The sequence below is a fragment of the Oncorhynchus tshawytscha genome, linkage group LG25 (assembly GCF_018296145.1).
Source record: "Oncorhynchus tshawytscha isolate Ot180627B linkage group LG25, Otsh_v2.0, whole genome shotgun sequence".
Taxonomy (NCBI): Eukaryota; Metazoa; Chordata; class Actinopteri; order Salmoniformes; family Salmonidae; genus Oncorhynchus; species Oncorhynchus tshawytscha.
The window spans coordinates 10,713,063-11,001,420 of NC_056453.1; the positions used below are offsets into that span (position 1 = coordinate 10,713,063).

Consider the following 288,358-nt stretch of genomic DNA (forward strand, 5'->3'; position numbering starts at 1 on the left):
CAGGTGAACAAACAGCTGACATGCGCATGACTAACATACACACATGCGTACACAGCGCACAAACACACGCACACAGACAGACAGACAGACAGACAGACAGACAGACAGACAGACAGACAGACAGACAGACAGACAGACAGACAGACAGACAGACACGTTTGTTTGACTATCCTTGTGAGGACCGAACAGTTGATTCCCATTCAAAATGCTATTTTCCCTAACCTAACGCTAACGCTAACCTTAACCCCAAACCCCTAATACTAAAGCTAACCCTAACTCTTAACCCTTAATCTAACCCTAACCCTAAAATAGTATTCTTCCATGTGGGTACCGGTGAAATGTTCCCACTCCCAATTTTCCTTGTTTTACTATCCTTGTGAGGACTTCTGGTCTCAACAGGGATAGTAAAATCAAAAACACACATACTCCTTTCCTTTCATCTTAATCACACACACACACACACACACACACACACACACACACAGCTATATTTCTGTGATACATAGGGATGCATTGGGCAGGAGATTTGTATTTGTTTATGTCTATTTGCATCACATAATATTTGCATCATCTAGGGTTAACCCAGGGTTAAAATTAATAGATCCATAGGTCCTACCCTCATCCAGTCATCTGTCGCCTCGCTACCCTCTTTAAGGCCTTATATGTTCTGTTACCTTTCAGTACATGTCAAAAGTTTGGACACACCTACTCATTCAAGGTTTTTTGATTATTCAATGTGAAGACAATAAAACTATGAAATAACACATGTGGAATCATGTAGTAACCACGATTCCAACAAATTAAAATATATTTGAGGTTCTTCAAATAGCCACCCTTTGCCTTGATGACAGCTTTGCACACTCTTGGCATTCTCTCAACCAGCTTCATGAGGTAGTCACCTGGAATACATTTCAATAAACAGGTGTGCCTTGTTAAAAGTTCATTTGTGGAATTTCTTTCCTTAATGCGTTTGAGCCAATCAGTTGTATTGTGACAAGGTAGGGTGGTATACAGAAGATAGCCCTATTTAGTAAAAGACCAAGTCCATATTATGGCAAGAACAGTTCAAATAAGCAAAGAGTAATAACAGTCCATCATTGACTGACCTTCATGTCTTAAAGTAATCTGGAAAATTTCAAGAACTTTGAAGGTTTCTTCAAGTGAAGTTGTAAAAACCATCAAGTGTTATGATGAAACTGGCTCTCATGAGGACCGCCACAGGAAAGGAAGACCCAGAGACACCTCTGCTGCAGAGGATAAGTTCATTAGAGTTAACTGCACCTCAGATTGCAGCCCAAATAAATGCTTCACAGAGTTCAAGTAACAGACACATCACAACATCAATTGTGCAGAGGAGACTGCTTGAATCAGGCCTTCATGGTCGAATTGCTGCAAAGAAACCACTACTAAAGTACACCAATAATAAGAAGAGACTTGCTTGGGCCAAGAAACACGAGCAATGGACATTAGACCGGTGGAAATCTGTCCTTTGTTCTGATGAGTCCAAATTTTAGATATCTGGTTCCAACCGCTGTGTCTTTGTGAGACGCAGAGTAGGTAAACGGATGATCTCCGCATGTGTGGTTCCCACCGTGAAGCATGGAGTAGGAGGTGTGATGGTGTGGGGTGCTTTGCTGGTCACACAGTCTGTGATTTATTTAGAATTAAAGGCACACTTAACCAGCATGACCTCAACCCAATTGAAATGGTTTGGGATTAGTTGGACCCCAGAGTGAAGAAAAAGCAGCCAACAAGTACTCAACACAAGTGGGTACTCCTTCAAGACTGTTGGAAAAGCATTCCTCATGAAGCTGGTTGAGAGAATGCCAAGAGTGTGCAAAGCTGTCAAGGCAAAGGGTGGCTACTTTAAAGAATCTCAAATCTAAAATATATTTTGATTTGTTTAACACTTTTTTTGTTTACTACATGGTTTCATATGTGTTATTTAATCGTTTTGATGTCTTCACTATTATTCTACAATGTAGAAAATAGTAAAATAAAGAAAAACCCTTCAATGAGTAGGCGTGTCCAAACTTTTGACTGGTACTGTGTATCCTTTTGTAGGTGCAGGGAGGGTGGTGGTAAACTAGACTCCCAGTGCTCAATGGCTGTATTGATTCTGCATACAGAGAAAAGGGAGGAGTGGGGGTTGTTATTGATCGATGGTGGTAATGCAAGCGAATAAATCACGATTAACTGGGAAAAAGAGAGATGCCAACCTCTGTCACCAGGGGATGGAGAGAGGGAGGAGAAAACAGGGGGACAGATGAGGAAGGAGAGACATTGGGGGGATTATGGGACTTGAGGGGTGTTGGATGGGATTAGTAGTATGGCATGCATTGATACAGTATATGCGAGTGTGTATGAGATAGATAGATGGGGATACAGTGAACAGAGATTCGTGGGAGGGAGGAGAAAGGAAAATAGAAGTGAAGAGAGAAAATGGAGGGGGAGGAGGGAGAAAGAGAGAATAAGAGAGAGTTGAAGAGCGTGTGTAGTCTGTAATGGATTATACACCGTGCTCTGTACTGCCACTTAATGAAACCACTTCCTGTCTGTAAGAGGTCCAGAAATAGACTGGAAGGACTAGTGCTGTGTCATTGACATGTAAAAGAATGTACAGTACTTTACCATCAGTGAGGTTATTTTTTTTCTTCTTGCATTCTGTTCTATGACTTCCTCTCTCATGGACTCTTTCACCTAAAGCCCCTCTCTCTGTCTCTTCATCCCTCTCTTTCTGTCTCCCTTTCACTCTCCCTTCATACGCTTTGGTATTTCTTGATTACACCAGAGAGTTATTTCAGTTTGTCTGGTGGGTTTCTATCTGCCCAGGGTACAGAGAGGGGTTTCTATGGAAACGCGGGCGAGACAACGGCCAGTTCCTCAGCCGGAAATTCATCCTGTCAGAACGAGAGGGGGCGCTCAAGTATTTCAACAAGCAGGACGTAAGGCTGGAGTCAACACGTAGTCACATCTGCACATGCTCTCACACAGAAATACAAGCATGTTCCTGGTAAACGTAATCTCCAGCTAACTTATGCTACTAGCTTTCAGGTTAATCATCTCTTTCAAGTTCATCATGAATACTTGTATAGCACGCTATGTGTATGTGTCCACAAGGAAACCAAAACAAATACAACAAACTTAATCTCCTTACCTATCTTTTTGTGTTTACTGTAAACATACAGTATGTATTATTCGGTGTAACAATTTATACGTATACTGTATTTATGTACCGTACAGTTTGTGTATCTCCCCCAGGCGCGGGACCCCAAGGCAGTGATGAAGATCGAGACTCTCAATGCCACGTTCCAGCCCGCTAAGATAGGCAACCCCTACGGCCTGCAGATTACTTACCTGAGAGACAACAGCACAAGGAACATCTTTGTCTACCACAGCGATTCTAAGGTGAGGCATTATGGGTGACTGACAAAAAGGCATTGTATCCTGGTCCCAGATCTGTTTATACTGGTATAGCCAACTCCTATTGTAATATGTGTAAATGCACAGAATTCTTAGAGATATGTTGCATGATGAATCATCAATTCAATGGTACATCTAAAATGGCTGCTGTTACTCATATCAAGGAACACTGATTTACAGTGGTTGCTCCACTAAAAGTTTTGCGATTGTGCTGCGGGACTTAGAGGTAATTTGTGGTTTAGTATGGTACTCTGCATAATCACTTCATTGCTCCAGACCAGCGCAAGGGGGAGTTAGAGCACTGATTATGCTTTTGGGTCCTCCTGTGTCTCTAACTGGCAATGAACATAAACCTAAATAGTAACTGATAATTGACTGACGACTTCAGTATTACCTACTAAAACTGTTTATTATTTTATTCTTACTGTAGTACTGTATGCCACTCCCGACCGGTCACGTTGTACAGCGCCTGAGTGGCGCAACGTTCTAAGACACTGCAAGCTGGTTTACAATGGATGCTGGTTCAATACCTGTGCCAGCCTCGGCTGGGAGACCCATTTGTTGATTGTAGGTTTCTCTCCCTCTAAAAACAGAAATAAATCATTCTAAATAACAAACTGGCTTTATTTACAAATTAGTAACAATGTCTCACCCCATGTTCAAGAAAGACCTTTTTCTCTCTCATTTTACTGTAATGAACACGAGGGGAGGCAGAGAGCTGGTTTCAAGCGCAGGGCGCAGCAGGTGTTTATTGCAAAGGACCACAGGAGGAGGCAGGTAGATGGGTCCAGGGGCAGGCAGAAGGTCATACACAGGGGGTCCAAAAGGGCAACAGTACAGGCAGGGAAAAGGCTAGTCCTAGAGATCTTAGTCCTAGAGATCAGGCAATATGTAGATAACAGGAAATCTAATAGGCTAAAGTACAGGCAGGGAATAGGCAAAAGGCACCGTTAGTGAGGCAGGCAGAAACTATCATACACGGGAGGAGTAACTCACCAGAAACCCAGCTCTCTGAAAGACGTGTGTCACAAAACAAACAATACCTCACAGTGATGCGGTGCAAAGAACTGAACTAAATAGTGTGTAATAATGACATACAGGTGTGTGAACAGGTGATCACAATTCAGGTGATTGGGATCTGGAGAGTGAGCTGCGTTCAGGGGATCTAGGTATTTAAGGGTGTGAGTTGAAAGCAGACGTTACATTTACGTTATTTGAAAACAAAATCATCTCCAAAATATTGCGATTATTATTAATTGAGAATTATATAAAAGCCTGTTGGATATTCTCACAGATATATTATTAACCCTGTTATTAGCAGGACTATATATATTGGTCATATTGGTCATGGCTCCTGAGTGGCGCACAATGAGATTGCCTTGCAGTTCTCTAGCTGTATCCACTGAAAGTGTGCAAGGTTCAAGGCACGAGGGTAGGGGGCACGGGATGGGCCGCAGAGCCGCACACAGAAGGCCGACCTAGCCCATGGGGAAGGGAGGAAGAGGGGTGTGGACCCCCACCCCGCCAGACTGGCAACACTAAGGGGCATTGCACTAATAATGGCGCTGACTAGGGAAACATTCCCGCTGTTCTGTTCTTAGTGCCAGTCCGCACGTTCAAACTAAAACAATGTAACTAATAATGGCATCTTTATGCTTTCATTAATAAAATAATGATACAAATACTCTTTCAAAATGCTGATGTTTATTTAGTTATGGATCCATTACTATGGGAATAAATATCACTGAATTACAGCAATATCCTCCAATCCTCTATATTAAATTATTGGCGGAGAGTCACGTCATATTTTTCGATATACTGTAGGCTTACAGTAGGCGACATGACATAGTGTTGAGTAATGTGCTGTTAAAAGTGGTGTAGGTCGTATTTATTTAAATATTGAAGTTAGAAGCAATTGGATTTGAAGCAATAGCCTACAACTATTTTAGCACCATATCGCGCTGCTCTGAGACAAGCATGGGGACTGGTCTTGATAAATCAATGAGATTTTTATTTTCACAGAATCTCTGTTTGGGTATATGTTAGACTTATGCTCTAAGTGTAACCTTTATTTAACTAGGCAAGTCAGTTAAGAACAAATTCTTATTTACAAGGACAGGCTACTCCTTCCTCCCCGTCAGGGAATTGAACCCCAGTCTTGTAAGGTTCTGCTTTACTTTTCTTAGTCAACCTTGTGTTCTGGTTTCTTTGTGTTCTGGAACGTAGCCCTGTCTTTCATTTTTGATCATAGATTTTTTAAAATCTTTTTATTTTACAAGGCAAGTCAGTTAAGAACAAATTCTTATTTTCAATGACAGCCTAGGAACAGTTGGTTAACTGTGTTGTTCAGGGGCAGAACGACAGATTTTTACCTTGTCAGCTCGGGGATTCGAGTCCAACGCTCTAACCACTAGGCTACCTGCCGCCCCAGGTAGCCTATTTCACCTGTGTTCGTTTCTCACTTGGTCTCATCAGCTTCCTATTTAGTTCAGTTCTTTCTGTTTGTATGGTTGTGAGGTATTGTTTGTGTTTGACCATTTCCTGCCTGCCTGTGATCACGATTCCTGCTTTCTGCGAAGGCTTAATAAACATCTGCCACACTGCGTGTGAATCGACACATTTTTCAGGTCTCCCGCGTGCCCGCATTCTTTTGTACAGCTACTATTGAAGGCTATCAAATGCTCCTCTGGTGGTCAAACTAGCACCAATGGTACCATTGGCTCACACTTAGATAACGTGCCATAGAATTCTGAGGCCCCATACTAGCTGCGCCGCAGTATACTGCAACTTTTAAAGGACGAACCACTGTAGTCTGTTCAACTAAGAGTCTCTAGTAGATATGGGCTGTTCTGGATAACCGAGGGAGAGTGGAAATAAACATGTCTAGATATCTATTTCATCAGTAGACGTGTTCTTCACTGTGACAGCAGTACTCGTCCACCTACCGTGTAATCTGGTCAGTGGAGCTGGCTAGAGGAATTTGGAGGGGGTTGCAGTCACACACAGAGTTGCTGGCTGGCAGGCTGTTTTTCTCTGAGGGTTTACTGCTGTGCACACAGGTGACCATCTCTCTCAGTAGCAAGTCACCCTTGTCTGTGGGTTAGGATGAAAGGCACAGCGTGTACAGCCTCCTCAGCTGGTTAACAGACAAGATAGCAAGCTTGAACAGAACAGTAATATTAAAGCTGTTTTGTCGTGATATAATACCTTGATCACGTCTCGTAATGTTCAACACTGTAGCAGGTTTACGGTCTTCTCGTTGCAGGGATGACTCTGAATAAGGCATGTATCTGACTAGCTCTGACTAGGATGCTTTTGTGTCTTTTGTTTTGGTAGGAAATGGTGGACTGGTTCAACGCTATCAGAGCTGCCAGGTTCCATTACCTTCAGGTGGCCTTCCCTGGAGCCAGTGATGAGGAGGTGAGGCCACAACGTATATTTAGCAATGAGTATTACCACAATTTAACACAATTAAACAAACACTTTTCTCTCATGTCTTTGCCTTCAGCTGGTGCCCAAACTGACACGTAGCTTCATGAAAGAGGGCTTCATGGAGAAGACAGGCCCAAAGCACACAGAGGGCTTTAAGAAAAGGTGGTTCACCATGGACGACAGGAGACTCATGTACTTCAAAGATCCTCTGGTGAGGAGACAGAAACACCCTGCCCTAAAACAACTGATCCATTCTGAATGAACCCTACTTGTCATAACTTTCTATTCTGTGGCGTACAGCATATTTTATTCTCTGATATCTCTCTCTGATCTCTCTCACGCTCTCTTTCCCCCCCACCGCCTCTCCCCCCTCCTCTCTCAGGACGCCTATGCAAGGGGAGAGGTGTTCATCGGCAGTAAAGAGAACAGCTACACCGTGCTCCCAGGCCTTCCACCCTCAACACAGGGCTACCACTGGAACCATGGCATCACCATAGTAACGCCAGACAGGAAGTTCCTGTTTGCCTGCGAGACGGAGGCGGAGCAGAGGGACTGGATCGCTGCCTTCCAGAGGGTCATCAACAGACCCATGAGACCTCAAGAGTACGCAGGTAAGTCATGAGGCTGAATTACACCGGCGTGCTCGAGTATGCTCTACATTAAGTGTACTCTTGAGTAGGGCTGTTACATTGACATTGAGTATTACTGCCGCACCGGTGGTCACAAGTCATGATGGCAGTCAAATTCCACATGACTGTTTAGTCACGGTAATTAGGATTCTCCCAGCTCTGATGCTGCTGCTGGTTATTTGTAGCCTACCAAACTTGCTAACTGCCTGGTACTCAGCACTCTATTGTCCCTCTAATCACTCTGACATCAATGCAAATGTAATCGAAAATCTCACGATGAGTGCTCATGTTGCGCAACATTTCTGCAAGAGGTTTGATGGCCAATGTTAAAAAGAGAATCCCATTAGCATTCTATAGGCTAGGCCTACAACACTTTATTTATCAACTTTCCTAATATTACGCACATTGATTCCCTTCAACACAGGAGCATAGCCTATCTGGCTGACATGAAAATGAACCATGGAGCCTCCCGGGTGGCGCAGTGGTTAAGGGCGCTGTACTGCAGCGCCAGCTGTGCCATCAGAGACTCTGGGTTCGCGCCCAGGATCTGTTACCGGCCGCGACCGGGAGGTCCGTGGGGCGACACACAATTGGCCTAGCGTCGTCCGGGTTAGGGAGGGCTTGGCCGGTAGGGATGTCCTTGTCTCATCGCGCACCAGCGACTCCTGTGGCGGGCCGTGCTCGCTAACCAAGGTTGCCAGGTGCACGGTGTTTCCTCCGACACATTGGTTGGATGCGCGCTGTGTTAAGAAGCAGTGCAGCTTGGATGGGTTGTGTATCGGAGGATGCATGACTTTCAACCTTCGTCTCTCCCGAGCCCGTACCGGAGTTGTAGTGATGAGACAAGATAGTAGCTACTAAAACAATTGGATACCACGAAATTGGAGAGAAAAAGGGGTAAGAAAAAAAAGAAAATGAACCATGGGAAATGCGTCCTCCATTCGCTATTGTATAGATGTATTTTTGTTCGCTATTGTATAGATGTATTTTTGTTCGCTATTGTATAGATGTATTTTTGTTCGCTATTGTATAGATGTATTTCGTGTATTTTTTCCCCATGCTCCTGTTTCTGAGAGAGGTGCATGATTACGGTCCATTCTAAATCAAACCTCATTCCACACACATATTATACGTAAAGACAACATTTAAATCAAGAATAGTCTGATGGGTGACAATATTAGACTATCACTTGTGAATGATGCCCAGCTTGTGCATTAAGGCAAGAAGCGCATACCTTTTCAAATCATAGTCCCCTGCATGTATCCTAGACCATAGGTCTATATGTTTTGATAAGGATTGTATTGCAACTGAAGTGGCCAAATAACTTGTTAAAATGAAGCACATGAATCTTCTTTATAACTGGTGTAGAGCCTAACTGGTATGTATACATAAGCAGCGCGTGAGTTTCAAGTTTGGGGGAGATCATTTTCACCATAAAAATGCACCTTTATAATAAAGCATTACACGCATAATCACATTTGCCATCACTTTTGAGAACAGTGTTTTCTTCTAATTGATTGAATAATGGAACATTCGCGCTTATTGCTTTAACCTTCAGCTTCATATGCAAGTGGTTGTATTCATTTGGGATCTACTGCATCCCACAACTGTCTCAGAGTATGTTTGGAATATTTATTTATTGCACAGAAGCACAAGTTGACCAATAAGAATAGGTCAACTTTTGTACAATGGGGGATAGTAGATTGAAATAAGCAATTGCTTTTGCTGTTCGTCAGGCCTACTCATCTTGTTGGCTGATGAAATGTAGGATAAATGTGGACAGTTCTAACATCTTCAATATGCGCCTCGGAATTCAATAAGAGGGAAGCGCGCAGATGCGTCCCAGATGTGTCTGACTCCATTCACTTGAAGCCTACTACTTAGCTGAAATGCCTGTGAAAAGGACACGATCACGGGCTTTAGCTACAGTTGTCTGGAAGTTTATATACACTTAGGTTGGAGTCATTTCAACCACTCCACAAATTTCTTGTTAACAAACTATAGTTTGGGCAAGTCGGTTAGGACATAATAGTAGAAATAATAATAATAATAATAGTACTTTTTCCAACAATTGTTTACATACAGATTATTTCACCTATAATTCACTGTATCACAATTCCAGTGGGTCAGAAGTTTACATACACTAAGTTGACTGTGCCTTTAAATAGCTTGGAAAATTCCATAAAATGATGTCATGGCTTTAGAAGCTTCTGATAGGCTAATTTACATATTTTGAGTCAATTGGAGGTGTACCTGTGGATGTATTTCAAGGCCTACCTTCAAACTTTGTTCCTCTTTGCTTGACATCATGGGAAAATCAAAAGAAATCAGCCAAGACCTCAGACAAAAATTATAGACGTCCACAAGTCTGGTTCATCCTTGGGAGCAATTTCCAAACGCCTGAAGGTACCATGTTCATCTGTACAAACAATAGTACGCAAGTATAAACACCAGCTGTCATACCGCCCAGGAAGGATACGCGTTCTGTCTCCTAGAGATGAACGTACTTTGGTGCGAAAAGTGCAAATCAATCCCATAACAATAGCAAAGGACCTTGTGAAGATGCAGAAGGAAACCGGTACAAAAGTATTTATATCCACAGTAAAATGAGTCCTATATTGACATAGCCTGAAAGACCGCTCAGCAAGGAACGCTCAGCAAACTACGGTTTGCAACTGCACATGGGGACAAAGATCATACTTTTTGGAGAAATGTCCTCTGGTCTGATGAAACAAAAATAGAACTGTTTGGCCATAATGAGCATTGTTATGTTTGAAGGAAAAATGGGGAGGCTTGCAAACCAAAGAACACCATCCCAACCGTGAAGTACGGGGGTGGCAGCATCATGTTGTGGGGGTGCTTTGCTGCAGGAGGGACTGGTGCACTTCACAAAATACAAAATAGGCATCATGAGGCAGGAAAATGATGTGGATATATTGAAGCAACATCTCAAGACATAAGTCAGGAAGTTAAAGCTTGGTCGCAAATTGGTCTTCCAAATGGACAATAACCCCAAGCATACTTCCAAAGTTGTGGCAAAATGGCTTAAGGAGAACAAGTCAAGGTATTGGAGCGGCCATCACAAAGCCCTGACCTCAATCCCATCGAAAATTTGTGGACAGAACTGAAAAAGCGTGTGCGAGCAAGGAGGCCTACAAACCTGACTCAGTTACACCAGCTCTCTCAGGAGGAATGGGCCAAAATTCACCCAATTTATTGTGGAAGGCTACCTGAAACGTTTGACCCAAGTTAAACAATTTACAGGCAATGCTACCAAATACTAATTAAGTGTATGTAATCTTCTGACCCTCTGGGAAAGTGATGTAAGAAATAAAAGCTGAAATCAATCATTCTCTCTACTATTATTCTGACATTTCACATTTTTTAAATAAACTGGTGATCCTGTCTGACCTGACAGGGATTTTTTTTTTTTTTACCCCTTTTTCTCCCCAATTTCATGGTATCTAATTGTTTAGTAGCTACTATTGTCTCATCGCTACAACTCCCGTACGGGCTCAGGAGAGACGAAGGTTGAAAGTCATGCGTCCTCCGATACACAACCCAACCACTGCTTTTTAACACAGCGCCATCCAACCCGGAAGCCAGCCGCACCAATGTGTCGGAGGAAACACCGTGCACCTGGCAACCTTGGTTAGCACGCACTGTGCCCGGCCCGCCACAGGAGTCGCTGGTGCGCGGTGAGACAAGGATGTCCCTACCGGGAAGGAGATGAGACAAGGATTTCCAGTCTCTGGTGGTGCAGCTGGCGCAGCAGTACATCGCCCTTAACCACTGCGCAACCTGGGAGACCAAGACAGGGAATTTTTACTGGGATTAAATGTCAGGAATTGTGAAAAACTGAGTTGAAATGTATTTGGCTAAGGTGTATGTACACTTCTGACTTCGACTGGACATCTGAGAGAGCCAGGTGAGTGAGAGGTGCTTCGGAGCACGCAGCTGGGAGAAGGGAATTATAATTAGCTTATTATATTCAGCCCAAGGGGACAATGGCTACAGATTTTTTAGGGGGCATTACCGCCACACAAGGGGGATGCCACCTGGAAATTCGAGGCCCGGTGAGAATATTATCAATTGCTCGTGAAATTGTGAATGAGAGACTGATGAAATGAGTGAAGCTTGTGGCTTTTTTCAAATCATCACTAGAGTCCCATCATGCAGCCTTAGAATGTATTAAAAATCTTAACATATAGGCCAACGTTTGTATCACAACTAAAGTTGCATAAATAACTAAAGTTGCATAAAAAGCATATAGGACTGGTTTCTTTGTGAACCGCTCAATACAGAATAGCCACATGTACGCACTTCCATTGAAATCGTTTAGAGAAAATATTCTTTCTATTTTATGTTGAATTGTATTCTTCATACTATAAAATAATTTTAAAAATTATGCCACAGTTATTTTCATGACAATCACCGGCTGCCACAGCCTTACTCTTGAGGAGTATGCATGTATGCAGATATTGCATCTTTGCAATAATATTTGCAGGCTATGTACAACCCCCAATTGAACTAGTCAAGGTCTCACAAGCAGTTGCTTGGCTGAAGCCAATGTTTTATGGCAGGGCTAAAACAAAAACCTGCACACCGGGTAACTCCCTAGCACCAGCATTGGTATTAATCACTATAATTATAGATTGATGGTATGTTTTTAGAGGCAGTCCAAAGCAGGGTAATGAGTGATTGCCTGTTTATGTACTGTACTGTGCCTATATGCCTTTCTGTGATTGTATCTCTATGTTGTGGTAACACTTACTGGTTTTCTGCTCTTCACTGTGCAGTGGAGGCCCATTTCAAACACAAGCCCTGAGACTGGAACTAGAGCTGTCACTCTACTGGTCAGCTCAAGTCCCACCAAGAACAGAACAGACAGGATTTCTCTGCAGAGACCCCAGAATAACACAAGTCTCTACTGTACCTGGAGCGAAGGAACGAGATGATAGAGATGGAAGAAATATATCAGAGAGGAGAGAGAAAAACAATAATAGGTCTTACATCTCAACCTCTTCTGAACCTGATGCCTAAACTGGGGGTTAGAGGTCAGGGGTCAGGGGATTTGAGAGTAGAGAAAATAACACTGAAATATCAATTCCCCTGCTGCCGCTCTCCACATAGACTCTTCCACACTGCACCCCCGCTCTTAGTGTTGTGAGTGGTTCCTCCCTTGTTGTATACTAATGAGTCATGTTCACTCTGTTTGTTGAGAGCAGTACTGTAAATGTAATTTATTGATTGGACAGTTTTGATGACAGTGGATTTATGCAATTTCTCTGATTGTTCTAAACGTATGCTTTTAGGCAGGGTTATACACATCTCGTGGCTGTTTATTTTGAAATATAAATGTGAATGTAAATATTTTGTTACTTCATGCAACAGGGTTGTAATTGATTTAATATGAACTGATTCAATCAAATTGTGTTTATCATTGAAAGACACTAGATGGCACTCTAGGCCATTGTAATACATCACCCATGATGTGCATTGTCATTCTATTGGTCTGCCGCTGTAATAAACTCGACAGGGATCCAAGCTGAGAACAATCCCGCTGACCGTGTCTCCTTTACTTCAGATTGTTATTATCAAATAAGTAATGCATTTGGTTTTCATCAACCACTGGGCTCCCTCTCTCTCTCAAGGTTATCTTTACTCTCTCTCTCAAGGTTATCTTTACTCTCTCTCTCTCAAGGTTATCTTTACTCTCTCTCTCTCTCTCTCAAGGTTATCTTTACTCTCTCTCTCTCTCTCTCTCTCTCTCTCTCTCTCTCTCTCTCTCGCGCGCATGGGGTCCCAAAATGGTTCCGCACAAATTGACGCTAGAAAATGAAGGGAACTCCACTTTATACCCTGTGTTCATATTCACTCAATTTAAGGTCCAGCAGGGCTGTCCCAATGCATAATTACATCAAAGTGCATTTTAATAGTGTAAAAGGCCCTTAGTTGACACTCAAATGTTGTATTATACATTATACCCATTTGAAGAGAGAACAATTAATTTGTTTGATCAAATTTGAACCCAGTTTAATTTCAGGGTTCGGAAACCAAGTCTCTTGTCTTCAGATAATGTGTGCGGGTGTGCCTGTGTTTGTTTGTGCGCCCGTGTGTGTTCTCGTAGTATGCATGCGTGCAGAACGGATAGGGGCCACCCTCCGAAGCTGTGTGCTTCTCTGTGCTAACTGATGCGGGGACAGAGACAGACACACAGCTGCCGTTAGAGGTGGCGGTTGGAGAGCTCAGACAGCTGTTGGAATTCCACCCAGGGAGAGTTCTAGTGTTAAGCGTGGGCTGGATGGACACTCTTGGGGCGGGCAGTTGTGAAGTGTGGAGGACCATATCAATATGGGCTGGAGTGTGTTGACCGTATGCACAAACACCCACACGAGGAGCATGTTAATGGCTGTGCAGCTTACACATGCCCACAGACCTGGTATTGTGTGTAATTAAAAGTTCACAACAGTTCAATTATGTAATAAATAGTTATGGTAACATTGTAATGGTGAGATGTGGTAGAGCGTTGATTCTTGTCAATTGATGTGTCTGTGCGGGCATGTGATTATCTCTGTTTATTTGTTTGCGTAACTATAAGGAGATGCTCCCGTTTTGTCTCCATACATACAGTATGTGTCTGTTCTGTGAACTGCGTGCCTTTCCTGTGAACTTCCAGTAAATTGAACCACATTCACATCTCGGTTCCACATGGCGGGAAATCCTTGAGGGATACTCCTTCGTGTGTGTGTCTGTGTGTGTGTTGGGAGGTTAGGATTAAGAGCTTCAGAGGGGGTCAGGCTCATGGCGCTGCAGCCCAATCGTCATAGCAACAGCTGGGACACAGTCGCACATGCTACCTTCACTCTTTCCTTCCCTCTCTCTTTCTGACACCTTTTTCTCCCTCCCTCAGTTTTCTGTAATCTCACTGACTTTAGGGTTCACATCTGCTTCTGCCATCAAGGCGAAGTAAATTAACATCTTTATCTATTGGTAATACAGTATATTTTCTTATTTAAACACTTAGATTTTATTCATGTGAAATAGTATGCTGCAAATGTACATGTACTGAATATATATAAAGCGGGTATAGCATATGAGTGAGTTGGCAGATTTTTTTTGTCAGGCATCGAGACAGGCCATCCCTCTGTCTGCGAGATGGGGACTACATGCTTTTCCCAAGGACTGGCGCCAAAGCAACGTGCTGTGGTTGACCTCGGTCACCGCGGTGGAGTTTCGCGGTTGCTCTGTTTCTGGCATTGTGAACCATCGCAGACCACTCCAGACCACTCCAGACCACTCAAAGGCAAAGTTCTTTCTCTTTTATAGGAATCAGAGTGGTCCAAGCGGCCAACACGACGGGGGATTGAAGAACAGTTGATACACCCAAAAGGGTCAAAGGGCACTATTTTTGGTTGAAATGAGAGGTGTAAAATATCTGTGGCAACATCAATGTCTTGGAACCTCCTTAGTCTTTCTATTGATGAATTTGTAGAAAATAGAAGCCATTACTTAGATTGAACAATAGAAATGGGCCTGCAGTTCGAACAACTGTTATTCATCCCTTTGTCATTGTTGCACTGCACAGGAACAACTTGCCAGTAGCATCCTGTTATTTTGAGACAGAGAATACCACATAGACAAGATCAGGGCGAAACGTGTACCTCATCACTTGCGTCAGTAGAGGTTTTAGGTCTAATTGACTGTTGTAAGTCTATTACATTGCTGCCCCAGTCTGTTTCAAGTTAGAGGTAATAATTTAGTGATGAGTCTAACCCAATCAGCTGGTGTCTCATGTTGGTAAAGCCTAAAGGACGGCTACAGAGAAGGCACAAATCTAATGAAAAGTCCCTGGATAAACCCACACACACAAGGGATCCCTTTCACTGCTTAAAATTGTATGAACCACTTATAAGCTTTAACTTCTAATAGCTGTAATGAAAATGAGAAAGATATCAGTAACTTTATAAACATGTTTCAAAATAATTAAGGAGACTAATTGAACAGAACTTAACGTGAACAGAACTTGACATGGAAGGAAATTAGATAACATACGAAGCTGCTGTCTGAAAGGTGTAACTGGGATTTGTAGGTGATTGAACAGTAACCCAAAATTGGTCGATTTTCCCATGCATAGTCTTAGCAGAATTTCAACTGCCTCTGTGTGTTTTTACCAATCCAAATGAGGTGGAACTGCCTTCCCACCTGTACAGTATATATGACCATTTGTGTGGCGAATCACAGTGCGAGTCAGGTCTCCTGATGTGTCCCTCCACACTCCTCTGCCCCTCCATCCTGGCTCCAGATCCCCGTGGCATCATGGGTAAGTCAATGTTAGTTCTGTCTGGCAGCTTGTTGTCGTTGGCGCCCCGGCAGGCCAGGCTAACTCCAGTAAGACACTAACTCAGTGAAACTCACCAGATATTTTCACCATTCAGGAAGTAATTAAAAGTGGGTGGAACCCCAAATCCTCAGCCATCATTTCTGTAGTGAAGCCCAGGGGCAGAAACATAAGGCATTTAGCATGGCCTGAGAGTAAATATAGCAACCTATGAGCCAGGTACAGTATACAGTGGGGCAAAAAAGTATGTAGTCAGCCACCAATTGTGCAAGTTCTCCCACTTAAAAAGATGAGAGAGGCCTGTAATTTTCATCATAGGTACACTTCAACTATGACAGACAAAATTAGAGAAAAAAAATCCAGAAAATCACATTGTAGGATTTTTAATGAATTTATTTGCAAATTATGGTGGAAAATAAGTATTTGGTCAATAACAAAAGTTTATCTCAAAACTTTGTTATATACCCTTTGTTGGCAATGACAGAGGTCAAATGTTTTCTGTAAGTCTTCACAAGGTTTTCACACACTGTTGCTGGTATTTTGGCCCATTCCTCCATGCAGATCTCCTCTAGAGCGGTAATGTTTTGGGGCTTTCACAGACTTTCAACTCCCTCCAAAGATTTTCTATAGGGTTGAGATCTGGAGACTGGCTAGGCCACTCCAGGACCTTGAAATGCTTCTTACGAAGCCACTCCTTCATTGCCCGGGCGGTGTGTTTGGGATCATTGTCATGCGGAAAGACCCAGCCACGTTTCATCTTCAATGCCCTTGCTGATGGAAGGAGGTTTTCACTCAAAATCTCACGATACATGGCCCCATTCATTCTTTCCTTTACACGGATAAGTCGTCCTGGTCCTTTGCAGAAAAACAGCCCCAAAGCATGATGTTACCACCCCCATGCTTCACAGTAGGTATGGTGTTCTTTGGATGCAACTCAGCATTCTTTGTCCTCCAAACACGACGAGTTGAGTTTTTACCAAAAAGTTCTCTATTTTGGTTTCATCTGACCATATGACATTTGCTCTCCAAATGCTCTCTAGCAAACTTCAGACGGGCCTGGACATGTACTGGCTTAAGCAGGGGAACACGTCTGGCACTGCAGGATTTGAGTCCCTGGCGGCGTAGTGTGTTACTGATGGTAGGCTTTGTTACTTTGGTCCCAGCTCTCTGCAGGTCATTCACTAGGTCCCCCCGTGTGGTTCTGGGATTTTTGCTCACCGTTCTTGTGATCATTTTGACCCCACAGGGTGAGTTCTTGCGTGGAGCCCCAGATCGAGGGAGATTATCAGTGGTCTTGTATGTCTTCCATTTCCTAATAATTTGCTCCCACAGTTGATTTCTTCAAACCAAGCTGCTTACCGATTGCAGATTCAGTCTTACCAGCCTGGTGCAGGTCTACAATTTTGTTTCTGGTGTCCTTTGACAGCTCTTTGGTCTTGGCCATAGTGGAGTTTGGAGTGTGACTGTTCATTGGTTGTGGACAGGTGTCTTTTATACTGATAACAAGTTCAAACAGGTTCCATTAATACAGGTAACGAGTGGAGGACAGAGGAGCCTCTTAAAGAAGAAGTTACAGGTGTGTGAGAGCCAGAAATCTTGCTTGTTTGTAGGTGACCAAATGCTTATTTTCCACCATAATTTCCAAATAAATTCATTAAAAATCCTACAATGTGATTTTCTGGAATTTTTTTCCTTTTCCTCATTTTTTCTGTCATAGTTGAAGTGTACCTATGATGAAAATTACAGGCCTCTCTCATCTTTTTAAGTGGGAGAACTTGCACAATTGGTGGCTGACTAAATACTTTTATGCCCCACTGTATCTGTAAAAAAAAAAAAATAATTAAAGAAGTTTGTTAAATAGTTAATAGCTATGTTGGTCTAGGTATAGTTTCTGTTATTCACTGGATGATCAATCTATTCCAGTTGGACAGGTGATGGTGGTGATTCATGCATAATTTGTATAGTCAAAGTCCTGTTATTATGCAATGCATCCTGATTAATTCTGTCAGTAACTCTTAACACTGTCTCCATTCTCTATCCTCATCCCTATCTCTCTAGTTGAGTTTCTGCTAAAATGTCCTGGCAAACAATAGGCAGGACAGTCTGAGTTACAGTTATACAGTTATACATTGAAATCTGTTCTCACAAAAAAAATGAGCATTCCGCTCACAAGCCACCCACATCCCATCTGTTCTGATCAGCTTCCCTGCGATGAATTCTTCTCATACCCTGTTGCTTGTTGGTGCCTTTGGTAATGATGCAGTTTTTATTTCTCAGTCCAATTAATTTCTCTCTCTTTCCCCAGATGAAGGGAGACAAAGGATCTTTCAACAAAGTAATTGCTCATTAAAATTCAGAGCTTTTTGTCTGTGTCACGCGTTCACACGCAAGCACACGCTCGCAAACCCACACACGCACGCTTCTCACTCATGCATGCACACACTCACACACACACACACACACACTCACACACACACACACACACACACACACACACACACACACACACACACACACACACACACACACACACACACACACACACACAACACACACTGGTAGTATGCCCACTCTCAGTAACTGCATGGCAAGCATCCATCTTGTCTTCAAGAAACTGCCCAACTACTTATAAACATTAAGTTTATATGTCATTTGCAAAAATATTCTTAACAGCAAGAAACAGGTGTGTGGGCCAACGTATTTAACGGCTCTGCATGAGTTCAAACAGTGGGTTTTGACCAGAGGCAGCGCCTCCTCTTGACAACGCTTCGCTCCGCTTGAAATTTGCACGAAGTAGAGAAGAGCTGAACTTTTTCTACCACTCCGCTAACAGGGTTTCGCCGCTCACCTTCCCACAATCCCCCGCAAATTTCTCTGCGTGCCCTTGTTGAAAATGAATGAGGGAGGAACTTCTCCTAACCAAATTCGTTGTTGGTGAAAACACTCTGCAATGCAGTTATTTAATCGTAAAGGTAAATATAAAACAGCATAAATGCGCACTAAATTCATCAAGCATTTACAAGCACCGGTTATAAATGATATTAGCTGGTTTTCATAGAGCCAGCATACAAATAATCTAGTCGACATATCAAGTATAAAGTCCAATAACCAAACCTGGATTGCCCTTTGGGCAGTCTCTCCATGTTTTTTTTTGCAGTTGCCTTTTCAGAAAGACAAGCCATTTTGGCCTTCATCCGCACAGAACTGCTGTGCTGGAATGGACATGTCAACCTTTGAAGAAGACAAGTGCAGCAGATGCTCAGGGCTTAGCGGTCCATGCTATATGACGAGCATGGTGGTTCCTGTCCTCAGTCCAGCTGTCCAGTCAATCACAGCATATGGTATATCATTTTACTCATTTCCTTCAACCCTGAAATCTTGTCATCTCGATTTGTAGGAAACAGAACTGAACACCTGTTGCCTTGAGTGAAAGTCCCGGCGCTTTTTCTGACAAGGAATGGAACTGCACTGGAGTGATGAACAGTAACTAAGAAGTGGAATTACTATTCATTTGGTACATTTGTTAAGCCGGAATGTGCATTCCAATATAAAACATGTTAATATAAAACATAAATACAAACAATAATTATTCAGTCTGAGATAAAGAGTTGAACATCAGAAAGGCACATAAAAAGTTAATCTAGAATTGTATTCATTTGTGATTTCGTGGTCAAAACAGAAGTGTGTTCCACATTTTTCCCACAGAAGATTCATGCATGAATGTGGGTAGAGATTCTCTGTCCATTCTGACAAAACCAGCAGGCAGTTGTTCTTAGATCGTGTCCAACCTTGAGCCTTGTGTCATGTCCTCACTAACACAGCAAAAACAGAAGAAAGCCATATCAGGCACCATAGGCTGTCAATGCTGAGTCTAAGGCCTGGTGAGTGTGGTATAGACCGGCTGCTCCCAATTTGAGGTGGGGCTGTGGGGCGGAGGGATGGCTACGCTGTTGATGAGCGGTTTGCCATAGGGGTGGCGAGAGGAGTGGAAGTAGGGGTACTGATAGAGACCTGCGGGGTAGCTGGAGTAGGCACTGTAGTAGCTGGGGCTCTGGAGGTCTGCATAGTCACACTGGGGGCTGGGCAGGGAGGAGGAGGATGAGGGGGCTGCAGAGGAGGGGCCGCCTCCAGAGCTGAGGGGGGTGTAGTCGGGATGGGGTGGAGAGGAGCTGTGGGAGTGCAGGCTGCTGTAGTGGCTGGGACTCAACTGCTCCGTTTTGATCGGCGTTCTGTGGTGAAGGCCATCGCTGTTACTAGAAGACGAGGAGGAAGAGGGGAGCGCCGCCTCCGCTCCCACCCCTTTTGGACCCCAAGGCAAGGCATTGCTGTGGGAGTGGCCGTAGGAGGAGCTGAGGGACCCAGAGGGGGGGTTGGATCCGTGACCCCCGTGCCCATGGTCCGGAGGTCCCGGGGCGGAGCTGTGCTTGTTGAGTGGCAGGTACTGGTCGAACTCATGGACGTCAAAGGCATCCATGTTGCTGATGACATCGGTGCTCAGCTCAGAGATGTCAAAGTTGCTGAAGTCGATGTTCTGCCGTCCCCCATCCAGGGGGCGACGGCCCTCATGTTTCAGCCCAAGATACAGCTCTGTCTTGGGGGTGGTGGGGGGTGTGGGGGGACCATGTGGATGGCCTTCAGAAAAGACACAACAGATGCCTAAACATTAGCTATGGCGTACTAACAAAAGAATGTGCCGGAACACCTGAACCCAGGAGAGATAAGTGTTCATACAAGATCTCAATCAGTAAAAAAAAGACCTGGTGACTGACAAACTGTGTGTTGCTATTGAGTATGGATTGTTCTACATTCTTGCACAAATGTATCAAATATGCTGGGAGATCCACTCACCTGTCCGCTCTGGATGATTATGCCCATTCCCCACAGAGATCAGTCTGGCCAGACCAGGTTCAGCCTTGTACATCTGGCCTGGGTGGAATTGGGCCAGCTCAGCCCCGGAGTCGGAGTTACACTGACCTGGCTTGGTGCTCTTCCTTCTCCGGGGTTGGTATTTGTAGTCAGGGTAGTCTTTCTTGTGTTGCACCCTCAGTCTCTCTGCCTCCTCCATAAATGGCCTCTTCTCGCTTTCAGAGAGCAGGCTGGAAATTGATGACAGGTTGGGTTGAGTTGTGGACTATTATAAGATGCACAATGCTGGATGTCACAGTGAATATCATTACCATCATCATTCTAAACATGCCATGTAAAATTTGGTTCATCATTATGAAAAGGCAAAGTTGTGCACAAATTTTCATGAAACAATAATAGAAAATAAACTAATAATAAGTATTTTGTAACTTGTCAATCTTCACTGCAGATTTTGGGGTTTGGAGCAAAAAACATTTCCATAGTACATCTGTGCCATGTTCTATGCGGCACATTAGGTACGCAAATGTGTACTATACCCCCCATTAAATATATACAGTCGGTTATCTCTACTGACCGCCAGAGCTTCCCCAAGGTCTTGCTGAGTTCGGCGTTGTGGAGATGCGGGTACTGGTCAGCTAGTTTCCTGCGCGCCGCCTGCGCCCACACCATGAACGCGTTCATCGGCCGCTTCACATGGGGTTTGTTTTTCAGAGACCGGTCTCCTCGTGTAGGCATCGGTACGAGCGACCAGTCGTATCCGTTAAGCACCTGAGACACTGCGTCTCGGATGCACGCGGGAAACCGTTTATCTTCCTCGCTGGTGTCCATTTTTGGGGTTATCCCGTTGCCGGGCGCCTGTCCATCGGAGCCGGTTGGAGAGGACGGGACGTCCGAATCCGAGTCGTCCTGCGACATCGAGCTGGCGGTTCCCGTTGGACTACATGGATGGTCGCTGAATGACTTACTCTTTTCCTCGGTCATGTTCAGTGAAAAATTGCTTTGGTCTATATTAGCTGCCTGTTGATTGTGCCAAATGCGCATTTTACGCACGGAGCCCTGAGTGAGGAACAATTAAAATGTAAAATCCCAAACGCTTGTCGTGATGTTAATTCTTACCTATCACCCTGTTGTAAATTGTCATATTGGTTATAATGTCCAAACTCTGAAATCTCAGTTTGATACTGACACATTTTGTTGTGCTAAGAGAATGTTGTTGGAATCTGGTTGCGTCCTCTCACTCCACCCCTCATATCTTATTGGTTTGTACATACGCTGTGGCTCCACTGATTCCTCCCATTTGTGGGAAATATGAGACAGTGATTTGAAATGTGTGTTATATACATTCTAATAATTAGTTTTGCTGTATAGCCAATGTAAAATTGCTTATATCATTCAGACATTAAAACAGGATACTGGTAGACAAAATTAACATGGTCAGAATTCCAGCTTTATATTCAGATACATTAACTGTGGAAGCATATGTGCAAGGCATGAACTCTATGGACTTGCAACCTCATAGCAGACCCCCACCTGTTCTGAGCCCCACTTTTCTAGCTAAAAAAATAAATATGGGGTGATGCCTGTTTTGCATGTTATTTTGGCATTAATTCGTGTCACATATCAGTTTGAAAACAATGTTAATAAAGCCGCATACAAACGTGGTTTCTTTTTTGCTTTCTTGAGTAATGCAGCTCTAAAATGCAGGTGTTTCAGCCTAGCTCAGTGGTTTTTCTATGGTGGTGGGGCAGCCAGCTGAAAATACGGAGTGTAGGGGTTGGTAATGTTCTCTTGCGTTGTCATTTGCTCTGTGTTCTGTCACTCATGGGGACACTACGTCACCACCAAATCTAAGGTTAGAGCTAAAAAGACCCTTGGGTGCTGCCATAGTTACATTAGAAGTGCCCATCCAAGAAGGCTCAAGGTAAATTGGCCACAGATATAATGACATCTTATCTACAGTAGCTTTGTTGGGATTTTATTTAACCTTTATTTAACTAGGCAAGTCAGTCAAGAACAAATTATTATTACAATCTACTGGCAAATCCTTTTTAATCCTATTCATGTGAAGAGAAATAATGAAAATAAATTATAGATAAAACGTATCGGTGCTCATCGGCCATTGGACATAAACATTACACAACAAGATGGAAATCACAATTTCAACAATGAGTGGTTTGGAAGGAATCAGTGGCTAACTGCAAGCATTGTAATGCAATCACCAGCCTTCTTTTCACTTGAGTGGGTGTGTGGTCCCAAGTCTGGGATTAACGGTCTATTTTTCAAATTGAATAGGATAAACATTCAACATTGGCCATTGTGTCAATCCAGCATGACTTTTGCCGAGCTCAAAACAACTGGAATCTCAGAACTGGGAAATCTGATTTCAGTGAGTTCAAGACAACTGGAAACGAGCTCCAACTGGGAAAATATGTTTTGAACGGTCAGCCAACTCGGAATTGCAAGTCGGGAACTCGGGCCTCTTTCTAGAGCTCCGACCTGAAGATCACTGATGTCATCATGATTCAACCTTGTTTTTTCAGAGTTCCCAGTTGTCTTGAATGCCCCATAAATCCAAAGAATGACAGACTTTGATGACAAAGTTCGATGACAGAATTTGCTCACAAAGGACCGCCGCACCACCTTCCTGTTCAATTGAGCACAACACAACAAGGTGAGTCAAAAATGTCTTGTATGCTGTTGTATAAATTATGTAATATGCTAGGGAGATATGTACTGTAGCTAAGAAAGAAATACTAAGTGTGTGTTGTGTAGTAAGCTGTTATTAGCTCATGTGCCCCACTAATCATTTTGTCTTGTTTCCCCTCCTAATTTTGGTGGTGCACATGTAGCCTATAGCCTGTTTTAGAGAAATGTAATCATCTAATATTGTAAGAGCTTTCATTGTCTGCTTATATCCCCTACGGTTCTGACTTGGGGTACAGGGAGAATAGTGAAAGAATGGCCCATGTTCTGAATTCTGTCGCTGTACATTTCAAAAGTGCTGAACAAATAGTTACAGTATATTGTCCATCCTAGCTCACACATTAATGTCATAATCGAAATTAGATTTTGAAAAAATATCAAGGTGCCTTGCGAGGATCAGGCAACGAGTGGCTAATCTGCCCTTGCCTTCCGTCCTGCTAGCTAATGTTCATTCGCTGGAAAATAAATGGGACGAGCTGAATGCACGTATATCCTACCAACGAGACATTAAAAACTGTAATATCTAATGTTTCACTGAGTCGTGGATCAACGACGAAATTAAGAACATACAGCTGGCGGGTTGTACACTCAATCAGCAAGACTGAACAGCAGCCTCTGGTAAGACACGGGGCGGGGGCCTATGCATATATGTGAAAAACAGCTGGTGCCAAACATCTAAGGAAGTCTCAAGGTTTTGCTCGCCTGAGGAAGAGTACCTCATGATAAGCTGTAGACCACACTATCTACCTAGAAAGTTTTCATCTGTATTTTTTTTGTAGCTGTCTACATACCACCACAGACCGATGCTGGCAATAAAACCGAGCTCAATGAGCTGTATACCGCCATAAGCAAACAGGAAAACGCTCATCCAGAGTCGGCGCTTCTAGTGGACGAGGACTTAATGCAGGGAAACTTAAATCAGTTTTACCTCAATTCTATCAGCATGTTAAATGCTCAACCAGAGGAAAAACATGTCTAGATCACCTTTATTCCACACACAGAGATGCGTACAAAGCTCGCCCTCCATTTGGGAAATCTGACCATAATTCTATCCTCCTGATTCCTGCTTACAAGCAAAAATTAAATCAGGAAGCACCATTGACTCGGTCTATAAAAAAGTGGTCAAATGAAGCAGATGCTAAACTACAGGACTGCTTTGTTAGCACAGACTGGAACATGTTCTGGGATTCTTCCGATGACATTGAGGAGTACACAACATCAGTCACTGGCTTTATCAATAAGTGCATTGAGGAAGTCGTCCCCACAGTGACTGTACGTACATACCCCAACCAGAAGCCATGGATTACAGGCAACATTCGCACTGAGCTAAAGGGTAGAGCTGCCACTTTCAAGGAGCGGGACTCTAACCCAGAAGCTTATAAAAAATCCCGCTATGCCCTCCGACGAACCATTAAACAGGCAAAGCGTCAATACAGGACTAAGATCGAATCGTACTACACCGGCTCTGATGCTCACCGGATGTGGCAGGGCTTGCAAACTATAACAGACTACAAAGGGAAGCACAGCCAAGAGCTGCCAAGTGACACAAGCCTACCAGACGAGCTGAATAACTTCTATGCTCGCTTCAAGGCAAGTAACACTGAAACATGCATGAGAGCATCAGCTGTTCCGGATGACTGTGTGATCACGCTCTCCGCAGTCGCAGGGCCAGACGAATTACCAGGACGTGTACTCTGAGCATGCGCTGACCAACTGGCAAGTGTCTTCACTGACATTTTCAACCTCTCCCTGTGTGAGTCTGTAATACCAACATGTTTCAAGCAGACCACCATAGTCCCTGTGCCCATGAACACTAAGGTAATCCCGTAGCCATGAAATGCTTCGAAAGGCTGGTCATGGCTCACATCAACACCATAATCCCAGAAACCCTAGACCCACCTCACCAACAGATCCACAGATGATGCAATCTCTATTGCACTCCACACTGCCCTTTCACACCTGGACAAAAGGAACACCTATGTGAGAATGCTATTCATTGACTACAGCTCAGCGTTCAACACCATAGTGCCCTCAGGACCCTGGGAATAAACACCTCCATCTGCAACTGGATCCGAGACTTCCTGACGGGCCGCCCTCAGGTGGTAAGGGTAGGCAACAACACATCCGCCACGCTGATCCTCAACATGTGGGCCCCTCAGGGGTGCGTGCTCAGCCCCTCCTGTACTTCCTGTTCACTCATGACTGCATGGCCAGGCACGACTCCAACACCATCATCAAGTTTGCTGATGACACAACAGTGGTAGGCCTGATCACTGACAACAATGAGACAGCCTATAGGGAGACCTGACCGTGTGGTGCAAGGACAACAATCTTTCCCTCAATGTGATCAAGACAAAGGAGATGATTGTGGACTACAGGAAAAGGAGGACCAAGCACCCCCCCATTCTCATCGACGGGACTGTAGTGGAGCAGGTTGAGAGCTTCAAGTTCCTTGGTGTCAGCATCACCAACAAACTAACATGGTCCAAGCACACCAATTAGTCGTGAAGAGGGCACGACAAAACCTATTCCCCCTCAGGAGACTGAAAAGATTTGGCATGGGTCCTCAGATCTTCAAAAGGTTTTACAGCTGAACCATCGACGGCATCCTGACAGGTTGTATCACTGCCTAGTATGGCAACTGCTCGGCCTCCGACCGCAAGGCACTAGAGTGGGTAGTGCTTACAGCCCAATACATCACCGGGGCCAAGACCTCTATACCGGTGTCAGAGGAAGACCCTAAAAATTGTCCAAGACTCCAGCCACCTTAGTCATAGACTGTTCTCTCTGCTACCGCATGGCAAGTGGTACCGGAGCGCCAAGTCTAGGTTCAAGAGGCTCCTAAATAGCTTTTACCCCCAAGCCATAAGACTCCTGAACAGCAAATAAATGGCTACTATTTGCATATAGAACAGTCTATGACTTTAGAGGCTGGAGTCTGACAATTTTAGGGTCTTCCACTAACACAGCCTGGTATAGAGGTTCTAAATGGCAGGAAGCTCGGCCCCAATGATGTACTGGGCCATCCACAGTACCCTCTGTTCCGCCTTGCGGTTCGATGCCAAGCAGTTGCCATACCAAGCGGTGATGCAGCCACTCAAGATGCTCTCAATAGTGCAGATGTGTAACTTTTTGAGAACCTTAGGGCCCATGCCAAATCTTTTCAGCCTCCTGAGGGGGTAGAGGTGTTTACGTGCCCGCTTCATGACTGTGTTGGTGTGTTTGGACTAGGCCTGTGGCGGTCATGAAATTTTCAGCCGGTAGTTGTCAAGCAAATAACTGCCGGTCTCACGGTAATTGACTGTTAATTAACACATTTAGTATCTCCTGGCTTCCACGCACAGCTTACAAGCCACTGATGCATTTCTTTTGATACATAGAAAATGTTGTGTATTTCAGAAGAACAGAATAGCATACTCTGAGTTGTCCTTATGTTAGGCCCAAATCTGGATGTGGGCTACACTATTAATTTAGCAGACAGGATTATTTTAGAACTTCATGGAATTATTTTATAGTATGAAGAATACAATTGAACATAGCTGAATAAAATAGAACGGATATGTTCTCCAAATGATTTGAGGGCGCACATGCGGCTATTCAGTGTTGAGCGGTTAACCAAGAAACGATACTCCTATATGCTTAATTGAGTTGATGTAACTTTAGTTGTGATACTAATGTTGGGCTATACAGTGCATTATGATTAATGGAAACAGGATGCACCTGAGCTCAATTGAATACTTATGTAAATGTGATTTTAATGAAAAAATATATATTTAGTCATTTCAACCTTTTTTTGCTTTGTCATTATGATGTATTGTGTGTAGATTGAGGGGAAAACAATTGAATACATTTTAGAATGAGGCTGTAACGAGTAGTCTACAGACGAGAAAATAAACTGTTGTATTATTCAAAGTGTAATTTTATTTGAATAGTCTATGCTTACTGGCTACTGGTCAATTTTCAGCTGCGGACCAAGAATGTCTCTTTGCCATCCGCAACAAATGGTAAGGCAAGGATGTAATGTGAGTTGAAAAGTAGAATTCTCTTTTGCCAACCCACTCAGACTCTACTTCATTTCTCATAAAGGAAATAGGGCCAAAGACGGTCTTTGTAACCCTGGCACAGTGGACATGCAACTACTGTGTAATGATCAGGCCATAGATGGATTTAGAGTACAGAGGGAATGAAAAAGAGCGATGGCGAGACAGAAATATGGATGGACACAGTCTGTAGTTGAACACAAGTCCTGCAACTGAAGGAGAGGAGGGTACCAATTCATTCTTGGTTATGTTTTCATTTCATGTATCTAATACTGTACAAACCAGGGGAGGCTGCTGAGGGGAAGATGGCTCATAATGTCTGGAATGGAATGGCATCAAATCATGTGTTTGATACCATTCTGCTCCAGCCACTACCACAAACCCATCCTCCCCAATTAAGGTGCCACCAACCTCCTGTGGTACCTACAGCGTTTGATTTCCTCGATAAGCGGGTCTTCTGTATAATGAAAAAGAGAAAAAAAGAGACCACAGAACCTGACCACAGCCATCTTCTGTATAATGAAAAAGAGAAAAAAGAGCATCCTCCCACCTGACCACAGCCATCCAGCATCCAAAGTGTCATTAACCAATCAGAGAAGTCAAATTGACCTGGGCTCTTATCTGAACTAGTGGCCTACATCCAGAACTACTTATCCTCACCCCTGCAGCGATGAGATTTTACACCATAACTGCGTTTGAAAGATTAGATGCCCCACGTACCATAAAACCTCAGTCGGATTGAATTGAGCGAGCTGAGTTTTTGGGATGACAACTGAGGAATCATTTTCAGGCAACAAAGACCAGCTGAATCAGCCACATCTGCTAACCCAGTTTTCCAATGTTCTGGGCCCGTATTCACAAAGCTTCTCAGAGTAGTAGTGCTTATTTATATAGGAACAGCCCCCCCCCCCCTGTTATACAGTATATAATCATATTTATCATGATTTAAAAAGCAAAACGGATCCTATACAAGCTCTTACTCTAAGACACATTTTGAATACAGACCCACCCATGGCTAGATGTTTAAGGGGGGTTTGGGTGGCATGATACACTAACTCTGATCTCTCTGCCAGTAGGCAAATTTGCAAGTACAGACCAGTGAGCGGCATTAAATCATGTCAGCTGAGAAACTTGGCTGGTGTTAACGACCCCTACACCACCAGAGCAATGAGATTATGCATTGACATCAAATGTAATCATCCCAAACCTCTGGCTATGGCCCAGACCCAGATCATATTAACACTGATCTGAATGTGATCACTTCACCTAAGCCTAGGGAATGGGGATAACAAGGGCTCTGTTATAGTTGTGGGAAGGTTCTAAAGACAAGGAGTTTGTGACTAACAAATAGCAGGCTGTTAAGGTCCAGGTGCAGATTGATGCTGTAGTCATACATGTATTTGAAGGTAATTTACCAAACGAATACCTGTAAGGAGAGAAAAAGAATAGACCTGCATAAAAATGTATATTTTGATTTGATTACAGAGTTGGCCTACCCTACATACTGTATTTGTATTCATTAAGAATCCCCATTAGAATCTTCCTGGGGTACAAACAAGATTAAGGCAATTACAGTGGCAGGGTTTGCAATCTATCACAGATTATAAAGGGAAACTCAGCAGTGAGCTGCCCAGTGATGCGAGCCTACCAGATGAGCTAAATGCCTTCTATGCTCGCTTTGAAGCAAGCAACACTAAACCATGTGTGAGAGCACCAGCTGTTCCGGATGACTGTGATCACGCTCTCCGTAGCCAATGTGAGCAAGATCTTTAAACAGGTCAACATTCACAAGGCCGCAGGGCCAGAAAGATTATCAGGACGTGTACTCAAAGCATGTGCTGACCAGCTGGCAAGTGTCTTCACTGACATTTTCAACCTGTCCCTGACCGTCTGTTACACCTACATGTTTCAAGCAGACCACCATAGTCCCTGTGCCCAAGAACACCAAGGTCACCTGCCTAAATGACTACCGACCCGTAGCACTCACGTCTGTAGCCATGAAGTGCTTTGAAAGTCTGGTCATGGCTCACATCAACACCCTTATTCCAGAAACCCTAGACACACTGAACACCTTCCTCTGCAACTGGATCCTGGACTGCTTGATGGGATGCCCCCGGTGGTGAGGGTAGGCAACACAACCGCCACACTGACTCTCAACATGGGGTGGGGCCCTCAGAGGTGCGTGCTTAGTCCCCTCATGTACTTCCCGTTCACCCACGACTGTGGCCGTGCACGACTCCAACACCATCAAGTTTGCAGACGAGACGACGGTAGTAGGCCTGATCACCGATGAGACAGCCTATAGGGAGGAGGTCAGAGAACTCAATGTCAGCAAGACAAAGGAGCTGACTCTGGACTACAGGAAACAGAGGGCTGAGCATGCCCCCATTCACATCAACGGGCTGTAATGGAGAAGGTCGAGACCTTCAAGTTCCTGTGTCCACATCATTAAGGATCTATCATGGTCCGAACTAGCACTGTTACGGTGACTGTATTACCACCATACCAGTGGTCACGAGTCATGATGGCAGTCAAATTCCACGTGACCGTTTAGTCACCTTAATTGGGCTTCTCCAAGCTCAGATGCTGCTTAGGGTCATTAGTAGCCTACCAAAGTTGCTAACTGCCTCGTACTCAGCACTCTATTGTCCCTCTAATTACTCTGACATCAATGCAAATGTATTTGCAAATCAAATCAAAGACTTCATGAGAGCCCACGCGCTCACGTTGTGCATAATTTCTATAGGCTATCCAATTGGGTGAGACAGAGCGATGGCCTCTATTAAAAAGACGAGGATCCCATCAGCTTTCTATAGGCTAGGCTTACTATATTTATTTCTCAACTTTCCTAATATTAAGCACATTGCTTCTCTTTACAACATGAGTATAGCCTACCTGTCTGATATGAAAATGAACCACGGGAAAAGCATCCTCCATTTGCTATTTAAGTGCGTAGATTACATTTTTCACGCTGGCCCAGTTTCTAGACAGGTGCATGAAAATGATCCATTCCAAATCAAAACAAATTTCACACATATTTAGTATATGTAAAGACCAGATTAAATCAAGAATAGTGTGATGGGTGACAATATTATCACTTGACAATGATGCCCTGCATAAGGCAGGAAACGGCATATGCTTTTTTTGCAAGCTTAGGCCCATATGTCTATGTTTTGTATCAAAACTAAAGTGTCCAAATAACTTCTTAAAAAATGAAGCACATTAATCTGCTGTACAATGGGTGTAGAGCCTAACTGGCCTTCATAAGCAGTGCATGAGTTTCAAGTTTGGGGAAGATCATTTTCAACATAAAAACGCACCTTTATAATAAAGCATTACACGCATAATCACATTTACATTTACAATCACACTTTTGATAATGGTGTTTTCCTGCTAATGGAACATTTGTGCTTTAAGCCTACTGCCATGTTCACATTGCTGCACTTATAATGTGAATAAATAGCCTAATAGTTTATCGACATTTTAAGCTAAACGTTCTGATCTTTTGCGTCAGCCTCATTGCGTAACAGTGTTTTGATCCTAGTGGTTGTATTCATTTGGGACCTATCACATCCCACACCTGTCCCAGACTATGTTTGGAATATTTATTTCTCACACAGAATATAATAGGTCAACTTGTGTACTATGGGGGATAGTAGAGGGACATAGGCTAGTGCTTTAGCTGTTTGTTAGGCCTAATCATGTTGTTGGCTGACGAAAGTAAATGTGGACAGTTCTTCCAATATGCACCTCGGAATTGTGTTGTGCACCTCGGAATTGACATGCTCAGTTGCGTCCCTTACGTGTCTGTCTTCACTTGTAGTCTGTGAGAAAGACCCGATCACCTGATGGAGAGCCATGTGAATGGGATGCTTCGGCATGTGCAGCACTCAGGGAGCTGGGCACAACGCAGCACTCCGGGCCAAGGGCACAAAAGGCATGGATTACAGCCACACAAAGGGGATGCCGCCATGAATTCGAGGCATTATCAAAGTGCTTGTCAAATTGTGAATGGGGGACTGCTAGTGTGTACAGCCTTTGCAAAAAAGAAAGCAGAACTCATGCCTTTCAAGATACTTTTTTTTCACATCATCAACCTCGTCATGAAGCCTTACAACGTATTAAATCAGAAAAAATAAAATAACAAAATACAACTTTTACATTACCCTGCAGTTTACCAATAAAATGGGCTGAAGGTGAAGTAGACATACTTGGTATTCATATCACAAAATATATAAATAAGCTCTCCACAATGAATTTCAATAGAAAACTTGTAAAAATAGACAAGATCCTGCAAGAGGTAAATACCTGTCTATTTATGGAAAAATTGCCCTGATTAACTCCATAGTCATATCTCAGTTTACTCACTTACTTATGGAGCTGCCTACTCCTGATGATTCGTTTTTCAAATCATATGAGCAAATAATATTTCACTTTATCTGGGACGCTAAATCAGACAAAATAAAGCGTGATTATCTATATAATGAATATGAATTGGGTGGGTTGAGATTATTAAATATAAAAGCACTAAACCTCTCTCTAAAACCTTCACTTTTTCAAAAGTTTTACTTGAACACTAAATGAGAGACACTTCTCAAGTAGATTACTAAGAAAAGCTCATCCATTTTAAAAATAGTTTTTTTGTCTTTGTGCAGATTGCCATGTCTCAGTTTTCGATTAATTGAAAATTATACTTTTTTCAAAGTATCTCTCAAAGTATCTCTCTTTTTCAAACAAGCATTGCAGAGCTGGCTACAATTAAATTTTCATCCCCCTGAAAAGATACAACAAATATTATGGCTTAACTCAAATGTGCTGGTTGATAAAATACCTGTATTTATGGGAAAGATGTTTGAAAAGGGTATTTTGTTCTTAAATGATATTGTAAATCGGGAAATTTCAGAGTTATGTCTTTCACAACTGGAGTTATCAGAATTGTACAGGAAGGTCTGCTCAATGCAAGAGTACAACCAATTGATTACAGCATTACCCCAAAAATGGAGGAGGCAGGTGGCAGCAGGAGGAGGTAGGGTACTGGTCTGTCTGCCCAATATAAAGGATCAAAACTGGCTGAGGAATAAAAATAGCATAAATAGGAAAGTATACCAGTTTCATTTGAGGAACAGGATGTTGACAACTGTGCCATAGAGATTGCAAAATAGTTGGGCAAAGATTTTTGATGTACCGATTCCATGGTACAGGGTGTATGAGTTGATATATAAAACAACGCAGGTTTCAAGACTTCTTCTTGCTTTTCAATTAAAATTATTACATAAAATTCTTGCCACCAACAAAATGTTGAATATTTGGGGCATAAAATCATCTAAGCTTTGCAGATTTTGTAGTGACAATATAGAATCAATAGACCTTTTATTTTGGTATTGCCCTCTGGTAGCCTGTTTCTGGTCTCAGGTTCAGGAATGGCTGAAAATGCATAACATTGATCTAAAATTTACCCTAGAAATTGTACATTAAACATCGCAGCATAGTTGAAAGATATATGTTGCATCGAAATCCGAAGAGGGTGGCCAGCAGAGATAGGTGGGATGGGCTGAGGGAAGCTGAGGGTTGGGATGTGGAATTGGAGACAAATGGGAGGGGAGTGGCTGGGCGGGGGGGTAGAATGATGGTCAAAGATAAAAGTATTAAAAATAAAGTCAAAATTAAACATAATAAAAAGTAAGTTTGAATGACACTGAGGGGCAGTGTTTTTACAGCTAATGTCGGTTTGGCTGAGGCTGATGCCGTGCAGGTGTTTGTACACATGCATATACACACACTCTCATTCAAATACACACATACATGGACACACACACAAATGTAAATAGTGCCAGACATGTACTCAAACATATAGAGTTGACCTTGCTGTTATAATTTTAGTTGTCCTTGATGTCCTTTGTTTTTTGCATCGTTGTTTTCTGTTTTTCTTTGTCTTTTTCTTTTTTCTCTTCAGTTCTTTTTTTTTTGGTTGTTGGTGCATTGAGGGGGTTCTTGGGGGTGGGGAATGGAATTAATGTATTATTATTCTATTTAAAAAAAAATGTACATCTTGGGGGGGACTGTGGGAGGGGTCTCGGACGGTTGAGGGGCAGCTTTTGGGGAACTGTGGGGGGGATTCTGGGAGGGTTCGGGTCCCCATTTTTGTCCTTGGGGGAGATCTGTAGACATGCCCTTGAGCAGGGCATTGACCCTGGATACATCTCTGTTTCGCTCTTAATGGGAGTTTGTTGGATGACTGGTGTGGTGTAGTTGTTGAGCGGCTTCACTACAAGTATATTGTATGTTTTGGATTCAATTAAAAAAAAAAAATCTGAACATACATTTGTAGAACAACTGAAGTTACATACACTACCATTCAAAAGTTTGGGGTCACTTAGGAATGTCCTTGTTTTTGAAAGAAAAGCAAATTTTTTTGTCCATTAAAATAACATCAAATTGATCAGAAATACAGCGTAGACATTGTTAATGTGGTAAATGACTATTGTAGCAGGAAACGGCTGATTTTTGATGGAATATCTAAATAGGCGTTACAGAGGCCCATTATCAGCAACCATCACACCTGTGTTCCAATGGCACGTTGTGTTAGCTAATCCAAGGTTATAATTTTTAAATGCTAATTGATCATTAGAAAACCGTTTTGCAATTATGTTAGCACAGCTGAAAACTGTTGTCCTGATTAAAGAAGCAATAAAACTGTCATTCTTTAGACTAGTTGAGTATCTGGAGCATCAGCATTTGTGGGTTTGATTACAGGCTTAAAATGGCCGGAAACAAAGTTCTTTCTTTTGAAACTCGTCAGTCTATTCTTGTTCTGAGAAACTCAATTAAGCATGTAGGAAGAGTACCTATTTCTTTGTTAACTGCTCAACACTGAATAGCCGCATGTGCGGACTCTCTCAAATTGTTTGGAGAAAATATTTGTTCTATTTTATTCGCTTTCAATTGTATTCATACTTTAAAATAATGCCACGGAATTTTAAGCAAATCTTGTCTGGCAAATTTAGTCTGCTAAATGAACTAGCGTAGCCCACAGCCCGTTGGATAGCCAGATCAGGGCCTAACATAAGGACAACTCAAAGTATGCTATTCTGTTCTTCTGAAAGACTACATTGTTTCTTTAGACCTGTCTAAAATAAATAATGGATTTATTGTGAAGGTGTAGCATATATAACATGGATTTACTAGACTTTTTAAAATGTAGATGTTCAAAAGGTCTGCATCAGTGGCTTGTAGGCTGTGTGGAAGTCAGGAGATGCTAAATGTGTTTGTCAATTAACGTCAATTACCGTGAGATGACAGTTATTTGCTTGACAATCACCGGCTGACAAAATTTTGTGACTGCCACAGCCCTATATATGATATACATTTGACATGCTTTTGGTGATGGGCTTACATAGTTTAACGTGGCTCAGTGCAGCTACTGCGACAATTTCAGGAATGTAACAGGCTGTTACTCTAATTTCTGGTAAACTCAATATAACGAGTCTCAAACATTAGGAAAATGTCTCAGGAAAATGTCAAAAATTTCAGCTGTTTCAAAAACATTTCTATGCTATTACCCTTTATACTGTAGGAGTGTTGGCTCACGAGACAATTCTGTTTACACTGCCCATCTTCAAGGTGGGCAAGTTTACGTGTGTAACTGAAGATATTTCTACAAAAAGTGTAGTAAGTGTGAAGAGGCTCTTAGTTAGGAGGGGTGAACAGGCTGGATTTAGCTGAAGGGAGAAGGTACATCTTCCACTAGAGCACTCTGCTGCTTTCACATTAGGCCAGTCTGTGGAATTAGACTTTTATACATGTGTGCATCCTCATACGCGGTGTCACATGCGCACCAGTCATATACACTATATATACAAAAGTATCTGGACACCCCTTCAAATTAGTGGATTCGGTTATTTCAGCCACACCTGTTGCTGACAGGTGTATAAAATCGAGCACACAGCCATGCAATCTCCTGAGACAAACATTGGCAGTAGAATGGCCTTACTGAAGAGCTTAATGAGTTTCAACGTGTCACCGTCATAGAATGCCACCTTTCCAACAAGTCAGTTCGTAAAATCTCTGCCCTGCTAGAGCTGGCCCGTCACCTATAAGTGCTGTTATTGTGAAGTGGAAACGTCTAGGAGCAACAACGACTCAGCCGTGAAGTGGTAGGCCACACAGGTTCACAGAACGGGACCGCCGAATGCTGAAGCATAGCGCATAAAAATCATCTCTCCTCAGTTGCAACCCTCACTACAGAGTTCCAAACTGCCTCTGGAAGCAATGTCAGCACAATAACTGTTTTTTTCGGGAGCTTCTTGAAACGGGTTTCCATGGCCGAGCAGCCTCACACAAGCCTAAGCTCAACATGTGCAATGCCAAGTGTCGGCTGGAGTGGTGTAAAGCCCGCCGCCATTGGACTCTGGAGCAGGGGAAACGCGTTCCCTGGAGTGATGAATCACTCTTTACCATTGGCAGTCTGACGGACGAATCTGGATTTGGCGGATGCCAGGAGATCCCTACCAGCCCCAATGCATAAAGCCAACTGTTAAGTTTGGAGGAGGAATAATGGTCTGGGGCTGTTTTTCATGGTTCGGGTCTAGTCCCCGTAGATCCAGTGAAGGGAAATCTTAACGCAACAGCATACAATGGCATTCTAGACGATTCTGCGCTTCCAACTTTTGGGCAAACGTTTGGAAGGCCTCTTCCTGTTTCAGCATGACAATGCCCCGTGCGCAAAGCGAGGTCCATACAGAAATGGTTTGTGATTGGTGTGGAAGAATTTTACTGGCCTGCACAGAGCCCTGACCTCAACCCCATCTAACAACTTTGGGATGAATTGGAATGCCGACGTGTGACTGAATGGAAGTAAGTCCCTGCAGCAATGTTCCAACATCGAGTGGAAAGCCTTCCCAGGAGAGTGGAGGCTGTTATAGCAGCAAAGGAGCGACCAACTCCATATTAATGCCAATGATTTTGGAATGAGATTTTCGAGCAGGTGTCCACATACTTTTGGTCACGTGTGTGTGCGTGTGCGTGTGTGTGTGTGTGTGTACAGTGAATTCGGCTGTCATGCCACTGCCGTTATTCACAACATTGGTGCTTCTACACCTGCATTGCTTGCTGTTTGGGGTTTTAGGCTGGGTTTCTATACAGCGCTTTGAGATATCAGCTGATGTAAGAAGGGCTTTATAAATACACTTGATTTGATTTTGATTTGATGTTGCAATACGAGAGTGCATCCAGTTTCCTATGAAATGACTCCCTTTAAACAAGCAAAACAGATCAGCTCGCTTAAGACATTTTTATTGATTAACAGACATATCGCATTGGCCCAACTCTCTATGTACACTAAGTGTACAAAACATTAGGAACACCTGCTCTTTCCATGACATAGATTGACCTGGTTAAAACTATGATCCCTTATTGAAGTGCCTTTGAACGGGGTATGGTAGTAGGTACCAGGCGCACTGGTTTGAGTGTGTCAAGAACTGCAACACTCTTGGGTTTTTCACACTCTACAGTTTCCCGTGGGTATCAAGAATGGTCCAGCCAAAGGACATCCAGCCAACTTGGCACAACTGTGGGTGGCATTGGAGTCAACATGGGCTAGCATACCCTTGGAACGCTTTTATCACCTTGTAGAGTCCATGCCCCAACAAATGGAGGCTGTTCTGAAGGGGGTACAACTCAATATTAGGAATGTATTCCTAATGTTTTGCACATTCTCTGATGTGCACCACCTCTGAACCTTTTCACTTTACATTTATGAACAAGCCTGCTGTGTATGCCACTCAAGACATACACACACACACACACACACACACACACACACACACACACACACACACACACACGCTTCTTCTACACATAGCCAGAGGAGGTTCTGGGTTCATCACTGCAGAATTAAGCAATAAGTCCCGAGGGGGGTGTGATATTATATGGCCTATATATCACAAACCCCTGAGGTGCCTTATTGCTATTATAAACTGGTTACGAAAGTAAAAGTAAAACTAATTGTTTTGTCATACCTGTGTTATACGGTCTGAAAAACCACAGCTTTCAGCATTCAGGGCTCGAACCACCCAAATTATAATGACTGATAGAGATCGTTCCAGAACAGTGATTTTTTGCATATTCAGCAGGTTAACTAACCCTATGTCACTTCTCCCATTACAGCTGGCCATATTTGGTTATTTAAAGCATCCTCGCCTGCTCTCATTGCTTTAACTGTAAACAAAGCTTCAGAACTGTGAGGTCAGCTCAGACGTCGTTGTTTTTTTTTAATGCAAAAACGTAATTAGCATTTTTTGTTTCCCCTTTTAACTCTCCCCTTTTTCACTACTTCATCACAGACGTCGTAACTGAGTAACTTTCCGAACGTACCAATGCCTTATTTCACTTGCTGAGAAATGTGTTCACATTTTTACCTTTGCCACCTGTCCTTTAGCAATACCATCTGTCCTTTAGCAATACCACCTGTCCTTTAGCAATACCACCTGTCCTTTAGCAATACCATCTGTCCTTTAGCAATACCACCTGTCCTTTAGCAATACCATCTGTCCTTTAGCAATACCATCTGTCCTTTAGCAATACCACCTGTCCTTTAGCAATACCACCTGTCCTTTAGCAATACCATCTGTCCTTTAGCAATACCACCTGTCCTTTAGCAATACCATCTGTCCTTTAGCAATACCATCTGTCCTTTAGCAATACCATCTGTCCTTTAGCAATACCATCTGTCCTTTAGCAATACCATCTGTCCTTTAGCAATACCATCTGTCCTTTAGCAATACCATCTGTCCTTTTCTCTCATATCCCATTTCTTCATCTCTCATACCCCTTAGTCATCTCATCCCATATCTTGGTCAATCACATTCTCCTTCCACACTATATTCCCCCCACATCTGCTTGACCACTAGTCATTCCCCTGTTGTTTTTCTGTAATCCCTCTCTCCTGTACTCTCTCCCTGTTGTTCTTTCTCTGACTGTTCTCTCTCTTCCCTCTCTCCTTCTTTGTCTTCCCTCCCAGGTTGGGAGAGTCAGTTGTTGGAGACACGCTTCCTGGGGATATGCCTGTGTGGTGTCTGTCCCTGCCCCCTCGCTCATCTCCATCTGGACCTTCCGCTGGCTCATCGTCCGCATAATTCTGGGCGCCGGGATTGATACACACACACACACACACACACACACACACACACACACACACACACACACACACACACACACACACACACACACACACACACACACACACACACACACACACACACACACACACACACACACACACACAATCACAGGCAAACAGGAAGACTCACACAGGGACAGACTCATACGCACACATGTACACATCTATTACACTGACACACATATCGCCAGTCCTTCACATTTGTAAGGGCAAAGTGAGGCAAATGGACACTCGCCCGAATTCACCTCAAAGTCTGTGGAAAAACACAGAATTTCTAGTGATTTGTCATTCACTGTGTTTATATTAAAAGTGTACTGGGCTATGGATAAAAACATCACCCCTTAGAAAAAATGACATGGATTGTAAATGCAAATATGGAACCAGTCAGGCAACTTTTGTGACTCTCTTATGGTTTCCATAGTGGAGAGATGGAACACCGAACCCAGACTAACCCAGCACAGTTGTCTGCCAGAGCTTGGGGGTTGAAACTTGCCACAATGCTCAGTGTTTTTTCAATTAGGCCCATAAAGAGGACAGAGCAACGAGGGGACTATATGTTCATTCAGCTAACCTCAGTTTCAAGAGTATGATTGACTTGAAACGCTTACTTGAACTAATTTCCACTAGACACAAAGTTATTACAACACATTTATTAAAAACAAAGCACTTTAGGTCCCCTTAGACACAGCTGAGGCCTAGCCAATAAACAGCCTATTAATTGTGGGATAATCAATTTTATTGTGGTTGGGGTAGGATACAAATGTTTTTTTAAATATAATTGAAACCATATAGGTTTGATCTTTAGATGACAAAGCTTAAACCTTTTTGGAAATGATAGACAAAGTCTGAAGTTCCTTAGATTGACACTGGCAGTGTAAATACAGTGTAGTACAGTTCAAAGCCCATGCTACAGTCACTCAGTGTTGGTTCTGTAAGTGTTGGTTAGACTAGGTCAGGGTAATCTATCCCTTGGTTGACCTCTGTTAGACTGCTGTTGAGAACCCTTAAGTGAAGTGGGTGTAACCAGTAACATTCAAAGGAACCCTAAGTAAGAAACTCGATCCAGAGCGGTTTCATGTTTGGATTTCAAACGTGTCAGATCATAACCCAGTTCATTGATTTGGATTTGTCTTATTTCTCAATGTCTAATATCTTATCTAATATCTTATCCAAACTGCTCCGTATGCTATCAAATTATTTCGAATTGAATAATTGTGCTATTGAGGACATAACAAAAATATATTTGATCATTTCCTTCAGCAGATTCATCTAAACAGATTCTACATTTTTTCATGACTTTAGAAATAAGGCCCTCCCTCACATGCTGAAAATATCCCTCCTGGCAACACACTACTTTCTCTTTCCCTGTTCCTTAATGGTTCCACTTTTGCCTTCTCGTCCTAAGCTAAGTTTGTGCGTGCGTAAGCATCTCCTTCAATTTGCTATCCAGGCTGTTAGCATCAGAGTTTAAGTCCAGGCGGTTAGCTAAGTGGGGTTAATGGGATCAACCGCACAGGGCAGTGTCTGTTTAAGCTGTGAAATATAATCATAGTAATCATGGTTCCAGTGGGCCGGTGTGGGGCCCAATGACTGGGTGTGATATAGTTTGGACCTGGCCAGTTAACTAGCTGTCTCACAGCCACACCATGACGTGTCACATCTCACACTCTTGCAGGAAGAGCGGTAGGAAGAGTGCACCAGGCAATGATGGAGAGCATTTGCACATAAATGATCTTCAGCCAACAGAATTCAGTCTTACATTGTTCCTCTCTGTAGCTTGTTTCTGCATTATATTGTGCATCTCCCCTCAGGCTCATGTTGATTTGAAAAAGTCCAGTAAAGTTCATGTCTGGTTGGACCGTGACATTCTACTTAGGGGTGATTAGAGACAGCAGTGGGGTCAAACTGTGGACCCCAGTTCCTACCTTTGAACATAAAAATGGATTTGATCAAACAAAACTATGCTACATTTTATCTCTTGGGCCCTCAGGATGAGAAATCAGAGCAAGATTACTGAATGTAAGAACATTATTTACCTTGAGGTGAATGTGTCAAACCAGTTGCTGTGATAAAAGTTTTTTGTTAACGTGCACTCTCCTCAAGCAATAGCATGGAATTATTTTCACTGTAATAACTACTGTTAATTGGACACTGCAGTTAGATTAACAATAATTTATGCTGTCTGCCCATATAAGACATGTCTATGTCCCAGAAAGTTGGCTGTTGTATACAGTCATTCTAGTCACATTAGCGCAAGATAGCAACAACCATCCCAGTTTCGGGACACCCATCCCGTAGAGGTTTTAAGTGGAATTAAACACAAAACTCTGTCAAAGTGGAAGAAAAAAGCTAACTTTTTAAAAATGAATGCTAAATAAAATACTAATACTAATATAATACTAATACTAATATATTTTGATTCAACCGCCTGAGTCAATACATGAAAATCACTTTTGGCAGCCATTACAGCTGTGAGTCTTTCTGGGTAACTCTACTAAGAGTTTTGCAAACCTGGATTGTACAATACAGCATTTGCCCATTTTATTATTAAAAACATTCTTCAATCTCTGTCAAGTTGGTGGTTGATCATTGCTAAACAGACATTTTCAAGTCTTGCCACAGATTTTCAAGACAATTTAAGTAAAAACTGTAACTAAGCCACTGGAATATTCAATATCGGTAATCAATATTGGTCCCTGAGCAGTTTCCTTCCTCTCCATCATATAAATTAGGAAGGATGTCTTTATCTTTGTAATGACTGGGTGTATTGATACACCATCCAAAGTGTAATTAATAACTTCACCATGCTCAAAGGGATATTCAATGTCTGCTTTTTATTTTTAACCATCTACCCTTCTTTGCGAGGCATTGGAAAACCTCCCTGGACTTGGTCATTGAATCTGTGCTTGAAATTCACTGCTCGACTGAGGGACCTTACAGATACTGTAAGTGTGGGGTACAGAAGATGGGTAGTTATTTAAAAAATCATGTTAACCACCATAATAGCACAGTGAGTTCATGCAACTTATCTTACTTGTTAAGCATTTTTTTTTTACTCCTTTAGTTATTTAGGCTTTCCGTTTTTATTAATTTGTAAACATTTCTAAAAACATAATTACACTTTGACATTATGGGGTATTGTCACGCCCTGACCTTAGTATTCTTAGTATTCTTTGTTTTCTTTATTATTTTGGTTAGGTCAGGGTGTGACATGGGTGATGTATGTGTTTTTGTACTGTCTAGGGTTTTTGTATGTTTAGGGGGTGGTAACTAGTCTTGGTGTTTTGTATGTCTATGGTTGCCTAGATTGGTTCTCAATTAGAGGCAGCTGTTTATCGTTGCTTCTGATTGGGAACCAATTTTAGGTAGCCCTATTCCTTGGTTAATTCGTGGGTCATTGTATGTATTATGTATGTATTAGTTGCTTGTGTCTGCACTTATATTATATAGCGTCACGTTCGGTTTATTGTTTTGTAAGTTTGTTTAGTGTTTCTTCGTCTTCATTAAATAAGTATGTATTCATCTTACGCTGCGCCTTAGTCTCCTCCATACATCGAACGTGACAGACTAACCCACCATAAAAGGACCAAGCAGTGTGAAAAAGAGGAGTGGACATCGTGGACCTGGGAGGAGGTAATGGCAGGGGACAAGACCCTGCCATGGAAGCAGGTGGAGAGAGCACAGGAGGAACGGCGACGATATATGAAGACACGACTAGCACGGAAGCCCGAATTGCAGCCCCAATATTTTTTGGGGGGGGGGGTGGCACACGAGGAGATTGGCTGAGTCAGGTAGGAGACCTGAGCCAACTCCTCGTGCTTACCGTGGGGAGCGTGTTACTGGTCAGCCACCGTTATGCAGTGGAACGCAAGGTGTCTCCAGTGCACATTTCTAGCCCGGTGCGCTCTATTCCAGCTCCTCGCATTGGCTGGGCTAGAATGGGCATCCAGCCAGGAAGGAGGGTGCCGGCTCAGCGCTCCTGGTCTCCAGTATACCTCCATGGACCAGGATATCCTGCGCCGGCTCTGCGTACTGTGAGTCTGTACAGCCCTGTGCATCCTGTGCCAGCGCCCTGCATTTGCAGGGCAAGTATAACAATCCAGCCAGGACGGGTTGTGTCAGCTTTACACTCCAGACCTCCAGTACGCCTACACAACCCAATACGTCTTGTGCCTGCTCTCCGCACTCGCCCTGAGGTGCGTGTCCCCAGCCCAGTACCACCAGTGCCAACACCACGCACCAGGCTTCCTGTGCGTCTCCAGAGCCCTGTACGCCCTGTTCCTCCTCCCTGCACTCGCCCTGAGGTGCGTGTCCTCAGCCCGGTACCACCAATGCCGATACCACGCACCAGGCCTCCAGTGCGTCTCCAGGGTCCAGGACTCCCTGTTCCTGCTCCTCGCACTCGCCCTGAGGTGCGTGTCCCCAGCCCGGTACCACCAGTCCCGGCACCATGCACCAAGGCTATAGTGCGCCTCGGCAGTCTAGTATGCCCTGTTCCTCCTCCACGCACTTGCCATGAGGTGCGCGTCCCCAGCCCGGTACCACCAGTGCCGGCACCACACACCAGGCCTACAGTGCGTCTCGCCAGTCCAGAGCGTCCAGCGACAGTACCCAGACCAGAGCGTCCGGCGACAGTCTACAGACCGTAACCTCCTACGACGGACCGCAGACCGTAACCTCCTACGACGGGCCGCAGACCGGAGCCCCCTACGACGGGCCGCAGACCGGAACCTCCTACGACGGGCCGCAGACCGGAACCTCCTACGACGGTCCGCAGTCCGGAACCTACCACGACGGGTCGCAGTCCGGAACCTGCCACGACGGGTCGCAGTCCGGAACCTGCCACGACGGGTCGCAGTTCGGATCTGCCAGAGTCTCCCTCCAGTCCGGATCTGCCAGAGTCTCCCTCCAGTCCGGATCCGCCAGAGTCTCCCTCCAGTCCGGATCCGCCAGAGTCTCCCTCCAGTCCGGGATCCGCCAGAGTCTCCGGATCCGCCAGAGTCTCCCTCCAGTCCGGATCCGCCAGAGTCTCCCTCCAGTCCGGATCCGCCAGTCTCCCTCCAGTCCGGATCCGCCAGAGTCTCCCTCCAGTCCGGATCCGCCAGAGTCTCCCTCCAGTCCGGATCTGCCAGAGTCTCCCTCCAGTCCGGATCCGCCAGAGTCTCCCTCCAATCCAGAGGCGTCACTCACTCCAGACTCGACCATCAGTCCAGTGGCGTCCTCGAGTCCGTGGTCGGCGGTGAGGGTTCCAGCTCCAGAGACATTGAGTAAGTGTGACGAGTCAGAAGTGGCGCGGGGTCCACATCCCGAGCCAGAACCGCCACCTCAGAGTTACGCCCAGCCAGACCCTCCCACATAGGCTTAGGTGTGCGGCCGGGAGTCCGCACCTATGTGTTTTTGTACTGTCTAGGGTTTTTTGTATGTTTATGGGGTGGGCAATAGTCTAGGTGTTTTGTATGTCTATGGTTGCCTAGATTGGTTCTCAATTAGAGGCAGCTGTTTATCGTTGTCTCTGATTGGGAACCATATTTAGGCAGCCATATTCCTTGGGTAATTCATGGGTCATTGTCTATGTATTAGTTGCTTGTGTCTGCACTTATATTATATAGCGTCACGTTCGGTTTATTGTTTTGTAAGTTTGTTTAGTGTTTCTTCGTCTTCATTAAAGAAGTATGTATTCATCTTACGCTGCGCCTTGGTCTCCTCCATACATCGAACGTGACAGGTATTGTGTTTAGATCAGTGACACAATCTCAATTTAATCCATTTTAAATTCAAACTGTAACACAACACAATGTGGAAAGTCAAGGTTGTGAATACTTTCTCACTGCACTGTACATGTGAAGTATTGAATTGGCCAAATGTATTGAATACAATTGAAATACATTCCAACGTATATTGCGTAATGTATGTCAAATGTATATCACAATTTACAGTGCAATTGTAAAGTATTCAGACTCCTTGACTTTTTCCACATTTTGTTACATTAAAGCCTTATTCTAAAAATGATAAATGAAAACAATTTCCTCATCAATCTACACACAACACCCCATAATGACATAGCAAAACAGGTTTTAGAAATTTTTGCAAATGTATTAAATATTAAAAAAACATAAATAATATGTTTACATAAGTATTCAGACCCCTTACTCTGTACTTTGTTGAAGCACCTTTGGCAGTGATTACAGATTTGATTCTTCATGGGTATGAATCTACAAGCTTGACACACCTGTATTTGGGGAGTTTCTCCCATTCTTCTCTGCAGATCCCCTCAAGCTGTGTCAGGTTGGATGAGGAGTGACGCTGCACAGTTATTTTAGGTCTCTCGATCGGGTTCAAGTCTGGGCTCTGGCTGGGCCAATCAGAAACTTGTCCCGAAGTCACTGATGCTCTGTCTTAGCTGTGTGCTTAGGGTCAATGTCTTTTTGGAAGGTGAACCGTCGCCCCAGTCTGAGGTCCTGAGTGCTCTGGAGCAGGTTTTCATCAAGAACCTCTCTGTACATTGCTCCATCCATCTGTCCCTCGATCCTGACTAGTCTCCCAGGCCCTGCCGCTGAACAACATCCCCACAGCATGATGCTGCCACCACCATGCTTCACCGTAGGGATGGTGCCAGGTTTCCTCCAGACATGATGCTTGGCATTCAGGCCAAAGAGTTTAATCTTGGTTTCATCAAATCAAATGTTATTTGTCACAAGCCATTAACCAACAATGCAGTTCAATAAATAGAGTTAAGAAAATATTTACTAAATAATCTAAAGTAAAAAATAAAATGAAAAGTAACACGATAAAATAACAATAACGAGGCTATATTAAGGGGGTGCCGGTACCACGTCACTGTGTGGGTGTTTAGGTTAGTCGAGGTCATTTGTACATGTAGGGGTAAAGTCACTATGCATAGATAATAAATAGAGAGTTGTCAATGTAAATAGTCCGGGTGGCCATTTGATTAATTGTTCAGCAGTCGTATGGCTTGGGGGTAGAAGCTGTTAAGGAGTCTTTTGGACCTAGACTTGGCACTCCGGTACTGATTGCCATGCGGTAGCAGAGAACAGTCTATGACTTGGGTGACTGGAGTCCTTGACAATTTTTTTGGGCCTCTTTCTGACACCGCCTAGTATATAGGTCCTGGATGTCAGGAAGCTTGGCCTCCGTGATGTACTGTGCCTTACGTACTACCCTCTGTAGCGCCTTATGGTTGGATGCCGAGTAGTTGATGTACCAGGCAGTGATACAACCGGTCAGGATGCTCTCGATGGTGCAGTCGTAGAACTTTTTGAGGATCTGGGGACCCATGCCAAATCTTTTCAGTATACTGAGGGGGAAAAGGGGTTGTCGTACCCTGTTCACGACTGTCTTAGTGTGTTTGGACCGTGATAGTTTGTTGGTGACATGCACACCAAGGAATTGAAACTCTCAACCCACTCCACTACAGCCTCGTCGATGTTAATGGGGACCTGTTCGGCTCTTCTTTTCCTATAGTCCTCGATCAGCTCCTTTGTCTTGGAGACAGGTTATTGTCCTGGCACCACACTCATCTCATCGTTGTCAGTGATTAGGCCTACCACTGTTGTGTCGTCAGCAAACTTAATGATGGCGTTGGAGTTGTGGGTGAACAGGGAGTACAGGAGGGGACAAAGCATGCCCCCCTGAGGGGCCCCCGTGTTGAGGATCAGCGTAGCAGATGTGCTGTTGCCTACCCTTACAACCTGGGGCCGGTCCGTCAGGAAGTCCAGGATCCAGAGGGAGGTGTTTAGTCCCAGGGTCATTAGCTTAGTGATGAGCTTTGTGGGCACTATGGTGTTGAACACTGAGCTGTAGTCAATGAACAGTGTTCTCACATAGGTGTTCCTTTTGTCCAGGTGGGAAAGGGCGGTGTGGAGTGCGATGGAGATTGAGTCATCATTTAGCTTGTCTGGTAGGCCCGTGTTACTGGGCAGCACGCGGCTGGGTTTCCCTTTTGTAGTCAGACCAGAGAATCTTGTTTATCATTGTACGAGTCCTTTCGGTTCCATTTGGAAAACTCCAAGAAGGTTGTCATGTGCCTTTTACTGATGAGTGGCTTTCGTCTGGCCACTCTATCATAAAGGCCTGATTGGTGGAGTGCGGCAGAGATGGTTGTCCTTCTGGAGGGTTATCCCATCTCCACAGAGGAACTCTGGAGGTCTGTCAGTGACCATCATGTTTTCGGTCACCTCCCTTCACCTCCGATTTCTTGGTACCCTTCCCCAGATCTGTGCCTTGACACAATCCTGTCTCGGAGCTCTACGGACAATTCCTTCGGCCTCGTGACTTGGTTTTTGCAATGATATGCACTGTCAATTGTGGGACCTTATATAGACAGGTGTGTGCCTTTCCAAATCATGTCCAATCACTTTGTAGAAACATTTGAAGGATGATCAATGGGATCAGGTTGCATCCAAGCTTAATTTCGAGTCTCATAGCAAAGAGTATGAAAACTTATGTAATTAAGTTATTTCTGTTTTTTATTTGTAAGAAATTTGCACAAAAAAATATGGGTATTGTGTGTAGCTTGATCAGATTTTTTATTTTTTAATACATTTTAGAATAAGGCTCTAGTAACAAAATGTGGAAAAAGTCAAGGGGTCTGAGTACTTTCCGAATACACTGTATGTTAAAACTGTATACATTACAAATTGTATTTAATGTATTTCGAAATACATTAAAGAATATAGTTTTGAATATATTTTGTGTATTTACCGATATGTTTTGCAAAATATAATTCAACATGCATGTAAATGTATTTTTAACTAATATATTTTTAAATTAAAGAGTAGGTAGCATAAACTTAACAATTGGATTTGCATTACTATATGCATCAAATGTTCCAAAGCAAGGTTAAACCTCACTTCTCAATTTTTCTAGTTATTACATGAAACCAATCAGAAAATGTTTTTGCCGAGTGTGACGTAATATGGATAACTGGGTAAGCCAGTAACTTCAAATGTGTAACTTTAAATTAAACCAATCATTTGTACTAGCTTCAATTGAATTTTCAGCCAACTTACAAGCAAATACTTTATGAATGTATTGTTAAAAATCAGCTTGCAAGGTTCCTAACCAACTAACCTGCTAACCTGCTAATGTTAACAGTAGCGTGCTAGTATAAAGCCAAGGTTGACAAACTCTGGTAGACTACACAAAGAACAAGTCATGCAGCCCCCATGTGTGGGGAATCTGATTGGTTGCTGATTGGTTGTTTACATCACACCTCCTCCTGAATGGTGGATTGTAGCTCACTGATGCCAACACTCGGACTGCATGGCTGGTGGCTAACATTAGTCATCTTGAGCTAGCTAATGCAGAGTTGATTATCCATATGATTTTGAGAAATGGTGCATTGAGTTTGTGGGTAGTTTAGAAGATATCCGGAAAATAAGTTTAAATATGTAAAAGACTCAACATAACTGTTTGTTGTAGGTAACCAGATCGTAGCTACACATAACCCACTGGGCATATAGGTTGAATCAATGTTTCAACTTAATTTGCCAACGTATTGTGATGTGAAATCTAGGGGGATAATATATTGGATTTGAAAAAAGTCAACTGTTTTGAGGGTGACATTTCAACCACAGGATTATTTCATTGTAACCAATTTTCAACAGCCAAACCTTGAAGAAAATATGTTTAATTTGTACCTTTGAAACAACATCATATCTTCAACGTTATAAAAACGTTCACTCAAAAAAACAATAGGCTAGGCAGCAAGTCCTATTGCAGAGTTGCTTTACAGCTATTCATTTGGTCTCCCATCCAGGGTTCTAACCAAGCCCAGCTTTTACATTCGTCACTGACTACTACCAATGTGCTATCATGAGAATGATTATTGAAAGACCTCTTTATAACTAAATATCTTCAATGTTAATAAATGTAACCATAATTTATAAGTCACATATCATCAACAACACTATTTAGGCCTATATAGTATTTGCAAAGTCGTCAACAGCAATTGTTCCAATTCAACCTGGGAACTAAAAATACACAATAAATATAGGCATTTGGTTTCAAGCTTTGTTTGATTTTTTTCGATCTCAACAAAAATCTAAGTTTAAGAATAAGACAAATTGAAGTGCATTTAAAGTTTTGATTGTATTCGATTTAGTGCTATTCATTAACTTTGATTTTTGGGTTAGATGGAGACGTGAATCTCAACATATAAATTATTAATTTGTAGACAAACTGGAACTGGTTGACAATTCAATACCACTTTTAATACAGTAAATGGCCTATTGACTTGTTGACAAGTTAACAAATAATGTTGGATTCACATCGCCAACTAAATCATCTGGCCCTTTTTTTTCAATTTTTGCCTGAAATGACATACCCAAATCTAACTTCCTGTAGCTCAGGCTCTGAAGCAAGGATACCGTATGCATATTCTTGGTAACATTTGAAAGGAAATGTGAAATTAATGTAGGAGAATATAACACAATAGATCTGGTAAAAGATAATACAAACAAAAAAACATCCGTTCTCTTGTATTTTTTTGTACCATCATCTTTGAAATACAAGAGAAAGGCCATCATGTATTATTCCAGCCCAGGTCCAGCAGTGTATGTGCAAAGTTTTAGACTGATCCAATGAACCATTGCATTTCTGTTCTAAAATGTGTATCAAGACTGCCCAAATATGCCAATTATTTTTATTAATTACTTTTTATGTTCAAAATTGTGCACTCTAATCAAACAATAACATGGTATTATTTCACTGTAATAGACACTGTAAATTGTACAGTGCAGTTAGATTAACAAGAATTTAAGCTATGTCCTGGGAAATGTTCTTGTTACTTACAACCTCGCATTAGCCTATGTTAGCTCGACCGTCCCTCAGAAGGGACACCGATCCCGAAGAAGTTTTAAATAGTAACACATCCATGGAAATGTTTTGAGGTTAGCCTACTATGACTATACATGTGTTCTGTAATCATAAAGTATGCATGTTCAAGATAGCATGCAAAGGTTTTGGGTTGTTAGAGCTCTTCATAGTTGCTGTAATCTGCTGGAGTCTAGAACAGCATTGATCACTTACACTATGTACTTTGAATGTAATCTCAAATGCAATCCAGGTCATTTAATTGTGCTATTAGATGAAGCACAGTGCTAACACTAAGTTTTAACTGAAAAATATCTGACATTGTTTGACCTTTGTTGTGCTTTTTTTTTTTGGGGGGTGTTCAACAAACTTCTGGCTGTCTTTCTGAGCTGGTGAATGAAGGTTGCAATCTCATTGGTCAATGTCTAAACCAAGTATTACCTGCATTTCCACATTGAAATGACGGGTTGTGCCCTGTGGGCACACTGTTCTTACTTTGGTGAGTAAAAACTCATGTTTCCTGACCTTTAAAATATTGGCCAAATCATATTGGAAAGAAATGGTGACTGTCTTAACAACGTAACTCTTTGGCATCACATGCACTTATGTCAGTCTCATTAATACTGCAGAACTGGCAGTGTACAAGCTTAACCTATAATCACAGAACAAACCATAACATTAACTGGCATGACAATCTGTGTTATGTGAGCCAAATAAGCACTATGACAAAACCACACCCCCAAGTTATCTAATAGGCTGCCGCTGCTACAGTATGTATTTTTTCAAATGCATTTTTATTGTACTTGACACATAACAAAAGCACACTAAAAACCCTAACATGAATCAAAATGACTGCAAATGTCTTTCATGTGCGTAGGACAAATAAACAGACAAACTTGATGAGAGTCCAAAGGACAGAACTTGTACTAGGTCGTTTCACGAAATGAACGCTTTTTGCACACCATTATTTTTATCCTTTGTGTGTGTACTTTACTGTATGTATACTTGGGATATTGCTTTTCAACAGTAAAAGTTAAACAATTGCTGGTGGACTTTTTTAAGTGGAAATGATGCACCAACGTTGCATTTTAAAATCCTGCTTGAAGTGCCCTTTTAATATATACTACCTGGATAATTCAATAAATCACATTTTCAATATGAATAAGACTTGCTTAAGTGCCAAATTCTGCATTTTATTTAGCACCTTTCTACCAACTGAGGTACTCAAAACGCTTTACATAAACTCAGCAAAAAAATAAACATCCTTTCACTGTCAACTGCATTCATTTTCAGCAAACTTAACATGTGTAAATATTTGTATGAACATAACAAGATTCAACAATTGAGACATAAACTGTACAAGTTCCACAGACATGTTACTAACAGAAATTGAACAATGTGTCACTGACCAAAGGGGGGAGGTCCAAATCAAAAGTAACCGTCAGTATCTGGTGTGGCCACCAGCTGCATTACGTACTACAGTGCATCTCCTCCTCATGGACTGCACCAGATTTTCCAGTTCTTGCTGTGAGATGTTACCCCACTCTTCCACCAAGGCACCTGCAAGTTCCCGGACATTTCTGGGGGGAATAGCCCTAGCCCTCACCCTCCGATCCAACAGGTCCCAAGACGTGATCAATGGGATTGAGATCTGGGCTCTTTGCTGGCCATGGCAGAACACTGACATTCCTGTCATGCAGGAAATCATGCACAGAACGAGCAGTATGGCTGGTAGCATTGTCATGCTCGAGGGTCATGTCAGGATGAGCCTGCAGGAAGGGTACCATGTGATGGAGGAGGATGTCTTCCCTGTAACGCACAGCGTTGAGATTGCCTGCAATGACAACAAGCTCAGTCCGATGATGCTGTGACACACCGCCACAGACCATGATGGACCCTCCACCTCCAAATCGATCCCGCTCCAGAGTACAGGCCTCAGTGTAACGCTCATTCCTTAGACGATAATCGTTCCTACGACGATAAACGTGAATCTGACCGTGTTACGGATACAAGACCGTCACCCCTGGTAAAACAAAACGTCAGTGAAGAGCACTTTTGCCAGTCCTGTCTGGTCCAGCGAAGGTGGGTTTGTGAGGACCTGCCTTACAACAGGCCAACAAGCCCTCAGTCCAGCCTCTCTCAGCCTATTGCGGACAGTCTGAGCACTGATGGAGGGATTGTGCGTTCCTGGTGTAACTCGGGCAGTTGATGTTGCCATCCTGTACCTGTTCCGCAGGTGTGATGTTCAGATGTACCGATCCTGTGCAGGTGTTGTTACACATGGTCTGCCACTTCGAGGACGATCAGCTGTCCGCCCTGACTCCCTGTAGCACTGTCTTAGGCGTCTTACAGGACGGATATTTCAATTTATTGCCCTGGCCACATCTGCAGTCCTCATGCCTCCTTGCAGCATGCCTAAGGCTCATTCCCGCAGATGAGCAGGGACCCTGGGCATCTTTCTTTAGGTGTTTTTCAGAGTCAGTAGAAAGGCCTCTTTAGTGTCCTACGTTTTCATAACTGTGACCTTAATTGCCTACCGTCTGTAAGCTGTTAGCGTCTTCACGGCCGTTTCACAGGTGCATGTTCATTAATTGTTTGTGGGAAACAGTGTTTAAACTCTTTACAAACAAGATCTTTGAAGTTATTTGGATTTTTATGAATTATCTTTGAAAGAAAGTGTCCTGAAAAAGGGACATTTCTTTGGTTGCTGAGTTTAGCAGGGGGAAACTCACCTCTTCCACCTCCAATGTGTAGCACCCACCTGGGTGATACACAGTGACCATTTTTGTGCCAGAACGCTCACCACACATCAGCTGTCATAGGTGATGTATGCCTATTAGGAGTTGGATTCGGTGGCCGTGACACCAGGGTTAACACCTCTACTTTTACGATAAGAGCCATGGGATTTTTAATGACCACAGTCAGGACAACCGTTTTAACCTCCCATCTGAAAGACAGAACCCTATGCAGGGCAATGTGCCCTTCACTGTCCTGGGGATCTCCTTAGACCAGAGGGAAGAGTGCCCTCTACTGGTCCTCTTACACCACTTCCAGCATCATCTGGTCTTCCATCCAGGGACCAACCCTGCTTAGCGTCAGAGGCAAGCCAGCAGTGGAATGCAGGGTGGTATTCTGCTGGCAAAAGAAACAAACAATCCCTTCGTGCACCCTCTGTGACTTCGAGGAAGATTTTAACCCACTAACCCCCCAAAATACTCCCATGTTTTCACCATCATTATAAAGCCCTAGTTATTTTGTTGCTTTGTCAGTTCTTTCTGAAGATCATTATTTAATGCGATTCATTTACGAATCTCCCTCATTTTAAGGTCAACCCTGTTACTTGAACTGAACTCTTGTTTTAATGTTGTGAAACTATTCCTTTTAATAAATGTATTTCAAAATAAATATTGAACGTCTAATAGTCAAATCATGGTTTAAAAGTAGGTGAGCTGGTTCTACATTTTTTTATATTTTTGTGGTGTAACGCGCCAACCCTGTTAACCATAGACAGGCTAGGACTGTTTTTTAATCTTTTGTGAATCTTGAATTCAATTACCCTTCCCTGTTGCACACAAGCTTCCATTCCCCCTGTCACAAGGGTATTCATGGCTGACTTTAAGTAGTAATTACCAGTTGGAGGTCCGTTCAAGTGGATTTTTCCCAGATGTGGTAAATTCTCGCTTTCCACATGGTTATGAACACACCATAATTCCGTGAACCATCCACTGTAGTGCCGTATAATACCACTCATTGGAAGCACAAGACCTAGACCTACACTTTTACATATTGTGGAGCGTTGTACGATGTAAGGTTTCTGTTATAATTCGATAAAAATACATATAAAACCGCCTAGTGCCTGATATCGGGCACAATTTTTCCCCGTTATTTATTTAAGCCGAAGAGGCACTTATATAGTCTTTATTTTCTATATATACGTATTAAATTGTTAAAATTCCATAGGTATGACTGTTCTCAATTGACGCAAGGCCATACGCGAGTCTTTCACAAGACACTGCCACTGGCCATTGTCATATGTGATGGCATATCACTACACATTAAATAAACTGGAATGACACACTCCCTCACAGTTGCACAAACAGAGCTGTGAGCAAACCACTCCCCAAAACATTTGAATGAGCCGCCTCCCCTACATTTTAATTGTCACTAAAAGAAAAGAAAAAAACTTGTGAACTGTAAACAACCATTTTGAAGAGCTCAAAGGGTGATTTGAGTCATTATGAATCCACATAGAACCATCAGCCTTGAGGAACCCTAATTTCTTTTGAGTGTAGATGTCATAGCCATGCATTTCTGGAATTTTGTCAGGCATTACATGTATTTGAAATACATTTTATGTGAGTTATGTTTCGTATGAGTGAAATTGAAACCAAACCCCTATCCCGTTTGTTTTTTCATGTCCTTCTTGTATGTGCAGTGTATTGTGACAGTTATCAGCCATACAGTACATGCATTATGCCATTAGCGTATCACCAGACAGTGTAGCCTGTATGTTTGAATGTAGGCTAGCAGGGAGTGTTTTTACGAGTGTCCCATGTCGACCTGCTTGCTCTGGGTCTGGGTAGTGCTAATGATATCCTCAGGGCCTGCTTCCCTCAGCCTGCCCAGACTCTCTCTCTCTCTCTCGTCCCTGACTTACAGCCATCCAAACCAGCCGTGACACTTTAACCATTCTCTCTCTTTTCCACCATCCCCTACTTTTGTTGGGAGACAGAATAATCTCAGTGCAACACCCAAACAGAAAATGGAGGGACTTGCTCGCTGTCGTTTGCGCATTTGTGAAGGGCTCCAACCAATGTACATCTGGAGGGCAAGAGTTCTGTTGTTCGGTGTGGATGGACGGAGCCCAGCACTGTGGAATAAAACACTCCAAAAGGTGTTTTATTGCGTCGACTCAATTTTGTCATGACCGGGATATTTTTTTTATGGTGACAAATTCGTGGGATAATGGCTGTGGCACCCGCTCTCTCTTTTATGCCTGTTCAAGAAGTATAACTGTTCTCATATTCTCACTTGTGGTGTTAACAATGCAAAGCAGTGCCACAGCGACAACCCCGTCATATTAAAGAAGGAAACGTTTGATGGCTTCAAATAGTTTTGTAATGCTCAACATTTGATAAACCTGTTTACACGTCATTGATTCATTCCTACATTTCTTCAGAATTCCAATATCATTAAAGGCCATTCCGTTAAACAGTTTTTCAAAATGACGTTGCAGTAGAGCCTCCAAGGTTCTCTGGGTAACTGTTTACCTCCATGTTTAGAATATGGCAATTAATTAATACTAAGATCCTCACGACTGAATTGGATGTTGGGCATGTCAACTCCCAATGAGTTATTAACAAAATCCAATGTCCTGATAATTCCAATTTGGCCCCATGATAGGCAGACGTGTCAATGTCGACAGTCTCATGTCCTGGCTGCACCCTCAAAGCGCATCACTGCTTATTTATTTGGCACAATTTTATTTTATTTTTTATTAAGGACAGAAGTTTGCTCGTATCCCTGCTGCTTTTTTCTGGAGTTGCAGTCTCAGTACCTTTCATTGACTGCCCACTGGGCCCACCGGAAGTACATGGCGCAACTGATCAGTGTCGTTTGAGATTCTGCACAGATTATTACAGCAATTGTGAAGATCTCCACAGATCTGCAATGACCTATGCTTGCGATCTTGAACACGCATGCCTCATATTGATTACATAAGGAGACATTTTACAATTTTTTTTACAACAACCTCAAAGTGGCCATGGATGTGTTACTCATTTTAAGGTTTGTTACAGTAGTTTGTAGTTAAAGAATAGGACTAAATCAAATCATACTTTAAATGCACTTCAAATAAAGTTTGATTTGATTTAGTCCTATTCTTTAACGTTGATTTTTGGTTGAGATGGTGTGAATCTGTTTAGTTTTAACGTGGAGATCGCGCAACAGTCATTCTCACGAGAGCTCATTGGTGATAGTCTGAAAGGACAAATATATAGTAACGCTGGGCTTGGTTAAAACCCTGGATGGAAGTCAAAATAGTAGCTGTAGATCAATTCTCCAGCAGTAGGTTGCTGCCTATAAGTTTTTTTTCTGATAGTGGATATCACGTTAAAGATCTGATGTTGTTTCAAAGGTACAAATTCAACATTGTATTCAAGGTTTTTCTATGTTGAAATTTGGTTACCATGATGACATAATCCTGTGCTTGAAATTTCACTCGCAAAACAATGCATTTTCCTTGTAGATTCACGAGACAATATGTTGACAAATTACGTTGAAACAATGTTGATTCAACCAGTTTGTGCCCAGTGGGTGTAGTCTTCTCTGTCGAAATAAGGCTTTAAAGCTCTTGACCTCCAAGGGCTGTCTGCAGTTGTAGTCGATTATGCATTGCCAAGACAGACTAGTGCTTCAAACAGTCGTATGGTATACATTTTGATCCTGGGGTTTTCCCTCCACAACTGTGCCATATGAAGTTTATTTCATATGCCCTTTCATTTCATAGGAACATTTTTGATATAATTTCCTGCAGATATCATAATGTCTTATATCAAACACTGCGGTTTGCCATTCCAAGGCCCTCTTTCAGTCAGTGCCATTCAACCCCTCACTTTGACTAGGACTGCTCTCTCTTCAGGCTTTATTCTGGGGCTTAAATTGCAGTTGTTGCACAACAGTGAGTTATTACCCCATAAGAACTGTTGTTAAGATTTGTCATGGTCCTCCAAGCCTTTCATTCATCTTCTCTTTTGGCTTTGTGTGTAGGAACAGAACACAACAGAACAACACTATTATTGAAGTGCACCATGGCACATTGTTAGCACGGGTCACATCTGCTAACGTTTAAGTAGAACAGTCATGATGGCCCTCTGTTGCTGTAGCTAGAAAACAATCCTGTTTAAAATGGCATTAGGACAGCAGGCAGACGGCAGAAGCAGACAACTAAATGTATCCTCGTTAGGTTTATAGCCCAGCTGAGAGGTGGAGGGGACTAGAAGAGGGGGTTGACAGTCATTTTCAAATTAGTGGAATCAAATTTTTTCTCTGAGAGAAAATACATTGCCGGCTCCTTTATTAAATTATCTGTAATGTCATAGATGCAAGAATGCTCGCTGATGAATAGCAAAGGTAACCCATGAATTAGGCCCCCACCGTCAGTGAGGGGCCGCATTTACCCTGCTAACCCTCTATCCCTGCTCCCCCAGGGGTATATCAGCTTGCAATATGCAGCCTGATTACACTAATCAGCCTCTATTGCATTAGTGGAGAGGGAGAGGGATGCATTTGGGACTGGTCTGTGGTGCATGAGACCATTTGAGGAGAATGTTACTGTGGGGGAGCTAACCTTTGCATGAGCTCTGACTGAGCCATGTGTGTGGCTGAAAGCACTGGTAACTGCATTGGTTCATAGGTTTCTGCAAAGAAGAAAACTCTTTTTGAGTTGAGTTTTTTTTGTTTTTTTTTGAGTTGTGCCTTTTTGAGTTCTCTGAGGAGGAAACACAATTCAGACAACAAGTAAAGACTACTTTATCCCCCTTTACTTTATTCTGAGTCAGTCGTAATGCTCTGGTCTTTTGATGGACCACCGAAGAGAACTAGAACTAGCTTTTTATTTTATTTCCATGTATTTCTTTTCCCTTGCTGTCTTTTTTAGTGCTGCTTTTATGTCCTATAATTGGAGATTAAATCAGAGCCAAATAGCTTAAAGGTTGCACGATATACACTAAATATACAAAACATTAAGAACACCTGCTCTTTTCATGACAGACTGACCAGGTGAATCCAGGTGAACACTATGATCCCTTATTGATGTCACTTGTTAAATCCACTTCAGTGTAAATTAAGGGGAGGAGACAGGTTAAAGAATGATTTTTGAGACATGGATTGTGTATGTGTGCCATTCAGAGGGCGAAAGTGCAAGGCAAAAGATTTAAGTGCGTTTGAATGGGAAATGGTAGTAGAGCCAGGTGCACCAGTTTGTCAAGATCAGTAGACAACAAAGATCTAAGTGCACCGGTCCATGCAAAACGAACTGGCACACTCAGATCTAGCATGGTGTGGGGATCGAATAAGCAAGCTACAACCACTCCATTAACACAAAGTGATAATATTTTATATAATATAATATTTTTTTCTGAGACAGAATAAAGAAATCACAGGATATGGTCAGGTAATAAATGACCTTCATTCAAAGTGACATATTTTTTAGGTCTCTATATGATTTTGGTCTTTACTGTCTTTTGTGGACAGTGGATTCACTCCTGCTGTGTGTCACTCACTCATCTCTTGACGTCACATTTCCGAACGCTTTTCCGGCATGACTTCGATCAAATTCGGAAAAAATATTAATTTCTCCCAAAATGTAAAGTGATACAGTATGTCGTATTGGGACTTTTAGTTAGGAGGATAAAACCAATCAGAATGTTTAACAGCAACCTAATTTTGCAATCTTCCCTTTAATCACACAAGTCAGCTCTTTTTGCTCATTTACCTCACTTGTCCTTCCTTGTTTTTCTCTTAATTTAATTTATTGATTTATTTTAATGTGATTATGCACATTAAATCCAGCTTCATATCTATCAATGCATAGGCAGAAATCCCTCTCTCTCGGCTCATTAAACTGCTTTAGTAATTGAGAAGATGGCTTTAGGACTCGTCACAAAATTGGCTGCACACTCTCTGGACATGCCGTTTGTCAGCTTGTCTCAGGTCTTCCTATCTAAAAGTCCCTTGTTTTGTTAGTGAATATCATGGAGGCCTAACATATAATATATTGTAACATATATTATTCACTTTGATTGACATGCAGGGCCAACTACAGGGTGTGCCTTAATACCAGTCTTAGATCTAAGCAAAAAAATATTATTAACAACTAGAGACCAACAAAGTTTGTAATTAAGGACTTGGTGGACTGTATATTCTTAGGTTTGGTATTGCTTAATGTATTTGCTCCCAGGTGCTGATCCGAACACAGACGAGACAGGTAAATTACAGTTGAGGTGGGTTTAATGAAGATCAGGATTCACACATTATTGGGCACGATGGCATAGGACCGTGTAGGATGTAGCATGGTGTAACGGTATTTGTCGTCTGAAGAAGAGGAATCATCAGAACAAAGCGCAGCATGGTAAGTGTTCATGCTTTCTTTATTAACACTATAACAAAATAACAAAGGGAATAACCCAAACAGCCCTGAAAGGTGCAAAACACTAAACAGAAATTTACTACCCACAAAAACCCTGTGGGGAAAAGCTACATAAGTATGGTTCCCAATCAGAGACAACAATAGACAGCTGTCCCTGATTGAGAACCCATCCGGCCAAAACAAAGAAATACAAAACATAGAAAGAGAACATAGAATGCCCACCTAAATCACACCCTGACCAAACCAAAATAGAGACATAAAAAGCTAGTAGGCACTTCAACGATATGGCTTGATTGACTGCTTGTATTAATTAACCAACTTGTTTGAGTGTAGTTCTGAACGTAAAGGGTACAATAGTGAATGACAAACATTAGCTACAGTGCCTTCAGAAAGTATTCACACCTAGGGCTGTTGTGGTGACCGTATTACCACCACGCCGCCGGTCACGAAGGCAGTCAAATTCCACGTGACTGTTTAGTCACGGTAATTAGGCTTCTCCAAGCTCTGATGCTGCTGATGGTCCTTAGTAGCCTACAAAACTTGCTAACTGCCTGGCACTCAGCACTCTATAGTCCCTCTAATCACTCTGACACTCTGACATCAATGCAAATGTAATCGCAAATCTAATCAAACACTTCATGTAAGCTCATGTTGTGCAACAATTCTTTAGGCTATGCAATTGCGTGAGGAATACCGTAATAGCCTCTATTAGAAAGAGAAGGGTCCCATCAGCTTTCTATAGGCTAGGCCTACAATATTTATTTCTCAACTTTCCTAATATTAAGCACATTGGTTATCTTTACAAAAGGAGTATAGCCTACCTGGCTGGCATGAAAATGATGGTTCATTTTCATGCCAGCCAGGTATATATATAGTTGCGTACAGCAGGTCAGCCACCAGGGGGAGACTCGTCGAGTCCACATCACGAGTGATGGCTCCCTCTGCTGGACGTGTCAGGTCTAGACAGGCTCTCTGGCCAGTACTAATTGGGGCTGATTGTGGTTGGAGAGTAATCAAGGGGCTGATTGCTCACCAGCTGGACGAGGCCCATAAAACTGCCAGAAGGGCGGCACAAAGGAGAGGGGACTGGGGGAAGAGAGGTTACTCGCATATAGTCCTGCTCAGTCCCAGGGATAATGGAGAGATCTTAGTTTTGTTCCCCACAGGAAACAGCAAGACCTGGAGCCCAGAAGACGGTGTCCTGGAGAAGGTTTCCTGGTGGAGACCTATTTTTTATATTTTTGTTTGTTATTTAAATAAACACCCTTGAAACCGAGCTAATCCAACTCTGTCCGTGTCTGATCTATGTAAGTGTCTTGACCAATCTCCCTGGTCTGCCACAAGTGGTGGAGAATGCGGGAATTCTGATAACGTGGTCGGATCAGGGTTGATGTTTACACAGCATCAGCATGGATGAGTTGATACTGTAGCTCAGTTTGTCCAGGCCCAACAAGCACAACTGGCGGTTCAGGAACGAACGCTAGAGGAACAGCGGCTACAAAATGCCCGCCTCGTTGAGGAAATCAGGAAGCTACAAGGAGGAGCGCCTACTGAATCACATCCAAACCAGTTTTTAATCAAGGTAACAGAAGACGACCACATCAAAACATACCTCTGCACATTTGAACGGACTGCACTACGGATGGCCAATGCCAAAGTGGGCAAGTCTGCTGGCCACGTTCCTCTACGGGGACACCCAAAAGGCGTATTGGGACCTTAACGACGAACAGGCGGCTAACTACGACGGACTCAAATGGGAAATACTCTGCCGCTATGGGTACAGCCTGGCCCATCGGGCCCAACTGTTCCACAACTGGAGGTTTGTGACTGACGCATCTCCCCAAGCCCAGATGAGCAATCTACGGCACGTCACCAGGGCATGGCTCCTAATCAACGTATCCACCCTCTCCATTCTAGACAAAGTGTTCCTGGATAGCTTCTTACGGGTGCTGCCCCACGACATGAAGAGGGCAGCGAGTCTATGCACGCCCCAGACATTGGAATGCCTTCTGGAAGCAGTGGAGACGCATTAGAACACTGAGGCCCTGCTGAGAGGGAGCCGGGCCGAGTCGGGGATCCGTTCAAGGGGACGGAAGGACAGCCCCATTGCTGTATACCCCGAACCGACAGTCGGCAGGGCCAGAGTGCTGCAGATCCATGGACAGACTGCTGCGGGAGAGGCGACCAGCCACCGACGACCCCAGGTTGATGGAGACCAAAGGAGGTGTTTTGAGTGTGGCGCCGGGGGAACCTTGCCTGGATTTGCCCGGCTTGAGAGGAGTTGATGCCATCAGCAAGCCCCGGAGGCAAGTTGGGCCACGCAGTGAACTACGTAGCCTCCTGTTAGGCGCAACATGAGCCAATGGCACCCATGGTCCCAGTGAAGGTCGACGGACACGACACAGAAGCTCTATTAGACTCCGGAAGTATAGTTACGCTCGTAACCATGAGCTACCTGAACTAGGGGACCGAACGTGGTAGAGATGTCCATTTCCTGTGTCCACGGTGACACAAAGCGGTATCCAACCGTACAGGCCAATATCGTAACGCCACAAGGATTTTCCGGTACCCCTCCTCGTGGGACGAGATTGTCCACTGTTTGCGGTACTGTGGAGGCATGAGCTGAGGAGAAAGGTACGAGCTGTCCGAAGACGAGAGAGTGGAGGATCCGTCGCCTCTGCAGTCTGGAAGAAAGCGGTTGACAAACCCGTATATACGAGTCTGGAGTCGGAGGGGGAGTCAGAACCCGACCCCCCAGGTGAACTACTGGAGGAGGAGCCCATCCCCTCCCCCCGCGATTTCAAGGGACCAGTAGAGACACCCACTGGGGGCCAACTGAGGGGACAATTTGGGCCTGCCCAGTGAGAGTATTCGAACTTGAAAACTGCCGCAGCCCAAGTGATAGCTGTGGACAGACAGCTACTTCCGAGGGTGAGTGACTGTTGGAGGAACTTATGGTTGAAATGACTAATTATATATACATTCCAATCAGAACTGACTAGTCCAAATGCTATAATGTACTGTACATATATGAATTTTCTCTTTCTTGCTTCCATTCCCAATTGTATATAATGTAGTCAGGAGTTTAGTAACAACGAAGGTCTGTTCCTTAGTTCATTCATTTGTACAATCTCCAGGTGGCAGGAACGGACTATCTCCAGACTGTCTAGAATGCTGATTTATACTGACTGACCTTGACTTAAGGCGTGGAGCGAAAGCTCGAGAAACTATAGGGCCTCTAAGAGATAGAACATTTAGAAAACGCTGACGTCATTTTCAGTTTATAACTTGTGGAAAAATGTGTATGTGGCAGTACTCTCTTGTAATAAACGCTGTTACCTGACTTTTAAGACTGGTCTCGATCTATTTCATGTATAATTAATGAATTTACGACTCATTAATGAAATAGAGAGAGTGCGAATTTGATTTTGGCTATAAAACATATAGGAATTTAGAATTCCTCTAACAGTGACTAACGATACCCCCATTTCCAAATCTAGAATAACCTTTTGTGTCAGGTGTCGTTGAGAGGTACTGTTGCTGCCCCAAAGGTATGTGGGAACCATTCTTCAGCTGGCTCACACCAACCTGTTGGGGGTGCACCTGGGAATGGAGAAGATCCGGATCGCCGCCTGGCTCCACTGGCCCGGAATGAGGAGGGCCGTGAAAGGCTATTGTCGCAGCTGCCCAGAGTGCAAAATCACTGCCCCAAAAGCACACTTCCGAAACCCTGCTGGTCCCCCAAACAATCATCGGGGTGCCCTTTGAACGCATCGCCATGGACATAGTGGGACCCCTGGTAAAAACAGCACGAGGACACCGGTACATCCTGGCAACATGGCACGGGCCGTTCGGGGTGATAGAGAAGCTGGGACTGTCAATTACCGTGTATGGCAGCAGGGGATTTGGAAACCCCAACAGATTTACCATGTGAACCTGTTGAAGAAGTGGACAGGAGGACAGCCTTGGCTGTGTTATGGTCAGGACCCAGGACGTCCCGAGCAATGAGGACCTCGACCCAGCCCAGAAGCAAGCGCTCAGGGAGCTCGTTGATCGGTACAGGGCGGTGTTCTCCGAAAAGCCGGGCCTCACAACCCTCATTGAACACCACGTCTGCACCCTGTCTGGAGTAACAGCACGAAAGAGGCTACATTGGATTCCTGAGGTGCGAAGGTAGGCCGTAAAGCAAGAAGTAGAGGCTATGCTGAGGATGGGGGTTGTCGAAGAATCCCACAGTGCATGGTGCAGCCCCAGCGTGTAGACGCCCAAACCGGGCGGTAGCCTACGCTTCTGTAATGATTTCCAGGGTGTGGACGACATCAGCTTCAGACGACATCAGACGACATCAGCTTATTCGACGCCTACCCCCATGCTGAGGGTAGACGAGCTCATCGACCAATTGTGAAAGGCCAGGTACATCAGCACCCTCGACTTGAACAAAGGATTTTGGCAGATACCTTTGGCAGCCTCCTCCCGGGAGAAGACTGCGTTTTCGACACTGGATGGATTATATCAGTACCGGATGGTCAGTAACAGTCAAACGTTTGGACACCAACCTAAGGTTTCTTTATCTTAACTTTTTTCTACATTGGAGAATAATATATGACATCAAAACTATGAAATAACACATATGGAATCATGTCGTAACCAAAAAAGTGTTAACCAGCCACCCTTTGCCTTGACAGCTTTGCACACTCTTGGCATTCTCTCAACCAGCTTCATGAGGTAGTCACCAGGAATACATTTCAATTAACAGGTGTGCCTTGTTAAGTTAATTTGTGCAATTTCTTTCCTTCTTAGTGCGTTTGAGCCAATTAGTTGTTGTGAGGAGGTATGGGTGGAATACCGAAGATAGCCCTATTTGGTAAAAGACCAAGTCCAGTTCGATTCCCAGGACCATCATTACATAAAATGTCAGTTACATTAAATATTATTATCACCTTATCAAGTCATTCACAGCGCTTTATTAAAAAGTGTAATAGACTGCTGAGATGGTATTAGATAAATAAGTTGTTTCATCTTTCATATCGTGATTAAAAATATTGTAATGTTCAACCTAAACCAGCTATTTTCATGCATTTTGGATACACAAAATTGGGCTCTAGAATGTTCAGATATTTTCTGTTCAATAGATATGAATTTGCCTGACTCTTTACGTGCTCTAATATCATAGGCTAATTTATTTGGGACTAATTCACCACCTGATTAAGTGGAAACTCAAAAAACATTAGCTAGATCGCTAGCTCTAAATATAATACCCACTGCTAGTAGTCACATATTAACCTAACGCTAAATGCAATGTCCCAAAATACGTTGCAGCCTACCGCCCAATGGGGCCTATGCACTCACAATGGCCAATGTGCATTTTGCATGCTCAATATCTCAAAGCCATATCAAATAACTTGTTTGTAAAATAGTTGCTATTGAACTCAAATTGAGAGATTAGAAATAAAAAAGTATACCTACAGAAAGCTGAGAACCTCCTCCCTCCAACTGTGACAACAGGATAGCTCTATTTTCCCCAATTGGATTTTAAAATGTTATAAAATCCAAATAAATATTTGCCCCTGGGAAAGTAGAACGTTAGTGGCTTGCTTGACACAGCAGCAGTCCCCAGCAACGCAGGCACAGAGGTGGCAGGCAGACACTTTCATGAGGATAATGTACTTTACTGTTTGACCAAATCATGGATTTAGCCTCCTAAAAATACATTTTGAGGTAACCATGTAGAACGAGAGCAATACATTTTTAAAAAAGGCCGCTAAAGGTTGCAAAATACGACTAAATGGTTGGATTCTGGAGCCCTGTGATGAACTTCTACTTAACGATATGATAACTAGCAGCTGTTCAAGTGATTTAGACACAGCGCAACAGTTTTCATTCTCAGTAGGGTTACCATAGATGGACTGAACTCATTTCTATAGCCCTTCGTTTTCATCTAGCCAGCCACACACACACACACACACACACAAACTGTGATGACGTGGTGTGATTTGTGTTGTAAAGTGTTGTTGTACCTCAACAGATGGATAGAGGGATAAAAATGAGAGGTAGTGGAAATGACATTTGTGCAGTATAATCTTGCTTTCCTCTCATCTTTTCAATCCAATAAACCTTCTCCTCAAGTACACAGACAATACTGCCATTTATAAAAGGTTTGAAAAGTGATTGTATATTGAAACATGGCAAACTGTTTTTTGTCAGAGCTGTATGCAAATGTTTATTCTGCCAGAAATTACAAGCAGAAATAACCTTTTTGCAACAGGTTGTTTTCCATACCACTGTTCTTCTGACATTGTTTTGAGGGCTTCTGTGTGAATAGCCATGCTCTGACTATCAGCTAGCCATTGACGCTCCAGAGTTAGCTGCTTGCTAGCTGCTACTGATAGCTAGTTACCAGCACAAGTAAGCTGCAGCTTTGTCCAGCATGAGGGAGATTGGTTGAATATGAAGTCCCTCTTGTCTAATAAACACAAACTGTTTAATGCCAGCCCATTGACGTACATCTTGCAATCATTCAGAATTGTTTCCATTTGAAATAGATTTGGGTTGTGATTGACACACCCTTCTGCTGGCAGGGGTTCCTATTGAATGATCACTGAAAACACTAGGCTTGATTATATAGTTTATTGACATGCTAATAGGCCTGAAGTTCTGGTTTCATGGTAATTTATAGGATGATAAATTACACTGACCAAAAATATAAATGTAAATTCTTGGTCTCGTGTATCATGAGCCGAAATAAAAGATCCCAGAAATGTTCCATATGCACAAACATGCGACCTGTCAATCATTGAGTTCAACTGAAGTTGACATTTTAAAGGTGCAGAAAAAAAAAACAGTACTTAAAATGGGACCCTGCGTCCTTATCTGGCCGGTGGTTCTGTCCAGGTGTGTTAGTTTGATGTTTGTGGATAGCATATCATTGGGACATACTGAGCATTTCGCTTTTGCCAAGATAATCCATCCACCTTACAGGTGTGGCATATCCAGAAGCTGTTTAATCAGCATTATCATTACACAGGTGCACCTTGTGCTGGGGACAATAAAAGGCCACTCTAAAATGTGTCATTTTGTCACAACACATTGACACAGATGTCTCAAGTTTTGAGGAAGCATGCAATTGGCATGCTGACTGCAGGAATGTTCACCAGAGCAGTTGCCAGATAATTGGATGTTAATTATTTCTCTACCATAAGTCTCCAATGTCGCTTTGGAGAATTTCTCAGTACGTCCAACCGGTGTCACAACCGCAAACCATGTGTATGGCGATGTGTGGGTGAGTGGTTTGCTGATGTCAACGTTGTGAACAGAGTGCCCCATGGTGTCTTTGGAGTTATGGCATAGGCAGGCATAAGCTACGGACAATAATAGCAATTTCAATGCCCAAAAATAATGCAACGAGATCCTGAGGCTCATTGTGAGGCCCATTTTTTTAATGGTATCTTTGACCAACAGATACATATCTGTATTCCCAGTCATGTGAAATCCATAGATTAGGACCTAATGAATGTACTTCAATTGATTGATTTCTTTATGACCTGTAACTCAGTCAAATCTTTGAAATTGTTGCATGTTGCGTTTTATAGTTTTGTTCAGTGTAGATACTGACCGATCCAATACAGAAAATATACTGATCCTTTACAGACTCTAGATCAATTGGAGCAGGAAATGTTATTACAGTATGTCCCAATGATATGCTACCCACAAACTAACACACCTGGACAGAACCATCGGCCAGGTAAAGATGGTGTCCCATTGTAAGTACTGTTTTTTTCCTGCGCCTTTAAAATGTCACCTTGAGTTGAGCTCAATAATTGACAGGTTTTCCTCTTCTCTGCAGGGGCTAATCAAGATGCTGGAGGGACCTGACGTGCATGGACTACCACTACGAGGTGTGTGCGCGGGATTCTTGAGTCTGTATGCGTGTGTTTGTGTGGGCTCAGTGCAATACAGTTACCGCAATGCTTGTGGGCAGTGCTTGTCGTTGGCGTCAGGGCTTTCCCATGGCCTGTCCTGTGCTGGATCGTCCTGAGAGATCAGGCCAAGGCTGATGATCTTTATCAAAATGCCTGCCATCCCTAACTGGATTAAACAAAACTACCTTATTATCCATCTTCCCTTACCTCCTGTGCCACGCCATTGGATCGACTGCTCTTGTCTGGCTGACTGTGGACAGACCAGTGCTTCCTCAAGCTAGATATTCTCCTTAGACGGGGCTCCCCAGGACAAACAATAAGCTACACACACCTAAACGTTCAATTGAAACCAATTGAGGTCATGGTTTAAGACGTAGCCCTGGCTAAGAAATATTTCTTCTGTTAACTTAGTGGGTGCCAAGACATTTCTTAAAGCACATGATGGGACACAGCTCTGAAGAACCTACTGTATTGGGAACCACAGTCTGCCTCAATGTTTGAATAAATCATCCCTATAGAAGAGGACACCACAATACTGTGTCATCTCCAGACTAACCCACACAGCTTGGAGTATCTCGTCTAATGACAGAGACCAGGAATACACAATGTCTCTCTGGAGACTGAATGGTCTGGCTGACTGTGGCTTTTTATTGCCTTGGAAAAAGTCCCTGAATGGTTGGTCTACTGTAGTTGGGCTTGACAAACTCTACTGATGCATGCATACTTACTGTACTGACATGCTTTTGGTAGAACTTACCCTCATACACAGATCTAGGATCAGCTTCCCCTCACCAAATACTAACCTTAACCATCAAGGGGAGGACACAGTAAGCTGACATTGGATCAGTGCCTAGGGGCTACTTCATCTTACACCACTCTGACAAGCTACAAAGATTTTTCCGAGACTAAATATTGAAACTAGGAACCTCACTACCTTGGACAGTAACTTGTATGGTACAGTACAGTAGGTTCCCTTAACTGGACTATACAGGTTTTGGCATATGACAAACCCATTCTCAGTCTGTTAGCCCTGGCCTTCAGTACTCTGCTTTGGGCTGTTCGCCTGCTGGGTGGATTACCCATTAAATGGGAAACATGTTTATTTTCTTTGGTCAACATGACTTTGAAGACGCTGCTGTAGCAAGTTATAGGCCATAGAGTCATGATATAAGGCACAGACCAGCTGAACCTGCTACAGTTGATTTGAGTTAACTTTGTGGTCAATGGCTTAATTTGCTGTCCTCTAAGGTGGACAGAGTGGGGTCGGTGAAACATTGAACATACATCAAAATGTCATGGCTAAATTTAAGCATGATGACTACCTGGTCTAGTATGGCTCCTAATTTGTGGGATTGATTTTCTGGTTTATGTTCCTATCTGTCGTGTAAAGTTCCCCATTCTTATTTGTGGGTAGTGTTGTTTTTGTGTGTTTGTTCATATGTTTTTTTAAGTGGATAAGTGTGTCCATGTACATTTGTGTTACTGCTCTACCCTATCAGTATTGTCATAATAGTCCATGACCCAGACCCCTAAATTTGGGCCGTCTGGCTCACTTGGAAGGTCTATGTCCCTAGAGTTGGAAAATATGTGATAGCAGTGCATAATTTGAAGCTTTCTCTGGTTATCACCCCCCCGCCACTCAAATATGCCCCCACCCCCATCCCAGCAACCACCCTTACTCCAGGCTGGTTCTCTCATGGGATTCCCTAGGTGTGAGGTGTGGAGGGATGCCTGGCACCTCACAACACCCCCTTTACCACCCCCCTGTCTATGCCCTATTAGCTCAAAGGAACCTCTGTCTGTGGACCCTCACACCTATCTGAAAGTCTGATGTCGGGGACAAACAGGGGTCTATTTCAGGCCCATTGAGCCCCTGGGGCAAGCCCCCTGTTATAGATTCATCAGCCTACATTATATAAACTTTGTCAGGGCTTCACTTGGAGGCTAATGAGTTTCTGGCAATAGTGGTCAGCCAAGTGAAGCTGTATGGATCAGAGACCGTAAATGAACGCCTTGTAGAATTTGACAAAAAGTGTTCAAAAAAGAAAGGAAACATTCCAATAGTATTTGTGTTTAAACTGGATTTCCGTGTGTAACATGGGTTTATGGAAAATCATATATGGGAGCCTGAGGACTCCATGCAGGCAGTCAGACTCATATCCCCATCTAAACATTGACCTGCCAGCTCCAAACCTGTCAACACCCCCAGGGGTAAAGCAGATTTACACACCCCCCCCCTACCGGACTCTGATACACTGCTCCCTTTCAGCCTCCAAACTCCTGGCAGGGCACCGAGCGCAATGCATCCTAGTTAGGAAGACTGCTGAGGCTATAAGAGGCTGGCTGAGTGGGTTGGTGGGTGGTGTGTTTGTTGGTTTGTTTGCTGTGTACACGCTGGGGTTGTTTGGTTATCTGAGGTTGCAGGCTAGGTACACTAGGCTGTCTGGGGGTGTGCTGGAACACACACACACACACACACACACACACACACACACACACACACACACACACACACACACACACACACACACACACACACACACACACACACACACACACACACACACACACAAACTCCAGCCCAGTCTGGCCCTGCACTGAAACAGCCCTCTCAGGACATTTCTATAAGAGGCACCAAATTGACTTAGCTCAGGAAACCACCCTGAAGGTGTGGTATTATAAAAATAAACCGTGTTGTTTCCCCACACCATTCTGTCCCGTGGTTTTATGCCAGAACAATGAGGGAAAAAACACTTTTGAGCTATTTTGCGTTTATGCTCAGATACGTTTCATGTTTGTCACGCAGGTTGGCATTTATTGTCATGAGGTCTGCAGAGTGGTCACTAACTGGCCACAAAATCATTCAATCAGATTTGAACCTTAACCACACTGCTAACCCTAATGCCTAACTTTAAATTTAAGACCAAAAATATCATTTAGGTTTTTATACATTTTTACATATACAGTGGTTCCTCCTTTCAAAGTTGTGAGCTTACACCGCGGGACTTAGAGGTACCCAGCGTCACATCTTCATTACTCCAGACCACCACAAGGGGGAGTTAGAGCAGTCATTACATTTGGGTCCCAAGGTTTTTACATGACCGATCATATCGAGTGGTTCCAATGGCGAATTTGACGCAAGCCACACGTCCCTGGTGACCTTCTTCAGCAAAGATGGCTGACAAAGCATTACGGGGGAAGCAAGTGTAAGTCATTATAACGTCATAACGAGTCAAGCAAAAAATGTACAATTGAGAGGAATATGTTAGTTAGTGTAGAGACAAACCATTGTGCATATTTTTTTTGTCATAGAGTTCATTTAAGAAAATCGATATTTAGCAAGTTTTTTTCAGTCATATCCAACTCCATTCTTTGAATGATGCTGTGTCTGCATGTATATATTACAATTATACACTTCAACAGTGTTTAACCACTCCTGCTCCTGGGACATCAATGATTACACATTGTAACTATGCAATAGACTATAAACATGATTTAAGTAAAGGCTGATTTTGTAATTCATACTGTATATACAGAATAAAAAACACTACATCCTGCCAGCATGCCCACAAGCGTGCTGAATGACGCGTGGAAGAGAGCGAGGAACCAGATGGGGAGTAACAATTTGCTCTGAGACCAGCATAATAATATGATGAAACAAGCAGGGAGCAGGTGTCGAACCCCCTCAACATTCTAGCCTGAAGTCCAGCACGCTATCTACTGTGCCCAAATGTATTAATTGGGATTGTGGCCGATTGTGGCTAAAAACACTTTATCAATTGGAATCTTTAACATGTGGAAAGGGGAAAAGTACTATTATTCATTTTTCACAAGCGTAGCAGGATGGGCTATTAGCTGAACAATAGACTATTCAACCTTTTCTAAAGAATTGTCTAATAGCCCAGCTAGGTGTGAACCCCCCCCCCCCAACTTGCAACAAATTTGTATCTATCTTTCCACATCTAACAACACACGTATCTACCTACAAATGGTTAATGTTCTGATAAAAACAATTTATATATATCACGGTAGGCCTTCATTGAAATAAGAATCTGTTCTTTCCTGACTTGCCTAGTAAAGGTTCAATTTAAAAAACAATCAATGGGAGGTGAACAGTGCCTGGTGCTGAAAATATCGCTAACTTGTTATGCAAGTGTTGCACACCAACAGATGGAGAAAACATACACCAGTCGAACAATAATCTTCATTTTATTTTGACTTTAAAAACAAGAAGAGGGCTTAATTGGAGTCTATTTCTTCCGAGCCTAGACCTATATAAAATAACTTAACTGGCTGAGGTAGGCTCTGAGGCTTAACAGCCTGATAGAAGTTGGATTTTTTTAAAATTAGGCCTACTTACAATTGCATCTGGTCAAAAATGGAGCATCCTACATAAAATAATAATTTAAAGAAAAAAAGTCTGCACGCTCAAACTAAAACAGTGTAACTAATCATTAAAAGTGCACATTTGTAAATCCCAAACTCTAAAAGTAATTGTATAGGTAGATACAAATTATGTGTGACACAATAAAGAATGTTAACAAGATGTAAACAAGATGCTGTCTTTTTATTTACAGTAATGATGGACAAGTGGAGGTATTTTGAAAACAGGGTTTCAAACACTTGTTTTTCATCACTTGTAGCAGGTGTCGCCCATTATGCAAATGTTTCCTATTAGCAGGACAATAGACTTTTTATAACCCGGCTATTGTTGTGAAAATCCTTCAACTTGCAAAGTATTCGATGCTTAAGTACTCTAAAGTGTTACATTTCTAACTCAAACAGCAGTACAGTATTTATTAAACATATTTATGTTGTCGTTAATAAAATGAAATAATGAGAAAAAAGACATTCAAATGTAAATGTTTATATAAACTACATTTTATTTGCACTTCCATCAAGCAACAGGACCACAGGTAAAACCTTGCTGAGATGATCAATGTATTTGTTGCATTGTTGTACCGTCAGTTTCTCTAGCCAAAACATCTTGATGGCCTTGACCAGTTCATCTTTGCTTGTCGGCTTGGCAGAGTTACGGATTAATGTTTTCAGTTGATGCTGAACATGTTTGATCGGGTTTAAATCAGGAGACCAACATGAAGAGATGAAAAAGTATTTTTTCGATATACTGTTATGCCTATCGAAGGTGTTGTAGGTCTTTTATATACTGTATATATATATATATATATATATATATATAAAACATTTCTTACCGAGCCTTTCCATAAGTCCATGCAAGTTTATTCAACTGTCTTCTGACTGCAATTAGAGCGATGTTGATGTCGTGCCGTGATGCCAACAGATTACAGATTGCCTTTGCCAATCACTCATCATCTTCATGAATATAAGCAAGTAATGTCTGCTAAATAATCCATTTAGGTTTCTCCAGAAATAAATCATTCGAAATAACAAACTGGCTTTATTTACAAATTAGTAAGAATGTCTCACCCCATGTTCAAGAATTGCCTTTTTCGCCTCCCAGGTGGCGCAGTGGTCTAGGGCACTGCACAGAAGTGATAGCTGTACCACCAGAGACTCTGGGTTCGCGCCCAGGTTCTGTCGCAGCCGGCCGCGACCGGGAGGTCCATGGGGCGACGCACAATTGGCCTAACGTCGTCCGGGTTAGGGAGGGTTTGGCCAGTAGGGATATCCTTGTCTCATCGAGCACCAGCGACTCCTGTGCACGCTAACCAGGTCGCCAGGTGCACGGTGTTTCCTCCGTCACATTGGTGCGGCTGTCTTCCGGGTTGGATGCCCGCTGTGTTAAGAAGCAGTGCGGCTTGGTTGGGTTGTGTTTTGGAGGACGCATGGCTTTCGACCTTCGTCTCTCCCGAGCCCGTACGGGACCTGTAGCGATGAGACAAGATAGTAACTACTAACAATTGGATACCACGAAATTGGGAAAAGGGGCTAAAAAAATGTAAAATATTGTTTTGCGTTTTTCTCGCTCACTCTAGGGTAAATGAAAACAAAATCTCCAAAATATTGTTACTTTTTAAACAAAGAGATTGTTATTATTATTAATTAATTTAGAAGCCTAAGCCCCTTAGATATTCTCACAGATCCTAACGGAAAATGCCCCTTAGATATTAATTTAGAGTCCTCCAATTCTCTAAATGTAATTATTTAAAGAGCATTTTAAAGTTAGATGCAAAAGCCTGCAACTATTTTACCACCTTTTCGTGCTGCTCTGAAGCAAGCATGGGGGATCAATTATTATATTTTTTATTTTCACTTAATCTCAGTTTGGGTATTGGTTAGACAATGAGAAAATTAGAGTGCAGAAATGTTATGCTCTTAGTGTAACCATTATTTAACTAGGCAAGTCAGTTAAGAACAAATTCTTATTTACAAGGACAGCCTACTCCTTCCTCGTAACCTGCGGGGAATATTTAGTTAACCCTTTCACACGTATCATCACACGGGGGTGATCGTTCTACAGTGGTCCCTGAAGCGTACAATCACACGTGAATAAAATAGTAAATATATCAATAATACCACACAAAAAAAATTCTGATAGTGATTTATTGATATAAATGGCGCGTGCAGGCAATCAATCACGTAACCTCTCACTCCCACTCTGAGCCATTCAGTGCCATTCAGTATGTAGCTAATGAGCTAAGCTGTAGCATTAGCAACGTCTTTCAAAAGGAGACCACTCACAAATGCGGAAATTCTGGCGATGTAAAGAAATTCTGACAATGAGTCTGAGTCTGAAAGTCAGGAATCAGATTTTGACAGTGACAGAGGAACGCTGGTCCACTGACAAAGTCCCAGTTCCCTTTGAAGATGCTGGTGGTGATGGAGGCAGACCGACAGTGGATGAAGTACAGGAGTTCTGTGGTAACTGGAAGGCTGCCAGCCATTTCACCCCTCCTGGCCCTGCTGTTTGCTTCGATGGGTCCCAGTCTGGAGTGCAACGCCCCTTGCCATTTCCATCTGAGGCAGAGTGCTTCAAGTTGTTTCTGACAGAGGAGCTGGTGGGAGACATTGTAGAGACCAATCGCTACAGGAGAAGCTACAGGAGAAGAGAGAGCCAGGAGTGGGGTTGGGGTGGGGGTGGGGGGACAACCACAATTAGTGAAATGTATACATTCCTGGTGACAGTCCTTCTCATGGGGATAGTAAAGAAGAACTCCCTAAGAGAATACTGGAGCAGAAATCCTATGTTTGCAACTCCCATCTTTTCCACCCTCTTTTCCCAAGACTGCTTTCTAGTTCTGCTGCTATGACTGAATTTCATCAACAATGCTACTGCTATCCTAAATGACCCATTATACAAAATAAGAAATGTTAACAGCTGGCAGTAAAGTGCCATGACAAACAAGACGTCCATGTCCTCTCCACTATCCATACAGCAACCATGTCGGGCCACAGGGAAGGTGGACCACCTGACGGAAGAGAGAAACAAACCAGACAGAGAAACATCAAACCAGACTGCGTGCTTGACTATAACCACAAAATGTGATCAGTGGATAAGGCGGACATGATAAACAGCTTTGTGGAATGCACTCAGAAAACGACCAAGTGGTATAATATATTTTTCTATTTTTCCAGGGTAGCTTCAAAATACAACATGTCAATACTTCTGACGCATTTAGCATTGTTTTACAGAGCTAATAGAATAATGTAACTAGCTACATAAGCACGATTGAATATAACACCATAAAGGTTATGAAATGAGTAACATTACTTTGCGTGTCCGCGGTTATAATATACACAAATATATTAGGCTCCATACACACAGTGAGCTACAGTAGAACCGGTAAAACACGACACACAGAAACTATTATAACGTAATAAGGCACTTAATTTGACAGAAACGCAGTCTGGATTTGAAGATGGTGTCTGTAGTGACGCCTCTAGCACTGAGACGCTGTGCCACTTGGGAGTCATAAGGCCAGGGTAGCTTCAAAATACAACACATGCTAATACTTCCCTGACGCAATTAGCATTGTTTTCCAGAGCTAATAGAAGAATGTAGCTAGCTACCTAAGCATTGAGTATAACACCATAAATGTTATGAAATGAGTAACGTTACACCGCGTGTCTGTGGTTATAAGGAATATACACAAAAACATTATGCTACAGTAGAAACGACATTACACGGCATGCAGAAACTATTATAACGTAATAAGGCACTTACTTTGATAGAAACGCACACATTTCCAAAGTTATTATTGGTAACGAAAACAACTTTAATTGCGATGCAGGCAACAGATAGAAAATATGGACACGTGTATGCAGGACGGCAGATGAGCAAATGTCTGCAGACTTGAACTGCACAAACAATTGAGAAGTGTTTGGGGAATTTTGTCCGGGTCAGAAATGTCAAAAAAATGAATTGGTCTGCAAAAGTAAAAATGTCTACTTTTATGTGAATGAATGAGGCGGAACACACCTCAATTCAAACTGTTATTAGAAAATGAAAAACTTGTAGGAAAATAATTTAAAATTGACAAGTTGAAAACAGCCTATAAATAAAAATAGGCTGCGTGCTTTGGTTTGAGGGCAGTGCGGATTAAATGTACTGTCACGTAACAATCACATTCTGGAATGGAGGGAATGTTCTAACATCACGTGCATAAAAAAACTCACCCTGGGGCGACCGTTAAAGATATTTGGAACTCGCATGAAAGGGTTAAATATTTTATTTTTTATTTTATTTCACCTTTATTTAACCAGGTAGGCTAGTTGAGAACAAGTTCTCATTTACAACTGCGACCTGGCCAAGATAAAGCATAGCAGTGTGAGCAGACAACACAGAGTCACACATGGAATAAACAATTAACAAGTCAATAACACAGTAGAAAACAAAGGGGGAGTCTATATACAATGTGTGCAAAAGGCATGAGGAGGTAGACGAATAGTTACAATTTTGCAGATTAACACTGGAGTGATAAATGATCAGATGGTCATGTACAGGTAGAGATATTGGTGTGCAAAAGAGCAGAAAAGTAAATAAATAAAAACAGTATGGGGATGAGGTAGGTGAAAATGGGTGGGCTATTTACCAATAGACTATGTACAGCTGCAGCGATCGGTTAGCTGCTCAGATAGCTGATGTTTGAAGTTGGTGAGGGAGATAAAAGTCTCCAACTTCAGCGATTTTTGCAATTCGTTCCAGTCACAGGCAGCAGAGTACTGGAACGAAAGGCGGCCAAATGAGGTGTTGGCTTTAGGGATGATCAGTGAGATACACCTGCTGGAGCGCGTGCTACGGATGGGTGTTGCCATCGTGACCAGTGAACTGAGATAAGGCGGAGCTTTACCTAGCATGGACTTGTAGATGACATGGAGCCAGTGGGTCTGGCGACGAATATGTAGCGAGGGCCAGCCGACTAGAGCATACAAGTCGCAGTGGTGGGTGGTATAAGGTGCTTTAGTGACAAAACGGATGGCACTGTGATATACTGCATCCAGTTTGCTGAGTAGAGTGTTGGAAGCCATTTTGTAGATGACATCGCCGAAGTCGAGGATTGGTAGGATAGTCAGTTTTACTAGGGTAAGCTTGGCGGCGTGAGTGAAGGAGGCTTTGTTGCGGAATAGAAAGCCGACTCTTGATTTGATTTTCGATTGGAGATGTTTGATATGAGTCTGGAAGGAGAGTTTGCAGTCTAGCCAGACACCTAGGTACTTATAGATGTCCACATATTCAAGGTCGGAACCATCCAGGGTGGTGATGCTAGTCGGGCATGCGGGTGCAGGCAGCGATCGGTTGAAAAGCATGCATTTGGTTTTACTAGCGTTTAAGAGCAGTTGGAGGCCACGGAAGGAGTGTTGTATGGCATTGAAGCTTGTTTGGAGGTTAGATAGCACAGTGTCCAATGACGGGCCGAAAGTATATAGAATGGTGTCGTCTGCGTAGAGGTGGATCAGGGAATCGCCCGCAGCAAGAGCAACATCATTGATATACAGAGAAAAGAGTCGGCCCGAGAATTGAACCCTGTGGCACCCCCATAGAGACTGCCAGAGGACCGGACAGCATGCCCTCCGATTTGACACACTGAACTCTGTCTGCAAAGTAATTGGTGAACCAGGCAAGGCAGTCATCCGAAAAACCGAGGCTACTGAGTCTGCCGATAAGAATATGGTGATTGACAGAGTCGAAAGCCTTGGCAAGGTCGATGAAGACGGCTGCACAGTACTGTCTTTTATCGATGGCGGTTATGATATCGTTTAGTACCTTGAGTGTGGCTGAGGTGCACCCGTGACCGGCTCGGAAGCCAGATTGCACAGCGGAGAAGGTACGGTGGGATTCGAGATGGTCAGTGACCTGTTTGTTGACTTGGCTTTCGAAGACCTTAGATAGGCAGGGCAGGATGGATATAGGTCTGTAACAGTTTGGGTCCAGGGTGTCTCCCCTTTGAAGAGGGGGATGACTGCGGCAGCTTTCCAATCCTTGGGGATCTCAGACGATATGAAAGAGAGGTTGAACAGGCTGGTAATAGGGGTTGCGACAATGGCGGCGGATAGTTTCAGAAATAGGGGTCCAGATTGTCAAGCCCAGCTGATTTGTACGGGTCCAGGTTTTGCAGCTCTTTCAGAACATCTGCTATCTGGATTTGGGTAAAGGAGAACTTGGAGAGGCTTGGGCGAGGAGCTGCCGGGGGAGGAGCTGTTGGCCGAGGTTGGAGTAGCCAGGCGGAAGGCATGGCCAGCCGTTGAGAAATGCTTATTGAAGTTTTCGATAATCATGGATTTATCGGTGGTGACCGTGTTACCTAGCCTCAGTGCAGTGGGCAGCTGGGAGGAGGTGCTCTTGTTCTCCATGGACTTCACAGTGTCCCAGAACTTTTGGAGTTGGAGCTACAGGATGCAAACTTCTGCCTGAAGAAGCTGGCCTTAGCTTTCCTGACTGACTGCGTGTATTGGTTCCGGACTTCCCTGAACAGTTGCATATCACGGGGACTATTCGATGCTATTGCAGTCCGCCACAGGATGTTTTTGTGCTGGTCGAGGGCAGTCAGGTCTGGGGTGAACCAAGGACTGTATCTGTTCTTAGTTCTGCATTTTTTGAACGGAGCATGCTTATCTAAAATGGTGAGGAAGTTACTTTTAAAGAATGACCAGGCATCCTCAACTGACGGGATGAGGTCAATGTCCTTCCAGGATACCCGGGCCAGGTCGATTAGAAAGGCCTGCTCACAGAAGTGTTTTAGGGAGCGTTTGACCGTGATGAGGGGTGGTCGTTTGACTGCGGCTCCGTAGCGGATACAGGCAATGAGGCAGTGATCGCTGAGATCCTGGTTGAAGACAGCGGAGGTGTATTTGGAGGGCCAGTTGGTCAGGATGACGTCTATGAGGGTGCCCTTGTTTACAGAGTTAGGGTTGTACCTGGTGGGTTCCTTGATGATTTGTGTGAGATTGAGGGCATCTAGCTTAGATTGTAGGACTGGCGGGGTGTTAAGCATATCCCAGTTTAGGTCACCTAACAGAACAAACTCTGAGGCTAGATGGGGGCGATCAATTCACAAATGGTGTCCAGGGCACAGCTGGGAGCTGAGGGGGTCGGTAGCAGGCGGCAACAGTGAGAGACTTATTTCTGGAGAGAGTAATTTTCAAAATTAGTAGTTCGAACTGTTTGGGTATGGACCTGGAAAGTATGACATTACTTTGCAGGCTATCTCTGCAGTAGACTGCAACTCCTCCCCTTTGGCAGATCTATCTTGACGGAAGATGTTATAGTTGGGTATGGAAATCTCTGAATTTTTGGTGGCCTTCCTGAGCCAGGATTCAGACACAGCAAGGACATCAGGGTTAGCAGAGTGTGCAAGAGCAGTGAGTAAAACAAACTTAGGGAGGAGGCTTCTGATGTTGACATGCATGAAACCAAGGCTTTTACGATCACAGAAGTCAACAAATGAGGGTGCCTGGGGACATGCAGGGCCTGGGTTTACCTCCACATCACCCGCGGAACAGAGAAGGAGTAGTATGAGGGTGCGGCTAAAGGCTATCAAAACTGGTCGCCTAGAACGTTGGGGACAGAGAATAAGAGGAGCAGGTTTCTGGGCATGGTAGAATATATTCAGGGCATAATGCGCAGACAGGGGTATGGTGGGGTGCGGGTACAGCGGAGGTAAGCCCAGACACTGGGTGATGATGAGAGAGGTTGTATCTCTGGACATGCTGGTTGTAATGGGTGAGGTCACCGCATGTGTGGGAGGTGGGACAAAGGAGGTATCAGGGGTATGAAGAGTAGAACTAGGGGCTCCATTGTGAACTAAAACAATGATAACTAACCTGAGCAACAGTATACAAGGCATATTGACATTTGAGAGAGACATACAGCGAGGCATACAGTAATCACAGGTGTTGAATTGGGAAAGCTAGCTAAAACAGTAGGTGAGACAACAGCTAATCAGCTAGCATAACAACAGCAGGTAAAATGGCGTTGACTAGGCAACGGGGCCGACAGATAAAACATAAACAAGCAGAATGGAGTACCGTGATTAATGGACAGTCCAGCGTGCATCAGCTATGTAGCCAAGAGATCAGTGTCCAGGGGGCAGCGGTGGATGGGGCAGGGGAGCTGGACTGGCGAGTGTTATCCAGGTTGAAAAAAAGTTAACAATGACTAAATAGCTTGTAGCTAGTTAGCTGGTTGGCTTCTGGAGGTTCTTGAGTGTGTTCTAAAAATTAAAAATAATAGCGATTCCGTGTCACATTGGGTGAGGCAGGTTTCCGGAAAGGTATAAACAGATTAAAAATCAAAAAGAGATAGAAAGTGAGTATGGGTCCGGTGCGTGTTTGGGACGCGGCGATTCAGATGGTTAGCAGGCCTGTGCTAACAAGCTAACAGTTCGTAGGCCCGGGCTAAACAAGCTAGCAGTTAGCAGGCCTGTTCTAACAAGCTAACAGTTCGTAGGCCCGGGCTAAACAAGGTAGCAGTTAGCGGACCGGGGCTAGACAAGCTAGCAGTTAGCAGGCCGAGTTTAGCAAGCAGGGAGATAGCGAGGGCTAGAGAGTTGGCCTTTGGGGGACGTCGTGATGGGGTGAGTCTGTTTATTCCTCTTCATGCGGTGACATCGATAGACCGGTCGTGGGCCCGGGTATTGTAGCCCAGGAGTATGCTACGGTGGTAGTACAGGTGCGCTGGCCGGGCTAGCTTCACGCTAAGTGGGTGGAAGCGCTAGCCAGGAGTAATCATCCGGGGTTGCGGTTTAGCTAGATAGCTAGTTGTGAAGATCCAGCTGAAAAATGTTCCGTTTGCGGTGGGAATCCGGGGATGAATCCGGGGATGAAAAATAAATAGGTCCGTTATGCTCTGGTTAGAGTCGCGTTGTTCGAGCTGGCGAGAGCTTTCCGAGCTAAAGGTTAGCTTAGCTGATGACCGGTTAGCTGAAGACCGCTAGCATAGCTGGTGGTTAGCTGGCTAGCTTCAGTTGAGGGGTTCCGGTTCCGAAGTAAATATAAATACTTTAGGAAAAATAGCTACATTGGGTTAGGCGGGTTGCAGGAGAGTATTTGGAAGCTTAGGTTTAGCAAAATGTTTTTGAAGAGATATGCGAAGAAAAATATGTAAAAAACGAAAAAATATACGATATATACAAGGGACACGAGACAGGACGACTTACTGCTACGCCATCTTGGAATGTCAATAGCCTAGTATGGTACTGCCGACCGTCACGTTGTACAGTGCCATATTTTCCATTCCATCCTTATGGAAACCCAGAGGGTTTTTCATTTTTCTTGGAATAGAAAAAACATAATATTAATTAAATTTATTAAGCAAGTATCAGTCAAAAGTTTGGACACACCTACTCATTCCAGGTTTCTTCATTATTTGTACTATTTTCTACATTGTAGAATAATAGTGAAGACATCACAACTATGAAATAACACCGGTCTCCTGCGTGCCCCGCATTCTGTAGTACAGACATGGCCTGCTCTCCCTTATGCAAGGAATCAGGCACTTTCCCATGTTTACTACAGTATGTATTGTAGACTGCACAGTAGCCTAATAAACAAATAAACACATTTCGTTAATAAAATAATTATTTAAAAAATTCTAAATGCAGATGTTGATTTAGTTATGGATCCATAATGAATTCCTAAGGGAATAAATATCACTTATTTACAGAACTATTGGAACAAAGTTGTCTAATGAAGGCAAACAATTTAGAATCCTCCAATCCTGTAGCCTACTCCCGACCGTCACGTTGTACCGCGCCATATTTTCCATTCCATCTTAACGGAAACCCTGAAGGTTTCATTTTTAGATTTTCTCTCAATAGAAACACCATAATATTAAACAAATTAATTAAGCCAAATTTCCTAAAATCAATCCCATATACTATGTTATTACAAAAAAGGTTTTAAATTCTCTGGTAATGCAAATACGGAATACTATCAAATGCTTTTCAAAGAAGCCCTCTGGTGGTCAAACTAGCAATAACTTGCAGTAACAGAAAAAATGCCTGACAATTAAATGGTGTGCCACAGAATGCTGCGGCAGCATGCAAGGTGTGCCGCAATATGATGCAACTTTTAAAGGAGGAACCACTGTAGCCAATTTTTACATTGCAGCTGGCCCATCTAGGGGAAATCACTCAGTTCTACCTCCAGGGCAAGATTCATGACAATAAACGTCAACCTGCATTTGTCACAAGGTGCCATTTGGGCAGTCCATTGTACCCTGTAGAAAAGCTGGTAGTGATAAGTTATACAACATGACTCAGATCTCACTGCCATCCATCACCATGCATCACCATGCAGTCATTGATGTGACACTAGGTAAATCCGTGTAAATATATAGGTAATTCACTGTTATCTGTGATGTTCTGTACTTTCGTCAGCAAAAACACACACCTTAATACTCATATGTATGCTATGGTAATAGCCTCTCTTTCGTTTGCCTCTTTCTATCCCTCTGTAATTGCTCATATTTGAGTATCGATATGGAGGCAAATGGCTTTTTCCTTGAGCTGGATGTACTCATGCTGTAACCTCTGCGGTTGTGCACTCCCGGGGTGTCAATCTGTGGTCATCTTTGGCTTATCCCAGTTCTGTGGTTGAGACTGGAAGGATGTGGTGGGTTACATAGCCCCTCTCTTCAGGCCCCAAAATGAGGAGTGATGTTACTGACTCCCCACTCCCATCTCTGTCATCTCTAGAGATGTTCTGGAGAGTACTGTGTCTAACCACACAGTGCCATTCTGTGGTGTGTGTATGTGTGTGTGTGGGGGGGTATCATTCTGATTCTCTTTCTCCCTCGCTCCCTCCAAACTCAGCTGGTGCCAAACCCCATGTCGTACTATATTCACCAATCTCCATGGTGGTTCCATCTCTTTGAGGTTCTGTCCAATCACTTTGTTGAGCTCGTCATCCTTCTCTTCACCTTCCTGGGGCGATGTATGGTCAACGGAACGCTGCAGATAGTGTTCCAGGTGAGTTGACAGTAAAACTGGTTGAGACTAGGATTTTAAAAGGGTAACTTATCCTAGATCTATGCCCAAGAATGTCTACCTCGAGTGGCTCTGACATCACATTGCCACCTAGTGGATCCATTGGGTCTCTACAGTGGTTTTATGGCAACTGTCGTCTTCAGTTTACAGTTTTTTCCAACTGCTTACACACAAAATCTTTTCATGTCACACGATTTTTGAAACCTCTCACTCAAAGTGCAAAACTACACACCAAATATCCAAAACCATAAGCTTTGACTCAGTTGTCAATTGCATAAAACACTTTTTTCAAAACACTACACACAATTCTCTACCTAAAACACAGAAATCTAACAGGAAGTGACTTGCTTTCCTTTTCCAAACACAACCAATCAAAATGCTACACTTATTCACCAGGTCACACACACACTCCTCACGGGTGCAAACACTAATAGCTTAACTGATCACTAACCAATCACTGCTTTACTGTAGTATAGGCCTATAAATAGGTCAAAGGTCAGATTACCTGTTTTGAACAATGGATGCCAACAATGGACAGAGAGCAAGAGGAGTAGGAGGGAGAGGAAGAGGACTAGGGCAAAGAAGAGAAGGAAGGATAGCCATCCCTGATGAGATTAGGGCAACACTTGTTGATCATGTGATCAACCACGGTTTGACCATGAGAGAGGCTGGACTGAGAGTCCAGCCCAACTTGAGTCGATTTACAGTGGCGTCCATAATTCAAACCTTCAGAAATGAGAACAGGTATGCAACTATCTAATGACTATTTTAGCATTACAGTAATGTACAGCCGTTTCTCCAGGCAATGGCGGACGCATGTGGGGACATAGAGGTTGCCTCTGTCCAAGGTTGGATACGCCATGCTAGGAGATACTTCCCTCGATGTTTGGCAAGAGAAAACATATCTTTTGATGTGGATGAAGTATTGTGGCCAGACCCAGGCCGGAGAAGAGATGAAGCGTAGCTTAGGACTGGTGACTGCCCCCCTACCAATTCCTGGACTGCCCCCGGGACCCCACACACACAATTGTGTTCTTTACTGTATTCTAAAGAATATACTTTTGGTTTACATATGTTTATGGTTTTGTTGTATGCTACTGTATACAACAGTAATGTTTGGCCTAATAAATATTTTCTGTTTCTACATTGCATTGGTGTTTACAGTGTACTTGTTACCCCTCTCAGCAGATTACTTTCACTGTAGAACAATGTATTGAAATGTTGATATACTGTAAGCCTATGAAAGACCAAAGAGCTTTAGATTTAGAACAACAGTGTTTACATGGTGTATCCAAAAATGTACTATTATGAAAGCAGTGTTTACCATTTGATGCAAATGCTTCATTCTGACATATGTTTATGGCATTTTGAATGCAGTGTTACATTTTGAAGGAGATGTGAGGCGTTTTGCATTTTGTAGTTTTGGGAATTGTGTGTAGAGTTTTGAAAAAAGGAGACAGTTTTGAAAAACGTGTGTAAGCAGTTGGAAAAAACTGTAATAAATCAGTCATCAGTTAAATACAGGAAATCAGGACTTTCCCTGCTGCAATGGCCTAATTTATTACAAAGCAGATAGTCCTCATCAATCATCATGCTATTTTTCTGCCAGTACCTTTTTGGAGGAATCTTATCACTCCCGCGTGTCCTTTCTCCCCATCGACCCTCTGTGTCTCCTCCTCGACCCTCTGTCTCACCCCATCTACCCTCTCCCCTAGGTGACTCTGATAGTGAGTGGGAACCTAAGCTTTCTCAACTGGCTGACCATAGTTCCCAGTCTGTTTTGACGATGGATCTCTGGGGTTCCTGTTTGAGGGGCCAAGCAAGCCGTACCGGAACTCCAGGCTGAGGAGGCTGCAGGACAGACCCCCAAACTCACCAGAGGTACCCCCTCAACAGCCATGAAATCTCCTAAATGAGCCTAACCTCTTACCCATCAGTGGTAGAGTCCACACCGTAGAAATATAATAATCTCTTCTATTTATCTAATTCCCTCACAACCCATACCTCTGCCTCAGCCCAGACACATCTTTGCAAAGAAAGAAATCGATATGGACAGGGTTAAGGTATTGTGGGGATTATCCTGGAATTCTGGGTATTTATTTTCATCCTATAAGAATAGCAGGGCTGCTGTAACACTGTCTGGGTGTTTTATGATTGGGACTAATGATGACAGTCAGAGAGAGGGAGAGGACCAGGCTTCCACCTGGCTCCACTGAGTTGGACTGACTAATGTCTCTACCAGCCGTGCTGTGTGTGTCTGCGTGCGTGCATGTTTGTGTGTGTATGGACTCCCCCTTCCCACACGCCTAGCTAAGCTGTGTGTTTGAGTATACAACACCTAAGAGTGGGAAATGAGTGGGTCCACATGGGCACCCTACCCCTCTCCAACCGCTCCACTCCCGAGCCGCTCCACTCCACTCCCCATCTCCAACACCCACACCTGGCTGTATGCACATCTGGAGCAGGCTAGCAGGCTATTGGGCCTTGACAGATGGTAGACACTCAGCACCAGACATTACCAATGTGCCTGACAGTTGGCCCAGAAACATAAAGGAAGAAGTTAACGATTTGGACATGATGGGAGGAGTATGGTTTAGTGCTGGGACAGCTGAGGAGAGGGAGGCGGGAATGGAATGAAAGAGCGAGAGAGAGACAGCTTGAGATGGCGTGGAAGACTGTGATGAATGTACATGTACAGGTAACTGCCAAAATAAAGGAAACACCAACATAAAGTGTCTTAAAATGGCATTAGGCCACCAAACCAGCTTCAATGGCATGCTGTACATTCTACAAGTGTCTGGATCTCTATTGGAGGGATGGGACATCATTCATCCACATTTATACATGACCCTAACACTTCAGCTCCACCATAACGTTGAGTAGCTTTGCCATCAGCGTCGTGTCAATGTGACGTTCTAGTTGAGGCCATATGTGACGTTCTAGTTGAGGCCATATGCAACCAAAATCAACTTTAATTCAATTCACAAGATAGAATGAACGTGTGCGTCAGCCATCGAGAATTGAACCTCTGCGGTTCTTGAGCTTGGACGTTGCCATTGGACGTGATGCAACACGAGCACAACACGAGCAGTATAGCAGCTTTCATTGATTTCAAAGGAAGCATTTCCTCAATGGCTGATTGGAATACTTTGTATCCCTCATTTACTCAAGTGTTTCCTTTATTTTGGCAGTTCCCTGAATATATATATATATTTTTTTACGTCGAAGTGCAGTGAATGCCCATGTTGTGTATAAAAACAGGAATAGGCTCCAGCTAATTGGTCTCCCAAGACTCAAATGTCATTTAAGTGGGCCCAACATTCTGTACGACCTCCAGTAAGGCTGTTTTTTATAAATTTTTAGGCATAAAAGTTAATTCTTTAAGTCAAACAACGGGTATGGTTCTGATGCATGGTTTTAACATGGATGGGTTGACGGGTTGCCATCTCAATCCGAGACAGGTAGTGGGGATTTGAGCTGTCTACTCCTCCAGTTGTCTGTGACTAAATGCCCCATGACCACATAGACTAAGCCCCTCTCTCTGGCTACTGCCAAAGGGATCTTGTGTTCCTAGATACAAACGCACGCACGCATGCACACACACGCGCGCACACACACACACACACACACACACACACACACACACACACACACACACACACACACACACACACACACACACACACACACACACACACACACACACACACACACACACACACACACACATATATTTATATATATAAACTCAGAAACAGAAACGTCCTCTCACTGTCAACTGCGTTAATTTTCAGCAAAGTAACATTTGTATATATTTGTATGAACATAACAAGATTCAACAACTGAGACATAAACTGAACAAGTTCCACAGACATGTGACTAACAGAAATGGTAAAATGTGTCCCTGATCAAAATCAAAAGTAACAGTCGGTATCTGGTGTGGCCACCAACTGCATTAAGTACTGCAGTGCATTTCCTCCTCATGGACTGCACCAGATGTGCCAGTTCTTGTTGTGAGATGTTACCCCACTCTTCCACCAAGGAACCTGCAATATCCCGAACATTTCTGGGGTGAATGGCCCTAGCCCTCACCCTCCGATCCAACAGGTCCCAGACGTGCTCAATGGGATTGAGATCCGGACTCTTCACTGGCCATGGCAGAGCAATGACATTCCTGTCTTGCAGGAAATCCCGCACAGAAGAACAGTATGGCTGGTGGCATTGTCATGCTGGAGGGTCATTTCAGAATGAGCCTGCAGGAAGGGTACCACATGAGAGAGGAGGATGTCTTCCCTGTAATGCACAGCGATGAGATTGCCTGCAATGACAACAAGCTCAGTCTGATGATGCTGTGACACACCGTCCCAGACCATGATGGACCCTGCACCTCCAAATCGATCCCGCTCCAGAGTACAGTCCTCGGTGTAACGCTCATTCCTTAGACAATAAACGCGAATCTGACAAGCACCCTTGGTGAGACAAAACTACAACTCGAAGAGCACTTTTTGCCAGTCCTGTCTGGTCCCGCGATGGTGGTTTGTGCCCATAGGCAACGTTGTTGCCGTTGATGTCTGGTGAGGACCTACCTTACCAACAAGCTCTCAGTTCAGCCTCTGTCAGCCGATTGCGGACAGTCTGAGCACTGATGAAGGGATTGTGCGTTCCTGGTGTAACTCGGGCAGTTGTTGTTGCTGCTACCCTGTACCTGTTCCTCAGGTGTGATGTTTGAATGTACCGATCCTGTGCAGGTGTTGTTACACGTGGTCTGATACTGTGTGCACAATCAGCTGTCCGTCCTGTCTCCCAGTAGCTCTGTCTTAGGCGTCTCACAGTACGGACATCGCAATTTATTGCCCTGGCCACATCTGCAGTCCTCATGCCTCCTTGCAGCATGCCTAAGGCACGTTCACGCAGATGAGCAGGGACCCTGGTCATCTTTCTTTTCTTGTTTTTCAGAGTCAGTAAAAAGGCCTCTTTAGTGTCATAAGTTTTCATAACTGTGACCTTAATTCAAATCAAATGTATTTGTATAGCCCTTACATCAGATGATATCTCAAAGTGCTGTACAGAAACCCAGCCTAAAACCCCAAACAGCAAGCAATGCAGGTGTAGAAGCATGGTGGCTAGCAAAAACTCCCTAGATAGGCCAAAACCTAGAGAGGAACCAGGCTATGACGGGTGGCCAGTCCTCTTCTGGCTGTGCCGGGTGGAGATTATAACAGAACAGGGCCAAGATGTTCAAATGTTCATAAATGACCAGCATGGTCAAATAATAATAATCACAGTAGTTGTCGAGGGTGCAACAAGTCAGCACCTCAGGAGTAAATGTCAGTTGGCTTTTCATAGTCGATCATTAAGAGTATCTCTACTTCTCCTGCTGGGAATTGCCAGGGATCTCATGATACGATATCACGGTACTTAGGTGCCCATACAATATTCATTGCGATTCTTACAATTGTATATGTATTTCTATTCGATACTGTGATTTTGTGTTTCGATGTTCCAAGTATATTGCTCACCATATGTCTTCTGCAGAGGGACAAGAGAGAGCCATGAGAAAACTAGTTTTGATCAGCCATGGAAATAAAATAGTTGTAAAACATATTGGCTCCCTATATAAAATGATGGAGAACAAGCTATGAAGGAAAAATACTGGAGTTTTGCTGCAGGTATGGCCAACTAGCGCAAAAAATATTGCGATATTGACAAAACGATACCATACGATATATCGTCAAAAATAATTTCCCTATATGTAACCCCTATGTCCTTTTAGGTATGCTCATTCGTTGGGTGGTGAATGTGGCTCTGGGCGTTCTGATTGGCTATCTGAGCATTCCTGTGGTACTGAACTTGCTGAGCTCCAGACAGGTGATGAACACGTCCTTCAGCCCACTCCGCATCGTCAACAACCTACTTCATCCTCCTCTTCCTTTCTCTCAACACTCTCCATTTCTCCTCTAGGTAACCCTATATCCCAAATTCTGTTCTAGAATTCTTCTCTGCAACTTTCACTCTCTTTGACCCTCTTTTTTGTCTCCCTCCCTCTGTATGCAGTATCACTAAGGAGCGGACTGAGGTGATTCTGCAAGGTACTTTGAGCACGGACCAGAAGGACCCAGAGGCTGTGTGGGAGGACTACCAGTTCCTGTGGAAGCCAGGGGACCTGATCTGACGGCCCTGCTCTATCTTCCCCTATGGGCCCCACTGGCGCATGTGGCTCGCCACCCTCCAGGTGCAGTCAGTCTGGCACTTGGCAGACCTTTGGACTACACAGCTCTAACTTGACATGCAAGAATCAGGAATTTTGTTTATTTTATTTACTGTTAGTTGTTTTTGTGCATGCCTTGGATTTGTTTTCCCATCCCTGTCCAAAATTCCACCACCCCACTTACAATTATCACAATGGAGAATGTCCATAACCATGGCAGAATTCAGATACAGTATGATGTCATTGTTCTAGCACTGAGTTTGTCAACTACAGCACGCAACATGGACCCAGACCTACCTGCCCTGATTTATTTCCTCTGTCAGGGCTAGCAGCCCACACGATTCTCAACTTCCGCTGTTAAACCTGCTTTCTACACGCAGCTATCTCAGGTGAAGATCTTCCCGGAGACTTGATTGTGTGGCACCCTGTTTTTAATGTTCCCTTCTCAAGGCATAGGGTTTCCTGCTGGTCTACCTCCAATCCTAGAACCAAGATAATCCCAGTCAGACATTTTGGCAAGAGGGGGGAAGGTTGATGTCACACATTGGCTCAATATTCACATAATAGTTGGGTGGAGTAGACTGCTTTGGATTAAGGTATTTGTTTGAAGTGACAGTTGATCTTCCACTCACCTTTTCCACCCCTTGTCTCAATTTTCCTCCCTCTTTCTCTATCTGTCCCTCTGTCCCCCCCCCCCCCCCCTCTCTCTCTCTCTCAACCAGACCTATGTGCAGAGTCAGTGGGAACACAATCCCTTCCAGGGCAGAGACAGTCCCAGTTACACTAACACTGGGCAGTGGAGGGGAGAACCTCTGCCGTTGTCCATGATAAAGAGAAGAGGGTGAAAAGCAGTTTGATACGACGCGTGTTTCTGTAGTATGCACATTTCATTTAAAAATGGCCAGCTGTTGCCGTTAGGCGACAGCTGCGTTGAAGGCCTAACTGATCTCAGCTGTGTGTGTGCGTGTACGAGTGTGTGTGACTGTTATACAGCCTTTTTCTGAATGCTTAAACACTAACAGTGATTCTTGAAGCACTATCTCTGAAACCATTAACACTTGCAGCCAATGCATTTACCAAGTGTGCCAAACTGAATGCACGTGCTCTGCTTTACGCTCAGTTTTGTCATTTTATGACACACTTTTTGCAAAACTGTAAACACAACTCACTGCTTTACACTCAGTTTGCAATTTAATAACACACTTCTGGAAAAACTGTAAACATTGGTCTCTACATTGCTACACAATTTCACCAATTGCCTTTCCACATTGACACATGTGAAAACACTTTTAGATAATGAGTTGACTTACAAATCAGAGCTTGAGCACTATAAATATGCCACAGTTAAACATTTGGTTTGGACAACATTTGGAGGCCAATAGGACGGGGGTAAGACGGGGTTGAAGGAGAGGACGGGACGGGGAAGAGGAAGGGGAGTCAGGAACACAATAACGGATGAAATCAGAATGACTGTGGTTGACCATGTTGTCAACCATGGAATGAGCATGAGGAAGGCTGTGCAACGGGTTCAACCAAATCTGAGCCACTATACTATTGCAGGTATCATCTGGATATTTAGAAATGAGAACCGGTAAGTAAATATAAGTAAATATAAGTAATATGTACTGTACTTTCATAATGAGAAGGATCTATCACTAAAACCATTCAAATGTTTTTACACAACTGCAAGAAAACTGGTGGAAGAGATCGACTGTTCACCCCAGAGCAGGAGACCCACATTGTCAATATGATCATTGCAAATAACTGCATCAGAGAACTGCAGGACCACATAATGGCAGATATCACCACATTCCGAAACGTCAACAGAGTGAGTCTCTGCACTGTCTCGTCTACTGAAACGCAATAGTATTAGGATGAAGCAGCTGTACAGAGTCCCTTTCGAAAGAAACTCAGACCGTGTAAAACAACTGAGATATAAATTCTGGAAGTGTATGGTGCTACATCAAATTGACTGATCCCTGTCTTTTCGTACTGTGCTACATTGTTTTGTCTTGTCTCTTTCAGAGAGTCATGGAGCTAGAAGCAGATTCAGTGCATCATGAGCTAATATACGTGGACGAGGGAGGTTTCAACCTTGCAAAAACAAGGGGCCGCGGCAGAAATATCACCGGACACCGTGCCATCATCAACGTCCCGGGACAACGTGGTGGCAACATAACAATGTGTGACTATTAGACAAAACGCCGTCCTTCACCATCATGCAATCCTAGCACCATACAACACTGCACACATTATCACATTTCTGGACACCCTCCATAACAGACTAATTCCTGATGACCAGGGGCCAGAGCAGCCCAGGTACGTTATAATTTGGGACAATGTTAGTTTTCACCGGGCTGCTGTGGTCTGCAATATGCCCTGCACACAGAAAAAGCAGAAGCCACAAGTGTTTTTCATTTATACTATCAGTGCGTAGTTGGTGCTTCGTGTGCTTATTCAAATGATGGTTTGTGTGTACTGTACTGACGCAAAAACACAATTTTTAGAAAAAGAGTTTGAAGAGTTTTGCAAGAACTGTTTGCTTTGCAAGAGATGTATAATGTTTTGCTGTTTTGGTGTAAGGTATTGTGGTTAGTGTGTAGAGTTTTGCAAAAAATAGCCTATAGTTTCAAAGATGGTGCCTAAGCAATTAGAAAAAACAGTAATAATTGCAAGCCTCACATTCTTTGCAGAAACTCAAATTCCTTGTCCTCTAGCCCCCTCTGGTGGGATGTTTCCTCTAGATATAAAACGTGTCCTTGTATTCTCTCTACCAGTTACACTAATCATTCCGGTCCCTCCTTTTATCCGTCTCCCTGCTTCACCAGGTGGGTCCAGGGAGAGCACAAGTTCAGCCTTCCTGGCAGTGAAATGTATCGGAGCATTCTTCCCCGTTGTGGACCTGGCCACTCTCGGGGGATACTTGGAGTCCTGGAACTGGCCCCATCCTGACCTTTTGACCTACTGTATGACTAATCACACTGACATATTCAATGAGCGATGGGTGCATGAGACACTGAGGTATTGCTCCATGCTTATAATTCTGGATCAAATACACTATGAAAACAAACATGTTGACATAATGTGGTCACCCTGATATTGGGGAATTCATGACACCCTGTAAAAATGACATTTTATTGTATTCATCTGTTTTGCTTGTCTCCAATGTTCCCGTCTACTGTATGCAATAAAGAATGACCAACCCTTCCCATGAATAGCGATATGTCACTGTGCCAAAGATGTAACAATACGAGAGTTGAGGGGATGACACACCGTCCATGTTGGGCTCACATAGCAAGACAGTCAGACTGTACCACCATTGTGTGTCTTTTGATAATAAAAGATAAATTTTAGGACAAAAATAGACATTCCATGTATTATTGCCATTCATTTTGTACGCCTAGCAAGTTGTCCATTAACTAACCTAGTGGTTTAAATCATCCAACGTGAGATGTCCGTCCCATGAAATAATCTTACTAGAGTGACATTGCAGTGTTGTACTACATACAAATTCCCCTAATTGTTGCGTGTCTTTGTGTTACAGGGATCTGATAGGATCCAATGCATAAAAAGGGAGAGCTAATCAGTGGAAGAGGTGTATCTTTCTTCGTGCAGTTGTGTGTGTGAACCACTTACAGAGTAGTGATAGCAGTAACGGATGAGAACCCTGAGGGGACAAATGCTCCCTCCTGTCCTTGCATCCCACAATGCACATTTCCCAGCATGGCCAATTTTAATTGTGTTCACCTCATCACAAATACCTGAGCCACCGGCACTGTTTGTACAGACACACTATATATGATGGAAAACAGGATTGATGCCTACCTAGAGTCATTTTATCTGATTAAATCTGCTGATTTTGCTATTTGTAGGTAAAAAAAAAACATTTGGGTGCAGCGGTAGGATGTGACTGCACCTGTGTGCCAGAAGATGGCACTGACCATTTATGACCACTTCTGTGATAAGTTGCCACTGTGAAAAATGCCCTTGTTTTTCTACGTAGCTGTGAAGGTGAGTGTTTGTCTGTCTGTACAGGTAGAAGTGGGCCATCCAGATGGAGGTAACGCTACATTGATGTGTGAAGGTCCAGACTGTGAGCATCTGCTGCCTCTAATGAGGACTAATAGCCATGCCAGCGGGACCGGACAGCCTCATGCCCCTCACAGTCCAAACAAGAAACACAAGGAAGTTACAAGACATTTTATACTGTCTCAGCATAAGACTATATTAGAACATGATTGTGCTAATGGGCAATTTTCATATAAGAAGAGATTCAAATACAATTTTACAGTTTTTTACAATCACTTTGGCACTAATTTCGAAACCTTGATGTCATTTTTCAAAACTCTAGACACAAAACTCACAACCAATGATCAAAATGCTAATTTTTCAAAACTCTAACATTTTTTCCAATTGCTTGGATACAGTACACATAAAGCTAAGATCATTTGTTCATTGAACTAAAATCACCTGTTCAAAATGACACAACATAACATCAAAGTATTGCCATTGCAAAATGCAATTAACACATTACATCTGAAATGACTGTCTATTCATTTCATTACAATGATCTCACTATCAATTGATACAACTGCTCAAAATGATAAGTAACTGTTGCATTACTCTTAATGCATAGTTTTATGGAAACTGACAAACAATATTCCATGTTTAGATCATGAAAGTTTCAGGATAACGAGATCCATTGACACCAATTACCGTGGAACTTGAACCAATTGGACTACATTATCTATGGATGTAATATTTCATCATCATTCTTTATCAGACACTGCTTCTATGGTCCCATGTACCACTTTTCCAGACCATGTTTTCTGATTTGACATTACTGTACGCTCACTGGCCACTTCATTAGGTACACCTATCTAGTACTGGATAGGACCCCCATTTGCCTCCACAACAGCCAGAATTATTCACGGTGTTGTACGTTAAGAGATGCCCTTCTGCACACCACTGTTTTAAACAGCTGCTATTTGAGCATTTGTGGCCTTTCTGTTAGCTTGAATGAGTCTGGACATTCTCTTCTGACCTCTCTCATTAACAAGGTGGTTTTGCCGACAGAACTGCTGCTCACTGAATGTGTTTTGTTTATCGCACCATTCTCTGTAAACTCAAGAGACTGTACTGTGTAAAAATCCCAGGAAGGCAGCTGTTTCTGAGATGCTGAAATCACCATGTGTTCATCAACAATCATACCACGGTCAAAGTTGCTTAGATTACTCATCTTGCCTGTTCTAATGTTTGGTCGGACAACATCTAAAGCTCTCTACTCTATATACTCTATATATTGAGTTGCAGGCAGCCACATGATTCGCTGTTCGAATGTAACCTTCCTTGATGAGCTAAATTAGGTCTGTAGAGCAGATGGCATGACCTATGTCATTGTGTGGGATAATGTCAGGTTCCACCATGCTCAAATGGTGCAAGCATGGTTTCAGTCCCAACCACGATTTACCACCCTTTACTTACCCCCATACTCTCCTTTCCTCAGTGGTGGGCCGTCAGGGCCAGCAAGGCCTTCTCTGCTGGCCGAAACATCATCAGAATATATATATTTTTTAAATATATTTTCCCACAAATATGTATTAAATTATTCCCCAGAGTAAGAGTTATACTCTTCATTTCATAGCTTTCCTCTTGGTTGCACTGCTTCCAGCCCCAGTTTGAGATTTGGAGGGCTGGTCTTTATGTTAGATCTTTTATCCAATCATATTTGCCATCATGTGTTGCCAGGGTTCTAAAATCTGCCCTCAGGCCTTCAGAATCAACAGTGCGGGCGCTTGTAGCTTAAAGTGAATGGAAATGAAAATTTAGTGTCAACCAATCAGCTTTAGAGTTGGCTATTGTACGCCTGCTGGCTGGCTCCAGTGTTACACAGGAGCCAGCTAGCAGGCGTAGTGCATGCACGTCTTTTGATTGGATTACCAATATTGAGAGGCAGGTCCTATATGGGCAGGTCTTGCAAACCTCAGAACTAGGAAACTGAATTTGATAAACTAATTAATTTGCGTACTACTAAGCTGTTTTTTTTTAACCCACAATGGCGGAAGGAGGAGAAGATATCGATTTGGTCGAGGATATAATCATAACGCCATTCTCAAGACAAACTTTTCAAGAAAAGTTAGACATTGTCAGGAGAGGTCGCCCGACGCCGACGCTACAAAGCCTGTCACAGGCGGGAAAGGGGTTCGTTCGCCACTTTCAAAGTTCCAACTACGAGCGCTATCAATGGCTCACAGGCTCCGAGAAGCACTGCAAACTGTACTGCTGGGAATGCCTATTATTTGCAAGTGATAGATTTGGTGTTTGGAGCCACACTGGCTTTGCAAACTTGAGTTGTCTAACCAAGGCAACAATGAGACACGGCTGGGCACTTACAAGCAATGGTGCTTTTGAAAACTTTTGGGGACACCGGAGTGGATCTACAGCTCAACGAACAAGCGCGCAGGGCAGGGTTTCTGTCTAAATGTATAGTGTCTAGAGCCATGGCATCATAATGATGGTAATAAGAGGTGGATTAATTCGGGCGGGACTGTGTAGGATTCGCCCAAAGATTATTCCCAAGATATTTGGCTAATGAAAACATCCATTGTCATGTGGATGAGATGAGAACCTGTGGCCACAAGACAGTTTTGATGGAAATATAGAAGTACAGTAATCTATCCTTTGTTTTGCTTTTTACAGTAAGCCAGGTGAGGAACAGATGACCTTTACTGTAGTTGTTTTATTTTTTTGTAGCTAATTATTTTTGCTTTGATTCAAAGAAACCTATGTTGTGATTTTATTGCATTTCATCAATACATTTAATATTTTGTGATATATAATATAATGATTACACTGGGTGTCACGTCCTGGTCTTAGTATTTTGTGTTTTCTTTATTATTTTGGTCAGGCCAGGGTGTGACATGGGTTATTTATGTGGTGTGTTTTTGTAGGTTTTTGTAGGTAATAGGATTGTGGTGTAGTATAGTTGTCTAGGTAAGTCTATGGTTGCCTAGAGTGGTTCTCAATCAGAGGCAGGTGTTTATCGTTGTCTCTGATTGGGAACCATATTTAGGCAGCCATATTCTTTGTGTTTCGTGGGTGATTGTTCCTGTCTCTGTTTGCACCAGATAAGGCTGTTTAGGTGTTTCATGTTATGTTTTTGTATTGTCATTATCTTTATTAAAGATGTATGAAGATAACCATGCTGCATTTTGGTCTGATCCCTGCGGAAGAAAACCTTAACACTGTGCCTGTAGTATTCTCTCTACTAGTCCTTTTACATTGATGTATTTATGTGTAGTAGCATAATGAAACATGTATCACATATTTTGTACTGCAATATTTAATGATTGTACAAACAACTACTGTCACGTTCTGACCATCTTTCGTATGTGTTTTCCTTGTTTTAGTGTTGGTCAGGATGTGAGCTGGGTGGGCATTCTATGTTGTGTGTCTGGTTTGTCTATTTCTATGTTTGGCCTGATATGGTTCTCAATCAGAGGCAGGTGTTAGTCATTGTCTCTGATTGGGAACCATATTTAGGTAGCCTGTTTTGTGTTGGGTTTTGTGGGTGATTGTCCTTAGTGTCCTTGTTCCTGTCTCTGTGTTAGTTTACACTAGTATAGGCTGTTTCGGTTTTCGTTACGTTCTTTGTTTTGTAGTGTTGAATATTGATTCGTGTTTTACGTTTGTTCATTAAACATGGATCGCAATCTACACGCCGCATTTTGGTCCGACTCTCCTTCACACCTAGAAAACCGTTACAACTACACAGTGAAACTATCGGGATCTTGTGTGTGTGGGTGATCTAAATGAATGTTCCTATGGTATTTCATGATAAATGAGTTATTTGAACCAATGATTCTGCAAGTGCAAGGTTTCTTTAAAGATATCAATGCACAATGCAATGTTTTGAACATTGGACAGCCTGTACAAGTGATGACCATTTTGAGTTTTTTCTGGTTCTGAAAATAATGGTGATTGTAAAAAACAAATTGTCACATGCTTGGTAAACAACAGGTGTAGACTAACAGTGAAATGCTTACTTACCGGCCCTTCCCAACAATGCATAAACCAATAGAAAATTATTAGAATAATTGAAAAAACATTTGTAACACAAGGAATAAGTACATTCACAATGAGCAATGATAATGTTGCTATATACACGGGGTACCAGTGCCAAGTCGATGTGCAGGGGTACAAAGTAATTGAGGTAGATACAGTGGGGCAAAAAAGTATTTAGTCAGCCTCCAATTGTGCAAGTTGAGAGGCCTGTCATGTTCATCATAGGTACACTTAAACTATAACAGACAAAGAAATCCAGAAAATCACATTGTAGGATTTTTAATGAATTTATTTGTAAATTATGGTGGAAAATAAGTATTTGGTCAATAACAAAAGTTTATCTCAATACTTTGTTATATAACCTTTGTTGGCAATGACAGAGGTCAAACGTTTTCACACACTGTTGCTGGTATTTTGTCCCATTCCTCCATGCAGATCTCCTCTAGAGCAGTGATGTTTTGGGGCTGTTGCTGGGCAACACGAACTTTCAACTCCCTCCAAAGATTTTCTATGGGGTTGAGATCTGGAGACTGGCTAGGCCACTCCAGGACCTTGAAATGCTTCTTACGAAGCCACTCCTTCGTTGCCCATGTTGTGTGTTTGGGATCATTGTCATGCTGAAAGACCCAGCCACGTTTCATCTTCAATGCCCTTGCTGATGGAAGGAGGTTTTCACTTCTCTCGATACATGGCCCCATTCATTCTTTCCCTTACACGGTCGCCCTGGTCCCTTTGCAGAAAAACAGCCCCAAAGCATGATGTTTCCATCCCCATGCTTCACAGTAGGTATGGTGTTCTTTGGATGCAACTCAGCATTCTTTGTCCTCCAAACACGACGAGTTGAGTTTTTACCAAAAAGTTATATTTTGGTTTCATCTGACCATATGACATTCTCCCAATCTTCTTCTGGATCATCCAAATGCTCTCTAGCAAACTTCAGACGGGCCTGGACATGTACTGGCTTAAGCAGGGGGACACATCTGGCACTGCAGGATTTGAGTCCCTGGCGGCATAGTGTGTTACTGATGGTAGGCTTTGTTACTTTGGTCCCAGCTCTCTTTGGTCCCAGCTCTCTTGTGATTATTTTGACCCCCCGGGGCGAGATCTTGCGTGGAGCCCCAGATCAAGGGAGATTATGAGTGGTCTTGTATGTCTTCCATTTCCTAATAATTGCTCCCACAGTTGATTTCTTCAAACCAAGCTGCTTACCTATTGCAGATTCAGTCTTCCCAGCCTGGTGCAGATCTACAATTTTGTTTCTGGTGTCCTTTGACAGCTCTTTGGTCTTGGCCATAGTGGAGTTTGGAGTGTGACTGTTCATTGGTTGTGGACAGGTGTCTTTTATACTGATAACAAGTTCAAACAGGTGCCATTAATACAGGTAACGAGTGGAGGACAGAGGAGCCTCTTAAAGAAGAGGTGTGTGAGAGCCAGAAATCTTGCTTGTTTGTGGGTGACCAAATACTTATTTTCCACCATAATTTCCAAATAAATTAATTAAAAATCCTACAATGTGATTTTCTGGATTTTTTTTCTCTCGTTTTGTCTTTCATAGTTGAAGTGTACCTATGATGAAAATTACAGGCCTCTCTCATCTTTTTAAGTTGGAGAACTTGCACAATTTGCCCCACTGTAAATACTGGATCTGGATGTGTATGGTGCTACATCAAATTGCCTCACTGTATGTACATATAGGTAAAGTGACTAGGCAACAAGGTAGATAATAGACAGTAGCAGAAGCATATGTGGTGAGTGTGGAGGTGTTTAAGTGTGTGTGTGTGTGTGTGTGTGTGTGTGTGTGTGGGTGTGTGGGTGTGTGTGTGCATAGAGTCAAAAAGAATTAGTGCACATGGACTCACGAGTCACATACAAATGAATAGGACAGGTAAATAGTCTATATGAATACGAACAGTGTTGTGACCATAATCCCATAATGTTTCACAGGCATTATGCCATTCATATGATGTTGACATCACCATAGTAGCATTTGTTGTTATGGTAGATTGTGTCCCATCGTACCCAAACCAACAGGACAGGCAATGCCTTTCAACCAGTATTATTGGAATAGAACCTTAAGCTACAGCAGGTTTAAATTAAAAGATGACTGTGGAATACATTCTTATCTGTTAGTCTATGTGAATCACTCAGGAAGTGGATAGGCCACTTGTGGTTATATAAAGTACTTGATATTCATCACCAGGAATAAACGGTAAGGACAGAACATTATACTGTAAATGTAATGTCCACTTGAAATAAAGGGAGCCTAATGAATCATGTTTGACTTTACTGTAAGTGGCGTGGGTTGTGTGCGATTAAACTACTTCATTTCAACTCGCCTGACACAGTAAGGTGTGAGTTCAAGTAGGCAACTGGCTGGGAAATGCAACCATCCAGTTTTTCTTCACCTTCACATAACTGTACAGAAGACGTAGATATACACTTAGTATACAAAACATCAAGAACACCTGCACTTGCCATGACATACACTGACTGAATCCAGGTGAAAGCTATGATCCCTTATTGATGTCACTTGTTAAATCCACTTCAATCAGTGTAGATGAACGGGAGGAGACTGGTTAAAGAAGGATTTTTAAGCCTTGAGACAATTGATTGTGTATGTGTGCCACTGAGAGGGTGAATGGACAAAACAAAATATTCAAGTGAACAGGGTAGGTGCCAGGCGCCCTAGTTTGTGTTATGAACTGCAACACTGCTGAGGGTTTTCCATGCTCAACAGTTTCCCAATGTGTGGTCGAGAATGGTCCAACACCCAAAGGACATCCAGCCAACGTGACACAACTGTGGAAAGCATTGGAGTCAACATGGGCCAGCATCCCTGTGGAACGCTTTGGAGTCAACATGGGCCAGCATCCCTGTGGAACGCTTTGGAGTCAACATGGGCCAGCATCCCTGTGGAAAGCATTGGAGTCAACATGGGCCAGCATCCCTGTGGAACGCTTTGGAGTCCCTGTGGAACATGGGCCAGCATCCCTGTGGAACGCTTTGGAGTCAACATGGGCCAGCATCCCTGTGGAACGCTTTGGAGTCAACATGGGCCAGCATCCCTGTGGAACGCTTTGGAGTCAACATGGGCCAGCATCCCTGTGGAACGCTTTGGAGTCAACATGGGCCAGCATCCCTGTGGAACGCTTTGAACATCTTGTAGTTGTAGATGCCCATATGCCCAGATGAATTGAGGCTGTTCTGAGGGCAAAATGGTGGGGTGCAACTCAATATTTGGAAGGTATTCCAAATGTTTGATAGACTCAGTGTATTGTGATCACCAAACATGTGCATTTTTGCATATGTGAATACTTTTTGCATCACTGACTACTGTACACCACAAAAACAACCCACGGTACCTTAAACGCACAAACGCTCCCACCAGTAGTAGCGATGCTTCCCTGCTCCGCAAGATGCGCGCACTAAACACCATATTGTGCTTAACTTCCGTTATTGGTGTGAACCGTGCGCCATATATGGGAAGGTAGAGCGAGCGAGAGAGAGAGAGAGCTGTCAAGTCTGTTTAGATTTCTGCATAAGCACTGTTTGAACTGGCAGGAGATTCATTCACCAATAGTAATTGCGCTCAACGGACAAGGAAAGCTATACACTCGCATGTGCACTTATCATTTAAAACGACGCGGATATGTCTACAGTCATGATTTTTACGCACCGGTGAAACGTATTTTTTTTCATATCATAGATTATTCAAAAGAACAAAGGATATCGTCAGATCAGTGAACACCATATTTATAGCCTAGTTATTGCACAAGTAATTATATACAACAGGCGGGAATTCCGTTAAAAGTGAAAGATGTCCAGGAAAAAGGCAGTGAAAGGCAAGGGGAGCTCCAAAAGCCCGACTGCATCTCCGAACAAGAGCAAAGACAGCGGGAAAAGTGGTAAAGGGATCGGAGCCGGGGCTCCATCCAACGGATTGATATATCCGAGCCGCCCCTCACTCAGCAACAGTAGGGAGTTTTATGATATCACTTTTAAGGTAAGACTTTTTACGCACACATATTGTCAATATTCTCCCATCTCGTTGGCCATATCAGTCACTCAAATAGGCTACTTCAACGTTGATGTGCCACTCAAAGTACAGTGACAGACAGTGTGACTCGAGCCTTTTGGCGCCCCTAAGCGATATTTGGTTCTTAATATTTGGTATGGTTTTAACATCCCACAAACCAGCTTGTAAAAAATAAAATGAAAGAAAATTAAACACATCAACACGGTCAAAAAGTGGCATGATGTAATTTCGAGTTCCACTCTGATGCACGCTCCAAAACATATATAAAAGCGCGGCATCGCCGATTCATAGTGTTGAATTCGGAAGTTTACATACACTTAGGTTGGAGTCATGAATGAAAACTTGTTTTTCAACCACTCCACAAATTTCTTGATAACAAACTATAGTTTTGGCAAGTTGGTTAGGACATCTACTTTGTGTATGACACAAGTAATGTTTCCAACAATTGTTTACAGACAGATTATTTCACTTATAATTCACTGTATCACAATTCCAGTGGGTCAGAAGTTCACATACACTAAGTTGACTAAGCCTTTAAACAGCTTGGAAAATTCCAGAAAAGGATGTCATGGTTTTAGAAGCTTCTGATAGGCTAATTGACATCATTTGAGTCAATTGGAGGTGTACCTGTGGATGTATTTCAAGGCCTACCTTCAAACTCAGTGCCTCTTTGCTCGACATCATGGGAAAATCAAAAGAAATCAGCCAAGACCTCAGAAAAAAAAATCTGGTTCATCCTTGGGAGCAATTTCCAAATGCCTGAAGGTACCACGTTCATCTGTGCAAACAATAGTACGCACGTATAAACACCGTTGGACCACGCAGGCATCATACCGCTCAAGAAGGACATGCGTTCTGTCTCCTAGAGATGAACGTACTTTGGTGCGAAAAGTGCAAATCAATCCCAGAACAACAGCAAAGGACCTTGTGAAGATGCTGTAGGAAACAGGTCCAAAAGTATCTATATTCACAGTAAAACGAGTCCTATGTCGATATAACCTGAAAGGCTGCTCAGCAAGGAAGAAGCCACTGCTCCAAAACCGCCATATAAAAGCCAGACTACGGTTTGCAACTGCACATGGAGACAAAGATCGTACTTTTTGGAGAAATGTCCTCTGGCCTGATGAAACTAATGACCATCATTATGTTTGGAGGAAAAAGGGGGAGGCTTGCAAGCTGAAGAACACCATCCCAACCGTGAAGCAAGGGGGTGGCAGCATCATGTTGTGGGGGTGCTTTGCTGCAGGAGGGACTAGTGCACTTCACAAAATAGATGGCATCATGAGGGATGAAAATTGTGTGGATATATTGAAGCAACATCTCAAGACATCAGTCAGGAAGTTAAAGCTTGGTCGCAAATGGGTTTTCCAAATGGACAATGACCCCAAACATTCTTCCAAACTTGTGGCATAATGGCTTAAGGAGAACAAGTCAAGGTATTGGAGTGGTCATCACAAAACCCTGACCTCAATCCTATAGAAAACTTGTGGGCAGAACTGAAAAAGCGTGTGAGAGCAAGGAGGCCTACAAACCTGACTCAGTTACACCAGCTCTGTCAAGAGGAATGGGCCAAAATTCACCCAACTTATTAAGTTAAACAATTTAAATGTAATGCTACCAAATACTAATTGAGTGTATGTAAACAGTGTTATCCCACTGTTTGTAGGCTGTCATTGTAAATAAGAGTTTGTTCTTAACTGACTTGGCTAGTCAGTTAAGAACAAAGGTTGAATAAATAAAAAAAATATGTAACTTCAACTGTAAATCCATCAGACATGGACAATTCATCAACTTGTTTGATAAACTGCTACAGAAGGCCGGACAGGCCATTGATAAGGAGGGTGGCCGGCCCCAAGAGAGCCTTGCTGATACCATGGGCTCGTGGGGCCATCCTGGAGAAGAAGAAGAGAAAGAGGAAGAAGAGCTCAGGACCTGTGGATTTTAGGTCCGAGTCCACTGCCGCCTGCACTGGACCCAGCGCGTCTCCAGAGACCTCTGGGATAGGCCTGATTCCAGAGATCTGGCAGATGATTAAGGACCTGCTGAAGCTCACTCCAGAGACCCTCCTAAAGATTGAGACGTCTACGGGCAAATGACCTGCCAGTGATAAAACAGATCTATTAACACCCTTCTTCAAGACAGAGGTTTTATTCAATTACATTCATTTATTTTGATTACATCAGTGTCTCTCAATTATATATATATATTGTATGTATGTATATATATATATATATATATATATATATATATATATATATATATATATATATATATATATATACATACATACAATGTCTTTGGAAAGTATTCAGACCCCTTGACTTTTTCCACATTTTGTTATGTTACAGCCTGAACCTAAAACAGATGTAATAAAAAACATGAATCAGCAATCTACACACAATACCCCATTATGACAAAGCGAAGACAGGTGTTAAGACATTTGTGTTTGCAAATTTATGAAAAATTTGAAACAGAAAGTATTCAGACCGTTTGCTATGAGACTCAAAATTGAGGTCAGGTGCATCCTGTTTCCATTGATCATCCGTGAGATGTTTCTACAACTTGATTGGAGTCCACCTGTGATAATTTCAATTGATTGGACATGATTTGGAAAGGCACACACCTGTCTATGTAAGGTCCCACAGTTGACAGTGCATATCAGAGCACAGACCAAGCCATGATGTCAGAGGAATTGTCTGCCGAGCTCCGTGACAGGATTGTGTCGAGGCATAGATTTGAGGAAGGGTACCAAACATTTCTACAGCATTGAAGGTCCCCAAGAACACAGCGGCCTCCATCATTCTTAAATGTAAGAAGTTTGGAACCACGAAGTCACTTCCTAGAGCTGGCTGCCCAGCCAAACTGAGCAAACGGGGGAGAAGGTCCTTGGTCCGATGGTCACTCTGACAGAGCTCTAGAAGTCCTCTGTGGAGATGGGAGAACCTTCCAGAAGGACACACATCTCTGCAGCACTCCACCAATCAGGCCTTTATGGTAGAGTGGCCAGACGGAAGCCACTCCTCAGTAAAAAGCACATGACAGCCTGCTTGGAGTTTGTAAAAAGGCACCTAAAGACTCTCAGACCATGAGAAACAAGATTCTCTGGCTTGATGAAACCAAGATTAAACTCTTTAGCCTGAATGCCAAGCTTCACGTCTGGAGGAAACGTGGCACAGGACTTGAACTCAATCAAACATCTCTGGAGAGACCTGACAATTGCTGTGCAGCAACTCTCCCCATCCAACCTGATAGAGCTTGAGAGGATCTGCGGTGAAGAATGGGAGAAACTGCCCAAATACAGATGTGCCAAGCTTGTCATGTCATTCCCAAAAAGACTTGAGGCTGTAGTCGCTGCCAAAGATGCTTCAACAAACTACTGAGTAAAGGGCCTGAATACTTATGTAAATGTGATATTTCAGATTGTAAAAAAAAAATGCAAACATTTCTTAAAACCTTTTTATTCATATATTCAGTATATACAGTATATATATATAGATAGCCACTCCTCATATATACTGCTCAAAAAAATAAAGGGAACCCTTAAACAACACAATGTAACTCCAAGTCAATCACACTTCTGTGAAATCAAACTGTCCACTTAGGAAGCAACACTGATTGACAATACATTTCACATGCTGTTGTGCAAATGGAATAGACAACAGGTGGAAATTATAGGCAATTAGCAAGACACCCCCAATAAAGGAGTGGTTCTGCAGGTGGGGACCACAGACCACTTCTCAGTTCCTATGCTTCCTGGCTGATGTTTTGGTCACTTTTGAATGCTGGTGGTGCTTTCACTCTAGTGGTAGCATGAGATGGAGTCTAAAACTCACACAAGTGGCTCAGGTAGTGCAGCTCATCCAGGATGGCACATCAATGCGAGCTGTGGTAAGAAGGTTTGCTGTGTCTGTCAGCGTAGTGTCCAGAGCATGGAGGCGCTACCAGGAGACAGGCCAGTACATCAGGAGACGTGGAGGATGCCGTAGGAGGGCAACAACCCAGCAGCAGGACCGCTACCTCCGCCTTTGTGCAAGGAGGAGCAGGAGGAGCACTGCCAGAGCCCTGCAAAATGACCTCCAGCAGGCCACAAATGTGCATGTGTCTGCTCAAACGGTCAGAAACAGACTCCATGAGGGTGGTATGAGGGCCCGACGTCCACAGGTGGGGGTTGTGCTTACAGCCCAACACCGTGCAGGATGTTTTTCATTTGCCAGAGAACACCAAGATTGGCAAATTCGCCACTGGCGCCCTGTGCTCTTCACAGATGAAAGCAGGTTCACACTGAGCACATGTGACAGTCTGGAGACACCTTGGAGAACGTTCTTCTGCCTGCAACATCCTCCAGCATGACCGGTTTGGCGGTGGGTTAGTCATGGTGTGGGGTGGCATTTCTTTGGGGGGCCGCACAGCCCTCCATGTGCTCGCCAGAGGTAGCCTGACTGCTATTAGGTACTGAGATGAGATCCTCAGACCCCTTGTGAGACCATATGCTGGTGCGGTTGGCCCTGGTTTCCTCCTAATGCAAGACAATGCTAGACCTCATGTGGCTGGAGTGTGTCAGCAGTTCCTGCAAGAGGAAGGCATTGATGCTATGGACTGGCCCGCCCGTTCCCCAGACCTGAATCCAATTGAGAACATCTGGGACATCATGTCTTGCTCCATCCACCAACGCCACGTTGCACCACAGACTGTCCAGGAGTTGGCAGATGCTTTAGTCCAGGTCTGGGAGGAGATCCCTCAGGAGACCATCCATCAGGAGCATGCCCAGGCGTTGTAGGGAGGTCATACAGGTACGTGGAGGCCACACACACTACTGAGCCTCATTTTGACTTGTTTTAAGGACATTACATCAAAGTTGGATCAGCCTGTATTGTGGTTTTCCACTTTAATTTTGAGTGTGACTCCAAATCCAGACCTCCATGGGTTGATAAATTTGAGTGATTTTGTTGTCAGCACATTCAACTATGTAAAGAAAAAAGTATTTAATAAGAATATTTCATTCATTCAAATCTAGGATGTGTTATTTTAGTGTTTCCTTAATTTTTTGAGCAGTATATATATATATATATATATATATATATATGGTTGTTATGGTGTTATCTGAATATAAAAGCAAACATTCTGACCAGCATCAATATCATCAAAGGGTTCAAGTAAAGGCCTCCCGGGTTGCACAGTGGTCTAGGGCACTGCAGCGCTAGCTGTACCACCAGAGACTCTGGGTTCGCGCCCAGGCTCTGTCGCAGCCGGCCTCGACCGGGAGGTCCGTAGGGCGACGCACAATTGGCCTAGCGTTGTCCGGATTAGGGAGGTTTTGGCTGGTAGGGATATCCTTTTAAAAATTTTTTTTAAGGTTAAAATAAATCAAGACATTTTAGAACCAAGGCACATGACATTTGCCTAATGATTGTTATGGATGTTTTGTTACATTACACTGCATAATGAACTGACATTAACAACTGTATTGTCAACTCCTGGGCCACAGCTGTGTCAACAAGGATATGGGAGACAAGTGTGTGCCACTGCCAAAGCAGCACTCAAACATGCACAATGGGACAAGAACAAACACTGACATGCTACGCAGGGCACCACACCATCCCACCCAACACCACATAAGGGATTATTAGCCTGGCATCGGAAAGTGTGTACAACTCATCAATCATTTATACATTCAGATTACTGTAGTAGCTGAACGTGAGTGTTGCCTAGTTGTATCATGCCTGCGTTGTGCTCATGCCATCTGGTTGTGTGTGTGTGTGTGTGTGTGTGGGGAGTGGGGGGGGGGGGGGGTGTATGTGGAAAAGTGTCATTTCCAAGGATGCATAGAATCTAGTGTGCATATCCAGGTCAAACCTTTATTTCTTATTATAAACTGGGTGGTTCGAGCAATGAATGCCAATTGGTTGACAAGCATGATATATTAGTATGCCATGGGTATATGGTCTGATATATTATTTTTACTGCTCTAATTATGTTGGTAAACAGTTTTTAATTGCAATAAGGTACCTCTGGGATTTGTGGTATATGACCAATATACCATGGCTAAGGGGGGCAGCCTAGTGGTTAGAGTGTTGGATTAGTAACCGAAAGGTTGTAAGTTCACATCCCCGAGCTGACAAGGTACAAATCTGTCGTTCTGCCCCTGAACAGGCAGTTAACCCACTGTTCCTAGGCTGTCATTGAAAATAAGAATTTGTTCTTAATTGACTTGCCTAGTTAAATAAAGGTACAAGCTGTGTTGCGTTGTGCATAAGAACAGCCCTTAACTGTGGGATATTGGCCATATACCACACCTCCTTGGGCCTTATTGCTTAAACCTAAACTTACTCTAAAATCAATTCTCAAGTCAAGTTCTATAGCCTCCACAGTTAAACTGCACTGTGATACTACAATGACCAACTTGAGAACACTGGAAAATTAGCCTAGTATTGCCCCATGCCCCCTCTTCAGTTCCGGTGCCCCCTGTTCTTCCCACCTCTTTCCCAGATCGCTCCCATAGGATGCAGACTTCAGTCTTTCTCTTTGATGTGAGAGTGAGTGCTTCGCTCAGATGCCAGCTTGTTTACTCTGTAGCTGTGTATTTTTATGTGAACTGAACCCCTGTGTTTTTGAAGATGTGAATTCATTTGTCCCTCTGAGCTGTTTGAGCACAGTCTGAGCTACACTTCCCACGCATATGCAAACAGGCAGGCACGCACGCACGCACGCACACACACACACACACAACACACACCACACACCACACACACACACACACACTTCCGAGTCTCCCCTTTATCGTTAATCCTCCTATTCTGGTCTCCCCTGGCCTTGACTTACAGTTTAATAGAGTGAGTTTGCCACACTAAGAGGGAAAGAAGTCGGAGGTAGACAGTGATTCGTGTCAGATATGGAGGTCTGAAGGCAGGTTAGGTGATTTCTCAGACAGACACAGACTCATTACCCAGACTTAGACAAATCACCTCACTGTGTGTCGTAAAGCTACATGGTGTGGTGATCATTGACCTTCACTACTGAGCACAATGCCATTGGGATTCAGAGGAGATGGAGGTGCTCAGCAGATGGAGATGTATCCGCCGTTTTTTCGGTCTGTCTTTCTCTTTGTTTCTTTGTCTCTATCCGTCTGTTTCTGTCTCTCTCTCTCTCGTTGTCTCTGTCTCTGTCCGTCTCTCTGTCTCTGTCTGTCTCCATCTCTCTCTCGCTCACGCGCTCTCTCGCTCTCACTCTGGGTGTACAGGCTGTGTACAAGCCCGACAATGTGGGTAATCTTCCAAGGGACCATGAGAACATAAAATGAAGTCATTTGTGTCTCTCTACAGGTGATGCTGGTGGGAGACTCAGGTGTAGGGAAGACTTGCCTGCTGGTTCGCTTCAAGGACGGAGCTTTCTTGGCCGGCAGCTTTATTTCTACTGTGGGCATTGACTTCAGGGTGAGTAGACACCACACTCACACTCACTTGCACACACACGCACACACCACACCACACATACACGGGATTGATTATTTGAAGAATGCGGAATATGTCCATTGAGAAATCCTGCAGGAACCAAGTAAAGTGCAAAGACTTCAAATGTATAAAAGGATATTTTGGAATTGAAAAGTGGGTTTGCCTTTTTTAAGATTTCACGACATCCAATAGCATTTCAGATATAGATTCAAGGCTTCAATATTCTTTAGGTTCAGGCCTCCATTGTCATACGTGTTATAGATATATTTCCTTTTGACCTTTTCTGGTTTACCATTTCATTTACACTAAAATATCTTGGCTCGAAACTGCTGAAAGATGGAAGTGATCGATGAACTGAGAGACAATTAAGGTGTTTATCACTGTCCCTCTGCCATATGAAGACACAGTTTTACCTTTCCACGGCAATAGTATTTAGTCAATTTTGGCTATATTCAAATCAAAGTTGTCCTTTACATGATCCTTCATTATTTCTAGGGTGAAGATGCTAGTCAAGTTCTGTTAACGGGGTTAGCGGTTCCTCAAACGAAAAAAAATGATACTCAAATATTGTACTTGCTCCTGTAATGTCTGGTTGGGTGATAATAAAATAAGCCCTTCGAAGGAATGCGCTTTGATGACACTTTTCTTACGATGATTCCTTTGGTTCAACCTCAGAAAAAAAATCTTGTACACTTTTCCCATTTTCCCATCCAAGGTGTCTTGATCTGTAAATAAAACCATTAATCCTTTCTGCATAAAGGCTCTCAAGCTCATGTTGTCTACTCGGAGGTTCTACTACTGCATATACATTTGTTTATTAAATTCATTCATCTTTAATTTAATACATTTTCCCTCCTAAGATGTTTCTTTTTTTCCACGATGACCACTTGGGGCTGTAACGACGTAGGATGACACCGAGATCCGAACCTTGGTAATGTTTTAATAAAAAAATAAAACATATATAGATTTTGTACACAATAAAGAAACAAAATTATGGGTCAACATCTAAATATTGCTCCCAGCATTGATCAAAGATCAGAATGTTTATATTCTTGATCGGACAGAGCTCCAATCGCACCTGCCTCTTTGCGAATGAGTGGAATTATGAACAGTGGTTTGTTCGTGATGTTCACCTGCGTCCTCAGGATTTTTAGCAGCACATTCACCACTCTCTCAAACAGCTAACTCCGCCCTCTCATGGCACGTGAAACAAACTACCCCAGCTCGAAGTCGACGTCGACTCAAAGTGTTTGTAGATTGACTGAGAGGAAGGAACCTACAGCAGCCAAGGTGATAATGGCTGGAGTCATTTTTGCTTGTCTTTGCTGTTCTCCAAATTGCATTTTAAATGTTTGTAATTGTATAGAAATGCAGTAAATGAGCTTCAACTTTCAAAAAATGTCCCGAGGGACACTTACCCCTTACGGACCTCACTAAAATTCAAAACCTGGTTACAGCCCTGGTGACCATTGCTTATGGACACTATAATACCCTTTTCCATCCAAACTGTACTGCCAGTTCCACCCCTGGGGTTTGTATGTTTTCCCATTTGCTGAAACTACACTGAACAAAAATTTAAACACAAAATGCCACAATTTCAAAGATTTGACTAAATTGCACTTACTACAAGGAAATCAGTCAATTGAAATACATTCATCAATGGATTTCACATGACTGGGAATATAGATAAATATCTGTTGGTCACAGATACCTTAAATAAAAAAGTAGGGGTGTGGCTCAGAAAACCAGTCAGTGTCTGGTGTGACCACCATTTGCCTCATGCAGCGTGACACATCTCCTTCGCATAGGGTTGAGCAGGCTGTTGATTGTGGCCTGTGCAATGTTGTCCCACTCTTCTTCAATGGCTATACAAAGTTGCTGGATATTGGTGGGAACTGGAACAGGCTGCCATACGTCGATCCAGAGCATCCCAAACATGCTCAATGGGTGACATGTCTGGTGAGTATGCAGGAATGGCACAACAATGGGCCTCAGGATCTCGTCACAACTGCCTGGTACAGTTGAAACCTGTGATTCATCCATGAAGAGCACACTTCTCCAGCGTGCCAGTGGCCATCGAAGGTGAGCTTTTGCCCACTGAAGTCAATTACAACGTCAAACTACAGTCAGGTCAAGACCCTGGTATGGGATGACAAGCACGCAGATGAGCTTCCATGAGACGGTTTCTGACAGTTTGTGTATAAATTCTTTGGTTGTGCAAACCCACAGTTTCATCGGCTCCGGGTCTTTGGTCTCAGATGATTCCACAGGTGTAGAAGCTGGATGTGGATGTCCTGGACTGGTGTGGTCTGAGGTTGAGAGGCCGGTTGGAAGTACTGCCAAATTCTCTAAAACAATATTGGAGGCTTATGGTCGATAAACATTCAACAGCTCTGGTGAACATTCCTGCTGTCAGCATGCCAATTTCACACTTCCTCAAAACTTAAGTGGCATTGAGTTCTGTGACAAAATGGCACATTTTAGAGAGAGTGGCCTTTTATTGCCCCCAGCACAAGGTGCACCTGTGTAATGAACATAATCAGCTTCTTGATATGCCACACCTGTCGGGTGGATCGATTTTCTTGGCAAAGGAGAAATGCTCACTAACAGGGATGTAAACAAATTTGTGCACAAAACTTGAGAGAAATAAGCTTTCTGTGCGTATGGAAAATATCTGCAATCTTTTATTTCAGCTCATGAAACATGGGACCTACATGTTGCATTTATATTTTTTGTTCTGTATAGTTAAGACATCCTACCTTACTAAAGCCAACTCGTACAGAAGCAGCACGGAACGGAACCTGTTTAAAGCCCGGACAGTTCAGTTCAGTTCGGTACTTATTACAAGTGGAAAGAGACAGAAGCACAAATCAAATCAAAATCAAATCAAATCAAATTTATTTATATAGCCCTTCGTACATCAGCTGATATCTCAAAGTGCTGTACAGAAACCCAGCCTAAAACCCCAAACAGCAAGCAATGCAGGTGTAGAAGCACGGTGGCTAGGAAAAACTCCATAGAAAGGCCAAAACCTAGGAAGAATCCTAGAGAGGAACCAGGCTATGTGGGGTGGCCAGTCCTCTTCTGGCTGTGCCGGGTGGAGATTATAACAGAACATGGCCAAGATGTTCAAATGTTCATAAATGACCAGCATGGTCGAATAATAATAAGGCAGAACAGTTGAAACTGGAGCAGCAGCACGGCCAGGTGCACTGGGGACAGCAAGGAGTCATCATGTCAGGTAGTCCTGGGGCATGGTCCTAGGGCTCAGGTCCTCCGAGAGAGAGAAAGAAAGGATCAGTGGTGGAAAAAGTACTCAAATATCATACTTGAGTAAAAGTTAAGATAGTAGAAAATGACTCAAAGTGAAAGTCACCCAGTAAAATACTACTCGAGTAAAAGTCTAAAAGTATTTGGTTTTAAATATACTTATAGTATCAAAAGTTCATGTAATTGCAAAAATATACTTCAGTATACAAAAGTAAAAGTGAAAGTATAAATACATTTTATTTACACATAGCCAGGGGCACACTCCAACACAGACACTAATTTATAAACAAAGCGTTTGTGTTTACTGGGTCCGACATGATCAGAGTCAGTAGGGATGACCAGGGATGTTCTCTTGACAAGCGTGTGAACTGGACCATTTTCCTGTCAAAATGTAATGAGTACTTTTGGGTGTCAGGGAAAATGTATGGAGTAAAAAGTACATCATTTTCTTTAGGAATGTGGTGAAGTAAAAGTAAAAGTAGTCAAAAAGATAAATAGTAAAGTACAGATACCCCAAAAAACGACTAAGTCTTTTTACTTAAGTACTTTACACCACTGCAAATGATACACACACAGTGACGGAGAGAACAAAAACACTCAATCTCATGCTCTTCTCCTCAATATATCTGTTTATTAACTTTCTCTCCTCCTCTTCCTCCTTCAGTTGTTTGACTTCTTGATGAAACAATGAGTAAAGTGAATGACTCACAGACAGTTTCAAGTGTGGATGCCCTTGATAACACTCATACACTATATTTATTCTGTGTTTGCGCAGCGAGCACACTGATGCCATTAGGATATGAGGAAGGCGGCATGTGCGGCTGGTTGATTTGATTTATCTCTCCCTTCATTGGCAGAGGGAGTCCTGGGTTTATTTTTCATATCAGTCGTTGTCGGTATGTCTCAGGAGTGTGCTTGCTCATGTGTGGGAGCTATTAAACTGGATCTTACCATTCAGTTTCCTTCCTTCTCCTCTGAGGGAAGGAGAGGGAGAGGGAGAGATCGATGTGTGTTTGTGTTGGGGGCTGAAATGTGTTTCAAACAGTATGTTAGAGAGTGAAGAGAAAGAGGGAATGGGAGAAAGAGGGTGGGAGAATGAAAGATTGGCAGTAAAACGATTAGACAAAGTGCTAAAAGGCAAAACAATGCACTATATTAGGAGATAGAGAGGGAGAGAGAGAGAGAGAGAGAGAGAGAGAGAGAGGCCAATGTAGCTCAGATGTGGGGTTTGGAGTGGCCCTCTTTCAGCTGCCCGTTCTGAGCAGATGGCTTTTCGCTCTCTCTCTCTCTCTCTCTCTCTCTCTCTCTCTCTCTCTCTCTCAGCCTCCTCTCTCTCTCCCAGCCCCCTCTCTCTCTCCCAGCCCCCTAGCCTCTAGTGCTGTATCGCCCAGCTGCAGCAGTACAACAGCTAATCATTAAAGGAGTGGTGCGGTCAGCGAGGAGGCCAGCGGAGCCACAACACCTCTTCCGTGTGTTGTGTAGTGTGACAGGACTCACTGACCAGTGACCACACAGGGACATGGGTAATTGCATTGTGGCAATCTGAGGTGATGTGTGCACAATTAGACCACACTCTTAACTTGCTCTGCTGGGAGGAGAGGTGGAGATGGAGATGGGAAAAGGATTGAAAAGAAATTGCTCATTTTAAAGTGTGTTCTTTTCTCTGAAGAATAGGCTGCTTTTGAATCATTGCAGTCTCAATAAATACGAAATCACACTCCTAATGATACTGTAGAACTGAAAGATTTATTCAAAGATGCATTTAATGATTTATTCATGGTTTTATCATTAAACTCTCCTAGCTTGAAGGTTGGAATACATGGAGAGGTTTTTTTAAGGAAAAATGTGACTTTTATTGAGGCCATAACAGTTCCTCAAACATGTCCTGTCAGCAAAGACTTCAACATATAGGCTGTTATGTACAGAAAAGGATGGTGGTTATTGGTAGTTCAAGGCTGTTGTTTATTTTGTGTTTGCTATTTTCTAACGAAGCCTGTGCTATAATTAAGCAATAAGGCATGAGGAGGTGTGGTATATGGTCAATATACCACAGCTAAGGGCTTCTCTTAGCACAACGCAACGCGGAGTGCCTGGACACAGTCCTTAGCCGTGGTATTAGTCATTGCGTTTACTTGATAGCTACTTACACAAATAACTAGCTAGAACAAAGTGTTAATAAGATAAATTCATTAAAAAGATTAAAAGCAATACAACTAATTTCTCCAGTAGCATTAGAATGACACATTTCCTAGGGCTGACTACTGCCCCCTTTGGAGGAATTGCGTGCCCATAGTAAACAGAAACAAAATCTGTCAAAAATTGCTAATATATGCATATAATAATAATTATTGAATAGAAAACACTCTAAAGCTTCTAAAACCGTTCAAATTATGTCTCTAATGTAAAGCAGAACTCTCAGGGCATCCATTCTCCCAAACTCTCTCTTGACAACAGAAAAGTTGGGCCAACTTTGACGTCGTCGCCCCCACCCTTCCCAACCAGCTACAGATCTGGGAACAGTTCCTATCTCTTCAGCGCGATGTCCCCTTTCAGTGGGGCCTCTCATTGTGAGAATCCCGCGCTCCCTCGAGTTTTGGCGGGCTGAAACCTCCGGGTCACGCGAAAATACATGCACTTTCATGCGCACGTCGGGTCAGGAGCTCCCTTTGTTCCAAGATTCACCAAACGATGTAGGTTTGTCTGTTCACGCTAAGGATTGTTTTCTATGTTAAAAACATGCTAAAGCTCGATTCGGCACTTAGTTTGACCAGTTTAGTCGACATATAATATGTAATTTTGAAGTTTTGTTGCGCATCCACTAGAATTTTGCCTGCATTTCGACCGGAATTTGTCGTGTTTGATAACCTAAAGACACAGACTTGAAAACCAAACGCAGTTTTTGGTAAGTATAACTTCTTCCACGACTTCTGATCAAAGAACATCAAAGGTAAGGGAATATTTATGTGTTAATTATGGGTTTCTGTGGACTCCGAGATAGAGGAGACATAATGCTAATTTCTGAGCGCCGTCTCATATTATTACATAGTGAACGAATTCTGTAAAGTTAAAAATAAATGTAACACAGCGGTTGCATTAAGAAGAAGTGTATCTTTCTAACTATATGTAGAACATGTATATTTAGTCAAAGTTTATGATGTGTATTGCTTGTTATCTGACGTTAGCTCCGGCAGATATCATCATTTCTCTGGACATCTGAGTAGCATTTTTTTGAACATGGCGTCATTGTAAACAGAGATTTATGGATATAAATTGCATATTATTGAAAAAAACATAAATGTACTGTGTAACATGTCCTATTACTGTCATCTGATGAAGATTTTCAAAAGGTTAGTGAATTATTTTTCTTTTAATCCTGCGGTTGTTGATTGCATATTTTGTTCAACGTGGCTAATTCAAATTAGCTGTGTCTTTGGTGGTGGTTTGACATAAATATGTGCTATGTTTTCGCCGTAAAACATTTTAGAAATCTGACTTGCTGGCTAGATGAACAAGGTGTTTATCTTTCATTTGAGCTATTGGACTTGTTAATGTGTGGAGGTTAAATATTTCTAAGAATATTTTTGCGTTCCATGCGCCACGTCCCAGTTTACGTTGGTTCCCAAATGGGTACCTGAATCTGTAACAGGATTATTAATAAGATAAATTCATTAAAAAGATTAAAAGCAATACAACTAATTTCTCCAGTAGCATTAGAATGACACATTTCCTGAACAAATTCAGTGATATCTGCCAACCAGACGTCCTATATCACAAACTCCCGAGGTGGCTTATTTTTTTATTATAAACTGGTTACCAATGTAATTAGAGCAGTAAAAAATAAATATTTTGTCATACCCGTGGTATACGGTCTGATATACCACGGCTTTCAGTCAATCAGCATTCAGAGCTCGAACAACCTAGTTTATAAATGGGTTTAATACATATTGTAAAAGTGCAGCACATTCATACAAGTCTCAGGACATAACAATGTCAGCCAAGAAAATACATGGCTGTAATAAATAGGATATAATACTAATAAGCTAGTTGATGCTGTGTTTGCATGTTGGCATATTCATGCTTGCCTTTCACACACATGAACGTCCAAGCGTACAACCTAGCCTAGTGCATCTAGTTCAGAAAATGGAAATTGTACACACACTATACATGACAAAGTATGTGGACATCCCTTCAAATTAGTGGATTCAGCTATTTCAGCCACACCCGCTACTGACAGGTGTATGAAATCAAGCATAGAGCCATGCAATCTCGATAGACAAACATTGGCAGTAGAATGGCCTTACTGAAGAGGTCAGTGACTTTCAACAACAGCTCAGCCGCGTAGTGGTTGGCCACACAAGCTCACATAATGGGACTGATGAGTGCTGAAGCGCCTAGCGCGTAAAAAATGTCTGTCCTCGTTTGCAACACCCACTACCGAGTTCCAAACTGCCTCTGAAAGCAACATTAGCACAATAACTGTTCGTCGGGAGCTTCATGAAATGGGTTTCAAGGGACGAGCAGCCGCACACAAACCTAAGATCACCATACGCAATGCCAAGCTTTGGCTAGAGTGGTGTAAAGCTCACTGCCATTGGTCTCCTGAGTGGCACAGCGGTCTAAGGCACTGCATCTCAATGCTAGAGGCGTCACTACAGACCCTGGTTCGATTCCAGGCTGTATCACAACCGGCTGTGATTGGGAATCCCATAGGGCGGTGCACAATTGACCCAGCATCGTCCAGGTTAGGGTTTGGCCGGGGTAGGCTGTCATTGTAAATAAGAATGTGCTCTTAACTGACTTGCCTAGTTAAATAAAGGTTAAAAAAAATATATGTAGTGAATATCTATGTCTGGTCGTCACAAAAACAAATGCAAATGATCTGTAACCAATTCTCTAAAACATGCCCAAAGGTGGAGATTTAATCTCACTCTCTTAAAAAAATGTAGATTTCTGTAATCAATTCAGGTCTGATTTACATGAATTTATCCTCCTCAACAAAGAGTCTGTGAATTATAATAGATTCCTGTAGGATGCCATGAAAGTGTTCATTAGAAACAATGAGTGGCAACCCGTCTGTCAGGGAAGGTGGGCCCCACAGTTCGCCTGTTTTGCATGTTATTATGGCATTAATACATGTCACATATCAATTTGCAAACAATGTAAAACAATTTTTATCAAATCATTGAGTTAATAAAGCCGCATAATACGAATATGGTCTTTTTTTGCTTTCTTGAGTAAGGCAGCTCCAAAATGCAAGTTTTTCAGCCTAGCTCAGTGCTTTCTGTGGTGGTGGGGCAGCCAGCAGAAAATACAGAGTCTAGGGGTTGGTAATCATCTATAGTTGCGCTGTGATTGGGTAATGTTCTCTAGTTGCGCCGGGATTGGCTAGGTGTTCTGTCACACATGGGGACACTACGTCATCGCCAATTCTAAGGGTAGAGCTCAAAAATTCAAGCCCCTTGGGAGCTGCCATATAGTTACATTAGAAGTGCCAATCCAAGAAGGCTCAAGTTCATTGGCCACAGATAAAATGACATCAAATAACATTATCTATAGTAGCTTTGATTGGACTGATCATGTCAACATTATACTTTCAAAATCTTAGCTAGCAAGCTAGCAGTCATCATCATGAATCAAGCCGACAATCTATTGGCAAATTATTTTTAGCCCTTGTCATATGAAGAGAAATAATGAATATAATTTTTCGATAAAATGTATCGGTTCTCATTGTCCATTGGACATAAACATTACACAACACATTGGAAATCGCAAATTCAACAATGAGTGGTTTGAAATGAAAAGCAATCACAAAGCAATCACTAGCCTGCTATTCAGTGGAGTGGCTGTGTGGTCCCAAGTCTGGCTTTAAGGGTCTCTTTTCCAAGCTTAAAATGATAAATCTTCAACATTGGCCATGCTGTCAAATAACTGTTCACACAAAATGGGAAATCTGACTTCAGTGAGTTCAGGACAACTGGGAACTTGGGGAAAAAATGAACTACGAATGGGAAAATACGTTTTGTAAGTCAGAATTGTAAGTCGGGATCTCAGGCTTCTTTCTAGAGCTACGACCTGATGATCACTGACGTCATCATGATTTTACCTTGTTTTTTTCCCGGAGTTCCTAGTTGTCTTGAAAGCACCATAAATCCAGAGAATGCCAGACTTTGGTGATAAAGTTTGATGACAAAATTTGCCCACGAAGGACAGCCGCACCACCTTCCTGTTCAAGTGAGCATAGCACAACAAGGTGAGTCCAGAAACGTCTTGTATTCTGCTGCCTAAATTATGTAATATTCCAGAGAGAGATGTATACTGTAGCTAAGAAAGTAATACCAAGTGTATGTTGTGTATTAAGCTGTTAGTAGCCCATGTGCCTCACCCTAATAATTTGGTCTATTTTCCCCTCTTAATTTTGCCTACTGTTCTGACTTGGTGGTGCACATGTAGCCTGTTTTAGAGAAATGTAATCATCGAATATTGTAAGCGCTTTCATTGTCTGCTTATATGCCCCCTTTATTTATCCTGCAGTTCTGACTTGGTGTAGAGTACATTTCAAAAGTGCTGAACAAATAGTTATATTGACTACGTCCTAGGTCGCTCATGAATGTCTTAATCGAAATTACGGATTGCATCTCTTTCCGCTTGTCGTCCCCTTATTCCATAGTTTGTACATCCCAATTGTCAGTAGAAACCACATTTGTTTAAGCAAGTCAACCTATATCAGCTACACTACCGGTCAAAAGTTTTAGAACACCTACTCATTCAACGGTTTTTATTTATTTCAAAATATTTCTACATTGTAGAATAATAGTGAAGACATCAAAACTATGAAATAATGCATATGGAATCATGTAGAAGCCAAAAAAGTTTTAAACAAATTATATTTTACATTCGAGATTCTTCAGTCTTGATGACAGCTTTGCACACACTTGGCATTCTCTCAACCAGCTTCATGAGGTAGTCACCTGGAATGCATTTTAATTAACAGGTGTGCCTTCTTATTAGTTCATTTGTGGAATATCTTCCCTCTTTAATGCATTTGAGCCAATCAGTTGTGTTGTGACAAGCTATGGGTGGTATACAGAAGAGGGGTATGAGGTGGTATACAGCCCTATTTGGTAATAGACCAAGTCCATATTATGGCAAGAACAGCTCAAATAAGCAAAGTCAAATGACAATCCATCATTACTTTAAGACATGAAGGTCAGTTAATACAGGACATTTCAAGAACTTTGAAAGTTTTTTCAGGTGCAGTCGCAAAAACCAGTCACTACTTCTGCCGAAGACGGTCCCTCTCCTTGTTCGGGCGGTGTTCGGCGGTTGACGTCACCGATCTTCTAGCCATCACTGATCCATTTTTCATTTTCCATTGGTTTTGTCTTGTCTTCCTTCACACCTGGTTCCAATCCCCTCAATTACATGTTGTGTATTTAACCCTCTGTTTCCCCTCATGTCCTTGTTGGAGATTGTTTGATTGTATGTTAGTGCTAGTATGTGTTGGTGCGCGATGGGTTTTGTACCCATTTTATTATTTTTTGTATATTTTGGTTTTTGGAGTTTGTGAGTTCTTATTAAATGACTCCGTTTATACCAAGTTCGTTCTCCTGCACCTGACTTCCCTGCCACCAGCACGCACATCTCACAAAACCATGAAGCACTATGATGAAATGAAATAAAGAAAAACCCTTGAATGAGTAGGTTTTCTAAAACTTTTGACCGGTAGTGTATGTTTTTTTTAAAGGCTGTAAATGGGGTAGAATGAACTGTTTCGCTGCCAGACAAGTCTCCGTTGATAGCCAGGTGTAGTAGTGGTAAGGTGTTGGGACTGCTGTTGGGGCAGCTTTATGTAGGCCCTAACAGTTTTTGGGCACCGTTTGTCACCGTTATAGTGCAGTTAATGTTTTGTTTAGTGTTGTGTTGTGGCTTTGCTGGCATGCATCGGGGGTTTGCCCCACCAAGATTTACATGCTAAAATCACCACTGGAAACAATACAATAGCAATAGCATCAACAACAACAAAAATGACCCTAACTTGAGTCCACTTCATCCTCACTAACTCGTCAACAGCAGAACAGTTTCTCTGCCGAGAAGGAGAGAGAATTATTGATAATCAAATCTGAGTTCAATTCCTTACTCTGATTGAGAGCGGAATTTTGAATTCATAGAGTCCGACAAACTGATTATCTGGACGGTCATAGGCCTAGCTTCCTCTTAGCTAGTAAATTACGCAATAATGCAATATTACGCAATAATGATAGTCTTGCTGACATTGTTTCCATTCATTCTGACGATGGTGCTCGACAGACAATCGGAGACGTCTCCTACATATCGTACACATTACACCCATGTTGACACCAATGCTTCCCACAGTTGTGTCAAGTTGGCTGGATGACCTTTGGGTGGTGGACCATTCTTTATACACACAGGAAACTGTTGAGCGTGAAAAACCCAACAGCGTTGATGTTCTTGACACACTCAAACTGGTGCACCTGGCACCTACTACAGGACCCTGTTCAAAGGCACATACATCTTTTGTCTTGCCCATTCATCCTCTGAATAAAACAAATGCACACTCCGTGTCTCAATTTTCTCAAGGCTTAAAAAGTATTCTTTAACCAGTCTCCTCTCCTTCACCTACACTGATTTGAAATGGATTTAACAAGTGACATGAATAAGGAATCATAACTTTCACCTGGATTCACTTGGTCAGTCTTTGTCATGGAAAGAGCAGATGTTCCTAATGTTTTGTACACTCAGTGCAGTTGTCCTTGTCACTTTGGTTTTTGCTTGGTCAACATGGTTTTTGCTTGAATCTAACATGAGACCGAATGTCCCTAGTTCACGTTGCATGTGCCCTTTTCTCTTGACACAGTATTGAATTGTTCCTTCCCTGGTGGTGCAGCATGTGTCAGCTTAGCCTTGTGTTAATGCTAACGCCAAACCAGTGTGGCCTTTTCTCTTATCGGCCAGACAAGCAGAGAGGACACAATTAAAGATCCAGGAACAGAGGAGCGACCGCCCGAGCAGCATGGCTTATAGTCAGCCTTATCTTTATTAGACCTCTGCTACGGCAGTAACTGTCTGTCTGTCTGTCTGTCTGTCTGAGTTACCTCAGTGTGAATACGGACGGACTGTTCATTTTGCAGATGCATTGTTCCGTAGCCTGGTCTCAGATCTGTGTGTGTTGCCTTGCCAACTCTTTTGAGAGAGCTGAGAGCTGTAAACAATATAATTGCAGACACATAGCTACAGACTCGACTTGATTATGCATTCTCAAACAAAGGCTACTCATTTTCTACACCCTGAGGGTTTGTCAACGTTCATTTCACATAAAAATAGGTGAGTTGTTTGCAAGCTTCACGCGTGTGGGGAAGCTTCGGAAGCCTGAGATGTGTGAGTTAAACACATTCCCAGGTCACAATAGGGAAAACGCCAGAACCTGCAGATTACCAAGACCAAGGTTTCACTATGTTTGCATAAGCATTCATTACTATTCAACTTTCCCCCTTTCCATATGTATTATTCTTCTGATCTGCTCTGCTCCTGTTTTGGGGTGTGCTAATGTATTCCTGTAGCACACCCAGAACCGAGTTTCGGAAACCCTGCTACACAATGCCTGTGCATTACAGGTTAATTATAATAAAGGAATAGTTTAACAAACCCTGTTATATAGGACTATAGGACAGGCCAAGGAGAGGTGACTCAATGGGCTGTGATGACACACACACCTGAAGCCGCGGAGGCTGTTGTTAGGGCTGCGTTACCTTGACAACGGCTCTACTTGTCCTAGCTGTTATGCACAGTGAGGTGTACTGCCATAGAAATGGAATCCATTGAATGATATTTCTATGTGTACTACACTTTGTTGCTTGGCTAGCTGGCTGGTCCTCCTGTGTGGCGAGATGTCAATTGTTACCTGTGATTGGAGCTACATTCGCCTGCATAAGAAACCTTTTCTTTTCCTTGTGTTTCTCCCAAGATGCTTGCAGCTTATGCAGCAGCTTGTGCTATGTCAGAGCACGGGAGAGATAACGATCGTTAAATCCAATTCCAGTCCAAATCTCTTAAAATACCAGGTAAATACCAGACTGAAAGAGGGCTGTCATTTTAAGCCTTACCAATCTCTGTTAGGCAGGATGTGCCATCCTAAAGGGATAACAGTATAGGGGAGACATCTGGATGAGAAGCCTGGCGTGTAAAGCTTAGATCTGTGGGGTGAGGTGCGTCGCCCCTCCCTAGGGTCCAGGAATGCTCCGGTCAGGGTCTTTGTGGGGTGGTTAGTATGCAGGTTGGCACGGTAGAAAGACATCGCCACCTGGCACATGCTCTGTTCAAAGGAAAGCTTTTCGAAAAGCACATGTCAGGTCACAAGCCACTTCTCGCCATAAGGCAGGTGATGTGTCTCTGGGAGTACAATGTCCCCGGGAGAGGATGGTTGAACCGGAGGAGGAAGGACATGTTTAATAAGTTCTTTTGACCCATTTTGTTGCCAAAACTTGTTTTAGAAGTTTATATACTTGTCATAATTGGTGTCAACAAGGCCAGTCAGTGAGTCCTAGTGACTCAAAGTGATCAGCCTAGTGTGTGGGTGAGGAAACATGACAGTTAAGAGTGTGTCAAGCCCTCTGAGTCACATGAAAATCTGACTCAGACATAGCCTGCCTGGCACAGCATGGCATCGGGTCCCGAACACTTCTGGGAAAAGTGGCATTTCTATATCCCCATGTTGTTGCCCTGAAGTCATACAGAGTGTTTGCTACCTCCTGCCCCCGATGTGTCACCCATTCAACGGCCTCAAACAAGCCCCCTTGCCATCTGAGGATGCCGCTAGGAGCGTTTGGTCCCCAGCAGGTTGCCATACGCGCTAGAAACAACAACATACCCACTGAGCTTGTCTGTTTCTCTCGCCCCCAGTTACAGACATACACTCCCCTCTTATCTGACAGGACACTTTGTTAATGAACCACCTCCATCTCCCATCTCTGTTTGTAGAGTCAGGTGAGTGTGTTGTCCTGGGTGGATATGATGAGCTGAGGCTAAACACTGGCCGTGTCCGAAAATCCATACTTGCGTCCTAAATATTAGGCCATTTGAGTATGCAAAAATATAATTTTTATAGTATGTGAATTTTCTCAAATCTAGTATTCTTTAAATGCCAGGATGTTATACTCATTTTTGTTCTTCATCTAGAAGAATTCGAGGTGCACTTTCCCGCAATGCATTGGAAGAGGTGGGATGTGAGTGATAGGCCCTAGTTCTCTTCAAGTAGCCAAACAACAAAACAAGGTTACTTATTTGGGAAGTTTTTTAAATGTATTTTTACCCAAAGTGGATTTCTGTTTTCTCATTGAAAAGTGTTTCTTATTCTCTTGGCCTTCGTCAGAGCTTTTGAGCTAAACACTAAACCATATTTTGATTTCTGAATGTGTCGGTACCGGGGGACTAAGAATGTGGCTGCGTTATTGATGTCATGTTAATTAGGCCTTTTGATTTGAAGATATGGATTTATTTTTTATTTTTGTAGGCTAGGCTACCTATTTTATGATTTAATTTATGGATCAAGCCTTAGTCGTCATTCTCATCTCGTTCCCAATGATCAGTGCTTTAGATTATTATGTTGCTGTCCAGCGGGTCTGAATTTGTGACGCATCCCACTGTCCACGTTATTCTGTTCAATAGCATTTTGATTTGAACATTTGAAAAGTTTTGGTGTGTGTACTATGCAATTTTCAAAAATGTACACAGTGGGGAGAACAAGTATTTGATACACTGCCGAATATGCAGGTTTTCCTACTTACAAAGCATGTAGAGGTCTGTAATTTTTATCATAGGTACACTTCAACTGTCAGAGACAGAATCTAAAACAAAAATCTAGAAAATCACATTGTATGATTTTTAAGTAATTAATTTGCATTTTATTGCATGACATAAGTATTTGATCACCTGAGAATTCCAGCTCTCACAGACCTGTTAGTTTTTCTTTAAGAAGCCCTCCTGTTCTCCACTCATTACCTGTATTAACTGCAGCTGTTTGAACTCATTACCTGTATAAAAAACACCTGTCCACACACTCAATCAATCAAACAGACTCCAAACTCTCCACAATGGCCAAGACCAGAGAGCTGTGTAAGGATATCAGGGTGAAATTGTAGACCTGCACAAGGCTGGGATGGGCTACAGGACAATAGGCAAGCAGCTTGGTGAGAAGGCAACAACTGTTGGCGCAATTATTAGAAAATGGAAGAAGTTCAAGGTGACGATCAATCACCCTCGGTCTGGGGCTCCATGCAAGATCTCACCTCGTGGGGCATCAATGATCATGAGGAAGGTGAGGGATCAGCCCAGAACTACACGGCAGGACCTGGTCAATGACCTGAGGAAAGCTGGGAACACAGTCTCAAAGAAAACCATTTGTAACACACTACGCCGTCATGGATTTAAATCCTGCAGCGCATACAAGGTCCCCCTGCTCAAGCCAGCGCGCATATCCAGGCCCGTCTGAAGTTTGCCAATGACCATCTGGATGATCCAGAGGAGGAATGGGAGAAGGCTATGTGGTCTGATGAGACAAAAATATAGCTTTTTGGTCTAAACTCCACTCGCCATGTTTGGAGGAAGAAGAAGGATGAGTACAACCCAGAGAACACCATCCCAACCGTGAAGCATGGAGGTGGAAACATCATTCTTTGGGGATGCTTTTCTTCAAAGGGGACAGGACGACTGCACCGTATTGAGGGGAGGATGGATGGGGCCATGTATCGCGAGATCTTGGCCAACAACCTCCTTCCCTCAGTAAGAGCATTGAAGATGGGTCGTGGCTGGGTCTTCCAGCATGACAACGACCCGAAACACACAACCAGGGCAACTAAGGAGTGGCTCCGTAAGAAGCATCTCAAGGTCCTGGAGTGGCCTAGCCAGTCTCCAGACCTGAACCCAATAGAAAATCTTTGGAGGGAGCCTAAAGTCCGTATTGCCCAGCGACAGCCCCGAAACCTGAAGGATCTGGAGAAGGTCTGTATGGAGGAGTGGGCCAAAATTCCTGCTGCAGTGTGTGCAAACTTGGTCAAGAACTACAGGAAATGTATGATCTCTGTAATTGCAAACAAAGGTTTCTGTACCAAATATTAAATTCTGCTTTTCTGATGTATCAAATACTTATGTCATGCAATAAAATGCAAATTAATTACTTGAAAATCATACAATGTGATTTTCTGTATTTTTGTTTTAGATTCCGTCTCTCACAGTTGAAGTGTACCTATGATAAAAATGACGGACCTCTACATGCTTTGTAAGTAGGAAAACCTGCAAAATCGGCAGTGTATCAAATACTTGTTCTCCCCACTCTATATGTTGCAGCACTTTGTTTATACTAATAATTATATTGAAATGGAACCAAATGATCTGTTTGTCCTTTTTAAATAGGATAGATGGGCTATATGGTCTACTACAGTATAGGTTCAATGTAATAGTCTGCCTATAACTAGCCTGAGTAGGCCTATAACTCAATTCCTATTCTATTCAGAATTTAGAGAAATTAATCGAATTGGAAACGAGCTATTATCAGGCTGGTTGATGTGATGCATGTCTGTTGAATGTGGAAAAATCCACCTGCACTCGGCTCTGCACCACCTACTATTTACCAAACAGTACGTGCCAAATAGTATGTGACGATGCTGAGTCCATAGTATGCAGTTTAAGTATGTAGTACGCTGGTATGGATATTCGGACACGGCCCGCTGTGAATGTACATGAGACTTCATTAGGCCTTTATTACCAATGAAGAGGGCTCAGAGGTAGGGACTGGCTGCCTCAGACAGGTGTACGAACTACATGGAGGAAGAAGGTGTAAGAACTGTCCAAGAGTTGCTAAATTGGTCTGAATATCTGGTCTGAAATTCATGTTCATCTGAATGCGGCTAGGTTGAAATGACGAGGACAGCTCAGGCTGCCGTGGCCTGTGATGATTAGTTGATATTATAACGTGATCATGGCTGATTAATCGTGCCTTGGAGGAGGGGAGAGAGGGCGGTCGCTGCATATTTTTCTCTGTGAGAGGAGCAGGTCACCATGCAGCAGGCTCGTTAATTCGATCGCCTAACAAATCTTACCTGCCAACTTCACGCCGATGAAATTGCGTAGAGCAAGTGTCACTGATCTACTACAGCACACGTAAGGTTCACACACACACACACACACACACACACACACACACACACACACACACACACACACACACACACACACACACACACACACACACACACACTCCTTTTTCCCCACTTCTGATCTACTTTGGAAAAACTGAATGCATTATACCGAAAGGTTCACTGTGAAGAATCTCTCACTGAAAATCAGCGATTCTGTCTCAGACTAGACTAATACCATGGTAAAAGTCACATAAATCAATGTTAGTGGTAATTGACGCCAAAATCCAGCAAGCTGAATAGCATACAGGACAGATGAGTCTCTTCTGTGTTTCCTAATCTAGAACTACATGTCTAACTGTAAACAGCTTGGATGGAGCTGTCTCTTGTGTTACTATAACTGTCTTTTGGTAGGCCATCATTGTAAATAAGAATTTTTTTTATTTTTTATCTGACTTGTCTAGTTAAATAAAGGTGAAATAAAATAAAATAAACTGGACTGTAGAGTCATTGAAATTGTTCATATGGTAACTAAACCACCATTTTATTACGTTTTAATATTCCGATGCCCTTTTCTCTCTCCCTTCAATATTTGCATTCTCCCCCATCACTTTCACCTGTTCTTTCACGTGTCCTTAATTTATACAGCTGGTCTCATTGACACAAAATCTATCCGGCAAGAGAGACCAGTTCTTCCAATCTCTTTCATTTTGATGAAGGCCCGAAGGGACAGTGACACTTCTTGGTCATAAACAGTAATAGGTTGGCTTATAATCACTGAGCCAGTGACCACTCCCATCACCATGGTGACCTCAGAGGTCACCCAGCACAGCCCCACTGACCTTTAACCTCTGACTTTTGTCACTTCCTGGTTTTATTATCCTGTGAGGTTTGGCCTTAGGCCCCTGTCTGATGAATGCATGAAGCAGGTGAAGAGGAAGAATGAGGGAAAGGATTTCTGCTCTGGAGGGGCCCATCCATTACAGTATATGTTGGTGGGTGGGCCTGGAGACTGGGGAAGCTATTGATCGGTGGTGGAACACTGTAATGTTATAGTAATATTTTCAAGGTTTTTGTACTGGACAGTGGTTATTATGGGGTGTCGATCTTCTCGCGATTGTGGATGGTAATCTTGTGATGGCATGGATGCAGGTAGAACATGTTGCATTTTTCGAATGTGTGTAATTGTGTCTGCACATTTGTAGTACTCCCTCACATCCATTCCTTCCCTCCTCTCCTTCTCTTCTCAACTTATTCTCTCCAGTGCAGTCCAATACCAGATGGCTTTTGTCGCTGGCCTGTTGGCCCTCCTTGTCCTGGGCTAACCTGGGCCTGGTCTGGTTCATCATGATCCTGTTGTTATGCTCCGCAGCACACACAAGCACTTGGTAATTGTGCTTGAGTTTGATTTAGGAGGTTGCTCTCTAGTCAGAGGTTAAATCTGTGTTTATGCATTCTGCTAGGGTTTGTTAATGGAGCATGCAGCATCTGGGGCTTGAGCGGCACTACGAGAGAATGTCAGTCCCGCTGCCATGCTCCTTAATGTAACTCACCACTACGGCGAGAGCTGTCAGAGGCCAACTGCCGCTACTGCGTCCAGCCAACACATATACGGCGAGACAGAGAGAGCAATGGAAAGAAAGAGAGAAAGGGCAGGAGCAGATTAAAAGACAGGAGAGACAGACGGAGCGTCACAGATAAAAGGGGCGGTCAGACCAGTGTGAAGCGAGCGAAGAAGAAGGGGAAGATGAAGCTTTTAGAGTAAGACGAGAAGCACAGAGGGAGACAAAGCCAGGATAAGTCGGGTCTTTACTGGGCTCAGGGTTTATGGACCGTGTCCATAGTGGTGCAGGATGCATAGGAGAGATTTCAGATAGATACGCTGTGCAGTTGCTTGCATGGTGGATTGCACTTTATAGAATAAAAATTGTGTTTGTGTGTATGCTGTAGATGAGATGTCAGGAGTGTTCTCAATCTTCTACGACTTCATTTTCTCTCCCAGCTCGGCAACATTGAGTGCTAATACAATCAGCCCTGTCTGGCCGGTGGTAATTACCCAAAGTGTTCGTTATTTGATTATGTCTGGCTAATGCCTGCTTGAAGGCAATCTAGGTGATTTATGCAAATGACTGCACCCTATAATAGAGTTTTACAGTGTTGTAATTTCAGTGTCAGAACATGAGATATTTTACTTGAGCCTAACAGCATGGGGGTTGCTTCCATGGAAAAATAATACTTAGAATTGCAAAAGCACCTTAGATCACAGCAATTTAACTACACCCTCATGGTTACACTAAATGTTGTCTGCCGTCCACCCATCACAGACCCATTGACTTGAATCGGGATGTCCATTCTTGTGATTCTATTTCTGTGGTCTCATATCTGTTGTTCTCCGATGGACACCCTGCATTTTTCTTTATCTAAGGCAACCAGCTGCAGTAGGAGAATGAGTTTGCACAAAAAAACTCTTTATGAAAGTACATTACTAACTGTACTGTATATCATAAGGCCTTTCTTTGAGGGCCTAGTTGCACCCTAAAACAGTGGTCTGAAACTCCTGGTTTACAGGCCACATCAAGCCTGCAAGTGACATTATGCTGGCTTGCAAATTGATGTGTAATTATTTTTGGACTGCCAGGGCAGTGATGTAGTCGATTAAGGCAGCCCCCCACACCTTTCTGATTCAGAGGGGTTGTGTTAAATGTGGAAGACACATTTTGGTTGAATGCATTCAATTGTGCAAATGACTAAGTAACCCATTTCCCCTTTCCCAACCACTTGCAATAGGATTGTGAGTTTGCTCAACATTTGGCTATATAACTGGACCAGCATACAGTGTTCCCTTCCAAAGGCAAACATGAATTTGAAATTCGACTCAACACATTTTTATACATTCAGCTCACTGTGAGCAAAGTTTGTTGAGTGAACAAACATTCACACTTTAGCTACATTTCTTGTCCTTCTGAAGTCCACCCAACTCACAGAATAACGCTGATTATGCTACAGTGGAAATGCTGGTATTCATCTATACCTCACATCATCCAAATCTGTAAGTATTCAATTGGTGAGGAGTTTTGGCGAAAGGTACTCCTCTGGAGTTCGTACATATTCATAGGAGTGTTGGTCGGGAGTGTGTATGGAGTTTGATTGACAGCTGGCTCTATGTAGCTGGATGTGTATGAAGGGCCCTCATGATTAATATTTATTAGAATCCACCTGGCACTGTGTTGAGGGTTTGGTAGTTTATGCCAGTGCTTTGATGTATGTATGTATGTATGTATGTATGTGTGTATGTGTGTATGTGTGTATGTGTGTATGTGTGTGTGTGTGTGTGTGTGTGTGTGTGTGTGTGTGTGTGTGTGTGTGTGTAATGATCAATTCACAGGCATCAATAAACACCCCTAGTCCAAAAAAACAAAATCCTATCAGATTTTGGTACCTATCCTGTAGGATTAGGATACAATCATATAGGAGTCCATTGGGACTGGTTCCAAAATCGGAGAAGATTTTCTTTTAGGTTTTAACGTGATAATGTTGTAGCAGTTGTGGCACAAACCCACAAAGTCATGGGACCAATATGTACATTTTTCCCTCTGTAATTATCTGGGTGTAGTGGGTGCGAAGTCAGGCGCAGGAAACAGAGAGTTCAGGGTAGCGCTCTTTAATGCACAAACGGCGAACATAAGCCATAAGCACGAAACACCGGCCGCTCACAAAAACAAATGCCCCAAACACGGGGACTAAAACAGTCCAGCAAAACCCACGAACAGGGAAAAAACACGTTCACCTCAAACGTGCACAAATGTCACACAAACAATCCCCCCAAAAAAGCAGGCGGGCCGGCTGGCTAATAAAGCCCAACTAATCACCAGAATACATAACAGGTGTAACCAATAAACAGACAAGGAGGAGGAGGAAAGAATCAGTGGCAGCTAGTAGGCCGGCGACGACGACCGCCGAGCGCCACCCGAACGGGAAGGGGAGCCACCTTCGGTAGGAGTCGTGACACCCTCATCATGTCCAAAGCTCAACAAATACACCTATAGATGTTTTGAACATTATATGCGAAAAATGGTAATATCGGTCCCATGACTTAAACAAGGTTTTGTGCCACAAATGCTAAAACGTTAGCATGTTAAAACCAAAGAATGGATTGCTGTCATACCTTGTCCATAGACTGCTTACAGAGTAAGGAAACCAATATGTCGTTTTGTCATTTGGTTGAACTATCCCTTTAATGGTGTTGTATTGTACTGGAACAAATGACAACAAACTATAATTTAATGGGTTAATCAAAAAATAACGCTCTAAAAATCCTACAAAACCAACAGTGCCTTCGGAATGTATTCAGACCTCCCTTGATAAGGTATTTCAGTTTTTATTTTTAATAAATGTGCAGATAATTCTAAAAACCTGTTTTCGCTTTGTCATAATGGCGTGTAGATTGATGATGGAAAAACATTTTTTAATAAATTTTGAATCAGGCTGTAACTTAACAAAATGTGGAAAAAGTCAAGGGGTCTGAATACTTCCCGAATGCACTGTATAGGCTCCAATATGATTACTTTTGAAAAAAGTAGTCCAAAAGGTTTCCAATAGGATTCTGATACATTTTACACCAAATCCTATAGGGTTGTGAGAATCATATAGGATCCAATAGGATTAATTTTGATTTCCAATCGGGGAAAAGTAGTCCAATAGCATTCCGATAGGAATCTGACAGAGGTGAAGAAAAAAAACTATAGGATTCTATTGGAAAAATCACTAATCCTATCAGATATTTTGACTAGGGACAACCGGTGCTCTCACACACAACTGAGGAATGCAGACGCATCCGACTGTCAGGATACACATGCATTGTGGGATGCTGCCAGGGACAGAAGTCTCACTGAATTTGAGACAAATAACAGTGCCACAATCTCCATCACTAATACTAATGACAGCAGCGAGAGAGAAAAAGAGGAGCGCGATAGAATGAGAGTGAGAGAATAAGTGATGAGAGAGAGAATGGCAGAGGGAGAGAGAGAACGAGAGAGAGAGAGCGAGAAAGAGTGGGAACGACACAGCGCGATAAGATTAAAGAAGATAGGTCCTGGCCTCCCCATTACGTCAAAATGAGAAAGAATGAGCGAGAGAGAGCGAGAGAGAGAGCGAGATCAAGGAGAGAGAATGCATGAGGAATGAGAGGAGACTTGGTTCAGGTTTAATAATAAGAGCTTCTTCCTCCTTGCAAGGAAGGAAAGAAATTGGTCTCCCACTTCTTAGAAGCTGTTCCTTAATTTCCTTCAGTTTGTGAGGGATGCCACCTGCTTTCATAATGCCACCAGGCTGATAAATATGCATTGGGTGGAAGAGGATGAATATGTAACATCGTTGGGGAAAGGAGAGGTCCCCCTATCTGTGTCTCATCTGCCTAGGAGACCATGTGTAACTAGGCTGGGTGTGACAGGTAGATTTTAGATGACACATGCACATGCATGCACACACACACACGCGCCCGCCCATGCTAAAAACACACATGCCACACACACACACACACACACATTATTTTCTATCCCGCTGTGGTCTCGAAGGACTATTGATTATAGGTCTGTGAATATGCAGCGTGCTGTACGGCTTTATTAATATGGGACCCGTGTTCGGTCCAGTGTGTGTGTGAATCACCAGTATGACACGTGCCTTCCCACTCGCCCACTCTGTCTGAAGCCCTCTGTTACCCTCGGATGGTCTGGGTCCACGGCACGGTCATCGTTCATCAGGCTTCAAGTCGGTGGCCCTCACAGGCAGCGTTGCTAGGACTACTTTAATCTAGGGTAGTCATGTGCAATAACCAATATTATTGTGATATGTCGATATGAAGCGCGTAACATGAACTACACCATAACGAGTGGCGTTTTCTGTCACAAACCTCCACGAACCAAACTTAAAATGCCACCGTCTGTTACTGAAGAGGTCACTGCTACCTTCCGTGCTCTCCACAGCGTCAAACAGAGAGGCAGCGTTAGTGCAGTCGTCATTCTGGCCTAGCTTCTTTGAAGCTTATAGAAAAACATGTGCATTTCATTTCACTCGCAGATAGTGCGGAGCTTGATCTCCTGGGCGTGCCTATTGCGTGTCATCCTTGGGAAAAATACTGGAGCTTATGTTAATAGTTTTCTATGTATACGGAGCAAATGCACGTTGCATATGGCAAGTCTACTGCGTCAAAGCACCCTGTTCCATGCAATATGTATGAAATGCATTGGCAATGAGGAGTGGTAGTGTTGGCAGGCTTTATGTATCTAATTGCGTGTGTTTGTAATGGCAAGAGAGGGAGTGTGTTTGTAATGGCAAGAAGAGGGAGTGTGATTGTTGTTTGACTTTAGAATGTTATGCTGACATAGCTCTCTCTCTCTCTCTCTCTCTTTCCCCTTCTCTCCCCTGGCTCTGGTCCGAATGATGCGTCGGTATAGTTCTCTCTCTCTGCTCGGCCAGCTAGCCACAGCCAAGGCTTTCATTTTTTGACAGAGGCTGCAAAGGCCTCAAAACCGAAGAAAAAAAAAGGTTTATTTTTAAACAGGAGCAAAAAAAAAAAAAAAAGCCAAGGTCAGCAGTAGGGTCGACAACAACACCTCACACCTCAACATCTTGCACCGACACCTTGTGAGCAGAAAGTCACAACCTTGTCTTAACTTTTCCCATCTTTTTGGTTCGGCTTGTCCTTAGAAAAGGAACTACTCTATAGTATATTTCACAGTTTGGACTTTCATTCAGACAGTTCTTGTTAGTTGACCAGACGTTACTCCTCTTTGTGTTCTTCAACACTGTACTTGACCACAGAAGGACCACACAGAAGGGACCTAAGGTCACAGGAGGACTTACGTTCTAGCTATTACACCGTTCGGACATAACCTCATCGTAGTGCGCTGTATATTCTCCATCCGCTTTATTGTGTTTGCCCATCCCTGTCTCTCATCCTTCCCTCCAACACGCTCCTCTCCTCACTCATGGTGCAGAAAAGTTCTAAAGTTCTAATTGGTGGTGGCAACCCTGCTGTTGTTGGGTCCGGTATGCCATTGGCCAGCTCTCAGACTGCCTCTCTAAATCTCGCCTTTCCCTACTTCTTCACATTATGACATTATGAAAGCAGGTGTCATCCCTCACAAACTGAAGGAAGGTCCTAACTGCATTGGATTCCAGAAGAATCCAGTCAGCTTTCTTTTCACCGATCCAATCACATTGTCTCCATGTTGTCATTCGCACAAAACAAAACAAAATTAGTAATAGCATTTCGCTGTCTCACGTTGTTTCCTGTTGATTTACAGTTAACCTTCAAACTGCAAATTGACAGCGTGGCTAATAATCATTCACAGCTAGCGTCAGCTAATTCTCCAAAGAGTCTCATTAGCAGTAATACAGTCATATCCCAATAGAGACCGTTTTACAGCAGAGCAGCAACATCAACACCAGGCCACTGAGGTGTAGTAACTGTCGGTCTATCTGTCTTTCTGTCTGCCTCCACTCTAAACCATACAGGTGCAAGTCGGGACCAAATAAGGTTCTCAAGAGTGATGCCATAGGACAGGAATCATCAACTAGATCCAGCCGCGGGCTGATTGTTTCTTTAGTGGATGGTCAGAGTGCCGGAACATAATGACAAATCATTTGTAGACTGCAAATTGACCACAAGAATCCCAAACAGGTATATAATATTTTACTAAAACGTAATCATTTTCAAACCTGGCTTACATTTGTATACGAACACGTCTCTCTATTATGCGTGTGTAAGGGTTCTCGTCCTCCTCTTTTGAGGAGGAGCAGCGAGAAGGATCGGAGGACCAATGCGCAGGGTGGTAAGTGTCCATAATGTTTTTTAATAAAGACAATAGAACACTTGAACAAAACAACAAACGATGACGTGAATATACAAAACCGAAAACAGTACGGTGTGGACCAAACACTCACACGGAAAACAAACACCCACAACCCAAAAGTGAAACCCAGGCTACCTAAGTATGATTCTCAATCAGGGACAACAATTGACAGCTGCCTCTGATTGAGAACCATACTAGGCCGAACACAGAAACCAACATAGAAAAACAAACATAGAATGCCCACCCAACTCACGCCCTGACCATACTAAAACAAAGATATAATAACAGAACTAAGGTCAGAACGTGACAGCGTGAAAATACTTGGGAACAGATTTCTCAAATTAAAATAACTTTGAGTGGATTTCCTGGTGTTTTTGCAGTCTTTTATGTAAACCCCCACCATAGGGGAACCGTTGTAGGGTCACTGAAGAAACATAAATGGGATGGTTCTTTGAAGAGCCATTACAAAAATCTAAAACCAGAAATGTTTCGGCCCTCCAGGACCGGAATTAAATAGCACTAATTTGCATATTTCCCAATGCCTTTCGAGTATCAATAACACCCATGACTGTGCTTACTAGTGACAGAGAGATGGTTGTTAGATTCATTTTCAGTCCTGTGGTCTTCACCAAGTGAGAGCATATGTGAATATGTTGTCATTGAAGTTTTATTCATATAATACAATACATATTTCACAAAGCCTTCTTTTGAGGGACTAGTTCTACCCTAATACAGTGGCCTGAAACACATAGGTTTACAGGCCACATCAGACCTGCAAATCACATGATCTAACATTTAGAATTTTTTATTTACCCACATTCAGAATGACTGCCAGGGTTGGGAAGATTAAGATATGTGACTACCTTAAATATCTAAAGGGGAACAACCATTTCAGTTATGGGTGCAATAAGTCCAAGTAACAGATTGGAATAGTTTAGAAAAATGTTTGTTATTTATACTGAACAAAAATATAAAACGCAACATGTAAAGTGTTGGTCCTGTGTTTCATGTGCTGAAATAAAATATCAGAGAAATGTTCCATACCTACAAAGAGCTTCTTTCTCTAAAATGTTGTCCACAAATTTGTTTACATCGCTGTTAGTGAGCAGTTCTCCTTTGCCAAGATAATCCATCCACCTAATAGGTGTGGCATATCAAGAAGCTGATTAAAGAGCATGATCATTACACAGGTGCACCTTGTGCTGAAGACAATAAAAGTCCACTCTAAAATATGCAGTTTTGTCACACAACACAGATGTCTCAAGTTTTGACGGTGCTGACTGCAGGAATGTGCATCAGAGCTTTTGCCAGAGAATGAAAACTTCATTTCTCTACCATAAGCCATAAGCCACCTCCAACGTTGTTTTAGAGAATTTGGCAGTACATCCAACCAGCTTCAAAAACGCACGCCATGTGTAACCAAGCCAGCCTAGGACCTCCACATCTGTCTTTTTCATCTGCGGAATGGTCTGAGACCAGCCAATGAAACTGTGGGTTTTCGCAACCAAAGAATTTCTGCGCAAATTGTCAGAAACCATCTCAGGGACGCTCATCTGCTTGCTCGTCGTCCTCACCAGGGTCTTGACATGACTGGGGGTTCAGCATCGTAATTGCCTTAAGTGGGCAAATGCTCACCTTTGATGGCCACAGGCATGCTGGAGAAGTGTGCTCTTCACAGTTGAATCCCAGTTTGAACTGTACTGGTCAGATGGCAGACAGCATGTATGGTGTCGTGTGGTTATGCGGATTGCTGATGTCAGAGTGCACCATGGTGGTGGTGGGGTTATGGTATGGGCAGGTATAAGCTATGGACAACAAACACAATTACATTTTATCGATGGCAATTTGAATGCACAGAGATACTGTGACAAGATGCCCATTGTAGTGTCATTTACCTGCTGCCATTGCTTCATGTTTCAGCATGATAATGTACGGCCCCATGTCGCAAGTATCTGTACACAATTCCTGGAGGCTGAAAATGTCCCAGTTCTTCCATGGCCTGCATACTCACCAGACATGTCACCCATTGAGCACGTTTGGGATGCTCTGGATCGACGTGTACGACAGCGTGTTCAAGTTCCCGCCAATATCCAGCAACTTCACACAGCCATTGAAGAGGACTGGGACAACATTCTACAGGCCACAACAAACAGCCTGTTCAACTCTATCCGTAGATGTGTCGCGCTGCATGAGGCAAATGGTGGCCATACGAGATACTGACTGGTTTTCTGATCCATTTCCGATCCATCCCAAAAAATGTTAAGTATCTGTGACAAACAGAAGCATATCTGTATTCCCGTCATGTGAAATCTATAGATTAGGGCCAATTGAATTTATTTCAATTGAATGATTTCCTTATATGACCTGGAACTCTGTTGCGTGTTGCATTTATATTTTTGTTCAGTGTATATTTGAGTAGCATTAGATGAATTAATGGTTGGTGCAACGTTAGACAGTCTCGTGTTCCAACGTTGTTTCGTGTTCCTGTTCACACCGATTTGAAGAGCGGAAACACAGTCATTGAAGGAATGAATCTGAGCCTAACGCTTATCACCTGTGGAATGCGGGGCTTCCAGCGAGGCACGGATTTCATTGGCCTTATGTAGGGGGATCGTAGATCCTTCAACCAACGTCGCGAGAGCGCGACTCCCCATAGTATGTTCGTCTGAAGTTGACTGACTGAAAGGAAACCTTTATTTCTCTCCAGTGGTATTGGACACTGTAACTTGCCCCATGCTGGGCTACCCAAGTTCTAAAGACACCATGTGTTTGATAGTCTGGTAGCTTTGACTGTGACCCTCAATGCCCTTGCATTCATATACATGTGTATGCACCCTTGCATGCATATGCTTGCAATTTACATTTAACAGACACTCTTATCCAGAGCGACTTACAGGAGCAATTAGGGTTAAGTGCCTTGATCAAGGGCACATCAACTGATTTTTCACCTAGTCAGCTCGGGGATTCAAACCTTTCGGTTATTGGGCCAACCTCTTAAATGCTAGGCTACCTGCCGCATGCTGATGTGTGTGAGTTTTAGCAGCTGTGTTGGCGGAAACTGCTTAGCCATGGGTGAGCCATAAGGTGATGAAACACTGTGTAACAACCAGGCAGCAATGAGACATAATTACCTAGCCAGTACAGTTATACAGTACTGATAGCAGCAATCACAGTCAACCTAGTGGGGACATACTTACAAACGCTGAACATGTCAATCACACTACATCAAGTGTACAGATTCTTCACTTCATAATGTATTGTCTCCAAGCAACCATCTTCATACTGTGCTATAACAACATCACTTTTGTTAAACAATCATTCAAATGTCTTCCTTCTTTGTCATGTTTTGCCAATAGCACCACCTAAAAATCCAAAGACATTATTTTCTGTTTTTCTGTTTGAAAACAAATTATTTTTCTGTCCTTTGTCTTTCAGAATAAAGTGTTGAACATTGATGCGCTGAAGGTCAAGCTGCAGGTAAGACAAATTGCTTTTTGGATTTTATAGTTTTTTAAAATTGTTTTTAATTTTAATGTAATTATTGAATCGTGTGTGTGTCTTTCTCTGTGTCTTTCTGTTTGTTTGTGTGTGTGTGCATGCGTACGTACTAACATGCATGTGTTTGCTTGTCTGTCCGCACTGTAACGGAAAACTGTAGTATATATGGTAATTTTGGTTATTATCAACAGGAAAATACTCTGAAATGATTTACTGTGTATGCTGTAAATTATGATGCATTGTGGGAAACTGTTGAGGGTGGGGAAAGAAGAATTGCTGTATTTTGAATGGTACCTTTTGACCATAAGTGGGTTTGTTTCTGGCTTATGAACATATTTTGAGGCGTGCCTTGTAAGAGGCTATTTTTGTGGTACCCGTAAGTGAGAATGCTGTACCAATTTAACTTGTTTGTGGTTATTGTGCCCCATCAATTTCAAATGTGTAGGGGTCAGATTGGAGTAACAGCAAGTCTTAAACATGAAATGGTTGAGCATTTAGCCTTGTCCTTTTGGTCTGTTTTTCACTGTAGTTGCTGCCAGTTTGGAAGCCTTTGTTAAGGCCTCTAGAAGTGCAAGTGATATAAATGACCAAATATTCATTAATATGCTGTAATTTGTAGACACAGCCAACCTGCTTCCATCAATTCCTTGTAAATACAGTAAAGTACAGTGGAATACACACCCTTCCGCATTCATCCATTCATTCAGATAACAGTAGCAATTACTTTTTTTATGGTATAAATCAGTCAATTTTACGGTATTGTACTGTGTCATTGCACAGTACTTGATTTGATACCATATTTCTAGTACAGTAGGTGCACTGTAATATGAAATACAACATTTTTCTTGCAACTGAGCTGACTGTGTGTTGCTGTCATATTCACAGCAACCCCTTTTCATTTTGTATTTATTTTACAGTTATTTTACCAGGTAAGTTGACTGAGAACACGTTCTCATTGACAGCAACGACCTGGGGAATAGTTACAGGGGAGAGGAGGGGGAATGAATGAGCCAATTGTAAACAGTCGGTATGTCTGTATCTGTTTGGGTGCATGTCTCTCTCTCTGTGTGTGTGTGTGTGTGTGTGTGTGTGTGTGTGTGTATGCCAGATATATGTCAGATAGCCAATAAATCAAATCAAATCAAATTTTATTTGTCACATACACATGGTTAGCAGAGGTTAATGCGAGTGTAGCGAAATGCTTGTGCTTCTTGTTCCGACAATGCAGTAATAACCAACGAGTAATCTAACCTAACAATTCCACAACTACTACCTTATACACACAAGTGTAAAGGGATAAAGAATATGTACATAAAGATATATGAATGAGTGATGGTACAGAACGGCATAGGAAAGAAGCAGTAGATGGTATCGAGTACAGTATATACATATGAGATGAGTAATGTAGGGTATGTAAACATACGTAAAAGTGCCATTGGCATTAAGTGGCACTCCGTTGTCCCACCGTTGACCTCACTCCTCTCTATGTAAACACTCTGCAGATGTCTCCATCCCCAGACAGTCAGAGATAGGATGACATCAGATCAAATGAGGCTTTAATGAAGTCCATTGTTTATCTCTATCAGTTGATTAGCATCACTGTGGCTCCCTATTTAGTGCACTACTTTTATGGCCTATAGGGTTTTGGTCAAAAGTAGCGCATTATAAAGGAAATATGGTGCCATTTGGGACACAACCTGGAGACTATCTGGCGATACAGTACTACACTGTCCATTTTCATTATTTAAGCAATAAGGCACGGGGGGGTATATGGCCAATATACCACGGCTAAGGGCTGTTCTTATGCAGATGCAACGCGGAGTGCCTGGATACAGCCCTTAGCCCTGGTATATTGGCCATATTGCTGTTATAAGCTGGTTACCAATATAATTAGTGTTTTGTCATACCCGTGATATACGGTCTCATATTCCACAGCTGTCAGCCAATCAGCATCCAGGGCTCGAACCACCCAGTTTATTATCAGTTTTATACCATGGCATTGTTGCATGCTCATTTCTGATTGTCTGAAGGGCATTCTAGAGCGTTCAGATAATTTGCCAACTACCCAGTTTCCTTGGTTTGGTTACCAAAGCAACTACCCAGTCAACACGGTGGGTTCGGGCCTATTCCGTTTGAGACTCGGGGGACTCAGCATCGACTCGGACTCGGAGGGGCTTCATATGGGCCGAGCTCTTCCCGAGTTCGGCATAATCATATTACTCTGGGTTCCGGCTAATGGTGCTCGGGCCGAATCCATTTCAACATATCTGTCCCGATTAACTTTTTCAGAAGCAGGGCCATATGAGGTTTTTATTCGTCAGGTGAAGAAGAAAAAAAATAATGAATGTAGTAATTTCACCTAGAATTTGCTCGGTCACTTGCAAGCTACATTTAGGCCCATTAGGCTATTAGATGGAGAAGGACCCTAGAGAATCTATGCTTTAAATTAATGTTTGTTTTTTATCCCTACTCACACTAATTCTATTAATTTCAGTCCTTCGGCCAATCCTGGCTTAATATAATGGCATTAGCGATTTTTAGGCATATGCTGTTGGCCACGTTAATTATAGGACGATTTGGGATACATGATCCATGACAGACAAGCACATCTCAGTGTCATAGGCTATAGCCTATTTTTCTATGGTAGGCCTCTCTGTCAACGTCGATACATCCTGACAAAATTCACCATATGTGTGGCCTAATGTAATTTTCTGGACCTTGTAAACTGTCGAGAATGAACCCATAACTGATCCAAGTGGTTGTATAATCTGGGTTTTATTTCTCGGCATGACACACAATAGGATGTTGAGCGATTATACAAATGAGCATTTTACAGCCTAGACAATATTTCTGTACTAACAATAAGACATTCATCATTGCACTGTGTTGTTGTAGCCTATGAGGTAGATTAATTTTATTTTCTAATAACGATGGCCTAATGATATCAATAGTGTAGCGTGCCAGTTGACCGCGGAGCACAGCCTATATCTTCCATTTGATAATCTGCTACCTAGGCTGAAGGAGTGATGCAGCCTACAACCATGCATGTTGAATATTTTCAGTAGCCTATTAAACTGTTACAAATGTAGTCTATATCCTATTAAAATAGCTAAATAAATAACGCCCATGACAGTCAATGGAAAAAATAATGGGGCTCGAAACGTCATGATTGTGGGTTCAATTCAGGGGACCACGAACTGAAAATGAATGCATGCATACTGTCGCTTTGGATATAACAGCGTCTGCTTAATGTCACATTTATTATTTTTGCACACCTCATATTTGTGAGACATTGAACATTTCCCTGCATGGAACTTTTGACTGTAGCTATGGGCTGTCTGCGCATTCTGAGAAGACAGAAGAACATAAAACAGCGTATCTAAAACGGGTAAGTTGTGATTTTTGCTAAACCTGAACATAGACGAAGTTTAATTAAAGACCTCACATCACCAAGTAACCAATGGGCTACTATTTCCTGTCTTTTTAATTTTTTGATTTTTTAATTTTTACATATCTCTGATTGGAATTTTCAACATAGCATATAGCAGCATACATGCATCATCAATTGCCAACATCAATGCTTCCTGAAGTATCCTTAATAGGGAGCTAGCATTACCTCTAAAGGAACCAAAAACACACGATTCCGCAGTGGTGGCCTCTGCTGCTCGAACTGTCTGCCTTGCATCTTGAGCCGGCCTTGGCCCGACTTTCCAACGGTTGTTGTGAGAGTCAGTCAGTTGGTTAGCAGTCGAGGCCAGCCGGAGAAGATACCAAACAGTTCAAAATAGGTCATTGTAGCTAATTGTATTTGTAGTACTGTATTGCGTCGCTGTCTCTAATTAGTTTGTGATTGTAGCTAGCTTAATTTTTGGACTGTTCATGGTTGTTCCTCCGTTAACGTTTCTCCATTAAAGTCAGCTAACAGTAATGTTTGCTAGCTTTCTTAGCTAACTGTTAGAGCAGAGGTAGCTAGCTAAGACAATACATTTAGGGTCTAGCCTATGTGATATTAGGTAGCTAGCTAATAGCTAATTGAGGTAGCTAGTGATTTTGTTTGTAAAACATTGGTAGTCTAGCTAAGACTAGGCAAGAAAGCATCCGGTCAACATAGCTAGTTAGCTAAGAGTCACAGTTAGCTACGCTAGCTAGCTATGTCCAGTGAGTCACAAAGTTCTAGCTAGTGGTCGAACGCTAGTGGTCTTCTTTCATTGGAAAGCAAATCTATTAAAAAAAATAAGAACATAAACTATAAGTAAAATGGAAAACAACATTCTATAGGTTGAATGATTTGTTTCCAGCTGACCCCATTCCTCACTTGTACCCCATGCGCCAAATACTCAAAATGTGAATCTAAAGGCTGGCACCCTGAGCCTGAGCTGGTGTGGCTGGATAGAAAAGGAGTCAATCTCAAATATGAAAACTGTTCAAAAGGTGTGTATACCTTTGCTAGGCACTGAATACCCATTGATTCTTGAAGAAAATAAGTTATAGTTGAACTTTTCTTCCCTATCAGAACCAAACACAGGCCTGTTTAACCTCTACAGGATTGGTGGGAAGGTTGAGCTAACGTAGGCTAATGCGATTAGCATGAGGTTGTAAGTAAAAGTAACATTTCCCAGGACATAGACATATCTGATATTGGCAGAAAGCTTACATTTGTGTTATTAATCTCAATGCACTGTCCAATTTATCACAGTGAAAGAATACCATGCTATTGTTTGAGGAGAGTGCACAGTTATGAACTTGAAAAGTTATTAATAAACCAATTAGCCACATTTGGTCAGTCTTGATACAACAATTTGAACAGAAATGCAATGGTTCATCTGAAACGTTGCACATACACTGCTGCCATTAGTGGCCAACATCGAAATTGTGCCTGGGCTGGAATAATACATTATGGCCTTTCTCTTGCATTTCAAAGATGATGGTACAAAAAAATACAAAATAACATGTTTTTTTCTTTATATTATCTTTTACCAGATCTACTGTTTTATATTCTCCTATATGAATGTCACATTTCCACAAACTTCAAAGTGTTTCCTTTCAAATGATATCAAGAATATACATATCCTTGCTTCATGTCCTGAGCTACAGGCAGTTAGATTTGGGTATGTCATTTTAGGCCAGTCCTTGCATCCATAGCTCCTATCTGTTTTTGGTCAATGCTATCCGGGATCCTTGAGCCTTGAGCCGTCCCTACCCTAAACCATAACCCTAACCTTAACCATTACTCTAACCTTACACATAACCAAATCCCTTACCTAACCTTACCTTAAATGGGGTAGGGACTTCCAAAGGATGCTGAATAGCAAGGACCATATGATTATCATTTGAGAGCTGTAACTACGAGTACTGGGCAGGGGACACAAGTTAAGAAAGACTGGTGTGAGAGACAGACAGTGGCCTGACCATAGAATCAGGAATTAGAATACTATTATGACATAGATCACAGAACATTTTTATTTTCCCAAGGGAAATTGATCCAAGGTCTTTGCGGCCCGTGGCCCGCCAATTGCCCATCCCTGACATAGAGTCCTGCAATTATGTGCATTGGCCCCTCTTCTCACAAGGAGCAAATTTGCCTCAAGGACCCACAAGATCTGCCAAGATGCATTTTCCGCCATTTTGCATTTTTGAAAAGCCCTTAAATTATATCTCCTCCGGAAGCACAGGGCCGATTTGGATGAAAGTTGATATATGGCATCTATGGACTAAGGTCTTTCAACGCAATATTTTCCAGACTAGTATGTCGAACAACTGACCAATCAACATTTATGTGGGTGTGGTCTCGCACATAAATGCATATAAATCAGACACGGATATTTGTATTGTAACCAAACTTGGTACACATGTTCCAAACCCTGTCAAGCACATTCAGATAGACCACATGGTGGGCGCTACAACAGGCACATATTTATATCTATTGATCTATTTGACTCAGTGTTGAAATTGAAAACCTCGGTGATTGTTGTGTTGATGTGCTTCCCATTTGAGGTCTGGATTGTGAATCCTAGGATTTTCTTGTGGTGTCAAAATCGGACTAATTGTTGTAACTATTTCTTTAGCTATTTCTTAGTTTTTTTCGTGATTCAAATGTGCTGTTGGGAGAAACACTTTCTCTTCCAAGGCTACAGATGGAAAGATGGAGAAATTCGTCATGAGGTGGCTGCAGCTTGCAAAGGAGAGGACCGAACACAGCAAGGAAAGGGCGGATAGACCCAGAGAGACATAGAAATATTTACATACACTCATACATAAACGTTGTAAGTGATAAACACTGACGCTTTGTACATTATCTGGAAATATTGGACGACTTTGTTCTGCCCGAGTTTATTAGTTCCAGATCATTTGGAGAGCGGACGCATTTATCCCGCTTATTCCACGGTTGCCAAAGAAAACAAGCACACATTTACTGGTAAAAATGACATGTTTTCAAGTAAATTTCATACTATTTCATCCTTCCACTAAACCCGGTTGTTAGTTCTATCGGTTAGGTTGCTAGAGAAGCGGACTTGTTGTTCATTCTATTTGTTTGATTGCTGTGCAGGCAGGCAATGTTCTTATCCCTTACTTGCTAGCTAGCCAACTATGGCTAACACAGTCGCTCGTGTCAACGCTGCAGATAGAATAACATCAAAGTACCTGCAATTTCATTTGTTTATGCTGTTTTCTAGTGACATTTATATGGGTACATCCATGACACTGTACATACGTAGTGCCTGTTGAGGGAGGACACCCACACAAAGTAAATTTCATCTATTTAAATAAAAGTTTTAAAATCAGAAAATGTATTTTTTTCATGTTTGTTATTCGTAGTTTGGTTGATAGCTGCAATATTACTAGCGACATTTAATATGATATTACTACCTAAATGTAATATAAATACATTTTTAGTGGTGGTGGGGGAGGGGGGGTGGAATCGAGTGGATCTTGCCCTAAAATGGCAGCTTTGGTTTAGTTCAGGCTGACAGGTCTGGGCCGAATGACTCTGGCCTGGTCTGCACCGTCATTCATTTCGGACTCGGGCCGGATTCGGCTGCCAGACCCCTGGCCAGCAGTTTTTGATCTGTTATGCCGGAATCAGGCCAGATGTGGGCCAGACGTTTGTGCTACCTGGGTACTGTCCTATCTAGTAAACTTGTTAGCTACTTCAGTGGATGTTGAACACATTTCTACCTGCAAATGAACACATTTCTAGAGGTAAATTATAGCCAATGTATAAAAGGGATAATCAACTTGGGGCTCTATGTGTTCTTTGGAAAAGAATGCAACTCTGCAGAAGGTGAGGAACACATCTCCCGCGTTGTTCATTGTTTTCCAGAGAATGCATAGTCTCTCGTTGATTATCCCTTACCTTTTTGTCAGCCAAAGATTGATATCAGTATTGTGTAATCTGTGATCATAATGCGGCTATAGGAACCGATAGTGTCCATTACTAAGTTCAGACAACAATCACACTTGAATTAACTTCTATTCAGAGTGTTTGCGTAGTTCTTTGAAAGTAGAAAAAGTAATCATGATGCACTGGACATGACAGCAATTGCTCAATACTTTTTGTGCTGGATGTGTTGGCTGTCTTTTATGTAACACGTTGTCTATATGAAAATTGACAGAACCTTTGGCACAGCGTTCAGATGAGACAGGGATAGGTATATTATGTTATGTGTGTATGTGTGCGTGTATGTGTGTGCGCTTGTTTGTTTACTCGTGTGTGTGTGTGTGTGTGTGTGCGTTTGCATGTGTGTGTTCACTCCACAGGAGGTAGGTGACACTTAAAAATTGGGGAGGATGGGCTCGTGGTAATGGCTGGAGTGGAATGGTATCAATACATCAAACATACCATTCCATTCACTCCGTTCAATACATTAATATGAGCCGTCCTCCCCTTAGCAGCCTCTACTGGTTCACTGTGTGTTTATACTTGTGTGTGTGTGTATATACTTGCGTGTTTGCATGTCTATGTTTGTGTGTTTGTGTGTGCATATGTGTGTCCACGCCTGTGTATCTACTGTACACTACATGACCAAAAGCATGTGGACACCTGCTCGTCGAACATCTCATTCCAAAATCATGGGCATTAATATGGAGTTGGTCCCCCATTTGCTGCCGAAACAGCCTCCACTCTTCTGGGAAGGCTTTCCACTAGATGTTGGAACATTGCTGCTGGACTTACTTCCATTCAGCCACGAGAGCATTAGTAAGGTCGGGTACTGATGTTGGGCGATTAGGCCTGGCTCGCAGCCGGAGTTCCAATTCATCCCAATGGTGTTCGATGGGGTTGAGGTCAGGGCTCTGTGCAGGCCAGTCATGTTCTTCCACACCGATCTTGACAAACCATTTCTGAATGGACCTTGCTTTGTGCACGACGGCATTGCCATGCTGAAACAGGAAAGGGCCTTCCCCAAACCATTTCCACAAAGTTGGAAGCACAGAATTGTCTAGAATGTCATTATATGCTTGTAGCATTAATATTTCCCTTCACTGGAACTAAGGGGCCTAGCCCAAACCATAAAAAACAGCTATGGACCATTATTCCTCATCCACCAAACTTTACAGTTGGCACTATGCATTGGGGCAGTTAGCATTCTCCTGGCATCCATCAAACTCAGATTCGTCCGTTGGAAGGCCAGATGGTGAAGTTTGATTCATCACTCCAGATAACGTATTTACTCTGTTCCAAAATCCAATCAGGTTGAGCTTCACACCACTCCAGCTGAAGCTTGACATTGCGCATGGTGATCTTAGGCTTTTGTGCTGCTGCTCAGCCATAGAAACCCATTTCATGATGCTCCCAAAGAAAAGTTATTTTGCTGACATTGCTTCCAGAGGCAGGTTGGAACTCGGTAGTGAGCGTTGCAACCGAGGACAGATGATTTCTACGCGGTGCACGCTTCAGCACTCAGCGGTTCCGTTCTGTGAGGTTGTGTGGCCTACCTCTTTGCGGCTGAGCCGTTGTTGCTTCTAGATGTTTCCACTTCACAATAACAGCACTTACAGTTGACTGGGGCAGCTGTAGCAGGGCAGAAATTTGCCATACTTGACTTGTTGGTGACACGTTGAAAGTCACTGAGCTCTTCAGTAAGGCCATTCTACTGCAAATGTTTGTCTATGGAGATTGCATGGTGGTGTGCTCGATTTTATACACCTGTCAGCAACGGGTGTGAAATAGCCGAATCCACTCATTTGAAGGGGTGTCCACATACTTTAGTCTATATAGTGTATGTATGTTTGTCAGCTCCCTTGCCTCTCTTCCTCGTTACATTATTATTCATGCCCTCAGCCTGTCTCTCATCAGTCAGATAGATAGATGGATGATAGACTGATGGTGTGTGAGAGAAAGAGCATGACAAGGAAGAAGCAGAGGTTAACACTGATGAGGCCTGGGCCAGAGAGGAGGGAGGAGGGTTAGGACACCGGCTCTACATCCACTGTCTGTCAACCATCTCTCCATTTCTCACTCTACTGTAACTCAACCAGACAGGCAGAAACCCTTTTCATGATGGGCAGAGTGCGTGGTGTTGCCATTGACTATAATCCAAAATGGATTATAGTCATTGTGACTATGAATAGACTACATAAACATTTTCACAGAGAGGAAAATACATTTAATCCACATGATTCATATCCTCAGTTTTGACCAGTTCATTAATTGAGCTGCTGTAGGCCCATTGATGAGTAAGACCAGTCTTTATAGAGTGGGATAATGATGATGTCATATGTCCTCCTCTTCAGATCTGGGACACTGCTGGGCAAGAAAGGTTCCGCAGCGTCACACACGCCTACTACCGTGATGCTCATGGTAAGCTGTGTGTGTGTGTGTGTGTGTTTAAAAAGAACCATACAATATCCTGGCTGCCATTCATCTCCTCCTCCGTTGGTAGACATTGCCTGATGGTTGTTCATCAAGCTGTGTGTGTGACTCATATTTACAGTGCCTTGCGAAAGTATTCGGCCCCCTTGAACTTTGCGACCTTTTGCCACATTTCAGGCTTCAAACATAAATAATTTTGCACACCCAATTTTTCAGTTTTTGATTTGTTAAAAAAGTTTGAAATATCCAATAAATGTCGTTCCACTTCATGATTGTGTCCCACTTGTTGTTGATTCTTCACAAAAAATACAGTTTTATATCTATGTTTGAAGCCTGAAATGTGGCAAAAGGTCGCAAAGTTCAAGGGGGCCGAATACTTTCGCAAGGCACTGTAAGTGTGTGTGTGTGTGTGTGTGTGTTTGCGTGTGTGTGTTTGTGTATGAGGATTTATATTGCTCTGGTTCTCCTCTGCATGTGTCCTGGGCACCGCAGGAGAGAAGCTAACCATTGGGTGGGCTGATTAGCCTGCCTCTCACACAGCGGGAGACAGAACACTAGTTGTCTGTGTGTCTGTGTGTGCATGCAGGCGTGCTATTTCGGGAGCAGGTCCGTCAGGCCCAGACAGATGTGATGCTGTAGGCCATCCTGATCAGGTGTGGGAGAATGCACACAAACAGGCAGATGCACAGTGATAGAGGAAATCACAGTTAATCACGCCACACCGGGCTTACACAGACAGACAGACACACATACATAAATAAACTACTAATCTATAAGCAGATTGCTGACAGTTTCTCCTCTGCCTGCTGTGAGGCCTGCTGATGTGGAGGTGGTGAGCTGGGCTCCCCTCTGTTACACCACTGTAATGAGACTCAGACATGCCTTGTTTTCAAGCTGGAGGGGAGAAGAGTTCAGTTTGGGAAATTGGTGCGCTCATTAGTCATGTCAAGGATCAATGAAGTAAACATGCGACTACTTGAGAAGAGGCTTGATTGTGTGAGGATAAATGAAGTAAACATTCTCCTATTTGAGAAGAGGCTTGATTGTTGTGTCTATACAGTTAAGCTGTGTTGTATTGGTAGTCAAGTGTATTGCAGATCTAGAGAAGAAGTAGAATGTATATTCAGTTAGTAGCAGTGTGCCACTACTCCGCAAAAATACGATGGAATTGCTTTCTTTGTACTGCATATATTTCTTCCGAGACATGCATTAAAATGGATAGAGTGAGATGTTGACAATTAAGCTCTTCTTCTTCTTATTCATAGTCAGATGAACTCATGGAGGCCATTTGCATGTCTCTGCATGCAGTTTGAAGGAAGTTGCTGACTGGCGTTAGTGCAATGACAGGAAGTCTATAGGAATGCTAGTTTGCTCGCAAAACTACCTTCGACTTCATTCAAACTGCACGCAAAGACATAAGCATGGAATCAGAAATGACCCTGTACTTGTTAGCCTACGGGGAGGGGGGTCTTCCAACCAAGTGGCTTGACCATTGAAATTAATAGATTATTTTAAATGTGTTGATTTGGAAATCACCCCTTTACCAATATGAAGGTTATTATAGGCATATTCTGTCTAGACCTGGTGGTCAGTCTATCACCAACTCCAAGATTATTTATAGACATCATAGACACACATTGGCATGTTTAATTTAACAGTACATTTTGTCTTGGCCCCTTAAGTTAGTAACAGCTCTTTAAAAAACAGGTAGACAGCCTGTAAATACCTTTCTGTTTGTGATTTGAAAATTCTGACAAGTGAGCAATGTTAAATACAAATATTGAAGAAAAGTCAGGGAAGGAGCAGGACATGACAATTTATTTTGGCAGTTTCATTTGCCCTGAGCACTAGGAGACCTGCTGTTAGTCTCTGTTTGTCAGTGCTTGCTGAGGAATACAACTTTTATCATTGCACTTCAGAGTGGCACTGGAGGAATAGAGTGGTCTGTGAGCAAGGTGTGAATTGCGGCTTGCAGATACCTGCTTGTGTCACTAATGTCAGCCAAACTGTGGCAGTGGGGCTTGATGTGGGGCTTGATGGAAGGCTTGGCACACACAGGGATAGAGAATAAAAAAGTAACAGGAAGAGAGGATTGTCATGGAACAAAGAAACATAGTTCAGCATTGTTGTTCATTTTATTCAGCCCACCATTAGAGTTGTTTTTCTTCTCAGACAAATGAGTGATGTTTTCAATAAAATACAAATTAAGAATAAAGAACAAAGGAGTGAGTGATTGATAGAGATAAAATGGAATGGGCTGATTTGGAGTATCACAGTTTAGAGTGCTCTCAGCACTGTCGGTGCAGTTTGGAGTGCCCTCAGCACTGTCGGTGCAGTTTGGAGTGCCCTCAGCACTGTCGCTTCAGTTTGGAGTGCTCTCAGCACTGTCGGTGCAGTTTGGAGTGCTCTCAGCACTGTCGCTGCAGATTGGAGTGCTCTCAGCACTGTCGGTGCAGATTGGAGTGCTCTCAGCACTGTCGGTGCAGTTTGGAGTGCTCTCAGCACTGTCGGATCAGTTTGGAGTGCTCTAAGCACTGTCGGTGCAGTTTGGAGTGCTCTCAGCTCTGTCGGTTCAGTTTGGAGTGCTCTCAGCACTGTTGGATCAGTTTGGAGTGCTCTCAGCACTGTCGGTGCAGTTTGGAGTGCTCTCCGCACTGTCGGTGCAGTTTGGAGTGCTCTCAGCACTGTCGGTTCAGTTTGGAGTGCTCTCAGCTCTGTTGGTGCAGTTTTCAGCAGTCTAAGCACTGTCAGTGCCCTCCTCTTCACCTCCTCTGGCTTGTTTTCTCATTCTCTCCATCATCTTTAGTTGCTCCACTCCTCTCCTCCCTAATGGCTGCCGATGCATCCTGCTCAACAGCAGCCCCGGGATAAATATCTCATATCTCAGGGGGACCAGGTGCAAGGGAGGAGGAGAGAGAGGCAGATTGAGGAGAGGGAAACAGGGGAAGCAGAGAGAAATGGCGTTGAGAGATGGAAGAAGGCGAGAGAAACAGAGGGAGGAGGAGTTGAGAGATGGAGGAGAGAGGAACAGCAGGAGGAGAGAGAAATTGAAGGGGGAATAGATAAAACAGGAAGGACAGGGAAATGCGTGGAGGGAAAGGAAGAACGAGATCGAGATGGAGGGAGGAGAGAAATTTAGGAAAATAAAAACCAAGCACGAAGGGAATTACTTAGTGGGTGACAGGTGGAACATTGAGAGTGTAATCCATCAAACTCATCTCTACAGGCTGCATATTCATTAAGAGTCTAAGTAACATAATAAAATAATCCCTGTAAAATCGACCAGTTTAAGCTAGAGAGATCAGCATCTGCGTTGGAAGGAGTCTGAGCTACAGCAATGTTTGTCAGACCATGCGATGTCCCAAAAATCGTCCTTCTCACGAAAATCTCTGTAGCGTCCTACAAACTAATATGACTACTCTATGGAAAGATGAGACTCTTATGAACACGATGCTCTATGACCCCCACAAGTGTCACGGGATTCATCTGAAGTCGGTACAGCTGAACTTCTGTCTGTAGCGTCCGAACCGTTTGGGATACACACGAATAGGACCCCACTTTGGAAAGGAGAGACTCTCACGAAAAGATGATGTTTTGCTCTACAACCCCCACAAGTGTCACAGACTCATCTGATTGTAACCCATACAAATTAATGGAAGTATGGAGGTAGTTTTGAGCCAACAAAAATAAGCGATTAAATATGTGTTCATAAAAACAAAAATATTTCCCGAGCTAGATATAGGACAGACACTTCAAAATGTTATTCCTTATGATTTTTTTAGGAGACTGTTTGTTGTTTTTGCCATTTATGAGTGTGTTATTCAATTTATTTCTATGGGCTATAGAAGTAAAGGCCAAATTCAATATTTGATCAAATAATTTGAAAATATATATTTTGATACCTAAAAGGGGTCCTAAAATTCAAAATCAAATAGCTAAATGATTCATGGTGTGACCATCTTAAAACAATTCCATATGTTAGCTTATTAGAAGCCCCTTCCCCCCAACTGGTTAGACTTTTAGAGGTTAACCAGGATGTTCAGGTCGCTGGGTGAAGGAGCAGGGCTTTACTCCATTGGAAATATGTGGAGGATGTTTTCTCACATTTCTCAACCCTGTAGCAGAGTATCCTCATCTACTACCCTTCCTCTCACTTTCTTCATGACCTTTGTTTATTTCCTCCCCCTTCTGTCTCTCATTTTCACTCAGTTTCTCTCTCTCTTTCTTACATTCTCTCTCACTTTCTCTCTCTCCAATTGAGAATTTTTGTCACTAGCCTACAAACAATACCCCATAATATCAATATGGAATTATGTTTGAAAAGCTGAAATGTCTTGAGTCAATAAGTACTCAACCCCTTTGTAAAGTCGAGCCTAAATAACTTCAGGAGTAAAAATGTGCATAGCAAGTCTCACAATGAGTTACTCTGTGTGCAATAATAGTGTTTAACAAAAATGTGGCAAAGCAATTAACTTTTTGTCCTGAATACAAAGTGTTATGTTTGGGGCAAATCCAATACAACACATTACTGAGTACCACTCTCCATATTTTTTAAGCATGGTGGTGACTGCAACATGTTATGGGTATGCTTGTAATTGTTAAGGACTTGGGAGTTTTTCAGAATAAAACAATTTACAGAATGGAGCTAAGCACAGGCAAAATTATAGAGGAAAACCTGGTTTGTCTGCTTTCCACCTGTCACGGGTGTCCTCCTCTTCATCTGAAGAGGAGAGGCGAGAAAGATCGGAGGACCAAAATGCGGCGTGGTATGTGTTCATGATGAATTTTAATAAAGAAAACACTGAAACACACTATACAAAAACAATAAACAAAATCACGACCGTGACGCTAATGAGAACTGTGCTGACACAAGCAATCAACATAGACAATCACCCACAAAACCCAACACAAAACAGGCTACCTAAATATGGTTCCCAATCAGAGACAATGACTAACACCTGCCTCTGATTGAGAACCATATCAGGCCCAAACACAGAAACAGACAAACTAGACATCCAACATAGAATGCCCACTCAGATCACACCCTGACCAAACAAAACATAGAAACATACAAAGCAAACTATGGTCAGGGTGTGACACCACCAGACACGGTGAGATAAAATCACCTTTCAGATGGACAATAACCTAAAACACAAGTACAAATATACACTGGAGTTGCTTACCGAGAAGACAGTGAATAATCCTGAGTGGCCGAAGTTACATTTTCGACTTGAATCTACTGGAAAATCTATGTCAAGACCTGAAAATAGTTGTCTAGCAATGATCAACAACCAATTTGACAGAGCTTGAAGAATTTAGAAAATAATAAATGGGAAAATGTTGAACAATCCAAGTGTGGAAAGCTCAGAGACTTATCCAGAAAGACTCACAGCTGTAATTGCTTCCAAAGGTACTTCTATAATGTATTGACTCGGGGGTTGAATACTAGATGGGTGAGAAAGATCATCTATTAAATCCATTTTTAATTCAGGCTGTAACACAACAAACATTTTGTGGAATAAGTCAGCGGTGTGAATACTTCCTGAAGGTACTGTACATATTGAAGTGATGGGATATCCCATGTATTTTAAGGTGCACATTTCTAATGCACATTATACTTTCTATGTAATTTCTTAGTCTGATTTGATTAACAATCCAAAAGAACTGGTAACTGGTAACAGTTATCACAATGTTTCCATTGTGAAATGATGATGATGATGAGGATTAACTGTTGATATACTGTACATGTGGGTGGTTGTGACTTAGCACTTTTCAGATACAGATCCAGACAGGCAGGCAGGCAGGCAGGCAGGCAGGCAGACAGACAGACAGACAGACAGACAGACAGGCAGACAGACAGGCAGGCAGGCAGACAGACAGACAGACAGACAGACAGACAGACAGACAGACAGACAGACAGACAGACAGACAGACAGACAGACAGACAGACAGACAGACAGACAGACAGACAAATACACAGACAGTCAGAAGGCAGCATTCTCTGCCTGTTTCACTGTCTGTTTTCTGGATCCTGGCATCCTTTCACACACCCTTTATCACTGTCACCTAGCCCTAGTCCCCCCTTAAGCATCAGAGAAATGGGCAAACAGCTGTCACTGTCAAGCGCATAGCATCCTTCTATTCTCAATGGCTAGCAGCTGACAGGTGTTTTACACTGGGTTGATGCATTGGGCTACAGGATGTTTGTCTGATGTTTTTTTCCTTGGACGTTTTAATGGTTATACAGTGTTGTATGTGGGTATTTTAGATTAGATGTGTGTGTTGTACAAAGGATAACTATTTGAACACCACCTGCCATTGTTGGCCATTTCCTTAATGCATCTTGAGTCACTCCCTTAGAAAAATGACCATTATTTAAATATATTGAGTTCCAAGTCTTTGATGTCGGTGACTGGGAACCCCTGGGAGCAACAATTTAACTCAATCACCACCTTCATCTCTCACTGTTACAGGAGAGATCATTTGTTCGGAGAGGGTGGAGGAAAGGAGGTCTCTCTCTCTCTCTCTCTCTCTCTCTCTCTCTCTCTCTCTCGCCGTATGTTCATGTTGTGCTTGGTTTCCCTTGCCTGATGCTGTTTTCCTCTCCGCTACAGCTCTGACTCTGGTCCCTGTCTCCAGTCAGTCTTGCTACTCTGTCCTGGATTCCCCACTCTACGCTCCCTTGGATTCCCTTCCGGACCTGCTTACACTGTCCCCACACCTCTCACTCCAGCCTCCCTACCTGGTTTCCAGCAACCCGCCCGAGCTTCACCTGGCTCAATCTTCCCCCGTGTTTCAAAAAATACCTTGGTTACCACATCTCAGTCTCCTCGTCCTCGTCTGCTCTTGGGTTCACCTGTTCCATGTGACAGTACGATCTGGCCAAAGACATGAACCCAGCAGACTCAGATCCTCTCCGCCAAACTCTTGCCTGCCAAGGCACCCTGCTTGAGCAACATGACCAAGCCCTGAAAACCCTTCTGGAGCACATCAAGGAGTTTTCACGGAGCCTGTCTGACCTGCAGGGCTGAACCTTAGCCCGGAGCTCACAACCAGCCCCTAGTTTGCCTCCTCTGCTCCGTGAGCAGTTCGTTTCCGGTCCCCGAGCTTGGAGAGCTTGCAGAGCCTTTTTGTTTCAATGTTCGTTGGTATACGAGCAGCAGCCCTATGCTGATACTAGCAACCGGGCCAAGATTTCAGCTCCTATAGTGTCGCTGAGATGGAGATCGAGTTTCACACCTTCACCGTTGAGATCGGCTGGAATGAGGAGGTCCTTCAGGGAGAATTCCAGAGCACTCTCACTGAGACCATCAAGGATGAGTTGGTGTCCAGGGATGGGCCTGATGGACTCGAGGAGCTCATTTCTCTCGCCATCCTCATTGACAACCGTCGGAGAGAGAGGGAAGAACCCACACGGCTCGACCGGCCCGTCTCTCTCCTGAGGAGAGGCAGCGGCGAGTCAGCATTAGGAGCTGCCTATACTGTGGCCAGGTTGGTCACTTGTCTCCACTTGTTCACTGCGGCCAGTTAAAGGGGGTGGCTTGCTGTTGTGGGGGATATACTGTTTATTCAAAACCCGTTCCATCCAAGCACTCTTGTATGGCAAAGCCAGGATTGTTCTCTACCTGCCCTCATCGACTTGGGTGCCGGCGAGAGTTTCCTGGACCGAGGTGTTGTTACCCAGTTGGGTCTTGACACTGTTCCACCCGATTCACCCCTCGATGCCAATGCTCTCAATGGACAGCTTCTCGCCCGTGTCAGTGAGAGAACTGTGCCGGTCATCCTGCGTCTCTCTGGGAATCACCAGGAAAGGATCAGTCTCCACATAAGCGACTGCCCTCGCTCTCCCCTGGTTCTTGGCCATCCTTGGTTAAAGCTGCACAACCCACAGATCGACTGGACCGCTGGAAGGGTCACCACTTAGAGTACATTTTGTCACTCTAATTGTCTATATTCTGCCCTTCCCCCTGCCTTGTCTGTGCCCCAGTCCATTCCAGAACCCCCGGGCCTGTCATCAGTTCCTCCAGTGTGTCACAATCTAATTCCTGTGTTCAGCAAGCACCACACCCTGTCTCTGCCGCCTTATCGGCCGTACGACTGCGCTATTGACCTCCAACCTGGAGCTCTTCTCCCCTGTAGCCAGTTGTATAACCTCTCTGGCCCCAAGCAAGATGCTATGGAGGGGTACATCCAGGATTCCAAGGCTGCAGGAAATGTCAGGCCTTCTTTCTCTCTGGTAGGGGCTGTGGGTTTTTTGTCACTGAGGCCGTGCATAGATTTCCGTGGACTGAATAGTATCACTGTTAGGACCAAGTATCCCTTTCCACTCATCAGTCATGCTTTTGCCCCCCTCCATGGTGCCACGTTGTTCACTAAACCTCCGGAATGCCTTTCACCTTGTCCGCATCAGAGGGGGACAAGTGGAAAACGGCGTTCAATACACAACTTGGACTCTGAGTATTTGGTCATGCAGTTTGGTCTCACTAACGCCCCTGTTGTTTTCCAGAGCCTGGTTAACGACATTCTTAGGGATGTTATAGGACGCTTCGTTTTTGTCGACGTGGATGACATTAATTTTTTCTAAGGACCCTGAGGATCATGAGCAACACGTTTGCCAATGGCTGTTGGAGAATAAGCTTTTTGTTATGGCAGAGAAATGTGAGTTTCATGTTTCCTCTGTGTCCTTAATGGGGTACATAATTGCACAAGGACAGTTACGGATGGACCCTTCCAAGGTCAGGGCAGTCAGTGGCCTGTGCCCTCGAATCTGAGGCAGCTACTGCATTTCCTGGGGTTTGCCAGGTTTTACACACGTTTCATCCGTGACTACAGCTGTTTGGCAGCCTCTCTCACCACCACCTCCACTCCGTTCCACTGGTCCCGAGGCAGAGGCAGCGTTCCGGGAACTCAAGCACCACTTCACTTCCGCTCTGATCCTCACGCAGCCAGACCCAGTTTGTCGTTGAGCTGGACGCCTCTGACACCGGGGTAGGTGCTGTTCTGTCTCAACGTTCCTCCTCTGATCAGAAGCACCACCCATGTGCTTTCTTGTTCCACAAGCTCTCACCTGCAGAAATGAATTTTGACATAGGTAGGCGGGAACTTCTGGCTGTGAAGCTGACTCTTGAGGAGTGGCGTCACTGGTTGGAGGGCTCGGTTCTCTCCTTCATTATGTGGACGGACCACAGAAACCTGTCCTACATCCAGACCGCCAAACGTCTGAACTCCCGGTAGGCCAGGTGGGCATTGTTATTTGGAAGATTCAACTTCACACTCACTTATCGCCCCGGATCTAAGAATACCAAGCCTGACGCCCACTCCCGTCAGTTCGTGGCAGACAACACAGGTTCCGAGCCAGAAATCATTATGCCATCCACCTGCATCGTTACCACTGTCTCCTGGGAGATCAAGTCCCGTATTCGCCAGGCTCAGTAGAACCAGCCTGACCCAGGTAATGGTCCTAGAAAGGCTCTGTTTGTTCCAGTTTCAGTACGCTCTGAAGTTCTTCAGTAGGCCCATTCTACTCACCTCACCTGTCACCGTGAACCAGACAGAACCAGACAGAACCAGACAGCCGCCTTCCTGCGTCAGCGCTTTTGGTGGCCCACCATGGAGAGAGACATCCTAGAGTTCGTCTCAGCCTAGTCTGTGCCCGGAAAAAAACCTCCACCAAACCCACTTCCGGTTTGCTTCGCCCTCTTCTCATACCCAGTAGCCCCTGGTCACACATAGCTCTGGACTTTGTCATTGGCCTTCCCCCATCTAACGGTAACTCAGTCATCCTCACCATTATCGACAGATTGTCCAAAGCGGCTCACTTCATTCCCCTCTCCAAGCTTCCATCCTCCAGGGAGACTGCGGACCTGCTGGTATCCCATGTGTTTCGGCTGCATGGCATTCTCACTGACATCGTTTCAGACAGGGGACTCCAATTTACATCCCAGGTATGGAGATCCTTCTGTTCACCACTTGGTATTAAAGTTAGTCTTTCATCTGGATATCACCCCCAGACCAACGGCCAGACCGAACGGGCCAACCCGGAGCTGGAGACTGCCCTACGCTGTGTGACTTCGGCTAACCCAGCTACCCTGGGTGGAATATGCCCACAACACCCTCATCAACGCCTGGTCAGATATGTCAGCCTTTGAGTGTGCTCTGGGCTACCAACCCCAATTGTTCCCTTCCCAGGAGGTCGAGGTTTAGTGCCCTCAGTCCATGATCACATGCACCGTTGTCATTGCACCTGGAGGAGGGCCCGGGCTGTCCTTCACCGTGCCTTCACCAGGAAACACTCCAGGCCAAAGGGTATGGCTCTCGTTGAAGGACTTGCCCTTGAAAGTGGCTTCCAGGAAACTTGCCCCCTGATTCATTGGTCCCTTTGAGATTGGTCGTGTCCTTAACCTCTCTGTTGTGCACCTGAAACTCTCTTATTAAGATCCACCCAACCTTCCATGTGTCCATGATTTTAAACCTGTCTGCTCCAGTCCCCTGTCTCCTCCAGCAGCAATTCCTCCACCCCCTCGGCTCGTCAATGACCATCCTGCCTATACCGCCCAGTGGCTTTTGGATGTGGGGGGGGCTACTGTCACATCTACTCCTGCCATGCTCTCTAGTATTCATCCGGTGTTGCCTTGACCTTCCACCACTCCCCCAGTGCTCGCTCCCTCTCCCTGTGTGTGTGGGCGGAGACAGGTGTGCTGGAGTCAGAGCAGATCCCCACCAGCTGCAACCTGTTCCATAATCAAGAGCTCTACAAATACTCAGTCCTGCCACTTCCACACTGCCAGATCATAATCTCTGTTCAGTCAGTCTTCTAGCCATTTGTTCATGTTGTGGCTGTTTTCCCTTGCCTGACGCTGTTTTCCTCTCCGCTACAGTTCTGCCCGCTCTGACTCTGGTCCCTGTCTCCAGTCCGACTTCTCATCAGTCCTGCTTACCCTGTCTCCACACCTCTCGCTCTAGCCTCCGCACCTGGTTTCCAGCAACCCGCTCGGGCTTCACCTGGCCTGCACTGGCCTGTTTCAATAAATACCTTGGTTACCTCGTCTGAGTCTGCTCTTGGGCTCTTGGATTCCGCTTCGCGCGACACAAAGACAAATAGTTTTGCATTGTTTATTTTATTCAGCCCTCCATTAGAGGTGTCCTCTCAGACAAATTAGGGATGTTTTGAATAAAATACAAATGAAGAATAAACACAAATGAAGTGAGTGATAGTTTACCTCAGTCGCCACTGGGACCTCCATCTCTACAGTACCTATCACTGTTACAGAAGAGGTCAGAGAGGGTGAAGCAGAGGAGAGGAAAGGAGGTGTGTTTTTTCTCCTCTCACTCGTCTGTTAGAGGCCGATAAAGACGGCTGCATTCAGACCTGTTCTGTTCAAAGCTGTATACACCAGTAGACAGAACATCTCTCTCTCTTTCTCTCCTCTCTCTCCTGTGTAAATAATCCTTGCAGTGTTATCAGTGAGAGAGAGAGCGAGCAGGCTACAGCTCCATTCTACCCAGCCATGCGGTAATTACAGCATATTATACACCCTTCAGAGACCCCCCCCAAAAAAAGTGTGAAATGACAAAGGGAAGTGCGGAGTGTGAGGTTAGAGAAGGGGTTTGGATCAAAAAGCTCAGTCCCTGTGGAGTGATTTCCCGTACACCCTTATGTGAGGTATACTTTCTGGCACCAAATGTTATGTACAGGCTGTCATGTCACTGTTACATGAGCTAAGAGGACAACATTATTTTTCTAAATTTGTACGTACTGTATTGACTTCAAAAAGGTGGAAATGTCATGATTGTTATGTATAGATGAATATTGTTATATCACTGTGGTACCTGCCATCTGGGCTGTGAATATAGCAAGCTCACTCACTGTGGTCTAAGCATGATCATTCTCTCGGCTGATTATGTGATTATATTCATAATTTCCAACCTCAGATGGAAGTTCTACACTATTCTATTTCCTGTTTTCATTTCATGACATCACACCAGATATTAGAGGTCAATTTAAAAAGTCCACAAATACATATTTCCATTTGAGTTTTTTTTTCTCTTTACTTTCTATCGAGTCTTATCATAGTGATCCTAGTGGAAGCCATCCATAGATAGCCTGTTGATATGCTCTATGTCTGTGTCCTCTCCACAGCTCTCCTCTTGCTCTACGACGTCACTAACAAGGCCTCCTTTGACAACATCAAGGTAAGACTCAGTCCTGTGTCAGTCCTGTCTGCGGGGCTCATCAACTTTTAACACTATATAAAGGCTTTTCTTTTCTTCATCTTTCCATCTCCTTCCCCCCACCTCCATATATCTGGCATAGTCTAACCAGTGTCATCCCGCCATTCTCTTCACTTCCTTCATTGCTCTTTCATTGACGTCTATGTCCACTTTCTCCCTCCGTTTCTCCATTACTGTCTAACCTACTCCATCCCTTCCCCCTCCCTCCATTTCTGCCTCATCTAACCACCACACGGTGTCTTTCTCCCTCTATTTCTTTCCATTTGTTTGATTTGAGGTGACTTGATAAACTGTTACAGTAAGTTGTGTAGTATTACATTATAATAGCTCTGTCTTGTTTTGTAATATACCATTTTGAAATAGAGCTCATGGTGAGGTCAGAGATGGTTCTGATGATTATAATGGTGATGGTGATGATGATGGTGGGAGTGTGTAGGTATAAATCCCAGGTAGTTATTTTCCAAAATGGTGAAACTGTTCCCACTGCTGTAACTGCAGCTGGTTCTCCTATCCTTAATACATGGTAGAACAGGAGGTAGAGGTCCCTAGGAAAGCAGAGACAGCGTGGATCCTCTCACTTACTTTCCCTTATTTTGATCAACAGCACAGTTGCTCTTACTCACGTAAGGGACAGTTAGAAAATTACTGTGGGGGGGGTTCAAAATAGAGGAGGGTGGTGTAACTTCGTTTTTTGCTTTGGGGAGGGTTGTGTGGAGTTTTATTGGGCACAGGGGAGCGTAGTGCATTGTTCCCTGGTTTACATTAGCTATTTTGCATGTTTTCCTATATATACTGGACAAAAATATAAATGCAAAGTGTAAAGTGTAACATTTTCTATGTGCCTCCCATATCAAGGGGTTTTGATACTTTCTCCGGGCTCATATTCGTCACACTTGCACCTTTGATATTCCCTCTCCAAAGACCATGAAACAACATGTTTCGTTGCCCATGATGAGGCTTTTTATCAGCTATTGACCTCACAATAAGCCAGATTCGATTTCCATGATGGCTTTGTGGTGCTGAAATGGGATGTGTCAGCCGCGGCACAATCAATCGGGAGGTGGACAGCGCATGGTGTTGAAATTAGGCTAATTCGAGTAATTCATTTCAACAGTCTTCATTTTAATTTAAAATGAAATAAGAGCAAGAAGGCTTTGTGTTGTATCATATCTCTTCCTATAACCTCCTTCCAAAGACGGCGCCGACAGACATGGCAACTCTGCTTCTAGCTCCTAAGCAACTTTGCAGTATTTCTTTGTGTCTGTGTTATATCTAACATTATTAGCCCACAATGTAAAACAATTTGGAATACTAGTCACTTTAATGTTTACATGCTGTTTTACTCATCTCATATGGCCAGTACCAGTCAAACACCTACTCATTCAAGGGCTTTTCTTTACTATTTTCTACATTGTAGAATGATAGTGAAGACATCAATACTAAGAAATAACATATATGGAATCATGTAGTAACCAAAAAAGTGTTAAACAAATAAAAATATATTATGTATTTTAGATTCTTCAAAGTAGCCACCCTTTGCTCTGATGACAGCTTTGCACACTCTTGGCATTCTCTCAACCAGCTTCACCTGGAATGCTTTTCCAACAATCTTGAAGGAGTACCCACATATGCTGAGCACTTGTTGGCTGCTTTTCCTTCACTCTGCGGTGCAACTCATTCCAAACCATCTCAATTGGCTTGAGTTCGGCTGATTGTGGAGGCCAAGTCATCTGATTCCGCATTCCATCACTCTCCTTCTTGGTCAAATAGCCCTTACACAGCCTGGAGGTGTGTTGGGTTATTGTGCTGTTGAAAAACAAATTGATAGTCCGCAAACCAGATGGGATGGCGTATCGCTGCAGAATGCTGTGGTAGCCATGTTGGTTAAGTGTGCTGACAGTGTCACCAGTGTCACCAGCAAAGTGCCACCACACCGTAACACCTCTTCCTCCTTGCTTCACGGTGGGAACCACACTTGCAGAGATCATCCATTCACCTACTCTGCATCTCACAAAGACATGGCAGTTGGAACCAAAAATCTCAAATTTGGAATCATCAGACCAAAAGACAGAAACCACCGGTCTAATGTCCATTGCTCGTGTTTCTTGGCCCAAGCAAGTCTCTTCTTATTATTGGTGTCCTTTAGTAGTGGTTTCTTTGCAGCAATTCGACCATGAAAACCTGATTCACGCAGTCTCCTCTGAACAGTTGATGTTGAGATGTCTCTGTTATTTGAACTACTTTGTAGGGTGGCTACTTTGAGTAATCTAAAATATATTTTGATTTGTTTAACACTGTTTTGTTTACTACTGGATTCCATATGTGTTATTTCATAGTTTCGATGCCTTCACTATTAGTAAAAAATAAAGAAAAACCCTTGAATGAGTAGGTGTGTCCAAACTTTTGACTGGTACTGGATATATATTTTTCATCTTTTCACTGTAAACTCCCTCCTCTTTCTCATTCATATACCATATCTCAGTACCATATTTATGTTTATTACCTATGTGTTCGTGCAGATCACAGTATGATAAATCAACTATTCCCATTTGAGATTGATGGACCCCTGCCTGCATAATGCACGCATGACAGCCCGTCTACATCCACAACATAGAGTTTCACCCTCATACTGGAGCATAGTACATGACAGCATTATCATTTTAAACAGGTGCTGTTTAGCTCTTCAGAGACAGGTGCATTGAGGGAAACAAGGGGTGGGAGCAGGGGCGGACTAATTGATTTTAGGGCCCCAAGCAGATGCCAGTCTTGTGTATGTATGTACTTGTGTATGGCCAAGTGTGTGGGAGTAAGAGAGGAACGAGTAGACATCCCATTGTGTCACATGCAAGGTGAAAACATTTCTGAGAGCACCACCGAATGCACTTAGTGAGGAACAAACCATGTAGTTTATCACACTATAATTCTATTGCTAAAATTACCTTACATCTGTAGGGGAACTATGACCAGGATGATCACCGACCTGTTTTGAAGTCAACCTGGACTATTCAAATTAGTTTTCGCTTTGGACTTTAAACATTTTGTTCATCATGGTTGTGTATTATGAATACAATTGAACTAAAACTATAAATTATTGGGGCTATATTTGAACAAACCTAATGCAATGGTAAATATAGGTTTGGGGTTGTGTCAGAAATATTTGTGCTATTTTCAAAACTGGAAATATGGGCGCAGTGTCACGCCATGGCCATAGAGAGGCTTTTTATTCTCTATTTTGGTTAGGCCAGGGTGTGACTAGGGTGGGCATTCTATGTCCTTTTTTCTATGTTTTGTATTTCTATGTCTTGGCCTGGTATGGTTCTCAATCAGGGACAGCTGTCTATCGTTGTCTCTGATTGAGAACCATACTTAGGTACCCTTTTCCTCCACCTGTTTTGTGGGAAGTTAACTTTGACTTTGTTCAGGGCACATAGCCCAAAGCTTCACGGTTTGGTTTTGTTCTTTGTTTTGTCAGCATCATTTTTAATAAAGAGAAAATGTACGCTTACCATGCTGCACCTTGGTTCAGTCCTTCAGCCAGCCATGACACACAGTAGCTGGCGGTGGAGCGAAAGGTCTGGGTTGTAGGTGTGTTGAGGCTTGACCACTCACTGGCCAATTAGAACATGCTCCATGGCTAAATATGTGGTTGCTTTAAGTCGCGCATTTATAGTCTTTTATGTATTGTGTTGTCATCACCTCCAATTCGAATGTTAGTCCGGACTGGGACCCTCGTTGCAGGCCCCGGACTGGGGACTGTCGCTGGAGGCTCCGGACTGGAGACCGACGCTGGAGACTCCAGACTGTGGACCATCGCTGGAGACTTCGGACTGTGGACCGTCGCTGGAGACTCCGGACTTTAGGCCGTCGTTGGAGGCTCCAGACTGGAGACCGTCGCTGGAGGCTCCAGACTGGAGACCGTCGCTGGAGGCTTCGTGCCATGACTCCTCACTGGAGGCTTTGTGCCATGGATCATCACTGGAGGCTTCGTGCCATGGATCATCACTGGAGTGGAGAGACACACAGGAGGCCTGGCGCTGGCTCTGAGCAGGCACAGGACTCACCAGGCCTGGGAGACATACAGGAGGCTTAGTTCTGGGCGCAGGCACAGGACTCACCAGGCTGGAGAGACATACAGGAGGCTTTGTCCTTGGCAGAGGCACCGGATACACTGGGCCGTGGAGGCGCACTAGAGGTCCAGACACTCTTAGAATCTATGCCAAGGTGCTTTGAAGCTATTCAAGTCCAAATTAAATTGTATTTGTCACATGCGCCGAATACAATGGGCATAGACTTAATTAACCATGAAATGCTTGCTTAATAAAAAGAAAAATAGGAATAAAATACAGAAGAGGGGATTCATACAGTGCATTCGGAAATTATTCAGACCCCTTGACTTTTTCTACATTTTGTTACGTTACAGCCTTATTCTAAAATTTTTATTGTTTTTTTCCCTCATCAATTTACACACAATACCCCATAATGACAAAGCAAAAACAGTAAAAAAAAAAAAGTTTGCGAATGTATTTAAAATGTAAACTGAAATATCACATTTACATAAGTATTCAGACCCTTTACACAGTATTTTGTACTTTGCTGAAGCACCTTTGGCAGCGATTACAGCCTAGAGTCTTCTTGGGTATGACGCTACAAGCTTGGCACATCTGTATTTGGGGAGTTTCTCCCATTACTCTCTGCAGATCCTCTCAAGCTCTGTTGGACCTTATATAGACAGTTGTGTGCCTTTCCAAATCATGTCCAATCAATTGAATTTACCACAGGTGGACTCAATCACGTTGTAGAAACATCTCAAGGATGATCAATGAAAACAGGATGTACCTGAGCTCAAATTCGAGTCTCATAGCAAAGGGCCTGATTTACTTATGTAAATAAGGTATTTCCGTTTATAATTTTTAATACATTTGCCAAAATGTATAAAAACCTGTTATCGCTTGGTCATTATGGGGTACTTAGTGTAGTTTGCAGATCATTTTTTTTGTATACATTTTTGAAAAGGGCTGTAACATGTGGAAAAAGTCAAGGGATATTAATACTTCCCGAAGGGACTGTATACAATATAGTCTGGTGAGTGTGCATAGAGTCAGTGCAAGATAGAGTCAGTGCATTAATGAACTAATTAACAGTCTTATGGCTTGGGAGTACAAGCTGTCTTGAACCCTGTTGGTCCGAGAGTTGATGCTCTGGCACAGTTTTCCGGACTGTAGCAGAGTGAACAGTCTATGGCTTGGATGGCTGGAGTCTTTGACAATTTTTCAGGCCTTCCTCTGACGCCGCCTGATATAGAGGTCATGGATGGCAGGGAGTTTGGCCCCAGTGATATACTGGACTGTCCGTACCACCCTCTGTAGCGCTTTGTGGTGCATTTTCTGTACCAAGTGGTGATGCAGCCAGTCGAGATGCTCTCGATGGTGCAGCTGTGGAAATGTTTGAGGATCAGTGGGCCCATGCCAAATTCTTTCAGCCTCCTGAGGGGGAAGAGGCGCTGTTGTGCCATCTTCACATCTGTGCGGGTGGGTGTGGACCAAGTTAAGTTCTTAGTGATGTGGATGCCAAGGAACGACCCTCTCCACTACAGCCCCTTCGATGTGGATGGGAGCATGCTCTCCCTTTGTCCTGTAGTCCACGATCAGCACTTTGGTCTTACTGACGCTGAGGAAGAGGTTATTGTCATGGCATCATGCTGCAAAGTCTCTGACCTCCTCCCTGTAGGCCGTTGGTGATCAGGCCTACCACCGTTGTGTCGTCAGCAAACTTGATTATGGGTGTGTTGGTGTCGTGTGCGGAAACGCAGTCGTGAGTAAACAGGGAGTACAGGAGGGGGACTAAGCACACACCCTTGAGGGGCCCCCATGTTGAGGGTCTGCATGGCGGAGGTGTTGTTGCCTACCCTCACCACCTGGGGACGTCCCGTCAGGAAGTCCAGGATCTAGTTAGAGAGGGAGGTGTTCAATCCCATGGTCTCCAGCTCGGTGATTAGCTTGGAGGGGACTATGGTGTTGAACACTGAGCTGTAGTCTCTGAACAGAATTCTCACATAGTTATTTCTCATCTTGTCCAGGTGGGAGATGACAGTGTGAAGTGCAATTGCGATTGCGTCATCTGTGCATCTGTTGGGGCGTTATACAAATGGTTTGGGTCCAGGTTGTCTGGCCCAATAGCCTATTAAGACACTATGTTGGTGTTTCCTTTATTTTGGCAGTTACCTGAACATGCTGCATGCATGACCTTTGTGTTTGACCCTATTCACAACATTATATCCTTGCGGTGATGCTCAAGCTTTGTTGGTTTGTCTGGCAGCATCCATTCTGTTTTTCTTTTCAAGCACTCCACTCTGCAAGACCATCCCTCCATTCTTCCTTCCCGCTCTCATTCTCTCTATCTCTGTTTTCCGTAGAGATGTGGAGGGCCTTGAGTGCTCTGTTAGTTTGAATGGAGAGGTTTGAAGAGAAGCCTTGGAGGGATTGTCGGGAGATGGGAGACTAGCTTGAACTGGTTCCCACCCATGCAATTTCATGATAGGTTTAATAGAGCTACAGGTCGGTTCAATAGAGATACACATATTATTTTACACTCAAAATGAAGAGGGGAAAGGAGAAGGACTGGGGTATAAGGAAGAGGAATAGAGAGAGAAGATGACAGAGAGAAACAAACAGACTGTTGAAGACAGATTTAGAATTAGGTGTAAATCATTTCTGAGTTCATAGTTCTTTTTCAGATGTTGATGTGATACCTGTGCCCTGTGGCGTGTCTAGTCTGAGACTGAGACGGAGACTGAGGGCAATAGTGTGGACGTCTAGCCCAACAGACTGATTTGAGACCAATTCCCAGCTGAGCTTGCAATTGGCTGCTGGGTAATTTGTTGCCTCTGCTCCTTCTCTTTCAGGCTGATTGACGATTGTAACAATGCACACACACACTCACACACAAATTAAACACACACACACAGCTTGCTCCTATTCCAATCAAGATTCTGTATTTATTTCTCTCTAGCAACATTAGTAGGCAGAAATGGTCCACAGAGCAGCAGGATGAAAAGTTTATTGTTAAAATTTGATCATAACTGACTGCACAGGTGGGAGTCATCCTGACAAAGGTACAAATGTCATTAATCTCATAAAATACCATATTGGAGCATAATTTATTTTCATCTAATATTTTTTTCAATCTCCAGTTTGGCTGCTCTCTCCCTCAGTACAAATACCACAGATACAGTATACCAGTCTGATATCAACCGTCTCCCCTGTTGGACCTTTATGTAGTTCAGATCTGAGGTTCAATCTTCCCCACTGGATCTCACCATTGTTCTCTCTCTTTCTCTCTCTCTCTCCCTTTTATTCTCTCTCTCTCAATCATTCTTTGCTTTTCTCTCTCTTCCACTCTCTCCACCCTATCTTTGTTAAACCCGTCTTCTGCCCATCCCTTTTCAACAACACGTATCAAGGTATGGCCAGAGTTAAAGCACCATGGCACTCTGTTGCAGTTCTGAGTTCAGATAGTTCAGATATCTCTATATGCGGTGACCTTTGTGCTGGTTTACAGACTATGCTGCATCAAACAAAATGGTGCCTCACTCATAATCTGTGAATAACTATACACAGCCATCTATTGTTCATTTTGAAATGAATACAAGACATGAAAGCATCCGCAGCCACTAACATTACATGCTCACCCGCTACATAGTCCCCATTCTCAGTTGAAAGCAATGTTAAACCAATGACACAGAGGTTGTAAAGTTGAGCGTGACACCTTTATATATTTTATGTATATATATTTTTATACTGTCTTGCCTCATATTATCAGCCCTGCAGATGCTGCTCACTGTGCTGTGATCCACGCACGCACACACACACTCACAAACACACACGCACACACTGCTTACCAGGGTTGGTGAGTAACGGACTACATGTAACTGACAACAAAGAAACTGATTACAAAAGAACTGTAACTGTAATCCGTTATGTTACCAGCATAAATATTGTAATCAGATACTTCTGAAAAACTGGATGATTACTTCTAGGATTATTTTTAAATTCAGAAAGGATGTATGTGATTTAAAAAATAATAATAATAATAATTATACACCTTTCTGTTTTCTCAATGATATTCAAATCAGCATTGAAAAAAAGTTGACGCTTAAGTTTGTTCAGCCTGAGCGAGTCTGACCACAAGTCAGAGATCACTATGATGACACACCAAATGCGTTTGATGGATCGCGGAAAAAGAGCAGGAATAAGCTTTTGTAGGCTACTGTCCAAGCTATGTCTTCCAATGGTGCGACTGATGTCGCTATCCAAACATTATCCAATTTGAATAAATGCTTGGAGGTAAGGATGACAGCAGTGGTGTAGCCTACGAGTAATAAGGATATCACCTACATAGCGTGTTGATGTGAATCACACTGCTGCTCTCTCATTGACCTATTTGCACCTTACAGGTAAAACAATTATGCTAATCTATATTTCCAAGTCCTTTTATTAAAGATCATGGGGTATTAAATGAATTGGAATGACTGTAAATGTGACAGACTTCAGTTTTTAATGTAAAGATATAGCCTAAATTTATTATTATCTGTAGTAAAACGCAATGGGTTAGAAGAAGCCTACACAACCATCCCATAAAGTAAAATGCAACATCCATATATGGCCAGCTGTGTAAACTCTTAACATTGATTTATCCTACAATAGATGTCTTTCAATTGGTAATACTAATTTTTGTCTCCTTGTAATGCCTCTTAAGGGGAAAGTAATCTAAAGGTAACTGAAAGTAATTTGACTACTTTACTGAGTTTGGCTAATCCAAAAGTTACATTACTGATTACAATGTTGGACTGGTAACTAGTAACTAACGGATTACATTTGGAAAGTAACCTACCTAACCCTGCTGCAATGCACATCATCACAAGGATGTAATTTAATAAGCTAGCTAAGGATTTGGGGCACTGCCCGGATAAACAGAGTTTAGCTTGTCACTTATTTATAATAGTTTGACAGCTGCTGATGAAGTTGTAGACGTTCTCCAGCAGTCCGTCCGTAGGCTAATTCAGCATGTTTCCAAAGCACCAATCGCTACATTGTAACATTGTGGTACATCTGAGCACACAGCACAGCAGTGCAGAACATGCAGTTGCTACTTCACTTGTTCATTGTGATATTTACTGTTACTACAGTAGCTAAGCTAACTAACTAACATTGCATTTGGCGTTCCACTAACTGGTTAGCTTCTCTTTTGTTTCATATGAAGTGGCTGAGACGTAATAGCCCGGCGTCCCATTGTGGCATAGCCACTAGCCTCCGCGTAAAAACAAAATAGCAAAACCATCCGCAGTGGAAGAACAGCCCGAATGTGCACCTCACCAGAATTCCCAACCAACGCGGCTCCGGTACATGTCCTCTATTCATTTGAATGTGTTGATAGTTGGAGAAATTGTTTGAGCTATGCTGAGAATTTGAAAAGTATGAAAGCCAATGGTCCAATATTCTAGAACACTGCTACACATACACATTTTTATGATAGACGCTTTAGAGCTAGCTTACAAGCTAATGTAATGGACATGTTTTTGTGTACATTATCAAACGAGAGAAATACCGCTCCTTCAAGCACTAAACTCCTTAGCTAGAGGTAAAATTGTGCGAGTCAGTCCTCCTTTGCAAAACTTACACAATAATTACAGATTTCTTGATTTATGTTGATTTATTCAGAAATGTTTTTGAGAGCAAAGTGTTGTTGTTGGTACATTATGTAACATGCTGAGATTCATGGGAAGAAGCTGCCAAGGGCACCGAGTTGGCACAGGATGCCCACTCAATAAAGAAGCTTTTGAAGGGCACAGTCAAACTAGCGTTTGAGGTTGACTCAAAGGCGCATATCAAGTAATCGAGTGCTCGAAGTGCTCAAAGTGCTCGGTTTGAGATCTACTACTTTGCATACCAATACTGAACCAATACACAGAGAACATAATGGGAGATATTCATGTAGCTCAAGCAGAAGAGACAGAAAGAAGACAAGAAAAATGGATCTCTGCTGGGATCATTGTTCTCTTTTCATTTCTTAAGTAGTCTGAGCATTGGTTATTGATACTGCTGTCATATAAGCTGTCATATTTAAACCAGTGTAAATTATCATAGAATGAAGGAGTTATTTATGAAGTACTGCTGTTGAGTCTAGTGCTGGTGTGTGTGTGTGTGTGTGTGTGTGTGTATGTTAGGCTCAGTGCAGCACAGCTCTGCACAGGTTGTGGTGTTGGTTGTTGATTGACAGAGAGGTGGGGATTATATTCTCTCTATAGTCCTTTACAGGGGTAGGCTGGGAATAAACCATTCATGACCACTACACAGCACTCTTGACACTCTTTTCACTTTCCACTTTCTCTTTCTCTCCTCTCTCACTTTTTTACACAACCTTCTAACATAACCTTCTCTCTATGTCATCTCTTTTCCCCTTTCACATTCTCTCTCTCCCTCTCTTTCCTCTTGGCCTCCCTCTCATTAACTGTCTACTTTGTTCGACCGATCCTATCCTATCAAGGCCACATTTAAAACCTCGGCTTTAGTTTTTCTCTTTTGGACAAGGCTAACATCATCATTGCTGTTTGTCTGCAATTAGATATATTAATTTTATTTTCCAGTCTTCTCCTGATCAGAAAGCATTAGGAAGGCAGCTTGAAAAGACCAGAATATGTCACTTTAATATAGATAAGATGAGAGCTACGAGTCTAAGGAATTAGATATAGTAACAAGAAGTTACTCTGTGGGGTTTTTGTATTGGCATATGCACACACAAACACCCACAACACACGCGAACACACACAAGCATGTGCACACACACACGTAACGTATTTTTTTTGCAGGCTAACTTTCAGCACCTTCAAACCCAACGCAATCAGAGACAGAGGGTGTTATGACTTCTCCCTCTGCTCATCCTCCTCTGCCTCTAGTTTCATAATTCTATCTACAAGATGAAACGCCTCTTCCTCTGGAGGGAGTCTGATGATCACTTAATTTCCCACATTTCCTAGCTTGATTCTATTCTCTGTATCAGGCACAGACTGAAATCTTTGATCTAACTTTGAATAAGAATCTTGAAAAGTAATTGGAAGGTATAAGTCTCCTTGGATGCTTCTCTTGCGTTTGGCAGGTGGATTAAAGCAGAGGTTCCAAATCTTCTCTGTGTTGTTGCCCACTTAAAGCCATCTCAATGTTTTTGTGAGCTACCAAATAGACAAAAAGCATGCGTCTGCCCAGCAAACCAAAATTGGTTCTGTGAAAGTTCACGGAACATTCGTTTGGTCTCAGCAAATGTTCTCGTAACGCAAAAACTGTCCAGTCGTGCTGATGATTATATAATATTTGTATAAAGCATCTCCCTGATCTTGCAAGAATGTTCCTAGATCAGATTCAAACGGTTCATTAAAGATTCCCGGAATGTTTCATTAGGTTGTGGGAACAGTCTGGTGTGAACATTGTGTGGACATCACAAAAGATATCCTCCCAAAACACAAAAACTGTCCATTTGTGCGGATGATTCTACAATGTTTCTTTGAGGGTTACAAGAACATTCCCAGAACACATTTGATCTGGTCTTTAACCCTTTGACACATAGGAGCACACGGTGTGATCATTCTAGAGTGGTCCTTGCAACGTACCCTCAATCCGGTGTGATTCATGTTTAAAACACTTCATTAGAACGTCTTGTTACGATTGACACAATAGTCAGCGTTTGAGCTGGCCGCACTGTTTTTTTCACAGAAACATTTTTCACAAACACATTCTTTACAACTTTGTCCTCAATGTAATCAGTAAGCAGTTTATTTTTGGATGCAATGTTCAGACATTGACAGAAGTCTCATACAAATTGGAAAATGTAGGCTACATTAGTCCTAGCGCTAACTGGGGAAAGAGTGAGCTAACACAAGTGGACATATTTATCTCTTGGCTCACAGAATCCATAATATGAATTAGCTAATAGCAATTGTTATATACAGTTCATCACATCACAGGTGTGCACACCAGTGATCTAAATAATTGAGTAAAACGCTTTCTAAAAGTGGGTAGAGTTTTTGCCCACTGCCATGTTAGTGTTTCTGCATCAACCAAAGATAAGAGGTGACAAGACGAGTTGGGTCTGTTTGCAGTATGTATGTTGAAGGGGGTGTGTTGTCTACCATCATTCACTTCCTGAGGATTACTTGAAAGACGAGTGAACCTCCCTTTCACCTTGTTTTGTTATAACATATTTGTTCTGACAGACACCCAGAATGCATTGTATGATGTCAACAAACATGGATCCACACATTGCTGGCAATTAGCTTAGCATTAGCTCATCATAATCAGTACAACCAAAAAAATAGTATTTTACGCACATTATGTGTCCATTACAATCTATGCAAGAATTGGAATGCATGATTTGTCACTTGAAAACATGAATTAAACACTAAATTATTATCACACAAACCATAAAAAAATAAAAAAATGTTTTTCCCCCTTTTTGTGGTATCCAATTGTTAGTAATTAGTATCTTGTCTCATCGCTACAACTCCCGTACAGGCTCGGGAGAGACGAAGGTCGAAAGCCATGCGTCCTCCGAAACACAACCCAACCAAGCCGCACTGCTTCTTAACACAGCGCGCCTCCAACCTGGAAGCCAGCCTCACCAATGTGTCGGAGGAAACACCGTGCACCTGGCTACCTTGGTTAGTGCGCACTGCGCCCGGTCTGCCACAGGAGTCGCTGGTGCACGATGAGACAAGGATATCCCTACCGGCCAAACCCTCCCTAACCCAGATGACGCTAGGCCAATTGTGCGTCGCCCCACGGACCGCCCGGTCGCGGCCGTCTGCAACAGAGCCTGGGCGCAAACCCAGGGTCTCTGGTGGCACAGCTAGGCCTGCGATGCAGTGCCCTAGACCACTGCGCCACCCGGGAGGCCCCTCACACAAACCATTTTCTGATAGTGATTTATTGTGCCAGGATACTCATGATTTGTCACAGCAGATGGTGTATTTACATTTCTACCATTGTGGCTCGATGGCGTAGGCCTATAACAGCTCTCTTTAGTGGTCCTGACAGGGACAACAGTTGTTGACAACTGTAGCATTGTAGCTAAGCCTAACCCCGATAAAATAATTTATACGTTTAAAGATAATGATTAAATAATTCCACTCTGAAACCATATAATTGTATGAAATGTATTAGAATCACAAAACTATAATCTGATGATGTGTGTAGTTTTAGTCAGAATTAGAACAAGGACCTTTTGTTCCTTGTTAGTATGTAAGCAGGGTGCAAGTGGGAAACAAATGATAAGAGGAGCTATCGACAGACAAGTTGTACTACTGTGTTCCTTACAGGACATTCTGTCTCCACCTGTGGAGGGGAGAAACTGTTAGGCTTGCAGAAAATTATGAAACATGTTGCAGATTAGACAATGTATCTGTGTAGTGGAAAAACACTGACTGTCTGCGCAAGGTGTAGTTTAAGATTTGAACTTGTTTGTGTGTGTTATAAAGACTGTGTTTGCATTCTTGACTTTAGAACGTTCTCTGAATAAACTGTACTAACATTTTGCATAAGCTGAGTCTTTGCCTAATTATTATTAAACCCATGATCTTACAAACCTCGGGGATTGGTCAAAGCTATTGATTGTTAGTTCTTATCATTGGAATTGAAAATTCTCGTGATAAATTCACCTAACCTGCTGTATTAGTTCTCCTAACCTGCCACGTTAATTATCCTAACCTGCCATGAGTCTTAGTAACAGTGAGGAGCTGTCCCTCATTAATGTGGCCATTGCGAACCATGAATCTGAGGACCCATTTCACCCCCTAGCCATGCTGTTGGCTTTGATGCATGCCAGTCTGGATTGCAAAGCCCCTTGCCATCTACATCTGAGGCAGAGTGCTTCAAGCTGTTTCTGACAAAGGAGCTGGTGAGAGACAGAGTGGAGGAGACCAATCGCTATGCCTTGGAGCTACAGGAGAAGAGAGAGCCAGGAGTGAGGGGGAAGATTGCTAAATGTGTGACCACATTTACCACAATTACTAAAATGAATGCCTTCCTGGTGACAGTCTTTCTCATGGGAATAGTAAAGAAGAACCCCGTAAGGGGGAGGCAGGTAGTCTAGTGGTTAAGAGCATTGGGCCAGTAACCAAAAGGTTGCTGGTTTAAATACCCAATTCAACTAGGTGAAAACTCTGTCAATGTACCCTTGTGCAAGGCACTTAACCCTAATTTCACTTGTAAGTCACTCTGGATAAGAGTGTCTGCTAAATGACAAAAATCTAAAAATGGAATACCGGAGCACGGATCCTATGTTTGCAATTCCCTTCTTTGCCACGCTCTTTTCCCAACGCCTCTTCCTAGTTCTTTTGTGATGCCTGCATTTCGTCAACAATGCTACCGCCAACCTAAATGACCCCTTACACAGCCTGACATCAGCATTCGGTCTGGTCTTTGTGCCATACAAGGACCTATGCATTGACGAGTCCCTGATTTTATGGAAGGGCAGGCTGGCGTTCCATCAACACATTCCCTCCAAAAGGCACAGGTTTGGGGTCAAGTTCTTTGTTATGTGCGACGTAAATGACAGGATTTGTCCAGTACATTATAGTCTACACAGGGTCCATCACTGACATCCAACATTATGAGGGGATTGGGATGTCCGGGTCCGTGGTGATGACCATGCAGGCTCCTCATTTCAAGAAGGGTCACACTTTGTACAGTGGTTCCTCAAGTTTTGAGATTATGCAGCGGGACATTGAAGTAATTTGTGGTTTAGCACGTACCCTGCGTGACTGCTTCATTGCTCCAGACCACCGCAAGGGGGATTTAGAGCGCTGATATCCTTTTGGGTACAGTGTAAAGTGTTGGTCCCAAGGCACTAATGTGTCTCTACCTGAATGAATGCTGTCTATGAATGTGCGATATAAACCAAATAGAAACGGATAATTGTGCATGCATGACTTCGCCATTGAATTTGAATTAACTGAATGATGAGGATGAAGAAGAAGAGGGTGACTGAATTTAGAACAATAGTGTAAGAATTGCTATTCCTCTGTCCACTCACAAAAAAAATACACTTATTCATCCGAAGAAGCTGTAACTGGACTGTAGCATATTACTTATTAAAACTGTTGTTACCCCAAGGTTTTTATTCTAAGTGAAACAAAAATGTTCAGTTATATTCCATGATTTTCTTAAAATATGTGTGTTGACTGAATATAAGCAGCAAGTGATGTCTGCTAAATAAACACGTTGATGGCGCAGTCTTTTGGCCTCGACTACTAGGCACAGATAAAATACAACTCAAAGTTTTTCACATATTTTCAAGACCTGAGCTATTTAATTGATTTGTTTTATTTATGACATTTACGTGTGGAATGTTACCGAATAGATAACAATAGAAAGGAGTATCTGGTAGAGCATGGAGTGAAAGTGCGCTGTACTGTAAGTACTAGGGATGAAGCGGTACACATTATGGTATTTAAACATTCGGTACGCCCCCTACGGTTCAATACGCACACGTGAACCGCGGAATTACGGTATGCCTGTCATTTTCCTATAATTTCCAAAACGTTATTATTGCGCTGCAGACTACATGCACCGCGTTGTACATCCAGATCCAGAGAACCAAACGCACAGATTGTGGCCGTTAGGGGGCTCCTGAGGGCTGACAAACTTTACCACACAGCAATGTCTCAAAATGTTGCAACCGCAGTGACCGCAACCCACTCCCCCTTAAACAACCAATGAACGATTTGCAATGACATCTCAATAGGAAACCTCCCTAAAGGGGCCCCATGAAGAGGGGAAACTAAAAACAAATATTCTCTCAGCTCCAAAGTGACAAGACGATTACGAGGGTAAGACCGTAAACAAACAAAGTATAGTCTGCAAGCATTGCTTTGCCACAGTCGGCTACTCGAGTGGAAACACTTTTAACATGATGTGGCATTTACGTCACCATCACCTGACCGTATCCCTTGCAGGTGGAGCTGGAGCAAGGAGAGAAAACTCGTTAGCGAAAACACTCTCTCGCTGCTGCCTTCCAACAACAATTTGCGACAAGTTCAGCAAAAACATAAGGAAATAACGAAAGCAGTGGGAGTAGTCATAGCCAAAGATTTGCAGCCCTATTCGGTGGTTACTGACTCGGGATTTCGTCACCTGATGAAAATGTTTTAACCGCCTTACAATGACCCCGCCCGCACACATTTCTGCAGCAAAGTAATTACCAAACTATGAAACGGAGAGAAATTGAAAACGAATTGACACAGACACCCTATCGAGCTCTCTACTGATAGTTGGACCTCCAGAGCAACTCAAAGCTACCTCACTGTGACGGTTCACTATGTACTGGATTGGGAGGTGAAGAGCTTCAGGTTGTCAAAGCTAATTTTAATGTTTTTCTCCCCTTGATTTCATACAGTAGAGACAGAAACCAGGACTAGTCAGTCATGCTGCCATTTTTCTGAATGGAAAGTTTTGTCTATAGGCAAAATAAAGAGTTAATTGTTTAAATATAAAGATACTGAAACCATTACTGCCGTACCATTACTGTGGCCCATAAACCGTGCCACATACCGAACCGTGTGCCTACTGTGCCATTGCATCCCTAGTAAGTACGCTACAATGCTGTGGGCCAGGTGGAACTGGTTTAGCAGCCTTTCCCATATAAGGAGTAATTTTGCTCAATTGTGTACATTATAGGCAACTCCAAGCGCCCGCAGAGATTGTGATATACAGTATGAACACGAGACTCACATGTTGCGGTTCATTTATTGTTTCATTATTTGTAATGCGATGCTACTGGCGGCAGAGAAGTCAGGCACAGGAGAGTGGAAACTGATTTACAACGGTTGTGTTTAATAACCATAAACCCCCGTCAACAGAACAATACAATAACTGGGTCAAACAAAACCCGGTAAATACCAGCATACCGTGCACAAGCACTACAACAAACAATTACGGACAAGGACATAGGGGGAGAACAGAGGGTTAAATACACAACATGTAATTGATGGAATTTGAACCAGGTGTGATGGAAGACAAGACAAAACCAATGGAAAATGAAAAGTGGATCGGCAATGGCTAGAAGGTCGGCGATTTCGACCACCGAATGCCGCCCGAACAAGGAGAGGGACCAACTAAAGTCGTGACTTTATTCAAGGATCCCTTTGTTATTTTGTTTTCGTTTTAGAAATAAAATGCTTGAACGAATGAATGCTATATATTGAACTGACAATTGAAAGAACTCTTTGGAGATTATGGGGCAATTATCAGACCAAATGTGAGGACACAACAGTTTACCTGATATAAGACTAAAGTTAGAAATGTATCAATATCACAGACCTGATTTGCCATAACGAAAAATGCAAGAACCCCCTACAAATATGTAAATGTATTATAATCCACATAATAATCAAATAAACCTTATAATAGGTAATGATTTATATACAGTACAAGTCAAAAGTTTGGAACCACCTACTCCTTCAAGGGTTTTTCTTTATTTTTACTATTTTCTAGGTTCTAGAATAATAGTGAAGACATCAGAAGTATAATATAACAAATATGGAATAAAAAAAAAGTGTTAAACAAATCAAATCAAAATATATTATATATTTTCGATTCTTCAAAGTAACCACCCTTTGCCTTGATGACAGCTTTATACACTCTTGGCATTCTCTCAACCAGCTTCACCTGGAATACTTTTCCAAAAGTCTTGAAGGAGTTCCCACATATGCTGGGCCCTTGTTGGCTGCTTTTCCTTCACTCTGTGGTCCAACTCATCCCAACCATGTCAATTGGGTTGAGGTCGGGTGATTGTAGAAGCCAGGTCATCTGATTCCGCATTCCATCACCCTACTTCTTGATCAAATAGCCCTTACACAGCCTGAAAGTGTGTTGGGTCATTGTCCTGTTGAAAAACAAATGATAGTCCCACTAAGCGCAAACCAGATGGGATGGCGTATCGCTGCAGAATGCTGTGGTAGCCATGCTGGTTAAATTTGCCTTGAATTCTAAATAAATAACAGGCAGTGTCACCAGCAAAGCACCCCCACACTATCACACCTCCTCCTCCATGCTTCACAGTGGGAACCACACGTGGAGATGATCCGTTCACCTACTCTGCATCTCACAAATTATTTGTTTCCCACCCAGTGCCATTTGCTTTTCTAGTTAAAGCCTAATTTTAGCTAGCTAACATTGAACCTGGTTGGTTACTTCCCAGCACTGTGGCACTGTTGGCACTTAGGTTCATTGTTATTTAACTAGCTAACGTTAGCTGGCTGGCTCGTTAGCTAACGTTACGTGACGTGTGTACAATGCCCGTTGAATATGGCTGGTGTCAGTAAACGTCTGCAAAAAAACGTAATGAAATTGTTGCCAGCAAAGCTGGTTAGGTCGTTTTCATGTTGTCTAGATTTAAAGAAATCATCGGCCAGAGCATCAAGTGTGCTCTCCGAGAGCGAAACGAGATGGGTGGGGCTAAAGCTTAAGAGGGTGTGAACGATGCTGAATGGGTGTAGACAAAGAAGAGCTCTTCACTAGATACCAAAACATTCAAAGGCCATTTTCTCAAATGTGAGTTCACGAGTTGATCAACTTTCAAAGCAGAATTACTTTCCCATTGCTCCTCAAATACAGTGTATGATATACCATTTTGTAGCTCTGAGTCTCTTTTATCCAATGTAAAAAACACTATTTCAATTTTTGCTACATAAGACCAAATCCAGGTGGTGAGTCACGTATGTATAGCATGTGTTAGAGGTACTGTGTGGCCTAATCCCTCTACTCACCTGCCTACAGCACATATTCCAGCACCTGGTACATTCTCTCTCTAAAGCATCTTTGATCTATTATTCTGGTTTGTTTGACACATCAGCATTTTTCTTCCTGGGGGAAGAAGCCTAGATTCAATTTTATTTTGCTTTTGGCAAATACATTTTTTTTTTGTATCAGACTTGTACAGTACTCATACAAAAAACAAAAAACATTTGCATTTGAATTGTGTCTATGCTTATTCATACTTCTCTTCCATTATACTCTGCTCTCCCCAGAACTATGCTTTGCTCTCCCCAGCTTTGAGCCTCTGCGTTCAGCTGGGGTTTTGGGAGAATCACCACCTCCATTCAGTTGATACAATGGGCCTGATTGCAGCTGCAGTCGCAGCCGGGTCCACTGGGCTGATGGAGAACCGGTCCTGACCGGAGAGAAAGAGAGAGGGGGAGAGATAGTTCACCCCTAAAGTACTCAACTTCACTGTGCTTTTTGGCTGATTGTCAAGATAATGTCCCAATACTGTATTTTTTTCTTAGTCGCTTTAGTAATCCTCTCTCTCGCTTTCTCTCTCTCTCGATTGTACTCTCTATTACTGACACACCCAAGCGCACTCACACACAGTTGTTGCCCAGAACCATAGAACTATCCTTCACATTGTCTACAGTTGAATTACTGAAAAATGTGTAGTTGAGATCACATTGATTCCTGGTGCCTTGCAGATTTCACCAGCATATCACTGCAGATGTTCTTTTTAATGCACTGTGCAAGGATATCAGTGCAACCAACCTAAGAGCCCTCGTTTTCAGTGGACTAATCTCGGTTAACTCAGAACTAAAGTATTGCGTAGTTGGTCAGCTGCTCGATTATGTTCTGGGTCCATACATGTTAAGAGAAGGGATCAAGAGATGCTAGAACAAAGAGGGAAACCGGAACGAGGAGCTCCACCCTCTGTCTTTGCAAGTTACTGGCCGAATTTCCCCTCCCCTTCAGAAATTCGAAAGATGCTAACACCTGCGAAATCGTAGTTTGTCCAAATAACCAGTGATGAAAAAACCCAAACACCGGAACTACTGTTGCTCGTTATCTCACATTCCTTCCTGACAGATTTTACGGTACCAGTTCTGTTTTCAAAGATCTGTTCACGAGAGTTTATCACTCTTCAGTCCATACCCCCATTGATTGAGCATTGAGGAGCTTTTAGTACTTTCCAGTTAATTTACTACCCATAACATATTCATGCACTATACATAAAGCGTACAGTATATCAGTTGGATACGTGATGTCTCACACTTGCCCCCCATCCCCCCTTTAAACTTCTGACATTATTCCAGTCACCTTCCTCTCATTGAAATTCAGATCACAGTTTGGAGCTCTTGTGTTTTGTGACATCTTCAGGGAAATGTGCACTATTTATCATTGCTGATGAGCTTTTGAGTTTGCAAGAGCATCCTAGTATGTCTGCAGAAATTTTGCAGTTGCACACACACAGAGTCTATCTATCCAAATGTCCGAGTTATCATCAATGAAAGTACACACACACATACGGTCCATCACTCTTTGGCGATAAGTTAACTGCAGAAACGTAAGGCTTGTCAGGTAGGACTCCTTTCTCATACAGCATATAGTATACACACAGTGCAACAATAGCAACTAACCGGGATAATTTAGCGAAATTATGTATTTAAGATAAGATTTGTTTCCTTACCTTGAAATCGTTCTATGGACAGGGAGAAACTGCCACTTTAAACTTTGCTTTAGATAAACTGGACACTAAATAAATCATATGGATATATCTAATGTCGGGGAACTATCCCTTTAAGCTTTGGTGTGCAAGTTGTAATTGAAATTCGGCAGTCCTACTTTAACAGTATCCAGGTTATGGTTGGATGGCTGTTTTCAGGGCAGTACTGTATCAGAAGTGGGCATAATTGAAGAGGGCTTTGGGCGGTAATATATGTGCAGCTTGTTTAATATCAGTTAGTGGTATCAGAACAAATCGAGAACCCAGGTGTTTAGAATAAGGAATTCAACTGTAACAGGGATAAGCATTTTCATATACAGTATGTGGGCGCGTGTATACGTGCGTGCTTGTTATAACATTTCTGCGTGCACATGTCTGGCTCCAGCTGAGAGAGAGGAGGAGCTGGCCTTCTCCATCCATTCTTGGTCTCCTTATCACAGTGATAGGACAGTGACTATCAAGGAGCAAGATGAAAGTCAAACAGACTTTGAAATCGATTTTTTGTTTGATTTTAGTTTGTTACTTTCTGTTAATTAAAGCTGCACGCGCACATGCACGCACGCACACACGGACACGGCCACACACACACACACACTTAGCTGACATACTACGATAGCTTTGGGCACAATCTCTAAACACACGCAGTTTAGCAACCCTCCCTCCCTGCACTGAGCACTCTGCCGCAGCTCTACAGTCAGGCCTAATGGACAGGAATTACCATACTGACAATATGTCTCATTATTTTGTGGGTTAATGGAAAACACTAATGTAGGCCAGAACTCTGTCATTAAAATAAGCAGAGACAGAGAGAAACTGCTATCATTAGCAGGAGTTTACACATGGAGCTCTGCTCTAACAGCCAGGGAAGGACACAGCACAGCAGGACAAATGGCTAGCTCATGTGTTCACTCTTTTCTCTCCTCTTCTTTTCTCTTCTGTTGTCATCTTATCTCCTCTCCCTTTCCTGTACACTCCCTTTCCTCTCCTCTCCCTCTCCTAACTCTCATTAGGGTTCTATTCAGCCTCCTGCCATCAAAGCCAATTATAGGAACAATGTGCCAGTATGTGTCCCATGAGCTTCTGCTTTCAGGTGTACCTGAGACTCCCAATCAGATTGTAGGAAGACCAGGAGCGTTCAATCCTGAGGAACAAGAGATGAGTGGAGCTGCTTAGAGGAGAGAGACAGAGTAGGAGAGACCAAGAGTAAATAGAGAGAGAGAGAGAGAGAGCGCAAGAGGGAGTAAATAGATATAGAGAGAAATAAATAAAGAGAGAGGAGATGGAGTGGACCATCCTAATGCACAGATAATGAAATGATGGAGAGGGGTGTGAACAGAGGGACTCATGAAAGAGTAAATGACAGTGTGTTTGGCTGGTTCCTTCATGAAATCTATCATGGTTCCCCAGAGACACTAACCTCTATTTAACCAGAAGAGCTAACAGGGAGGCCAGGGACCACTAACCTGTAATTAAAATAAGACAGATTGCGGGAGAGAACAAAGGAAGATGGAAGTAGTGCACTACTCAAACTGAGAACAGGGGTGACAACAAAGTGTTCTTTGTTTTGGGGTTCTGTGGATGTTGCATTGAAGCTCAGGACTGTTTGTCTGCTCATTAAAACTCTCTTTTTTTCTGTTTCTTTGTGTTATTGATTCCCCTGAGATTCCAGGTGATGAACACCATCTAACAATACATTATGTTTCATTAGCATTGTCAGGAATGGGTTGTACTCCACGCTCTTCTATCATTTCCGTCTTCCAACTTCTTGTACATCCTTGACTAATCGTTGTTCATCTTCCTTTTCAATGTATTATCTTGCATGGTTCCTTAGATTCTCTTCCACCAGGTTCACTTTCCCATTCTCAGGTCCTAACCTTTTTATTTGTATCCCTTTCTCCTTCCTCCCTCCCTCCCTCTCCCGCTTGCTCTCTCTCTCTTTCTTGCTCTCTCTGCCCACTCTCTCTCTCTCCATCTCTCCTACCCTCTCTCCAGGCATGGCTGACAGAGATCCATGAGTATGCTCAGCAGGACGTGGTGCTAATGCTGCTGGGCAACAAGGTCAGTCCTCCCACTGGAAGTACAGAATTATGGATGGATAATCATTGCATTACTATGAATTGAGAGAAAGAAAGAGGCAGATATATTTGTGTCACTGCATGCAGAAATTTAAAGAGAGGACTCTCCTAGTGTAAGTAGAGGATGAAAGAGAGAATAGATGAAAGAAGATAATGTTTTCAGGAGCCTTTTGTGATCTCTTAAAGGCTGATGTGGCACACGAGAGAGTGGTGAAGAGAGAGGAGGGAGAGAAACTGGCCAAGGTGAGCTGTTATTTAACAAATAAATACACAAACTCAAAATCACACACATAGTGTTGACCCTTTTGATGTCCAGGTTTCCATCTATTTTAGTCCACACAGACACATGAATCCCCACTAAAACAGTCCGGGTGTGGGTTGATCTCTCTCATTAGGTATTCATAGGAGCACCTTCTGCCATTATTGCTTGGAGTCTCTGAAGTGAGTTCGCTAACTCAATTTTCAACATCAGTCCGCTCTGATGAGTTCCCAGGCTTGAAATAGTAAAATGACTGGTACATGGTTGTAAGGGAGATGGATGTCCGATGCCCTTGTTGTTGTCAGGCGGTGTAATAATAACGATATACAAAATTCCCGACAAAACTCCTATATTTCTCTCACACACACACACACACACACACACACACACACACACACACACACACACACACACACACACACACACACACACACACACACACACACACACACCAGGTACCTTGTACACTAAAACTTAGAGGACTCTCGCTCTCCACTGTGCAGGTGTTTGGGGTGCCCTTCATGGAAACCAGTGCTAAGTCTGGCCTGAATGTGGAGCTGGCATTCACTGCTGTGGCCAAGTGAGTAGGATGTTTACCAGTGCTGCATTCCTTAGAGATGACATGTCAATCATTGCCTTTCTTGTTTTGTCATGCATGCGATTAGGAAGTAAATTCACAAAATCAAGATAGCCTACGCAGTAAATATGCTATGTGAGATTTAATCTTTCGATGTCTCCGGCCTCTCGTCTTTCTTTCAGAGAGCTGAAGCACAGGTCGACGAAGGAGCCTGACGATCCAAAGTTTCAGCTTCAGGATTATGTCAACAAGGAGATGAAAAGCGCTGGCTGCTGCCACTCATAAACCTGTCTTCTGTGTGTGTGTGTGTGTGTGTGTGTGTGGGGTTATCTGGTGTTTGTGTGTGTGTGGTGGGGGGGATCTGGTGTGTGTGTGTCTACCGGTATGTCTTCTGACTTGTGTTTCTGTGTCATTTTCCTCATGCATGTAGGTGCAAGTGCACTGTATTTATGAATATGTGTATGTGTGATACATTTAAGTTTTAACAGTGGTGGGCGTGTATGTATGTTGTATGAGTGAATTCATTTTGCATTGTCTTCTGCCCCCTACTGTATGATAAAAGGGTGACACAAGTTCAGTGCATAGATACTGTAAGAATCACAGTCTGTCAGTCAATCATTATTGTGAAACTCCTTCAGTAAATAGCACTAAAAAAAGTAGACATCAAACATCAACTTATCAAAGTACACCCACTATATTACGGTTATCGGCAGAGTACCTCTGCATCATCTTCCACCTCCTCAGATTATTTCTCTTCCTGGTGATATTTTGTGTTCTCATCAGGGCCTAGGACACAATGTCGCTTATGCCTGGAGCCGGCCCTGTTCTTCATCCAAGTCATACCCCACCCAACTACAGCTCTCTCCTCACCCACCTCTTCTTGCATCTGTGAATGTATCCAAAATCCATTTGTAGCCTTCACTCTCTTCTCGTTGTCATTCCTCGTTTGGGATTCATCATTCATCATCCACTTGAGTCATTTTGTGCAATATTACTAAGAATGTATGGGGTGTATATATTTGAAATGAAATGTATAATCTGGAGCTTTATAGTTTGCATTACTTGTAAATGGTTGTCTTGTTGACGCCGAATTGAAAATGGAGTCAAGTGATGTAGAAAATCCAGAGATAGTAAAGTAGCAGAAATAGAAACTGTGGGCTGCTTATGCAATTGAAATGTGCATTGAAGCACTATAATATCAATATGGACTGCCGTAACACTTTATGAATGGGTTTTGTTCAAATGTTCGAATGTTGTATGTGTTTCTGTTGTACAGGTTGTCTAACATGTTATATTGATATTCTAGAGGCAAAACCTCTGTCCTGTATTTTAATACAGTATTGTTCAGTATACCTACTTTATTTCAGAAATGCCATGGTTTATCACTGTCTTTCTTGTCAGGACCGTTGTATTTTGAGAAGTTTCACTCTGCAAATCTGACCTTTGTATACATTTACAGCACTTTTTAGTTCACTAGATTCATAATTCTGGGTGTATAAATAGAAATGTATGTATTTGCCTAACGTAAATGATATCGAGTTTCATACTGGTTTTTGTTCATATTTAACTGAAATACTATAATGCTTGATGAAAGAATATTGACGCAATATTGAATTAGGATGTATGGATTTGACAGCAAATCATTAAATGTTTTGATTATAGATAAGAGTGTAAACCTACTGTACTTCTGTAGTCCACTCAGATACAGTAAGTCATATTTTTTATGTAACTTCAATATTCACAATAAAGTTTAAGATGCACAGTAGTGAATGATATGTTCTTGATTTTCTCAGACTCTAGATTAGAGTCCAATAGAAGCATGACTCCACAGCCTCACCATATGGTCACGTCAGGTCAGTGCAAGTCAGTGTATGGCAGTTTTTCCCTTATCAAGCAAGAGTTAAAGATGCAGACCAAAATGATTGACAAGGGGTATATTATATGGTACACAGTCAATTTGTGGGGGTACAGGTTAGTTGAGGTAATTTAGGTAATATGTGAAGTGAGTATGCCTCTATGGGGTGGCAGGGTAGCCTAGTGGCTAGAGCATTGGACTAGCAACTGAAAGGTTGCAAGTTCAAATCCCTGGGCTTCCATGGTACAAATCTGTTGTTCTGCCCCTGAACAGGCAGTTAAACCCACTGTTCCTAGGCTGTCATTAAAAATAAGAATTTGTTCTTAACTGTCTTGCCTAGTTAAATAAAGGTTAAAAATAAATAGATCATGAATAATAAACAGCAAGTAGCAGCAGTGTAAAACAAGGGGGTGAGGTCAATGCAAATATTCCAGGTAGTTGTTCAGTAGTCTTATGGCTTGGGGGTAGAAGCTGTTAAGAAGCATTTTGGACCTAGACTTGGCGCTCCGGTACTGCTTGCCGTGCGGTAGCAGAGAGAACAGTCTATGACTAGGGTGGCTGGAGTCTTCGGCAATTGTTAGGGCCTTCCTCTGACAGCGCCTGGTATAGAGGTCCTGGATGGCAGGAAGCTTGGCCCCAGTGATGAACTGGCCTGTACACAATACCCTCTGTAGCAGTTGCCATACCAGGTGGTGATGCAACCAGTCATGATGCTCTCGATGGTGCAGATGTAGCACTTTCAGGATCTGAGGGCCCATGCCAAATCTTTTTAGTCTCCAGAGGGGGAATAGGCATTGTCGTGCCCTCTTTACGACTGTCTTGGTGTGTTAGGACCATGATAGTTTGTTGGTGATGTGGACACCAAGGAACTTGAAGCTCTCAACCTGCTCCACTACAACCCCGTCGATGAGAATTGGGGCGTGCTCGGCCCTCCTTTTCCTGTAGTCCACGATCATCTCCTTTGTCTTAATCATGTTGAGGGAGAGGGTGTTATCCTGGCATACTGAAATGATTGACAAGAGGCATAGCATAAACTTGGAAAATGAATAGAGAAAGTTGTATACTATATATTACTCACAGAGTAATAGGGTGTGCAACTTTCATCAGACTTTTTCTTATCACTACAAAACATCGCAACACGCCTCCTGTTGCTGGATGTTTTACTTTGAAAACAGGGTGGAATCCTTAAGGAGTTGGATTATTGGGATACCTGGCTTGTGACCCAATATAGCAGTGTTGTCCATATGGGATGTAACTGTTGTTACTGCAAGGCAAAGTGTTACCCAACTATACATTCTGCTCTATGTATTTCTGTCAAAAAAACAAACAACTGATTCACTGGAAAAACATAACCTCTGTTCATACCTCTTTCTCTGTTATCTATCAGCAGTCATATTTTCAGTCAGCAAAGATGCTTAAATTAAGATAAGATTTAGAAGAAGTGAGAGTTGAGCTTAACCTGAAATAAAACTTACTGTTGCATCCTTTTGTGTTGGTACAGTCAAAGTCTAATCAGTTCTCCTTTGTGTGTGTGTGTGTGTGTGTGTGTGTGTGTGCGTGCGTGCGTGCGTGTGATCAACTCTGCTATCATCGGGTCTTTTGGATTTCCCATAAAATGACCGTAATATGACTGTAATACATCAGATATTTGAAGTCCTCTGGAAGGATGAGGCTCATCAGTGTCACTCTGTTTGGAATTTTGGCTTTTCGGATGAACTGGGTTTCTGGTTGGAAGAGTGAGAAATGCGTGAAGACTTATGGAGGAAGGTTGCCTACAGATATTGTTATGGTGGTAACGTTACAGTAAGCAGCTTGGATGTCGACAATATGACACTTCATCTCGCCATGTCACCCACTTCCATCCAGACTCTGTGGAACCTGTACTTCCGGCGCCGACAGAGATGGCCGCCTCGCTTCGCGTTCCTAGGAAACTATGCAGTTTTTTGTTTTTTTACGTGTTATTTCTTACATTAGTACACCAGGTCATCTTAGGTTTCATTACATACAGTCGAGAATAACTACTGAATATAAGATCAGCGTCAACTCACCATCAGTACGACCAAGAATATGATTTTCACGAAGCGTATCCTGTGTTCTGCCTTTCAACCAGGACAACGGAATGGATCCCAGCCGGCGACCCAAAAAAACGACTCCATAAAAGAGGGAAACGAGGCGGTCTTCTGGTCAGACTCCGGAGACGGGCACATCGTGCACCACTCCCTAGCATTCTTCTCGCCAATGTCCAGTCTCTTGACAACAACGTTGATGAAATCCGAGCAAAGGTAGCATTCCAGAGGGACATCAGAGACTGTAACGTTCTTTGCTTCACGGAAACATGGCTCACTGGAGAGATGCTATCGGAGGCGGTGCAGCCAGCGGGTTTCTCCACGCATCGCGCCGACAGAAACAAACATCTTTCTGGTAAGAAGAGGGGCGTGGGCGTATGCCTTCTGGCTAACGAGACGTGGTGTGATCACAGAAATATACAGGAAGTCAAATCCTTCTGTTCACCTGATTTGGAATTCCTCACAATCAAATGTCGACCGCATTATCTACCAAGAGAATTCTCTTCGATTATAATCACAGCCGTATATATTCCCCCCCAAGCAGACACATCGATGGCTCTGAACGAACTTTATTTGACTCTTTGCAAACTGGAATCTATACATCCTGAGGCTGCATTCATTGTAGCTGGGGATTTTAACAAGGCTAATCTGAAAACAAGACTCCCTAAATTGTATCAGCATATCGATTGCGCAACTAGGCTGAAAAAACTTTGGATCATTGTTACTCTAACTTCCGCGACGCATATAAGGCCCTGCCCCGCCCTCCTTTCGGAAAAGCTGACCACGACTCCATTTTGCTGATCCCTGCCTACAGACAGAAACTAAAACAAGAAGCTCCCACGCTGAGGTCTGTCCAACGCTGGTCCGACCAAGCTGATTCCACACTCCAAGACTGCTTCCATCACGTGGACTGGGATATGTTTCGTATTGCGTCAGATAACAACATTGACGAATACGCTGATTCGGTGTGCGAGTTCATTAGAACGTGCGTTGAAGATGTCATTCCCATAGCAACAATGAAAACATTCCCTAACCAGAAACCATGGATTGATGGCAGCATTCGCATGAAACTGAAAGCGCGAACCACTGCTTTTAATCAGGGCAAGGTGACTGGTAACATGACCGAATACAAACAGTGCAGCTATTCCCTCCGCAAGGCTATCAAACAAGCTAAGCGTCAGTATAGAGACAAAGTAGAATCTCAATTCAACGGCTCAGACGCAAGAGGTATGTGGCAGGGTCTACAGTCAATCACGGACTACAAGAAGAAAACCAGCCCAGTCACGGACCAGGATGTCTTGCTCCCAGGCAGACTAAATAACTTTTTGCCCGCTTTGAGGACAATACAGTGCCACTGACACGGCCTGCAACGAAAACATGCGGACTCTCCTTCACTGCAGCCGAGGTGAGTAAAACATTTAAACGTGTTAACCCTCGCAAGGCTGCAGGCCCAGACGGCATCCCCAGCCGCGCCCTCAGAGCATGCGCAGACCAGCTGGCCGGTGTGTTCACGGACATATTCAATCAATCCCTATACCAGTCTGCTGTTCCCACATGCTTCAAGAGGGCCACCATTGTTCCTGTTCCCAAGAAAGCTAAGGTAACTGAGCTAAACGACTACCGCCCCGTAGCACTCACTTCCGTCATCATGAAGTGCTTTGAGAGACTAGTCAAGGACCATATCACCTCCACCCTACCTGACACCCTAGACCCACTCCAATTTGCTTACCGCCCAAATAGGTCCACAGACGATGCAATCTCAACCACACTGCACACTGCCCTAACCCATCTGGACAAGAGGAATACCTATGTGAGAATGCTGTTCATCGACTACAGCTCGGCATTCAACACCATAGTACCCTCCAAGCTCGTCATCAAGCTCGAGACCCTGGGTCTCGACCCCGCCCTGTGCAACTGGGTACTGGACTTCCTGACGGGCCACCCCCAGGTGGTGAGGGTAGTCAACAACATCTCCACCCCGCTGATCCTCAACACTGGGGCCCCACAAGGGTGCGTTCTGAGCCCTCTCCTGTACTCCCTGTTCACCCACGACTGCGTGGCCACGCACGCCTCCAACTCAATCATCAAATTTGCGGACGATACAACAGTGGTAGGCTTGATTACCAACAACGACGAGACGGCCTACAGGGAGGAGGTGAGGGCCCTCGGAGTGTGGTGTCAGGAAAATAACCTCACACTCAACGTCAACAAAACTAAGGAGATGATTGTGGACTTCAGGAAACAGCAGAGGGAACACCCCCTATCCACATCGATGGAACAGTAGTGGAGAGGGTAGTAAGTTTTAAGTTCCTCGGCATACACATCAGAGACAAACTGAATTGGTCCACTCACACAGACAGCATCGTGAAGAAGGCGCAGCAGCGCCTCTTCAACCTCAGGAGGCTGAAGAAATTCGGCTTGTCACCAAAAGCACTCACAAACTTCTACAGATGCACAATCGAGAGCATCCTGGCGGGCTGTATCACCGCCTGGTACGGCAACTGCTCCGCCCACAACCGTAAGGCTCTCCAGAGGGTAGTGAGGTCTGCACAACGCATCACCGGGGGCAAACTACCTGCCCTCCAGGACACCTACACCACCCGATGTTACAGGAAGGCCATAAAGATCATCAAGGACAACAACCACCCGAGCCACTGCCTGTTCACCCCGCTATCATCCAGAAGGCGAGGTCAGTACAGGTGCATCAAAGCTGGGACCGAGAGACTGAAAAACAGCTTGTATCTCAAGGCCATCAGACTGGCCATCAGACAGCGACCACTAACATTGAGTGGCTGCTGCCAACACACGGACTCAACTCCAGACACTATAATAATGGGAATTGATGGGAAATGAAGTAAAATATATCACTAGCCACTTTAAACAATGCTACCTAATATAATGTTTACCTACCCTACATTGTTAATCTCATATGTATACGTATATACTGTACTCTATATCATCTACTGCATCCTTATGTAATACATGTATCACTAGCCACTTTAACTATGCCACTTTGTTTACATACTCATTTCATATGTATATACTGTACTCGATACCATCTACTGTATCTTGCCTAAGCTGCTCTGTACCATCACTCATTCATATATCTTTATGTACATATTCTTTATCCCCTTACACTGTGTATAAGACAGTAGTTTTTTGGGGGGAATTGTTAGTTAGATTACTTGTTGGATTATTACTGCATTGTCGGAACTAGAAGCACAAGCATTTCGCTACACCCGCATTAACATCTGCTAACCATGTGTATGTGACAAATAAAATTTTATTTTATTTTATTTGATTTGAGAGAAGACTCGGTTCTGCATCCCAATGATTTCTCCAAATTCCACAAACTTGTTGAGTGCAGCATCTCAGGTCAACCGTCAGAGATTCTTCCAGGTGCTTTCAAAGAGCTTTTAGAACTTCAGAAGATGTACTTTTTTTGCTGAAACATTTTTTTTTTAGGCATAGATAGGCTAGGTCTACTGACTAAAATCTGGGTTTATGATTGTAATTCAACTTTCCCATGGTTTGGTTAGCTAGATGTAGGTAGCCTATAGCCTTCAGTAGCCTAGGATTTAGCAGCTTGCTTAGTTAAAATTGACAGACAAATTTATATAACATGAATAGCGAGGCTATTTCGAGGTAAGAAGTGCTTCTGTTTGCCCAATACCCTGCTGGAATCAGCTACTGAGGATGGGTCGTAATTTCAATCACAAGCTAATAATAGAGATATGAACTATAGGTCTATGCATGTCAACATAAACCAGTGTTTATTTTTAACCTGTAGCCCAATCTGACTGACTGTTACCTTCAATCTAATTAATTCTAATAACAGCTGATCGGCAATTGTGATAGAACTGTGACCATTATCACAATTGAAAACTTCACATTTCATTAACTATACATGGCCATTAATATTTGCATAATAACACAAGGCCACAAATCAAATCAAATGTATTTATATAGCCCTTCGTACATCAGCTGATATCTCAAAGTGCTGTACAGAAACCCAGCCTAAAACCCCAAACAGCAAGCAATGCAGGTGTAGAAGCACGGTGGCTAGGAAAAACTCCCTAGAAAGGCCAAAACCTAGGAAGAAACCTAGAGAGGAACCAGGCTATGTGGGGTGGCCAGTCCTCTTCTGGCTGTGCCGGGTGGAGATTATAACAGAACATGGCCAAGATGTTCAAATGTTCATAAATGACCAGCATGGTCGTATAATAATAAGGCAGAACAGTTGAAACTGGAGCAGCAGCACGGTCAGGTGGACTGGGGACAGCAAGGAGTCATCATGTCAGGTAGTCCTGGGGCATGGTCCAAGGGCTCAGGTCAGTTGAAACTGGAGCAGCAGCACGGCCAGGTGGACTGGGGACAGCAAGGAGTCATCATGTCAGGTAGTCCTGGGGCATGGTCCAAGGGCTCAGGTCAGTTGAAACTGGAGCAGCAGCACGGCCAGGTGGACTGGGGACAGCAAGGAGTCATCATGTCAGGTAATCCTGGGGCATGGTCCTAGGGCTCAGGTCCTCCGAGTCAGGAGACACTGTGGCCCCATCCGAGGACACCCCCGGACAGGGCCAAACAGGAAGGATATAACCCCATCCACTTTGCCAAAGCACAGCCCCCACACCACTAAAGGGATATCTTCAACCACCAACTTACCATCCTGAGACAAGGCTGAGTATAGCCCACAAAGATCTCCGCCACGGCACAACCCAAGGGGGGCGCCAACCCAGACAGGGTGACCACATCAGTGAATCAACCCACTCAGGTGACGCACTCCTTCCAGGGACGGCATGAGAGAGCCCCAGTAAGCCAGTGACTCAGCCCCTGTAATAGGGTTAGAGGCAGAGAATCCCAGTGGAAAGAGGGGAACCGGCCAGGCAGAGACAGCAAGGGCGGTTCGTTGCTCCAGAGCCTTTCCGTTCACCCTCCCACTCCTGGGCCAGACTACACTCAATCATATGACCCACTGAAGAGATGAGTCTTCAGTAAAGACTTAAAGGTTGAGACTGAGTTTGCGTCTCTGACATGGGTAGGCAGACCGTTCCATAAAAATGGAGCTCTATAGGAGAAAGCCCTGCCTCCAGCTGTTTGCTTAGAAATTCTAGGGACAATTAGGAGGCCTGCGTCTTGTGACCGTAGCGTACGTGTAGGTATGTACGGCAGGACCAAATCAGAGAGATAGGTAGGAGCAAGCCCATGTAATGCTTTGTAGGTTAGCAGTAAAACCTTGAAATCAGCCCTTGCTTTGACAGGAAGCCAGTGTAGAGAGGCTAGCACTGGAGTAATATGATCAAATTTTTTGGTTCTAGTCAGGATTCTAGCAGCTGTATTTAGCACCAACTGAAGTTTATTTAGTGCTTTATCCGGGTAGCCGGAAAGTAGAGCATTAGTCTAACCTAGAAGTGACAAAAGCATGGATGAATTTTTCTGTATTATTTTTGGACAGAAAGTTTCTGATTTTTGCAATGTTACGTAGATGGAAAAAAGCTGTCCTTGAAATGGTCCTGATATGTTCTTCAAAAGAGAGATCAGGGTCCAGAGTAACGCTGAGGTCCTTCACAGTTTTATTTGAGACGACTGTACAACCATTAAGATTAATTGTCAGATTCAACAGAAGATCTCTTTGTTTCTTGGGACCTAGAACAAGCATCTCTGTTTTGTCCGAGTTTAAAAGTAGAAAGTTTGCAGCCATCCACTTCCTTATGTCTGAAACACATGCTTCTAGCAAGGGCAATTTTGGGGCTTCACCATGTTTCATTGAAATGTACAGCTGTGTGTCATCCGCATAGCAGTGAAAGTTAACATTATGTTTTCGAATAACATCCCCAAGAGGTAAAATATATAGTGAAAACAATAGTGGTCCCAAAACGGAACCTTGAGGAACACCGAAATTTACAGTTGATTTGTCAGAGGACAAACCATTCACAGAGACAAACTGATATCTTTTCGACAGATAAGATCTAAACCAGCCCAGAACTTGTCCGTGTAGACCAATTTGGGTTTCCAATCTCTCCAAAAGAATGTGGTGATCGATGGTATCAAAAGCAGCACTAAGGTCTAGGAGCACGAGGACAGATGCAGAGCCTCGGTCCGATGCCATTAAAATGTCATTTACCACCTTCACAAGTGCCGTCTCAGTGCTATGATGGGGTCTAAAACCAGACTGAAGCATTTCGTATACATTGTTTGTCTTCAGGAAGGCAGTAAGTTGCTGCGCAACAGCCTTTTCTAAAATTTTTGAGAGGAATGGAAGATTCGATATAGGCCGATAGTTTTTTATATTTTCTTGGTCAAGTTTTGGCTTTTTCAAGAGAGGCTTTATTACTGCCACTTTTAGTGAGTTTGGTACACATCCGGTGGATAGAGAGCCGTTTATTATGTTCAACATAGGAGGGCCAAGCACAGGAAGCAGCTCTTTCAGTAGTTTAGTTGGAATAGGGTCCAGTATGCAGCTTGAAGGTTTAGAGGCCATGATTATTTTCATCATTGTGTCAAGAGATATAGTACTAAAACACTTGAGCGTCTCTCTTGATCCTAGGTCCTGGGAGAGTTGTGCAGACTCAGGACAACTGAGCTTTGAAGGAATACGCAGATTTAAAGAGGAGTCCGTAATTTGCTTTCTAATAATCATAATCTTTTCCTCAAAGAAGTTCATGAATTTATCACTGCTAAAGTGAAAGTCATCCTCTCTTGGGGAATGCTGCTTTTTAAATCAAACTGAAGTTACATGCTATTTATTAAATCAGTTTGCTAGCTCCAAGAAGTCTACACAAGTGGCACAAATTGATTTGCAATGTCTCCAGTGACATCTTAATTTCAGCATATTACATTTTGTTGTATCAAACGGTAGGCTACAGTAGCTACTTAATGGCCAACATATGTATCATTCTCCACATTTAATGTTAGTTTTATTAGGGACTTTTCCCTATAACAGAAGCACACGAGGGGGTTCATTAACTTCCATTTTAAAAATCCACCAGCGCAGCGCTCGAGTCCCAAGAACTGTGCATGAGTAAAACCTTTTGCTTGATATGGTTGTCCATAAGTAAAGTTGACATTAGAATGCAGTTTAAACCACCTCCGATTTTATCTAATGGGCTCTAGAGCGGCTAAAGTCATTTTCCCGTGCCTGCCTTTTCTCTTGATGCGCATCAGTTCTAGCGTGTTAATATGTTTTATTGAAAAAGTGTTGGAAATGGGTGTCTCCATAATGACAATCTAAACAGCCTACCTACAACTGGTAAAACGTTGTCATGATGTGTGTGTGTGCTTCTCTGTCACTCACGTGACTCAGCTGTCTGCTGCAGCGCTCAGTCAACACACACACACCCCTCCACTTCCCCACCACTCACTCAGCAACAGGCTGTCTCACTCCCTGATAGTCAGCCAAAGCAGGTCTATAATTTTTTTTTTGGTGCAATTTAGAAGTAGCCCAAAAACCCGCAACCCGTGACCAATACATTTTCACGCACCTCATCGTTTTCAAAGTAGCCCAATTTTGCATGGAAATTGCGGACATGGCAACGCTGAATGTCTGTTGTAAGCAAAGTGGAATATTTTGAGTTCTGGCAAGAGCATGCCCAGCTAGCACAGTGGATCTGGGCCGATTCTGGCTGAGAGTCGTGTCACTCGGCCGACGTCAGGTGGCCGAGTCTGGGACACCTTCGGCAGTATTACTTATGCCTAGGATTGAGCTTGGGCCGATTCCGGTTTGAGTTATCTGGCCCAAATGTATGACTTGGGGCTCGGGGCAATTCCGGTGATAATTATACGACCCAAATGTATTACTTGGGATTCGGGCCGATTGGAGCTACTTTCTGGCAGGACATTTCATTATTTCTTTTTTCCATATTTTCTCATTGTTTCTGTAATTAATACAACTAACATTTAAATGAAATTCTTTAAGAGTCCCGTGTAGTATTTCCATCGCACTGTGGCGGGCCAGGCACATGCATGCTGACACAGTCACCAGGTGTACGGAGTTTCCTCTGACAAGATTTTTATTTGGGGTGGATGGGTATAATTTGTATGAATAAAATGTATAATAGTAATATTTAAAATTAACTTTGTATACATTCTGGTAAAATGCCGGCAAAGTCGGCTGAATTCCGGGAGACGTAAACGGCCCGATGTACTTGGGTCGATTCTGGGCAGTCATTCATTTTGATTCCGGGCCGAGTCAGATACCCGATTCCGGGCCGATTCAATCAGTTCCGGCCCCCCGGAAGAGGGACACTTCTGGGACGATTCCTCATTGCTAGATGGGTGGTGACTTAGTGATGATGTGTGAAATTGTCAATAAACTCTAAATATAAATAAACCTCTTATGTTGTGCTAACTACAGATCATATCAACTTCCCAATGTTTGCCATTAAAACTTGCACGACACTTCAAATAATGCACATTGAGAACAATCCTTGGAACGGTTTGATGCATATGTTACATGCCTCGGACTGAGACATGGTCAGTTGATAATAAACAGGGTTAAATGATGAAAAGGAGAAACGTTAGTAGTGTTCACTTGTAGGCATTCTCCAAGATTTATGAAACTATTATTCTCTTTTGTTCATTTTTTGTTGTCAAAATCAATTATACATTACAACTCTATTGTAGTATTAAATCTTCATATTCCATTTTCCAGTATAAAAAACAAAGATCTCATGTTAAAAAACAAATCACAATACATCTACACATTGACATTATATATAACTCACTGTACTGTACTATCAGTGTCAATTTCGAAAAAGCTATAAATTACTGGAGGCCTGTGCTAAACAATGCTACAACCATTGCATTATAAACCATTAACATTAAAGCTAACATTAATTTAAACCAACTAGCCTAGAGCTAGCTAGTGCTTAGCCACGGAAAATTTGGTTAACATAAAGCTTTGCGAACTTTTAAGCGCTATTTTTGTACAAACATTAACACTTTAACACATTTTATCCTGACATCACATATGTCCATATATTACCTAAACTAAACTGAGCCTTCGTTCATAGAAATTAATACAAATAGGATCAAAAACATTGGTGAAAAAAAAGTACAAAAAGTTTGGACAAAATCTTAATCCCTTCTCTTACATGTAAACCATTAGCAACCTAGCCAACCTCCATTCCTTTCACTTGCCTTCAAACATCACCAAACTCATGGACTATGTAGTTAACCTTGCTATCTCAATATTTTGAGAGTCACATTGAACTTTTACACATTACATACCTAAATTAACAGGGGGAAATGATGAGACGGAGAAACATTAGTAGTGTTCAGTAGTAAACATTCTCCAAGATTGAAGAAAAAACCTCCAAGTCCTCATCTTTGCTGGGAGCTACTTCAAGTTCCTTCAATGCTTCAAGCTAGAATCGAAGCGCTCAGCTTAATTTGTGGATCTAGCCAGTCTGAGTACACTTCTGCACTTGAGGGATTTGCAACTTATAGGAGCAGACCTCAATCGGCAAACTGGTCTTGCCATCATCTCTCACAACTCGTCTTGATTGGAGACACTGGTAATCTATGGATGCAGAATCCACTACCTGGAAAACAACCTGAAGACTTACAGTCATTGAGAGATTTAAATATGGATATTTAAAGTGAGCTTACGATAACAGAATAATTCACTGAGCCCCTAAAGAGCCTAAGGTATCTGTTTATACAATATCTACTTTTACAATGCAGTTGTGACAATGCTTGGTTTCATAAATTGGTGAAATGGAATCGACAAGTTCAGGTCATGTTTTGGTAATATACCTTTTGCGGGAATAAGTTGCAAAGATAAGCAAGGTACTCAGATACTCCCACATCCATTGTTCAATGGACATAGTGTTCATTTACAACTCCCTGGGCCTCTTGCTCTTTACACTGGTGGTGCTACTACATCACCTGGCTGGCCAATATCTGATTGCTCTGTTCTACATCACATAGCTGGCTGGAGGAGGTTGTGCTTCCGAACAACATCTTTGTGTCCTATAGCGGGAAAGATGAGTGCTGGGTGATGGAGGAGCTTCTGCCCAACCTGTAACAATAAGGTACACCTTTCCTGTGCATGCACAGCAGAGACTTCCAGCTGGGGAAGGACATTGTGAACAACATCACAGAGAGTCGCCACAGCAGTCACCAGACCGTCTGCCGCTACCACCACAGCAACTGGTGCTCATTGGAGAATAAGCTAGCCACTGAATGGCTTTTTTATTTATTCATTTCATTTTACCCAGTAAGTTGACCGAGAACGCATTCTCATTTACAGCAATAAGCTGAGGAATAGTTACAGGGAAGAAAGAGCCAATTGGAAGCTGGCCATGATGGTATGTGGGTCAAATTGAAAATTTAACCAGGACACCAGGATTAACACCCCTACTCTTACGATAAGTGCCATGGGATCTTCAATGACCACAGAGAGTCAGGACAGCCATTTGACATCCCATCCGGAAGAGAGCACCCTACACAGGGCAATGTCGCCAATCATTGCCCTAGGGCAGTGGGATATCTATTTTTTAGATCAGAGGAAAGAGTACCTCCTTCTGGCCATACAACACCACTTCCAGCAGCATCTGGTCTCCCATCCAGGGACCAACCCTGTTTAGCTTCAGAGAGAAGCCAGTAGTGGGAAGCAGTGGGAAGCATGGTGGTACATTGCTACGTTGCTTTGCTCCTCTACCTGTGGGTTGAGCAAAGGGACATCCTCATCCTGTTCTTCTTGGACTACATGGTATTTCCTGTACAAAAAGCAGGCAAAGGGACAAACATGAGTGTCAAACGTATAGAACATTTTAGAAAATGTTTTCAATCTTTACTCAAATCGTCCTGTATGCCATTATCCTATGTTAATGTCTCCTTAAAATTTCTCTTATTAAATACTTAGAGATGAGTTTCGAATGATGATACATTTTTGTTGGTGACACTTTTAACTTGCCCTTCTGGCGGCCTACAGATGCATCATAATCTATCATGACAAGTATATTAGAGTGCATAAGATTGATAATGGCGCCAGAGGGGAAGGCTGCCATTTTACAGGCTCATTACCAACTCTGCTATATATACATTTTCTTTCTTGCGTTGTTTGTAACACATTTTGTACATAATGTTGCTGCTACCGTCTCTTATGGCCGAAAATATCTGCTGGGCACCAGAACAGTGATTACTCACCTAGAACTGGACAGAGATTTTTTTCTTTAATGAGTCCGACGCGAAGGATATTCTGCTTTGTCAAGACAAGGCCCAAATCCCTGTCATCAGCGTGAAGAAAAGATGGAGGAAAAGCGGAAGGAGGGTGGGGTGCCTTGTAACAATTCGCCGATAAGTAGGTAAACCATCCCTACCCTCCGCATTATTGGCCAACGTGCAATCATTGGAAAACAAACTGGACGATCTACGATTAAGACTATCCTACAAACTAGACATAAAAAAACTGTAATATCTTATGTTTCACAGAGACGTGGCTGAACGACGACACTGATAATATAGAGCTGGCTGGCTTCTCCATGCATCGGCAGGACAGAGCAGCTTCGTCTGGTAAGATGGGGGAGGGGGGGATCTATTTGTCAGTAACTGCTGATGTGCGATGTCCAATATTAAATAAGTCTCGTGGTGTTAATCGCCTGAGGTAGAATACCTCATGATAAGCTGTAGACCACACATTCTACCAAGAGAGTTCTTGTCTATATTATTCGTAGCTGTCTATTTACCACCACAAACCAATGCTGGCACTAAGACCGCACTCAATGAGCAGTATGAGGCCATGAGCAAACAAGAAAATTGACGACGTCGTCCCCACATTGCCAAGGGGAGTGGTTTCAAGTTACTTGTTGTCCACATCACCAGCAAACTATCATGGTCCAAACACACCAAGACAGTTGGAAAGAGGGCACGAGAGGAGACTGAAACGATTTGGCATGTGTCCCCAGATCCTCAAAATGTTCTATAGCTGCACCATCGGGAACATCCTGACTGGTTGCATCCCCACCTGGTATGGCAACTGCTCGCCATCTGACAGTAAGGCGCTACAGAGGGTAGTGCATACGGCCCAGGACATCACCGGGGCTACATTTTCTGACATTCAGGAACAAAGATTCCAGTCACCCAAGTCATAGACTGTTCTCTCTGTACCAGAGCGCCAAGTCTAGGACCAAACTGCTCATTAACAGCTTCATTCAGTTTATTCTCCAATGACTGCACTTTGACCAATAGGACGGATGGCAGAGGCGAGTTACCCACTCGTCAACAAATTCTCACAAGGCACTTGCGTCCCTTGTATCGGCCTCTTGTCTTCATGAGAATGTCTGGGTTTGAGCCTGGTCAGGTATCTGGAGTAAATCCTTCGCGTTCGACTCGTTAAAGAAAAAAAAATCTTTATCCAGTTTGAGTTAAGTAATCGCTGTTCTTTTTCAGTTATAAGAGATGGTGGCAGAAACCTTATGTACAAAATAAGTTACAAACAATGTGAAAAAACACACAAAATAGCACAATTGGTTAGGAGCCCGTAAAACGGCAGCCATCTCCTCCGGCGCCATTTGTAATGAATAGAGAAAGACCTATCCTCTTTATATCTCGCAGTGATTTCTAAAACATTGGTTCCACAATAAATCACTGGGAGTAATATTTAAGGTGTAACTTTCTTTAGACTTTTTCTTATCAATACAAATCATCGCAATGCGTCTCCTGTGACTGTGAAAGAAAACTGGCTGGAATTCTTGTGGAGGCTACCTGCCTTGTGACCTAATTTAGCCCTGTTGTAGGTACGGGATGCAACTATTGGTATTCTAAGGTAAAGTGTTACCCAACTATTTGTGTGGTAGCCTAGGGAAACCCTTCACATCGCCAAATTTCGACTTTGAGATGTTTGTATAGTTATGTAAACTGTCCCAAAAACAGATAATAGCTGAGATATCTTTATCAGAACCCAAGTTCTGAGCTTTTAAAGTCGACTTCTGATGAAAAGTTAAAACTGAAAAAAACGGATTTCAAAGAATCCATACGTTTTTGAGAGAAAAATACCAACAGTCCATTTGATTATTTCAAGAGATTGTCACTACATATATATATATATTTTTTTAACGGCAACTGCCGGTATTGTTTGTGGTAAATGTGGTCTTAGGTAGCAAAATATGATTTTTAAAATATTTTTTACATTGGATAAAAGTAGAGACTCAGAGCTACAAAATGATACATGTATATCATACACTCCATTTGAGGAACAATGGGAAAGTAATTCTGCTTTGAAAGTTGATCAACTTGTGAACTCACTTTTGAGAAATTCACCTTGTAATGTTTTGGTATCGAGTGCAGAGCTCTTTTTTGTCAATACCCAGTCAGCATTGCTCACACCCTCTTAAGCTTTAGTCCCACCCATCTCGTTTCGCTCTCGGAGCGCACTTTGATTTGTTTACCTCTGGATAACACGAAAACAGCCTAACCAGCTCTGCTGGCAACAATTTCATTATTCATTACGTTTACTGACACCGGCCATATTCAACAGGTGTGTACACACATCACGTAACGTTACCTAACGAGCCAGCCAGCTAATGTTAGCTAGTTAATTAAACAACAATGAACAAAGTGCCAACAATGAACAAAGTGCCAACAATGTCTAACATTAGGCTCTAACTAGAAAAGCAAACAGCTCTGGGAAACTAATAATAACATCCACTAGGAAGCCAGCCAGCTAATGTTAGGTGGGGATGCACTAGGAAGCCAGCCAGCTAATGTTAGGTGGGGATGCAACCGGTCAGGATGTTCCCGATGGTGCAGCTACAGAATATTTTGAGGATCTGGGGACACAGGCACTCCTGTGAAGTCGTGACATGCGACAAACGCCTAGTTTCCTGAATCAGGTCACAAATAATCATTACTAGAATTAATTATTATACTGAACAATAGTAGATAAAGTATACAGTGCCTTGCAAAAGTATTCATCCCCCTTGGTGTTGATCCTATTTTGTTACATTACAAACTTTAATTTAAATAGATTTTATATGTGGATTTCATATAATGGACATACACAAAATAGTCAAAATTGATGAAGTGAAATGAAAAATAATACTTTCTCAGAAAATTCTAAGAAAAAAAATGGAAAAGTGGTGTGTGCAGTGCATATGTATTCACCAGCTTTGCTACGAAGTCCCCAAATAAGATCTGGCGCAACCAATTACCTTCAGTAGTCACATAATTAGTTAAATAATGTCCACCTGTGTGCAACCTAAGTGTCACATGATCTGTCACATGATCTCAGTATATATACACCTGTTCTGATAGGCCCCAGACTCTGCAACACCACTAAGCAAGGGGCACCACCAAGAAAGCGGCACCATGAAGACCAAGGAGCTCTCCAAACCTGTCAGGGACAAAGTTGTGGAGAAGTACAGATCAGGGATGGGTTATAAAAACAATATCCAAAACTTTGAACATCCCACGGAGCACCATTAAATCCATTATTTAAAAAATGAAAGAATATGGCACCACAACAAACCTGCCAAGAGAGGGCCACCCTCCAAAACTCAAAACCAGGCAAGGAGGGCATTAATCAGAGAGGCAACACAGAGACCAAAGATAAGCCTGAAGGAGCTGCAAAGCTCCACAGTGGAGATTGGAGTATCTGTCCATAAGACCACTTTAAGCCGTACACTCCACAGAGCTGGGCTTTACCCAAAAGTGGCCAGAAAAAAGCCATTGCTTAAATTCTTGGATATAGGGGGCGCTCTTTTAATTTATGGATAAAAAAACGTGCCCGTGTTAAGCGCAATGTTTTGTCACGAAAAGATGCTTGACTATGCATATAATTGGCAGCTTTGGAAAGAAAACACTCTAAGGTTTCCAAAACTGCAAAGATATTATCTGTGAGTGCCACAGAACTCATTCTACAGGCGAAACCAAGATGAAACTTCAACCAGGAAATGGGCAGAATTTTTGAAGCTCTGTTTTCCATTGTCTCCTTATATGGCTGTGAATGCGCCGGGAATGAGCCTGCCCTTTCTATCGTTTCTCCAAGGTGTCTGCAGCATTGTGATGTATTTGTAGGCATATCATTGGAAGATTGGCCATAAGAGACTACATTTACCAGGGGTCCGCCCGGTGTCCTTTGTCTAAATTGGTGCGTAATCTACAAGCTGCACGCAGTCATCCAGTGATTGAGAGGAGAGAGGAGACTTTCAACGAACGGTATATCATGAAGAGATATGTGAAAAACACCTTGAGGATTGATTCTAAACAACGTTTACCATGTTTCAGTCAATATTATGGAGTTAATTTGGAAAAAAGTTTGGCGTTTTGAAGACTGAATTTTCAGGGTTTTTTGGTAGCCAAACGTGACGCACCAAACGGAGCAATTTCTCCTAAACAAATAATCTTTTAGGAAAAACTGAGCATTTGCTATCTAACTGAGAGTCTCCTCATTGAAAACATCTGAAGTTCTTCAAAGGTAATGATTTTATTTGAATGATTTTCTGGTTTTTGTGAAAATGTTGCCTGCTGATGCTAACGCTAAATGCTACGCTAGCTGCGCTAGCTGTTACACAAATGCTTGTTTTGCTATGGTTGAGAAGCATATTTTGAAAATCTAAGATGACAGTGTTGTTAACAAAAGGCTAAGCTTGAGAGCTAGCATATTAATTTCATTTCATTTGCGATTTTCATGAATAGTTAACGTTGTGTTATGCTAATGAGCTGCGGGGATAATTACACTCCTGGATACAGGTTTTTTTCGTAGCTAAACGTGACGCACCAAACGGAGCGATTTCTCCTAAACAAATAATCTTTCAGGAAAAACTGAGCATTTGCTATCTAACTGAGAGTCTCCTCATTGAAAACATCTGAAGTTCTTCAAAGGTAAATTATTTTATTTGAATGATTTTCTGGTTTTTGTGAAAATGTTGCCTGCTGATGCTAACGCTAAATGCTATGCTAGCTGCGCTAGCTGTTACACAAATGCTTGTTTTGCTATGGTTGAGAAGCATATTTTGAAAATCTGAGATGACAGTGTTGTTAACAAAAGGCTAAGCTTGAGAGCTAGCATATTAATTTCATTTCATTTGCGATTTTCATGAATAGTTAACGTTGCGTTATGGTAATGAGCTTGAGGCTGTATTCACGATCCCGGATCCGGGATGGCTCGACGCAAGAAGTTAAAGAACAAATAAGCAAACTCATTTGGTGTTCACCAAAAGGCATTTGGGAGACTCCCCAAACTCATTGAAGAAGGTACTCTGGTCAGATGAGACTAAAATTTAGATTTTTGGCCATCAAGGAAAACGCTATATCTGCCGCAAACCCAACACCTCATCACCCTGAGAACACCATCCCCACAGTGAAGCATCGTGGTGGCAGCATCATTTATTGTTTTTATTTACTTTTTGCTCTTTTGCACACCAGTATTTCTACTTGCACATCATCATCTGCACATCTATCACTCCAGTGTTAATTTGCTAAATTGTAATTACTTCGCTACTATGGCCCATTTATTGCCTTACCTCCTTATGCCATTTGCACACACTGTATATAGACTTTTAATATTGTGCTTTTGACTATACATTTGTTTATTCCATGTGTAACACTGTTGTTGTTTGTGTCGCACTGTTTTGCTTTATCTTGGCCAGGTCGCAGTTGTAAATGAGAACTTGTTTTCAACTGTCCTACCTGGTTAAATAAAGGTGAAATGAAAAAAATAAAAATGCTTTGGAGAGGTTTTTCATCGGCAGGGACTGGGAAACTGGTCAGTTGAAGGAATGATGGATGGCACTAAATGCAGGGAAATTCTTGAGGGAAAGTGAGTGAGCTCGCCTGCCTCAGCTGGCTCATCGGGATTTCATGCCTCTGCTGAATCGCCAGGCTCCCCTGCATCCACCGGCTCATCAGGTTTTCATGCCTCAGCCGGATCGCCAGGCTCCTCTGCCTCAACCGACCAGTCAAGTTCCCGAAAAAAAAACTGTTTTCAGCTGTGCTAACATAATTGCAAAAGGGTTTTCTAACGATCAATTAGCCTTTATGCTAATACAACGTGCCATTGGAACACACTGATAATGGGCCTCTGTATGCCTATGTAGATTTTCCATGAAAAATCAGCTACAATAGTCATTTACAACATTAACAATATTTCCACTGTATTTCTGATAAATTTTATGTTATTTTAATGGACAACAAATGTGCTTTTCTTTAAAAAAAAGGTCATTTCTAAGTGACCCCAAATTTTTGAATGGTAATGTATTTCTGTCAAATTACATTCTGTTCACCTTTAAATATAAACAGATTCACTTGAAAACCAAACCTGCAGTTCATGCCTCTTTCTCAGTTATCAGCAGTCACATGTTCACTTAGCAGAATAAAATAAAGAATAGAAGATTTAGAAGAAGTGAGAGTTGAGATTAATCTAAAATACATCTTACTGTGGCATCCCTTTGTGTTGGTGCAGTCAAAGTCTAACCAGTTTTCCTGTGTGTCTGTGTGTGCATGTGTGTTGGGGGGTGCAAGTGTGCGGTGAAGTTTCTAGTGAAGTGTCCTTCCTGTCAACATTGGTATGGAGACATTTAAAGTCTGTGGCGAATATCCCAGCTGTCACACTGAGCTGCAACTCCCGTAGCAGTGTATGTAGCTTAATCTTGGAAAAAATTTGCTATACCGTCAGACAGTCCAGAAACCAGCTCAACTGTCATTGGATTTGTTGGACTTACCACACAATTTGCAGTCTAGCTGGATACAGTGGATATTTGTAGTCCTCTGGAAGGATGAGGCTCATTGTCACTCAGTTTGGAGTTGTGGCTCTTTGGATCATCTGTGTCTCCAGTTGGACTAGTGAGAAATGCGTGATGAGTGACGGTTTTACAAATCTGTGGAGAGGCGATGATTGTCACAATGGTAACCTTACAGTGAGCTGCATGGACGTCGACAATGTGCCACTTCACCTAGCCATTTTTCCCATTTCCATCCAGACCCTGTGTGTCAAGATGAGGAACAAATCCATTCTGCATCCCAACGATTTCTCCAGATTCGACAAACTGGTTGAGCTTGGCATCTCAGGTCAACCGGCAGAGATTCTTCCAGGTGCTTTCAGGGGGCTATTTGGACTTCAGATACTGAGTCTTACTTGCTCTTTAAACTTATCCATTTATTCAAATACATTCAAGGACTTACATAATCTTAAACAATTAAGAATCATTTCATGTTCGTTTTCTGTAATAGCACTAGATGCATTTGCTGGTATGAAACAATTGACCACTCTTACGATAATACAGCAGGAACATAATTTGTTGTCAGATATAAAGAGCTTGGCAGGGGTTTTATGTAGAATAGTTAATAACACATCTTCACTGACATCGCTGGTCCTGTGGGCTGAAATTGCCACTCTGAGTAACCCAAAGTGTATCGTGTCTAACGGGACTACTTATGAGACCCCAAGTTTCTATGGTCTTCAAGATATTTTATTGAATTTCCCTGATCTAAAGACCATAGGTAAAGGTGTGTTTGAAGGTTTTAAAAACATTTCATTTCTTAACATGCCTCTAAATAATGTACTGCAGATGCAACTACTGCAGTCTGGTGTCAGCAAAGTGGAATCATTTCAATTCTTGCAGGAGGATAGTGACTTAGAGTCGATGTGTAAAATTGTCTATCAACTCTCAACTTCGTATGTTTCAATAACTACAGATCATGTCAACTTGTCAATTTCTGCCATTCAAAATTGCATGACACTTCGAGAAATGCACCTTTTTAGAAGCCTTATTTCACAAAGATTTATTGATCTGAGCTTTATCCATGGCTTGAGGAATCTCCAGGTTTTGACTGTTCATCAATTTTCCTTGAACAATACAAGATTTACATCCCTTTGCAAAACTCAACCTAGTCCAATCTTGTGGTTAAAAAAAATGTCATTGTATTTTAGTAGTATTTTTAGCATACAACGTAGACAGTTCTTTTGCATGAAAAACCTGGAAGAACTTAACTTGAAATATAATCGAATCTCCACCATCGACAACTTTGCCTTTCTGGGATTGCAGAAGTTAAAGGTTTTAAATCTAGGTCATAACCAGTTATCTGAAATCAAATCATTTAATTTCTTTGATCTGCACTGCTTAGAGTACCTCAATCTGGAGGCAAATCCATTGGTGCACATTGAGGCATTATCTTTTGCTCACCTTAGTTCAATACAGAATGTGTCTCTGGGAGACCTGAACTTCCCTCCAGAATCCAAGATTGAGCTGAATCTGACATGTGTATTTGGCAGCATACCTCGTGGACTGACATACCTCTACATCAGCTCTGGCAGAAGGCCCATGACTCTTATTATTGGCAGCGATGGTGCCCCAAACCCAGGCTTGGGCCTGCATGTCCACGGCGAGACAGTGTCTTTTCAGGACTGTGAGAGGCCATTCTTTAGGGCTGTCGTTGAGCTAACTGCAAGGACAGAGTGGATCCTTTGTGGGTCCATCTTTGCTGGGAGCTACTTCAAGTTCCTTCAACGCTTCAAGCTGGAATCAAAGCTCTCAACTTTATTTGTGGATCTAACTAGCCTGAATACACTTGTGCACTTGAGGGATTTGCAACTTACAGGGGTAGACCTCAATCGGCAGACTGGTCTTGCGATCATGTTTCACAATTTGACCAGACTGGAGACTCTGATGCTCCTTGGCTGCAGGATCGACTACCTGGAAAAGGACCTGAGCAAAGACTTACAGTCATTGAGAGAATTACGTTTGGTTATTAACAATGAGCTTACAATCATGGAAGTATTCCCTGAGCCCCTGAAAAGCCTAAAGTATCTGCTTATACAAGATCTACTTTTACAATGCAGTTGCAACAATGCTTGGTTTGATAACTGGGCGAAACGGAATCGACAAGTTCAGGTCATGTTTTGGGATTCTACATTGGGAATGAAGGAAATAAATTGCATAGGTGAGCATGGCACTCAGAACTTCCTCAAATACTCCCAAATCCATTGTTCAATGGATGTAGGATTCATTTTGTTTGCTTCTAACACCCTGGGTCTCCTGCTCTTCATGCTGGTGGTGCTGCTACATCACCTGGCTGGCCAGTATCTGCTGGCTCTATTTTACATCACTCGCGGCTGGTTGGAAGAGGCCGTGTTTCGGAACAACAAGAGACGCTACAGGTACGACGCCTTTGTCTCTTACAGTGGGAAAGATGAGCGCTGGGTGGTGGAGGAGCTTCTGCCCAACATGGAACAACGAGGTCCCCCTTTCCTGCGCCTGTGTCTGCACAGTAGAGACTTCCAGCTGGGGAAGGACATTGTGGACAACATCACAGATTCTCTCTACAGCAGCCGCCGGACTGTATGCTTGGTCAGCCGCGACTACCTCCGCAGCAACTGGTGCTCTTTGGAGATGAAGCTAGCCACTGACCGGCTGCGGGTGGAGCAAAGGGACATCCTCATCCTGGTCTTCTTGGAAGACATCTCTCCTCACCAGCTGTCCGCCCACCACAGGCTGGCCAGACTGGTGAAGACCAGGACCTACCTGGACTGGCCAAAAGAGCCAGAACAATACCAAGATTTTTGGGACCGACTTTGGGCTACGCTGGCCCCAAAACATGGCCAGTGACTTGAATACATTTAAAAACTAAAGTCCAAGTTTTCTGAATGGATTGTAACTTAGCTAGGGAAATAGATAATGTATCTCCTGTACAAAAAGACAAAAAGAGCTAAACATGAGTGTCAAACTTTTTTCAAATCTTTGCTTGAATCATTATTCTGTATGTCGTTATCCTATGTTAATGTCTGCTTCAAATTACTCTAACTAAATACTTTGAGATGAGTTTCCAGTGGTTATTGTTTTGTTGGTAACACTTTGAACCTGCCATTTTGACATATTAATGGCAGAGTAGAGATGCATCATAAGCCATCATGACACATTTCTTAGGTGCATCTCAATTGTCCAAAGGAGCTTCCTCTACTCAGCTTCTCTCTTTAATCTGCTATGATCTGAAAACTATTTTGGGTAAGTGTGGGGATTCGAAGAGGAAGCGACTTTAGACAATTGAGATACTTCTAAACTAGATAAGACTTCCTGTGTGTTCTTGTGCTACAGTGCCCCCTGAAGTTATGTCACTGCCATACACTTCCTTTAGACTGACAGAGATACTTCCACTGTGTTTCTGCGAGTTGAGGGTCTGTGACACATACAGGGAAATTATGTTTGTGGGTCAAGTCCAACCTGCCCAATCAACCCAATTTGCAACAGCAGCCCCTTGACCAGCCCCTTGACCCATGTCAATGGAGATACTGTAAGAGGGAGAGGAAGAGGGATGTAGTGAGAGAGGGTCCCCCTGTTATAAGTAGGTCACCTCGACACCGTGCTAGCCTGGCTCAGAACTTGTATCTATAGATGTAATTGCTATTGGGATTTTAACCACACACACAGCACACTTTAATATCTTTGACATACCTTTCACGTACATGCCCTTTCCTTTAACATTTTGAGTCTCACCTAGAAGACACTATTACCTACATAAACTTACAGTAAAATTGCCCAGAAAAAGTGTCAACTACATTTAGTTTTCAGGGGAAAAACACGGATGCATGCAAGCGCACACAGGCACACACACACGAAGGCCTGGCGGGCTGAAGAAGCTGAGAGCCTTTTAGCTAAGAACTATATTCACTGAGCTTGCCTGATGCTTTAAGCACACAATTTGATTAAATAATTAAGACACACAAATGGCTAGTGGGAGTCCAACCAGCAATTGATTTGATTGTGCTAGGCCAGGCTCAGATTTGCTGCACTGTGTTAAAAAAAAAGACAGCAAGTGACTGTCACCTGGTGTCCCTCTCTCCTCCAAAGACCTGTTCTCACGGGACTAGTATTACTTGACAATGTTGGTAAAAAATGATTACTCCAGAATGTCCGTTATTCCAGAGGACGCCCTCCAGCAAAACTAGAATAGTCCAAGTAAGCAAAATTACGTTGAAAATACATCTACAATACGTATATTTCAGACATTGAAGTTAGGATCAATTTAGGTTCTGAATGAAATGTGAAAAGGTATTTTCCGTATGCTTAAAATATATTTTCCACAATGCTGAAAAGGCATCTTTTCCCGACTTTGATAAATATGTATTTTCCAGACCAAAATCCAACGTCTAATCAAGGCCAGCCCGGGACTGCACCAAAAAAAAAGACATCCAAAAAGCATCGGTCAGTCTTTGCTTACTGAGTTGTAGCCTACAGTGTTGCCTGTAATTGCTTTTTATGAATGGACCTCTATGTGGTAAGACTACCATTTCGTAACCGGCCGAGGCCGGGAGGTCCGTGGAGCGACGCACAATTGGCCTAGCGTCATCAGGGTTAGGGAGGGCAGGGCCGGTAGGGATGTCCTTGTCTCATCGCGCACCAGCGACTCCGCGGTTGCCAGGTGCACAGTGTTTCCTCACACATTGGTGTGTCTGGCTTCCGGGTTGGATGCGTTCTGGGTTAAGAAGCAATGCAGCTTGGTTGGGTTGTGTATCGGAGGACGCATGACTTTCAACCGTCGTCTCTCCCGAGCCCGTACGGGAGTTGTCTCTGATTGAGAACCATACTTAGGTAGCCTTTTCCCACCTGTGTGGTGTGGGTAGTTATTTTCTGTTTAGTGGGTGTTGCACCTGATGGAGCTGTTTTGGTTGTGCTTTTGTTGTTTTGTATTTAGTGTTCAGTTCTATTTAATCAATGATGAACACGTACCACGCTGCGCTTTGGTCCTCACCTTCTTCCACCAACAGTCGTTACACCTAGACAACAGTTGTGATTGTCCATTCCATAATGTCCATTATAACTTGACCTGTCCTGTTTTTAGGATACTTTACTTTGTTAACATTTTCTATTTGACTGAGCACCATTTTGGTTAGGCTATTTGATCGGAAGCTAAATATTTTGTGCCCCTGCCTTTGACAAAGTGGGCACTGCTTATCAAAGGGTGGCATCAGCGCTCGCCTAAAAAGCCCATACGCACCTGGTTGAGAGAAATTGTAATTGTTTTTGGACAGAATTCTGTGAGGTTTTTATGTGTTATGAGGTGTGTCTTGGCCAGTTTATCTCAGAAAATTCTGCCCTGTCAATCATAATCACATCAATCAATTGGTTATAACAAACCTTGAACACCGCAACACTTGACAGCAAAATGGATGCAGAGGACGTGACAAACTCGAAACGGGAATATTCACACGTTTCTCAGGAGTTAAAGGGAAAGTCAGATGTGTAGGGAAAATGTGACTAGTTGTGGAAAATACTGGAGATCAAGAAAAAGAAAGTGAGTAGCAAGCGCTGTGTGTCAAACAGGTGCTGTATAGATTACAATACATTTTTTCTGACTGTTTGGAACAATGTAAACAACACTAAAGTATAAGCTTACCAGAGAGTCTGCTGTAATGTTTTTTTGTTTGTTAAGCCTTTATTACAGCAAAGACTAAACAGTCGCATTCATTCCTGAATGCAATTTCCGAAATGGAATGGTTTGTTTATCATTTAAGCTAATTATTCAAGGCAGGCTGGTGCTGGGATTAAAAATATATATACATTCAATTAAAATATAGGACAAAACACACATCACGACAAAAGAGACAACACAACACTACATAAAGAGAGACCTTAGACGACAATATTGCATAGCAGCAGCACATGACATCACAGCATGGTAGCAACACAACATGGCAAATGACTCGTATGCCGTGTGATAACATGAACGAATGAATGATTGATTGATAGAGTAGCCTATAGAAGTATTGAAATGTAGGCCTAACTAAGTTACGGTATTAAGACTAAACTAATCAAATCAAATTTTATTGGTCACAAACACATGATTAGCGAATGTAGCGAAATGCTTGTGCTTCTAGTTCTAATAGTAATATCTAACAAGTCATCTAACAACTACCTAATACATACAAATCTAAAGGGGTGAATGGAAATATGTACAGTACATATAAATATATGGATGAGCGATATATATAACAATTTTCTTTGCTACTGCTCAACTAAAGAAATCTTGGTCGACCAACAAACCACCAACTAAATCGATCAGTCGACTAAATGTGGTCATCCCTATTTTACCTAATCTATTTGTTGCTCTTTAATTAATAGGGATGGCAGGAAATAGGACTGTGGACAAGATGAATAGACAGTAAGCAGAACCAGATAGATTTTCTCAAGGTGACCCTGTCTGATGAACCTAAACATTAAAAAGCATGGAAAGGGAGTATCCTGACCCATCAGAGAGGTTAAGGTCGTGAGGAACAGGAAGTTGATATTTACATTTATTGTGAAGCTGAATACTGTTTTCTGCAAGTGTGGTCAGATGTCTGGGTGTCAGGATAATTGTCTTTTTTAAGTGTTCGTAATCAGCAGGTTGTCTAAGATTAAACTATTTTCTGACTCTTAAAGCCCACAATGTATTTTGTGCATGGGCCCTCTTTGGTCCTCTTGACCGATTATCAGATGTATTAGATGATATAGACTAACTTGTATGCCTTGTGTTCTCTGGAATATAGAGAGGAAGCACACAGGTCAGAAGTGTAATGACTGTGTAATACATTTGTAATAACTGATTATTACTTACCTCTGTAATGGAAGGCTTTCGGTTCTGAGACAATATCATTTTGAGTTGTATTAAAGCTATAACATTAATAATTTGATGTCAACAGAGGCATATTGTCTCTCTTTAGTGACCTTTGAATTGATTGTGCATGTTGGGTGTAGTCTCTCAACTGAACAGTTGAGGGCAGGCTTGTACCTTACAGTAGTTTCTCATGGGAAACCAATTCCACTTCAAATGGGGTGGAATGTCCCTTACAAATATGTACAATGCTCAAAAAGATAAAGTGAACACTTAAACAACACAATGTAACTCCAAGTCAATCACACTTCTGTGAAATCAAACTGTCCACTTAGGAAGCAACACTGTTTGACAATAAATTGCACATGCTGTTGTGCAAATGGAATAGACAACAGGTGGACATTATAGGCATTTAGCAAGACACCCCCAATAAAGGAGTGGTTCTGCAGGTGGGGACCACAGACCACTTCTCAGTTCCTATGCTTCCTGGCTGATTATTTTGGTCACTTTTGAATGCTGGTGGTGCCTTCACTCTAGTGGTAGCATGAGACGGAGTCTACAACCCACACAAGTGGCTCAGGTAGTGCAGCTCATCCAGGATGGCACATCAATGCGAGATGTGGCAAGAAGGTTTGCTGTGTCTGTCAGTGTAGTGTCCAGAGCATGGAGGCGCTACCAGGAGACAGGCCAGTACATCAGGAGACGTGGAGGAGGCCGTAGGAGGGCAACAACCCAGCAGCAGGACCGCTACCTTCGCCTTTGTGCAAGGAGGAGCAGGAGGAGCACTGCCAGAGCCCTGCAAAATGACCTCCAGCAGGCCACAAATGTGCATGTGTCTGCTCAAACGGTCAGAAACAGACTCCATGAGGGTGGTATGAGGGCCCGACGTCCACAGGTGGGGGTTGTGCTTACAGCCCAACACCGTGCAGGACGTTTGTCATTTGCCAGAGAACACCAAGATTGGCAAATTCGCCACTGGCGCCCTGTGCTCTTCACAGATGAAAGCAGGTTCACACTGAGCACATGTGACAGACGTGACAGAGTCTGGAGACGCCATGGAGAACGTTCTGCTGCCTGCAACATCCTCCAGCATGACCGGTTTGGCGGTGGGTCAGTCATGGTGTAGCATTTCTTTGGGGGGCCGCACAGCCCTCCATGTGCTCGCCAGAGGTAGCCTGACTGCCATTAGGTACCAAGATGAGATCCTCAGACCCCTTGTGAGACCATATGCTGGTGCGGTTGGCCCTGGGTTCCTCCTAATGCAAGACAATGCTGGACCTCATGTGGCTGGAGTGTGTCAGCAGTTCCTGAAAGAGGAAGGCATTGATGCTATGGACTGGCCCGCCCGTTTCCCAGACCTGAATCCAATTGAGCACATCTGGGACATTATGTCTCGCTCCATCCACAAATGCCACATTGCACCACAGACTGTCCAGGAGTTGGCTGATGCTTTAGTCCAGGTCTGGGAGGAGATCCCTCAGGAGACCATCCGCCACCTCATCAGGAGCATGCCCAGGTGTTGTAGGGAGGTCATACAGGCACGTGGAGGCCACACACACTACTGAGCCTCATTTTGACTTGTTTTATGGACATTACATCAAAGTTGGATCAGACTGTAGTGTGGTTTTCCACTTTAATTTTGAGTGTGACTCCAAATCCAGACCTCCATGGGTTGATAAATTTGATTTCCATTGATAGTTTTTGTGTGATTTTGTCAGCACATTCAACTATGTAAAGAAAAAAGTATTTAATAAGAATATTTCATTCATTCAGATCTAGGATGTGTTATTTTAGTGTTCCCTTTATTTTTTTGAGCAGTGTACCATGGTAGCTAGTACATTTTTTTAATCATGTTTTTTCAGTCACTACCATGGCAGGAAAATACCATGGTACTGGTGCAAATACCATGATCTTTTCCTGCCATGGTAATGACCAAAAAAACTTTTTTTTTCATTGTACTACTATGGCAGGAAAATACCATTGTATTTGCACCAGTACCATGGTATTTTCCTGCCATGTTAGTGACTGAAAAAACGTAGCATTTTTTCCATTGTACTAGCTACCATGGTAGACAAATTAACCTTGGCAGTACAGTGAAAAAGATACCATGGTTTTGTACTACCAGCATGAAGTGAAGCATGGTAGTTGTTTACAATGTATTATGATGGTCTGTGTCCCACCATTTTTCAGGTGCAGTGATGAAAAACTTAAGTAATTTATGAGACTCACATTATGCAACATTGACTACTCGCTCTGCAATGGCAAAGTGTAGGCCCAATACATTCTTAAACCCCATTTAGGTCATAGTGAAAAACCACAACACATGGGGTAGTAGTGTAGTGTACCCTCTTAAACCTTGGGACCTGAATAGGGTGAATAGAGTCTGAGAAGAATGAATAGAGTGAAACCTTGAACATTTTAAATAGTTTGTTGAAGAGAGAAGCACCAGAAACTAAGTTTTCAGTTGGTTCTTTCTCATTCAACTGACGTGGCTACTCGTATACAATTCTAAATAGCTAACATACAACAACAACAAAAAACACCTGTTAAAAGGTATTAATTATCATCTTATCTCAAAGATACATTTTCGTAATGTAATTCTCAACATATTCCTATAAACAGCAAGTTACAATGTTTCCCTTTGTTTACACCGTGTGAAGTATGTTGGTCCCGTCGATGACTACAAAAGGCTAGCTTGACTGGAGCTAACTTTAGGTGACGTTAGGTTCTATGCTAACAGGCTTTTATACATTAATTAAACTATCAAAACATCATCAAAAATAACAACAATTATCTCCATTATCAAATCAAATTGTATTAGTCAACATGCGCCGAATACAACAGGTGTAGTAGACCTTACAGTGAAATGCTTACTTACGAGCCCCAAACCAACAATGCAGTTAAAAAAAAATATGAATAAGAATAAGAATAAGAAAGTAACAAGTAATTAAAGAGCAGCAATAAAATAACAATAGTGAGACGATATACAGGGGGGTACCGGTACAGAGTCAATGTGCGGGGGGGACTGGGTAGTTGAGGTAATATGTGCATGTAGGTAGAGTTATTAAAGTGACTATGCATAGATGACAACAGAGATTAGCAGCTGTATAAAAGAGGGGGGTGGGGGCAATGCAAAGAGTCTGGGTGGCCATTTGATTAGATGTTCAGTAGTCTTATGGCTTGGGGGTAGAAGCTGTTTAGAAGCCTCTTGGACCCAGACTTGGCGCTCCGGTACCGCTTGTCGTGACTAGGGTGGCTGGAGTCTTTGACCATTTTTAGGGCCTTCCTCTGACACCTTCCTGGATGTCAGGAAGCTTGGCACCAGTGATGTACTGGGTCGTACGCAGTACCCTCTGTAACACCTTCCAGTCAGATGCTGAGCTGTTGCCATACCAGGTGATAATGCAACCGGTCAAGGTGCTCTTGATGGTGCAGCTGTGGGCCCCATGCCAAATCTTTTCAGTCTCCTGAGGGGGAAAGGTGATGTCGTGCCCTCTTCACGACTGTCTTGGTGTGTTTGGACCATGATCGTTTGTTAGTGATGTGGACACCAAGGAAATTGAAGCTCTCAACCTACTCCATGACAGCCTCGTAGATGTTAAAGGGGACCTGTTTGGTCATCCTTTTCCCATGATCAGCTCCTTTGTCTTGCTCACATTGAGAGAGAGTTTGTTGTCCTGGCACCACACTGCAAGGTCTCTGACCTACTCCCTATAGGCTTTCTCATCGTTGTCGGTGATCAGCCCTACCACTGTCGTGTCGTCAGCAAACTTAATGATGGTGTTGGAGTCGTGCTTGGCCATGCAGTCGTCGGTGAACAGGGACTGCAGGAAGGGACTAAGCACACACCCTTGAGGGGCTCCAGTGTTGAGGATCAGCTTGGCAGATGTGTTGTTGCCTACCCTTACCACCGGCCCGTCAGGAAGTCCAGGATCCAGTTGCAGAGGGAGGTGCTTAGTCCCAGGGTCCTTAGCTTAGCGATGAGCTTTGTGGGCTCTATGGTGTTGAACGCTGAGCTGTAGTCAATGAACAGCATTCTCACATAGGTGTTCCTTTTTTCCAGGTGGGAAAGGGCAATGTGGAGTGCAATTGAGATTGCATCATTTGTGGATCTGTTGGGGCGGTATGCGATTTGTAGTGGGTCTTGGGTTTCCAACAGGATGGTGTTGATGTGAGCCATAACCAGCCTTTCAAAGCACTTCATGGCTTCCGACTTGAGTGTTATGGGGGGGGGGTAATCATTTAGGTTACCTTTGCTATCTTGGGCACAGAGACTATGGTGGTCTGTTTGAAACATGTAGGTATTACAGACTCGGCCAGGGAGAGGTTGAAAATGTTATTGAAGTCACTTGCTAGTTGGTCCGCGCATGCTTTGAGTACACGTCCTGGTAATCCGTCTGGCCCTGTGGCTTTGCGAATGTTGAACTGTTTAAAGGTCTTGCTCATATCGGCTACGGAGAGCGTGACCCCACACAGTCGTCCGGAACAGCTGGTGCTCTCATGCATGCTTCAGTGTATCTTGCCTCAATGCGAGCATAAAAGGCATTTAGCTTGTCTGGTATTCTCGCGTCACTGGGCAGCTCACGGCTGTGTTTCCCTTTGTAGTAGTTTATAGTAATAGTTTTCAAGCCCTGCCACATCCGACGGGTGTCAGAGCCGGTGTTGTAGGATTCAATCTTTGTCCTGTATTGATGGTTCGTCTGAGGGCATAGCGGATTTCTTATAAGCGTCCGGATTAGTGTCCTGCTCCTTGAAAGCAGAATCTCTAGCCTTTAGCTCAGTGCAGATGTTGCCTGTAATCCATGGATTCTGGTTTTGAAATGTACGTACGGTCACTGTGGGGACGACGTCATTGATGCACTTATTGATGAAGCCGTTGACTGAGGTGGTATACTCCTAAATGCCATTGGATGAATCCCAGAACATTTTCCAATCTGTGCTAGCAAACCAGTTCTGTAGCGTAGCATCCGCGTTCCTGCTTTAGTTTTTGCTTGGAAGCAGGAGGATAGAATTATGGTCAGGTTTGCCAAATGAAGGGCGAGGGAAAGATGTGGAGTGGAGTAAAGGTGGTCGAGAGTTCTTTTCTCCTCTGGTTGCACATGTGATATGCTGGTAGAAATGAGGTAAAATGGATTTAAGTTTCCCTGCATTACTGGCCACTAGGAGCGCCACTTCAGGATGAGCATTTTATTGTTTGCTTATGGTGTTATACAGCTTGTTGAGTGCGGTCGTAGTGCCAGCATTGGTTTGTGGTGGTAAATAGACTGCTGCAAATAATATAGATGTGAACTATCTTGGTAGATAGTGTGGTCTACAGCTTATCATGAGGTATTCTACCTCAGGCAAACAATACATCGAGACTTATTTAATATTAGACATCGCGCACCAGCAGTTATTTCCAAAGAGACACACACCCCCCTGGCCCTCTTACCAGACGTAGCTGCTCTGTCCAGCTCTATATAATCTGTGTCGTCATTCAGCCAAGTCTCGGTGAAACATAAGATATTACAGTTCTGTCCCATTGACAGGATATTATTAATCGTAAATCGTCCAGTGGGTTTTCGAATGATTGCACGTTGGCCAATAATACAGAGGGTAGTGATGGTTTACTCACTCTCTTACGAATTCTCACAAGGCACCTAGACTTCCACCCTTGTATTTCCGTCTTTTCTTCACACAAATGATGGGGATGAGGGCCTGGTCTCCGGAAAGCAGTATATCCGTCGCATTGGACTCATTAAATAATAAATAGTCATCCATAATCGCTGTTCTGATGTCCAGAAGCTCTGTTCGGTCATAAGAGACGGTAGCATCAACATTATGTACAAAATGAGTTGCAAAAACAAAACAAAATAGTACAGTTTCGTAGGAGCCCGTAAAACGTCAGCCATCCCCTCCGCCGCCATTATTCACATGAATCATTATTCTATGATTCCGATCTATACCATGATATGATGTAATACCATGGTAATATTTAGGTACAATGGCAGTACGATGGTAGTACCATCATACTTCAAGGCTAAAACCATGGTGTATTTCCATGATTCAGACTGTACCATGGTGTAAGTGAAAGTACCATAGTACCATGGTATGAATGAAAGTACTATAGTAGGACCATGGTACATTTTGTAAGGGGGGATTCCACTCTAACTAATGTTTTGAGGAGTTGATAGAGAGAAAAAAATGTGAGTGGGAACGCAGCTAGAGAGAAATGAGGATGAAAAAAATTGAAATAATTTTCTGTCCGGGCTGTATGTTTCTGTCACTGTATGATATCTCTAACCGAGCCTAAAGTACGTCCCCCTCACATATATGGATGTGTCCTTGGTTTAAACAGGTCTGGCCTTGTGGCTAGTCTTTGTTTTGGGTAATATCTATATTGGGTGTGTTTGTGAGTGCGTGCATGTGTGTGTGTGTGTGTGCATGCATAGGCATACAGCCAGGTTAATTGAGATCTAAGGTGATATTCAATGTTTGTTCAGGTCCCCAGGATGTCGTGAAATGCCTTCAAACCCGCCACTATGGGTAGCGGTGAGCGTTATTACCATCATGTAGGCTTGTGGCTTGCTAGGGCATTGTGGATGTGGATGGGGGGGGCATGTATAAACCGCAAGCGTCTGGTTTGACGGTCGTGTGTTTAATCCCACTGCTACCCACTGGGCACAAACTTGTTGAATCAATGTTGATTCAGAGTAATTCGTCAACGTATTGTGACGCTGAATCTGTTTGAAACACATTCGGATTTGCAAAAAGTAATCAACCAGTACTGTTTTCATATAATTTGTTGCCACACTATTGAAAAAGGTGACTTGTCAACCTGTTTGCGACGTTGTCTGACAACTGCTCCCGATTGACCGGATTGCCTTATTAGCAATGGCGACCCGTCATTCAAGCCAGGTGGGGCAGAGCCTGTTTTGAGCCACACATTTTTAGCTAAACATTTTTTATTTTGGCATTAATACGTGTCACATATCAGTTAGAAAACAACATAACAAAATAAATAAATCAGTGAGTTAATAAAGCTGCATACAAACATGGTCTCTTTTTTGCTTTCTTAAGTAAGGCAGCTCCAAAATGCAAGTGTTTTAGCCTAGCTTTCTATGCTTTCTATGGTGGTGGGGCAGCCAGCGGAAAATACGGAGCTTAGGTGATGGTAATGTTCTCTAGTTGCACCATGATTAGCTCAGTGTTCTGTCACTCGCGGGGACACTACGTCACCACCAAGTCTAAGGGTAGACCTCAAATTCAAGCCCCCTAGGTGCTGCCATAGAGTTACATTAGAAGTGCCCACCCAAGAAGGGTCAAGGTCCTTGGCCACAGATAAAATTACGTCAAATCTACAGTAGCTTTGATTGGACTGATCATCTCAACATCATACTTTCATAATCTTAGCCAGCAGTCATCATCATGAATCAAGTCGACAATCTACTGGCAAATCCTTTTTAATCCTTGTCTTATGAAGACAAATAATGAAGAAAAATGATAGATAAAATGTATCGGTGCTCATCGGCCATTGGACATAAACATTACACAACATGTTGGAAATAGCATTCAACAATGAGTGTTTTTTTGAAGAAACTCGGAATTGTAAGTCGGGAACTCAGGCCTCTTTCTAGAGCTTCGACCTGAAGATCACTGACGTCAACACGATTTGACCTTGTTTTTTTCAGAGTTCCCAGTTGTGCTGAAAGCACCATAAATCCACAGAATGCCAAACTTTGACAAAATTTGCCCGCCCACGAAGAACAACCTTCCTATTTAAATGAGCACAGCACCACACAAAGAGTCCACAAATATATTGTATGCTACTGGATAAATGATGTAATATGCCAGGGAGATATGTATACTGTAGCTAAGAAAGTAATTAATGCCCTGAATGACGGGTCGCCACTGAACCTACCTTATAAATGCAAATGTGCCTTAGTTTGATTGCTTGGACTACTGCAATTTAGCTATGGCTTATCATAAACAGTGGTACAAATTCAATGCGGATGTTTTAGCTCTGGCAGAGTCTAGCGATAATGGAACATCTGACATTTCTACTGAAACTAGTGTAGATACTAAAATGCATCAAATAGTGGATATTTTGCATGCGGAATATGTCAGTTTAAAGGCTGTTGAAATGGAAGAGAAGTTTTCCACTCTGAGGGTTCACATCCAGAGAGAAATTATGGTGAATTCAATAACTTGACCTACATTGCAAGCCATCAGGTACACTACATGACCAAAAGTATGTGGAGACCTACTCGTCGAACATCTTATTCCAAAACCATGGGCATTATTATGGAGTCGGTCTACTTTTTGTTGCTATAACAGCCTCCACTCTTCTGGGAAGGCTTTCCACTAGATGTTGGAACATTGCTGCGGGGACATGCTTCCTTTCAGCCACAAGCATTTTTTTATGTCGGGCACTGACGTTGGCCGAGTAGGCCTGGCTAGCAGTCAATGTTCAAATTCATCCATAAAGTGTTCAATGGGGTTGAGGTCAGGGCTTTATGCAGGCCGGTCAAGTTCTTTCACACCGATCTCAACAAACCATTTCTGTATGGACCTCACTTTGTACACGGGGGCATTGTCATGTTGAAACAGGAAAGGGCCATCCTCAAACTGTTGTCACAAAGTTGGAAGCACAGAATCGTCTAGAATGTCATTGTATGCTGTAGAGTTAAGATTTCCCTTCACTGGAACTAAGGGGCCTAGCCCAAACGATAAACAGCTCCAGACCATTATTCCTCCTCCACCAAACTTCACAGTTGGCACTATGCATTCGGGCAGGTAGTGTTCTCCTGGCATCCGTCAAACCCAGATTCATCCATCAGACGGTGGAGCGTGATTCATCACCCCAGAAAACACGTTTCCACTGCTCCAGAGTCCAATGGTGGCAAGCTTTACACCACTCCAGCAGATGCTTGGCATTGCGCATGGTGATCTTAGGCTTGTGTGCAGCTGCTCGGCCATGAAACTCATTGCATGAATCTCCAGACGAGCAGATGTTGTGCTGACGTTACTTCAAGAGGCAGTTTGGAACTTGGTAATGTATGTTCCAACCGAGGACAGGCGATTTGCTTCCCATCGTCTTGCTTCCCATCGTCTATGTTACACTCAGGCTCTTATTCTTATTTAAGAAGCATTCATCACAATGGCAACTACTTCTAGACAAAAATCAACCCACTTCATGGATTGGTTACAATCCCTGTTGAATTCACTGTGTGTTTTGGTCATATCAGATCACAATGTGTTCTTAACCTCACTCCAATATACAAACGTAGTTGATTATTAGTCAAGTATAGTTTTCAAACTCGATTGTACCAAAATAAAAATATAACTGTTGGCTGTCTTTGAGTGGGTGAATAAAGGTTGAAATCTCATCAACGTCTCAACCAAATAAGATCAGCATTTCCACATTGAAATGACGTGGTGAGCCCTGTGGGTAGGCACTTCCCTTAACTGTTCAGAATGAATCCCTAATCTTAACCGTTGATCATGATGCTCAAATACGGTATCAAAGAGTAAATGCCCAAGTAACCTTTGATGCCTTTAGCAGTGGCCTTTATCCCATTTGTGGGGGAACAGCTGTGATAAGTACTAGACTTTTCAGTTGGCTTTGACTACTCATCTGTTAAGACTGGAGTTTGAGATTTTGTAGGTGCTGAGACTCGAAAATGGTGTTGGATGTTCCATGATCATTCTTACCTTGCTGATTTGATTTCCACTGTGTTTATAAACTATCCCTCTTCAATCCAACCTCTGTATATTCACTCAGACTCAGTACGTCCTCCACAAATCAGTGGGAGCATAAAATGGAAATATGTGTGTCTGGTTCTTTGTATGCCTGTGAGAAGAATATGCCTACTGTATGTGGGTGTGGTGCATTACGTGTGTGTGTGAGAAAGAGATAAAGTATGGTGAGAGAACAGTAGGTCTGTCTCAGTTTTTTTATGTACTTTGTCTGAAGGGGAGGCAGGATTTATCTTAATGGGCCTGTGGGGCTGCTGGTCCTTCCATTTCCATAACACACACACACACACACACACACACACACACACACACACACTGCTCTTCTATACAGTAGATGGGGAAACTATGTGTTTGTGTTTTCATACGCTCACACCACTTGAGAGAGAGTGCAACAGAGGCAGAAGGCAGCTGAGAAAGATACAGATATATACATACACGACTCATACACAAACTCTGTACACAGGTAAACACACCCTATCCAAGCAGCATTTCATCTGCATCATTTCCTCTGTGTTCCCAATGTTTACAGTCAGGCCTTTTCCAATGGCAACCGGGAGAAAGGAAAATAGGACAAAGCCACTGTTTGCTTTTCCACTCGAACCTAATTGCCAAATTCCCAAAGAAAACATGGAATCATCCGCTGAACACATCCACACACATTTCATCTCCTCTAGCTATTATTTATATTATGTGTCTATTTTGTATTTGCTTACTTTTGTGTTATGTAATGGAAACAAAAGTAGCTTTTTCTGCTGTCACACCCTGATCTGTTTCACCTGTCTTTGTGCTTGTCTCCACCCATCACCCATCTTCCCCATTATCCCCATTGTACTTATACCGGTGTTCTCTGTTTGTCGGTTGCCAATTCGTTTTGTTTTGTCAAGCCTACCAGTGGTTTTCCCATGCTCCTGTCTGTCTCTAGTTCCTGTTTTCTAGCTGCCCCGGTTTTTGACCATTCTGTACCTTGTTATTCCACCCTTGATTACGGACCTCTGCCTGACCTCATCCTGCCTGCCGTTCTGTACCTTTCGGACTCTGCTCTGGATTACGGACCTCTGCCGGCTCTTGACCTGTCGTTGGCCTGCCTCCCCTGTTTTTGTAATAAACTTGTATTACTTCGAAACTGTCTGCATCTGGGTCTTCTCCTGAGCTTTGACATCTGCTTTGTGGGGAGCCTAAACTGTCATCCGCCACTTAGTCAATGTAATTAAGCCATACTTCCCTTTCCCATCTCTGGCCCGTAAGAATGTTATAGAGCAGCCCCGAGCAGTGTTAATTTGGCACAAAATGAATGACGACTAAAACAGGATGAGACAACCTCGACTTGTCCAATAAGAAACACTCCGTTTTGTTTTCTGTTTTTAAGTGTTTTGCTACAGAGTGCCCTGAAGAACACATCCCAGCCAATGTGAAGACGACTCGGGGATGTAAAGGTCTTCATGAAAGTAAACTATGGGTCAAAGAAACATATTCCAAAGATATCATGAAGGGACCACATACTGTACGTATTTGGTAATCAGACATGGACAGATAAAATAGCATAACACTGAATTGTGATGTCTTTATATTTAATATTCTGTTTCACCGGACTGGTGTTTTATAACACATAGTACACGCCTGTGACTGGAGAGTCAGAAATGGCCACGGTCCCAGAGGGTGGGTCTCTCTTTTTACCTGACACTTTCCTATGTATCCCTCTCTCTGTTATATGTGATTGTATTATAAATTGTATTTTAGTGTTTAAGGACTCTTGGAAGATTAATCCAAATGAGGACTAAAATAAATCTCTCTCTCTCACTCTCTCTCTCCATTATTATGACATTGTTTCCCTCCTCTCTGACCAATCCTGTGTTGTGCCCTGTGTTCTTTCTAATATAAGATGACATTGTGTGTGAGTGTTAGAAAAGGTATGCACACATTCAATAGGGACTAGCAGCGGCTAGGAGGAAATGTGAGTCAAAGGAGTGTCAGACTTGAAAGCTAGAAAAAAAAGGAGGGCACATATGCATCAGTCATCTAAATTATTCCTCACAAAATGATTTATGTAAATGACAAAGTAATTGGAAGTTCACTCCAATCAAAATGGAAAAATGCAAATGGCAACACCTTGACTGCAGAAGGTAGACCTACTGACCCTGCATAGAGATGGATTGAATGAGACAAAAGGAGAGAGCGAAAGATGGGGGTTTAATGAGTGAAAGACTTGACCTGGGAGCATCTGATCACCTGATTGATTTTGTCAGCTGATGGGGTCATGGGATACATTATTTAGGCCCATTTACCCTGTAATTGTGATTGCGTGTGTATGTATGCGTTTGTGCATGCATGCCTTTGTAATCATGCATGTGTGTGCACATGTGTGATTACTTTTATGCATGCAAGTGTGTGTGTGTGTGTGTGCTGATCTCTTAAGGTAAGAAGGTCAGGATGGGTGATGGCTAGGCCAAGATAGATTTGTTCTCAGAAACAAAGATTGAGTCCCCGGCCGGTGAATTTCCACAGTAATGACACATTCATCCCAGTGAGCACAAGACGTTGAAAAGTTGTCAATGTCTTTTCAAATCTTTTGCTCATAGGGATTCATCATGAGGACAAAACCTCATCACAAACTCTCTATTGGGTTATGACTAGTGCTGGGAGCGACCAGAAAATAGTTTTTTCAGAGCAACTTTTCCACATTTGTGGATATTCCATTCACAGTAAATGCTGCATATGTTGGCTCAATCGGAAATTGCACGCAATTGGATTGAAACCCGGCCTTAGACACTCAAAACACTGGAGTAGGTGACATATCACTAGAAATGTATTTCCAGAATAGATTCATTTGAATATTCATGTCACGTATTCATCTGTCTTTTTCATTTGTCTTACCGAGCTCCCTTAATGTTTCAATGCCAGGATCGTCAATTCAGAGCATGATGTGCCATCAGGATAAATGTTTTATCCCCAGAGCTTACAAGTACTTCTGGTCAATGGTAGACCTATTACTATGAGCCCTCCTCCCCTCAGCATCCTCCACTGCTGTCAACAGACTGTGGAATGACTAAGAAGGAACTTTGTTCCAGTGTCCTAATTTTCCGTCACTGATCATTTGGACAAATCACGATTTCACAGGCGCTCGCATCTTTCAGATTTCGGAAGGGGAGGGGACATGTGACCCATAGACTTGCCCGAAACTGGTTGAGAGATTCTGTTTAGGGGGGTGGAGGCTTCGCTACTCCAAAGATTGTCTAGTGACCGCTCTAACAATGGAAATACAATTCCTCAAAGATGGAAGGCAGAAGGGAGGAGGCAAGATCAGGTTGGACCATTCTAGCCAATGAGAGGGCAGATACACGTGTGAACAACAGGCCTTAGAGATAGATAGGTCTCATCTTTGTATCTGTGCTATTATAGTATCTGTGACAGCATGGACAATTTTAAAGTAGTCCATTTTCGTCTTCTTCATTCGCAGATTGCTCCCAACTCATTGGAATCCTCACCCAGTTGACCACTTTAAAATGGCGAAAGCCCTCAATGGCAATGTCCATGCTAAAACAGGTTATATCCATGGGTGAATCATCTATCTCTATGATCACATGCACAATGCTGTCATGAAGTCATTTATTTCAAATGACACGTGTGTCCACTTATGTCAGTGTATAACAACCTAACCATTACAAAATGTAGATTCTATCAAATAAGCCTCACAATGTCACGGCTTCTATAAGTAGTGGGTGGAGGAGTAAGGCGTAGAGAGCAGGGTAGTTCAAAAGATGTGGATCTTTATTTTCCAAAAAAACAGAGAGACGGTTACGCCACACACAAGGGCACGTAAAGACCCAGTCCAAACAAACAGGACGAAACTGATCGGAAAAATTAATACCACTAAATAATCACACAACATAAACAGAAAAACAAGCCCGCACAAAAGCCGGCGGGCCTACTGGGTTTAAATAGCCCACAACCAAAACCTAAACACGAAACAGGTGCAACTAATCAGACACAACTAAATGAAACAGAAAAGGGGAGCGGTGGCAGCTAGTAGGCCGGTGACGACGACCGCCGAGCGCCGCCCGAACAGGAAGAGGCACCATCTTCGGGCGGGATTCGTGACACACGAAGCAAATTAGCAATTATTTGAGTCCATCGTGGACTTCAGCAAACAGCAAACGGAGCACCCCCTATCCACATCGATGGGACAGCAGTGGAGAAGGTGAAAGTTTTAAGTTCCTCTGTGTACAAATCACGGACAAACTCAAATGGTCCACGCTCACAGACAGTGTGGTGAAGAAGGCGCAACAGCGCCTCTTCAACCTCAGGAGACTGAAAAACGTATGACTTTTAAAGATGCACAATTGAGAGCATCCTGTCGGGCTGTAGCACCGCCCACAACTGCAGGGCTCTCCAGAGGGTGTTGCGGTCTGGACAATGCATGACCGGGGGCTAACTACTTTCCCTCCAGGACACCTACAACACCCGATGTCACAGGAAGGCAAGGACAATAACCACCCAAGCCACTGCCTGTTCACCCCGCTTCCATCCAGAAGGTGAGGTCAGTACAGGTGCATCAAAGCTGAGACAGAGAGATTGAAAAACAGCTTCTCTCTCAAGGCCATCAGATTATTAAACAGTCACCACTAACACAGAGAGGTGGCTGCCTACCTACAGACCTGATATTATTGGCCACTTTAATGATGCCACTTTAAGAATGTTTACATATCTCACATTTCTCATCTCATATACTGTATCCTTCACTATCTATTGCTGCTCTGTCACTGCTAATCCATATATTTTATACTTATATGTTCTTGTCACATTCCTTTACTAGATTGTGTGTATTAGGTTTTGTTGTGGAATTTGTTAGATATTACCTGTTAGATACTGCTACACTGTCGGATATAGAAGCATAAGCATTACACTACACTCGCTAACCATGTGTATGTGACCAATAAAATGCCATTTGATTACATTTACTGATTACAATTCCTCACTTCCTGGGCTTATTTTTGTGACAGATTTTAGGCCTAGTAAAACCTCTCGCTTCTGCTCTTGCTTTCTCGCTAGTCTCCCTCCAGAACTTAATGGAGCATCTGACGCAATATTTTAGTTCTGGTTGTCCCAGAAGTGATCTCAGCATGTCTTATGTTTGAATTGGCTGAGACATGCTGTAGAACAGATGTAAACAGTGATGGTGAGCTGTCCTTGATACGGCCTATAGGCTCTCTGTGGACACAGCAGCAGATAGGTAGGAAATGATGACATGGCGTATGGATCCATTTCCAGGTATAAGGATGAAAGGAAGTGAAGTTGATTCAAACTTTGATTAAGTATTCATTGCTTCCTTGAGTACATTAGAAGGTGTATGTTTCATCTCTCTGTGGGTGGTATGTCTATAATCCTACTCATGAACTCTCACTTTAGTTTGAGAGGATTGATGTAACTCAATCAGACTGTGATTGGCAAGATTATAGAGTTATGTCTTGTGGTTACATCACAGTCACACAAAAAGCTAGAGTGAGTCACGCAAGTACACAAATTATTGAACTTTTTCGCACTCATTGAGGAGAAAGAGGAGGCCACTGAAAATGGGTAGTTGCCATTTGGCCAAAACAAAGTGTATCAGGTCATTTATAGTTGCAATAAACTACATGTATGTGTAAACAACTCAAAATGTTATGTGGCCACCTTTGATTGAAATGTTTTTTTAAATGAACAATTTCATGCATTAGAGCAAGAGTCGGCAACAGGAGCCCCGTGGGACGAAACTGGCCTGCAAGTGATTTTTCAAGAAAGGGAAAGGAACTGAATGAATACTGACCCGTAGCACTCACTTCCGGTAATCATGAAGTGCTTTGAGAGGCTAGCCAAAGACCACATCACCCTGACAGATCCGCGGATGATTCAATCACCATTGCACTGTACAGTGCCCTCACCCACATGTGAGGATGTGCTGTCCATCAACTACATCCATCTTCAATACCATAGTGCCCTCTAAGCTCACCCCAAAGCTCTCGGCCCTGGGACTGAATTCCTCCCTATGCAACTGTGTCCTGTCCCAAGATCATCATGGACCTCTGTCCTCAAGGCCCCTCACAGTGCTCTACAGGAGCACCATCAAGAGCATACTGTTGGGCTGCATCACAGCCAATGTACGGCAACACCACCACCGCTGACCGCAAGGCTGTACAGAGGGTGGTACGCTCAGCCAAATGCACTATCGGGTACACACTGCCTGCCCTCCAGGACACCTAAAAAACCAGGTGTCACAGGAAGGCCAACAAGATCATCAGGGACCTCAGCCTGTTCTCCCCACTTTCATCACTCAGACGCAGGCAATATAGAAGCATCATGGCAAAAACTGGCAGACTGGCCAATAGCTTCTACTCCTCCTAGTCAGCTGCTTGCTCCCCCTGTTCCCCTCCTCCCCCATCTGCCCGCTCCTCCCTTCCCCTGTACCCCCTCACCCCCCAATGGACATTTATCCTTTTTACTCACTCGTCGCTCTATGGACAAGTATCCTTGTTTACACACTTCGCCACTTTTAACTTCTTATGGCTGGGGGCAGTATTGAGTAGCTTGGATGAATAAGGTGCCCGGAGTAAACTGCCTGCTGCTCAGGCCCAGAAGCTACGATATGCATATTATTAGTAGATTTGGATAGAAAACACTCTGAAGTTTCTAAAACTGTTTGAATGATGTCTGTGAGTATAACATAACTCATATGGCAGGCAAAAACCTGAGAAACAAATCCAACCAGGAAGTGGGAAATCTGAGGTTTGTAGGTTTTCAAGTCTTTGCCTATCCAATATACAGTGTAAAATTTGGTCCGATTGCACTTCCTAAGGCTTCCACTAGATGTCAACAGTCTTTAGAACCTTGTTTCAGACTTCTACTGTGAAGGCGGAGCGAATAAGAGCTGTTTGACTAAGAGGTCTGGCAGAATGCCATGAGCTAAGTCATGCGCACGGCCGTGAGAGTGAAATTCCTTTTAATTTCTAAAGACAAAAGGAATTGTCCGGTTGGAATATTATTGAAGATTTATGATAAAAACATCCTAAAGATATGATTCTATACATCGTTTGACATGTTTCTACAAACTGTAATGAAACTTTTTGACTTTTCATCTGGCCTGCGCCTCGTGAATTTGGATTTGTGAACTAAACGCGCGAACAAAGGAGGTATTTGGACATAAATTATGGACTTTATCGAACAAAACAAACATTTATTGTGGAACTGGGATTCCTGGGAGTGCAATCTGATGAAGATCATCAAAGGTAAATTAATATTTATAATGCTATTTCTGACTTCTGTTGACTCCAGAACATGGCGGGTATCTGTATGGCTTGTTTTGGTCTCTGAGGGCTGTTCTCAGATTATTGCATGGTGTGCTTTTTCGAAATCTGACACAGCGGTTGCATTAAGGAGAAGTTTATCTGAAGTTCCATGCATAACACTTGTATCTTTTATCAATGTATATTATGAGTATTTCTGTAAATTGTTGTGGCTCTCTGCAAAATCACTGGATGTTTTGGAAGCAAAACATTACTGAACATAACACGCCAATGTAAACTGAGATTTTTGGATATAAATATGAACTTTATCAAACAAAACATACATGTATTGTGTAACATGTAGTCCTATGAGTGTCATCTGATCAAGATCATCAAAGGTTAGTGATTCATTTTATCTCTATTTCTGCTTTTTGTGACTCCTCTCTTTGGCTCGAAATGGCTGAGTTTTTCTGTGACTAGGTGCTGACCTAACATAATCGCATGGTATGCTTTCGTCGTAAAGCCTTTTTGAAATCGGACACTGTGGTGGGATTAACAACATGTTTATCTTTAAAATGGTGTATAATACTTGTATGTTTGAGGGATTTTAATTATGAGATTTCTGTTTGAATTTGGCACCCTGCACTTTCACTGGCTGTTGTCATATCGATCCTGTTAACGGGATTTCAGCCGTAAGAAGTTTTAACTGTATAAAACTGAAAAATAGTTGTAAATATGTACACTGCTCAAAAAATAACACATCCTAGATCTGAATGAATGAAATATTCTTATTAAATACTTTTTTCTTTACATAGTTGAATGTGCTGACAACAAAATCACAAAAATTATCAATGGAAATCAAATTTATCAACCCATGGAGGTCTGGATTTGGAGTCACACTCAAAATTAAAGTGGAAAACCACACTACAGGCTGATCCAACTTTGATGTAATGTCCTTAAAACAAGTAAAAATGAGGCTCAGTAGTGTGTGTGGCCTCCACGTGCCTGTATGAACTCCCTACAACACCTGGGCATGCTCCTGATGAGGTGGCGGATGGTCTCCTGAGGGATCTCCTCCCAGACCTGGGCTAAAGGATCCGCCACCTCCTGGACAGTCTGTGGTGCAAAGTGGCGTTGGTGGATGGAGCGAGACATGATGTCCCAGATGTGCTCAATTGGATTCAGGTCTGGGGAACGGGCGGGCCAGTCCATAACTGCATCAATGAGGTCCATTGTCCTCTTGGTCAGGAACTGCTGAAAACAAGACTCCAGCATATTGATTGCCACAGGGGTGGAAAGGTCTAGCATTGTCTTGCATTAGGTCCAACGCTGGTCCGAGGAACGCCCATCAGCATTGGTCTTTGAACAAAAACATTCCCTAACCAGAAACCGACTGGAGATGGCAGCATTCGCTGATACGGTGAAACATGAAGTCCGTTCCCAAGCAACCACTGCTTTTAATCAATCAGGGCAAGGTGTCTGGTAACATGACTGAATACAAACAGTGCAGCTAAAGGCTATCAAACAAGCTAAGCCCAGTACAGAGACAAAGTAGAATCTCAATTCAACGGCTCAGACACAAGAGGTATGTGGCAGGGTCTACAGTGGACTACAGGAAGAAACCCAGCCCAGTCACGAACCATATGTCTTGCTCCCAGGCAGACTAAATAACTTTTTTGCCCGCTTTGAGGACAATTACACCACTGACACGGCCTGCAACGGAATGAATGTGAAGTGACATTTAAACGTGTTAACCCTCCAGGCCCAGACCACAGAGCATGGCAGACCAGCTGGCCGGTCTACATATGTCAACCAATCCCTATACCAGTCTGCTGTTCCCACATGCAAGAGGGCCACCATTGTTCCTGTTCCCAAGAAAGCTAAGGTAACTGAGCTAAACGACACCGCCCCGTAGCACTCAGTCATCATGAAGTGCTTTGAGAGACTAGTCAAGGACCATATCACCTCCACCCTACCTGACACCCTTGACCCACTCCAATTTGCTTACCGGGTCCACAGACGATGCTCTCAACCACACTGCACACTGCAGCCTATGTGAGAATGCTGTTCATCGACTACAGTCATTCAACACCATAGTACCCTCCAAGCTATCAAGCTGAGGGTCTCGAGCCCTGTGCAACTGGGTACTGGAGGGGCAGGTGAGGGTAGGCAACAACATCTCCTCCCCGCTGATCCTCAACACTGGGGCCCCACAAGGGTGCGTTCTGAGCCCCTCCTGTACTCCCTGTTCACCCACGACTGCGTGGCCATGCACGCTCCAACTCAATCATCAAGTTTGGCACGACACAACAGTGGTAGGCTTGATTACCAACAACGGTGGCCTCCCAGACCTCACACTGTCAACAAAACTAAGGAGATGATTGTGGACTGGAAACAGCAGAGGGAACACCCCCCATCCACATCGATGGAACAGTCAAGTGTTCCTCGGCAACACATCACAGACAAACTGAATTGGTCCACTCTGTGAGGAAGGCGCAGCACAACCTCAGGAGGCTGAAGAAATCGGCTTGTCACCAAAAGCACTCACAAACTTGATGCACAATCGAGAGCATCCTGGCGGGCTGTATCACCGCCTGGTATGGCAACTGCACCGCCCTCAACCGTAAGGCTCTCCAGAGGGTAGTGAGGTCTGCACAACGCATCACCGGGGGCAAACTACCTGCCCTCCAGGACACCTACACCACCCGATGCTGGAAGGCCATAAAGATCATCAAGGACATCAACCACCCGAGCCACTGCCTGTTCACCCCGCTGTCATTCAGTACAGGTGCATCAAAGGGGACCGAGAGACTGAAAACAGCTTCTATCTCAAGGCCATCAGACTGTTAAACAGCCACCACCATTGAGTGGCCTGCCAACAGTGACACTGACTCTACTCCAGCCACTTTAATCATGGGAATTGATGGGAAATTATGTAAATATATCACTGCCACTTTAAACAATGCTACCTTATATAATGTTACCCCTACATTGTTCATCTCATATGCATGGATGTACTGGGTAATACATGTATCACTAGCCACTTTAACTATGCCACTTGGTTTACATACTTATGCTCATATGTATATACTGTACTCATATATCATCTACTGTATCTTGCCTATGCTGCTCTGTACCATCACTCATTCATATATCCTTATGTACATATTCTTTATCCCCTTACACTGTGTATAAGACAGTAGTTTTTTTGAATTGTTAGTTAGATTACTTGCTCGTTATCTGCATTGTCGGAACTAGAAGCACAAGCATGACACTCGCATTAACCATCTGTGACAAATAAAATTTGATTTGATTTTGATTTGATTTGATTTGATTTGGTCTCACAAGGGGTCTGAGAATCTCATCTCGGTACCTAATGACAGTCAGGCTACCTCTGGCGAGCACATGGAGGGCTGTGCGGCTCCCCAAAGAAATGCCACCCCACACCATGACTGACTCACCGCCAAACCAGTCATGCTGGAGGATGTTGCAGGCAGCAGAACGTTCTCCACGGCGTCTCCAGACTCTGTCACGTCTGTCACATGTGCTCAGTGTGAACCTGCTTTCATCTGTGAAGAGCACATGGTGCCAGTGGCGAATTTGCCATTCTTGGTGTCCTCTGGCAAATGCCAAACATCCTGCACAGTGTTGGGCTGTAAGCACAACCCCCACCTGTGGATGTTGGGCCCTCATACCACCCTCGTGGAGTCTGTTTCTGACCGTTTGAGCCGACACATGCACATTTGTGGCCTGCTGGAGGTCATTTTGCAGGGCTCTGGCAGTGCTCCTCCTGCTCCTCCTTGCACAAAGGAGGAGGTAGCAGTCCTGCTGCTGGTTTTTGCCCTCCTACGGCCTCCTCCACGTCTCCTGATGTACTGGCCTGTCTCCTGGTAGCTCCTCCATGCTCTGGACACTATGCTGACAGACACAGCAAACCTTCTTGCCACAGCTCGCATTGATGTGCCATCCTGGATGAGCTCTACTACCTGAGCCACTTGTGTGGGTTGTAGACTCCTTCTCATGCTACCACTAGAGTGAAAGCACCGCCAGCATTCAAAAGTGACCAAAACATCAGCCCGGAAGCATAGGAAGTATGAAGTGGTCTGGTCACCACCTGCAGAACCACTCCTTTATTGGGGGTGTCTTGCTAATTGCCTATAGTTTCCACCTGTTGTCTATTCTATTTGCACAACAGCATGTGAAATGTATTGTCAATCAGTGTTGCTTCCTAAGTGGACAGTTTGATTTCACAGAAGTGTGATTGACTTGGAGTTACATTGTGTTGTTTAAGTGTTCCCTTTTTTTTGGAGCAGTGTATATACACTGAGTGTACAAAATATTATGAACACCTGCTCTTTCCATGACATAGACTGACCAGGTGAATCATGGTGAAACCTTTGACCTCTTGTTAAATCCACTTCAATCAGTGTAGATGAAGGGGAGGAGGCAGGTTAAAGAAGGATTTGTAACCCTTGAGACACGGATTCTGTATATGTGCTATTCAGAGGGTGAGTGGGCAAGACAGATATTGGCATTTTTCGGGCATGACACTGAAACCATCTATATGTGACTTTGTTGAGCTTTTACAATCAATTTTAGATGCTTTCGGATAATTTGGACGGGATTTGTGCCTCAAATGCTGGCATGGATTTCTATTGTGCTTTATCTGTGCACTGCTTGCAGGGTAAACCATCCTTTTAAATTGAAAAATGAATGCGTTACCACAAAAAAGTAATCTGAGTACTCTGACGCATGACTTTATAACGTGTTACCCGCCAACACTGTTCTAGAGTAATCTAGGATGCCTATATGTGATACATGTTGTATGATTGACCAAGTGATATATCACCCTGGAACAGGAAAAAGATCCTGCTGTACAGTAGTGCTTTAGGAATATATAAATAGAGTAAGCTCCAAAAGTATTGGGACAGTGACAAATGTTTTGTTGTTTTGGCTCTGTACTCCAGCACTTTGGATTTGAAATTTATACAATTGCTGGGTTCAAAACAACTGGAAACATTGAAAAATACAAGTTCAAATCACGACGTCAGTGATCTTCAGGTCGGAAAGTCGGAGCTCTAGAAAGAGGCCAGAGTTCCTGAGTTGGAATTCCAAGTTGGATGACTGTTCAAATCAACATCTTTCTGAGCCCCCAGTTGTTTTGAAGGTGGTGTTAACGTGCAAACTCTCAGCTTTAATTTGATGGCATTTTTATCCATATTGGGTGAACCATTTAGAAATTACAACACTTCTTTTAAGGGATGCAAAGCATTGGGACAATTTCACTTTGATATGTATTAAAGTAATCAAAGGTTTAGTATTTGGTCCCATATTCCATGCACATAATGATTACATCAAGCTTGTGACTCCACAAACTTGTTGGATGCATTTGTTTGTTTTGGTTGTGTTTCAGATTATTTTGTGCCCAATATAAATGAATGGTAATAATGTATTGTGTCATTTTGGAGTCACTTTTATTGTAAATAAGAAATACTAATCTTTTGACTACTTTAATACATACACATATGTGTATTATATATACGTTTATTTAAGTGCGTTTTAACGGGGTATGGTAGTAGTTGCCAGGTGCACCGGTTTGTGCCAAGAACTGCAACTCTCAACAGTTTCCCGTGTGTATCAAGAATGGTCCACCACCCAACTTGAGGGAAGCATTGGAGTCAACATGGACCAGCATCCCTGTGGAACGCTTCTGACACCTTGTGGAGTCCATGCCCCAACAAAATGAGGCTGTTCATCTCAATATTAGGAAGGTGTTCTTAATGTTTTGGACACTGTGTATACACAGTACGTACAGTATATGCCTTCTTGTGATCTTTTTCTATTCTATTATTTTACTTAGTAATATTACTATTATTGTTTCACTCCCTTCTCTTTGACCTGCATCAGGGCCGACTCCAGGGATAAGCGACATAAGTGGTCGCTTAGGGCCCCCCGACTGCTAGAACCTCACTATTGAGAGTAAGAAGTAGCAGAATATACCAGGTGCAATTTAGACATTTGGTTGTGCATCAGTAGTTTTTCACTTGAAGTAATCATACCAAATACTGACCTGGCAGGCAAGGCACATGCCCAGGGGCCCTGACCTACAGTGGGACCCCATTGATTTGGTTAGTCATTCTCGCTCAGATATCATATTATAATGGCATAAGTCATGGCAAATGTGTAGAATTTCAGGAAATGAACTGTAAAACTGCAAGGAATTCTCTCTGCCCCACGGCAAAATGTGTAGAATTGCAGGAAAGTAACGTTAACACGTTAAAACCACCATCAAGAGGGGGGCCAGTAAAATGTTGTGCTGCAAGGTGGGAGGCCCCCCAACCATATCTGGCTTAGTGCCTCCAAAAGGCTAGAGGCGGCCCTGACTTGCATTGTTGGAGCTAAGAGCATAAGAATGTCACTGTACTTATTTACTGTATTTACATCTGCAACCCTGTGCATGTGACTAATAACCCCTGATTTTTATATTTTTTTACATTTAATTTGAGATTTTAGGTAAAAGTCTGTCAAATCACCAGGAATACAGCAAAAATATAAATACATTTAGGAAATCTGTTCCCATGTATTTCCACGAATAAAAAAAGGGACGTGATCATTTCTCAATGTAATTGTAACGTTCGTCGGAAGAAGTGGACTAAGGTGCATCGTGGTAGTTGTTCATGATTCTTTATTTAATCAGAACACCAATCAAAACAACAAAAGTATAACAAACGCCACGTTCTGTAGGCTTCACAGAGCTAACAAAAACGACCGTGAAGCTTACTAGGGCGATAGTGCCACTAATGAAGTCAACTACCCACAAAATACAAAGGAAAAAAGGCTGCCTAAGTATGATTCCCAATCAGAGACAACAATAGACAGCTGTCCCTGATTGAGAACCATACCCGGCCAAAACATAGAAACTGAAAACATAGAAATAAAGAAACTAGAATGCCCACCCTAGTCACACCCTGGCCTACCCAAAATAGAGAATAAAAGCCTCTCTATGGCCAGGGTGTGACAGTACCCCCCCAAAGGTGCGGACTCCGGCCGCAAAACCTGACTTTAAAGGGGAAAGGTCCGGGTGTGCATCCCTTACGGTGGCGGCTCTGGTGCGGGACGTAGACCCCCCACCCCCTCTGGCTCCCCCCACTTTGGTGGCGCCTCTGGTGCGGGGACCCTCGTCGCCGACCCCGGACTGGGGACCCTCGTTGCGGGCCCCGGTCTGGGGACCCTCGCCACGGGCCCCGGGCTGGGGACCCTCGCCGCAGGCCCCGGACTGGCCCATGGAGCAGGCACAGGACTCCAGGCTGGGGAGACCTACTGGAGGCCTGGAGGATGAACCGGGCTGTAGGGGAGCACTGGAGATCTGGCGCGTACCCCACTAACAAAGTCAACTACCCACAAAATACAAAGGAAAAAGGCTGCCTAAGAATGATAGACAGCTGTCCCTGATTGAGAACCATACCCGGCCAAAACATAGAAACAGAAAACATAGAAATAAACTAGAATGCCTACCCAAAATAGAGAATAAAAGCCTCTCTATGGGCAGGGTGTGACAGTAATCAAGGTATAAATTATTGTTATTTTCAAAAACAATGTTTTATTTGGCTTAGTTGTGGGCAATTTGCAGTGTGTAAATTATTATAGTCGTGCAACTATAGTATTGGATTGGTTGATGCTCAATGTCAAATTATAATATCCCTACCATCATATCTAAGTGAATACCATTGTCTATGACAATTTGCAAATCAACTTGAGTGGAGGTACACAAACGCACTCCCCGCCTCTCATCATGATCCATTCAACCGTTACAAAGAACCACATACCAGATTTTTAACAGGGTCATTAGCATTAGGAAAAAATAGAACAAACCTAGGCTACTGTAGATGGGCAATTCCAGCATTATTGATGTGACATTTGCACACAAAATGAGAATCAAAATGTCTCACAGAATTGACTTATCAAGCTTAAATGAAAATGTTAATGTGTGTACTTGTAGAAGCCTATAGGAGAAGTGTAGACACACAATTACAACATTTTAAGTAATACCACTTTGAACTAATGGAACAACAATACTTGCATTTATGGATGTGACAGAAATGGATATACATTTTTGAGAGAATGAACACATCAGCAAAAGTCTGTGAATCTCAAAAGGGTAAAATATTAATAGCCATTTTGACAGTAAGGCTTGAATACAAAAAAAAAACAATGATGAAAATGTAAAAATGGTCATATATACTTTAGAGATGTCATGCCTGCTCCCGCTCTCTCCCCCTGGCGCTGGAGGGTGACAGGCTGCCCAGCACTGCGTAGTCCTGCTACCATCATTACGCATACCAGCTTCCCTCGTCACACGCATCAGTGAATTATTGGGCTCACCTGGACTCAATCACCTGTTTTATTACCTCCCTGTATTTGTCAGTTCCCCAGGTCTGTTCCCTGTTACACGGTGCTGACGCTGTTCCTGTCACAAATAAAATGTTGACTCCCCGTACCTGCTTCACATCTCCAGCGGAGGTTCTTACAGAATGCAGCAGCCATCAAATTAAGCATCGGGGAGTGCTGGCTTTTCGGTTGGTGGTGACGTCGGGTCAGAGGACTGCCGCTGATGGAACCGGGGGTGCCTTTAGCTGGATCGTCGGACTTCCATGCCCTAGCCGGGAGAGATTTCCTTGTCCCGGTTTGCTCGGCAGGCGCCCATACCACATCAGGCCTCAGCCGGACCTTCAGGCTCATCCAGGTGGGGACGCAGGGTGGCGCCCCTAGATGGGGGGAATACTGTCACGCCTGCTCCCGCTCTCTGCCCAGCACTGCGCACTCCTACTACCATCATTACGCACACCAGCTTCCCTCATCACGCGCGTCAGAGAATTATTGGACTCACCTGGGCTCAATCACCTGTTTTATTACCTCGCCAGCTCTGTTCCCGCTGCTGCATTAATTGTCGTATGTCCTTATGTTACCCGGTGCTGACGCTGTTCCTGTCCTGTTCCAAATTAAATGCCGACTCCCCGTACCTGCTTCTCATCTCCAACGTCGGTTCTTACAAGAGAGGAAAATGTACCATTATAGATGTGTCACTGTGGAAAATGAGTGTTTCGTATATTAAAGATTTCTTCACCTAACTACCTCAAAGAACCAAGAAATGACCAGTATCTTGAATAGTTATTGTATAGGCTATCAAAGTGCACTCGTGGTTCCAGTCTTAACCAACCAGAAATGTACAAATGTGCAAAAAAAATGCATTTACAATTCTTTATTTGAAAATCTCTATTTTCATTGCGAATTAGTGTGGCATACCTCAACAATTCTATAAATGTTTGCACTTTCATAATAACACTAGAGGAAAATGTGATTATGGCCGTGACATTCTGCATTATGGATGTGACAGGGTCCCAGAAGACAGACAGCAAATGATGACACTGCACTCCATTTCAAATGTACAACATTTTAGTCATTTCATTGTAGATCATTAATGACAGATGTTTTATTTAAAATATTATATGTTATTATCAATCACCTACTGAGTAACAGAATAAACATACAAACATTTTATAAAAACTCATGCTTTATATTAATCTCACACCCTTTAATTTGCCAGCACAGGCTCTAATTAACGGCACATCCTCCCTTTGCTGTCCACAAAAGGACACAGGGACTGGACAACTTTACCTGCAGCCACCCAAGCCTTGGCTGGCAAGATGTACACAAATCCAGAGTGTCCGTTTCTTCGCAAGAACAGCATTTCAACAACATCAGAGTCCGTCTTTATCTGTTACCAGTCCCACAAACTGCCTCTATATACACTGAGTATAGCAAATATTAGGAGCACCTTCTTTAATTAAGTTGACCTCAGAACAGCCTCAATTTGTCCGGGCATGGACTCTACAAGGTGCCGAAATGTTGACTCTAATGCTTCACTCAGTTTGGCTGGGTGTCCTTTTGATACACACAGGAAAATGTTGAGTGTGAAAAACCCAGCAGGGTCGCAGTTCTTGAAACAAACCGGTGAGCCTGGCATCTACTAACATGCCATATTCAAAAACACTTATATTTTTCTGTCTTGTCCATTCACCCTCTGAATGGCACATGTACACAATCCATGTCTCAATTGTCTCAACGCTTAAACATCCTTTAACCTGTCTCCTCCCTTCATCTACACTAATTGAAGTGGATTTAACAAGTGACATCAATAAGGGATCGTGGCTTTCACCTTGAGATATGTGGTCAGTGTATGTCATAGAAAGAGCAGGTGTTCTTAATGTTTTGTAGACTCAGTGTTTACCTCTAACCCTAGACTCAGTGATTGATGCACACATTTCATTCCCTTGTTTATGTGAGCTATCTGGACTCAGTCCCTCACTCATCCCTCATCATCTCTACTATATCTTGATATATGTCATTATGTTGATGTCTTTCCTATGAAGGGTTAAAATTCTCAATTTCAGTTACGTGAAATGGCTAAACACATTTACTTATAACCAGCCGGTAGCACATGGTTTGCACTTTCGCAGACATTTCTTGTCGGATTGTAAAGCACCCCAGGCTTGACAGGTGCAGTTCACAAGCAAGCGCAGGACAGACTACACAGATACAGACCAATATTGTCTCTAGGGTGGGTACCCATACTTAAAGGAAGTAAACAAACTCAGTATGACCGGAGAAATGTTCTTATGGATTTTTAAGACCTTAATTATGTTAATGAATTTAAGACTTTTATTATGCCATGTGATCACATGCAATGCTCCAGTTAGCAGAACAATGCATGATTGCAGTTCATATGAGAATATGAGTACACCCGAAATAGATCACGCAGTAGCTTGTTTGCTAACATAAAAACACTTCGGAACCAGTAGGAAGGGCATGAACATTTTATCATGATTGCGTTATGCAGTGATGCTGACTAGCGAGTCATTGATCATGTAATGAAGCATCCATAACGGTCACATCCGTTACGCTTAGTAATTATACATCCCGTAAGAACTTGATGAAAGTTTGCATACAATCATACTCGAAACGCGCCCACAATAACAACCTTTCCTCAAAAACGTTAAGGATGTGACACTGCCTGTCCAAATCAGCGTTCGATCTTCACTAGATTGTAGAATTCTATACTAGCACTCAAGGGACAAAACATATTTTTATATTGTTTCATTAACCTTCCGACTTGATCAGATACACAGGGGGTCTAGATGTGAGTACCAACACAAGTTTCATTGCCAAAAGCTATGAAATCTGGTTGACTGAAAATACTTATTTTGAGACTTTGGATACTACTTTGTAGTAACAATAATATTCAATTTGGCAATTATGAAGGCCAAATGTAGTCATTACTACAAAATACACACGTAAATAAATATGAAAGTAGTTTAATTAGGAAATAAGCTATTTCATTTTTTCATGCTCAGGTTGACCTTACTATGGAATTATTATGGTATTATTTTGGTATTCAAACTGAGGTTAATCAATAAATGCATACAAATAATTATCCAACATGAAAAAATGGGTGGGTTAGTTATTAGTGAGTTGTTTCCGATTTGATAAGCCAATGACTGTGGTTTTGTTTTGAGTAGCTAGGTAGCAAGGAAGGCTTTCATATAAGGCTGAAGTCATCTGTGTAAACTGCAGACCTAGACACTTGCGTGTATAGTTAGCTAACACACTTTTGTAAAACGCGCTGTAACGTACAATTGACATTATTTTAGCACCCCAAAAATGTAATAATTCCAGGTCAACTGAAATATGAATGTCACGCCCTGACCTTAGAGAGCCTTTTTATGTCTCTATTTGGTTTGGTCAGGGTGTGATTTGGGGTGGGCGTTCTATGTTTTGTTGTCTATGATTTGTCTATGATTTTTGTATTTCTATGTTTTGGCCGGGTATGGTTCTCAATCAGGGACAGCTGTCTATCGTTGTCTCTGATTGGGAACCATACTTAGGTAGCCCTTTTTCCCTCATTTCTTTGTGGGAAGTTGACTTTGTTTAGGGCACATAGCCTTTAGCTTCACGGTTTGTTTGTAGTGTTTATTGTTTTTTGTCGGCGTCATCGTAAATAAAGAATATGTACGCTCATCATGCTGCACCTTGGTCCTCCTCCTTCAACAGCCGTGACAATGAATACCATTGTAAAGCACAATTTCTCCCCTTTCCAGCAAAATCAATGACGAGACCTTCATGCTGCCTGTTTCTGCATGATTGAAGAAGGCAATGAGCTCCGTCGGGTCTTTTTAAAAATGGCAGTTGGGGAAGCGATACCTACTGCGTGAGAGGGAAAGGGGGAGATAAGCCGTGTTGGGAAACAGCTGTTTTCACCCGATGTGTCCAACTTATCACCTCTAAAATGTAAATAAAACACTATAAAGAGTTTATATAATGTGTCATTACATACCTATTTGAAGGTTTGTGTCGAATTTGAATCTGGTTTTTAGGGCGGTGCTGTCGTGGCTTTTGAGAGTCATGTTGGCTTGCAGTGATGACGCAAAAATTGTATGCATTCAGTTGTACAATTGACTATGTATCCCCTCTTACCCTGTCCCTTTCTTTTTTTTAATCTGTGAGAGAAATGCTACACCTGATGGAGAGAGGCTGTACGACACAGAATGAGATGCATTATGTGTGCTGAACGTTACGTCACAATTTAGCATACAGCGTCAGAGGGGTCCGTTTTTAAAAAAAATTCTCCAATCCTATCGGGCCATTAACGTCTTCAGTGTGTATGCAACTTGAATGATAAAGTGACCCTCAGAGAAGGCTTTGCTGTGAATATATTGATTTTAAGTTATTTCTTTGAAGACATTACTGTTCTCACCTGTTCTCTCATGTGCTACCTCTCATCCCTCTCTCTCTCCCTCCTGTAAAGACATTGTCAAGGTAAGAGAGGGTACAAGTGTCAGTGTGGAGGAGTGACGATGGGCTGAAGAGAGAAGAGTGGATGTTAGCTACTGTTGTTACATTCATTACATTCCTTTGGCTTCTGTGGACAAGACTGAGGCTTTCTGTTGCATACAATAGAAACATGTCAAAACAGGACGGGGGACCCACCAAGGTTTTTTAAATACTGGACATGAGTCATGATGTACTGTACAACATCCACCTGATTTAGTGGTTGTTGGTCATGGACGGACATTGAAAATAGTCAATTAAAAGAGGATTTTTAAAAGTCGTGCTACCAAATGCTGTGGAAATAGTAATATGGTTGGTATGTTGTACCGTCTAGAAGAGCTATTGTTAAAGTGATTTGTCACGACCCCGGAATGACGCTGGATGGACGAAGCAGGTACGGGGAGTAAACATTTAATAAATGACTGACATAGACGAGACAGGAACAGCGTCAAGAACAAAAACTAAAGACAATAAACAATCAATGAAGCAGCATCGAACAGAGCTAGGGAACTGACCACGTGCTCCGACCACGACCACAAGGCCTTCCAGCAGGTGGTGAAGACGGCCCAGTACATCACTGGGTCCGTGCTTCCACCCATCAAGGATATCTACTCGAAAGGGGGGGAAATTAACAGGAGATAAGTGAGTCCATGTGAGTCAAATAACGCTGTTGCGAGTGACAAGTGAAGGCAGGTGTGAGTGATGAATGGTCATCTGGCGCCCTCAAGCACCAGGGGAAGGGAACAGCAGGAGCAGACGTGACAGAATTATAGGCCCTAATGTGTGTAGTAACTCACTTGCCTGTGTTTTTAAACCAGTATGGCTATAATACATTATGCACTATAGTCTTATAATTCATTATAGTTAATAATCTATAAAACATCATACAAAGTTCTATAACCACTTATGAGTTATTATGGATGCTTATAGTCAGTTATAACACATTATAAGGGATGTTATCAGGGGTGAAAGTAAGCCAGTATGGATCCTGGAGTAGATTAGATGAACGTGTGCAGGTAGCCTACAGGAGCCATTGATGTAATCAGATGAAAACATCATGATCGGTTGTGATCGTGCTCCGACCACGACCGCAAGGCCTTCCAGCAGGTGGTGAAGACGGCCCAGTACATCACTGGGTCCGTGCTTCCACCCATCAAGGATATCTACTCGAAACGGTGACTGAGGAAGGCCGTAGCATCATCAAGAACCCCACACACCCCAGCCACGAGCTGTTCTCTCCCATACCGTCAGACAGACAGTATGCGAGCTTGAGGTATAATATCAACAGACTCAGAGACAGTTTCTCTCTTTCTAAAATTATCCGCCGCCATTGTTGCAACCCCTATTACTAGTCTGTTCAACCTCTCTTTTGTATCGTCCGAGATTCCTAAAGATTGGAAAGCTACGCGGTCATCCCCCTCTTCAAAGGGGGTGACACTCTAGACCCAAAATGTTACAGAACTATATCCATCCTGCCCTGCCTTTCTAGTCTTCAAAAGCCAAGTTAACAAACAGATCACTGACCATTTCAAATCTCACCGTTCCTTCTCCGCTGTGCAATCCGGTTTCCGAGCTGGTCACCTCAGCCACGCTCAAGGTACTAAACGATATCATAACCGCCATTGATAAAAGACGTTACTGTGCAGCTGTCTTCATCGAGCTGGCCAAGGCTTTCGACTCTGTCAATCACCGTATTCTTATCGGCAGACTCAACAGCCGTGGCTTCTCAAATGACTGCCTCGTCTGGTTCACCAACTACTTCTCAGATAGAGTTCAGTGTGTCAAATCGGAGGGCCTGTTGTCCGGACCTCTGGCAGTCTCTATGGGGGTACCACAGGGTTAAATTATCGGGCCGACTATTTTCTCTGTATATATCAAGGATGTCGCTCTTGCTGCGGGTGATTCCTTGATCCACCTCCACGCAGACAACACCATTCTGTAATCATCTGGCCCTTCTTTGGACACTGTGTTAATTCTTGACGCTACCCATCCCTGTAGCGGGATTATTTGTCAGCAACCGCTGAATAGCGTAGCCCAACAGTCAAATAATATTACTAAAAAATATTCATATTCATGAAATCACAAGTGCAATATTGCGAAACACAGCTTAGCCTTTTGTTAATCACCCTGTCGTCTCAGATTTTGAAATTATGCTTTACAGCGAAAGCAATCCAAGCATTTGTGTAAGTTTATCGATAGCCTAGCATAGCATTATGTACACTTAGCATCAGGTAGCTTGGTCACGAAAATCAGAAAAGCAATCAAATGAACCGTTTACCTTTGATGATCTTCGGATGTTTTCACTCACGAGACTCCCAGTTACAAAGCAAATGTACCTTTTGTTCCATAAAGATTATTTTTATACCCAAAATACTGATGTTTGTTTTTCGCGTTATGTTCAGAAATCCACAGGAAAGAGTGGTCACGACAACGCAGACGGAAATTCCAAATAGTCTTCATAATGTCCACAGAAACATGTCAAAGGTTTTTTATAATCATTCCTCAGGTAGTTTTCAAAATATATATTTGATAATATATCAACCGAATGTGTAGCTTTTTCCATAACAGCGGGAGGAACAATGGCGGCTTTACCCAATTGCGCACAAACTCACTCTGAGAGCCCCCACCTCTCCACTTACACAATGTGATCCTTCACACTCATTTTTCAAAGTAAAAGCCTGAAACTGTGTCTAAAGGCTGTTGACACCTTAGGGAAGCCACAGAAAAAGGAATCTGGTTGATATCCCTTTAAATGGAGGATATACCACCATAGGAACACAGAGGTTTCAAAATAAGAGGCACTTCCTGATTGGATTTTCCTCAGGCTTTCGCCTGCAATGACAATATTTTTAAAGTTTTGGAAAATTTAGAGTGTTTTCTATCCTAATATGTCAATTATAAAGTGGGGCAAAACAGTATTTAGTCAGCCACCAATTGTGCAAGTTCCAATTGTGCAAGTTCTCCCTCAACTATGACAGACAAAATTAGGGAAAAAATCCAGAAAATCACATTGTAGGATTTTTAATGACTTTATTTGCAAATTATGGTGGAAAATAAGTATTTGGTCACCTACAAACAAGCAAGATTTCTGGCTCTCACAGACCTGTAACTTCTTCTTTACTAGGCTCCCCTGTCCTCCACTCGTTACCTGTATTAATGGCACCTGTTTGAACTTGTTATCAGTATAAAAGACACCTGTCCACAACCTCAAACAGTCACACTCCAAACTTCACTATGGCAAAGATCCAAAGAGCTGTCAAAGGACGCCAGAAACAAAATTCTAGACCTGCACCAGGCTGGGAAGACTGAATCTGCAATAGGTAAGCAGCTTGGTTTGAAGAAATCAACTGTGGGAGCAATTATTAGGAAATGGAAGACATACAAGACCACTGATAATCTCCCTTGATCTGGGGCTCCACGCAAGCTCTCACCCCGTGGGGTCAAAATGATCACAAGAACGGTGAGCAAAAATCCCAGAACCATACGGGGGGACCTAGTGAATGACCTGCAGAGAGCTGGGACCAAAGTAACAAAGCCTACCATCAGTAACACACTACGCTGCCAGGGACTCAAATCTTGCAGTGCCAGACGTGTCCCCCTGCTTAAGCCAGTACATGTCCAGAGCCGTCTGAAGTTTGCTAGAGAGCATTTGGATGATCCAGAAGAAGATTGGGAGAATGTCATATGGTCAGATGAAACCAAAATAGAACTTTTTGGTAAAAACTCAACTCGTCGTGTTTGGAGGACAAAGAATGCTGTTTTGCATCCAAAGAACCAACTGTGAAGCATGGGGGTGGAAACATCATGCTTTGGGGCTGTTTTTCTGCAAAGGGACCAGGACGACTGATCCGTGTAAAGGAAAGAATGAATGGGGCCATGCATCGTGAGATTTTGAGTGAAAACCTCCTTCCATCAGCAAGGGCATTGAAGATGAAACGTGGCTGGGTCTTTCAGCATGACAATGATCCCAAACACACCGCCCGGGCAACGAAGGAGTGGCTTCGTAAGAAGCATTTCAAGGTCCTGGAGTGGCATAGCCAGTCTCCAGATCTCAACCCCATAGAACATCTTTGGAGGGAGTTGAAAGTCCGTGTTGCCCAGCAAACAGCCCCAAAACATCACTGCTCTAGAGGAGATCTGCATGGAGGAATGGGCCAAAATACCAGCAACAGTGTGTGAAAACCTTGTGAAGACTTACAGAAAATGTTTGTCCTCTGTCATTGCCAACAAAGGGTATATAACAAAATATTGAGAAACTTTTGTTATTGACCAAATACTTATTTTCCACCATAATTTGCAAATAAATTCATTAAAAATCCTACAATGTGATTTTCTGGATTTCTTTTCTTCTCATTTTGTCTGTCATAGTTGAAGTGTACCTATGATGAAAATTACAGGCCTCATCTTTTTAAGTGGGAGAACTTACACAATTGGTGGCTGACTAAATACTTTTTTGCCCCACTGTATTCATATTCTAGCATCTGGTCCTGAGAAATAGGCCGTTTACTTTGGGAACGTTATTTTTCCAAACAGAAAAATATTGCCCCCTAGCTTCAAGAGGTTATTAACAAACCTCCAAACGAGCTTCCATGCCATACAACACTCCTTCTGTGGCCTCCAACTGCTCTTAAACGCTATTAAAGCTAAATGCATGCTCTTCAACCGATCTCTACACGCCCGCCTAGCATCACTACTCTGGACGGTTCTGACTTAGAATATGTGGACAACAACAAATACTTAGGTGTCTGGCTAGACTGTAAACTCTCCTTCCAGACTCATTTTAAGCATCTCCAATCCAAAATTAAACCTAGAATTGGCCTCCTATTTTGCAACAAAGCCTCCTTCACTCACGCTGCCAAACATATCCTAGTAAAACTGACTAGCCTAACGTTCCTCGACTTCGGCAATGTCATTTACAAAATAGCCTCCAATACTCTACTCAACAAATTGGATGCAGCCTATCACAGTGCCATCTGTTTTGTCACCAAAGCCCCATATACCAACCACCACTGCGACCTGTATGCTCTCGTCGGCTGGCCCTCGCTACATATTCGTCGCCAAACCCACTGGCACCAGGTCATCTATAAGTCTTTGCTAGGTAAAGCGCTGCCTTATCTCAGCTCACTGGTCACCATAACAACACTCATCTGTAGCACGCGCTCCAGCAGGTATATCTCACTGGTCATCCCCAAAGCCAACACCCCCTTTGGCCGCCTTTCCTTCGAGTTCTCTGCTGCCAATGACTGGAATGAATTGAAAAAAATATTGCTTAAGCTGGAGACTTATATCTCCCTCACTAACTTTAAGCATCAGCTATCTGAACATCTTATGGATAGCTGCAGCTGTACATAGCCCATCTATAAATAGCCCATCCAACTACCTACCTCATCCCCATATTGTTTTTATTTACTTTTTTGCTCTTTTGCACACCAGTATTTCTACTTGCACCTTATCATCTGCACATCTGTCACTCCAGTGTTAATTTGCTAAATTTTAATGACTTCGCTGCTATGGCCTATTTATTGCCTTACCTCCTTACTCCATTTGCACACACTGTATATAGATTTTTCTATAGTGTTATTAACTGTACTTTTGTTTATCGCATGTGTAACTCTGTGTTGTTTTTTGTCGCACTGCTTTGCTTTATCTTGTCCAGGTCGCAGTTGTAAATGAGAACTTGTTCTCAACTGGCCAACCTGGTTATATAAAGGTGAAATAAAACATTTAAAAAATTGCTGAACACTTGTACTGGACTGACTACTTGCTCTATTTCTCCGCACCTTAGCACACATCACAACTGCTGCTACGAGACGCTGATTATACTGCTAAATGTATACACTTGCCCCCCCATCCCCTTCCGCAATACATATATAAATAAATTGTGCCTTCCTGTAATATAGTTATACTAAAATGTTTATTCTATTCTACTGCCATTTACTAAATGTTTGTGTTCTTATTTTTTACTATTTCCTATTGTTGTTGCATTGTTGAGAAGGAACCTGCAAGTAAGCATTTCGTTGGACGATGAAATACCATGCATATCCCGGACATACTGGACTAATAAATATAACTTGCACTTGAAATTAATAGAGATCCTGTAATTCTATGATTAGGCCCATACATTTTTATAAGCACAGGCACATATAGAATTCCCATACCAGGAAGAAATTAAACCTACTTTCACCCCTAAATGTCATACAGTATTTTACATACACTGAGTATACCAAACATTAGGAACAACTTCATAATATTGAGTTTCCCGACAGTTGTGTAAAGTTGGCTGGATGTCCTTTGGGTGTTGGACCATTCTTGATACACACAGGAAACTGTTGAGTGTGAGAAACCCAGCAGTGTTGCAGTTCTTGACACAAACCTGTGCACCTGGCACCTACTACCATACCCCGTTCAAAGACACTTAGTGACTTCAGAAAGTATTCACACCCCTCAACTTTTTCCACATTTTGTGCTATTACAGCTGGAACTTAAAATGGATTAAATTAAAATGTTGTACCACTGGCCTACACACAATATTCCATAACGACAAAGTGGAATTATGTTTTGAATAATTCTTTACAAACTAATTAAAAATGAAAATCTGAAATGTCTTTACTGAATAAGTATTCAACACCTTTGTTATGGCAAGCCTAAATAAGTTCAGGAATAAAAATTGGAATAACAAGTCACAAAATAAGTTAATAAGCATGTACTCACTCTGTGTGCAATAATAGTGTTTAACATGCCTCATCTCTATACCCTACACATACAATTATCTGTAATTTCCCGATGTTGAGCAGTGAATTTCAAACACAGATTCAACCACAAAGACCAGGTAGGTTTTCCAATGCCTTGCAAAGAAAGGCACCGATTGGTAGATTGCAAAAAACAAAGACTGAATATCCCTTTGAACATGATGAAGTTATGAATTACACTTTTGATGGCGTATCAATACACCAGTCACTACAAAGATACAAGCGTCCTTCCTAACTCAGTTGCCGGAGAGGAAGGAAACCGTTCATAGATTTCACCATGAGGCCAATGGTGACTTTAAAAGAGTTAGAGTTTAATGATTGTGAGAAGGAGAAAACTGAGGACGGATCAACAATATTGTAGTTACTCCACAATACTAACCTAAATGACAGAGTGAAAAGAAAAAAGCCTGTACAGAATCCAAATATTCAGAAACATGTATCCGATTTGCAACAAGGAACTAAAGTAAAACTGCAAAAAATGTGGCAAAGAAATTAACTTTATGTCCTCTTGTGTAATATTCTATTCAATTGAGAGAGACTTTGTCATTTCTTCAATCAATCATCTTTATTCAATATCGATGAATTATTGCAATAATGAAACCGTCTTGACTGATGGGCCGAGAGCCTACCCTTTACAGACCATGCTGTTCCGCATATCCCAAGATTGCTCAGTCATAGCTGGTTCACCCCCCATATAGATTGGGGGCACATAAGTCACTTTGGGTTCATCCTGTGGTCATCTGCCTCTGGTGTTGTCTCCCAGATGCCAGGATAATTGGGAATACTGAGGCCTTTGTTCTGTTCCTCCAGGCTATCACTATCTCGGTGACACCCACCACATCTGATATATGGAATGCCAGCTGTAGTTTTTTCTATGATCACCAAGCCATCACTTAGTCAATTGCCAGCCCAAGCTTCAAAAGACTCCTCTCAGTTGACTCAGAAAAAGAGAGAGTCCTAAGAACCTTATCTATTAAATAAAACTACCATTTGGTGCATATATAACATAATCTTGTAATCCTGCCACCACAGTCCTGAATACAAAATGCTATGCTTGGGGCAAATCCAACACAACACATCACTGAAGTACCACTCTTCATATTTTCAAGCATGGTGGTGTCTGAATTGTGTTATGGGAATGCTTGTCATCAGCAAGGACTAGGGAGTTTTTTAGGATAAAAATAAACAGATTAGAGCTAAGCACTGAACCAGGAAAACCCTGGTTCTGCTTTCCAACAAACACTGGGAGACAAATTCACCTTTCAGCAGGACCTAAAACACAAGGCCAAATATGCACTGTGGTTGCTTACCAAGAAGACATCAAATGTTTCTATGTGACCTAGTTGCAGTTTGGAATTTCATTTGCTGGAAGATCTATTGCAAGACTTGAAAATGCCTGTGTAGTGATGGTCAACAACCAATTTGACAGAGCTTGAAGAATTTTTAAAGCATAATATTGCAAATATTGTACAATCCAGGTGTGCAAAGCTCTTAAAGGCTTACCCAGAAAGACTCACAGCTGTTATTGCTTCCAAAGGTAATTCTAACAGAACTGATCCAGGGGTGTGAATACTTACAGCACCGGTCAAAAGTTTGGACACACCTAGTCATTCCAGGATTTTTCTTTATTTTTAATATTTTCTACACTGTAGAAGAATTTTTAAAGCATAATGTGCAAATATTGTACAATCCAGGTGTGCAAAGCTCTTAAAGGCTTACCCAGAAAGACTCACAGCTGTTATTGCTTCCAAAGGTAATTCTAACAGAACTGATCCAGGGGTGTGAATACTTACAGCACCGGTCAAAAGTTTGGACACACCTAGTCATTCCAGGATTTTTCTTTATTTTTAATATTTTCTACACTGTAGAATAATAGTGAAGACATCAACACTTTTGAAATAACACATAGAATCATGTCGTAAGCAATAAAGTGTTAAAACAATCTTATTAAATCTTAAATCTTATTAATCTTATTAAATTTGATATTTTTCAAAGTAGTCACCCTTCGCCTTGATGACTGCTTTGGACACTCTTGGCCTTCTCTTAACCAGCACCTGTAATGCTTTTCCAAATCAAATCAAATGTTATTTGTCACATACACATGGTTAGCAGATGTTAATGCGAGTGCTTCTAGTTCCGACAATGCAGTAATAACCAATGAGTAATCTAACCTAACAATTTCACAACAACTACCTTATAAACACAAGTGTAGAGGGATGAGGAATACGTACATAAAAATATATGAGTGATGGTAGAGAACGGCATAGGCAAGATGCAGTAGATGGTATCGAGTACAGTATAAACATATGAGATGAGTAAGTAGGGTATGTAAACATTATATTAAGTGGCATTGTTTAAAATGGCTAGTGCTACATTTTTTTTACATCAATTTTTCCATTATTAAAGTAGCTGGAGTTGAGTCAGTATGTTGGCAGCAGCCACTCAATGTTAGTGGTGGCTGTTTAACAGTCTGATGGCCTTGAGATAGAATATTTTTTTCCGTCTCTCGGTCCCTGCTTTGATGCACCTGTACTGACCTTGCATTCTGGCGGGGTGAACAGGCAGTGGCTTGGGTAGTTTTTGTCCTTGATGATCTTTATGGCCTTCCTGTGACAGTCTTGAAGGAGTTCCCACATATGCTGAGCCCTTGTTGGCTGCTTTTCCTTCACTCGTGGTCCAACTCATCCCAAACAATCTCAATTGAATTGAGGTAGGGTGATTGTGGAGGCCAGGTAATTTGATGCTCAAATACCCCTTACACAGCCTGAAGGTGTGTTGGGTCATTGTCCTGTTGAAAAACAAAATGATAGTCCCACTAAGCGCAAACCAGATGGGATGGTGTATCACTGCAGAATGCTGTGGTGGCCATGCTGGTTAAGCGTGCCTTGAATTCAAAATAAATCACTGACAGTGTCATCAGCAAAGCACCCCCACACCATCACACCTTCTCCATGCTTCACGGTGGGAACCATACATGCAGAGATCATCTGTTCTCCTCATGTGTCTCACAAAGACACAGAGGTTAGAACCAAAAATCTCAGTTTTGGACTCATCAGACCAAAGGACAGATTTCCACCAGTCTTATGTCCATTGCTCATATTTCTTAGCATGAGCAAGTGTCTTCATCTTATTGGTGTCCTTTAGTAGTGGTTTATTTGCAGCAATTCGAAAATGAAGGCCTGATTCACACAGTCTCCTCTGAACATAACACGTTTGAAGGTAAGACCCAGGTGCAGACAATGTTGAAGTGACAAAAGTTTATTAAATCGAACACGGGCAGTCAAAGGTACATTACGGCAGGCAGGCGCATAGTCAAGTCAGGCAGAGGTCGGTAATCCAGAGGAGTGGGGCAAAGGTACGAGACGGTAGACACGCTCAGGGTCAGGGTAGGCAGAAATTTCAAAACCGGGAAAACTAGAAAACAAGCACTATAGACAGGACAGGAGCAAGGGGAAAACCGCTGGTAGGTCTGAATGAACAAAACGAACTGGCAACAGACAAACAGAGAACACAGGTATAAATACGCAAGGGATAATGGAGGGGGGTGGAGACAAATCACAGAGACAGGTGAAACAGATCAGGGTGTGACAGAACAGTTGATGTTGAGATGTGTCTGTTACTTGCACTCTGTGAAGCATTTATTTGGGCTGCAATTTCTTCCTTTCCTGTGGTGGTCCTCATGAGAGCCAGTTTCCCCATAGCGCTTGATGGTTTTTGCAACTGCAGTTGAAGAAACTTTCAAAGTTCTTGACATTTTCCGTATTGACTGACCTTCATGTCTTAAAGTAATAATGGACTGTCGTTTCTCTTTTATTTGAGCTGTACATTTGAGTCTGTCAGGTAGAATGAAAGCGACTACATAAACCATAATCCTTTGCTAGTTACGGCCACTTCCACCATGAACCTTAGCAATTGTTTTTGTTGTTGGTGCCATTCAACCCTATTCAGAAATATGGCAATTGGACTTCTTACCCCTTTTAAACATTGTGTGTTTGTTTAGATTTCTGTGATTAACGCTGGAGCAGTCAGTGTTTGTAAGACCAGGGTGGATACCAAAATGATCCGGCAGCAGTTCTTCTCACAGAAACGCCTGTAAAGTTTGAAATTATTATGACCAATCTATGAAAAGCTGAGACTCCCATGAATACCTACATGTAATCAGTTTAGCTCTATGAGCTCACAACTCACAAAAGAGTAGTTAGAAGGAAATGAGTTCATCTACATAGAAGTTAATAGGAAATCTCAGGATATAGTGTCTATAATACTCTAATAAACTCACATAGTTGCTGTCAAAAACTACAAACTCCACGCAGGTGTCACCGACTAGTTGGATATTAATTTTCCACTGAGAAACAAAGTACTCTATGTACTTACAGTATTCTTATAAAGGGCTGTGGCGGTCAGGGTGATTGTCAAGCAGATAACTGTCAGTCCCACGGTAATTGACAAACACATTCAGCATCTCCTGGCTTCCACACACAGCCTACAAGCCACTGATGCAGACCTTTGGATTTATTAGACTTTTTACTTTTTTAAAGTAGATTTAAAGTTTGATTTAGTCCTATTCTTTAACTTATATTTTTGGTTGAGATGAGAATCAACATATCAATTATTAATTTGTTGACAAACTTGAATTAAAGCCAGACTAAGTCAGTGGCACAAATGGAACTATCCAAGCAGATGGATCACCTTCAAATGTTGATATTTGGTTGCGTTGACAACCAAACACAATTTAATATTACTTACAGTAAATAGCCTATCTTAAAATAAGTAATATATTTTGAGGTTTCTTCTTATGAAATCATATAAAGCGGGCTTAGGTCATCGCAGGTCTGTGGAGAACTTCACAATTCTTGTAGTAATCTGTTCAGAACCATGTACTTTTAATGTAATCTCTACTGCAATAAAGGTTATTTGGTTCTGCTATTAGATGAAGCACATTGATAACACATTAATCTGTTGTATAAATGAACAAAATATCTGAGATTTTATTCCCATTTAAACTTTGATGTGCTTTTAAATGGTTGAAAGTGCACTTATAGATATTTCTGTGACAACTAAAACAAAACGAATCAAAGACACAGGTAGTCAGGAAGCAGGTGCAGATGGTGAGTTAATAATCATGAACATGGAGAGTTACAAAACAAGAGAAGTGTCTGGACATGAAAACAGAACCAATAGGTTGGTGAGGGCTATATGAAGGGAGTAATCAAGGTGGTGATGAAGTCCAGGTGTGCTTGACTAAGGGGAGCAGGTGTGTGCAATGATGGTTGCCAGGTGTGCACAATGATGGTTGCCAGGACCGGTGGTTAGTAGACCGGCAACGTCGAACGCCAGAGGGAGGGAGCAGGAGTAGGAGTGATACAAAAAAATTGACATTGTTTTTCCTTTGGAATTCAGTTGTTCTTTTAGATGGTTGAAAGAATAGTGATAACACACTGGAAATTCAACAACATTTTGGCTGTGTTTGAGTGGGTGAATCTAAATTGTAATCTCATTGGTCAACGTCTCAACCAAATATTACTGAATTATCCACATTGAAATGACGTGGTGTGCCAAGTGCGACATGAAGCAGTCCTTACAGAAAAACCACATGATTTCAAATTACATTTCACACGTGAAATCATGTGAAAACGTGTTTTTGGGAGATTGGAATACTTCATGTGATCACGTTATCACATTAACTTCACATAAGATCATGTGATCACATGAAAAGTGTTTTTGGAACACCACGTGTATTTACATGTGAAATTCATGTGTTTCTTTCTTAAGGGAGCAGTTGCAGCTGAAACCAATGTGGAATTGGCTTACTTTATCTGGTGGGTGTTTTTTCCTGTCATTCGTCTGTTCCTAGCACACTCTTGACATTATACTGTACAAACAATAGCAGCCTTGATTATATTGTCAGTGTCACGTTCTGACCATAGAGAGCCCTTGTTTCTCTATGGTGTAGTAGGTCAGGGCGTGACTAGGGGGTGTTCTAGTTTAAAATTTCTATGTTGGTGTTTTGGTTTGGTTCCCAATTAGAGTCAGCTGGTAATCGTTGCCTCTAATTTGGGATCGTATTTAGTTAGCATTTTCCCACCTGTGCTGGTGGGATATTGTTTTGTGCATTTAGCACCACGTAGGCACATTCTGTTGTTTTTGGTTTCTTTTTTTTATTGTTATGCTCGTGTTTTATGGATTGGTGTGCGATGGGTTCTTGTACCCACATTTATTTTTATTATGGACTTTGGTTTTGGAGCTTTGGTTTTAAGTTATTAAACTACTCCATTATACCAAGTGTGATTCTCCTGCGCCTGACTTCCCTGCCACCACGACTCCCCTGCCACATGTCATGACAGTCGGTTTTCCCAGAAGGAGCTGTGATGTATACAGAGCACTTTGTTTTTGCTTTCAATCCAAGCAAAGCAACTGAAACGTACTCTCTTTTATATCTCTCACATTTCGAATGAGCTGTTGCTGGTTCTCACATTTACAAGCCATTGATTTATCGAAATAACTTGTGAGTGCATCTACTCCCATTTGCAGACTGGGTTGAACCGTGCTATTTATTCATAGGACTTTCCCGGCTGTGCTGAGATCTCGACACTGTGAGACACACCTGCACCTTGTGACACCAGGCCTCCTGGGCATGTTCAGCACTGTAGGCCTGGACCTGTCCACATGAGAGGGATTGGATCACAATATTCACACAGTGGATCATGGGGCAAGGCTGGGGCTGGTTGTAGAGTTTGTCTGTTCTTACTGCTCTTCTTACACTTCTTTACAGCAACAAGAAAGCAGTAACTCAATCTGAGGGATATACTGTACACATGTAGCCATGTACTGTATGGTCATTTGATGAATAGGACAGGACAGACGCAGACAGCAAAAGATACTGTGGGTGTTGGTGCCTGGGCTTTTGTGGGTGACACTGCTAAATGACTGGAAAAATAAATATCACAGTAGAGAAAGGATAAGAAGCAAACAAAGATGGAAGAAAAAGTTTTGTGTTGTTGACTACTTGGAAGCTGTCAGTCTGTCTGTTTGGGTAGACATGAATAACTCCCACCTGCCTGTCTGTCTGTGTCAAGGTTTTGACAAACCATGTGGCCAAAGCAGACCGATCGGGCCTCGCCTAAAGGTGTTGCCATGGAAACCTCAATTTATATGCCCTTTGCATCCAGGCAAGAACAAGACAGTTTACTGTCATTCTGGTTCACTCCCAGCAAACATATACAGTGCTTACGTGAATAATTTCAGTCTAACTGAAGCTTCTTCAGATGGGTCAATCTTGTGGTTCAGACTGCCCTTGGGTAATGCGGTACAGTCAAATGATTATAACTTGTGTGTAACAATGATTGTGTCTACACTTGACACTTACATGCTTCCGCTATAATAATAAGAATCTTGCATTCAAAAGATGGGTCTAGATGCACAAAAGTCGTTTTTGGTCTGATTGTGTTCAGATCTGTCTGGCCGAAAGCGCATACAGTGGGTAATGTCATCAGCACTCCTCCCACAAGTCTCCAGAAAACGTATGTATTGGGACCGAGAGGCACCTTTTCATTATAACGTTGGAGGAGAGTGTTTGGGGGACGTTTGCTGGCCTCGTAAATGCTAGCCAGCTAGCTAATATTTAGAAACAATATTTTTTGTTTGGCTAGAGTTATGCTAACTCGTTTGCAATCCCTTTAGCGTTGCTTGCTAGCTAGCTACAGAGGTTAGCTGGCTACTTAGCGTAGAGTAGTTATCTACGTCGATCGGTGTTATTATCACATTTTGTCTATTCCACCTTTTGTAGAATGCATTTGATTATAGTGCGGAACGGACACATTTAAATGTAAATTAATTTTCACCTCTGACCGTCTTACTCAACACTTCTGAGTTTTTCTGCATGAATTTGAGGTGTATGGTCACAAGCCATAGTTGCTCCTTTTTTTGTCTCTACTTCATCGTCAAAGCTAAGGGAAGGTATACGGCCAAAATGTTGGAGCTACATGTAATCATTATCTCAATACTGCTTGGCAGATAGGCAATTGCCTGACATAAATACACTACCGAGCCACAAAATTGCATGTGCCTTCGTGTTCAAAGCAAGGTGGACCAGAGCTTGGACCAGAGCTCGAACCAGATATAAACCAGGACCTGCAAGCATACGCTATCGGATATGGATGTCTAGACTTAGAAAGATATTTCCAGACACCCAGAGAAGAGATTCCCATCTTGACTCATTGTTCTCTTCACTGTCGGTCACGTTTCATTAGGTTTGCTATAGTGTACTTCTGCCACAGTACACTGCAGTGAGTTTAGTTATTTTGCTGACACTCAGGAGGTCCTGTTTGCTGATGTGTTCAAACATTTTCCAATAAAAGGTTCTTTAAGGGATATTTTTTGGACAACACCGTTTTATAAACACGTAACATGAAAACCTTTAAGATGTTGATGAGTGAACACCATGTGCTCAGTCAGTCAGTGTTGCTGGGATTGCAAACAAGGAAGCGGAGGAAGAGGGGGGTGGAATGTTTACGACATTTACTGTCCTGCTGAGATTCCCTGTGCTTAGTCAGTGAGCTCTGGCCAGATGATCATTGAAGATGATTATGGAGATCATACCGTAAATGGTTAGCTGACTTTAGTATCAGCACGGGGTCGGATGGGGATAGTGAGACAATCAGTAATATTTTACAAGGCTTTGGCTAGAGATATGGGTTAATGCCTCTGTTGATTTCTTAATGTAAACATCCAGGGAAAATCGGTTCATTATTTTATCCATGATTCATCCTCTGTGCCTAATCCATATCTCATCCACTGTCAGCTACACCTACTCTAAATGCATGTAGTGTTAAAGCCTGTTGACTTTGTGTTCCTGTGTGGCTAAGTCGGTAGAGCATGGCACTAGCATCACCAATGGTTGTGGGTTTTATTCCAGCTGGGGACACTCCTACATAAAAATGTATACACGTGTGACTGTAAGTCGCCTTTGCTAAAATCATCTGCAAAATGGCATATGCTATTGTATATTACTTAGCGTCTGTAGCTAGGTTTCCAAACAATTAGCAACAGATTTTCATGAGAATAATCTAAAATCTGCATAAAGAAAATAGTCACATTGTAACGGTTCTCTTGTGGTGAAGGAGAGTCGGACCAAAATGCAGCGTGTAGATTTCGATCCATGTTTAATAAACAAACGTAAAACACGAATCAATTATAAACACTACAAAACAAAGAACGTAATGAAAACCGAAACAGCCTATACTTGTGGAAACTAACACAGAGACAGGAACAAGGACACTAAGGACAATCACCCACCAAACACTCAAAGAATATGGCTGCCTAAATATGGTTCCCAATCAGAGACAACGATAAACACCTGCCTCTGATTGAGAACCACTCCAGACAGCCATAGACTTTGGTAGATACCTCCACTAAGCCACACACCCAATAACCAACAAAACCCCAAGACAAAACACACCACAATAAACCCATGTCACACCCCGGCCTGACCAAATAAATAAAGACAAACACAATAATACTTCGACCAGGGCGTGACACACATATTCCTACCAGTGGTGTGTTTCCACCTAACTGACATGTTGAAGATAAAAATCAGTGCGTGATGACAAAGTGCACACAAAAGGTACTTTTACCCTTAATATTCATCATCTCCAGCACCACCCCAACATCAACATATGTGACCGACCGCCTTGATTACGTATTATGGAGCAAAATCAGAAATTGTGTTTTTTACATTGGATAAAAGCAGAGACACAGAGCTACAAAATGGTATATCATACACTGTATTTGAGGAACAATGGAAAAGTAATTCTGCTTTGAAAGTTGATAAACTTGTAACCACACTTTTGAAAAAATGGCATTTGAATGTTTTGGTACCTGCTTGGAGAGTACCTGATTCTTTGTCTACACCCATTCAGCATCGTTCACACACTCTTAAGCTTTAGCTCCACCCAATCTCTTTAAGGGTTGAGCCGAGCATTCTGTCCTAACAGCAGTCAAGCACCCAAGATAACTGGCTAACAATTGTCACAGTGACATTCTACTAAAATGGACACTTGCATAGTGGAGTCTTTTGTTAAGACATGTAGCTAGCTAGCTAGCTAAACAATGAACCATAATCACAACTCATGACATTACCACCCTACATGCATCTACAGGTAGCTAACTAACCAGGTTCAATGTTAGCTAGCTAACATTAGGCTATATAAGAAAAGCAAATGGCTCTGAGAGCTAACAGCTAGCTAACAGTACAGTTTATCTTGAAATAAAAAATACTTTTTGTCAAAATTAGAAATGCGTAATATCTGAAAATGTATTGAGCTAGACTATCTTACCCGTGGTCTGAAATCGGAGTAGATCGCCAGAGCGAATTTACCAGCTACGTCTATCAACAGTTGTCACAGTGACATTCTATTGAAATGGATACTTGCATAGTGGAGTATTTTGTTAAGACATGTAATGTAGTAATCCCAACTCATGACGTTACTGCCCTGCATGAATCTGCAGGTAGCAAATCAGGTTCAATGTTAGCTAGCTAACATTAGGCTATAACTAGTCAAGAAAATGGCTCTGAGATACGAATAATAAGCTCATACACGTAACGTTAACTAGCGAGCCAGTCAGCAAACATTATCTAGCTAGCTAACAGTACAGTTTAACTTGAAATAAAACGACTTTGTCAAAATTTCAAATGTGTAATATCTGAAAATGTAGCTAGCTAGACTATTTTTACCTGTATACATCATGGTTGGATGCTTCTCCCTGTCACGGATGCCATGGTTACCCTTAGTTTGAAGATGTATTCTAGAGACAGGTGTTTTCTCCATCTCCTTAGCTATCATACTCTAATTCCACTGATTTCAAAACTCAGTCCTTCAGAAAGTGGAGAGCAACACTTATGCAGTTCTACAAAGCAATATATTTGTTTAAAAGCTGCGTTAGACAGGATTACCTACACATGCTAACCAGCTCAAATAGACAGAAGCGTGCTATATGGCAGACCAATACGAACTCATCTCTCTGTATGTCCAGCCCACTCATTATCTCAGGCAATCATGAATAGTGTGAAGGTTGATGGCTTTTTCTGTGGCTAAACCAACTAGGCTCGCAATTTAACAATTGTATTCTTATTTTCAGATGGCATACAAGTTTGCTATTAAGGCACATGAAAGTTCACATGTTCCAGAAGGCATTTCTGCCACAAAACACATTTTGATAAAAAAAAAGACTCAAATGACGTGTGAAGTAGTGACCCACACCTAGTTTCCTGAAATGGGTCACATATGTGGAAATGGTGCGTTTCTATGTTTTGTAATAAAAAAAGATAGATAAGAGTTTCCAATTCCACAATGTCAAACTAACAAATTATCTGTATCCATTTATAAAATTATACTGAAATGTTTCCATCACAGCTGTGGTGTTTTTTTTATATGGTATGACTTTACTCACATTGTCACGTCTACTCCCGCTCCTCCTCCTGGTGCTCATTGTCGCCAGTTGTCTAATCATTACGCACTCCTGCCACCATCGTCACGCACACCTGTCCCTCATGACACTCACCTGGACTCCATCACTTTCTGTCACTCCCCTTGGTTCTTTCCTCAGGTGTTATTGTTTCTGTTCCAGTGTTCATTCCGTACACTACCCATGTTTCGTTCTATGTTCATTTATTTATTAAATACACTCCCTGAACTTGCTTCCCGACTCCCAACGTACACGTTACAGAATAACACCTCACCAAAGGGGAGCATCGGGGAGTTTTTTTCTTTGTTTTTGTTTCTGGTGACTTCGGGTCCAAATGCCTCAGCCAAAGCAACTGGGGATGGCTCAGCTGGCTCGTCAGGCTTTCATGCCTCAGCTGGCTCATCAGGTTTTCAAGACTCAGTTGGCTCGGCAAGCTCCCCATGCCTCAGCCGGCTCGTAGGTTCCCATGCCTCAGCCAGCTCTACAGGTTCCCGCGCCTCAGCCGGCTCTCCAGGTTCCTGCGCCTCAGCCGGCTCGCCAGGTTCCTGCGCCTCTGCCGGCTCGCCAGGTTGCCATGCCTCAGAAGGCTCGCCAGGTTCCCACACCTCAGCTGGCTCGACAGGTTCCCGTGCCTCAGCAGAAGCGACCAGCCCGTTCATGGTCCTCCTCTCTGGCGCTCGTTGTCGCCATTTGTCTACCCACACCTGCCACCATCGTTACATGTACCTGCACCTCATGACTCACCTGGACTCCAGCACTTTCTTGATTACCTCCCCTATATCTGTCACTCCCCTTGGTTCTTTCCTCAGGTGTCATTGTTTCTGTTCCAGTGTTCATGTCTGTACCCTACCTGTGCTTCATTCTATGTTCATACTCCCTGAACTTGCTTCCCGACTCCCAGCGTACAGGTTACACACAAAAACTTTGGATGGAAATATGGTTTGTGACTCATCTAGGTTGGGGATGTTGTTTTGATACACAACTGCTGATGATGTGCACAGTGCACTGGTCTCGTCCAGTTGCATTCCAGAGTAAATTGACATGAGAAGGGGGCATCTGTTGACATGAAGGCACGGTCGCACAACCTATCAACCCACCCTTAGTTCTCCGGACATGGAGATGAGCAGAGCGAGAGAGAGGAGTTCATAGAAACCAATAAAAGGTATCAGATAGGGGGGGATTCATCCAGCATGTTTCCCCAGTTATCTGTTTGTACTGGGCCAATAGGATTAAAATCAAAATACATTTACCAGTGTGATAAATCCATACTTCTGAATCTCATATTCTTGTCCCCACATGTCGCTGTGTCATGTTGAGTCCCTCAATGCCACGACAGGTGCTTCCATATAACCTAAACAACATTGTAGCACATCCTTCCTATATGCCAAGCATAATTATGAACACATTCAAGTACATCTGTTAAGTTAACCTCACTCTTGGTGCACATATTCTATACTGTGACTGATCTCCAGTTCAAACAACAAGATACAAAAATAAAAAGACATGGCTGAGTGAATGAAAATATATGAAACTGAGAAGGTCCTCTACAGTCACATCACCACACATGGAAGCCTATAGGTATACGAATGTAAGGACAGAAGATGTTGATAGAATAGTGCTCTGAGAAACATTTCCCCACTCATTAATTAAACATGTGCTCCAGAATATTATGTACTTTCTCAGGTGAAAAGAAACAACCTCAGAAAACCTTGAAGATGTTGATGAGTGAACACAATGAGCTCAGTCAGTCGGTGTTGCTGGGAAGATCAGTTCACGGAAGAGGAGGGAAAGGCGGAGGAATGTTTACAACACTTACTGTCCTGCTGAGATCCCCTGTGGTTAGTCAGTGAGCTCTGGCCAGATGATCACTGAAGATGATTAAGGAGATCATACCGTAAAGGGTTGACACACGGGACGAGACCCGTAATCATCTGCGCAATCCACAATGACACGAAAGCCTAAAACACACAGTGCAGGTTCTCACACGCACCAAAGGACATTGTAACATTAATCGACCAGACCATGGAAACCAACGAGTCACGAGTCATGAAGGCAGTCAAATTCCACGTGACGGTTTAGTCACTGTAATTAGGCTTCTCCAAGCTCTGATGCTGCTGATGGTCATTAGTAGCCTACCAAACTTGCTAACTGCCTGGTACTCAGGACTCTATTGTCCCTCTAATCACTCTGACATCAGTGCAAATGTCATTGAAATCTAATCGAATCAAACACTTCATGAGAGCCCATGAGCTCATGTTGCACAACATTTCTATTGGCTATTAAATTGCGCGAGAAAACAGAGTGATGGCCTCTATTAAAAAGAGGAGAATCCCATCATCATTCTATAGGCTAGGCATACTATATTTATTTCTCAACTTTCCTAATATGAAGTAAATATTAAGCACATTGTTTATCTTTACAACAGGAGTATAGCCTACCTGGCAAGCATGAAAATGAACCACAGGAAACGCATCCTCCATTTGCTATTTAAGTGCAGATAATGGTCCATTATAAATCAAAACGATTTTCAGTCATGCATTATTTAGTATATTTAAAGACAATATTAAATCAAGAATAGTGATTGGTGACAATATTATCTTATCACTTGAATATATTATATTATTATAATATAATTATAATAATTATATATTATCACTGATCAATGATGCCCAGCTTAAGGCAAGAAACAATACCTGTTTTCTATTTTTTTCATCATAGTCACCTCATGTCGACTAGCCCATAGGGCTATATGTTTTGAAAAGAACATTAATCTGCTTTACAAGGGGTGTAGAGCCAAACTGGCATACATAAGCAGAACATGAGTTTCAAGTTTGGGGAAGATAATTTTCACCATAAAAATTCACCTTTATAATAAATGCATTACAGGGATGCCTGCCTGTAGCTCTAATGCGTTTGAGGCTATGATTACGCTCCCAGATACGGGTTTGCTCGTCGCAAAAGTTTAAGCCCCCAGAGGCCCATTCTCAGTAGAACACACACAGATGAGAGTGTTCTAAGAACCACCTATTCTGTTGCATAAAACAACCATTTGACACAATTACAGTAGTATAACATAATCTTGCAATTTTACTCTCACAGTATACAATGTATTGCAACCCTGATTATGGTAGATGGCCTGCCTGGTCTTGTCGGTGCAGTTAATCTTTGGCAAAGATTATCTATATTCTGACAATATAGACTGACCGCTCTAACAATGGGAATAAATGTCCGCAAAAGAGGAAGGCAGTGTCACGACTTCCGCCGAAGTCGGTCCCTCTCCTTGTTCGATCGGCTCGAGCGGCGTTAGGCAGTCGACATCACCAGCCTTCTAGCCATTGCGATCCACTTTTCACTTTCCATTTGTTTTGTCTTTGATTTACACACCTGGTTTCAATTCCCCAATTACATGTTCATTATTTAGCCCATGGTTTTTGTGTTTGTTTGTTTATTTTAAGTTCTGTCCGTTGTTTGTGGGCCTGGTGTTACTTATGTATTTAGAATTTTTGAGTAAAGTTCCTTGTGTTGCTCTCCTGCGCCTGACTCCTCTGCACCAGCTATACCCAGATCCTTACAGAAACATGCACCCAAATATGGAGTCAGCAGGAGCAGACAACCCCCCTTTAGCGGTCGTGGAGCGTGTCCAGCAACATCTCGGTACCGCCATGGATCGTGTGCTGCAGACGATGGACCGATGGGAGAGAGGAGGAGTTCTGCCAGCTCCTCCACCGGCACCACTACAACAGCCCCCACCATTCACCCTTCATCAGGTCCCAGTGGGATTTGGCTCGCACTCCCGAGGGAATATGATGGGACGGCTGCCGGATGCCAGGAGTTCCTACACCAGCTTGAACTCTATCTGGCGACGGTCCTCCATGCTCCTTCAGGACGTGAGAGCGTGTCCGCCCTCGTCTCCTGTCTCTCAGGGAAAGCCCTGGAGTGGGCCAACGTCGTATTGGGGGAAGAAGAAGTGGTGTTGGACCATTACGCAGAGTTAATTCGCTTTCGGGCGGTTTTCGACCATCCGCCTGCGGGTAGAGCAGCGGGTGAATGTATGTTCCACTTGAGGCAGGGGACAAGGAGCGCTCAGGAGTTCGCCTTGGACTTCCGGACCCTGGCCGCCAGCTCGGGATGGAACGACTGGGCCCTGATCGATCATTACCGGTGCAGTCTGCGCGAGGACATCCATCGGGAGTTGGCCTGCAGGATACCACTCTGACGTTTGACCAGCTGGTGGACCTGTCCATCCGTCTGGATAACCTGCTGGCTACCTGCGGACGTCTGGATCGGGGCCTGTCAGTTCCATCCCCGAGCACCACCGCTCAAACGCCCATGGAATTGGGAGGTGCTGCGCTTAGGGTGACCGGAGGAGGGGCAGTTCCCTGTACCATCTGTGGCCGCAGAGGGCACACTGCTGATCGGTGCTGGGGAGGTTCCTCTGGGAGTCAAGACAGCAGGCAGGACACTGTCATGTCAACCCAGGTGAGTCGGCACCAGGCTCACTCAGTTTTCCCCGCATTCCCAGCATAAGGGGCTCGTAGATTCAGGCGCAGCTGGGAATTTTATTGACCGTTCATTTGCCCATAGTTTAGGGATTCCCCTTCCATGTGCATGCCCTAGATAGTCGACCATTAGGGTCAGGGCTGATTAGGGAGGCCACTGCTCCACTGGGCATGGTTACACGGGAGGGACACAAGGAGATAATTTGTTTTTTCCTTATTGATCCTCCTGCATTTCGCATGGTGTTGGGGCTACCCTGGTTGGCCTGTCATGATTCCACTATTTCGTGGCAACAGAGGGCTCTCACGAAAGTGCTCTGAGAGGTGTTTAGGGGTTTCTGTCAGTGCGACTATGGTGGAAAGTCCAGACCAGGTCTCCACCGTCCGCATTCCCTCTGAATATGCCGATCTGGCTCTCACCTTCTGTAAGAAGAAGGCAACTCAATTACCACCCCATCGATGGGGGGATGGGACGAGGGGAATGTGTGATAAATCACCTGGTAGACGCATCACTTCCCAGGAATCACGTGTATCCCCAGTCACAGAAGGAGACGGCGGCTATGGAAACATATGTCTCTGAATCCTTGGGCAGGGGTACATTCGGCCCTCCACTTCACCTGCCTCCTCGAGTTTCTTTTTTGTGAAGATGAAGGATGGAGGTTTGCGCCCGTGCATTGACTATCGAGGTATCAACCAAATCCCTGTGAGGTACAGCTAGCCACGGCCTCTCATTGCCACTGTGTTAGAGTCAATGCACTGGGCGTGCTTCAGTGTAGGGAGGCTAGCACTGGAGTAATATGATAATTCAAGTCAGGATTCTAGCAGACGTATTTAGCACTGAGTGAAATTTATTCAGTGCTTTATCCGGGTAGCCAGAAAGTAGAGCATTGCAGTAGTAACAAAAGCATGGATTCATTTTTCTGCATCATTTTTGGACAGAAAGTTTCTGATTTTTGCAATGTTACGTAGATGGAAAAAAATCTGTGCTTGAAACAGTCTTAATATGTTTGTCAAAAGTGAGATCAGTTTCCAGAGGAACGGTTCAGATTCAACATAAGATCTCTTTGTTTCTTGGGACCTAAAACAAGCATCTCTGTTTTGTCTGAGTTTAAAAGTAGAAAGTTTGCAGCCATCCACTTCCTTTTGTCTGAAACACAGGCTTCTAGCGAGGGCAATTTTGGGGCTTCACCATGTTTCATTGAAATGTACAGCTGTGTGTCATCCGCATAGCAGTGAATGTTAACATTATGTTTTCGAATGACATCCCCAAGAGGTAAAATATATAGTGAAAACAATAGTGGTCCCAAAACGGAACCTTGAGGAACACCGGAATTTACAGTTGATTTGTCAGAGGACAAACCATTCACAGAGACAAACTGATATCTTTCCGACAGATAAGATCTAAACCAGGCCAGAACTTGTCCGTGTAGACCAATTTGGGTTTCCAATCTCTCCAAAAGAATGTGGTGATCGATGGTATCAAAAGCAGCACTAAGGTCTAGGAGCACGAGGACAGATGCAGAGCCTCTGAATCCATTAAAAGGGCATTTACCACCTTCACAAGTGCAGTCTTGGTGCTATGATGGGGTCTAAAACCAGACTGAAGCATTCCGTATACATTGTATGTCTTCAGGAAAGCAGTGTGTTGCTGCACAACCGCTTTTTCAAAATTTTTTGAGAGGAATGGAAGATTCGATATAGGCCGATAGTTTTTTATATTTTCTGGGTCAAGGTTTGGCTTTTTCAAGAGAGGCCTTATTACTGCTTCTTTTAGTGAGTTTGGTACACATCCCGTGGACCAGGTTCCCAGAATGCTAAGCCAGCTGCACGACACGGGGGAGCGGTCCATGGATCACACGCCCATACTTCCTTCCAGCCTCTTGCCTGTTGGCACCGGTGGTGTGGGAGATGGAGCGGGCGTTACCCACAGAGAACACTCCCCCCAGTGTCCAGCTGGGCGTCTGTACATTCCGTCTGCTGTCTGCGACAGTTTGATCTATTGGGCCCACACGTCACCCTCCTCTGGTCATCCTGGCATCGGTTGGACGGTGCGTTGCCTGAGTGGGAAGTACCTGTGGTCCACCTTGGCCAAGGACATGAGGGTTTATGTTTCCTCCTGCTCGGTGTGCGCCCAGTGCAAGGCCCCTAGGCACCTGCCCAGAGGGAAGATACAGCCCTTACCCGCTCCACAACGGCCGTGGTTGCACCTATCAGTGGATCTCCTCACGGATCTTCCTCCCTCCCAGGATTACACCACGATCCTGGTCATTGTGGATCGGTTCTCTAAGTCCTGCCGTCTCCTTCCTTTGCCTGGTCTCCCTATGGCCCTACAGACTGCGGAGGCTCTGTTTACACAGGAGGGCTTTCACCCCGAGAGTAACGGGCAGGTGGAGAGAGTAAACCAGGATGTGGGTAGGTTTCTGTGGTCTATGGCCCTACAGACTGCGGAGGCGGAGAGAGTAAACCAGGATGTGGGTAGGTTTCTGCGGTCATATTGCCAGGATCGGCCGGGGGGAGTGGGTGGCGTTCATCCCCTAGGCAGAGATGGCCCAATACTCGCTCCACCACTCCTCCACTAACCTCTCTCCTTTCCAGTGCGTACTGGGGTATCAGCCGGTTCTGGCACCCTGGCCTCAGAGCCAGATCGAAGCCCCTGCGGTGGACGAATGGTTTAAGCGCTCAGAGGAGACCTGGGACGCCACTCATGTGCACCTGCAACGGGCCGTGAGGTATCAGAAGGCGAGCGCCGATCGCCACTGCAGTGAGGCGGACCGGGTCTGGCCTGAAACCTGCCCCTCCGTCTGCCCTGGAAGCTGGGCCCGCGGTTTGTGGGGCCATTCAAAGTCTTGAGTAGACTGAACGAGGTTGGCTACAGGTTACAACTTCCCCCAGAGTACCGTATTAACCCCTCAAGCCGGTGGTGGCTGGTCCACTCCAGGAGTCTGAGGTGCGGGAGGTTCCTCTGCCCCCTCTGGACATCAAGGGGGCCCCGGCGTATGCTGTTCGAGCCATCAGGAGAGGGGCCTTCAGTACCTCGTGGAATGGGAGGGGTACGGTCTGGAGGAGAGATGCTGGGTGCCGGTGGAGGACGTTTTGGACCCTTGGTTACTGGGGGGGGGATGCTGTCATGACTTCCGCCGAAGTCGATCCCTCACCTTCTTCGAGCGGCGTTCGACGTCACCGGCCTTCTAGCTATCGCCGATCCACTTTTCATTTTCCATTTGTTATGTCTTTGTTTTACACACCTGGTGTCAATTCCACAATTACATGTTCATTATTTAACCCTCTGTTTTCCCCATGTGCGTGTTTGTTAATTGTAAATTCGGTCCGTTGTTTGTGGGCCTAGTGTTATTTTTAGAATTTAGAATTTGGGCCGGCGTACATGGCACCAACCTTACGCATGGTGTCCCCGGTTCGCCAGCACAGTCCAGTGCGGGTTATTCCACCTCGCCGCACTGGCAGGGCGACCGGGAGCATTCAACCAGGTAAGGTTGGGCAGGCTCTGTGCTCAAGCGCTCCAGTGCGCCTGCACGGTCCAGTCTATCCAGTGCCACCTACACGCACCAGCCCTCCGGTGACAGCCCCCCGCAACAAGCTTCCTGTGTGTGTCCAGAGCCCAGTACTCCCTGTTCCTCCTCCTCGCACTCTCCCTGAGGTGCATGTCCTCTGCCCAGTACCACCAGTGCGCCTCCTCTGTTCAGCACTGCTAGAGTCTCCCGCCTGTCCAGTGCTGCTAGAGACTCCCGCCCGTCCAGAGCTGCTAGAGTCTCTCGCCCGTCCAGAGCTGCTAGAGTCTCCCGCCCATCCAGAGCTGCTAGAGTCTCCCGCCCGTCCTGAGCCACTAGAGCCGCCGGTCTGCAAGGAGCCGCCAGAGCCGCCGGTCTGCAAGGAGCCGCCGGTCTGCAAGGAGCCGCCGGTCAGCCAGGATCTTCCAGAGCCGCCGGTCAGCCAGGATCTGCCAGAGCCGCCTGTCAGCCAGGTTCTGCCAGAGCCGCCATTCAGCCAGGATCTGCCAGAGCCGCCATTCAGACAGAATCTGCCAGAGCCGCCATTCAGCCAGGATCTGCCAGAGCCGCCATTCAGCCAGGATCTGCCAGAGCCGCCATTCAGCCAGAATCTGCCAGAGCCGCCATTCAGCCAGGATCTGCCAGAGCCGCCATTCAGCCAGGATCTGCCAGAGCCGTCAGTCAGCCAGGATCTGCCAGTGCCGTCAACCAGTCCTGAGCTACCCCTCGGTCCTGAGCTACCCCTCGGTCCTGAGCTGCCCCTCGGTCCTGAGCTGCCCCTCAGTCCGGAGCTGCCCCTCAGTCCGGATTAGTTTGTTTAGTCCAGTGGGGCCCTTTAGTAGGGTTGCCAGTCCAAGGTCGGTGGCGAGGGTCGCCGTTCCTAGGAGGAGACTAAAGCGGACAAAGACTATGGTGGAGTGGGGTCCACGTCCTGCGCCAGAGCCGCCACCGCAGACAGATGCCCACCCAGACCCTCCCCTATAGGTTCAGGTTTTGCTGCCGGAGTCCACACCTTGGCCTGATTATGGTTCTCAATCAGAGGCAGGTGTTAGTCAATGTCTCTGATTGGGAACCATATTTAGGTAGCCTGTTTTGTGTTGGGTTTTGTGGGTGATTGTTTCCTGTCTTCTATCTTTGTGTCTATGCACCAGATAGGACTGTTTCGGTTTTTCACATTTGTTGTTTTGGTATTTTGTAGTGTTCACGTTTATGGTCTTTATTAAACATGTTGAACTCTAACCACGCTGCACTTTGGTCCGATCCTTCATCCACAGAAGAAAACCTTTACACAGACATTTTCCATACACTCAAAAAGCTTATTTCTCTCACATTTTGTGCACAATCCCTGTTAGTGAGCATTTCTCCTTTGCCAAGATAATCCATCCACCTGACAGGTGTGGCATATCAAGAAGCTGATTAAACAGCAAGATCATTACACAGGTGCCGCTTGTGCTGGGGACAATAAAAGGCCACCCTAAAATGTGCAGTTTCATTTTCAGCCCGATCAGAAACATTGTGGTCAGAATCTTATTCCCTAAATGGCATCACTGATGTGTGGTACTATTCCACGATAAGGATTTCATCTTACTTCTATCCATTGAGATCCTGTTCGCGAAACACACATTTGTATTTGCTCCATAAATGTATAGTCTACAGAAGAGAACTGTTTACACACCCTTTATAGATGAGAAAATTGTGGACTACCTTCCTGTAATGTCAACCATCCAAATAAATAATTTCAGGGTCCTTTCGTCCTTTTTGTCCTTGTAAACTTTGTAAACAACAGTTATTCCATTGATGGTAGTCCAAAACACTTATTGTCCCAGCTGATCATCATCACATATGGCTTATCTACAGTGTATTCATAGGCTACACAACTTGCAAGGAGTAGGGTATTTGATGAAAACATAGTAAAGTATAACTTTTCCATGGTACAAAATTACATTATCACATTGACAACCCACGCTCGCTGGAGAAAGTTTTGCCCTGGTTTGGAAATGACATCTCGCATAATTTCCTTATTCTAAAACTGTTAATCATTTAACGAGTTAGTAATTTTGAAAATGTAGGCCATATATGTATGCTAATCATATGAAAAAAATTGACATTTTGATAGCGGCACACATCAATATCTATTGGAACCTGGAAATTATATTGAAGATGTTTTTTTTATAAATAAAGAGAGAGGGAGAGACTTGGCAAGTTCAGAGAGAGTGACGAAAGAGAGAGATAGACATAGGGAGTTCAGGTCACTGGGGTCATTCCCCCCTGCCTCACACTCCCACAGGTGGCCTGCATGTTTGCCTGTGGCCTGTGGAGTATGGGTTGCCCTGTGACGGTCGTTGCTAACCCTCGCCATATGCCATATGGTATTGTAGAGAAATATGTCTAAATACACACGCAAATAAAAGCCCCCATGGAACATTGACTGAACTGCCTGCCTTCCCCTGAGTAATCTCCAGCGCTGCTTAGCAGAGGGTAGACCTTTTCCCTCACATTTCTCTTTCTCCCTTTCTTCCCTCCATTTTTAATTCTCCAAGTACGTTTGCTATTTTCCCCTGTTTCCTACAGGTGACAGAAACTGAGGTAGCAGGGTAAAATGCATTGTGTGAGTCATATTCCCCAATATAGCCAGGTAATAGATGGTGCAAAAGTAAACCGACTGGTGCGCAACTACGGGGCGAAACAGATGGGGTTTGCTTAGATTGTTGACAACACGTAAACTCTATTTTGTCTCCAAATGTTTATTGAAAACATAAATATATTTGCACAATTAGCAGTTGTTGTCTCTCAAATACATCGTTAGAGTTGTTATTTAGCTAGCCAGCAAAGTTGATCCATATTAGCATTCACATGAAATTAAGAACTGTCACGCCCTGACCTGAGTATTCTTTGTTTTTTTATATATATTTTGGTTAGGTCAGGGTGTGACAAGGGTGTTATGTGTGTTTTTGTCTCATCTAGGGTTTTGTATGTCTAGTCTAGGTGTGTGTCTAGTCTAGGCATATTGTAGGTCTATGGTGGCCTGGATTGGTTCCCAATCAGAGGCAGCTGTTTATCGTTGTCTCTGATTGGGGAACCTATTTAGGTTGCCATTTTCCAGTTTGGTTCGTGGGTTATTGTCTATGTGATGTTGCATGTTAGCACTCAGTTGCTATAGTGGTCACAGTTAGTTAGTTTAGTGTACTTTGTGGTTTTTTCGTCTTTAATTAAAATATGTATTCACACCAAGCTGCACTTTGGTCTCCTCAATACGACGATTGTGACAAGAACAAGATAAAACTAGCTGAAACAAGCCACCTATGATTCCCCACATGGCAGCTTCTTGTAATTGTTGTTAGCTATCTAACCGTTCAGAATCATAACAACGCAGGGTCTCCATCCACATTGATTGCGAGCTCATCAAGTTTGTGACTTTGTCAACCAACCCGTCTATATAGGCAGGTCCTAAGATATAAGCATGGGTGGAAAGAATACTGTAAAGTCCTACTCAAGTAGAAGTACTGTTACTTTAATGAAATGGTAATAAAGTAGAAGTAAAAGTACTGGAGTTAAAAACTACTCAAGTACAAGTAAAGAGTAGCACATTTAAAAAGTTCTCAGAGTAAAAGTTACTAAGTTACTTATAAAATAATTAGCTTTTTCAATTGTGATGGTTATTTTTATTCTCCTTTTACAAGAATGGAAGTTCATGTGAAAAGAGTGTGACAATTGAATGCAGGCTTCACAAACAAATGCATATCAATTTTTTAAAAACTTTTCTATATACTACTGTTGATGTAATATTGTTTACATGTAATGCTTGACAGGCTAAATGTTCCATAAAACACCAGAAAATAACCAACAAGTTAAGATCCAGCACAGCTGATTTTAATATTAAATCTTCAACTTCACATACACAAATGTTCAAAGGAATGTTCAAAAAGTATATATTTTTTGGAACTATCTATCGAACACTTCACTTCTCTCTGAATTTGCCATTCAGTTTCCGTAAGAGCTGATTTTCTAAGTTAATTGAGTCTATCCTGGCTTGCTTTGCAGTGAAGAGCAGTCCAGCACAGCTAAAAAGACGCACACAGGCGGCAGATGTAGGCCTGTGTTGAGTTTGAGGGACAACGTCTTTATGTACTGAAACAAATGACGTAAATCCATTTTGTCCGATGGACTAGCAAGATGCCCATCTAACTCCCCTGTACCTTTTGACTGTTTGGTTGTCAGTGATGAAAAGAAATCCTCTTCATCAGATGAATGCTGCCTTAGATGCTCAGTCTTGTCCTGTGTGATTGTGCCAAGATGATTCTTCAGGTATGCCAAACCTTTACATTGGAAACAACACAACATTCACATATTCAGTGTTTCAGCAAACTCTGTTGTATGTGGCTGGCAACACAATCGTGTTATTGGTGTTGCAATAGCTCTGACACAGACTTCCACAACGCTTTTGGAGACCATTCTGAATGGCTCTGATAAGTGGTAGGCACATTTGGCAAGATGCTTCCAGCCTTTGAAGTTTTGTTTTTAGTAAGAGGATCACTGGCAGCAGCCACCCCATATGCGTGTTGGTCTCAGACTGTAAAATGTTCAAAGCTGAGACCAAAGGCTTCCTTTGCAGTACCCTATTCAAGAAGGACATTTCTGCCGGGCTCAGCCTGAAAGATTAAGGTAAATGTAATACCTCTTACAATTATAACATTTCATGGACAATAAATATTACTGTCGTAGGAAAACATAACATTGATTCAAATAATTGCTACTCACATTTTCACTTCTAATTTGTTACACACATTTCTTATGGCATCCTCCCCCTTCTCTTGTATGATACGTGTGATCCTCTCCACAGCCAGGTAAGTGGAGTTCCAATGTGTTTGATTTGGACGGATCAACTGCAGTTTGCACTCATTCTCTACAACTTCAGCAGCTAAGGTTGACCGTTTTATTCCACATGGCATTTGGCAAAAGACCACCTGGACAACCTTTTGTAGCCATCACTATTTGTTCCTGGCAAAGCAGAATATGTTGTTACAATGAGGTTCAGCAGGTGACGTGCACACCGTTGATGCTGAGGGAGTTGATATTCTAGGCCACTGTCATTTTCCAGGATGGAATAGGTGTCTTGGTATTCAACCTGCTCTGCTGGCTCTTCAGCATCTGAGCCTCGATCTGCTGACCTGACTGCCTGGCTCTGCTCACCAAAAACATTGAATGCTTTGATGACGTTTTATCCACTGTCTGTTGTGGTTCTTACCACTTTCTCCTTGATCCTGTATGCACAATGGATGTCATCGAGGGCACCTGCAAGCACATCAAATGTGTGGGAACCTCTCAATCTCTTGCAAGCGAGTGCAGCAGAATGTCTCACCAGAGTTTCTTCATATATCCAGTGACATGTTTTTATTTGATTTTTTATTTGATTTATTTAACCTTTATTTAACCAGGTAGGCCAATTGAGAACACGTTCTGGCAAAGATAAAGCAAAGCAGTGCGACAAAAACAACAACACAGAGTTACACATGGGATAAATAAACATACAGTCAATAACACAATAGAAAAATCTATATAGAGTGTGTGCAAATGTAGTAAGATTAGGGAGGTAAGGCAATAAATAGGCCATAGTGGCAAAATAATAATTTAAATTGTTCATTAATACTGGAGTGATAGATGTGCAGATGATGGGGTGCAAAAGAGCACAAATAAATAACAATATGGGGATGAGGTAGTTGGGTGGGCTGTGTACAGGTGCGGTGATCGGTAAGCTGATGCTTAAAGTTAGTGAGGGAGATATAAGTCTCCACCTTCAGTGATTTTTGCAATTTGTTCCAGTCATTGGCAGCAGAGTACTGGAAGGAAATGCGGCCAAAGCAGGCGTTGACTTTGGGGATGATCAGTGAAATATACCTGCTGGAGCGCGTGCTACGGGTGGGTGTTGTTATGGTGACCAGTGAGCTGAGGTAAGGCGAGGCTTTACCTAGCAAAGATGACCTGGAGTCAATGGGTTTGGCGAATAATATGAAGCGAGGGCCAGCCAACGAGAGAATACAGGTCGCAGTGGTGGGTAGTATATGGGGTTTTGGTGACAAAACAGATGGCACTGTGATGGACTACATCCAATTTGCTGAGTAATTTGGAGGCTATTTTGTAAGTGACATCGCCGAAGTCAAGTATCGGTAGAATAGTCAGTTTTGCATGGGTATGTTTAGCAGAATGAGTGAAGGGGGCTTTCTTGCGAAATAGGAAGCCAATTCTAGATGTAATTTTGGATTGGAGATGCTTAATGTGAGTCTGGAAGGAGAGTTTACAGACTAACGAGACACCTAAGTATTTGTAGTTCTCCACATATTTTTAGTCAGAACCGTCCAGAGTAGTGATGCTAGTCAGGCAGGTGCGCCCAACTAGGTTAAAGAGCATGCATTTAGTTTTGCGAGCATTTAAGTGCAGTTGGAGGCCACGGAAGGAGTGTTGTTTGGCATTGAAGCTCGTTTGGATGTTTGTTAACACAGTGTCCAAAGAAGGGCCAGAAGAATACAGAATGGTGTCATCTGCGTAGAGGTGGAACAGAGAATCACCAGCAGCAAGAGCGACATCATTGATATATCCAGAGAAAAGAGTCGGCCCGAGAATTTAACCCTGTGGCACCCCCATAGAGTCTGCCAGAGGTCCGGCCAACAGGCCCTCTGATTTGACATACTGTGACCCCGATTTGACATGTGACTCCGATGTAACTCCTTTGATGAGCTGTCCAACAATCAGTGGTGGTGGCAACATAATTTACCCTGCCAAGGTGTGCCATAACTGAGTTCTTCATGTAATTGTCAGCTTCATGTATTCTTGAATGAACAGTAGGTCTGGAGATGACTTTGCATTGAGGTTGCAGGTTGGTTACCAACTCTTTAAAAGCTGGTTGTTCGACCACAGAGAATGGCTGTTGGCCTTCACAGATCAAATTAATGACAAGCGTGGCAACGGTTGCCTGTGAAACACACCTGGCTCCTCCCACTGCCATAATTTCAGACATCTTTGCTTGCAAGTTGAAGAGGGATTTGATAGTTCCTTGGTTTGTTTGTTTGTGGTTGCAGAGGTGAACATATTGTAGTTTGTCATCTTTAATGGATGTTTCCTCTGTGGACAAAATGATTACATCAATCTGGGCAAAATGTGTATAGCCTGACCAGTTTGGTTGTATACAAATTAACTTAAACCAGCACATAAAGTGCAATCTGTAAGTATTTGGGTAATGACAACATTTTTGTTTTAGCTCTATAGTCCAGCACATTGGATTTAAAAAAATACAATGACAATGGGGTTAGCGTGCAGACTGTCAGCTATAAGAAGGTGTTTTTATTCATATCAAATGAACCATTTAGAAATTACAGCATGTTTTGAATAATGTCACTGTCCAAATGCATACGGATGTTGGGGAATATTGTTCTTTTTTTCCCCAAGTTATAAGAACTATAGTTTTACCAAACATGATTTTGGGCTATTATTCGAAACTCAGTGATCCAACCAGGTATTGCTAGGTAATAAGCAAGCAAAAACAAAGATAATGCACATACCTAAAAATCTCAGGTCTCAAAGTGATTTATTTTATCATCACAAGTTCATTGATTTCACTTTTAGCTATCCCCAACAACTGACATTATGTGGATGGCTAGCTACTAGCCACCATAATGTCAATGCGGTAGTAGCCCGCACTAGCTAGCAACAGGATGAGCTAGCTAACCTTAACATTATGCTAAAGATTGAATGCAACTGGCTAGTAGAAACACTTTGTTTGCTAAATTACATAGCCTACACAATAAACGCCATTCATAGCCATAACATATATTTATAACTTTACTTTTCGTACCATTACATGTTTCCTCAAGTTTGATGCAGAGTTTTTGTAGGCAGCCACCCCCATCACATCGTGGGTAAGCAGAGTTTACATTCCATAATTGGGTTATTATGCAACTTTGGGTACTTTGGCCGTGCAAACTTTCAGATATTGAAACTTATTCAAACACCATTTTACCAGTATTGTTCTTTGATTTGTCCAGAAAATATACATCTGATAATGGCTACTATTCAGGAATGTATATATTTTTGCCATATTTCCATCACGTCATTAAAGATCCATTTTAGTTGAAAATGAAATATCATACAATTGATTTATAACTGATTTCTTATACATTTGTAAATTAACTTGTATTGGATTTTATTTTAAGTGATTTTTAAGGTTTTCCTAATATTAATAATTCAACACAACGCCTGAATGTATGAACTTGCCTCGGCTGAAAGTATTTATAGCTCATGAAAAATAAGATATTTAAACCCAACCCTTTTGTGAGATGATAACAACCATATGATTTCCATATCTAAAACAAATAAATGTAAATTATACATAATATACTCATTTACCTCAAAAATATGGGTTGTGATGGAAATGACAAGGTGTGGTGTAAATGTTTTTAAAAAAAATGAAAACAATATTTTATTGCAAACATTTTGAACAACAACCAATGTTAAAGATTTCATTAATATAAGACAAAGTAAGATTCCAAAACACTGGAACTTGACTATACTTAGATGCTACAAATAGAAATTCTAGCACAGATATAGATGTCACGACTCCTTGTTCGGGCGGCGTTCGGCAGTCAACATCACTGGCCTTCTAGCCATCGCCGATCCACTTTTCATTTTCCATTTGTTTTGTCTTTGTCTTACACACCTGGTTTCAATCCCCCAATTACTTGTTCATTATTTAACCCTCTGTTCCCCTATGTTTGTTTGTTTGTTTGTAATACAGTCCGTTATGTGGGCTCACTTTATTGTATCGTATTTGTCTATTTTTGAGTAATTACGTTTATATACTCATATCTGCTGTCCTGCACCTGACTCCTCTACACAAGCTACACACAGACCTCATTACAGAATAGTTCATTGAGAGCTACACATGTTTTATTTAATGTATGATGTTATGCCCTGCTTTGTATGTACTGAATAGTGAGTTTACAAGTGTATCTAAGGCTTAGAAAGAGCGCTAAGTTCCTCCCAGACCAAGGCATCCAGCTCCATGTGCCTTTTGGTCACTGTCTGTACCATATGATGTTGTCTCTCATTGGCCATTTACACAGGTAGTTCTCTGCAATGTCAATTTGCACAATGATATCCTCTTTCCCCAGATTCTCTTTTAATTCTCTCGTTTGTAGTATTGGTGTTGAATGTTGTACACGTGTTTCCCCAACTTCTCTTTCAATCCTTTGGAGAAGTCTTCCAATACAATCTGCAGTGTGCCACACCTTTTTATTTAACTGTCAAATGTACAGTGAACTTCTACATGTTTCCCTCTTTGTTTTTCTTCTCTCTTCAGCTTTGTTTTTCCACTGAAACCACCATGGCTGCTCACCAGCATCAAAGTCAGATGTTTTAACCTCTTTTGCTTGACAAAGGGAGCACTCTCTATACATGCACTCTTCAGGTTCTCACAGCACAAAGACTCAAAAGCTTTCTCAATGTTGCTGCAGCTGATCACTTTGTGATACTGTAGTTTGTCCACCATGAAGTGGAGATTGGTGTGGGTTTTTGCAAAGGCATGTGTCCCTATCTTGGCTGCTGGCTTGACAACCCAAAAAGGACGTCTTTTGCAGAATTCACAGTAGGAAATTTGAATTTCTGTATATTCCCTTTTAAACTTCTGATAAAGGTTCTGAATTGTGCCGTTCAAGAAGCGCTTCTGCTTTTTCTTCTTGTTCCTCGTTAAGTGTGTCCTTTTTCCCTGTTGTTGCTCTACTGTTGACATCATGTTCATAGAATCTAGTGATTTTCTCTTCTGTGGCAGTGCTAATTCTGTTATACTGATGGCCTGTTTTCATTTGCCCTCGTGCTTCTACACCTGCATTGCTTGCTGTTTGGGGTTTTAGGCTGGGTTTCTGTACAGCACTTTGAGATATCAGCTGATGTACGAAGGGCTATATAAATAAATTTGATTTGATTTGATTGCTTTGGCTGAAAATCCAAATTCTCTGTTTGTGGCTTTGACCAGGCCACACTTTCGCAGGATGTTTCCTCTGAGCATTTTTGAAGCCACTTGTTTGTCCTTGGCACTGCACATTTTTTCATACTTTTGTTTTAACTCTGCAATGATGGCATTTTGAGACAATAAAATCCTCAAGTTTTTCGGAGTTCCCTTCATTTGCTGTTTTATCTTTGGGGAAACTTGTCTCTCTATTTCGTTCATCAGTCGATCGTACCTTTTTTTTGTATTTCTCAGCTTTCCATAAAGCATTATCAAGTTTGACGTTTGTCATACTAAGATCTCTGTATGCTTTTGAGCAACCTCTTCCAACCTTTTTCCTTCCAGCAAGTATTCGACTTCTCATTCCTGTTGCAGATGATGAGGAATGGGTATCAGGGTGTGCATCAGGGGCAGGGGCAGGTACAGTATGTTAACCTCATGTTCTGGCTGCAAGTCATCTGGTGACTGAGGTGGTGTGTTGCCTGATAAGTAGGTCTCCATTGCGACTGTTCTCTTTAAAGTCTGTCTTCTATTCTGTTGGTTACATTTCCATTGCCTTCTCTTGTTGATTTGTTCTCGCTTTGTAAGCTCAGAGATAGATTTATCTTTTTTTCTTCCAGTATCTCTCCCTGTCTTTTTGCAGGTGTTCCTGGTATCGTATAGGATAATATTTTTATTTTGTTTCTACATGTCTGTGACCTCTATGCTGTTTTATGTGGCATCTTCTAAGAATAAAGACAAATACTACTTAGTTTTCAACTTGTGCACACCTTGAAGCATTTTCTAGTTAAATAAGCCTAACGTGGTTAAATAAGCCTAACGTTTTTAAAAAGTAAAGTAAAAACGAGTAAGATAATGGATTTCTGTCATTTCTACCAAAATTACGTTTGTGATGGAAATGACTGTGATGGAAATGACACTTCTACAGTTTCTGGAGAAAATTGACAGACTGCTTAGCATGCTTTGGTTAGTATTACAGCTAGCATATCGTTTAGACTAAATATATAAAATTTAAAAAAGTTCTACCACAAATTAAAGAAATTATAGCCTGTTTGGAAATGACTGACAATTGTAAATTTACCTCTGGACATCACATCTGGAACAACTGTCCACTGCAGCCATGTGCTTCAGTGTCACAATATGTTTCCATGGTAACTAAATTAACATTCTCTTAAATACTTTTTTAATGAGGAATTTGTCTTCAGTGGTAGAAATGACGGACAGGTATATTTTGTCTAAAAAACAATATAAAGGCCATACTCACAATAAATATTGATATAGATTTTATTTAATTGACTCTTTCTGTAGTACATAACATTATAAAATGTGTAATTATTCATGTTTTCTCATAGAAAAACATAGTAGAAGCTTAAAAGTCTGGGTCAGGGACAAGGGCAAAATACTTGATAAAGAGGTGTTTAAAAAAGCATGGTGTGATTCCATGGTCAGATTCCATACAAATATTTGTGTTTTTTTATTAAAAAAACTAAATTGACCCGAGGACATAGTAGTGCCCGTAGTTGCAGAATCACTCAATTACACTGTCTCCACTTCTCTGCTTGAAGCTGAAGTGTTCTTTGAAATGCGGCCAGGGATTTCCTTCCTCGTGGTCTTCAGAAGACCTGGCCGCTGGCTCTGTCTCTGTGTGTGTCTGTATTGTCTCCTGAACCTGCTCAAACTCGTTAGGCTCCATTTATTTTTCAAGTTGATTAGGAAACCTTTTTTTTCATGGCATGTAGCTACCTTTTTTTTCCTGTTAGAAAATCCTGCAACCGATCATCATTTGATTTGCATACACAGCTGTGATTGGGCCGTTTTCTCGTGATGTGTGAAATTGAGTAGTATTGGTCCATCTGGTCATGTTACTTGTCACTGACAAACAAGTGAACAGTTCTAGCTGCTTCTTTCAAAATGTACTTAAGTTAAAGTACAGCCTTTGAAAAATACTGGAAAAAAGTACAAGTACCCAGAAAAGCTACTCAATTACAGGAACGTGAGTAGCTGTAATTCATTACTTCCACCCCTGGATATAAGGTACGGAGATTAATATAAAGCATGTTGTGAGATGTTTGGTGAGCTCCTTCTCTATGTCATAATGGTACATCCTATCCATCATGTCCTGCTGTGAAATAGGCTCAGAAACAGAGGAATAGGGTGACGTTTGTGTGTGCGTGTGTGTGTCCATGTTTGTGCGTGCATGACTGTGTGTACAATATGTGTCCATCTATCTAGCACAGTACACAAAGGTACAGTAACATTGTGGTCCTCGTATCGTACGGTGAGTCTTTTGGAGCCTTCATCCTGCACAGCTGTGCTTTTTGCATAACGACTAACAAAGGTGAGCACAGGACGCTGTGTTCCCCCCCCCACACACACACACTCTCTCTCTCTGGCAGAGTCAGAGGGGGGGATCAGGACATACCCAACCCTACCTAGCTATCACTGATGGCTGACCTTTTTACACCGGGTGTGCGTTCGTACAAGGCCGTCTCCTTCCCCACACCCCGTCCCTAGCTGGGAGAATGGTCTGGCTGGTTCTCTGTGTGCTGATCAGTGGTTGTACTCTGGTTGTACTATTCAGGGTTGTGATATTCACCAGCTGGACACTGTTTCCTCTGACACATTGGTGCGGTTGCCAAAATGCACCTAATTTGTTTATTAATAACTTTTCATGTTTAAAACTCTCATCAAACAATAGCATGGCATTATTTCACTGTAATAGCTACTGTAAATTGGACAGTACAATTAGATTAACAGGAATTTAAGCTTTCTGCCAATTAAGTGTCCTCATTAGTTGAGGTCACTGAGTTGGAATTGAAATAGTTGTGGTCACAGAGTTGGAGTTGAAAGCGATAGATCTCAATGTATCTATCTATCTAGGCTAACTGATGGTCATTTTGTCTAAAACTGCCTGTTTAGCTGAAGTTTCTGACGCAAATCAACCATTTATTTAATTTTATTATTTAACCCTTATTTACCAGGTAAGTTGACTGTGAGCTACATTTTACAGCAATGACCTGGGGAATAGTTACAGGGGAGAGCAGATGAATGAGCCAATTGTAAGCTGGGGATGATTAGGTGGCCATGAAGGCCAGATTGGGAATTTAGCCAGGGCATCAGGGTTAACACTCCTACTCTTACAATAAGTGCCATGGGATCTTTAGTGGCCACAGAGAGTCTAGACACCCATTTAACATCCCCCTACACAGGGCAATGTCCCCAATCACTGCCCTGGGGCATTGGGATATTCTTTTTTTTTAGACCAGATGAAAGGGTGCATGCTACTGGCCCTCCAACACCACTTCCAGCAACATCTGGTCTCCAATCCAGGGACTGACCAGGACCAACCCTGCTTAGCCTCAGAAGCAAGCCAGCAGTGGGATGCAGGGTGGTATAAAGCTTAGTTTTCTATTCACCCAAGTTCACCCATATTAATTCATCCATGACCAACATTTCAAGCTTAGTCATAAAAAGTTCCATCCATTACCTATGTACTGCATGCATATTTACATAACATTCATATGTCCTTCAATCAGCTGCAGAGAGGTGGGTTTACAGCTAAACCTGTTTTTCAGGGTTTCCTATGAATTAGGAACTCACCTGAAAAAAACTAATGTTTAAGGTCAGATACAGTACGCTAGCCTCAATGCCCATCCCCTCTGTTCAATAATTCAATACGTAATTGGAGATTGTGAGAATGCATTACACATATGGGTCCCGATTCAGACATAAGAAATGTACGCCTTTCCTAGGCACACCTTTCCAATGCACTTCTCAGTAGTTGGTATTCAGACTGACCTTATGCAGATGCATAACGTGATTTGCAGGCATGGTTCCCTTGAGTGCACTGAATACACTTAATTCACCTGCTGAAAACCATCCCACTTGCTGGCCAACAGATTGTCTCATGGAGCTTGCATTCAATAGTGTTTTCAGTACATTTATCTGAAGCCATCCCTTTATATGTGATGTACCTTTTAATTTGAATTTTCTCAACAAACTCACCAAAAAATTGAGAGAATGATTGAGAAAGTTAAGGATCCATGAAAGAAACCCATGTACTTCTCAGCACCAATTGGTAGATTTAAAAAATACTCTGATGGTGTATATTATTTATGATAGGAAAGTATTTATAAATAATAATAAATAAGTCAAGGTCAGAATCGGTAGACACACCTCTGCCACACCTTCATTTCTTTGATCGCCACCCCGAATGAGTAGCTGGCTGAAACATACTTTACCTCATGCCTAAATTCAAGTTCAGAATACACGTAAAAAGAAAAGTGCATAAAAAGGGAATTAAGTTGCATTTATGCGTGAGTAACTCGGGTCTGAATCAGCCCCATGGACAATTAACGCTCTTTATATTCATGAGATAAGATTTCACTCTTGATTAAAATGATTACAGATGGATTACCGATTGAGCGTCTCAATCCCCTGCACAAATGATACAGTCTTTGTATCCATAGCCGATTCGTTCTCACAATAGCCAGTCAGGTCTTATACTGTAGGAGCACAGAGTGCTTTGCATAGAAACCATTGCTGTTGTTTTAGAATGGGTTGAATTTCAAAAGGGTTTCAGTCTTCTGTCCTTCAGTCTCGTCGAGGGGGGATAAGGTCAATGCTGTGGAAACGGGACAGAATACACTTCTGAATGTGTTTTAGTGACTACTTTGTCTCTCTCTACCTCTCTCTCTGTTTACTTAAAACTATATACATCAACTGTTAATGTATGCAAATTGTCATACACTGACATTTATGGTATAGTCTGTGTGTGATCAGATGAGATAGCACTATGATCTAATCAAATGCACTAATTTCTATTGTGTGCATGACAGAAAGGGTTAAACAGTAAATAACATTGCCATAGGAAGGGGGGTCTAATGGGGGGGTCTAATGTGTAGTCCGTTATGCATGTAATCAATGTATGTTCTATTCTCTCTGTTTCCCTGGGCTGGGGACAGGGACAGAGCGCGGCTGTGCATTAATACGGGTGATGAATCCCAGGTGGTGATTAGGTTCGTTCTAAGGCATTGTCAGAGAACCAGGCCCCGGGGGACTGAGCCTGTACCCACTACAGACACTCAGTACCTCGGTAATAGCCAGGATCTTGTTGTCTGAAATACACCCGTGGTGAGAAGCTGGATGGAGTGGCCTGTCCAGGCTCTTACCTTGAATCTGTGCATGGGGCTGATACAGAACGCATTCACAGAGTGTGATAACTTTGATCTGCCCGTGTATTTATAGGACGAGAAATACATGTGTATTTAGAGTGCCTTCCGTCATAGAGCACATGTTAGGCTCTGTGTTTTTCTCAACCAAGTGATGTACCTAGCTTAACATACACTTGTCCTCGAGGCATCACAATGTAGAAAATAGTCCAAATAAAGAAAAACCCTTGAATGAGTAGGTGTGTCCAAACTTTTGACTGGTACTGTATATGGAAATGCACAATAAAGTATTGTAACGTATGGTATCATGGCAGCTCATAACAACTCCGCAATGCATTAAATTAACTTATCTCGCTGTCACATGTCACCCCTGCACTTGGAGCCACACCTGAGGGATGGGATGAGTCTACTCCCACCCAAATTGTAGCTAGAATTCAACAACCACTTTGTAAAATGACAAATCTATGTATGGACAAATGACCACTAACTCTTCCACTTGTAACTGTGATGGAGGCGCGGTGTACCCACGGAACAAAGCGTAATTGTCTCTTTTTACTAGACAACATGCACAAAATGCTTTTAGAGAAAGTGAAGTCTAAGAATAGACACGCATTGACCAAGATAAACCCAATGACATTCATAAACACAATTACCATGCTCTCTCTGACCACCTCAACCTGACCATCATATGGGCCGTTCCACGAAATAAGTCACTGTTGCGTCCCTTTGATATGTTGAGTAGAAATTGTGCACCAATATTGAATTTTAAAAGCCTGTTATATTAAATGAAGTGCCCTTTAATATATACTTCATGTACAGTTTAATATGAATAAATACTTGCTAAAGTGCAAAATTATGCATTTTGCCATGTCCCTCTGTGCACCCTCTGTCACACCCTCAGAGGTTGTTGTATTGGGCCCCCCCACCTTGCTTAAACTCAGATTGTAGATAACGTTGGTCATTTGTCCACAATTGTAACGCATACGACCAGAAACTTTGCTATCTTCTTTGACTCCGACCTAAACCTCGAGTTGCATGTAAAAAAAGGTTGTCTAGTCCTGCTTTTATCATCTAAGAAATATGCTAAAGACAAGTTTTATCTTAGCCATTGATCTGGAGAAACGCATACATGCTTTTACTTCCTCATGCCTAGATCAAATCAAATGTTATTTGTCACAGGCGCTGAATACAACAAATGCTTACTTACAATGCAGTTCAAGAAATAGAGTTAAGAAAATATTTACTAAATAACCTAAAGTTAAAAAAATCTAATCAAAAAGTAACAAGAAAATGACACAAAAACAACAAGCCTATATACAGGGAGTACCTGTACCGAGTCATTGTGTGAGGGTAAAGGTTAGTCGAGGTAACTTGTAAAGTGACTATGCATTGATAATAAACAGCGAGTAGCAGCAGTGTAAAACAAAGGAGAGGGGCAGTCTATGACTTGGTGACTGGAGTCTTTGACAATATTTGGGATCATTTTTCTGACACTGCCTAGTATATAGGTCCTGGATGTCAGGAAGCTTGGCACCAGTGATATACTGGGCCATACGCACTACCCTCTGTAACGTCTTACGGTCAGATGCCAAGCAGCTGCCATACCAGGCGGTGATGCAACCGGTCAGGATGCTCTCGATGGTGTAGCTGTATAACTTTTTGAGGATCTAGGGACCAATGCCAAATCTTTTCAGTCTCCTGAGGGGGAAAATGTGTTGTTGTGCCCTCTTCACAACTGTCTTGGCGTGATTGGACCACTATAGCCCTGTCAATGTTAATGGGGGCCTGTTTGGCCCTCCTTTTCCTACAAACCACGATCAGCTCCTTTGTCTTGCTCACATTGAGGGAGAGGTTGTTTTCCTGGCACCACATGGCCAGGTATCTGACCTAGGGTGTTTCATCTTTGTCAGTGTCAGTGTTGTGTCGTCAGGAAACTTAATGATGGTGTTGGAGTCATGCTTGGCTACATAGTCATGGGTGAACAGGGAGTACAGGAGGAGACTAAGCACACACCCCTGAGTGGCCCCAGTGTTGAGGATCGGCGTTGCAGATGTGTTGTTGCCTACCCTTACCACCTGGTAGCAGCCTGTCAGGAAGTCCAGGATCCAGTTGCAGGGTCCTTAGCTTAGTGATGAGCTTTGTGGGTACTATGGTGTTGAACGTTGAGATGTAGTCAATGAAAAACATTCTCACATAGGTGTTCCTTTTGTACAGGTGGGAAAGGGCAGTGTGGAGTGCGATTGCATCATCTGTGAATCTATTGGGGAGGTATGCGAATTGGAGTGGGTCTAGGGTTTCCACATTGATGGTGTTGATGTGAGCCATGACCAGCCTTTCAAAGCGCTTCATGACTACCGACGTGAGTGCTACTGGTGGTAATCATTAAGGCAGGTTACTTTCGCTTTCTTGGGCACAGGAACTATGGTGGTCTGTTTGAAACATGTTGGTATTACAGACTAGGTCAGGGAGAGATTGAAACTGTCAGTGAATACACTTGCCAGTCGGTCAGTGCATGCTTTGAGTACACATCCTGGTAATCCATCTGGCCCTGCAGCTTTGTGAATGTTGAACTGTTTAAAGGTCTTGCTCAAATCGGCTATGGAGAGCGTATTCACACAGTCGTCTGGAACAGCTGGTGCTCTCATGCATGATTCAATGTTGCTTTCATCGAAGCGAGCACAAAAGGCATTTAACTCGTCTGGTAGGCTTACGTCACTGGGCAGCTCACAGCTGGGTTTGCCTTTGTAGTCCATAAGTTTTCAAGCCCTGCCACATCTGACGAGCATCAGAGCCGGTGTAGTAGGATCCAATCTTAATCCTGTATTGACTCTTTACCTGTTTTATGGTTCGTCTGAGGGCATAGTGGGATTTCTTACAAGCATCCGGATTAGTGTCCCGCTCCTTGAAAGGGGCAGCTCTAGCCTTTTGCTCACTGCGGATGTTGCCTGTAATCCATGCTTCTGGTTGGGATATGTACGTTCGGTTACTATGGGGACGACGTCGTTGATGCACTAATTGATGAGCCGGTGACTGAGGTGGTATACTCCTCAATGCCATTGGATGAATCCCGGAACAAATTCCAGCCTGTGCTAGCAAAACAGTCCTGTAGCGTATCATTTGCGTCATCTGACCAATTCTGTATTGAGCGAGTCACTGGTGCTTCCTGCTTTAGTTTTTGCTTGTAAGCAGAAATCAGGAGGATAGAGTTATGGTCAGATTTGCCAAATGGAGGGCGAGGGAGAGCTTTGTATGCGTCTCTGTGTGTGGAAGTGGTCTAGAGTTTTGTTCCCCTCTGGTAGCAGAGGTGACATGCTGGTAGAAATGAGGTAAACTGGATTTAAGTTTCTCATTTTAAGATTGTGATGAAAGAAATAAAAGCTGAATAAATCATTCTCTCTACACTTGTTCTGACATTTCACACCTAAGACAGGGAACTTTTACTAGGATTAAACTGAGTTTAAATGTATTTGGCTAAAGTGTATGTAAAATTCCAACTTCAACTGTATGTGTGTGTGAGAGAAAGTAGAGAAAGAGAAGAGAGTAATAAAGAGTGTCATGATCGTCGTAAGGAACGGACCAAAATGCAGCGTGGTATGTGTTCATGATGATTTTTTTAATGAAAGAAAGCACTGAATACAAACTATACAAAACAATAAAGGAATAACGACCATGAAGCTATAATGAGAACTGTGCTGACACAAGGAACTAACATAGACAATCACCCACAACCCAAAATGACAAAACAGGCTACCTAAATATGGCTCCCAATCAGAGACAACGACTAAGACCTGCCTCTGATTGAGAACCATATCAGGCCAAACACAGAAACAGACAAACTAGACATCCAACATAGAATGCCCACTCAGACAGAGAGGGAAAGGAAGAGGCTGAACTGAGCTGAACTGACCTGCATACTTAGAATCCAATTTGTAATCTCTTAATTGCCCAGACACAGGGAGATTTGGAGAAAAGGAAAGAAAAAAACAGAGGGAGACAGAGAAAGACCACAAGAAGGCAGGTCATTAGTTTAGCCTCTTCTCCAGCTTCTCCATCTCACCACGGCTCTCTGATAGATAGAGTGATGATACAGAAAATTGATGAATACTGCATGAAAAAGGATAGAGAGAGCTAGTATAGAGAGCACATTGATAAAGAAATAGAGAGCAGGGTTATAGAAGAAGGATAAAGAAAAAAGAGAGAGAGATCTACACCCGTTTCTGAGCCCTAAAAGCACAGGCGAGGATGAGGTTGTCTTTGTACTGTACAAGGACTATGGAGAGAGTGCTCTCAACTTTCTAGAGGGTTGCTCTTTAACTGTAAAGAAATGAAAGAAAGGATTTTAAACTAAAGTGGAGGAATGAAGCGAATGTACGTGGAAAATTGGAGCAGAATATCTTACTAATGACATAAAAGGTTTGTAGTAGGTGAATGTATGACAGCTGATGACGAGGAAAGAAGAAGACTTCAACAAGTGTTCAACAGATGGAAGCAATCACACATTCACATGATAATGGCACGAGAGATAATGGCCCGTGACACATGTCCCATCTGAAAGAATGGGTAGAAGAAGCAATAATGGTGTAAACTCAATAACCTACCAGAGGGCTGGGTTGAGCTATTACTATATTGTAAAATACTCTGGATTGAAAATTCTAACAGACTGAATGTGAACCTGGTTACCTTTTTTTATTGATTGTGTCGAGCGGTCCATAGTGTACAGAAAAGTAGTATACTCGAGTGAATAAGGTTCATAGTGTACTAATAGCATAGTGACAGCTCTGTCGTGGTTTGTTCCATGAACAATAGGGTGCCTTTAATGTCCTAGTGACATTGTGTGTGTACATTTTGATAAAACCCTCAATTTAACAGTTGTCACATACTGTACATTTACGATCAAACAAAACTAAATCAATGTAAAGATTCCAATAGTGATGTGTTTTCAATCAAATAAATTAGTTGTTTTCTCAGAAAATTCCTATTTTGGCATGTCCCACGTCATGTTCTGGGAAGATTAGAGGATGTAGCATCCTACACTTTTCTTCTTAAAAGTGCTATATCTTGAAAACTTAACTGCTGACATGGGAAAAAAATGTGTGACTGTATCAACAGTGGACTCATGAAAAAAATACCAAAAGATAGTTTTTGAGTGCATTATTCCTTTAAGCCAAACACGTCCCCAAGTTTTCACCGTGATTGTAAAGTCCTAGTTATTTTGTTGCTTTGACAAAGTCATTTCTGAAGATTATTATTTATTCATGTGATTCGTGTGGTGGTTAATTTCTTTACTGCCAAATGAGGAGAGACAAACATATCACACAAGTCAGAGTTATACTTAAACTAAATCTTTATTCACTTATTAATAAGGGAGCAGGTCAATACAACACACACATATAAAGTGAATCGATTGAGTGCTCTATGATAATGATGGCTGGTCGACGAATCACCCTCAGATGATTCGTTGAGAACCCAGAGATAAAAGTACAAATGTATTTTATAGCCAGTCTACATGACGAGCCATGTATGGACCATGCATGTATGGAATGGGTCACAAGGTTAAGATTTGTAGGAAAGATACTTATAATTCACAGCAGACAGTATCTCAGATAGTAAAACTATTATTATTTTGTATTATTTTTTCAAAAGAAACATTAAACAACTAATAGTCAATTATAGTGTAAAAGCAGGTGAGCTGGTCCTACACTTTTTTGCAATTTTCTGGTGTTTTGTGATGGAAAACTGAAAGCATCAAGCATAACGTAAACCCTGTTTCCCATATATAGATACATTAGATAGATAGGCTAGAAATGGTTTAACTAGGCCAAGGATTACAGAACACTCCTGATCAGTCAACAGATCAAGGAGATCAAAGGACATGTTCATCGATTTAACAGCATGTGATCAAAAAATCAAATCAAATCAAATGTATTTGTCACATACACATGGTTAGCAGATGTTAATGCGAGTGTAGCGAAATGCTTGTGCTTCTAGTTCCGACAATGCAGTAATAACCAACGAGTAATCTAACTAACAATTCCAAAACTACTACCTTATACACACAAGTGTAAAGGGATAAAGAATATGTACATAAGGATATATGAATGAGTGATGGTACAGAGTGGCATAGGCAAGATGCAGTAGATGGTATCGAGTACAGTATATACATATGAGATGAGTATGTAAACAAAGTGGCATAGTTAAAGTGGCTAGTGATTCATGTATTACATAAAGAGGCAGTAGATGATATAGAGTACAGTATATACGTATACATATGAGATGAATAATGTAGGGTATGTAAACATTATATTAAGTAGCATTGTTTAAAGTGGCTAGTGATATATTTTACATCAATTCCCATCAATTCCCATTATTAAAGTGGCTGGAGTTGAGTCAGTGTGTTGGCAGCAGCCACTCAATGTTAGTGGTGGCTGTTTAACAGTCTGATGGCCTTGAGATACAAGCTGTTTTTCAGTCTCTCGGTCCCAGCTTTGATGCACCTGTACTGACCTCGTCTTCTGAATGATAGCGGGGTGAACAGGCAGTGGCTCGGGTGGTTGTTGTCCTTGATGATCTTTATGGCATTCCTGTGACATCGGGTGGTGAAGGTGTCCTGGAGGGCAGGTAGTTTGACCCCGGTGATGTGTTGTGCAGACCTCACTACCCTCTGGAGAGCCTTACGGTTGTGGGCGGAGCAGTTGTCGTACCAGGCGGTGATACAGCCCGACAGGATG

The 288,358-nt window shown here is 42.9% G+C and overlaps 4 protein-coding genes and 2 pseudogenes across 5 annotated transcripts in view; 5 read left to right on the forward strand and 1 right to left on the reverse strand.

Annotated features, from left to right (window-relative positions):
- Window positions 1-13,044, forward strand: part of LOC112224192 (arf-GAP with dual PH domain-containing protein 1) — a 40,460-nt gene extending 27,416 nt beyond the window's left edge. The window contains exons 5-10 of one of the 2 annotated variants that reach the window (XM_024387597.2): window positions 2,833-2,945; window positions 3,244-3,408; window positions 6,760-6,843; window positions 6,932-7,066; window positions 7,238-7,466; window positions 12,284-13,044. In XM_024387597.2, the coding sequence (XP_024243365.1) occupies window positions 2,833-2,945; window positions 3,244-3,408; window positions 6,760-6,843; window positions 6,932-7,066; window positions 7,238-7,466; window positions 12,284-12,312 (755 nt within the window). In that variant the 3' untranslated portion in view covers window positions 12,313-13,044. The remainder of the gene's footprint in view (window positions 1-2,832; window positions 2,946-3,243; window positions 3,409-6,759; window positions 6,844-6,931; window positions 7,067-7,237; window positions 7,467-12,283) is intronic. The other variant, XM_024387598.2, reaches the window with a different exon arrangement.
- A 5,705-nt stretch (window positions 13,045-18,749) lies between these two features.
- LOC112224191 (transcription factor Sox-8-like) lies at window positions 18,750-21,973 on the reverse strand. Its single transcript, XM_024387596.2, has 3 exons — window positions 21,266-21,973; window positions 20,674-20,921; window positions 18,750-20,457 (listed from the first exon to the last, which is right to left on the reverse strand). The coding sequence occupies exons 1-3, from the start codon at window positions 21,730-21,732 to the stop codon at window positions 19,697-19,699; spliced, it is 1,476 nt and encodes a 491-aa protein (XP_024243364.1). The 5' UTR covers window positions 21,733-21,973; the 3' UTR covers window positions 18,750-19,696.
- A 9,340-nt stretch (window positions 21,974-31,313) lies between these two features.
- LOC121840852 lies at window positions 31,314-88,089 on the forward strand (annotated as a pseudogene).
- Window positions 88,090-99,658: 11,569 nt separating this feature from the next.
- LOC112224756 (ras-related protein Rab-26) lies at window positions 99,659-182,242 on the forward strand. Its single transcript, XM_042305850.1, has 9 exons — window positions 99,659-100,192; window positions 107,545-107,655; window positions 136,379-136,420; window positions 146,174-146,240; window positions 158,392-158,444; window positions 181,011-181,076; window positions 181,280-181,336; window positions 181,856-181,932; window positions 182,112-182,242. Exons 1-9 carry the CDS (start codon window positions 100,007-100,009, stop codon window positions 182,212-182,214), a joined length of 762 nt encoding a protein of 253 aa, XP_042161784.1. The 5' UTR covers window positions 99,659-100,006; the 3' UTR covers window positions 182,215-182,242.
- Window positions 182,243-193,941: 11,699 nt separating this feature from the next.
- Window positions 193,942-196,075, forward strand: LOC112224757 (annotated as a pseudogene).
- A 9,346-nt stretch (window positions 196,076-205,421) lies between these two features.
- Window positions 205,422-206,434, forward strand: LOC112223977 (toll-like receptor 13). The gene is made up of 2 exons (XM_024387273.1): window positions 205,422-205,988; window positions 206,070-206,434. Exons 1-2 carry the CDS (start codon window positions 205,422-205,424, stop codon window positions 206,391-206,393), a joined length of 891 nt encoding a protein of 296 aa, XP_024243041.1. The 3' UTR covers window positions 206,394-206,434.
- Window positions 206,435-288,358: the final 81,924 nt, after the last annotated feature.

Bases quoted from the DNA above. Each gene is read 5' to 3' on its own strand.
- LOC112224756 (XM_042305850.1), top strand. From the start codon at position 100,007: ATGTCCAGGAAAAAGGCAGTGAAAGGCAAGGGGAGCTCCAAAAGCCCG. The intron at 107,656-136,378 runs GTGAGTAGACAC...TTTGTCTTTCAG, and splicing joins CTGTGGGCATTGACTTCAGG to AATAAAGTGTTGAACATTGA. The intron at 136,421-146,173 runs GTAAGACAAATT...CCTCCTCTTCAG, and splicing joins CGCTGAAGGTCAAGCTGCAG to ATCTGGGACACTGCTGGGCA.
- LOC112223977 (XM_024387273.1), top strand. From the start codon at position 205,422: ATGTTTCACAATTTGACCAGACTGGAGACTCTGATGCTCCTTGGCTGC. The intron at 205,989-206,069 runs GTGGTGGAGGAG...AGAGACTTCCAG, and splicing joins GTGGGAAAGATGAGCGCTGG to CTGGGGAAGGACATTGTGGA.
- LOC112224191 (XM_024387596.2), bottom strand. From the start codon at position 21,732: ATGCGCATTTGGCACAATCAACAGGCAGCTAATATAGACCAAAGCAAT. The intron at 20,922-21,265 runs GTCAGTAGAGAT...ATCAATTTCCAG, and splicing joins ACCTTGGGGAAGCTCTGGCG to CCTGCTCTCTGAAAGCGAGA. The intron at 20,458-20,673 runs GTGAGTGGATCT...TCTTTTCTGAAG, and splicing joins TAATCATCCAGAGCGGACAG to GCCATCCACATGGTCCCCCC.